This window comes from Lepidochelys kempii, chromosome 5 (assembly GCF_965140265.1).
Source record: "Lepidochelys kempii isolate rLepKem1 chromosome 5, rLepKem1.hap2, whole genome shotgun sequence".
NCBI classification, from domain to species: domain Eukaryota; kingdom Metazoa; phylum Chordata; order Testudines; family Cheloniidae; genus Lepidochelys; species Lepidochelys kempii.
The window spans coordinates 114,709,110-114,997,467 of record NC_133260.1 but is presented as its reverse complement, the minus strand read 5'-3'; the positions used below and the strand labels follow the sequence as shown (position 1 = coordinate 114,997,467).

The 288,358-nt window shown below is 41.6% G+C and overlaps 1 protein-coding gene across 17 annotated transcripts; it reads left to right on the top strand.

The window, feature by feature from the left end:
• Positions 1–88,851: 88,851 nt before the first annotated feature.
• Positions 88,852–250,324, top strand: ELAVL2 (ELAV like RNA binding protein 2). Of its 17 annotated transcripts, none has more exons than XM_073345519.1 (8): positions 88,852–88,899; positions 182,275–182,365; positions 184,825–185,065; positions 212,649–212,752; positions 238,389–238,542; positions 241,173–241,398; positions 247,066–247,104; positions 247,606–250,324. In XM_073345519.1, exons 2-8 carry the CDS (start codon positions 182,294–182,296, stop codon positions 247,931–247,933), a joined length of 1,164 nt encoding a protein of 387 aa, XP_073201620.1. In that variant the 5' UTR covers positions 88,852–88,899; positions 182,275–182,293; the 3' UTR covers positions 247,934–250,324. The 17 variants fall into 17 exon arrangements, with proteins under 17 accessions (XP_073201620.1, XP_073201618.1, XP_073201621.1 ...); XM_073345517.1 differs by having other exon boundaries at positions 88,866–88,899; positions 247,603–250,324; XM_073345518.1 differs by having other exon boundaries at positions 88,867–88,899; positions 184,822–185,065.
• Positions 250,325–288,358: the final 38,034 nt, after the last annotated feature.

The window sequence follows — 288,358 nt, the reverse complement described above, 5'->3', positions numbered from 1 at the left end:
TCAGGATGGTAAATACTTTACAGGGTAATCAGATTAAAAACAGAGAGAATCCCTCTAGGTAAAACCTTAAGTTACAAAAAGAGGAATACACATTCCCTCCAGTACAGAGGATTTTACAAGCCAAAAAACAAAAGAAAATCTAACACATTTTCTAGCTAGATTACTTACTAACTTTACAGGAGTTGGAAGGCTTGCATCCTTGATCTGTTCCCAGCAAAGGTATCACACAGACAGACAAAACCCTTTGTCCCCCTCTCCAGATTTGAAAGTATCTTGTCCCCTCATTGGTCATTTTGGGTCAGGTGCCAGCAAGGTTACCTTAGCTTCTTAACCTTTTACAGGTGAAAGGATTTTGCCTCTGGCCAGGAGGGATTTTATAGCACTGTATACAGAAATGTGGTTACCCTTCCCTTTATATTTATGACAACACCATGCTGCCTTTCCACTGTGTATGGGCTGCATGAAGCTAATGCTCTACTCAAGACTGACAAGCAGAGCTGCAGGTGCTTACTGCAATCCCAACCACCCATCTGCTCCTCATGATCCTCTGCCTACTGAGCTCTCCTCTCTTGTCCACCTGGATGAGTCTCCTTGTCCCGTTCACCTCTTTGAGTTTAGTCTACACTACTCCAGCTTCCCTCCAAAGCAGCCTCAAACCAGCTGTGCCTGTCTACCCCATTCCCCCTTGAGAAAGACTTCCAAGTTCTTCCCCCTCCCACCCCACTAAATTCTGAATTTAAAAGAAAAGTCAAGAGCAAAAGGGTTAACATCTAAAAGATAATGCAATATTTGAGTGTTTTGTACAATGATATTTAATCCTGTTCTAACGAGGGGAAGAACTAAGTATCTAATTATAGTATTTGATGAAAAGTTAATTATCTGATAGAACCACAAGTGATATAGTCATAAGCAAATCTGATCATTTGTGGCTAATAAAACCAATATTAACACTATCTGGGAGAAAAAACTGGAAAATATATACCAGCCCCTGGGCTCACACTCTCACATGGCAAAACTACATGCCATAGTAACTTAATCCTATATTCTTATAAAATAGACCTTTTCTCACATCCTCTTTAAATTCACTCAAGTCAGCTTCCACACTGGTGGCTATTGCTCTTTAATATTCATATTACAGGAGCTTCTATAGCCCCCAGTCAGGAGCAGGGACCCACTGCACTGAGCACTGAACAGATACAAACAGTGACACAGTTCTACCCTGAAGAGCTTACAATATAAGGTCCTGGCCTTGCAATGAGAGTCACTAATGTGGACCCTTGCCCTCACACAGAACTCCACTGAAGTGAATGGGGCTCCACGCTAGCAGGTCTGGGTTGTAGGTGTGGGGCCTAGAGTGTAGCTAGCTCTCACAGTTATGTTGCAAGTCTCATGATAGCTGATGTCTGTCTTAAAGCTCCAGCTCATGTGGCCATGTGATTACATGAGACTCTCAGCACTTTTTTTTTTTAAATGCAAGTTTCTGGGTCTCATGGTAGTGAGAAAAGCTTAAAAATATGACTCAAGTTCACTTTAAAGGCTCAGAAACCACGAGAAAAAGAACCATTTTAAAAAAATCTCATGATTTTAGGCCAATCTCAGTATTTTGGGGCTTGACTCATAATTATTGAACTCTGGGCTTAAGATGATAGATGCTATACAAGGAGAGAGAGATGCAAAATAGAACTATAATTATAAATAAGGTAAGTGCCCAGGTTTGTCCCTAAATTTTCTATTATCTTGCTGGTTTCTTCTTGGCATCAAGGCAGAGGCAGCTATTGAGGATATTAGAAGGCAATAGGATGCCTTTGAGTTCTCCAGTCATTTGCTCTATTCTGTATTGCTTTTAATACAGACTCATCACTGCAGTATCCACGCATCTTCCAGTAGTGCATTAAGCAACGTGACTCCATATGTCACCTGCTCACTCCCCCAGACCAGATGTATAACTATGCTATGACACTCTGAAGCTGCCTTTGTGAGGTATTTTACATTAGTGGATGCTCTAACACATATGTATACGCAAAAAGTGTCTTGCTTCATGTGTTATCTTTATTTAGGAAGAAAACGTAAAAGATATAATTGCAAAATAATGAAATAACCAACACCAATAGTTAGGCAATATCATAACCTTGCAAAGCAAAACATATTAGTTAACCATTACTTATTCCATTATATTTTGTTAATAATGAAGCTATTTTCATGACAACACATAAGAAAAAAACATTTATTTTTGATTAAACAAGTGTGTCAGTATTTCAATACTGAGCCCCTAATCATAATTAGAAGCTTGTTATTCCAATTTTCAAGATATTTTAGCAATTAAATCTATTCTGAGAAAAACTGCTTTTGCTTTTATAAAAATGATTAATAGTTTTGCCTCTAAAGTGTGAAGTGGACTAATGCACTCTGGCAAGGTTAAAAACCTTGTTAAAAATACTCTTTTCCTTATAATGTTGACCTAGGAGGGTTAAGATAAGGACATAAGTTCACATGGGTCAGATCCTCGGCTGGTGTTAAGTGGCTTAGTTCCAGTGAAATCAATGGAGGTAGGTTGATTTACAGCAGCTGTGATTTTGGTCCCAGGACTTTATTATATTCATAGCTGCCTCTTTTTTAAGCAAAGTTTGCTGGCAGAGGTGAAAAGATGGTTTTAAAATAGAGATTGCAAGAGTGAGGAATGCCTGAGGGAACACAAAATCTACAGATATCCAAGGGTCCTAAATGAACTGTATAATGGGAGTAAGGAGCTGTCTGATACCAGTAGCGGAGGGGGAGAAACAACAGTGAGATAATGTCGGTCACCAAGGGGGGGACCAACAGTATAAGGGTCTAACATTAACCATCCATACATTGGAAGGACCCATAAATGTGGTGGTCAGTTACATAAGGAGGGACCAGGTCCTCCTCATGACTGCCCCTCCTTCCACAACTCATACTGAGACACAGTGAGAACTGGCCATTTGGAAGATGATCAGCTGAGGTAGCCATGCCATGATATCCAAAGAGCCAGCCAAGCCTCCTCCAAAACAACCTGTCTTAAGATAGGACTTTGAAAAATGATTTGCCCTGACCTGAATATCAGAGCTCTGGCTGGAATTCTGTCTAACCTCACTGAATTAAAATTCATTAAAATTAAAATACAGGCTTAGGTCTGACTAATACAGTTCTTTAGATTGCACTGTTCTCTTCTTAACTAGTTAGTACATTATCTTTACAAAAATTATTACAACTTTATCGATGAATTGCCTGGTGTGGTAGACAGGGCACCAGGCATGGAGTATGAAATGCTAGGCTCTCTCTCTGCCTCAATTTCTCCATTCATAGAAGAGGAATATTAATGTTTACTCACCTCTTGAGGTCTACGAAGGAAAAATGCTATGTATGTGCTATTTACAACACTTATTTTCACATAATAGAATATTTAATTCTCCACTTAGGTCAAATTATTTTTAGCATCTGAAAAAAAATGCCGTTTTCAAATTTAGGGGCATCCAATTCCACCTGTAGATAATCAAATCAGCACCTAGACCTCAAATGGATATTTGCTTAGCTAGGGAACTTCACTAGCTCACTGAAGTGTGCACATTTGAAAATTGGTCTGAAGGTGTGTTATGCACCATTAATCCCAGGATTCAGGCTGAAGACATGGGCAAGGGCTGGCTTTAGGGAATGGTGTATCCAGGAACTGCTGGGTAACCAATACCGAGGGGCCTAACTGTGGAAACGGGGAATAAATTGGACGTAGATCTCACTCTCTACCTTAGTCATTTATACCTATGCCAACACTGTAATATCTCACGATGCTGGGGGCATGTGATTTTTGATGGTTAGGGAGGTCCTCTTTCTCAGATTCTTTCTACTGTGCAAGGAAGAGCAACACACTTAACAATAATGGCAGTCACTTCATCCCTCACCCTCCAACAATGCCCGTGTGGAGGAGAGTTAGGGGGAGTGAAGAAAGATGTCAGGGTTTTGTTATAATATTCACAGTCCAGCTCTGAATGCTCATCTCCAGCTACAGACCTGCCTCCACCTCTCAATCTAAACATCCAGTCCATCTGTCCATCTTTCCCCATTGTCACTTATAATTTTTTTAGTGCTAACATAGCCAATTAGACACTGAAAGCAAAATATGTAATTGAGAGTTGGGTTGAGCTTTTTTTTTTTCTTCTCCCCCTTCCTTTGTTTCCAACTGTGAACTTGCTCTAAGGCATTTGTTGAAATTGTTCCTTTTAAGTTTGCTTTGTGAAGAAGGATTTCATGACTCCTGACCCCCAGAGGGTTGTTCTTTGACCTACCACTTTTCTCTGCCATCTGGCATGTTTACTTGAAGTAAACGTGTAGGGTCAGAGGCCAAGACAGACATGTGGAGGGACAGCTTTGTCATAAAAGCAGTGAAGAATGAGTGGGCACTTCTGACTATAGCCCTGTGTATTTTGTTCAGCTGCTGAACACAATACAGCGAGGTTAGTCAGATGGCTGAAAATAAAATAAAAAAAGGAAACCAAACAGACAAGCAGAACTGTAGAATGTACAATGCTGGGCTTTCAGTCCCTGTTGTTTTTTCCTAAGCCCTTTCTGGACACATTTCTAAACAATATGTTACAAGAGACAAAGCGAAAAACCCTGTTCCTTATGGGCCCTAATTGATACATTGTACAAAAAGACTGGTGATAGCCTAGAGGCGTTGAATCACTATGATTACAGATAGGCAGGGTGGAATAAGAGGATATCAGGGTTCCAGCTGTCAGGTCATCATTTGTTTACATCCAAAACTCAAATTTAGGCATTTAAGGACATAAAATAGTATGATGAGACTTACAAGAAGGGAAAAAAGCAAAGGAAAGGTTGAACACAATGTGTTCCATTAAATGAGTCTAATCCGACAGAAAAATAAGAACTCTTGGGAAGGGGATAGAGGGGGAGCGTTTCCTCCTCCATTTTTGTTTTGTCATGTCTCTCTGGAATCAATAACAGATTTTATGCAAACGTTTCTCAGTAGCACCTTAACCTATCACCTCCTTTTACAGCTCATTCCTTTAAAAACACCACCCTCTCCTTCTTGCAACACACAAAGCTTGCTTCTCCTTTAAGAGACCGTAGTAAAGACAGTGCCATGTATTTCTCTGGGTTTAAGGAAATCAACACAGCCAGTTTTAGAGAAACAGGTCTTCCTGAAATGAGAATTCTCTGCTGTGACCATGATACAATTTGATGGCAGCGGTTGAGGTGAGAAGGAAAGATTGCTCTGGATCCTGAGAGGCGGCATGATATAGTGGTTAAAAGATGGGTACGGGGACAGGAGACCTCGATTGTAGCCCTAGCTCTGGCACAGATTTGCTGTGTGACCTTGGATTAACCTCCCTGTTTCACATTTCCCTGTGTAAAATAAGGATAAGACTGCTTACCCATCTCAGAGGATTGTTGTGAGGGTTGGTTAGATAGGGTCAGACCTCTTCAGACCATAGTATGACCCTCATAGCGGGGCTAGAAGGGGAGTAAAACTGCTCCCTGCACTGCGTCCCTGCATCTTGACTTGGGCTCAGGGTAGGAGGGAGCAAGACTGGGACTTCCCTACCCAGGCAGGAGGGCAAGGAGTTCGAGTCAAGGCACTGCTGTCCAAAGCACACCCACCATCAAAGCTGCAAGGCACACAAGGGGAAATAAAGTGCACCCAGTAAACGGAAGGTACAAATTACTTCCCTCTGGATCTGGGAACCATGAAGGACTCTTCCGGAGGAAGCACATTGCCCTTTGCATAGTGTATTGAGCAAAGAAGAAAGGCCTCTGGGGGGGGCCTCTATGGAGCAAAATCCTTTGCCTAAAATTACCTGGCCAATTTTCGATGAGATCTGAAGCTGACCACAGTGCATCTAATTCACAAGCTAATACTATCATATTCATTTACCCACCTTTGCCGTTGTCAAAGGATTCAAACTGTCATTCATAGGAAGGAACCTTACCGTGTGAAGTTCCTTTCATCTATATTTAATATGGTAGCTCTATAAAACAGTTTGTAATGAATCCAGACTACAAATAAGAAAAAGTTCCAGCTTGAGATTCTATCAAAATTTCCTTGGAAACAAACCAACCTAGTAAAAAATACAAACAACCCCTAGCACTAAATGTTTCATCTTCATTAGCCTGAATTTTGTTTTCGCTGGAAGGGAACAACATATTCCATCTCTCCTGACTTAAGACCCAGATCTCAGACCATTTGCCTCCCCACAATTCCCTTTTGCATCTGCTGGGTAATATGGTTTTGTAATCAGTAGAGGACACCTACAATTGTTCATTTTGGGGCTTGGGAGGGAAATTAGTCAACCAAAAAACCAAAAAAGAGCCACCATGGCTAAACAACAAAGTAAAAGAAGCAGTGAAAGGCAAAAAGGCATCCTTTAATAAATGGAAGTTAAATCCTAATGAGGAAAATAGAAAGGAGCATAAACACTGGCAAATGAAGTATAAAAATACAATTAGGAAGGCCAAAAAAGAATTTGAGGACCACTTAGCCAAAGACTCAAAAAGTCATAGCAAAAAAAATGTAAGTACATCAGAACCAGGAAGCCTGCTAAATAACCATTGGGGCCACTAGATGATCGAGGTGCTAAGGGAGCACTCAAGGACGATAAGGCCATTGCAGAGAAACTAAATGAATTCTTTGCATTGGTCTTCATGGCTGAGGATGTGATGAAGATTCCCAAACCTGCTCTAGTCTTTTTAGGTGACAGATATGAGGAATTGTCCCAGATTGAGCTATCATTAGAGGAGGTTTGGGAACAAACTGATAAATTAAACAGCAATAAGTCACCAGGACCAGATGGTATTTACCCAAGGGTTCTGAAGGAACTCAAATGTGAAATTGCAGAACTACTAACTGTAGTCTGTAACTTATCATTTAAATCAGCTTCTGTACCAGATGACTGGAGGATAGCTGATGTGATGCCAATTTTTAAAAAGGGCTCCAGAGGTGATCCAGGCAATTACAAGCCTGTAAGCCTGACTTCAATACCGGGCAAACTGGTTGAAACTATAATAAAAAACAATATTGTCAGACATGTAGATGAACATAATTTGTTGAGGAAGAGTCAACATGGTTTTAGTACAGGAAAATCATGCCTCACCAATCTACCAGAATTCTTTGGGGTGGGGGGGTGTCAACAAGCATATGGACCAAGGGGATCCAGTAGATATAGTGTACCTGGATGTTCAGAAAGCCTTTGACAAGGTCTATCACTAAAGGCTCTTACGCAAAATAAGCTGTCACAGGATAAGAGGGAAGGTGCTTTCATGGATTGGTAACTGGTTAAAAGATAGGAAACAAAGGGTAGGTATAAATGGTCAGTTTTCAGCATGGAGAGAGGTAAATAGTGGTGTCCCCCAGGGGTCTGTTCTGGGACCAGTCCTATTCAACATATTCATAAATGATCTGGAAAAAGGGGTAAACAATGAGGTGGCAAAATTTGCAGATGATACAAAACTACTCAAGATAGTTAAGACCTAGGCAGACTGCGAAGAGCTACAAAAGGATCTCTCAAAACTGAGTGACTGGGCAACAAAATGGCAGATGAAATTTAACGTTGATAAATGCAAAGTAATGCACATTGGATTGGAAAGCATAATCCCAACTATACATATAAAATGAGGGGGTCTAAATTAGCTGTTACCACTCAAGAAAGAGATCTTGGAGTCAACTGTGGATAGTTCTCTGAAAACGTCCACTCAATATGCAGCAGCAGTCAAAAAAGTGAACAGAATGCTGGGAATAATTAAGACAGGGATAGATACTAGGGCAGAAAATATCATGTTGCCTCTATATAAATCCATGGTACGCCCAAATGGATAATGTGTGCAGATGTGGTCGCTCCATCTCAAAAAAGATATATTGGAACTGGAAAAGTCTCAGAAAAGGGCAACAAAAATTATTAGGGGTATAGAACTGTTTCTGTATGAGGAGAGATTAATAAAACTGGGACTTTTCAGCTTGGAAAGGAGACGGCTAAGGGGAGATATGATTGAGGTCTATAAAATCATGATTGGTGTAGAGAAAGTACATAAGAAAGTGTTGTTTACTACTTCTCATAACACAAGAACTAGGGGTCACCAAATGAAATTAATAGGCAGCAGGTTTAAAACAAATAAAAGGAAGTATTTTGTCACACAACGCATAGTCAACCCGTGGAACTCCTTGCCAGAGAATGTTGTGAAGGCCAAGACCATAACAGGGTTCAAAAAAGAACTAGATAAATTCATGGAGGATAGGTCCATCAATGGCTATTAGTCAGGGATGGGCAGGAATGGTGTCCCTAGCTTCTGTTTGCCAGAAGCAATGAGCAACAGGGGATGGATCACTTAATGATTACCCATGCTGTTCATTCCCTCTGGTGCACCTGGCACTGGCCACTGTCGGAAGACAGGATACTGGCAGTCATGAGCTGCCAAAATCTTAACAACTGGTTCCCTCCTCACCTCAGGAGGGGGTCGTTGCCCAACCTTGCCCCCTGGGACTCCTGCCCCATCCAACCCCCCGTGTTCCTTGATGCCCCCCCCAGGACCACTGCCCCATCCACTCCCCTCCCCTGTCTGCCCCTAGAACCAGGAAGGAGGGTCTCATGGGCCACAGTGCCCACCCCACTCCTAAGAGCCAGAGGCACCCGCCAGGGGGTGAGGTGGGGAATCCAGGTGGTGCTTACCTGGGGCAGCTCCCAGGAAGCATCCGGCAGGTCCCTCTGGCTCCTAGGGTGGGGGAGAGTAGCTGGGGGGGACCAGGAGGAGCCACTCCCCCCACTGGCCGCTCCCCCCACTGATCACATCAAAAGTGGCACCTTAGGCACCAACTCCATGGGTGCTCCAGGGTTGGAGCACCCAGAGGGAAAATTTCGTGGGTGCAGAGCACCCACTGGCAGCTCCCCACCCCACGCCTCCTCGCCCCACGCCCCAGCTCACCTCCGCTCCGCCTCCTCCCCTGAACGCACCGCCCTGCTCTGCTCTGCTTCTCCACCCCCCCTCCCCCGGCGTCCCACAAATCAGCTGTTTGGCAGGAAGCCTGGGAGGGCTGAGAAGCAGGCAGCGGCTTCGTGCTCAGGCCCAGGGTGGCGGAGGTGAGCTGGGGCGAGGAGCGGTTTCCCTGCGCCCCCTCACCGGGTTACCTGCTGCGGCGCGGGTGGCCCTCCTCGTCCCCCCCCACCCCCGCCCCAGCTCACCTCCGCCTCCCTGGGCCTGAGTGCAAAGCTGCCACCTGCTTCTCAACCCGCCCCAGCTTCCCACACGATCAGCTGATTCACGGGAAGCCTGGGGGGCGGAGAAGCAGAGCGGGGTGGCGCATTCAGGGGAGGAGGCGGAGGCAGAGCGGAGGTGAGCTGGGGCCGGGGGTGGGGCAGGGAGCTGCTGGTGGGTGCTCTGCACTCACCAAATTTTCCCCTTGGGTGCTCCAGGGCTGGAGTACCCATGAAGTCAGCACCTAAGGCACCACTTTTGGCCGGTTAAATTTAGAAGCCCTTTTAGAACTGGTTGTCCCGCGCGGAAAAACCGGTTCTAAAAGGGCTTCTAAATTTAACAACCAGTTCTAGCAAACCAGTGCAAACCAGCTCCAGCTTACCACTGGATACTGAGCTAGATGGACCTTTGGTCTGACCCAGTAGTGCCATTCTTATGTTCTTATCACTTTATGAAAGCAAGTGAACAGTGGTTCTTAAGAGCAACAACAAATATCGCAATGGCTATGAGTTGCTAAGGGACTCGCTACATGTGGAAATTTACCAGCATAACTATACCAATGTAGTTATACCGGTATAACTCCTTGTATGAACACTGTGGAGTAAGAATGTCCACAGGGGGAGTTATACCAGTAGCATTCTACCAGTATAACAATGTTGGTAAATTTCCTTGAGTAGACAAAGCCCTAAGGTTCAACTGTGATGAGTGCTGTAGGAAAGCCTAGAAATAAAAATAAATACAAGGTGCTAGAAAACTACAGTGTTTTCTTACAAACAAACAAACAACACTACACTACACTATTACCTCGTTAGTATCACACAGCTTGCCAATTTAACTGATAATCAAAGCTGATCTCAAACAATTTCCCCACTACAACCAAACTGGAGATCTTTTGGGCTTCCCTTCAGGGTTAATGACAGCAACGCCTTGAAGAACAGTGGGAAATGGAAAGATCAGTATTACTCACAATACAGACTCCACAAAACATTCCAGGAACCACCTGAGTCACTTGGTGAGGTCAATCCATAAGTAGCTTCTGCTTACTCTGGAATTGCATCAGTCTGCTTGTCTATTCAGCCCCAGCTCTGACAGACACACAATTAGACATAATGCCAGTGACAGGATAACCAAGCCTGAATTTGGAAAGCAAAGGCACAATGCCAAAATGGAGCAAGGGCTGCTGCAGCAGTGACTTTAATAGGAGTTTTACTTGATTAAGGACCACAAAATTTGACACATTGTGGGCATCAAGAAAGAGCCACGGGTATGTACCAGGATTAATTCTGAAGCTCATCTCCAATACCACTGACAAAATGGTTAGCTTACAGGAAGGGTAAGGAACCCTGCAGGTAAGTCTTCAGAGCTTTTTAAAGAACAGCCTCCTACTTAACATTTAGGTGTAGATTCAACCATGAGTCACACTGGATTCCACTAGCATAGCCCAGAGCATGAGGCAGAACGTCTGCCATCTACAAGAGAGTGAGTGCCATTTGCACCTGTGGCTTTGAATCAAGCTCTTGCTCTATTTTTTTCATTTGCAAACTGCAGTGAATGGAAAGCTGTTGCTTCTTCTGCACACTGCTAAGCTCTGGTTTAGTGCACTGAATTCCAGTGATAAAGCAGAGAGATCAAATACAGAGAGCTGGGAGATTTGTGGAGGGAAAAAATCCTAGAGGCCTTCATTTGAATTTTAGACTGAATTCACACTCGCCATAGTCACAGCCCTCTTGTGTTCTCTTTCTGTGAAGATTCGTGCAATTGTTTGCACCCTGAGCATTAGTGAAATACATTAGGCTCATTTGTTTTAATGTTCATGAAAGTAAATGCAACTTCCACAAGCATTCACACCAGAAACCTGATTTTAAGAGAGTTTCACCCATCCAATCCAGGACAGAAACAATACCCTGGGTTCAGCTGATCTATCGTAAGTAGCTGCTGAAAATTCAAAGTGCAAGTCAGAGTTAGGAATGCACAGGAAGAAATTTGACTAATAATTTCAAACAACAAATACACTGAAGAGAGTGGCAATCTGTTCATACACATGAATAAAAAGAGACACACAACTCTACATTATTTATTACAAGTTATTCACTTGGCTCTGCCCATGCATTTGCATGCAGGTAGATCTTACTATTTTGGACGGCCATTCAAATATATAGCCTACCTATTTATTCCTGCTTTTAAAATGTCCTCATCATCATTTATAGGCACTAATGATCATCTGGCCATGGTGATTTTTATAGCCTGATTTTCTGTCTTGCTTACTCTTCAGTCTCTAGCATAGCATTACAACTTGTCAAATAATAGGGTCATCATAGCACTGCACATGCTATAACAACAGAGGTGAACCTGCACCAAACGCCTGATAATAAACTTCATGTTTCTAAAATGGACAAACAAAACCTTGAATCTGAACACTCCCAAATTAGATGGTGCAAAATCCAGATTTAAATCCCACCATTTGATTCTGCCCATTATAGAGAATGTTTGAGCTGCGCATTTGAGTCAAGACTTATATCCTAGGTTTTGTGTAAGTTCCACATCTACGCAAAAGAAGCACACATGTATGATACATTTGTGAAATGTGTTTTGGTCCACTCTTCTGGCTAATACACATTGCAGATAACAACCTACTACTGCCATCTGCTAATTGAGTTATTTCAGTAGCTCAAGTGGAAGTCCAGATTCCAGTGCTGAAAGTCCCAGTCTCAAAATCTGCTGACAGTCTGCAGTGAATGCTGTTACGCACACAGCATATTCTTGTGCATTCTTTACTCACTGTATGGAGATCAGAGTTTGGACACAACCCTTCTGGAATTAGCTGCAAAACTCTCAAATGAACCAGGCAAATGAAAAACAAATTCAACTAAGCCAGCTAGGTTTTGAAACTCTAATATTCTTAATGCTGCTGGCACAAACTGGACAAACTGCAAGGGTATTGTCATCTACATGAGACAGCTATACATATCAGACTAACAATGCATCTTTAGTCTTGTTTACATACAGAAGTTGCACTGGTTTAACTTAAATTAGTTTTCAAACCAAATTAGATAAACAGGTATAAACACCTTTGTAGACACTTTGATTTCAATTTAAAAATGGCTTATTTCAGTTTAGCTTAAGCCTATTACTAATCAATTTTAACTAAAAGAAAATAAGCCTCCCTTTGGCTGAAATAAGAGTGTGCACACAAGTTTTTGAGCTGCTTTAACTAAATCAATTTAAAAATCGCAGCTTTAGTTCAATTGATGCAACATTGCATGTACACAGCCCAAAGACAAGTACTGTAACACATTACTGAGGCACCTACATCTCTTGTTAGAACTAATATGAACCCAGTTCAAAAATAAAAACAATGCAGCTGCAGTAATGCAGACAGAAGAGGCATCTCACGCTCTTCTGAACCAAATCAGCTGTTTGACAAAGAAGAATATAGATTGAAACCCAGAGTGCACAGTGTTGCCAAACAGAAAATTGGAAACAGACTTCATTGGGGTGTAGGACATCAATTACCAGAAAGATATTCTTGTAAACAAAGTATTACAGACCATGTCCACCTCCACCATGATTGTATGTACAGTCCACTAAAAACACTGCAGAATAAGGCAGCTTTTGGATTTAAAAGCTGAGCCATTTTGCATATCATGGACAAGGTTTTATATAGAATTTGCATACATATATAATGTGTGTATACAAATATGCACATACATTTTCATGGCTAATTGCCATCGGTGTGAACACAGTCATGGCAATTGCATCTGCAAATAACCAAGTATATGTGCAATTGGCCATTTTCATATGAAGTTTCTATGAGGGCATTTACAAGTGGCAGTAACTGTGTGAGCAAATTAGTCATGATTGTATACAGGTGCTTTTTGGAAGAACAGTAACACAAGCACTCCATATATGACTGTTGTATTAACACTGAGGAAACTATAGTGATTGATGCTGCTGTAAAATCGAAGTTATATGTCGCAATAGGTAGCTTTTGTCACTGGCCAGTATGGGTGTGAATGCTACTGACCCACAATCAAACCACAAATTTAACTCATTTCAGTAATACCTGCATGACCAGAATTCTTTTCACCAAATACTTTGATACCAATTATGTTTCCATGAGAAAACAGTTTCTTTACATAGCAGGAAAGAAGGCAGCAGCCATAGCACATACCCAAAAAGTGTGCTGTTCTAAATGTAAAGTGATCCTTCCCGGAATAAGGGGATGCTAATGGGTCTCTAGGAGACCATTGTTCCTGTGTACTTTGAGAGGCTAGTTAATTCAAGAAGCAAACAGCCTACCTTATAGAGCAGGTCGTGTCTGGCATTATCCTCAAGATGCTGCTACTTCTGGGGGATTCCAAAAGCAGGGATAAAAGAGTACATGTCATGGATACAAAATATTTCAAATGGAAAACAATTAAGTATTTGTTTTTATTTAATCGTACTTCCATATATAGAATGTGCCTATCAGCCAGCCTGTAGATACACTGACAGTCAAAAACACCATTTAATATCAGTCAAAACTATGTTAGAGTAAGCAAAATAACTCCTCTTTCAAACCCCATCCCATCTCTCCAATAACCTCCCCAAATAAAATCTGGGTAAAGCTGTAGTTTGAGAAACCTCAGAGTTGCCTGAGGAATAGCACATACCAGTAATCCAGTCTCCAGGCATCAAAGATAAGGATCACCCTTTTGAGGCTGGCATCTGAAAGAAAGGATACCGAACTCCTCAACAAGTGCAAGACAGATTGAAGCACTTTTGACCTCTGCTGTTCCCTGAATCCATAAACAGCTACACATTCAACAGGATCCTTAGGGCTTGAACTGGGTTAACAATAGGTAGGCAAACTACTGAACTGAAGTAGTATCTATGACCTCCATCATATCGTCTGGTTCCCTCAGCCAGCCAGCATTACTTCTGCCTCACCAGGATGCAGCTTTAATGAGCTAGCTAAGCCATACTCAGCCAGGCACTGGGAAAGCCAAGCACGCATAGGCCAATGGCCAACAACAGAGTATCATCTTGAAACTGATAGCCCTGCAGTGCAAACCATCTCAAAAGCTCCCTCAACACATTGTATAGACAGTGAACAGAAGGGGTCAGACAACAGAGCCCTGTCAGACCTTACATGAAAGAATACTCAGAGCAGATGAGCAGTCATCCATTGCTACGTTCCCACCTTTCATATAGAAAAAGGTAGCCACGTAAACACAACTCCATCTACCCCTATCAGAATCTGCAAGCATATTAACAATACCATTTAGTCAACAAATCTATTGCATTCTCCATGTCCTGGGCACAAACGTTCCAAAAATTGGGTGCCCAAAAAGTATTAGTTTCAAAGTAATCGGAAAGAATTCTGGTCATGCAGGTATTACTGCAACCAAATCTACCAAGGTCCCCCTGCACCCACACAGGTCTAGGTGCCAGAGTGAAGCCCAGGCCTAGGAGCACAATCACCATGATTTCAGTCATACACACAACAAACTAAGGTTACATGGCTTATTGCCTGCTGTAAGCTGTTGCGGCTGAAAGTGGACAGATATATTCATAGGAATTCTCTTAAAAATCTGGGTTTTGAATAGTGTGTGCAGCAGATCTTCGATGGAGCTAAAAACATATATAGTCAGGATATATTCTGCTACAAGTAGGTTCCCCCAGCCACCACTTTAATAAGCTCAAGCTTATTTTAAAGTCCATCTTGGATAAAATGAGAACCAACTTCAGGCCCACATTGAGCCTTCCCAGCCAAGAAGACTAGAGGGGTTTCCATTAAACACTGGTGGTACCAGAAACACCAAAGGGGGCAGGGAAGAATGGAGAGTGGCCCCATCTCCCCTCCACACTGGCTGATATACCCTTGTGCTCTGTGCTCATAAGAGTGGATGCTGCATCCTCTGAAATGGGTTTAGCAGTAGCTGCTTTCCTCCCAGATTGCTGAAGAGCCTCCTGTAAGCACAGTGTCTCTGGGAACTTCTGCTGGGCAGTGGAGGGGGGAAATGATCTCAGTAGCATTGTCTAATCGGGGCTGTAGCTTAAAATCAAAATTTAGCCCCAGACCTTTTGAGATGCACCCGTCACTTGTTTGAATCCACATACAGTACAGGTTAGGTTGGGCAAGCACTGAAGCAGTTAAATGCATGTTCTCTTTAGACTCAAAAATCTATTGATAGCTCCAGGAAAGAGAAGGATGCTTAAAGAAAGTACAAGTGTTAGAGAGACAGGACTCAGATTGCTATGGCTTCAGCCTTTTATCCCCCTTTTTCCAGTTTAAGAGGGTTTTTTTTTAAAGCTATACCTATGTGTTCTACAATCCAAGGTTCTGCATCAGAGAGACCTGTATTTCTGTGTTTTGAGTCCATTGCCACTTGGGTAAACATTGTACTTTTCATTGGATATAAGTCATTAAAGTCAGTAAACACCAAAAAATGAATAAAACAGCAACTTACATATTTTTAACAGCTCTGAGTTAGAACCACTTTGCACTGGGGAAGTAGAACAGATGCTTGTTTCTAAATGGTAGAGCCCCCAACTGGGAATATGCCAGTAATAACTATTGCCATCTGTTTTCAACTGTTCTTTTTACCTAGCTCTCCTAGATTCATATTTGAATTCATAGCCATATATTTCCACTAGGAGGCAATGGGAACAGGGTAAGTAGGAATTCTCCCATGTGCTCTCACCTTTATTAAATAAGAACCCTCAGTAATTACTGGTCTGCAAGATCTCTATAAAATGATAAATTAGGGGTAATTCTTCAAGGATAATATCATGACAGCAGTTGTCTCATAACCACTTTTCATTTCTGCTCTCACGTATTTCCCCTCCCCTGTTTACTTTCTTTCCTGCTGCTCCGTCTCCTAATTTCTCTCCAGTTAGCATATAAATGGGAAATGCTTACATTACAACTACTGCTGGACAGACCAGATTCCTATGGGACTATGTTCACCCTTTCTGGAAACTAAGGACTCCACATAGACACCGAGGTCTGTCCACATGGAGTCACATGCAGGATTAGGGCCCTTGTATGCAGTCAGGGCTCATCAATGTATAAATCCCTCAAGACATATCATTTATTATGCCTCTACATTCATACGCTGTGGTTGCAACAGTGTCTAAATCAGTAGAGCATTTACATGGCATAAGAGAATATATACTCAGAGACTTTGTTTTTAGTATTAATTGCCCCAAATGTTTATTTCAATTCCTCAAATTCAATTTTTGTTAATTATCGTTAGACCTAAAAATCTGCTTTTAAAAAAACAACAACATTCTGACAGAGATGGCATCCTTTTACCTTGGTTGTTTGCTACTGATGTGGTGTAATCCACTGATCAGTGGTACAGATCCCCCTCCGTGCTCAGACCACAGAGGACATGAGTTTATTACAAGCCCAACTAAACAGCCTTGGCTCTTTCCCCCTTATGTGGGAGACACCATCTTGACTGATGCACCAGGGATTGAAATGGGGCCATAGCCTACGCTAAAAAGCCAACGCTGTGTAGGTGGTTGCTGTAACAGACTTGTATCCTCTGTGGTCAGGTGCAGAGGGGGCCCAGTAACACACAGTCACCAGTGATTTACAGTCCTACCACCAGGGACAGACTATTCAGGATGCTGTAAGCACCCTAACATGTCTGGTAAATGGCCTACCATTTTTTTAGCCTGATCTGTGGGATTAGTGACCAATTTAAAGAATGATTTTACATGAATTACTGGCAATTCAAACTAATGCTATGTATCACGAGAAAGATGGGAGCCCCATCTATCCAAAGGATTTATACGCACTTTCTTTAAGGCGTGGTGAGAAAGATACTGGACATTAAATTTTCATCATTCTGATTACCATCCTGCCTTTTCCCTCTTCAACTTCAATTTAACCTGATTTTACTGGGCTCATTGTCACAAGACTCTTTGGAGCTAAAACAAATGCTGTCCACCATCCAAAACCTTGTGATGCCTTTTGTCCGCATCTCTCACTCTAGCAATTCACAAGAACCTTGGCTGCTAACAGTCATGCCAGAATTTAACTGCAGGTCAAAGCAAGACTATAATCAGAAGGGTCTGGTTTTATGATAGAATTTTCAATACTATTGTTGTTACTGAATATTAAGGGGACACAATCAACTTTAAAAAAAATAATCTAAATTTTTTTTTGCTCTCTAACATCAGAAGTAATACCTACGAATAATATGATTGAAAGAGATCAGAGAAAAAATATATTTCTCTCCAGTTCTTCTAGTATATTTTGTGCATTTGACAGCACAGCGTGTGTGTAGTTAGTTTCATTGTTTCCCCTATGTCTGGTAAGTCATTGCCCCATTGTTTGTGTGCGTCTTCCATGTAGAAACAGAGGAGAGTAGATCATTTTAAAATGTAGAAAAATGAAATTGAAGACCCACAACTGTCAGAGAGAGTCAGCAGTAGGTGTAGCTTTTGTTGAGTAGACTTCAAGTTGATGATGTCCCTTTAAGCCAGGCAAAATACCTCAGTAGTTTTACAAAAGAAAAAGCAATGTTAATATTTGTAATCTGCTTGCAAATCCCTTTCCCAGGAAGATCTGAGAAGTCATCTGAGTCCCACACCTAACACCCACTGCCTAACTACAAACCTACCTACCTCTCACCAACGCACACACCCCATTTTTGAGTTATTGCTGTGATGTCTGAATTAGATTGTAAACTCTTCAGAGCAGAGGCCTGTCTTTTCACTTGCTCTGTAATGTGCTAGGGACAACTACCGTTCTGTATAAATAATAAATAAGTGCCTTTTCCACAGTGCAGAAGGGGCACCCTCCACAATAACTATCACGGTGAACAATTTCCCCAAGTGTTACAGAAAAGTAATGTATCTTTCACTGTAACTTTTCCATGGGCCTGATCCTCCAGGGAAAAGGGGGCTTCCTGAGACAAGCTGAGTGCCCTCACCTCCCACTGGTTCATGTGAGTTGAGCATGCTTGTCGCCTCTCAAGAAGTGTCTGATAGCTTGCAGGATAAAATCCAATTTGCATCCTCTCCAACTGTACCCAATTTGTAGTCACACTTCCCATTAGTATAACCAGGTGCAGTGAAGTTAATGTAGTTGACACCAATTTATACCAGTGATCAATTCAGGCCCACAGTATGTGTATTTCAGACCAAATAGCTGGTACCTTCATAAATTCCCTAGTATCTAAATTTTAAAATGTGCTTTCATAATAGGGAAGAGTAATTCACTCCACGGCAGGGATTAGGGAGTGAAATTCTAGGGCCTGATGTGACAGATATTGCAATCCCATGTGGTATCTTTTGGGGACCGTATTGTGTTAAGTTTATGGATCATTGTGGGCTAGGGGTGGTATGCAACTCCAAAGGGAAGGGTTACCGCAATTCCTATAGGAACTCAAACCAGTCTGTGTGTGTGAGGTGGGGAGGGACAAGGGTGATTAAGGTGAAAAACTTATGTTGAAAACACCTCCAGAGAGGTACCACCCGTGGGGAGGCTCACATATACTAGTTCAAACTGGGTTTTCCAGAGACAAAACAGACAAAGAAAGAGCTTTTGGCATAATAAGGATGTGTTTAAACTGACTTGGGGTCTTCTTTCTGATACAACAAACAGATGGAACCTTGTGTCCTAGGGGGGACCCCAACCCTTGCAGAAGGTTTGGAAAGACTTTGGCCTACTAGGGTCCCATAAAACTGATGGATGACTTCTGTTATGTTTAGTGTGCATTTAAATCTGTTTTCGTTATGTTTCCTGAGTTTTGCTTTTACCTTAACAATGAATATGCTTGCTTCTAAAGAGCTATGTGGTAACTGCTGGCAATAAACTGTTCGTAGCCTTCAGAAAGCAAAGCACGGACACTGACCTTTAGGCACACTGGTTTGGTGGGGATATAGTATAAAACCCCCAGTCAGATAGGAATGGGACAAGGGACATGGTGATAGGTGGAGACCTGCAACCTAACTGGGAACTCCTGGAGTGAACCAAGAGGGGGCAATACAGGTGCAGTTACCCTGAATTGTGACACCTCTGTTATGTCAGATGAGATGATCAAAGAGGTCCTTCCTGGATTTTTTTCTATGAACTTATATTGCAGGAAAATGCATAGTTCCAGTAAGTTAACAGACGTAAATTTTCTGGAGTATCTCACTTGAATGCATCCAATGAAGTAAGCTGTAGCTCACGAAAGCTTGCGCTCAAATAAATTTGTTAGACTCTAAGGTGCCACAAGTACTCCTTTTCTTTTCACTTGCTTAGAAACTTCAAGTATACCAAATTCTCCCTCTCAACTGTTGGAGGGTACATTAAGGTGTGTAGATACTACAAGTATTATCCCCAGGTTTTCATAATGCCTGCAAAGCACTCTGGAGAAAAAAAGCATCAAATACTATTTTCAAATTTGAAATAAATCAGAATGATTTGCCACAAAGTGCACGTATACAAATAACTCACAATGAAGGTGAAGAACATTAAACAGCTGCCTTGAGTACTCATGCCATCCCTTTAGAAGATACTGTTGAAGTAACATTTTCCCAGTGAAGCTTGGGGTTGAATCCTGCAAACTCTTAATACATGCAATAGTCCCAATGAGACTGAGTAAAACTATCCCCAGGAGTAAAGTTATTCACAAGCATAAATCTTTGCAGGGCAGGAGCCTTGCAGATTTTCAGAACACACTGGGCTAAAAAGACATTATTGAGGAACAATGATCTTTTGGTTAAGACACTAGACTGGGACTGAGGGGATCTGAGTTCAATATCCACCTCTGACTGTTTATATGTTGGGCAAAAGAAGTCTGTGCCTTAGATACCTCTCCATAAAATGGGAATAATACTTCATCTCTCCGACTCTTTGTCTTGCTTCTTTAGAGTGTAACCTCGTTAGGGTGGGAACTCTCTCTTACAGTGGAAGCCTGAGCTTGCTTGGGCCCTCCAGACACTGCTGCAATATAACCAACAATTCACTGCTCCTTGCCTTGATGTCATTGTTTCAGTGGTCAACAGTGTTAGATCCCATTTGATAACATAAAGCAAAAAATCCTGTTCCCTCCCTATTGCCATCTACCCCCCAAGCGCACACACTTACACAGAGTGAATACCGAACCACATGCACTGTGAAGTGGCATCAATAGCTGCTCAGTGATTACCCAAACTACCAGGGCCAGCCTTAGGGAAAATGGCACCCTGGGCGAACTTGTATTTTGGTGCCCTTGGCCCTGTGGGCGTGGCTCCTCACTCCCCCCACCCACCCACCCACACACAGACCCCTAGGGGGCACGGAGGAACATTGAGGGGGTGAGCAGTGTCTGTGTGCCACCTCTCCACTCTCCCCACCTCCAGTTCCTCTCCCAGGAGGAAGCAGGGAGAAATCTGTGCCCCCCCCCCCCCATGCAACACTCCTCTGCCAGCCCGGAGCAGTTCCTGACACTACACTTCTGCACCCCTTTGACCACTGGTGCCCCTGGGCAGTCACCCGGGTGGCCCACCCCTAAGGCTGGTCCTGCGAACTACCACCTCCCCTTCTACCCCTGGTAATTTACACATTTCCTCCATGGAGCCAGACACAATCAACATGTAGCCTTATCAAGATGACTCTGACAGCTTTTACTGTACTATGTTTTTACTAAATGATTTCATTGTGGGAAAATATATTAATCAACCTTTCTATGTTAGGAGCAGATGGCAGAAATATAAAGATTATGGAAAACTATACAACTGTAGCTATTTCAACAAGGCTTTTTTTCCCCCCTCTTCCCCCCTTTAAGACTAGAAACAAAGAGAGAGGGAACACAGACTGGGAAATAAATTCTGAGCTCCTAATTTTTGTTTTCTTTGCACCTACTGTACATGCTCATGTTAGTTTCTCCTTGTTTGGGCAATAGTAATACAGATGAGAGAGAAAAATATTCCCTATTCTGATTACCAAGTTAGGATAAGCGGCAGAGAGTCCTGTGGCACCTTATAGACTAACAGACGTATTGGAGCATAAGCTTTTGTGGGCGAATCCCCACTTCGTCGATGCAAGTTAGGAAAGAGGTCACATGTTGTTTTATCCAGATGCTTCTGACCACTGCATGACTCCTAAGAAAACTGATATAATACTTAAAGGTTAAGCACCACAAACAAATTTGCCTCATGATGGGAGAAATGTCAGGGAAAAGAATTAATTAAATGCAAAAAGACGTCCCTCTGTATCCAAAGTCCTACCTTGCAGTTACATCAAGATCTTACAGTTCTAAAATGTCATATTCATTTATTTAGCCTTTTTAAAATAAAAAGAGAAAGCGAGAGCAAGAGGAGAAAAGGAAGAGCAGACTGCACTTTGAGCAAGGTTAATAATAAGCAGAACTTTATTGCTGTGCAATATGTTTTCTTGAAAATAAATCGTTGAATATCAAAAGCCGGGTACCGCAGACTATTGCAAACTATAAATGCTCAATGTGAAAAATACAAATGTTTAATGCCAAAGACATTTTGGCTCTGAGTTATCATATTCAGACACTTTGTAGAACTTGGAAAGCATATAATAAATAAGGTGGGGGGGAACCATAAAAAGCCCTAAAAGAAAGAATATGAAAGCTCCTTGAGGAATCTACATCTCTACCCTAATTCAATGGAAAATACATTTAAGGGGGGAAAACGCTTGACAGATGTAAACAAATCACATTACCTTTCCCTCGAAATATTATGCCATTCAAACCTTGGTGGGCTGCTTAAAAGGGGCTAATGCAATCCTTGATAGATAAACAGGGGAATCTTACGCATGAGTAAGGAAGTGATATTACCTATGTATTTGGCACTGGTGCAACTGCTACTGGAATAGTGTGTTCAGTTCTGGTGTCCACAATTCAAGAAGCAAGTTGATAAATTGGAGGGTTCAGAGAATAGCTACGAGAATGATTAAAGGATTGGAAAACAAGCCTTATAGTGAAAGATTCAATCTGTTCATCTTAACAACAAGAAGTTTAAGGGATGATTTGATCACAGTTTATAAGTACCTACATGTGGGAAACAGAAATTTAATACAGGGCTCTTCAATCTAGCAGATAAAAGGTATAAGAAGATCCAATGGCTAGAAGTTAAAGCTGGCCAAATTCAGACTAGAAATAAGATTTAAAAAAAAAAAACACAGTGAAGGAATTAACCACTGGAACACCTTTACCAAGGGTTGTGGTAGATTTTCCATAACTGGAAATTTTTAAATCAAGATTGGATGTTTTTCTAAAAGATAACTCTCAAGTTCAAACAGGAATTCATTCAGGGAATCCTCTGACGTGTGTTATACAGGTCATACTAGATGATCACACTGATCCCTTCCAGCTTTATAATCTATGAAAGCAGAATACTTCTTCTGCCTCTACTAAAATTTCGGAAACCAGTAAAAAGGATCAGTCATGATGAGTAATATGTACTCAGCTGTGCAACCTTATGGGTGCAATTTTGCACATGTACATATCTAATCAGTAATCACAATTCATGGTTAACAACAGGTATTGGTAAGTTGCAAAGATACACATTACATCAGCCTCACATGATGATGAAACCAAGAACACAAACTGATGCTGGATTTCAGTATGGATCTGGCTGAAACCTAGTGAACTGACTGTCACCTTATCATGGCAGTCCATGGCAAGCTGCTGCACGAGGGCCGTCTAGCCCTTGTGGGATCAGACCCGTATTATTGATTTTACAAAACTGTGTTCAGAACTGGTTATTGTTCATTATTCAGAGAGTTAGCCTTAAAGTAAAAACATGAATTTCTTGCATTAATCCCTAATGCCTTTTGGGGGATGTCCTGCACCACTATCTAGAAAACCTCATAGTAACATATATATGATATATGTATTAATGAAGTGTGTAAACACTCCCTCCCAGTTCAGGAAAATTCACAGTGAACAATTTAACCAGACCCTGATATTCTCAGTGTTGCTGCCTAGAGCTGGCACTGCTTTTTCTATTACATACAATGGGTTATTTCTAAGACAGTGCTCTGTTAAAAAAAAAGAAGCTTAAAATCAAAATAGGGAAGAGTCAGACAGATTGTGCATCCAGTATTGAGGGGGTGGAATAAATATGCAGGATACTAAACTTTGAAAAGTAACTACTGAAATGAAACTGCTTTGTGACTAATTCTTAGAAACATTCTGAAAATGCAAACTTGAACTGAAATGATCAAGGTGAAGGCATCCAATGAAAGTTAGCACCAGTACAACAAATAATGGTAGCAGAAAGAGATACAGAATACGTGACAACAAGTTGCGGTGACAAGGTTATCTAGGAATGAATTTAGGGTGGCTGCATTATTTAAATTAGGTAAATTATGCAGATACAGTAACACTCCTGGATAGGTCATCAGTGGGAACTGAACCAACTGGGACCTCTGTACCTAAAAGCATGAGTCTCTACCACTTGAGTTAAAGGACTATGTGCATCAGTTCAAGGACAGCAGAAGACTCAAGACCTCTGTACATTACTGGGCACTGAAAGAGGTCAAAGCCATGTTGTGTGAGTTGCACAGACTATCACATGAGTGCCAACTTACAGCACAGCCAGGCATTTAGCGTATTCTACCTGATTTACAGAAAAATGATTCTAGAAAGTTTCTAGAGAAATTTTACTTGAGCTTTTTTTTAAACCCTCTGTGACCAAGCAGGTCACAACAGAGCATGTGTAAACCCAAGGAGACAACTGGTGCAAGGGCTGCTGTAACAATGTATGTAACTTGCATTAAACCCCTTTACTGAGTTCCTAATAACATTCTAAGGTTGAGGTACAAAGGAAAACCTCTATCTTCCAACTCCTCTTATTTTGGAAAGTACACATTTGGAGATTCTTACCTGCAGGCAACGTTTACTGTGTCTTTCTCTGGAGTCAGAGTGGCTCCAGATGTTTACAGCTAAATGCTGGGCTCCATTTTGGGTCAAGCAAGGGGGGCTTATAAGAGCAGCTATTTATAATTTTATGTGGCACCATATGCTGTTAGGAATGTAAGGAAAGCAGCACTGCAGTGCCCCACTCAAGAGTGGAGAACTGCCAAATATTATTTGGGTTGGTTTGTTTGGGGTGCTTTATTGGTGATGGTTTCTTCCTGGCTAGAAGGAGTAAGGTGGGAGAATGATTTAATGAGGTGGGGAAAATATATATGTATTAAAAAAAAAGTGGGGGACTGCAAGGAAAGGTGGAGGGAGCTGACTGGCTAGAACCAATGGAGAGTGGAACTTGGGAATGACAAAGCTAGTCTCCAACGCTCGGAACTTACTCCATTTTAAGGGCCCAATGAGCCCTGGAATTTGTTGCAGGGCAGGAATGTTCCCCTGGTGAGGAATTCTGCATAGGTAAGGATTAGAAATGCTTAGATCTCAGATCAAGGGTTTTTAATGGCTGTCTCCTTGTCCAAAAGGGGGCGATGAGGTTATATGTTTTTAGTATTGGAACGCTCTGAATTAAGATACACTTTTCATGGGCTTTCAAATTAAAAGTCCCTTATGCTGATAGTAACGACGATGAGATCCTGATCATTTTCTGCCTTACCTCTCTCCACTGTATTTGAATCTATGACCCACATTTCCCATGCTACAACTGGAGTGTGACACACTCCACCTTCAAAGCCATGCTCCCAGCGCTCAGGTTTCAGAGGGAGAGAAAAAGGTTTTAGAAAAAAATGTTGTTGCCTAAATCAGTTCCTATGCTATTAAGGCACAACACCCAAGACTTTCTATGGTAAGTGTTGTTTAGCCAACAAGAAACCCCCCCTTCCCAATGATCTAAAGCTTTTCTTTCTAGCCCTGCTGAGTCACAAGATATTTACTTCTGAGGGCATTCTGTGCCAAAAAATTAAGAGTTGTGCACCAAAAAAATTAAAATTCTGCACACAATATTTTAAAATTCTGCAAAACTCTGCAAAAGTTATTTGTCAAATAAATGTGGAGGCTCCAGCATGCCATTGGGAGCACAGGCCACTGGCTGCACAGAGGTGGGAGATCACTGTACAGCTTCCCTCCCACCCAGGACACAGAGTTAGCGGTGAGGCTGCACCCAACCCTGACACAGTGCAAGGACCGGGCCTGCCCCAGAAACACCCTTGCTCAGCAAGGCAGGATCCAAGTGTGGAAGGGCTTAGTGTGGAGGTTTACAGGTGTGGGTTGAGAGGGGTTTGTATGAGGCAATCTGGGTGCTAGCAGCTCAGAGGGGGATCTGGGTGCACAGGGGCTTGTTGGAGGGATTGGGGTGCAATGGTAATGGGACTCTGCAGGGGGGGTCCAAGTGAATCATAGAATCATAGAATATCAGAGTTGGAAGGGACCTCAGGAGGTCATCTAGTCCAACCCCCTGCTCAAAAGCAGGATGCATACCCAATTAAATCATCCCAGCCAGGGCTTTGTCAAGCCTGACCTTAAAATGTTCTAAGGAAGGAGATTCCACCACCTCCTTAGGCAACGCATTCCAGTGTTTCACCACCCTCCTAGTGAAAAAGTTTTTCCTAATATCCAACCTAATCCTCCCCCACTGCAACTTGAGACCATTACTCCTTGTCCTGTCCTCTTCCACCACTGAGAATAGTCTAGAACCATCCTCTCTGGAACCACCTCTCAGGTAGTTGAAAGCAGCTATCAAATCCCCCCTCATTCTTCTCTTCTGCAGACTAAACAATCCCAGTTCCCTCAGCCTCTCCTCATAAGTCATGTATTCTAGACCCCTAATCATTTTTGTTGCCCTTCGCTGGACTCCTTCCAATTTATCCACATCCTTCTTGTAGTGTGGGGCCCAAAACTGGACCCAGTACTCCAGATGAGGCCTCACCAATGTCGAATAGGGGGGACGATCACGTCCCTCGATCTGCTCGCTAGGCCCCTACTTATACATCCCAAAATGCCATTGGCCTTCTTGGCAACAAGGGCACACTGCTGACTCATATCCAGCTTCTCGTCCACGGTCACCCCTAGGTCCTTTTCCGCAGAACTGCTGCCTAGCCATTCGGTCCCTAGTCTGTAGCTGTGCATTGGGTTCTTCCGTCCTAAGTGCAGGACCCTGCACTTATCCTTATTGAACCTCATCAGATTTCTTTTGGCCCAATCCTCCAATTTGTCTAGGTCCCTCTGTATCCTATCCCTGCCCTCCAGCGTATCTACCACTCCTCCCAGTTTAGTATCATCCGCAAATTTGCTGAGAGTGCAATCCACACCATCCTCCAGATCATTTATGAAGATATTGAACAAAACCGGCCCCAGGACCGACCCCTGGGGCACTCCACTTGACACTGGCTGCCAACTAGACATGGAGCCATTGATCACTATCCGTTGAGCCCGACAATATAGCCAACTTTCTACCCACCTTATGATGCATTCATCCAGCCCATACTTCTTTAACTTGCTGACAAGAATACTGTGGGAAACCGTGTCAAAAGCTTTGCTAAAGTCAAGATACAATACATCCACTGCTTTCTCTTCATCCACAGAACCAGTAATCTCATCATAGAAGGCAATTAGATTAGTCAGGCATGACCTTCCCTTGGTGAATCCATGCTGACTGTTCCTGATCACTTTCCTCTCATGTAAGTGCTTCAGGATTGATTCTTTGAGGACCTGCTCCATGATTTTTCTGGGGACTGAAGTGAGGCTGACTGGCCTGTAGTTCCCAGGATCCTCCTTCTTCCCTTTTTTAAAGATTGGCACTACATTAGCCTTTTTCCAGTCATCCGGGACTTCCCCCGTTCACCACAAGTTTTCAAAGATAAAGGCCAATGGCTCTGCAATCACAGCCGCCAGTTTCTTTAGCACTCTCGGATGCAACTCGTCCGGCCCCATGGACTTGTGCACATCCAGCTTTTCTAAATAGTCCCTAACCACCTCTTTCTCCACAGAGGGCTGGCTATCTATTCCCCGTGTTGTGATGCCCAGCGCAGCAGTCTGGGAGCTGACCTTGTTCGTGAAGACAGAGGCAAAAAAAGCATTGAGTACATTAGCTTTTTCCACATCCTCTGTCACTAGGTTGCCTCCCTCATTCATTAAGGGGCCCACACTTCCCTTGGTTTTCTTCTTGTTGCCAACATACCTGAAGAAACCCTTCTTGTTACTCTTAACATCTCTCGCTAGCTGCAGCTCCAGGTGTGATTTGGCCCTACTAATTTCATTCCTACATGCCCGAGCAATATTTTTATACTCTTCCCTGGTCATATGTCCAACCTTCCACTTCTTGTAAGCTTCTTTTTTATGCTTAAGATCCGCTACGATTTCACCGTTAAGCCAAGCTGGTCGCCTGCCATATTTACTATTCTTTCGACACATCGGGATGGTTTGTCCCTGTAACCTCAACAGGGATTCCTTGAAATACAGCCAGTTCTCCTGGACTCCTTTCCCCTTCATGTTAGTCCCCCAGGGGATCCTACCCATCCGTTCCCTGAGGGAGTCGAAGTCTGCTTTCCTGAAGTCCAGGGTCCATATCCTGCTGCTTACCTTTCTTCCCTGTGTCAGGATCCTGAACTTAACCAACTCATGGTCACTGCCTCCCAGATTCCCATCCACTTTTGCTTCCCCTACTAATTCTTCCTGGTTTGTGAGCAGCAGGTCAAGAAAAGCTCCCCCCCAGTTGGCTCCTCTAGCACTTGCACCAGGAAATTGTCCCCTATGCTTTCCAAAAACTTCCTGGATTGTCTATGCACCGCTGTATTGCTCTCCCAGCCGATATTAGGAAAATTAAAGTCACCCATGAGAACCAGGGCATGCGATCTAGTAGCTTCCACGAGCTGCCAGAAGAAAGCCTCATCCACCTCATCCCCCTGGTCCGGTGGTCTATAGAAGACTCCCACCACTACATCACTCCTGTTGCTCACATTCTAAACTTAATCCAGAGACACTCAGGTTTTTCTGCAGTTTCATACTGGAGCTCTGAGCAGTCATACTGCTCCCTTACATACAGTGCTACTCCCCCACCTTTTCTGCCCTGCCTGTCCTTCCTGAACAGTTTATAACCATCCATGACAGTACTCCAGTCATGTGAGTTATCCCACCAAGTCTCTGTTATTCCAATCACATCATAATTCCTTGACATCACCAGGACCTGGTGAAGGTGGTTGGGACTCAGCAGTGGGGGGATAGAGCTTGGCAGGGGAGTGGGGGCTCAGTGGGGGGTTCAGATGCTGGTGGGGTGGGGATCCAGTTGTAGATGGTTGGGAATTTGTGGGGTGGGGCTCCGGACACACGTGGCTCAGAGGGGTGGTCCAGGTGCAGAGGGAGTGGGGCTCATCAGGGGGTTGAGGGTTGGCGGGAGGGTCTGAGTATGAGGGGTCTGGATGCATGGGGGATGAGTTGATGGAGGAGCAGCTCCCTGTACAGGAATCCCTCCCCCTGCAGCTGAGGAGCAATGGGTACAGGAAGCAGGGTTGTGGGAAGAGAGTTTGCAGAGATTCCTGCAGCTGGGAGAGAAATCTGGAGGTGGGTCTGACCCAGCCCCGGATGCTGTGCAGGAGAAGAGGAAGTCCCGTCCTCCCCAGCCCAGCTGGGACTAGCAGCTGAGCCCAGCACAGGGTCGTAGCCACCAGCTGGGTCTTCTTCAGTCCCACTTCCTGCCCCACAGTGATTTACCTCTCTGCCGGCTGCCCTGAGCATCCGAAACATACTGCTGTGGAGGGTCGCATGACCGCTCTTGTGGCTTCCCTTTTCTTCCCCATCAGAAAGTCATTTTTCTGTGGGGAAGCATCGAAATCTGAGGGGGACGTAAATTCTGTGCATGCGCAGTGGCACAGAATTCCCGCAGAAGTAGATATTAAACCTGCAACCTGTCATTGGTCCAGGACTGAATATTGCCTATCCTCCCCCTCAGACCTGTGTGTGAGACACATAAAATATACGGCCATTGTTTTCAAAATTGGGTGCTGAAAACAATATATTGGCAGGGGGTTAGACTAGATGACCCTTGCCATCTCTTCTAACCCTCTGATTCTATTATAGCACCTAAATATACAGTTAGGTCCTGAAAATTGCTGACCATCTAGAAGCTGCTGCTCAAGTCAAAGGTCAGTGTAGTTATACATACATACACAACCTGCACTCCAATATTAAAATATAGTGATCATTTCAATTACTTTAGTAAAAGAAACAAAATCCTGCTAAATCACAATGAATCCTAAACCTTTATGAATCAGCAATCCTAAACCTTTAAATTCTATGTCTAAATACTTCCTAAACTACTTACCCATATATAATACAAATGTGAATCATTCTCTTCTTAATTGCCAATATGTCTCTGCTAAATATACGTATGCAGTTGGCAGACTGGCCCACCGTTTGCTACAGGGGGAAGGTGTTGAGAAAGCAGCTATCACAATGATATCAATGTTCTGGTCAGGCCAAGCAATCAGACCAGGCATGCACAAATTCCATTTTCTTAGCCTTATCCCTAATCCTGCCATCCTACGTAGAAGGGTTGTTACAAACAGAGCTAGCAAAGGCTCCAGCTGCAGTCTCCTGTTAGTTACCATCAGATGCTGGCCATAGTAGTCTCTCTGGGGAACAACTAGTCCACCGCTTTCATCTACAGATGTTCAATCACGTTTTTCAGATTTTTGACATGTATACTCCACAGAGCCACTGACTGGATTTTGCCTTGCTTTCAAAGATTTCTATTCAAATGTTGGTTGATTCTAATTTGTTTTTATCGTTGGCTGAAATTGACAGGTTTCTGGTATGTACATGGTCAATACGGTATCTGTGGAGGGGGAAGGTCATGCACAATAAAGAGTCTTGGCTAACATCATTCCTGACTTGAATCTAGCAGCTTGAGGGATTGTGGAATTATTGCATCTGCTTGACTATAGAGCTTTCTTGGTTTATTAAAATTCCCTGTGGGCTCTGGGGGCAACATATCTAAAACAGGTATTGCAGCTTTCTAGTGGCTATAGCTGAAGGAACTGTCTAGTCCCATTTAATCTCTTTGCCTCTACAGAGATCTGCATACCTTTACCACCTCCATTACCGTATGTCCTGTGATTGGATTTAACTTCCTGCACATTACATTAGAATCAGCTCTCATTCTTTGCGTACCTTTGTTAAATTCAGTCTGATCTATATGGGGATATGAAGCAGAAACATGGTAAGTGTATTAAGGAAAAAGGGTGGAAAGACTGGAGGATTTGGGATCTGGAATTACTGTGCAGATAAAGATAGCTAAATTCACGTTGCTGCTACACTTCTTTCAAGGAGGATAGAATTGCTATAAGCCTCTATGTTCTGTCTTTCTGAGTGAAAGGAATACTAAGTAATGCAGGACTTGCTTATGCTAAAGTGAGGTCCTTTTTTGCCTGGGAAGTTAATTTGGTGCTCTTGTGAATAGAGCTACATTGACGTTCCTGGAATACAAAGTTTTTTTATACAAAAACAGGTTCAGCAAGGCAAACGTTGCCACATTCCTCTGCGGTGTCCTCAGCCAAGGGCTTCTATGTCAGGAGGGATAAAGACCCACTCAGTCCTTGGCTACTCTGCTGAGACTGCCAATGAGGATGACAACTGTCATATTGTTTGCAGTGTTGCTGTAGCCATGTTGATTCCAGGGTATTAGAGAGACAAGGTGTGTGAGGTAACATTTTTTATCGAACCAACTTCTTTTGATGAGAGAGACCAGCTTTTGACCTGATGTAACCCACACACCTCCTGGGTGTGGTGTTCTGTCCTATCTAGTGGCAGCGAGATCACTTAGAGAGAGAGAGTTAAATGAGTCTGCTCTACAGCCTTAGCTAGCAGCCAGTTGGCTTTGAGCTCATGTGTTAGAGGCTCATGCACTAAGCTTCAGATGTCCCCAGTTTGATTCTGCTAGCCGGCGACCAGGGTCTGTAGACATTACAAGTGGGGGCTCATCCGGGAATTCAGCTGGGAAGACTCTGAAGTTTGGGACACGCTTCCTCAGAGAGAGGAAGCATGTAACCCAGACACCTCCTGGGTGTGGTGTTCTGTCCCATCTAGTGGCAGCGAGACCACTTAAAGAGAGAGAAAATTAATCTTCTCTACAGCCTTAGCTAACAGTCAGTTGGCTTTTAGCTCGTGTGGAAGAGGCTCATGCATTAAGCTCCAGAGGTCCTCAGTTCGATCCTGCCAGTCGACGATCAGGGACTGTTGGCATTACATTGACACAGAGCTAGACCTGTAGAAGACCTTGTCTCTCCACTGTAATATTGGGGCTTTATGTTATGGACACTTGTCTGCTAGGAAATGAGCTGAGACCACAAACTTTCACTTTGCCCAGTAGCTGTCAAAGGGTGTAATGCCCTTTGTACTCTTAAGCCATGAGTAAATCATTCAGGTAAGAGAGTAGCCATATAAAAGGTGATCATTGGCCATTTTCACCCTATGTTTTACTGGTATATACCTCCTACTGCTGTACACCTCCTTTGCAATCTGATTTGCTGTCTTTTCTCATTATGTTCCAATCTCAATTATTATTTGTTTTCAAGATGGTTATTTATAGAAGTCCACGTCACTGTAGCATCTGTTAGCATGTTACATTGTTTAGATGACATGCAACTTTTCAGAAATATAGGAAACAAAACCACTGTGGGCTGTACAGTTAGCTTCTCAGGGTGGAGACTGTCTTTGCACCATGATATATGACAACAGAGATTTGGCAAACTAGTAAAATAAAAGAACAGCTTCCCAGCAGTAGGAAGTCACCATTCAAATTTAACTGATCTGGTTCAGCATTTTCATTAGAAACACCTATCATGCTAAGGGGTTTATAATGTAGCCCTAAAAGTTTGTTGTGAACTGAAACCTACCGTCCAAAGTCTCATCTAAGGATAATTTTGTTTTGTTTCTATATTATGAACAAATAATCTGTTTGGGTCAATTGATTCCTTCTATTCCAGTGATCAACAGTGAGGTGGCAAAAGTTTGCAGATGACACAAAATTATATAGGTTTATGAAGACCAGAAAAGACTGAGAAGAACTCCAGAGGATCTAACAAAACTAGGCAACTGGCAAATGAAATACAGTGCTGACAAATTCAGGGTAAAGGCCATTGGATGGAATAAAACTCATGCATATTGCTATGTTCTAAATTAACTGTCATCACTTGGGATAAAGGCCTTGGTGACATTGTGGGAAGCCAGATTTGCAGGAACCTGAAACTCTCTGCAAGTCATTAGGGGCTAGACTGGCACCAGAATAAAGGGCAGCCTAGGGACTGAATCCTCACTCAGTCATAATACAGTCCCTGCTCCAGGAAAGAAGCAGGCTATGTCAGCTCTTTTTTCTGACACTGTTTATGTCCCCCTCCATGCCCCTCAGCTGTGCTGGCTGGAGTGATGGAATTGGGGTTGCTGGAATCAAGCCTCTATCCACTCCCCGTCCACATATCCAGGAGGAGAATAGCAGCACTGGAGATGTGTCCCCCAGCTCCCTCACGGTGAGCCCATGTTGGGTAGTACAGGTTGGCTCACAAATGAGCCCTAGTTTAGGGTATGATGCTGCACTATGCTTGGCTATCACAGTTCACCCTAGTTCAGAAAATCACACTAGCAACAGCATTCCAGGATAACTGCAGGCACAGAGTATAGAGGACATTAAACATTTTACCTTTATTCTCCTCAAAGGCTTTATGCGTTAAGATACAATGAATTTAGATTACATTTCCATATTTTTTTCCAGAACAATGTGATAAAATTAGCTATTTCTGTCCTACAACAAAGGCTTTTATAAGAACTTCTTTGTGGTGTACACAAGAGAGAACGTATCTTGCATATCAGCAGCCATGATTTACATTTGCAGCTGTGAGCAAAGCTGGGAGAGGGTGCTGCAAATTTCACTGCCTTTTATTTTTTAAGATATATTTTTTCTTTTAAAAAATGGTTAAATAGTTCTGAGGTTATTCTGTAGGCTGGCAGAAGCTGAGACAGTCCCATTTGGGGTTGTGCACACAAAGGTGAAGTGACCCTGATTACAGAGGTAATATTGAACTGTCGCACTTCCAACCTTTGGGGCAGATCTCTCCCTCTAGACCTCTGCTCCAGCCCTGAAGCACAAGTTTGGTGTCAGTGGGAGTCATGGGCAGTGGGTGAAGCTTCCCCTTTGGGAGGCTAGCCACCTGCCCCACCTCTTCTGCCCAAGGGCGTGCCCCCACTCACTGCTCTCAGACTCCCCCCGTGGCCCTGGCTGGGGCAGGGGTGGGCTGAGAGTTCAGTCGGGGCCACGAGTGTGGGGTGGGGGAGGCCTGAGAGGTCATCCCTGACTGGGTCGAGCTCTCAGACTCGGTGGGGATAGTGGCGAAGCTCTTTGCCCTGCCCCTTCCCCATGGCCCCAGCCCTGTTCCACCCCCATTCCGCTTCTTTCCCTGAGGCCTCACTTGCTTCCTCCCCCACTTGCTCCTTCCCCCCATCTCCTCCCCGCTGTGGCCACAAGATCGGAAAAGCTCAGGGTCCCTGCCATGGGGCCATGATAGGGGGACATTTTTCCAGAGGCCCCAAATCCACCACTGCCCCCCAAAGTAGCTCAAGGTTTGGGGATGCTCAGTCTCCCCTCACTCCCCTCACTCCCCTCACTTCCCTCGCTACCCCTGGGGGAATGATCCTTTTCTAACTGAGAATTGAAATTGGAGGGTTTCTCTTTGGTTTCAAGAGGGGTGAGAGCGTGGCCTTCGAAGGAGGTCCATATGTGGGTGCCCTGCTGCAGAAGCTGTGTCCCATTGATAGGCACCTTAGATCTGCTGAAAGAAGAGGAAAATGCTGCCATGAGATGGGGAGTAGTTTGGTTGCAGGGCTTGTGGTTCTTGACTCCTGTTGAGATCAAAGGAAGAGGAGGCACGAAAAAAACTCATGTTAGGTGGACACACACACATACAGGAAAACCTTGAGCATCACCACACCTAACTTTTAGGTGTCTAGAAAATGACTTTGATCACTAGGGGTGAGAGAGACATCTCAGAATGGTATTCACAAAAGCCAGCATGCTAAGTGGCTCCTCGCCTAAGCTACACAATGGGAGATGCCAAGGTGTGGTCCTACCTTACTCACGGATCAAAATCAAGGCTGCAGGGAGGTGCTGCCCTCTCTTTGGGATTCTCAACTGTAAACACTTTATTGGTGTTAGGGACCTATGCCATTTTTGCAAGAAGCTAGGGTGAGTGTGGAGAAGAGAAGGACCTCTTTCATAACTTTTAGTCTTCTGCCATGTAGACTGGTCAAACCGGACAGCCTCTACGTAAAAAGAGTAAATGGACACAAATCAGACGTCAAGAATTATAACATTCAAAAGCAGTGGGAGAACACTTCAATCTCTCTGGTCACTCGATTGCAGGCCTAAAAGTAGCAATTCTTCAACAAAAAAACTTCAAAAACAGACTTCAAAGAGAGACGGCTGAATTGGAATTAATTTGCGAACTGGACACCATTAACTTAGGCTTGAATAAAGACTGGGAGTGGATGGGTCATTACACAAAGTAAAACTATTTCCCCATGTTTATTTCCCCCCCTGTTCCTCACACGTTCTTGTCAACTGCTGGAAATGGCCCACCTTGATTATCACTTGTGACAGGGTCAGGCTGATTAGAACACCTGCAGCCAATCAAGAAGCTGCTAGAATCAATTAAGGCAGGCTAATCAGGGCACCTGGGTTTAAAAAGGAGCTCACTTCAGTTTGTGGTGCGCGTGTAAGGAGCTGGGAGCAAGAGGTGCTAGGAGCTGAGAACGCAGACTGTTGGAGGACTGAGGAGTACAAACATCATCAGGCACTGGAAAGAAGGTCCTGTGGTGAGGATAAAGAAGGTGTTGGGAGGAGGCCGTGGGGAAGTAGCCCAGGGAGTTGTAGCTGTTGCACAGCTGTTCCAGGAGGCACTCTAGACAGCTGCATTCCACAGGGCCCTGAGCTGGAACTGGGTTGGGCCTGTGTTCTCCCCAAACCTCCCAACTCCTGGTCAGACACAGGAAGAGTTGACCTGGACTGTGGGTTCATGAAAACAGCCAAGCTGAGGGCTGCTGTGAAGCTCCAAGGCAAGCAAATCTGCCAATAAGCACAAGACCCACCAAGGTAGAGGAGGAACTTTGTCACACACTACAAAAGTTTTTTTTTTTTTTTCTCCTGCTGATAATAGCTCACCTTAATGGATCACTCTCATTACAGTGTGTATGGTAACACCCATTGTTTCATGTTCTCTGTGTATATAAAATCTCCCCACTGTATTTTCCACTGCATGCATCCGATGAAGTGAGCTGTAGCTCATGAAAGCTTATGCTCATATAAATTTGTTAGCCTCTAAGGTGCCACAATTACTCCTTTTCTTTTTAGTGAAAACTTCTAATAAACTTAATGAGTTTTGCCCAAGTCACAACTAAAGGCTATAGGAAATGGCCCAATGTGTCAGTGTAATGGCCTATTCAGGTAACTTTATGTGCGATAGATAGATAGAACCTAACAGCAACTATCCTCTCCAATTAAAAACAAAAGCTGCTTCTGGAACTCGGGGAACATGAAACTTTGGCCACACTCCCACCCAATGCACTAAAATTACTAAAAGGTTAGTTTTGTATTTTAAAAAAATAACTTCTCACTCCTGGGCAGGCAGTATATTGCCAACGTTCCTCATCACCACCTATCTATTATCTTGTTACAAACCTATGAAAATAGGGGGGTTATAAAAAAAATTGATAGTGTTTGATCTGTAGAGATAGGAAGCTGCACCTCTCTAACATGCGTCATGAATCGTTTTGGCTTAAATCCGTCTGTGGGCTTAAGTGAATAGCTTTATTGATCAGCTTTCTTTCAAAATAAGGTATGCTGTTTCACAAAGAGGCATTTTCCCCCCTGGTGCACACAAGCATGCTGGAAGCAGAACAGAAATGCAGGGAGTATTGTAAAGCATAAAATCGATTATTGATATCTTGGCTTTGTTTTGCAGTATCAAATTAGGAAGAAGCACAAAACTAAGCTTGAAATTACTGCCTCTTTGAACCGTTAGATAGCATGACAAAAATTGGAGCTTCAGGTACTTCAAGATTAGCATTAACCTTTGGACAAACAGACAAGGTCAGAGCCATGTAGAAAACACTGCTAACAATACTCAGTATTTAAAAGTCAACCACCTAACCTTCACATAAGTGGGCATGGCACTCATACCAGTAGCAGGGTTCATGGAGATGTTGTAAGGGTTTTATCTGAGGCCTTGTCTACACTGGCAAGTTTCTGCACAGTAAAGCAGCTTTCTGTGCTGTAACTCCCGAGGTGTACACACTGCCAAGCCACTTAGTGCTCAGAAACTGCACAGTCGCAGCGCTGTAAAAAAACCCACCCCGCTGAGAGGTGTAGAGCTTTCTGCGCGGGGGATACAGCGCTACGGTGCCAGGGAAGACACCCTGGTCGATTAGAGCGCTTCGATTGGCCTGCGGGAGGTGTCCCACAATGCCTGTTCTCGCCTCTCTGGTCATAGGTTTGAACTCTGCTACCCTGCCCTCAGGTGACCAACCGTGACTCCCACCCCATAAATTCCTTGGGAATTCTGAAAGTCCCCTTCCTGTTTGCTCGGTGATACGTGCAGTGGTCTTCACGCATCTTTCCAGGTGGCCAGGCCTGCTCCACGCACCAGGCGATCCCTCGCTTGGAGCAATGCCGAGCTGCTGGACCTCATCAGCATTTGAGGAAGGGAGGCTGTGCAGTCCCAGCTGTGCTCCAGCCATAGAAATTATGATATGTATGGACAGATAGGGGCCATGACCGGGACACACTGCAATGCAGGGTCAAAGTGAAGGAGCTGAGGAATGCCTACTACAAGCTGTGGGAGGCAAACCACCACTCCGGTGCTGCGCCCACGAGCTACCGGTTCTACAAAGAGCTGGACGCAATACTCGGCAGCCACCCCACCTCCACTGCAAAGGCCACTGTTGATACTCAGTGGCTCACAAGCCAGTTGAGAGTGGACCAAGCCAGGAGGAGGAAATCTTGGACAAGGATGTGGAGAGGGAGGCGAACCCAGAGGCAGAGGACAACTCAGAGGTCAGAATGCATGCAGCCCAGAGCTTTTCTGTACCCTGGAGGAGGCTAGCCAGTCACAGCTGTCGGAGCTTGGCAAAGCGCAACCGGGAGAGGAGGCCCCTGGTAAGTGGCTTTGATTTTGGGAATCGCTGAAGCCAGTTGTTGGGATCAGAAAGGTTGCAGAAAGCAGGCTTGTGTCTGTATGATGTGCATACCACCACATGCCTAGTCTGAGTGGCCGAACAGGGTGTTGATTGACTCCCTCACTTCATGGGAATCTGCCTCAGAGACGTCCACGAAACTCCCCTGGAGATACTGGGCAATCAGCTGCCGCAGGTCCTTTGGCTGAGCTGCTTTGTTTCTTGCCCATTAAAGGTAACTTTCCTGCACCACTCTGCTGTCACTGGGGGGCAGGGGAGGGCATTGCTGCACACAGGCGAGCCTCATAAGGGCCAGGGCAGAAGCCACAGTCTTGGAGAAAGCCCTCCCTTGATTCCCTGCTCACACTCAGCAGCAAAATATCTTCCATAATGAACAGAGCCTGTGGAAAATGTGGGGACAGTAATGATTATAAGGCCCTGTGACATTCCCCTCTTGTGTTGTCTGGACCGGTGATCTGCTAGGTCACTCCAATCCTTGACTCTGGGAGCCAGCCTTACCCTGCTCTGCTGTGAGAACCCCCACTCTTGGGTTGTTCACGCACAGCCTCTGGCATGTGAGCTGCTCCTTGGATTGTGCAACAAATGACACTAGCCAATATCTCTGATCCCAGACACAACCCTAGGAACCTCTGTCTTGCAGTGCCCAGTTATGCCCACTGGACTCTGCAAGCTTATACGAGTTTGTCAGTTTAACAAAGAAATTGATATGCACCAGGCTTGTTATCCCAAGGGGAGCCTCTGACATGCTTCAAACCAAACACACTGCTTCAGGTAGAACAAACAAACAGATTTATTAACTATAAAGATAGATTTCCAGTGATTATAAATCAAAACCAAAGTCAAATTTGGTCAAATGAAATAACAGCAAAACACATTCTAAGCTGATCTTAACACTTTCAGTGCCCTTACAAACTTAGATGCTTCTCACCACAGGCTGGCTGGTTGCTCTTCAGCCAGGCTCTCCCCTTTGATCAGCACTTCAGTCGCTTGGTGTGGTGTCTGTAGATGTAGGTGGAAGAAAGAGAGAGAGCCTGGCAAAAGTCTCTCCCTTTTATCATGTTCTTTCTTCCCTTGCTTTGTCCCCCGCCCCCACTTCAGAGTCAGGTGAGCTTTACCTCATTGCAGTTCCAAACTGCCCAAAGGAAGGGGGTGACTCACTTGAGAGACTAATAGATCCTTTTGTTGTTGCCTAGGCCAGTGTCCTTTGTTCCCTGAGGCTGGTGTGGCTTTGTACCATATATGCCCTGATGAGGTGTGAACTGCCCCTCTGTTCTTGGAGAATTTTTGCTTGGGCTTGCTTTAAGCAATGAGGATACATTTTCAGCCTCATAACTATATACATGAAATTATAACCTGTACCTTAGTATTACTGTAACAATTACTATAACATCACTATAATAACCATGCTCAGTGAATCACGAGCCTTCCAAAGACACCCAATGTGACAAACTTTGCATTGGATACCACACAATCATTTTAGAAGGATGAACATGGAGGTGTAGGGTGTTCCCCCAAGATACAGAGCGTCACAGGACTATCCCCCTACATACATAGTGCTGGCTCTCCCCAAAAGCCATATGCCCAGTGTACAGTACAGTCCTGGAACACTGATTTCCCCTGCCCCTGCGGTTACTCACCATTTTGGGAGTGTCTTCTGGGTCATGTGTGCTTGTCTGGGATCAGCCAGTTAGTTACAGATATGTGAATAGTGGCTGTGTTTTAAATCACTGAATCAGTGGTCTGTGTGTTGCAAACAATACTGCTTCTGTGAAATGTTGCATTTTGGCTTCACAGATATGACCTTGGGAGCCCACCTTCCCTCTTTGTTATTGGTGGCTGAATGGCTGTGCAGAAAGCAGCCACAAAGAACTAAAGAGGACTTTCTGCATGATGTCGTGATGCACTGTGGGGCTGAAAAACGAGAATTGAAGGAGTGGCGGGACAGCAAGAAGAGGGACCAAAAAGAGAATGCGGCATACCAGAATGAAGCCACGGAAACTCTTAAACGTTATGGAGCGCCAAGCAGACACATTCCAGGTGCTAATAGCACTTTAAACCAAGCAGCTCCGCACTTGCCCTCCCCTGCAGCTACTGTTGCAAAACTCTTTTCCATGTGCCCTCCAGACACTGTCAACACAGTTATCAACTTCCTGACTCCACTCTGTACCTGCTGCATTCTACTTCTCCCCCACCACAGTCTCACCCTGAGGACTCCTAGTACCCACTACACTCAACACCCGTCCCTCTGCAGTTTAGCCCTGCTGAAGTACAGAACCCACTGCACTGTACTCCAATGAAGAAGGTTGGATATGATCCCTGGACATACACAAATCTTTAAGTATCCTGGGACCCCACCTCCTCCTGGGACCCTCCCTTAGATTCATAGATACTAAGGTCAGAAGGGACCATTATGATCATTTAGTCTGACCTCCTGCACAACACAGGCCACAGAATCTCCCCCACCCACTCCTGCGAAAAACCTCTCACCTATGTCTGAGCTATTGAAGTCCTCAAATCGTGGTTTAAAGACTTCAAGGTCATGGTTTAAAGACCCCCTATCCCGTACAGTGTGGATGTGTTTTTCTGTTTGTCTCTCTCCTCCAGTTGTTGGTTTTTTTAAAAAAATAATTGTTTTGGTTTGAAAACAATCTTTATTCCGTTAACTGAAAGCAAACAGAGCCCTGAAAAGCAACTATTGAATTTAAAAACAAAAGTCTGATTATGCTAGTGCAGGGCTTCTCAAACTTTTCCATAGTGGAAGACCATGTCTTAATAGACTGTCTTGTGGATACTTCTCGTCCCATTCTCAGCCACATTGGCTATCTTTTCTTTCACTTGTGGCTATTCATTGCCTCCCTCCTATTTGCAATCATGTAGCATCCTTGTAGTAACTACCAAAGTAGCAGGTTTCAGAGTAGTAGCCATGTTAGTCTGTATCAGCAAAAACAACAAGGAGTACTTGTGACCCCCGACTTGGTAAGGCAACTCCCATCTTTTCATGTACTGTGTATATATACCTGCCTACCATATTTTCCGCTCCATACATCTGATGAAATGGGTTTTAGCCCACGAAAGTTTATGGCCAATTAAATTTGTTAGTCTCTAAGGTACCTCAAGTACTCTATGTTTTTACCATAGTAGCGTAGGTAAAAGACTTTTATTAGGAAAATATTTATGTAAACTTCTTTAGCCGTCTTTGGGGTGTGTGGGAGTTTTACTCTTTTTCGGAAAGTTAATCACTCTGTTGCTTTTGCCCTTCAGTTAATTTTCCTTGGACACAGAATCGTGTGGCCAACTAACTCTCCACAGACCACCAATAAGTGTTCTGCAGACTGCTGCTGGTCCATCAACCACTTTGGGAACATTTATGCTTGAGGCTGCTAAGGTTTGAATCTTATTTCTCTTATAAGATTCATGATATAGGCAGGAGGTTGACATAATGACAACTAACCCATTAGCTCTTATATAATAGCTCAAATAATTCTAACTTGCACAACCCATTACTATTTTTGTGGATCTGTAAAAAAGAGAAATCTACTCTTATTGTACAGGTCCTCACTACAGTACAATAGAACTTGATTTTATGGCTAAACTTCAACACAGAACTGCGAGGTTTGTAGAGCAGCAAGAAATGGGAGTAGCATCAAGTTTTCATAGCTGTGCTCATCCACAGAAACAAAGAATCAGATCTGCTGGAGGCCACAGAAAAACACTTAGAAAGGCAACTATCCTTTTCTCTCAAATTCTTAGAAGAGCCACTATGGTCCTGAGGCACTGGGAGTGTTCAAAAATGGTGGCCATCACCAGCTTGGCATTGAGAGATATCCATCTCCTCCCCTTTATCTCTCAGTGAGGACTGGGAGGAGTAGAGCAAGGTAATTATATGGTCCCCATTTCCATTGTGCCTGAGCCCATCATAATCCTTAAAGTATTTACCCCGTAAGATAGGGAAGTGCTATTATCCTTATTTTACAGACTTGCCCAAGGTCACACAGGAACATCATGGCAGAGCAGTGACTCGAATGTGGGATTTCTACATCCCTGGCTGTTACTCTAACCACAGCACCAGCCTGCATCTCATTTCTTCTCAAAAAGCAACACCAAGCCAGCAATGTTCATCTTTATGTATTCCCATGGCTGGGCACAGTTCTGAGGAATCATGGAGATGTGCACAGATCAGTGATCTACTGAATATCCTGTTTTCAGTACACTTCTACCAGTGTTTATATGTGATGCATCCATCTCATATAAAAATAATTCCATATGTATGATCTAACAACATATCTGCTCTTACTAATACTCTGGTTATTTTATTTTAAATAAATGTGCTATCTAGTATTATTTCATATCTTCCAGGAATGCCTTAAGGCAGGAATTTTGATTTTTTGAGTCCTTCAAAGTAATATTACCCTGCATCAATCACTTGACCTCTCTCTGCTTCAGTTTACCCATCTATGCAAAGGGGGATAATGATACTCACCCTCCTTTGTAAAATACTTTGAGGTCTGTGGATGAAAAATGCTAAAAGCAAATCTGCTTGGGAACATGCTAAGTGTGTTTCATTCTCTGCAGCTGGTATTGCTACTGAAGCAATGCTCCCTGCTCCCGTTCCCAAGCTCATGCTATATAGCTCATGTCCCATGCAGATTCAGGCTCGTCTCCTCTATATGAAAGAACATAATACAGCTACTAGGCTATCAGACTGGCCTGTACCTTCATGTCGAAAACAACTTTTCTTTGTAGTATTCTATGAATCAAAAGTTTTTGAAGTTTGCTGTGTGATATTTCTGGGCCTTACCTGCTTCCTCTAGAGAGGAAGACTAAAATTTTATTATTTTAGTGTCTTTTGAGACCCATCATTGTATCAAGTTAAATTCTCTGAATTGGTCATTGCTTACTCAATGGAGGGTATAACAATTGGCTTAAGGCGCTGCATCAACCTATGAATGTTGTCACTGTCTTTTATTTTGGCTCATTATAATGTTAATTATTATTTTCATGGTATTAGAAACAGGCCATTGATTATGCCTTAGTCCAAGTATGGGACATTAACTTTTCTCCATCTCCATGAAACATCAGATCTTAACGTTTTTTCCCCCTACAAGAAAGAGGAAGATAATATGACAGATATTTGTATACATTATAGGTAGGCCTGCTCCCATGTCCATCAAAATCAGTGGCAAAACTCTGAGGGGCAGATTTGTCCCTGAGTTGACACAGGGATGGAGAGAAGATGAATTTTACTTCCCCTGCTGAGGGGCTATGGGGTTTTGCCTCTGGCCCCGATGCGAGCAGCCCTCCATGAACCAACGTAAGGGTAAAGAATTTCCAAGCCTCAGGGTTGCTGCACCAAGTCTCTTCCTGCCACTGACGAGTTCTCCGCCCCCATTAGGCCCCAGAGTGCTCCCTGTACTGGGGGTTTCTGCTGAGGAAACAGTACAGAGATGGCAAAGGATTCACTGGGCTCTGGTACAAAGCTACTTCCATTTCTTGTACAAAGTGGTCACAGTGCAGAGGAGAATTGTCCTCTTGTTGTCTTTGATGGGTGAAGTTGTGGGCTCTGTATCTTTTCTTTCTCTCTTTCTAAATGGTACCAGTTACTGTGGTATCTGAATGTCAAGTAGGGTACAAATTGGTTAGGATATTATTCTCAAGCCTCCCAGGAAAGGGGGTGTGTAGGACTTGGGGGGATATTTTGGGGGAAGACATCTCCAAGTGGTCTCTCTCTCTGTTCTGTGTTTAAAACGCTTGGTGGTGGCAGCATACAGTTCAAGGACAAGGCAAAGTTTATACCTTGGGGAAGTTTTTAACCTAAGCTGGTAAGAATAAGTTTAGGGGGTCTTTCATGCAGGTCCCCCCGTCTGTACCCTAGAGTTCAGAGTGGGGAAGGAACCCTGACAGAGCCAAAGAAACAAAACCAGCCCTTCATATTCAGCAGTTACCCATGCATCTCTACCACCCGTTCCAAGCAGCTGCTGGACACAATATTGTTAGACATTATGTCCCAAATAACGTATAAAGCGTACCCTCCTAGCTGATTAGGAGTTCCCAGGGCTCACAGTTCCATTGTGTATCTATACTATATCTTGCTGTAGTGTCTTGTCATTGCTAGCACAATATCCTTGTATGTAACAGATTACCCCAAGAGAGATTTTTCTGAAGTGTAAATAAAATTAAAAAACACTGCATACACCACACTTTGATAAATATTGTTCTGTGCTTATACTAACAAAAAAAACCCCACAACCCTTTGTTTCTTGTGACTTGGATACCTTACGTGTAGTGGGTTTAGTAGACTGAGCAGTAAGATTTATCTGTAGTTTGCAATAACAAAGGCCCCAATACTGCAAACCCTTACATATGTTTAATTGTATACATGCCAGAAGCCCCATTGGACGAAATTGTCTGCTGGTATTATCTTCAGTGGAGCTATACTCATGCACATCACTTGAGGAAGTGGTGTATAGTTAACAATGTTCCCAACTTTCACAGTATTTGGTACTTTTCTTAAAGCCTCAGATCCTGGAATCATGTTAATATGTGAGAACCTCATTTTAAAAAAGTTTCTAGCCCTCATGGTTGTGGAGAAAAACTTGAAAATATGAGCTCTAAAGGTTACATAACTACTGGAAACATAAAAAGAACCTCCAAAGTTATTCTGTTTCAAAATGTCATGATTTTTTAATTGTTGTTGGTCATGTTGTTGTAGCCATGTTGGTCCTAGGATATTAGGGACAGTGTTGTTGTAGCCAAGTTGTTCCCAGGAAAGAGATAAGCTTTCAAGCTACACAGAGCTCTTTTGTAGGCCTGAGAAAGCTTATCTATTTCACCACCAGAAGTTGGTCTAGTAAAAGATATGACTTCATCCACTTGTCACTCTAATGATTTTTTTAAAGAAAATCTCATGACTTTGTTACCTGGCTTGTGATTTTTTGAACGCTTGCAGCTGGCAATACTGATAACCATGTGAAATGTTTGTAGGATTGGGACCTTTGTTATTGGGACATCTTATTTATGCAGTGCCTTTTCCCCATAGCATCCTAAGCACTGCAAAACCATACAGTAAAAATCTGATGACTCAGGGTATGTCTACTCTGGCAGAGTTACATTGCTGGCAGTTACAGCGCCACTCAGAGAGCACTGAAGGGAAACTGCTGTTGTGTGTTCACACTGTCAGCTGCCTGCGCAATTACGTGTTCACACTTGTGGCAGTTGCATCGGTATTCAGACCTGTGCACACTGGGCAGCTGTCCCACAGAGCATCTCTTCCTCTTTTGCCACTAAGAGTTGTGGGAAGATGGAACGGGTCGCAAGGCATCCTGGGTCCTGTCCCAATGTCCTGTGAAGCATTGCTTTGCATCCCAGCAGTCCCTGTGCTTCCATCCACATTTGGCACCATCTTTCAAGTGTTTGTGTACTGCGCGTCCTGCCTCTTCGGTGTGCAGGAATGGATCCTGCACTGGTGACCAATATGCTGCTTGCTCTGACTAACATGTCACGAGTGGCAGTGGAGTTATTCCTTAAACTACAAAGACAAGAGCAGTTCAACATTGATCTCACCATGTGTAGTAGCTATGACACGAGATTGCTTGCAGTATTCATGGAGGTGCTGACCACAGTTGCAAAGCAACAGGCAATTTTCTTAAACCTTCACAGTGTATCGTCTGCACCAAATCATAATAACCTCCTTGCATTACAAGCACTGCACTCCCGAGCATAGCAACAAATATTAGTGGCTTTCAGCTTCAAAAAGCAACACAGTAGTTCAAGTCCTTTTTGTGGTTGAGAAGGCTTTTTCAGAGATACAGTAGACTAATTTATGGATAATTAATGATTCTGCAGTGATGAGTATTATTTTGAAGTTACAAAGATTCAAGATACAGTAGCTGCCACTAAAAAAAGCCAACATTTGTCAACAACAGTTACTGCAGAGAATATAGTTACCACTGGGTTTTTTTTTCCTATTATCAGAAAAGGAGATATCTGTGGTAACCATTAGGACACATTGACTTTAATTACTTCTACAATACAACGTATTAGCGATTATCTTTGGGGACTCATGGAGGACTGATGAGGTTCCAGAGGAGTGGAGAAGGGCAAACATAGTACTTATCTTTAAAAAGGGGAACAAAGAGGACCCAGGGATTAATAGACCAGTCAGCCTAACTTTGATACCTGGAGAGATACTGAAACAAATTATTAAACAATCAATTTGTAAGCACCTAGAAGATAATAGGATTATAAGTAATAGGCAACATGGATTTTTCAAGAACAAATCATGCCAAACAAATCTAATTTCCTTCTTTGGCAGGGTTACTGGCCCACTGGATATGGGAGAATCTGTAGACATGATAAATTGATTTTTGTAAGGCTTTCAACACAGTCCCACATGACAAACTAGGGAAATGTGGTCTAGATTAAATTAATAGAAGGTGGGTGCACAACTGGTTGAAATAGCGTACTCAAACAGTAATTATTAATGGTTCACTTTCAAACTTGGGGGACATATCTAGTGGAGTCCCCCAGGAGTCTGTCCTGGTCTAGCACTATCCAATATTTTCAATAATGATTTGGATTATGAAGTGGAGAGTATGCTTATAAAATTTGTGGAAGGCACCAAGCTGGAAGGGGTTGCTAGCATTTTGGAGGGCAGGATTAGAATTCAGAATGATTTTGACAAATTGTAGAACTGATCAGAAATAGGGTTGCCAACTTTCCGATTGCAGAAAACCAAACACTTTCGCCCAGTCCCTTCTCCGAGGTCCTTCCCCCTGATCGCTGCGCTGCTATTACCTTTTTCTCTGTCACTTGCTCTCTCCCACCCTCACTCTCTCACTCATTTTCACCAGGCTGGAGCACGGGGTTGGGGTGCGGGAGGGGGTGAGGGCTCTGGCTAGGGGTGCGGGCTCTGGGCTGGGGCAGGGGGTTGGGGGCTCTCGCTGGGGGTGTGGGACCAGAAATGTGGGGTTCAGGTAGCGGGAGGGGGCTCTGGGGTGGGGGTTGGGGTGCAGGGGGTGAGGGCACCAGTGGGGGATGTGGGTGGAACTCAGGATGAGGGATTTAGGGTGCAGGAGGGGGCGCGGACTCTGGGAGGGAGTTTGGGGTGCAGGAGGAGGCTCTGGGCTGTGGCTGAGGAGTTTGGAGAGCAGGAGGGGGCTCAGGGCTGGGGTGTGGGAGGGGACTCAGGGTGCAGGTTCTTGGAGGGAGTTTGAGTGTGGGAGGGGGCTCAGGCTGGGGCTGGGGCAGGAGGGTGGGGTGCAGAAGGTAGTGAGGGGTGCAGGCTCCGGGAGGGAGTTTGGGTACAGAAGGGGGCTCAGGGCTGGGGCAAAGGGTTAAGGTGTGGGAGAGGGTTCGGGCTGTGGGCTCAAGGTGGCACTTACCTCAGGCAGGTCCCGGAAGCAGCCAGTATCTCCCTGCAGCCCCTACGCGCAGGGGCAGCCAGGGGGCTCTGCACGCTGCCTTCACCCGCAGGCACTGCCCCCGCACCTCCCGTTGGCCGCAGTTCCTGTGCTGTTATAAAGAGGACAGTGATCAGTTGTTCTCCATGTCCACTCAAGGTAGGAGAAGGAATAATAGTCTTAATATGCAGCAAGGGAGATTTGGATTAGATATTAGGGAAAACGTTCTAACTATAAAACAGTTAAGCCCTGGAATAGGCTTCTAATGGAGATTGTGGAATCCCTGTCATTGGAGATTTTTAAAACAGGTTAGACAAACACTTGTCAGGGATGGTCTAGGTACACTAGGTCTTGCCTCAGCCAGACACGTACTAGTGAAAGGAAGCACAGCCCCAGTAAACCAAGAGGGAAAAATTATCCACAGGCAAATCTGGAGAGTTGTTTAGTGATTACAGGGTAATATAAGTTCTGTCTGTTTGATGTGTCCTCCACAAAGTTGGTAATTATGACATTAATGTGTGGCCTCATTATACCAGCCTATCCTCTTGTTCCAAATACCAGAAGCCTTCCTACATACACTGCCTTATGTTTTTCCAGTAGGGAAATGTGTCCAGGTTTGTTTTGTGAGGGTGAATGAAGTTCAGCTGAACCAGGGTTAGAAATGATGGGATCTGAAATGTAGACAGGATTCCATTTTTGCTACCACATTGATTAAACTGGATTCTAGCAGGCTTCACTAAAAATAAAAATTATAAAACATAAGGCTACTGGAGCTTGTCTACACTACTGCTCCCAGTGATTTTAAACAACAGCTAAGCCATTGTTAAAGCCAATAGGAAGGTTTTTGTTCATTTCCCCAGTGTAGACAAGGCTCCTGATACTTGTGGTGGTTTTTTTCCCCTGTGTGTTCAAATGACATCATAATAAAAATGTCTGAAACCACCAGAGCACCACACTAGTGCTCTACTTTTGCTACCATCAATGCACAAAAACCCTCGTGGAAATATTTCCCTATAATTCCCGAGCAGAGACAAAGTGTCACATATCTGGTTGAACACCGCCTGCTCGTGAGGCAATCCAGAAACTGAATCTCATGTGCCCTCCATTTGCTGAGGCGGAGCAGAGTTTAGGCACTGTTTATGGCTTTGGCCCTATAGGCATGCATTCCAGGTGGAGACCTAGTGTCTGATACCCCTCTTGGCAGTGGGGACCCCATGATCCAGTTGTCTGGGGCCTAAAACTATTGTCATCTCCTCCAAACCTCCCCAGCAGCTCATGGATGTTCCCCAGAATCCCACCAAAGTGAGAGCTTTCTGGTTTATAGCTTACCTCTTACTTCAGAGGTACACGGTAGTGAAAGCCAACAGATACATGGACAGACTTTGCATGGGATTCTAAGACACCATTGCTCTTGACTTAGATAGCATGAGAAATACACATATCAAGACAAAATAATAAACACACCTATATCCATTTCCCTGCCTCGGGGTCCGCACTGCTCTAGAAAGTTCTTTGGGCTTGGGAAGATTCCTCTGGGATCCCTCTCCTACCACTCATGGTTTCTCTTCAGAATCATGGAGCCTTCCTAGATCAGCTAACTTTGACTGTGGCTGGTCTGACAGTTGAACCAGACATTCATTATGAAAGCATGCCCATCTCCTGTCTCCTACCCAAAGCTTCCTGCATGTCTCTATGAGTCTCTTGAGTTTGTGTGTTTCCGTACAAATATCTGGTTTCTTTGCTCTCCTGCTGGGCATTTCCCACTCTGTCTCTGCAATAGTTGGAGAGACTAGCTGTTCTGGTCAGGCAACCACCTTAGCAAACCCACTGTACAGTCAGAGCACAGTCATTAAGAGTAATGACTCTCTGTTGCCCTGGTATGGAAGGTACATGCTTCAGCCTCTGTCAGAATATGGTGGATTCCACATTCGCAGAGGCATTCCATGACACAATTTCCTACGAACAACTTCATAACATCAACCAGAATTCATGGTTGTATCCGGATTCCCCAAATCATCACACAAGCGTCCTATGCGGAGTTTCTGTCTGAACAGAGTTTCATTCTATGTCTTCCATAGGATGACTTCCATATGTACTTTCATTCTAATAATTTTAGCAGCGTTCGTGTTTTCCTATCATCTTTATATTTACTTCTGTTGCAGGTGGTTCCAATCAGTCAGCAACTCACCTTGCCATTAAAGTGGTGCTTTTCTGATGCAGTGTCTCAGAATGCAGTGAAACATGAGAGCAGCAAAACAAAGCTGGTTAAAACTGAGGAGGAGAACTCTATCACAGAAAGCACAGGTAAGGGGGAGGGAGAGTGGGGGAGAAGGGAGAGAATATAGGTTGAGCTTTTCTTGAGCTTTTGCAATTTAAAAGACATGGGATTTTTGTTGACAGATCCTAAACTATCTCAACTCTTCGCTCCAGCTGAGTCCAGATTTGTTAACCTTCTAGGTATAATGAGACACTCCTGGGTGGATCTGTGGTTAACAGTGGTGACTGAACCCAGGACCTCTGTACCTAGAAACATAACCCTCCATTGCCTGAGTTATTAGACAATGACCATAGCTAACTCAGAAACCGTTATGGGCCTGCTACTAGAGGTGGAAGTATGGGTTACATGGGCATGCTGGAGAGTCCAACTTTTCTCCAAATTTTTTGTTAAGGAAGGAATAGTGGTAGAATTTTATTATTAATTAATTATTTTATATTTTGGGGCAATTATTTTCAGTTTCAATAATCCTGGTTGGACATTTAATTTATTTTAGCTTTTGTATATTTTTAGTATGGTAAAGGCACTCAGAGAGCTAGGATAAGTGGTTTATAAACCAAAATAAATAGAAATATTTTTCCCAAAAAAATGCAAACTCAACAAGTTTCCAAAACCATCTCTCATTTCAAGGCTATTGGAATGAAGACTTAACTGAAGGGAAGAGTCTAACTCTGTCTAGTGAAGTGCCAGGGAAGTCTTTGCCATTCACAGCTATTCATCAGTAAGATGCCTCATCCATAAGTACATAATTGTTAACATATTGTGCCCACATCTTGGCTAAAATGACCATGTTCCATGGTCAACAGAACAACCTTGACTTCAGTGGCATTACACAGATTCACATCAGGTGAGGATGTTGCCCATAACCTTTATGTTGTTAGACAGGGAGTCTTACTGTAGTTAGGCTAACCGGAATCTACACATAGTTTCCAAAGTACAGTATTCCCATATTTAATCTGCCTGTAACAACAATGTAAGAGACATCTTTAATCAATTAGATTAAAGGATTATAAACAAACGGTATAATTTTATTGTCAATATTTAAGCATCAGGTGCTGAAGGAAAGATATGGAAAATAACAGGAGTATTAGGAATAGTTTAGCTTGTGTCATCAGTAATAAAGCCATGTGACTATCTCAGTTCTCCTAAAACAGAGAAACTAGATCCAAAAAAAGTGCCAGATCTGAAAACTGACCGTATCGGTGTATTATTTATTAGATCAGGAATTCTTAACTGCTATGAAAGGAGGAAAGTCATTTTGCTATCCCCTTTTTGGACAAGGCTGGCCTTTGCTGCTGTGGTTACTGCAGATTCCAATATTGGAAAAATAGAAAAGCAGGGAATATTTTGACATTGAAATGTTATTGCACAAAGTCAATGGGGTTATTCATGGGGGCAAGCATTTTGCTAGATAGTAAGGTCAACACTGTGCGAAAGGATGAGCACATGAGGATCCATTTTCAGGCTCTAGCCCAGCCCTAAGCATTGCATGATCAGGCTCATATACTGTATTCCCTTCTCATGCATTCCTTTCTCTTCCTTGCAAGGGAACGGAAGGCTATGGTGCTGCCTGTGTGTTGCCACAACAGCCAATTCACCAGTAGCTCAGAGGTTCCAAATGCAGCATGGAAAAGACAAGAGATACCTTTGTGGAGACAATGTGCCAGTTTTTAATAATCTTTTTAATCACTTTGAGCATCTGCCAGGGGTTTTTTATTTACTTATTTCTGAAAATGCTTTCAGTTTTAACATGACACTAAGTGGCAGGTGCAGCGTGCAAGAAGCGTGGTGACATAGCTTTTCCAATCTTGTCCCTCCTGGCTTTCAATTTAATGATACTACTGTCTGATCTGACTGAAATCAGCTGGGTTCCCCCCTCCTTCCAATTCATTCAATATCACACCACAGGGATACTAGACTCCTGAAGGGTTTTTCTCACATCCCTTGGAATCAAGGCAGAACAGTCCAGTCCTTGTAAACATCTGACAAGCACAGACAGTACTAGATAGGGATGGAGATCAAGAGATGAGCAGAATATTACAAAATAACCACAGCAAAGTCAGATCTTCTTTATGACGAGCACCCCATAATTTGCACCTTTCCTCGCAACATTTAAAAAACACAATTTGAAAGTGAATTCATAACTGATCCAATACATTGGGAACAGCTCACCAGCCTGATAGAATGCAATCTTATTGGGGTTGAAGATGGTATAAATCCTGCCTTAGTACCCTGAAATTCTGAGTTTAAATAAATCAATGGCTATTGATTTTTCACTTTCATTCTGCCAACATTTGGTTATTCTCTTAGTCACGTTGCCCTACCATTTGAGCCAAAGTCAATAAAGAATTTATTCATTCATTAGATTCTGTAGAGTTGGAACGTTATGCTGAAAAATTACACTTGAGATCTTTTGCAATAAATGTAATGCCCTCTCTGTGTGATTTTAATACCTATAACGAAAGTGTAACTTTAAAAGCATCATATAAAACTTTAGGGGAGGAGGATGGATTGGTTATAATCGGTCAAAAAGAGACATTCAGATTGTTGAAATCTTCTGATAAGGGAAGGTGGTCTAATACAATGCTTTAAATAACTTAATCAAGCCTTAGTGTATATAATTAATTAGTCTGTGCTTCCTTAAATCAAGCTCAAAAAATTATGTAGAAAGATATTCCTCCACTACAGAAAACTACTAGATTAAATAAAGCTGGTCTATGAAATATAATGGAGCCTAAAGGGAAGAGGTTATCACTTTAAAAAGACAGCAGCTGTTTGGTATTTTACTCTTACTTTTGTACTCCAAATGCTATATTAACACCTAATACGGCCTAATAAAATGAGTTATTTTAAAATACAATTTTCTGCATTTTCTGTATCCATATTATTCAATGACACCATGATTGATTTACCTTCTTGATGTGTTTTACTGTCTTCTAAATCCAAGAAAGATGTCCAAAAATGGTTTGCTTTTTTAGTTAAAGTCATTTTAATATCTAAAATTGGGGTAATAACTTGCCTTTGCAAAGGGGCTTGGTTCAATGATGACAGATCTTTTCCCTCTCTAGCCACTGCGGGAGGATCCTATGATCTCCATCATATCTATATAAGAATACACACTGATCCAGGAGATTTGAGTTTTATTGCTTACTCTGCCGCTGACCTACTTTGTGACCTTGGGCAAATCATTTTAACTCTGTGCCTCAGTTTTCCCACCTGTAAAATGAGGGTAATGATATATTTAGCTCTTATATAGCGCATTTTTTGGAAAGAAGGCAAGTGATATTTTTATGACCTTTGCACTGAAATATACCAAATCAACTGTAGTAGAAAACAAATATTTCCATGTCCTTTTGGATTTTTCTTCCAGGCAATCATTAGGAATCTACATATGAGTTTATAATCTTAATTTACATACAAAATAGCACATCCTCTCTTCTACATTCTATTCTTTGTTCAAGTCTTTATTTTTTTAATACTAAGTAATTCATTTCTATATTAAGATCGACATTTTGAATCATGAGATTATAAGATTTTTACTGGATGGGAAAAAATTAAGTGATTGACTATCTCAACATTTTCATTTTACAAATACAAAATGCAGATTTTACAGATAGATTCAAGAGTGCTTTTTGTACCTCTAAATAGTATTTTCTTTCTGCTTTTTCAAAACAGGCAAAAAAAAAAAAATTAAGTGAGGGTTTGTGTGGCACACAAGTGAGCACAATTAAGGAAACTCTTATTGTTGTCTCCTGAATAGACTTGTCACATTACTATTCAGAGCTTTTGTCTAGCGACAGTGGAATATCAAAAAGATACTGAATAATATAGCAAAAATCTATTGTGCCATGAGATCTAATCTTTGTCTGCATGTAATTGCCTTATTAAAAGATTTGCAAGCTTACTCTTTCTGTGATTCTAAAGCAAGCCAGGAAAAAGCATACCATTTTTAAAAAAAATAGTTAAAGCTCCTGAAACTGTAGTCCCTATGATATGACAACAGCGTGTAACTCAAACTGAAAATTAAAACTACCGCCGTCTGGTACCCCAGCAATGGCAAAGAGACTCCCAGTCCTTCAATTATCCCTAGTGGTCTGAATGGCATTTTGTAGATGTTCCACCTCCGTCCCACCCCGAACTTAGCTAGGACTGCCTGAGGAACTATGTATGTAAATAGGAGTATTCCATTTAGATTGTAATTTATGTTATGTGGCATAACATCTCCTCTCTGCTACTTAGTACCTGTTCATTACAACTAATAGATTCAGGATAGGCTTTTTTGTCTCTTCCTTCCCCCCGCCCCAACCTCACTGTTCTGAAGCTTCCTGCAGGGAGAACAGTTCCACAGCTCAGTGGAAGTAAAGAAGTAATTGCACTATTCTGTTGCCAATACTCATTACAAATTGTCAGCTTTAGTAAATACTATGAGTGGATGAAACATTTCTTTTAGCCCTTCAGCCCATTTCCTTTTTATTTATTGTAATGGCTTACTTTTTGATTGTGTGGAAAGCCTGGGATTGCTACCCTTAGCAACCAAAACGATTGCTTTTATCCACAGATAAGGTAGTAAGGCATAATGCAAGCTTTCCTATACACAGCTGCGTTAATTCACCTCATTCTTGGCCTGAAGACACCATTCTCTTTAGAGGATAGAGCAAAAAACCAATTTCATTGTTCTATCATTTCTAGGTGTCATTTCAGAAACAATAGTCGTATTAACCCTTCAGCTACTGGGCTTGCTCCCCTCTACAGATTTTGAAAGCTTTGTGTAGCCTGTGGTCAGCAGGGTGGTCAGTCTCTCTCTTTCTGATGCACACGAAAACACACACACACACACAGTTAGAGGGGACTGTTATTGAATCTTGCCTAAAGGTATTTCAGTCTTCAATAATTATATCCTTCCCTCAAGATAATCTAGGCAAACTAGATATAGATTTTCTTATACCACATTCTGTGAACTTTGATAGTGCTGCAGGTATCTGGTTATAGAATCATGAATTTACACCCACAATCCAAACAAAACAAAGTGTAAAGGTATAATTTAAATGCATATGGGCTAGTTCTCTGTGGAAAATCTTGCCATCCTGTTCAATACCATTGAAACCTGTGCACTATAATGTTATTTTCTATAGATCTTTATGAAAATATCAAGAATGTTTTAGTCTACCTTTACAAGGAAGCAGATTTGCATTTCATAGTAGGAATCACATAGTAGATACAAGAGATTAACAGGAGAGCAGGGAGATACATTAATGTATGTAGATGCTATATAAAATATGAAACATGAGGATTTCATAGATAAATAGCTCAGACTCCTGCTTTAAAAAATGGTTGCCCACAATCCACCTTTAAATAGATCAGTAGCAATTGATTTAGTAAAACTTCCAGTCATTTACAATGTTTGTAGCTATGCCCCCTTCCTTGGGAGCTACACCTTGACATGATGGGAAAGACAGTGAGCTGAGACCCTAAGAGCTACTCCAGTAGGAATTTAACTCCTGGTAGGGCTACCTCGGGCAGACAGGTTAAAGGGTAGGGACCAGACAAAAAGCAATCCATTATTATCTGGTAGACCAGACTTCTTTGCCCAGCTGTATAGGAGAAGGCATACTCTGTATTCAAACTGTGGTGGTCCAGCCTGCTAACCAGTCACAGCCCACGAACTTCACTGGAGCAGCTGTTTTCTGCTTCAGTGTTCAGTGGCATTAGCAAGCAAGCTTCAGTCCTGCTGCAGAGCCCTGGCATTGGGCTGTGGTCACTTGTTTTGCCCAAAGTGCTGCAACTCTGTTTATCAGCCTACCCATTGCAACCTTCTGCACCAGTCGACAAACTAGCCAATAAAGACGAAGGAGTGTGACTAGTCATGCATAACCTAGTACCACTTTAAACAATTCTTTGTCCATGTCTACAGTCCTTATTCCTTGCTATTTCTTTACTCATTCTGTTCTTTTGAAAGTCCTATGGCAATGTGCAAGTGGTGATGGGGACAGGAAGAGGATGCTGCTGGGGAACCCTAGTCACAAATCTGCACGCAGGCGGTGTGAGAGTGATGGTCATTCCTCGTTGACTCAGAATGACATCAGCCTCTGTATCCTCCTGCCATAGAGCAGCCCTTTTTAGGGATAGCACTGCTCTCCCCTTCTGGCAAAGGGAGAAAAAGGGATCTCTAAACATTGCTCACTCCACTATCAACTTGCTAGTATGCTGCAACTAGCTGGTCACCAAATTGTGCAATAAAAAACAGCATCACACACAAAGAACACTGAACTTTGTAACCTGGGATGTAACTCTTTCTGATGATGCTGGTGGGCTTGAAAGGTGCACTGCACTTATCAGAAGAAAACTTGCCAAATACAACACTGATAGAGTTGTGCTCAGTGAAACATCTCCCAGGTGAGGTCCATCTTGAAGCTGTCAGTGCCAGATACACATTCTACTGAATAGGGAAGTCTGCCGAAGACAGGCAACTATCTGAGATGGGCTTTGCTATTTGGACATTTATTGCAGGCACATTGTATAAAGCTATTGTATAAAGTTTATACAGGGTAAACTCAGAAATTGTTTGCCCTCTATAACACTGATAGAGAGATATGCACAGCTGTCCCCCCCTCCCCCAGGTATTAATACATACTCTGGGTTAATTAATAAGTAAAAAGTTATTTTATTAACTACAAAAAGTAGAATTTAAGTGGTTCCAAATAATAACAGACAGAACAAAGTGAATTACCAAGCAAAATAAAATAAAATATGCAAGTTATGCCTAATACAGTAAGAAAACTGAATACAGATAAAATCTCACCCTCAGAGATGTTTCAGTAAGCTTCTTTCACAGACTGGACATCTTCCTAGTCTGGGCACAATCCTTTCCCCTAGTACACCCCTTGTTCCAGCTCAGGTGGTATCTAGGGGATTTTTCATGACTGCAGCCCCCTTTGTTCTGTTCCACCCCCTTATATATCTTTTGCACAAGGCGGGAATCCTTTGTTCCTGTCTGGGTTCCCACCCCTCCTTCTAAATGGAAAAGCACCAGGTTAAAGATGGATTCCAGTTCAGCTGACATGTCACTGTAAGACTTCATTACCCACTTGCCAGCACACATGTATACAGGAAGACTTACAAGTAAACATAGCCATCTACAGTCAATTGTCCTAGTTGATGGGAGCCACCAAGATTCCAAACCACCATTAAAGGCCCACACGTTGCATAATTAAAATAGGCCCTCAGAGTTATATTTCATATTTCTAGATTCAGATACATGAGTGATACATTTATACAAATAGGATGACCACACTCAGTAGATTATAAGCTTTGTAATGATACCTTACAAGAGACCTTTTGCATGAAGCATATTCTAGTTACATTATATTTACACTCACTAGCATATTTTCATAAAATTATATAGAGTGCAACGTCACATGTGTACCAAAAGAAATAAAGATCGTCTGATGGTCCTTTGCCTCAACTTGACATCTGCATGTCTCATAATAGTCATTAGCAGCTCATATGCACCCATGATGACATGGACTAATGATATCAAAGAAAACTTCTATGAAGTCTTTGACAAGGACATAAAGTCAGTTCATCAGCATGACAAATTAATCATCCTAGGTGACTTTAACGCCAGAGTTGGTCACAATCACAAAGATTGGCCTAAAGCGATTGGCAAACATAGTGTGTGGCAAGAGAAATCAGATGCTACACAACTCCTCACAAAGTGCATGGAGAACCAGCTAGTCATCACAAACATGATATTTGAACAAGCAAATATAAAACAACATGGATGCATCCTTGCTCTGGTCATTGGCATTTACCTGACTATGTTCTTCTATGCCAGTGTGTGTCGGGATGTCAAAATCACTCATGCAACACAGGGAGCATTCATGAGATCTGATCATCAGCTTGTGAGATGTAAAATAACACTGATCCCCCAGTTAAAACAGCACAGATGTTATCAAACTCCAGTGCCCAGGCTCAATGTGCATGCACTGAGGAACCCTGAGCTCATGTGTGCAAGGCTTGTTAAAAAACTTGATGCCGTTCTCCACACACTTTTCTCAGTCAAACATAATAAACACTGACTCTACCTGCTCATCTTTTAGGGAAACAATGTTTAATGCATCTCAAGAAGTCCTTGGCTTTGTAAAGAGGAAGCAGCAGGACCAGTTTAATTAAAATTACACCGAGATAAAGCAACATCCATGCATGCACTTCACACATTATGGATAATGGATAAAAACTCATCTATTAAAAAGGTGGCTTATTCATGTACAAAGTGTAATGTGCAAGCTAAGCTTTGCCACAGGAAGGATTGCTGGTGGAAAGCACAGCTTCAATCAGCTGCAGACCAAAAAGACACCAAATGTTATTTTGGTAAGCTGAAGACCACGTATGGCCTGCAAACTAATGGTACCCTTCTATCTGGAATGCTGCTGACCAATCATGGACAAATTTGGAAAAGATGGGCTGAACACTGTAATAAGGCTCTGACGTGCCCATCCACCATGTCAGGATCAGGGCTTGATGAACCTCAACAACTTCCAATTGAAGACGAACTCTTAATTCTGCCATTCATATCTGATGTCAAGAAAATATCAAAATGCCAAGCAGTGGGTCCTGATAGCGTTCCTGAGGAGATTTTCAAATGTGGGGACAATGAACTGATCAGCAACCTCTACTTAAGGTTTTGAGAACAGGAGGCTATGCCAGTGGAATTTAAAGATACCAACATTATTCACCTTTACAAAAGGAAAGGCAATCATGCTTCTTGCAAGAACCATCATGGAATTGCACTCTTTGCCATTGTAGGAAAGATACTTGCCAGGTCATGCTAAACTGGCTAACTCATCAACATGCAGAGAAGATACTGTCTGAAAGCCAGTGTAGCTCCTGTCCTGAGAACAGTACTTCAGACATGATCTTTGCACTCTGGCAAATTCAGGAGGTATGTTAGGAGCAGAATCAAGACCTATATGTAGTTTTTGTTAATCTTTCGAAGACCTTTGACTCTAATTTGAGATGGTCTGTGGACAGTCCTCTACAAGTTTGGTTGCCCCAATAACATTATTAAATATTTTAAGCAGGAATGCAGATTCAAATCCTTGACCAAGGTTGCTTTTGAGCTCCCTTTGTTGTCACTAACAAAGTAAAAGAAGGTTGTGTTCTTGCTCCAACATTATTTAGTATCATGTTTGGAGCTGATCTGATGGATGCATTCAGAGACACTGATTATGGCACTTATATGCAGTACCATATGGATGGGGGTGTGTCGAATTTGCATCATCAGCATGTGAACACAAACGCTATGAATTACTGTTTGCTGATAATTGTGCTTTATTGGCCCATAATGTTAGGGACATTCAATTGCTCAATGACAGCTTTGCACGTGCAGCAAAATATTTTGGCTTAATAATTAGCCTAAAGACAGAAGTCATGGTCCAGCCTCAACCAGGCAGTACTGTAACTACTTCAGTTATGTCCACTGATAATGTACAACTCAAGGTTATTGACAAATTGTGCTACCGAGGCACTTTCATTTCACAAGATGCAATGATTGGCAACAACATTATGCAACACATTGGGGTAGCCAGCGATGCCTTCAGAAAAAATTGGTGTTTAACATGCCTTCATTACCACCACACTCCTCTACGGCTGCGATATGTCGACTGCTTGTCAACATCACATAAAATGTTTGGACCAATTCCATCTACAGTGCATACAGCAGATGATAGGACTTAAATGGCTAGATCTGGTTCCAAACACTGAGGTCTTTGAGTGCTGCAATGTCACAGGCATTGAAGCTTTAATAATGAGAGTTCAGCTGACATGGTGTGGCGATGGGGTCCATATGTCTGACAGAGCAATACTGTAGATCGTCTATTATAGAGAATTGCAGACTGGAACTCATTTTAGGGGCAGAACAAAAAAACATTACAAAGACACTGAAGGCCAACCTCCTATCTTGTAATGCTGACCTCAGGTTTCCCAGACCTAAAGAAAGGTTCTACATAAGCTTGAAAGCTTGTCTCTCTCACCAACTGAAGTTGGTCCAAAAAAAGATATTACCTCACCCACCTTAACTCTCTTAAAATCACCTCTGTGGAAACTTGATAGGAATAAAATATTCAGTAACCAAAATCCTACATTTCTTGTTCAGAAAGAGCTCCCACAGATCTAATTGGTATTTTTTTCCAAATATGGTCTTCAAGGGTTTGGTCCCATAAATATATACACATACAGACACATGCATGAACACACACACACATCTTGATAGAACGATTATTCTTCCTATATAGCAGATATCAGAGGGTCTAAACGTGGAATGAGCATCATGCTGACTCATTCCTTGGCCTTGGGCAAGTCATTGCCCCACTTTGTCTCAAGTTTTCCAGTCTGTAAAATGGGGATAATACTTATCTGCTTCAAAGGGGTGTTGTGAGCACTGGGAAGTTATTGTCCGTACAATTCATAGAACATAAAAAGCATGACAAAATGTTCAGTATATTTATCATTTCTCACTTTTTATTTTTAATAATTTATTTTAATGAGTTCAGTACTGACTGATTCTAGAGCTCAGCTTCTCCTATGTCAATTTCCCTGTTCTTCGCTGTCAAGTACCCCAGCATTTTTTCAAAGTTTTTCTCATTATACAAACTACCAACTTCATGCCGAAGATGGGGAGTTTGATGCCTAGTGGGTCAGAGGAGCACATTTCAAGCAATAAAACTAATGAATGAATAAATGGTGCTATTTATTCTTTTCTCTGTCTTATTCATTTAACTGCAATCCATTTCAGAGCTGCAATTATCACTGAGGGGTATATGAAATGGTTTGAGACAAATCACTGATTCTTTCAAACATTTCATTCTTTAATCAGTCATTCTTATGGCTACTGACTGTAGTTAAAAGTAATAATAATGAAATGTTGTCATTTAGCCCCTACACGCCATTTGAGAGACTTTCAGATCCAAAATTAGCCTGTTAAGTAGACTCCATTACTTGAGCTTTTTTGAGATTTTCCTCTTTGTCTATAGCAGGTTTATGAGTTTTCATGTAGTAATTACTTCACCAGGCTAGACCAAACCAAAAACTTAAAATCCCTTTGTTTTAAGTTTATTCAGTGTGAATACACACACAGACACCCCCCCACACACACACACACACAAAACGTAAATATGTAGTTGAGTTTGAGAAATAAACCAACACATTAAATTGACAGGCTATGTGATCAAGAAAGGAAAAGCCTTTCAGATGTGTTGAGTCAGTGTCCTTTCCACACAGTGTACTGCAACCACTTTAGCTGTGAAATACATTTCAAATCATACACAATGAGTAAACAGAGATGGTGACATCCTCAATTGGGATAAATGAGCCTCGCTCTATTGACGTGAAACATAAAGCCACAGTCCCATGTTGGGAGCTAGGGGAGGTATACCGCCCCAGCAGGAGCTCCAAGAGGGACAGTACCTCAGCTATTAATGGCAGCTGCAGGCACTCAGCTCCTCTGAACAAGTTATACAAGTCCTTTGATTTATAAAAGAATGGTTAGATTCTGGTGCACAATTCTGAAGCATGGGGTGAGTTCTGCAGCAGTTTCCAGGGTTACAGAATCACTGAACATATGGGCCCCTGCTAATGATGTTGGAAGGGGGAAATAAATATTAAAATAATAAGTGAACTGCGAGCCCAGGATCACTTTTACACTGCATCGGGAGAGAAATGAATAAATGTTGTGAGCACAGAGGATTATTGCTCAATGGGAAATGTTTAAATAATAAAAAATATAAAACCACAAAGCTGTGCACCATAGACCTGATCCTAGCTAGGCTCATTGAAATCAAAGGAAAGTTTTTCATTAACTTTAATGGGCTTTACATAGGTCACATTGTTAGTTTATGTAACTTCAAGATCTTATTATGTTACCCTCATTCATCCTCTGTCCTTCCCTCCTGTTGCTTGTTACACTCAATTGATGTGTCTTGTCTTTAAATACACTACAAGGTTTTTGGACCAGGGACCGTGTCTTACTATGTCTGTACAATGCCTGTTAGTGTAAAAGGGCCTGAGTATAAATGAGCCCAATAGTGACCCAAATCTGATGGGAACTTTGGGTTCTACCACAATATAAATAATAATAGGATAATAAATTATCTCTTGATGATGGATGGGCGCTAGGTTTGTATAATTTTTGGTGGTGCCTGCAGAGCTGTCCCATCCATAGGACGGATGGGGGAAAACCGCCCCAGGCCCTGCACTTCAGGGGAACGCGGGGTCCAGGGCTGCCTGAGGGGTTAGCGGGGGGCCTGGCACCGGCAGCAGCAAGTGACCCTGCCCTGCCAGCTCCCAGTGTCTCTCAGGGGAGGGGGCGGAAGCCGGAAAGAGGCAGGGCGGGGGGGAAGGGGGGCAGAGCAGGGGTGGGAAGAGATGTGACGGGCTGCGGCCAGGTCACTCGCTGCTGCCAGTGCCCGGCCCCCCACTAACACCCCAGGCTGCCCTGGATCTCATGTCCCCCTGAAGTGCAGGCCCTCCCAAAGTGTGGGCCAAGGCGGTTGCTCCAGTCCGTCATGTGGACAGGACGGCTCTGAAAACATAAGCCCAAACATTGGTGGAGCCGTGCACACCTTCCTGAATATTGGTGGAGCATGGGCACCATGGGCCCATATAACTTGCTGCCTATGGATGATGGCACATCCAACACCACATGTGTCACCTCACACCACACTGGAGCATTAATTCAGCAGTAATCCTGAGAGAAGAAGATTATTGACCGAAATCACCAAGATGATCCTTTGAGACTTCCCATCCAAATAATAGCTGGACTAAGCCTTGCTTAGTTTATGGCACATCATGACAAGGTCACAACCCCAGGTGGTATATTGTTACACTGCATTTCAGTATAAAATAGGTCAAAATACTGATGGCTCAAGAACAGAATTTTTTTTTCTTAATATCTCTGTGACTAAATAACAGCCCTAACAATATCAGGGGTAGGATTTTCAGAATTTCTCAGCCTGAGTTTAACTTTGCTCCCCTTGAAGTCAGTGGTAAAACTCCCATTGGCTTCAATGGGTCAGAGTTAGGCTAAAACTGAGGGCTTTTGAAAATTCAAATTTCATAGATATAGCTACATATACACACACAGGCACCATATAAACCAAAGAAACAATGATGATAGTTCTGTATACAAATCTCTCTCTCTCAGGTATACATTTGGGCCAGATCAGAACAAGAATCTGGGAGTCAACACTCCTGACATCTATTCCTGAAATAGAATGCTCCTTATCTTCTGTGTGACCTCGGGGAAATTGTTTAGGCCAAAATTTTCAGAAGTGGCCATTGATTTTGGAGGCCTCATTTTTCAGTGTTCAATTTTAGACACCTTGGATCTGATTTTTAGAAGTTCTAATCACCAAGAGCTCTCATTAACTTCAGTTGGAGTTTTAAGGGTTTGGCCCTTCTGAAAAATTTGGCACTTCTGCCTAAATTGCCTCAAGTTGTAGGCCCAAAGCCTGAGACTTCCAAAACTAGTAGCTACTTCTAAAAATTTGGGCCTACATCTCTGTGACCATTTCTCCATTTCTAAAGTGAAGAAAATATCAGCTACTGCTCAGGAGTGTCATGAGGCTTACTGCATTGATGGTTGCAAAGTACTTTGACTCCTCAGCTAAGGGCAAGTACGTCTAATAAATATTCTAGTTTATTGGGACATTGCAATGTGAGTATCTTGAGGTCCAGTACAAGTCGGCTCTTCTCTTCAGCTTCCTGTGGAACAAATGACATCTACTTAGCTGTGTAACATGGCATGGCAGGCACAGTCTCCAAATATGACATTTCACCACTCTGTGGTATTTTTGATGAGCAGCCTTAAAGACAGTAAGAAAGTGAATAGTTTAGCTGATCTCTTTTTGTGTCTCTAAGGCTAAGGTCTGGTCTGTATACAGATTTTGTACTGGTGTGACGATTTCTAGTAAATTTTTTTAAAACCAAAATAGTTATCCCACTACAACTCCTAGTGAGGACACAATTATACCTGTATAAAGGTGCCTTCCACTGGTATAACTTATTCCTTTTCCCATAAGGGAATATGCAATCACTGTCTCCACATTTGGGTATAGTGTGAACTGTCAGCATAGTTAAAAATTGTACAACTTTTGTGAGTAGACAAGGTCTTAGGTGACCCAAAGGGTATGTCTACACAGCAAAAACACACACACACACACCATGAGAGGACGTCTCACAGGCCAGGTCTACAAACTTATGCTCAAGGGGCTCATGCTACAGCGCTAAAAATTGCTGTGTAGATGTTCCAGCTTGGCTCTGAAACCCGCCCCACACCCCGGGCTTCAGAGCCGGAGCTCCAGCCTGAGCCCGAATTGTCTACATGGCTATTTTTAGCAGTGTAATGTGAGCTTGAGTGTGTAGACCTGGGTTCTGAGACTCACAGAAGGGTGGGGAGGTTGTGGGGTTTTTTTGTTTTTCATGTAGATATACGTATAGAGGACTGAGTGTGCAAGGTACAAGTTGCAGAGTCATTTTTCTGGTGCAAATAAAAAACAGGATAATTTCTACAATAACTTTAATTAAGCTTGGGAATTGTGCATAGAGAAACAGAGAGAGAGAGCACGCTCACCAACTCCAACTCTGATACAATGTAAATGAAGACACATTTAAATAAATATGCTTTTTAACAGTTGTTTTGAATTATCACCATCCGTTTGGATGGCAGCTACAATGTATGAGCCAAAATAAAAACAGTGGGTAAAAAAAAGTGGCATCTGCCAACTTGCAGATGCTGCAGTTTGCTGACTATCCTGTTATTTTGGTATAATATGGCACATCTCTGCTACAAACATTTTAAAACAAAGATGAGCAAAATAAAGTTACAGATCAGTAGGAAACATGGAGCCAGAGTCTCTAGCAGTGGAAAGTGGCCTTACTGTAAATAAGAATCACTGATCTAGTTCTTAATCAAGCCAGTCCAAATTGTTTGGAACTATTTATTGCAGAAGCAGCTTTATATGGCTTCAGTAGATCAAGCTATTTCATTACATTTAAGAGCAGTCATAAACCCATTAATGTTCACAATCAAAACACAGCTAAGTAGATAGGTTTTGTTTCCATTGTTCTTTGATTACCTTTAATAAGTTGAGGTCATGCCTTCAATGAGGCTCTTCACTAGCAATTAGTATTCTTTGACCAAGATATGAAAAGCACCAACAGATCCTTTGCTTATACTGTATATGCCACCCATTATGCAGCATTACATGACAGACGATAAAATGAATCACTGAACTGTAAATCTCTTTCTGAGATGGTAGATTTTACACAGCCAAATAAATAAAAACTCTTCTATAAACATGGATTGTATCTAAGGCTGACTTGAGCCTCCATGCCACAGAGAAATAGGATCGGCTATGTAAGTCAAAAGAACAGTGTCCTATACTGACATATCCCAACCTTTAAGTCAAGTAAATAAGACTCTCACAGTGCGTGATGGGGAAGAGAAGAGACCTAGGGATTTCTGAAAGTAGGGAGGAAAAATGAACGTCTGAACAGAATCTTCAGAGCAAATGTATAGCAGCAGGTAGTGATCATGCTGGGCCAGATTCTGGCCTGCCTTGCATCCCATGCAACTCCATTGAAGTCAACAGGAGGGCATGGGATGTAAAAGCACAGCAGAATTTCAGCCACTGTATCTGACTCAAAAGAGTAGGCTATGCCTCAGCTGGAAGGGGGAAGAAGAGAAAAACAAACAAAACAATGATCTTTTACAAAAGTTCCCAGTTCACTCATGTCCTGCACCTCAGAAAAAGCACACCCACTCCTTTTTGTTGGGACCAGAATGCTTTGCTACAAACGTATTTAACTATAATTTACAAAATGTACTTATTAGTCTCCAAGCATATGTGCACTGTCAACAACACACACACATTAATAATATAGAGAACTGACTCAGGGTCAGTAACCAGTATCAAGAATCTCTTCTGGGGAAAAACAAACTATCCTTGAATCCCCCATCCCTAGCTATCTGTATTATTATTATTAATTGTTTGAATGACTGTACCCCTCAGAGCCCTAGTCATGGACCAGGACCCACTGTGTTAGGTGCTGTACAAACACAGTTGCAGCATGCTTTGAACATCAACAAGCTCAGGCTTTGTTAAACCAACAAGAGGAACAAGTTCTAGAGAGGCCAGCTTCTTACTGAGGCTAATTTTTCATAGATGACTGCAAAAATAATTGTGTATGTTCTATCTATTGAGGCAGTGGCAACAGCAAAGGATTATTTTCCTGCTTCTGTTTTATAACAGACAGTAGGTCTATTTTTGTTGGAAGGCTTCCAGGGGGACTGAAAACCTAATGGGTTTATGACAACACAAGACTCCAAGATACAGTTTCTCAGTTCCTATTGAGAAGGGAGTGGATACTTACTATTCTGTGGGATTTTGTCTGTTCTTCTTAAAACCTGTTTAACTCAAACTCCTAACAAACAGTTGGGGAAAAGCTGCCTTTGTGAAAGAGTGAGCATCTCCAACCCTTCCATGAAGGGATTAGAAAACTACAGCTCGGGTCTTAGCCTACTGGGACTTCACCTACCTTTAGTTCCCCAGTCCTTCAGGGGAAACATTCAATGAAAGGAAAGGTCATGCTTATGTGTGTACTCAGGGTATTCAGATAGGCCACTCTGAGCAGCAGAAATTACTTCTGTTGCTTCTTTTGAAACAGACTTCATACTTATTGTGACATGTTGGATCACAGAAACCCCCTTGGGGCTGCCAACTGATGTCCCCAGACTACTTCTGCCCCTGCTTTTCCTGCCAGCTTGGGATTCCAGCACCCTGTCATGCTGAGCCAGACACGCCAGTCTGCTCCAACACAGACCCAGGGTCTGAACCACGTGCCCCAAAGCTGCAGACTTAACTGAAAGCAACTTAAGAAACGTTCCTGTCTTTAACACTCAGATACCCAACTCCCAATGGGGTCCAAACCCCAAATAAATCCATTTTACCCTGTATAAAGGGTAAACTCATAAATGGTTCGCCCTCTATAATACTGACAGAGAGCTACACACAGCTGTTCCCCCCCATATTAATACATACTCTCTGTTAATTAATAAGTAAAAAGTGATTTTATTAACTACAGAAAGTAGGGTTTAAGTGGTTCCAAGTAGTAACAGACAGAACAAAGTGAATTACGAAGCAAAATACAATAGAACACACAAGTCTATGTCTAAGAAAACTGAACACAGATAAAAACTTCACCCTTAGAGGAATTCCTGTAAGCTTCCTTTTACAGACTAGTCTCCTTCTAGTCTGTAGCAATCAATCACTCACACCCCCTGTAGTTACTGTCCTTTGTTCCAGTTTCTTTCAGCTATCCTTTGGGGGTGGAGAGGCTCTCTCTTTAGCCAGCTGAAGACAAAATGGAGGGGTCTCCCACAGGCTTAAATAGACTTTCTCTTGTGGGTGGAGACCGTCTCCTCTCTCCTATGCAAAGTCCAGCTCCAAGATGGAGTTTTGGAGTCACCTGGGCAAGTTACCTGTCCATGCATGACTCAGTTTTTACAGGCAGCAGCCATTGCTCACCTACTACCTTGAACATCCTCATGTAGACTTCTTATGTGGATTGGAGCCTTCCAAGATCCATTGTGCATTAAGTGCTTCTTGACTGGGCACTTAACTTGCAAATTCCTTTCTAAAGAAGCTGACCAAATGCCTTATTAAGGTTTTTTAAAATCAACCAAATATACAGCCAATATTCATAGCTTTGAATACAATAATGACACATGCATACAAATAGGATGAATAGATTCAGTAGATCATAATCTTTACAGAGATATGTTACATGGCATATGTAGCATAAAATATATTACATTATGTCATATATACATTCATAAGCATATTTCCATAAAGCCTTATGGGGGGGCACCGTCACGCATATATTCTTAAAACATTCACTTTGCCTCATAACTAACTCAGGTCATCTTTTTGAATCAAGACCATTTGCAAATTCTCATAATCATACAGCATTCTACCTAAGTTAGATTGAAGGCTGTCAGTTATTGGGATCCTCAGTGATGGGATGTCATCTGGAGTAAGTTACAGAACCACAATCTTTCCGCGGCCTCTCTGGGTGAGAGCCGGCGATGCCCAAAAATGGTGTGGCATTGACTGGGAAAAGGGAGTCCAGAGTGTCCATTCTAATGTCTTGGAGGGTCCCCCCCCATACCCCCAGCACAACCGGTGGGACTCCCCAAGACATGGCAGAAAGTAAAGGTACCTTCTTGTGCATACTCCCCAAGATAAAGAGGAAGTGAGCCTTCTGGGAGATAGCGAGCCTCACTGGCTCCCAGGAGCGAACTGTGTACTTCTCAGCAGGAATCTAGCGCTAGACCAGATGACACTAGTACCACATGCCTTACATTGCGCCTGGAAGGCTGGTAGGCTTGAGCATTTATGGACTTCTCTGAGGGACAAATTCCAAATCTTGTAGACCAGGTAGTCAACTGAGCAAGCCATCAAGGTACCACCATCCAGTACTATTCCTGATCAAGGCTCTTAAAAACAACCTATCCAGTGGAATAAATGAAACCTAACTAGCACCTTAAAAAAAGCCAATTACCCCCTATGATGCACTTTGCTTCATTTCAGTTTTCTGTTCTTTTAGCAATAGTATTGAGTACTCCTACTCCAGATTGTAAAGGTAGCACATAGATTTGTACAACTCAGCAGCATTATCGGACTCTTGCAAAATCATGTCTCTGAATTTGTATCTGATCCTTAAAGGAACAAAATCCTTAGTTTTTTGCTTTGTAAATGCACCTTTAGATTCATTGCACACATAGATGCTCATACAATTACTGAAGGAGTCTTGGAGTTACTCTCAGTTTTTATTGCAGTTACTGTTCAGAACATCAACATTTCACAAGTTATTGTGTGATAGTGGTAAAATGTATGGTAATATCGCTGTGTCAAGGAATTCCCCACAAAAAATTACTATAAACTTTTGGGTGGTATGAAGTTCTTGTGATATATTCAGTGTCAATTATGTTACTTTTACTAATCTCACTAAATATTTAGAAGTTATTGATAACTTCCCTAATCAACAGAGTAAATCAAGCTCACTGGGAAGAGACATTTACAAGTTACATATGTACTGTACATGTATAAAAAGATTAAATGAACAAGAACCCAGCAGGACCTTTTTATGGGAGACTGTATGACTTGCAGCAGAAAAATCAGCTATTGTTTAGCATCAGAGGGGTAGCCGTGTTAGTCTGGATCTGTAAAAGCGGCAAAGAGTCTTGTGACACCTTATAGACTAACAGACGTATTGGAGCATAAACTTTCGTGGTTGAATACCCACTTCTTCAGATGCATGTAGTGGAAATTTCCAGAGGCAGGTATAAATATGCAAGCAAGAATCAGGCTAGGGATAATGAGGTTAGTTCAATCAGGGAGGATGAGGTCCTCTTCTAGCAGTTGAGGTATGAACACCAAGGGAGGAAATACTGCTTTTGTAGCCGGCGAGCCATTCACAGTCTTTGTTTAATCCTGAGCTGATGGTGTAAAATTTGCAAATGAACTGAAGCTCAGCAGTTTCTCCTTGAAGTCTGGTCCTGAAGGTTTTTTGCTGCAGGATGGCTACCTTTAAATCTGCTACTGTATGTCCAGGGAGATTGAAGTGTTCTCCTATAGGTTTTTGTATATTGCCATTCCTAATATCTAATTTGTGTCCATTTATCCTTTTACGTAGGGACTGTCCACTTTGGCCGATGTACATAGCAGAGGGGCATTGCTGGTACAGGATGGCATGTATTACATTGGTGGACGTGCAGGTGAATGAACCGGTGATGGTGTGGCTGATCTGGTTAAGTCCTGTGATGGTGTCACTGGTGTAGATATGTGGGCAGAGTTGGCATCGAGGTTTGTTGCATGGACTGGTTCCTGAGTTAGAGTTACTATGGTGTGGTGTGTAGTTGCTGGAGAGAATATGCTTCAGGTTGGCAGGTTGTCTGTGGGCAAGGACTGGCTTGCCTCCCAAGGCCTGTGAAGGTGAGGGATCATTGTCCATGATGGGTTGGAGATCACTGACAATGCATGGGAGAGGTTTTAGCTCAGGATTGTATGATGCCCAGTGGAGTTCTGTTGGTTTCTTTCTTGGGCTTGTCTAGCAGCAGGAGGCTTCTGGGTACACGTCTGGCTCTGCTGATCTGTTTCCTTATTTCCTCATGCAGGTATCGTAGTTTTGAGAATGTTTGGTGAAGATCTTGTACGTGTTGGTCTCTGTCTGAGGGGTTGGAGCAAATGCGGTTGTACCTCAGCGCCTAGCTGTAGACAATGGATCATGTGGTGTGTCCAGGATGGAAGCTAGAGGCATGAATGCAGGCATAGCAGTTGGTGGGTTTTCGATATAGGGTGGTGTTAATGTGATCATCACTTATTTGCACTGTGGTGTCTAGGAAGTGGACCTCCCATGTAGATTGGTCCAGGCTGAGGTTGATGGTGGGGTGGAAGCTGTTAAAATTGTGGTGGAATTCTTCCAGGGTTTCCTTCCCTTGGGTCCAGATGATGAAGATGTCATCAATGTAGTGTAGGTAGAGAAGGGGTGTGAGTGGATGAGAGCTGAGGAAGCTTTGTTCCAGGTCAGCCATAAAAATGTTGGCATATTGTGGGGCCATGCGGGTGCCCATAGCGGTGCAACTGGTCTGGAGGTATATATTGTCACCAAATTTGAAATAATTGTGCATGAGGATAAAGTCACAGAGCTCAGCAACCAGTTGTGGTGTGGCATCATCATGGATACTGTTCCTGACAGCTTGTATTCCATCTGTGTGTGGGATGTTTGTGTAGAGAGCCTCTACATCCATGGTGGCTAGGATGGTGTTTTCTGGAAGATCACCAATGTATTGTAGTTTTCTCAGGAGATCAGTGGTGTCACGGAGATAGCTGGGAGTGCTGGTGGTGTAGGATCTGAGTAGAGAGTCCACATATCTGGACAGTCCTTCAGTGAGAGTGCCAATGACCGAGATGACGGGGCGTCCAGGATTTCCGGGTTTATGGATCTTGGGTAGTAGATAGAATAGCCCCGGTCAGGGCTCTAAGGGTATGTTGATTTGTTCCTGTGTTAGTGTAGGGAATGTCCTGAGTAGCTGGTGCAGTTTCTTAGTGTATTCCTTAGTGGGATCTGAGGAAAGTGGCCTGTAGAATTTGGTATTGGAGAGTTGTCTGGCAGCCTCCTTTCGGTAGTCAGACCTGCTCATGATGACAACAGCACCTGCTAGAAGAGGGCCTCATCCTCCCTGATTGAACTAACCTCGTTATCCCTAGCCTGATTCTTGCTTGCATATTTATACCTGCCTCTGGAAATTTCCACTTTATGCACCTCAAGAAGTAGGTATTCAACCACAAAAGCTTATGCTCCAATATGTCTGTTAGTCTATAAGGTGCCACAAGACTCTTTGCCACTTTTACAGCTATTGTTTAACTATTATTTTACTTCTCCTTTTCTTTTACCTCTCATTGTTCAAGGAGTAATATGTAATCTTTAAATCTTAAAATGATCTCTAGTGTGTCTTTCAAAGCCAGCAGTTCAGTTGTGGTTGGCTGTTTTAAATAATCCCAATGTTTCCAACAACATATTTATTTTAGATGAGAGTTTAAGGGCGCCTACTGTTTACAAGGTAACCAAAGCATGGTCTAAATAAATGCAGAGAGTCAAGTATGTATTAGCTGAAGATAGAAGTTATTACCAAGTCAGTAGGAAGTACAGAGATCATACTTTAGCCTCAGTTCATGAAAACACATAGGCACCCGCTTAACTCCAGAGGAAAGCATTAACGCACATGCTTAAAAGCTTTCCTGGACTGAGGCCTTCAAAAGCCTCTTCCATTTGGTAAGATATTCCCCATATTTAAAGTGTGGAATATGGCTAGAAATAATCAGTTTCTTCTTTCATGAAAGACATAAGTGTAACTACTGTGCCCTCAAGTTATTATACTAAAGCGCCTAAGGTAATTTTACATGTATCTGGAGGGATAGTTGAGATGCCAAGGCAGTTATGGTTGCTGTGGGTATGGGAGTGCCAAATTCTGAGGCCAGCAGTGACACAGAGTGCAAGAATTTGCAGAGTACGCCATTACTGCTCTGCAGCTAACTATTGATCAGAAATTAGATGACTTTCTATTCTTCACTGGGTGCCTGACCCTGCGATGCACAAAGTACCTCCAAATCCTATTGATTACAACAAGCATGGAAAGTCTTCAGCACCTTCAGAGTCAAGTGCCAGCTGGGGATCCTGGACATGGGAGCAGAGCAATACCTGGAAATGCTCCGAATCCAAGGTCAATAAGAACGCTAGTTCATAGCAGCTTTTGGTATCTGACTTAGATCTGGACAGCCAAGCTAAAAATCTCACAGCGGTGGAGTGGCTGAAACCAGTGGCAATTAAGTTATGTTTTGAACATGTGCCTTAACAGTCGAGCTGATTGGGAATTTTCCAACGCAACAGTGGGTCATCAGAAAATGAACAGCCGTTGAAATCAAAAATTTTCATGGGAACATATCAGTATTGACAAAACTTTTGACAAGAGAAGCTTCACAGGCCCAGGACAGGACAGGGGGTGAGAGAAAGAGACTCAGCCTCCGAATAAGGAATAGCCCCGTCGCTCACATGAGATATAAAACAGCCCAGGTTCAAGTCCATGCTCTGCTTAATACAGATTAGCGACTTAAATCAGTCTCCCACATTCCAGGTGTCATAAATATAAAGGGAAGGGTAAACCCCTTTGAAATCCCTCCTGGCCAGGGGAAAAAAATCCTCTCACCTGTAAAGGGTTAATAAGCTAAAGGTAACCTCACGGGCACCTGACCAAAATGACCAATGAGGAGACAAGATACTTTCAAAAGCTGGGAGGAGGGAGAGAAACAAAGGGTCTGGTCTGTCTGTCTATATGCTGTTTCTGCCGGGGATAGACCAAGAATGGAGTCTTAGAACTTTTAGTAAATAATCTAGCTAGGTATGTGTTAGATTATGATTTCTTTAAATGGCTGAGAAAAAGAATTGTGCTGAATAGAATAACTATTTCTGTCTGTGTATCTTTTTATAACTTAAGGTTTTGCCTAGAGGGGTTCTCTATGTTTTGAATCTAATTACCCTGTAAGGTATCTACCATCCTGATGTTACAGGGGGGATTTCTTTACTTCTATCTCTATTAAAAGTCTTCTTGTAAGAAAACTGAATGCTTTTTCATTGTTCTCAGATCCAAGGGTTTGGGTCTGTGGTCACCTATGCAAATTGGTGAGGCTTTTTATCCAACATTCCCCAGGAAATGGGGGGTGCAAGTGTTGGGAGGATTGTTCATTGTTCTTAAGATCCAAGGGTCTGGGTCTGTAGTCACCTAGGCAAATTGGTGAGGCTTTTTACCAAACCTTGTCCAGGAAGTGGGGTGCAAGGTTTTGGGAAGTATTTTGGGGGGAAAGACGTTTCCAAACAGCTCTTCCCCAGTAACCATTATTTGTTTGGTGGTGGTAGCGGCCAATCCAAGGACAAAGGGTGGAATATTTTGTACCTTGGGGAAGTTTTGACCTAAGCTGGTAAAGATAAGCTTAGGAGGTTTTTCATGCAGGTCCCCACATCTGTACCCTAGCGTTCAGAGTGGGGAAGGAACCTTGACACCAGGTGAGTATCCTAACTCTGCCCCCCTCGTCCAAGCTACTGGCTATTTGGGGGGGGGGAGGGGTAGGGGTGTCTCTTTCTTTTTTCCATGAAAAACTTTAAAAACTCTCAAGTTTCATTCAGATTCAGAAGTGGGAAATGTTTTGAAATCTCAAAAAATGTATGCTTGATGGGAATACCCTCCCCCCATTCCTTGATCGGAATACCCCAGCCCTACTTACGCATTTTTAGAATATAGGAATTCAAAGCACCAGGGCCATTTTTAGGGATACACTTTACTTTAAGAAAGATTTTGAAATGAGAAGAAACTCCCCTTAGTGGACGATTCCTTATTTTATACCAATGGATCTCAAACTCAGTGCAACTGGAATAGTGCAAAAATGACATTAGACTATTGATTTCGGGAGGTAAAGAAAAATTTAGTCTAGAGGGAACAGTACAATATTTCATTATGTTAACATGAAACCACAATAAGTTAGTGAATGGGACCCACTGTGTATGCATGCCAAGCACATTGTCTTTCAAATTAAGCCATTTCTATGACCTGCTGTGAAGAGTGCTCTTTCTGAGTGCCTTATTAGTTAAGCATTCAGTTTAGAAAGGTATTCTTGTTGTCTACTGAGAAATAATTGATTCCACCTCCTTTCTGTTTTACCTCTGAATATGCTTTTTGAATTAAATATAATCACAAACTTTGGATCTGAGGTGACGATGAAAATTAACAGCTCTTAGTATTGATCCTCTACACTTTGTAACCATTTACCAGATTATTCCCATTCTTGTTGCCTGGATTTAAAGCATTCTGTAGCAGCCAATCGGTTACGTAAACACCAGCATTGCTTGTTGGTTTTTTTGCTCGCCATTCTTCCACAGGAATCCAATCCCACTCACACAGTATGTTTATCATAGTTAGCAACCTAGTTTGTGTCTACACTAACCCCCAGAGCTGTAGGGTGACCAGACACCAAATATGAAAAATTGGGGTGGGGGGTAATAGGAGCATATATAAGGAAAAGACCCAAAATTCAGGACTGTCCCTATAAAATCAGGACATCTGGTCACCCTACATGGTTGGCCCGTGTCAGCCAACTCAGGCTCACAGGGCTCAGGCTAAGTGCTGTTTAATTGTAGTGTAGATATTCAGCCTCAGGCTGGAACCCCAAGCTCTGAGGCCCTCCCTCCTCTCTCATTTCAAACATGAATCAATCCTAAAATACTCTCCTCACTCAACAATCCATCATACCATCCCCATTTATTCTATTTACATCCTCCCTAGCTCACTCCCTTCTCAGAAGTCTGGAAAATTGTATAGGCCTTAGAACACATCCCAAACTTCAGCAGACTTTCCCTCTGTCAGCCCATCAATTCCCCCCCCCCCCTCCACCATCAAATTAAGGTAAAATATTAATGTAGCGGGTATTTATGTATATAGTTTAAGAATACACCAATATGACATATTTCTCCAAGCATTTTCGGGTACTGTAATACCAGCAGCATTCCTGAATGGTACTTCAGCATACAACCTTCTAAGCAATAATAATTATAAGCTGGATACAAGATAGAATTTTACTCAGAGGATCTTTAATGGAGACAGATTCTTAAAAGCAATAGCTAGACTGACAACTTCTCTAATATTGGTTTTCACTGATCTTTTATGGTATGCTCTGTTACCTATTTTCTGTGCCTATTCCTGAAGTCCGTAATTGTGTCTAATGCCAATTTAAGTCACCAGCAGGAGTTCACATGCAGGGAGCTGCAGGATCAACTCTTGGTATTTTTTTTTTATAAGATGGATTGCAGAGTTAGCGGCTATTAAGGACTGTTGCCATTGACTTCAGTGGAAAGAGGATCAAGCCTTTTGCACCATGTAAAATATATATGAAAAAATATTCAGGGAATAGCCTAACTTGTGCTATAAAAACAGGATCTCTTGGTGATCAATGTATGTGTACTAAGGAACAAATCCAGCCCCGCTGCTCATCACATGCCTGCTCCTATTTGTGTTCAATGCTCAACTTCCGGCATGGTTTAAATAGTTATGCAGAAACCAAGAGAGACACACAGCTGGACACCTAATTAACAGATAAGATTATAGTCAGATGCTGCACATTAGATTGGAAGAGCATCTCTATAAAATTGTTTGTCAAAAAAGGAGGGAGAGAAGAGAAGAAAGAACTTAATTTCTAAAATGGAGATAAAAAGAAAAGCAAAGGTATTTCTCTAAGTAAAATAATAATAAATGTTAACATTTCACAGTAAGTGTATACAAGATAGTATATGATGTGACCCTCCAATTTACACACATCTTGGATGTGTAAATGTTTTCTAAATCATTGCTTAGCTGTTGGTTAGATAGTATCCCGCCACCACACTCAAATCTGTGGGTTCATCCTCCATCTGGATGTTTTCCTTTAAATTCATACTGTTCACTGATTTTTAATTGCATTTTCATGTTAGTTCCTGTACTTTCATGTTAGCACCTGCTTTAGTTTTCTCAATGAAAGCAAAGCCTGTGAGAACAACTCTTTGAGGATGTAGGGAACAAACACAGAGCAAAGGTGCAGGCAGCTGACAGGAAGAGGTTCAGATTTCCTGTCCAGATTGTTCCAGGTGGAAGTGGAGGAATCTGTGCACCTCTATATGGAATTAATCCCCTATTTGGCTATATTACCTCCCTGTCAGCTTCTTTGTTCCACACATCTCTTCCTCTATCCCCGGAGAGCTGTTGGTTCCTTGAAACAGCAAAGTAAGAGGTCGGGGAAATTACCTGTGATCAGATCCCAGATTAGCATGAAATAAAAGAGCATCTCCTCCCTCCTAGCAACCACAAAATGTGGTGGAAGCAGGAAGGGTGAGACAGACACCGTCTCTCCTACCAGTCCTGGGAGCAGGAAGAAGACTGAATCTTTCCCCACCTACTGGGAGTTGGGGAAGAAGAGTGAGAGAGTCTGATGTTGCATCACTATGTCATTACACAGCATCAATATACAATGGCAATGATGGATGGTGATGCAACATCATCATCTGTTGACACAAGGATGTCACAATGCAAAGATTTTGCAGCTCTCTGCAATATCATTCAGTGACAAGATGTCTCTCCAGCTGTTAAAGGTTAAGTGCCATTCAGAATAAAAAGACATGACTTTGTTGGTAATTATCTTTGCCATAGTCTCTTGCATTCCCATCAAAGGGACAACGATAACTAAGTGTCGTACATCTGCAACTACTCGGGAAGATGAGAAAAACAAATAGTGCTGATATATCACAGATACACACACACACAATGAAAACCAGAAAGAAACAGGCCCCCTTCCTCCCTTTTTAGTTAAGAAAATTCCATTGTTACCTGCTGCAGGGGTGTCAAACTTTTTTCATTGTGAAGCCCAACATTTTACATTGAATAAGTATCCAGGGGCCAGGGCTTCAAAATCAGGACCATGTACTAACATCATTGATCACAGAGCAGAAGATGACACAAAGAATTAAAAAACAAAACAAAAACTTAAATGTTACAGTTGAGTGCTACTGCATTGTTACTTAGATTCTGAAGGCAAGTTAGAAACATTTAGTATGAGCTAAATTCAGCTACACTGAACTGAAGTGTAAAACATTGGCATATGTCTGAGTTACAGCTACACAACACTCAAAAAAGGATATTGGGAGACAATACAGGTAAACACACACAGGAGGCATATTGCATTATGATCATATTGGCATTGTCTGAATAAAGTCTGAGGGCAGGACTTTTGCCTAACTAGCTAATGAGAGATTGATATTTACGTAACAAAACACAGAAAGATTACTATCCTGAAAATATACAGATTGTGAGAGCAGAATATCCACTGAATTTGTGATGTTGAATCTCCAAACAGCAGATATAGTTGTATTAAAAAGGGGGGCAGTTTTAATTTAGAAAAAAAATTGACAACATGTCTAATGCTCAAATACCATATAGACCCCAAAACTGAAATCTTATATTTGCACTTTACTCAGCCTCAGCTACACACAACATGGTATTAAATTCACCAGAGAAAAAACAAGCAAGAAGAGCTGCCAGCAGGAAGAAAGAAAAAAATGAGAAAGGAGCCTAGTCAGAAAGTGAAAACATATATGGTAACAACAACAGTGGCATATTCTCCACTCAGTGTGCATGCTTAAATCCATCTATCAGTACAACTGTCTTGGAATCAAGAAAGAAAATCTATTGTATTCCCAATATGTGCACCATTATCAACTTTTGATTTGTTACTCATTTTTGGAGGTGGATAATAAATCTGTTGAATTTAAGAGCATTGAGGGCCCAGTTTTGCAGAGTGGCAATTGTTCTCATTCCTATTAAATTCAATAGGAATTGAGGGAATTCACTGCCTTCCACGAGGTGCTTGACAACCCATAGGAATGAGCCTTATTTACACAATTACTTGGAATGGGACTAAAAGGAGGCTGAAGAAAATATGACCTAATCCAACTGCTGTTGCAGTCAGTGGGAATCTTTCCATTGACTTAAATGGATGTTAGATTGCACTTACAAAGAAGAAATTTGTTTCTGAAAGTGGAAGGGGAGAAAAGGGCATTATGGAGAATATGCAGGGAGGAGATGGCTTGCCAAGAAGATTGCAGGAATATATAGGAAACAGGGCATCAAACTTAGAGGTGGAGTGTAAAAGAAGTGTTGGAAGATCCAAAACTAGAGGATGTCATACAAAAGGATTTGATTAACTGTGGAGTTTCCAAGGACCTGGTTCAACACAGACTGGAATGCAGATGGAAGACCCAAAGATCCAACCCCACATAGCTGGGACTAAGGCTAGAAGAAGAGATGGTTTGTCAGGACCCAGGCTTGTGACTATGTTCTGATAGACCATCTAAAAAAACCGCTGAATACACACACTCAGCATAAGGAAAACAACATGCTGCTCACGCATACTTAGCTATTTTTGTTATTTTATGTCTCCATTTCCTGACCAGTTCCCCCCAAACTGAGCAAAGCACACACTGAAAACTATGTACAGTAATTTTCCAGTTCTGAACATCACTCCACTACTCCTGATTATACTGGACCAGGACTCAAAAGGGAAGGAAAGAAGTACCGTACCCACCAAGGGCATGTGGAGTATGCTGGCCCTCACTCCACAGTTTGCCCCCTCCTCCCATGAATGGATTAACATTGAAAAAAATAGAAGACTGTTCCATGGAGGGAAAACTCAAATCTGTTTTAAGCACAATGACAGTCTTTTGCCATATGTATATGCAGTACCTAGCACAAAGAGGTCCTTGTCTGGGCTTGTCTACACTACCCACCGGATCAGCGGGGGTCGATTTATCGCATCTAGTCTAGACACGATAAATCGACTGCTGAGTGCATTCCCGTCGACTCCAGTACTCCACCAGAACGAGGAGAGCTAGCAGAGTCAACGGGAGAGCGTCAGCTGTCGACTTACCGCAGTGAAGACACCACAGTAAGTAGATCTAAATATGTCGACTTCGGCTACGCTATTCACATAGCTGAACTTGCGAGATCGACCCTGCATGGTAGTGTAGACAATCCCTTACTACTGCAATACAAATAGATAACAACCCCAGGTGTTTTTACACAAGAAGAGGGAGCTAATTTTGACTATGATGTTTGGGTTACTTACAACATTTTAGGAAATAATTGAAATTTCTTTTGCTTTCTGTTCTTTGGTATGGGTAAGAAGAGATGCCCTAGAAGGTACAAGCTTCTCTGTAACTCCCATTACTGTAGCATGGGCATCTGAGGACCATTCATTAATGTATTCTCATAAAATCCCTGTGAGGTAGGGAAGTACTATTCCCCCATTTTACAAATGGGAAACTGAGGCACAAAGAAACTAACGGACATCTTTTAAGGTATTTAGGTGCCTAAAGTTGCAGATAGGTATCTAAGCCCAGAGCCTCAAAGGTATTTAGAAACCTAACTCCCACTAAAGTGCCTAAATGCCTTTAAGGATCTGGGGTCTAGTGGGATTTGCAAAGGCACCTAGATCTCTAACTCCCATCCTAGGGTGTCTCTATGCATGGTTAGAAGCCTAAATACCTTTAAAAATCTGGCCCTGAGTGACTTGCCCAGGGTCACACTGCAGGTCAGCAGCAAAGCAGGGGTGTCCCAGGTGCTGGTGGGTGCGGAAGGGGGTCTGGTTCTTCAGCCTGCCGCCCCTTGTAGCTGTCCAGAGCGCAAGGCAGCTGGGCGAGGCCGGAGGGAAGACGCGGGGGGCGAGGGGCTGCGTGTGAGACGGGGGGACTCCCGCTCCCCCGAGGCCTCCCGCAGAAGATGGGTGTATCGATCGGCGGAGCCTCCGCACCTGCTCCCTCTCTCGCCCGGCAAGAATAGGGCGGCCAGCCGAGCCCGCCCCACTCACAGGAGTTCACCGCCCGCTGGTCGCTAACGAGGCGGCTGGGCTGCAGCCGGCTGGCGAGATCGGGGGGCGGATGCAGGAAAGCGGGGCATTTTGCAAGCGTGGCACCTTGTTGTCCAGCTCCCCTGCTCTGTGTCCTACCTTCTAGGAGCAGATCTTCGCCCCCCGGGGCCACTAGTTTGCTGGCGGGACTGAGAAACGCCCTGTGTCTCCAGGACCAGCTGCAGTGGGCGAGAGACAGAGTCCCGGCCCGGCCCTGCCCCTCCTCACCACCCTTCCCGGGGACGTTAACGGGGTGGGAGCAAACATATGGTCTGCCCCCCCGGGGGGGGGGAGCGGAATCACGTCCCTTTTCGTGGTGCCTGGTTACCGAAAGGTGAAAACTGCGCCTGAGTGGCCGCGATCCTTGCCCCGCGTGGGGCTGCACGGGCATTTGGGGAGAAAGAACCAGCCTTGCCCCAAACGCGTGGCAATGATGGGACCTGCCCCGGGGGAGGGGGGGGGGGCAGGCGGGGAGACGAGGGTGGATGCGGGCGTTTCCTTCGCTCTCAGCCCACAGGCAGCCGGGGTTTGGGCAGGGGACGTTGCTTCTGCTTGCCGTGGCTAGCTAGGGGCGAGGAGAGCGAACACGCGTCTCTGGCTCGTGGCGTTAACATATTTCGCTGCAGCGTTTAAAAGAAGAGCGAGCGAGCGAGACCAGGGCAGGGACAAGAACGACCCGCTGTCCTGAGGTGCACCCCAGCTCTTGTGCTGCGAGGAGAGAGAGCCCCAGGGCGCCCCTCCTTAGCAGCCGCCTCCAGGAATGACTTCAGCTGTCTGTGGACAGGGAGGGGGGGTTGTTCATACATACGCGCGGCTTTGGGAGTGTTTTACTAAAGGAAAACCATCAATCACTGGAGGACTGTGGCAGGGATAGCGTGACTTGAGAAGGGGCTGTGTGTGTGTGTCTCTCTCTCTCTCTCTCTCTGTGTTGCTGAACTCCTTGCTCTGGACACAAGTGCAGCCACTGTGTGGTGACGATTTTGAAGAGCCAGGCATTTCCTGTAGTCAGATGGCAGCTTGAATCACAGTTCCCCACCCTTCACTTGCCTCTGCTTGGTTGTTTCTTTCTTTCTTTTTTTTCTTCTTCTTGGTCTGGGCGGGGGAGGGGGGTTTCTATCTTACTTTGTTTCTGATTGGTTAAGCAGCTCTCCTTTTCATGTGTGATTACTAGAAACACTTTAAATGCTGCTTTCTCTCCCCCCCGCCCCCAAGTCCTAAACGGTGCACCCAGTACAAGCTGTTTTGACAATTCATAAGTTTTTTGCTTAAAAAAAAAAACAACAACAAAAAGCCCATGATAAAGCATTATGAGGTTGCAAGGGTAAGTGTACTTTTTTTATTACAAATTTTCTTGCTTTGGAGAAGCATGGTTGGTGAGGGGAACTCTTATTTAGCTCTGATTCAAATGGCCGGGCGGAGGGGGCTTTTTCTTTTCTTTTCTTTTCAGGAGCTGTTCTAGTGGGACACTTATTCTGCTTCTGTAGGGAGGGGCGGGGAGAGAAAAGAACCGGATAAACCGTCTACCTGAATTCAGATGCACCTGGAATCGATGGCTGACTGAATACAACCTGATGATTGGACCCTTTGTGTGTGTGGATGATCAAGATACTATTGCTCAAAAAGAACAATGGCTTCATCACCCATTCAAACATTTCTCCACTCTTGCCTGCAGCGCACATCCGGGTCTTTTTGTTTTCCCTTTCTCCCCCCATAATTGACACTTCTTCATCAGATGAAACTGTCCCCTCAAAGGCACTTTCCCTTAACCATATGATGCGCCACTTCTGTCATGCTCAACTGTGAAGGGGTGGGGCAACGGAAGTATTTAAAACGGCATGGGATACTAATTAAAGTCTCTTCCTCCCAGCCTCTCTGCCCTTTAAGACCAGGAGGAATGTATTTGAGGTGATGGCACCTGCTGCTTTCATGAGACATTTTCTAAAACGCATGCCCCAGCAAAAAGATACGATTTTAGAATGTCTTTCTCTCCCCATCGGATTTTTAACTGTATCAATCTCGCTTGAAAAAACAAAACAAAACGTGTTTTGAGTGCATTTCAGTCATGGGATGGAGTTGCTCTTTTAACAGTCTCAGGCTATTTCCGTGGGGGGGGGGGGGGGGGGACGACGACTGTGATTAGCAGTTTACACAACAGCTGTTTGGAGGAAGGGGTAGATGGAAATTATCTACAAAAGGAACCCTGCCTTTTTAAAATTGGCACGGTTACTTTAGCAGCGCCCTTGAATGTTGAAATTATGTCTCAAGGCTACAAAGGTGGCCATAAGGCTCCTGTAGTTAGAAAGTAGTTCAGACAACACACCAGATATTGAAGCCTGCAAGTACTGTAAATATATCGGTGAGTATTTACCCTTGCTTTAGCTGTGTGAAGCAGGAACGGGTCGCATTAATTTTATTTTTTATGAACAAGTTACTTCTAGCCACCCACTGTAACCACTCTTGAAGGCATTCCTGGACACTTGAAGTAACTTTTCTAATGTTATGGTATTTAAATGGGTTAGGGGTTGGTTGGTTTTTTCCTATGGACATTGTGGTAAGTAACTTTCATGGACTTGTTCTGACAGCTGCAGAAACTAATTAAATGCTAATTAATTTCACCCTCACTTGAAAGTGATGCAGAGAATTGTCATCCTCAAATAATTGTTTCTGTTAATATCTTTAGACTATTAGCTACTACTGAAAGTGATCAAAATGTTTATCTAATTTAAACCAGGTAAATAAGGGACAAAACAGGCACTGAAGTTTGCAAAGAGACATTGTAAAGAAAAAAAATGTAAACCACTATTTTCCCCCAAGATTACTTCAGTTTAAAGAAGAACTGTTGTTTAATAAAGTAAACGCTGCCCCTTTTGGGGCAGTAAATAGTAGCTGCATACATTAATAGCATTAGTTTAAGTAGATTATGCAATAACTCAACATTGTTTGCTTAGTTCAGACATTTTTATTTGCTCCCAGGAATTGCATAAATATTTGATTGTTGCTCGAAGGAAGCTAATATTCAGAAAAATAGGATTGGGTCAGAATGTTCAGTTAAATATGCCCATACAGTGAAACATCTGGCAATCTGTTGGATACTTGGGGTATGTCTACATTTCAGAAAAAAGACCCACAGCATTGAGTCTCACAGCCTAAGAGAACTGACTCAGACTCACTGGGCTCACACTACAGGGCTACAAATAGCAATGTAGATGTTTGGGCGCAGCCTGGAGCCCGGGCTCTGAGACACCTCTGCCCCCTGGCCAGGTCTCAGAGCCCAGACTCTAGCCTGAGCTGCAACATCTACACTGCTATTTTTAGCCCCATAGCACAAGCCTGAACCAGTTGACCCAGGCTCTGAGACTCATTGCCATGTGTCTTTTTCTGTAGTGTACATGTACCCCAAAGAGTCCGATTCCAAGCTCACTGAAGTCAAGGGAAAAAGATTCCACCTGACTTCTATGGGCTATGGTTCGGGCCCCTAATAGATCTAATAGAGGTATTTTCTTTTGCCAGTTTTCTGTTGGCAGAATGGTTATATCTCCCTAGCAGTCTGGGCCCAACTCAATTTTAAGTATTGCTTTCCTTTTTTACAGCATCCACAGGGACTATGATGGATGTTATAAGCATTTATACTTCTCTATGTAACTTACACATATGGATTCACCAGCATCTTTTTTCCCATTATTAGTTGAGTACTTTAAAAAAAAAAATCTTTTCTAAGACACTATATAGAGAGGTAGGCAGTTATCTAAGAAGGACAGAAAAAGTACCAAAATTATATAGAAATAAACAGCTTCTGTAGATATTCATTAAATGCATAAATTAACTCTTAGTAGATACAGGTAAGGGTCACAGGTAAGCCTATTTCCTCATCATCACTCCAGGTAGGAAGTTCATAAAATTTGGTGGATGTTTTCAGTCTAGTGTCTACCTATGTGGTTACAGTCAACTTTCCAATGAGCTGGTCCTTCTAGAATGCCTGTTCAAATCTGACCAGTTCTGTCAGTGTGATGTCACGGTGGAACAAAATTGATGTTCTTACTAGATGCACAAGGCAATACAAAGACCCTAGTACACATACTTGGTCTTCTACTAGTGTTAGCACAAAGGTGGAGATCATGGTTTCTGGGGATTGTGTGTACTGGTTGGAGTGCCCTCTACCAGCAGGCTGTAATATCATTAATACCGCCTTTGACTGTGTGATTTATTGTGTCAGTGTGAATGTTGTTGGGGCTGAGGTTTTCTGGGGGCAGAAAAAAGGTAGGTCATCTCTTGACATAGCAATGTATTGTGATGGAATATACAGACTCCACCCAAGTCAGAAAAGGGTTAATGGCGGCTCTATCAGCCCTGCCCCATGACACCTGAGACAGGGAGAACGGACCTTGAGCTCTCAATGTGGGAGAAGGCTGGTGGGGTCCAGGAACCCTGGAAGATTGAAGCCTACTAGGGCCTTCCTGAGGAAAAGGCGCAGTTAAGGTTTCTTTGTGTTTATTTTGGACTTTGGTTACCTGGGCAGAAGTGGAACCTTTATGGGACTTAGTTGGAGAGCTAAGTTGCCTCCACTACCATCCAGGTTGGGTTGGATCAGCTGAAGACTGAGAGAAACTCAGGCAGAGCCACTCCTATGTTGATCCATGTCATGAAGTGGCATACTGGAAGGGTGTATGGCCACAGTATGCTGCTATTTTGGAGTTAGGAAGTAGAAGTGAGGGGCAACAATGAAAAGCAAACAGTCTTCCACCTTGTGTAATCTGAGTCCTACTAGTCTGAACTCACTGTTGAACCTTTAAAATCTGGGAGTTTATAGTACATCAAATTTAAACCAAACTGCAAATAAAGGGCTCCTGAATGACAAGTACAATTCATCATGACAGTAGATGAGAAATCCGATGGGGATTATCTTCCATAATAATGGATAAGACTCCAATTCACTGAACAATTTAATGGTGGGGGGGAACTTACGTTCTCCTGGCTGTTACGTAATATTTAGAACAAATTCTGTGTGCTCATCAAAACACAATGTATAGTAGCATTCTGAAGAGTGCCCACAGGAGTTTTCATTCAGAAATACTGAAAATTAGAAGGGAATTGTGAACGTAATATTCATGGTGACGTGTGTGATATCATGCGGAGGCAGGTGATGAACAACTCACCCACAGATCTTTCAGCTGCAGAGTAAGGTATAGTTCAAAGATCTACTGATGTGTTTGAGCAAGTTATGTAGTTTTTATTTTATACACTTCACCAAGACTAAGATAAGTATATTTGACATGCATGTGAATGTCAGAATGCAGAAAGTGAGAATTCAGAGGCAATAGAGAGGACAATACAAACACATGCACTGGGAAACTATTGAAGATTTAGAAAGAGAGGGAATTTCCCTGGGCCCCTCTACCTAAAAATCTCTAAATATACAGGTTGATTCTTTCCCTTTGGATTTAATGTAATCCATTTTAATGTATGTTTATCGGGTCCATAGAACAGCAAGATTAACAACACTGAAATTGTTGTTAATGTTAACAATTAAAATGTGAAGGTGCATATGCCAATACTATTCTTAGTATATGTTAAAAATACACAAAGGACATGGAATATTTACTCTATGGAAGAAAAAGCTAATAAGCAGACAGTTTCATATATAAGAGACTTATGAGACCAGTTAAACTGCATCCTTCACCTTAAACAATACAATTTTTCATTCATTTCATCTTGAAGGGTTATTACTCTGAAATAATTATACATTGAGACATTTAAGGGGAATAAGCAAGGCATGGATGCTTTCAGATCTAAAAATGCATTTCTAATACATTTTTGGTTCTTGATTTATTACACCTTTCAAGGTTACATTTTACAATGACCTATCCATAATCAAAGATTAATTTCATATCAAAATAGCACAATAACTAATTTGTTGCACTCTATCTTTTATTAGACTCCCGCACTCTATGCCAAAAAACTCTGAAAGTGTATGAATCAGAGTTTGAAATGTGACTCTGTTTTCACTTGCTACTAATATCCATTTGTAAAAATGTACAAGAATCTGTTATTAGCAGTTTTTACGGAAGGAAATGCTGTAATGTTCCTAATGTTCTTCTTACATCATGACAAACATTTTAAAATGAATCAGGCCCTGAGTCAGTAATATACTTCAGTATATGCCTACTTTTACGCTTAAAAGTACATTTAAAATGAAGCATGTACTTCAGTATCTTATTTTACTTAGGAGTAGAGAAAAAGCAAATGCCCTACTTTCTGCTTAGAAGATAGTTCAAAGAGAGCTAGATAAAGCAATACTTTTCTATTTTGATCTGAATATTATTACTATTTAAAAAGCGGTTTGGGCACTGATCCTGCTAAGATTTTTTCCATGTGTTTGAAGTCAATGGGATTACGCACATGCTTAAAATTAAGTACATGCTAAAGTCTTTGTTGGGCCTTGCAGAGAAAGTACTATGATTTCTTTCTATATATTCTTGCCCCTGTTGTAATTCTGTGTGTATTACATGGAGTGTTTGAATACAAATGCATGTGCACACACACTTTAGATTGTTTGATAGTTCAATATAGATAACCAGAACATTGGCCAAACCGGACAGTCTCTACACAAAAGAATAAATGGACACAAATCTGACATCAGGAATCATAATATTCAAAAACTGGTAGGAGAACACTTCAACCTCCCTGGCCACTCAGTAAAAGATTTAAGGGTGGCAATTTTGCAACAGAAAAGTTTCAGAAACAGACTCCAAGGAGAAACTGCTGAGCTTGAATTAATATGCAAACTAGATACCATTAACTTGGGTTTGACTAGAGACTGGGAATGGCTGGGTCATTACACATATTGAATCTATTTCCCTAAATTAAGTATCCTCAAACCTTCTTGTCAACTGTCTAAATGGGCCATCTTGATTACCACTACAAAAGATTTTTTTTTCTCCTGCTGATAATAGCTCATCTTAATTAATTAGCCTCTTACAGTTTGTACGGCAACTTCCACCTTCTGTGTGTGTGCGCGCGCACACACTTTGGATTGTTTGATAGATATATCTTCTTACTATATGTCCCATTCTATGCATCTGATGAAGTGGGCTGTAGCCCACAAAAGCTTATGCTCTAATAAATTTGTTAGTCTTTAAGGTGCCACAAGTACTCCCGTTATTTTAACCAGAAGTATGAAATTCTGCATAGCCCTTTGATTTAAGTTAGTCTATGAATTATACAGAATCCACCAGAGCCTGCTACTTACACAGATTGCATATTATCCCAGTTATAGTGGCTTTTTAGTTAGTAAGGTCTTGTCTACACTTGAAACTTAATCTGGACTAAGGTAGGGTATGAAATGAAATCATAATAGCAATTCCTGAATAACTTAATGTGTGGATGCTCTTATTCTGGTATAATTATCTTGATTTGGTTTAATCCACTTTCAAAATAAACTAAACCAGAATTGGGAGACAGGCCAGTCCTTGCCTACAGACAGCCCCGCAACCTGAAGCAAATACTCACCAACAACCACCTACCACACAACAGAACCACTAACCCAGGAACTTATCCTTGCAACAAAGCCCGTTGCCAATTGTGCCCACATATCTATTCAGGGGACACCATCACAGGGCCTAATAACATCAGCCACACTATCAGAGGCTCGTATACCTGCACATCCACCAATGTGATATATGCCATCATGTGCCAGCAATGCCCCTCTGCCATGTATATTGGTCAGACTGGACAGTCTCTACGTAAAAGAATAAATGGACACAAATCAGATGTCAAGAATTATAACATTCATAAACCAGTTGGAGAACACTTCAATCTCTCTGGTCACGCAATCACAGACATGAAGGTCGCTATCTTAAAACAAAAAAACTTCAAATCCAGACTCCAGCGAGAAACTGCTGAATTGGAATTCATTTGCAAATTGGATACTATTAATTTAGGCTTAAATAGAGACTGGGAGTGGCTAAGTCATTATGCAAGGTAGCCTATTCCCTCTTGTTTTTTCCTACCCCTCCCCCCAGATGTTCTGGTTTAACTTGGACTTAAACTTGGAGAGTGGTCAGTTTTGAAGGGGTTTTACCAGCAGGAGAGTGAGTTTGTGTGTGTATGGGGGTGGAGGGGATGTGAGAAAACCTGGATTTGTGCTGGAAATGGCCCACCTTAATTATGCACATTATAGGGAGAATGGTCACTTTGGATGAGCTATTACCAGCAGGATAGTGAGTTTGTGTGTCTGGTTTTTGGGAGGAGGGTGAGGGGGTGAGAGAACCTGGATTTGTGCAGGAAATGGCCCAACTTTATTATCATGCACATTGTGTAAAGAGTTGTCACTTTGGATGGGCTATCACCAGCAGGAGAGTGAATCTGTGCGGGGGGGTGGAGGGTGAGAAAACCTGGATTTGTGCTGGAAATGGCCCACCTGGTGATCACTTTAGATAAGCTATTACCAGCTGGACAGTGGGGTGGGAGGAGGTATTTTTTCATATTCTCTGTGTATATATAAAGTCTGCTACAGTTTCCACGGCATGCATCCGATGAAGTGAGCTGTAGCTCACGAAAGCTCATGCTCAAATAAATTGGTTAGTCTCTAAGGTGCCACAAGTACTCCTTTTCTTTTTGCGAATACAGACTAACACGGCTGTTACTCTTAAACCAGAATGAAGCACTCTTATTCTGGAATAAGACTGTTTACTCTTGGAGTTATTATGAAATAGCTATTCTTCAATAATTCCCTGCATAGAGAAGCCTTCAGAAGTCATTTTAAGTCTAAAGACTTTAAAAAGCTCTCTTCCCCACCACCCTCTCTGTCTCTCTCTTTTCACATGGCAATTCTGATATCAAAAGATCAATGCTTTGAATTTCACACCTCCGCGCTCCCTTGACGCTAGCTGAATGGATACCTCTTAAGCAGAATTTATATTAAAACTGTGCCAGTTAGGCAGCAATTATTGTCCTTCACCACCATTAGGCTAAAGTGGCTCCCTGGAAGCTGGCCTAATACGAGTTATGTCTATACTCTGATTTTATTTTTTTTAGACCCATAATATGGTTAAGTTTCACAGTGATAAAGATGTCAGACTTGTCTACACTATAGCTTTACCAATACAGATGAATCCATTAGGAATTATAGAGAAGACCAAAAAATATTAATATTAATGTCTAAGGAAGGCCTTTTTCTATTTTTCCTGCAATGGAGTCTGAACTTCAGGGCCTGGACTAAGGCTAGTTATTCTCTCGGGGCCTGATTCTGCCACCTTACTCCTGATGAGTACTTGGTCACATGCATAGTCAGTCCCAGTGACTACTGGGCCTATGGTCTGTGAGTAAGTACTAATTTATAAATTAGAAGAATAGCAAAATTAGACATTCAGGCTTTTGCCAGAGTGGGTAGAGTTAGACAGCACTGGATTATTTTGGGGAGGGTGGGTAGTCTAGTTTAAAGCTATGTATTTGGTTTATACACTATGCACAGCTCTGAGTGCATTCTGAGAAGTTATCAAAATGTTCATGAAATAAGGGTGCACTACTGCATAAAGCTATAAAATATCTGTTTGGATAGGTGTATCTTGAAAAACAGAATAAGGGTGACTAAAACTTGACTGGTCCCCTTATCCTAGACCAATGCTCCATTTCCAGTTACGGGTTTTGTTTTAAAATGAGTGGCCATTAGATTTCACATTAAATTGAACATGAACTGATGGGGCTTTGTATCCCACAGTGCACTGTGTTGTTCAAAGGATGCAGAATATGAAACAGATGGCTCAGGAAGCCCAGGAGAAAGACCTGCTGGGCCCTTTCTGGTGTCACCTTAAAGCCAGAGAGGATGGGTAAGTGCATTTGTTTTAAAAGTATATTTTAAAGGACATGAACATTTGTTCATTAATTTCTCAGCCTTAACACACCATTCAGGAAGGTCAGAAGTTAAGGGTTTTGCAGCGGTGAGTGCTCAGCCACAATAGGAGATACGGTGTACAAAGACAGACAGATATTCTGTACATGTGTCTATTCTAAAGCAATGTGCAGGCTAAAATTACTTAAAGTAGTGTATTCCTTACTAGTGAATTAAAGAAGATAAGTTTCATTGGAAAAGGTAAACAAACAACTGCCTGGAGGTGTTTAGTACAACTATACTGCATAGTAATAACTTTTGATCAACAGACGAGTTGTAGATAAGCACAGAATATCTTTAGACCGTCACTTTATGAAAAAATCAGTAAGCAATGGCCCAATCCTGCAACTCTTAATCATGGAAATAATCTGTTCTACCAGATGAAGGATCCATTTAGTTTTCACATCAAAATAGCTCTAAGCATGTTTGAAAAAGACCGAAGGCTAGCATGCATTGTATACTAGTGTGTATTAGACTCAGAGTTCATTCTTTACTAAATAAATCTAGTTTTCCAGGTACCACACTCACTATTTTGTATTACAGAATTTGGCGCATTAACAGTCAATGCTTATACCTAATTTGTACCAGTATACAAATATTCCAAAGAATTAATGTACTCTAAAACTTGTCTGCCTGCTTATTCTAAAATAATTATTTTTTTTCTTGGAGCTCAATACTGTACCCACTTAAATTCATGCTCAACTTTACTCACATGGGTAGTCCCAATGTTTTGGGGCCCATAATTAGTGAAAGTAAAGCACACTCCAAAAAGTGATTCTAACAAAAGCAAAATTCATATGGTCTTTATATTCAGAGTGCATTGAGAGAACCATTTTCTAATAATCATACAATAATTACAAAAAGCCAGTGTCTCAGATTGGGGAATGCAACATTTAATTCCAAAAGCAAACATACACATTTATATATTGACCACAGAAATGAATCTAAAATAGCATCATTTAAAAATACTCGGACAGATAGTTTGCGGCTTATCAGCCTATATTAGCTGCTATTCTGAGTTTTCTTTAACCAACATCATTGCTAAGTTGTCTGATAAAACAAACAGTGCAACTACATGTCTTAGCACCATTTTATTTTTATTCAGTTCTGAAGTATAAAACACCACTTTATAGTACATTTATCTCAGAGCTTTGGGATACTAATGCACTTATGTTTTGTAACACCATTTTTAACAGGTATCTATTACTTTGAAAATGAATCTTTAACCTATTCCTGCTGAATGCCTTTCCTGGCACCAGTTTCTTGTTTCCATGTTCTCTGTTTTAGGAAAATCCTCTAAAATGTTATGTACTTTAAAAAAAAATAAAAAGAGGAAGAAGCATGCAAAATCCTCTTGAACTCATTTTACTTGTGATTTTTGAATAGCTTTCAAATTAGAATGATTTTCCCAGATTTTTATAGGCTTGCCCAATCCAGCTGTATATTTTATATGCTAATCTAAATTCTATTTTTGTTCCCCTTGGGGTTTTAAGTGATTATAATTGTTGCTCTTCAAAAGCCAAACAGATGATGATTGCTGCTTCAGGAATATACCAAAAGAAACTGGCTTTCATTAAACCTGCTCATCCACTTCATAATTATCTCCATTTTGTCTCGCTAAGAAGCAGGAAAATGGCAAGTACAGTTCATTGAAGCCAGTTCAGTTATTTAAACATCACTTTATTGCGCTAACAGGAGAGTGTTAAAGCGGGAGGATTTTTTTAGAAGTTTTAAACTTTCAAACACTAAAAGGTAGCCAGTGACCTAGTGGTGTTGCCGTCTAGGACACCAGGGCCTCTGACTCAGCTTGGAATCTAATGCTGTAGGCTGATGAAAGAAGAGTCCATTGTAGCTATGATGTACTCTTGGCCTCTGAAGAGGGGTTAGGCCAGTTCTAGTGGATGAAATGGAGAGTGGATTGACAGCTGTTTTCTAGGAAATCTGCTTGCCTGTCGTCTATGCTGGAAGTATGTTGTTACAATAAGAAGACTTGTGTGGGGTGGAGGGAGGAGAGAAGGGGAGAAGAGAAAGCAGGCATATGGCTAGAGATTAAACAAAATGATAGCAGTTTTAGAGAATAGAATTCATCCTCTGAGTGTCAATTCTCAGTCTAAAAGTTTACAGTCATATAAACCAAGAGGTCTGTATAAAATGTTTCAGTAAAACAGAGATCTTAAATCCGGTGTCTAAAAAAATCCATGGATACCTACAAAAAATGTGCGGTGAAATTAAATATTTGAGGAGGAGGAGGAATAGACATCATGGAGCCTATCAAACCTAAATACTACAGAGCTTTACATTACAAATATGGGAACTCTCAGGGTACATACCCTTACTGAAGTACATAAGCAGGTCTCAAGGTGACAGCTGCATGGATTTTGGCCCCTTCTATAATACAGTTTTTTTGACTTGCAAATATTTGCACCCTCTTTTCAGAGCATTAACATTCATAATGCAAGGAAAACATATGTTCTCTCTATCTACCTCTTCCCCAAAAGTGGGCTCCTATGGCTGTGCCAATGAGTTAATCAGGAATACACAGAAAATCACAAATTAACATGGATTTGCACTTTTTATTTTATTTATTTGGGTTTTAAATAAGAAGACACCTATCTAAGGCTTTAGGTGCCCTAACTCATTAATGCTGCTGGGGCTTTCTTGTATTAAAGTAGTCATTGCAGCAGGAACTCAGCCAGCCACCTTCAGGAACTCCACTCCTTCCTCAGTCTAGGAAGCACATCCTCATCCCTCTCCAAAAACCCTCTCAAACTGGTGTCTTTTGCAGCATGCCCAGAAGGTCACCAAATCAGGGATATTTAAGAAAAAAGGAGGGTAGGGGAGAAACAAGAGGCCTGGCGCCCTCACTCAGAATACCCTGCCAGCTGTCCCTTCTTTTATAATAAGGGGGATCCAGTTCTAGGACCTCTGATGACCACAGCTCTGTCGGCGTGGCATGCGAAGATGGTCTCTCCCTTAGGTCAGCTAATCCTATGCCATAATCAACACTTTAAACTCCACGCAGAGATCAATAGGCATCAAGTGCAGATCCTGGAGTGCTGATGTCTTAATAACAGCAAGATGCCCCATTCACTAAGCAAGTAGCTATGTTCTGCACCATTTTTACTCTCCAAATGGCTTTAAGGCATAGCCCCATACAAAGCATACTGCAGGTGTTTAATCTTGCTAACTGACATGATCAACAGTGGCAAGGTGTGCATCCAAAAGGAAAGACTGCAACAGGTAGATGTTGAAAAATCCTAGCCGCATGTAGAGGATGGAAAAGCTGATTGGGTTACTGTTGTAATATGATCAAATAGGTATAAAATCACCCACTAAGTTGAAAATTGGATGTTGTCCCTCTATCAAAGGACTGATATTACATCTACCATCTCTTCTGACAGCTTCTCCCAACCCATCATCACCTCCCCAACCTTGTCTGGTTTGAGTTTCATCCAACTCTCTCTCACCTAGACTCCAATCTCAACTAGACATTAGCTGAAATGCTGAACTGCAATATCTGAGTTAAATGAGAGGGCTACATACAGTTAGGGTCATCAACATACTGAGAACGCTGTACCCCATGTCTAACATGTACATGTTGGAACAGAAGTTACCATGGTGCGTACACACACACCACCTGCGAGCTCTTTAAGAAGAGAAGCAATTGTCCACAACTATCCAGTGACATCTGAGAAAAGAATGACGCCACTAAACAGACTCTGTATCTAATCTCACGGGTCTGCAGGAGAGTCAGCGTCTTATGATCAGTGATATCAAAGGCAGGTGACAGATGTAATGCCATCAGCATTACACCTGGACTTCATCCATCACCAGGAGGAGATCACGAGCCAATGCAGTCTCTGTGCCAAAGCCACATCTATATTCAGACTGAGAACCATTAAGAAGATGGAAGGCATCTAGATAGAGTTCATTTTCTTGCACCAACCTTTTCTACAGTCTTGGCCAAGAAAGGAAGGTGAGATACAGGCTGATAATTAACTGATTACTCAAGAAAGCATCACTTGATGCTGACAAAGGCTGCACTAATGCTTCTTTAAAAGTAATAAGCAGCCTGACTTCTAAGAGGAATTCACAATCTCTACAATGAAGGAACCCAGTACCTCCTCATTGGCCTTCACCAGCCAGGAAGGACATGGATCTAAAGCACAGGTTCTGGGACAAAGTTCTCTCAACACCTCCATGAGCATCATCAACTGAAATTCTAGCAGAGTTGATGAGGCCCTTGCTCTGCCATCACAGAAGTAGACAGCCCATCTCTAATCAATCTTGTCTACAAAACAAGCAGCTTCTTTACAAAGGGAGAGACTCAGATCAACTACCGAGCTCAAAAAATCTGAATTTACCAGCCTGAAACAAATCTGCTGTCTAAGACTTTGCAGATGCTATGGTGGAGGAGAATAACTTTTTCTTTACCTTCTGTACAGCCACAGTCATGACATAAGAGATTTTTAAAATATGTATGCTGCAACCAATCAACTTATCATAAGATGTCCACCACAGGGGCTCTAGCAGCCTCCCCTCTCGCTTCATTTGACACAGATAATGCATGAACCAGGGTAACCTGTGAGAACAAAGCCAGCAGAGAGTACCTAGGTACCCGCATTAATGGTGGAGTACAAAGTCCAACCCAACCATCAAGGGAGTTGTCTGTCAGTGGAACAAGATTCTCCATCAGAGATCTCCTTGATCTTTCTGGTACCATTAATCTCCCTTGCTACAGATTAAGATGATTACTACTTGTCCTGACTTCAGTGGACATGCAGAACAATTGATGGCCTTCTTCCTTAGCCCTTAGCATAATTGAAGATTATCAGGTCTCCTCTCCCTCCCCCCCACAGTCCTCTTTTTTTCAAGGTTAAACATACCCAGTTTTTTTAATTGTTGCTCATAGGCCAGGTTTTCTAAACGTTTCATTATTTTTGAGCCATTTCTGGACTTTCTCCAATTTTTCCACATCTTTCCTAAAGTGTGGTGCCCAGAACTGGAAACTGTATTCCAGCTGAGGCCTCACAAGTACCAAGGAGTGCAGGACAATAACCTCCTGTGTCTTATATACAACACTCCAGTTAATACACCCCAGAATATGAGCCTTTTTCACAGCTGCATCACATCGTTGACTCATATTCAATTTGTGATCCACTATAACCTTCAGATCCTTCTCACCAGTACTACTGCCTAGCCACTTATACCCCATTCTGTGATGGAGTATTTCATTTTTCCTTTCTAAGGATAGTTCTTTTCACTTGTCTGTATTGAATTTCATCTTGTTTACCTCAGACCAATTCTCCAATCTGTCACTCATTTTGAATTCTAATCCAGTCCTCCAAAGTGAAAACAACCCCTCCCAGTTTGGTATGATCCACAAATTTTATAAGCATACTTTCCATTTCATTAACCAAGTCACTAATGAAAATAATGTCATGCTAGCATGAATTTTTCCAAAATGCACACACAATAAACATGAACAGAATGCTATGCAAGAACCTACAGTAACAGTAAAATATTTGGTCATAATTATGAATAAAATCTCATTTCTCAACAAGATGGGCAGCTAATTAAAAATGGAAAGCAACTTTAATTTGCTTATGGCTTTGCCACTATTTGTTTTCAGTTCTCTTTATATTTATATATCTTAAGCCAATTTTGCTCCGTTCTTGCTTGCTTGATTAGGATTTGGAAAAAAGTTATTTAATTTATTCAAGCAGAAATCCATAAATTTTAAAAATCATTCTTACAGTTCCAGGAAGAAAAACAAGCTCATTGCAATATTGTAATGAAGAAATTTGTTAAAGGTGATTCTACAAGATATATGAATATTTAACTGAAGTTAGACAATCTACTGGGAAAAGTTGTTTTAGAAAATAGAGTAGCCTTATTAACTGTGTGAAACCAACAGTTTGGATGATGGTGAAAAAAGCAATTAGATTGCACAGGGGGAAAAAGGTCTAAAACTGGCACTGTCAGGGTTAGATAATGAGAACATTTAAAAGGATTTTTTGTACGTCTGAAATCTAAAGGCATAGCGAGAAGAAAAAGATGTTTTGTAGTACATTGTGTCAAAGTAATTCATGGAAAATGTCTGTTACTGCTCCAAACAATTTATACTTTAACACCATTTATGTTGTAAGGCACCTGATTTACGTTTACAAAAGTTGACACTTCAGAACCTCAATAATATTTGATTTCTCATATGCCAGTGAAAAAGACAAATTGAAGAAGGATTCATTCATACTACACTTTTGTGTAGTCGATTCAAAGATCTTGGAGAAAATTTTATTTGTTTAAAATCATATGTGTAAAATTAAAAAAGGTATGATTTTTTTTGGTGGTCAGTTAAATGAATTGGTAACATTTGACGAACACTATGCATAGCTTGGGCTAGTTGCTGTGCAAGCTTTGTACAGCTGTTCAAACTCCACTCGTTACGGACTGGAGCCCCAAGTTCCTAAAGACTTATGCATGTGTTTAACTTTATGCAGTGTGAATAGTTCCAGTGACCTCAAATTGTGGCAAACTGGCTGGAGCTGCAGAGAAACGTCCACTAACGACTGTGATGACAAAGTAGTTCACTGGAGGCCTAGCCAGGCTTCAAGTGTACATTCCAGAAGTTTGGAGTTTAGGGCGGTATGTCAATGAACCAGCAAGTCTCCCATCTTCCTCAGATATTCAAATGATACCATGCTGCTAATGATGTACAATAGATTCCTTTCTTCAATATACGAAAACCATATATAGTCTACACTTTTTTCCTTAATCTGCCATTCCAAACATAGAAAACATAATTATTCCAAGTAGACAATCCTACAGAAGAGGTAGACTGCATGTACATCCTATTATACAGTGGATTACCACATTAATTTGCATAGTTATTACATTGTAGACTTTTTAGCTCTGAACCACCCTATCAGAAATAGAAAAGTCCAACAAAGTATTAACCTGTTTGAACATACTAAAGAAACAGGGGGAAATGTATCCTTATTAAAAATGTTTACCATTAACTGTTTCCTTAATGCTTCCTCTAACACATAGAGGCATGTGCACACTACCCCATTCTCATTCCATCTTTGTGGAAAGATCATGACAAGATTTTTGGAGCATCTAGCTAATGACATCCAAGTGATCCTGTAACCTGAACTGTAGCTTTCTCATGCCCTCTTGCCCACCATAAGTCGGGGGAGATACTAGGGTCCCGATCCATGAAGGTACTTAAGCACCTAAACCCAAGACTTAGGCACCTAAATCCCAGTTTTGGCTCCTCTATAATCCACAAAACTCCTATCAAAGTTTTCACTTGAAAAGTTCCCTTGGCACCTAAGTTCCTGCCTCTGGTCACGGTCACTGCCTCTGGTCACGGTCACGTGCACCTCTAGGTGTCCGAATGCTTATCTCCCGTCTACACCGAGTGATCCATGAACCAGGGAAGACTTTTTTTTTTTCCCCTTCTATCTCACACATGGGGCCTAATCAGGATGGTGTGTTCAGAGGTTCTCTACCATATCAAGTCCAGCTGGAGGAGGAGCTGGTGGTAGTGGCAGGGGTGGCCAGTTTATAACTTTTAGCACAGTGGTTAGAGCACTCACCTGGGATATGGGAGAGTCAGGTACCTACTTTGACCCAAAGACTGAAATAGTCACTGGGGCAGAGAGAGAGAGAATGATTCTGTAGTCTGGTGGGTAGGACACCCACCTGCGAGGTGGGAGACTCAGGGTTGTCCATGCCTTTTGCTCCAATCACTCTTTTGTTACTTATCTACAGTGGAACAGCATCAGCAAGAGAGACTGACAGAGCCCCACATTAGAATATCCCACAGTTCAGTGATTAGAGTACCCTCTTGAGAGAGAGGATTTTAAGAGGGGTTTCCCTTCTCCCCAGTCTGGCAAAAGGGGAAATGGAAGCTGGGTCTCCCACCTCCCAGATGAGTGCTCTAATCACTGGGCTAAAAGTTATATCACCTCCTCTTTCTCTGGCTCTTAGGCAGATGCCTAACTCATTTCCACAAGAAACTACTTAGGTGCTAAGCTATCTGACTCAAGGAGATAGGTTCCCATTTGTGGATCTGTAGGCAAAGTTAGGTGCCTGTCTTTGAGAGGGACAAGGCTTAGTAGACGCTCCTGTTGTTGGCATTCCCACTGGTTGGCTTAGGCAGCTCCCTGCCTAGCATGTTAGTTTTTGTGGATCACGTTCTAAGATTCCTGTCTCTCCCCATTTGTTGTATAGGGAGCTTAGGGCCCTAGCTCTGGCTTTGTGAATCACAGTGTTGTTCCTGTGATTTTTCTAGGTGCCTAAGAGCAAGGCACCATGATTCTGAGTATTGCAACACTTAAGTCCTTTTGTGGATCTGGGCCTATGTTTTACAGCTTTAAGGATTAGTTTGGAGAGGAAGAATGGTGTTTTGGTTAAAGCACAGGACTGAAAATCAGAAGATCTGGTAACTGTTCCTGTCTCTAACACAAATTTCTTCTGCTACTTTGAGCCAATCCTCTACCTTCCCTATAACTCAGGTTTTCTCATCTGTAAAACAAGGAATCATTTCACTATAACTCAGGCAAATTATTAGACTTGTTGTTTTGTTGTTAAGTATACAGAACCTTGGATGGAAGGTACTTTAAATGTCATATACTTTCATTATAAAATTTAACAGATATAAAGATCTAGAAGCCTAACTGTGACTGAAAGTTGTTTAGGAGAATTTAGTAGGAGTTTTAGCATTAAGGCAAAAGTACTACATAAAGTGGGTTTCTCCTGTTAGGACCTATTTCCAGACCCACTGAATATAAATCCTTAATCACACACATTTTATGATTGTATTTAACTAACGGTTAATAACAGGTCTTATCTTGTAGCCAACTGTCTTACTCACTTCATTATAGTTAGAATCACACCATTGCTGATAATGTCTGAGAATAGCATCTCAAATGAAGAATCTTCAAATCTCCAAGTATATGTTAGTAGTTTTTATTCTCTGCACATGGAGCTGGAGCTCAAGTAGTTATTTACATTTGTGCTACTGAACCAGTGCATTTATATCTACACTTTCACTAGTGATTTTGGGTGCCTTTCTTTTCAGATGCCCAAGCTGAGACACCATAGAGGCCTGATTTTCAGAGGATGGGTCATCAGCTGTCTCAAGTTAGACACCCAAATCACTGGTCAATTGTGAAAATGTAGGATTAAGTGACAAAAAAAAAATCACCATTTTAAATTCAGCTGTGGAGAAATGGCATAATGGCAAAATCACAGAAGTTACTTGAACTCTAGCTTTTTTTCTCAAGAATACTAGCAAATCTTCTGTTTCTTCCTTGATTTATTTCTTCAGACGGGTGTTCTACTTTTATAGAATATAAAATTTTGAAAAAATGTATTTTAAAATATTGACTTGGCTGGTGCAGAAGTTGTTTCTTTCTAGACAGTATCAGATGCACAATTGCCCAAATGTTCAATAGCAGGAAATGTAGTGTCAAAATAGGACATCAGCTGCACCAACGTAGGCCAATAAACTTGTAATAACCTAAACACTTTCTTAGCATCAGCATGGGTGATATTAGCATAATGTTTATTCCAAACATGCAACATTCAAGAACTACAATAGGCTGACCACAAAATTATAGATGGACTCTAACAGTATTCTGAGGATCAAGTTGGGGAACCTTTTAGATAGCTAAATCTGAAAGATAATATATGAGCCAGATCCTGCCTATATACTCATCTCAATGAGAGTTAAGTAGCTCAGAACCTTATAGGATAATTTCTGATCCATGAAACTGAGCTTGCGTGTGAAAGAGAGGCAAAATTTCTTCTGTGCAAAGACACAGCAAGTTCCAGTAGATATTTTAGTGCCAGTGCAAGTCTATTTAATTATTGTTTTTAACGGGCGTGCACATAAATTGTTAAATCATCTGCAGGTAAAGAATTTTCACATGAAAATGTTAAATTCTTGTCTGCGAAGAAAACCAGAGAACTCCTTCCCTATCTGATCCTTACAACTAAAATCCTAGAGATCGATATAAGTGAGGGACAAACATCACCACCAGTGGGAATTGGCTTTTGGAGAACAAGATTTGATCCACATAACTGATCACTGCAAGTAATAATCACTATAGCTTAATTCCACAGTATTTGGAATAGAGGGCCTCTTATGTATAAATGTATGAGTGGAAGGAAAAAAATGCAGCGAAATCCAAAAAGGAAAACTGATAAAAGGTGGAGGATAGGCAGGAAGAAGGAAGAAAGGGTATTTATTGACAGAATGTTACATAAATATATTTAAATTCAGTGTTCCCTTTCAGTAATGGGTATCTGGTTCCACCCATCAAACTAAGCTTATGTTACAGAAAAAGACTGAGGTCACATAACTGCAGTAGTTTCAGTTGAAACTTAAATTCACCTCAAACTCTCACACATCCACATCGATACATAATTATATGCAGACCTTGATTGTGAATCTTAATTTCAAACTGGGTGCATATAGAATCATAGAATATCAGAGTTGGAAGGGACCTCAGGAGATCATCTTGTCCAACCCCCTGCTCAAAGCAGGACCAATCCTCAATTTTTGCCCCAGATGCCTAAATGGCCCCCTCAAGGATTGAACTCACAACCCTGGGTTTAGCAGGCCAATGCTCAAACCACTGAGCTATCCCTCCCCCCTCATCATCTTAATTGAATAAAAACAAAAAAATTCAAGCAGATACCTAAAATGATTTGAAATATGTTCAAACAAGTGGTCTACACAAGGTCAAAAAAAATTCCATCTACTATGCATGTGATCTGATTATCTGAAGATGATCTAATTACTTAGTGTACTAACAGTCCAGACTTCACAGGGACATTTTTTCAATAAAATACTAGTAGCAATAGCCAGTATTTTAGTGCACTACACTGTCAACAAGAAAAATGATGGCAGAATAAAAAAGCTACCTTAGTGTAACATGCACTTTTCCCTCAACAGATTGAATGAAAATATAACACACACATCATACATTTGAAAAAGTAAAATCCATCAGTTAAGTCAATATTTCTATAACTATAATACCATGAGTGGATGTACTAATTACAGTAAGTTTATATCTATCCTGTTTCCTGAGGAAGCCTCTTGGTATGATAGAATTTCACCAAATTCTCCAAGTTGTGACAGTATTTGGCCTAATTCAGTGGGGAGCTTAAAAGCATTATTATTTTTTAGACGGAAAATAGCATAACTTAAAAAAATAAAGTGCTTTAATTTAGGGGTTTTATTGCTTTCTTTTACAAAAGATTATTTCTCCCCATCCCCATACAATGCTTGACTGGACAGGGATTCACTGTACACTTTTATTATTCATCCACCAAATTAAAGAGAGTGATTTTCTAAATGGCGTTCACCCCCTTGCCAGAGCCTGCTGTATCATCCCTGCTAGAAATAATTTATCCATGGGGTCAATTCAAAAATATTTTTAAAAAGTGATTTTGCCCTTTTTAACAAAATGACCACATTGCACCAAGTGTCAGGTATTACAAAAACAAACAAAAGATACTGGCAGATCACCCTAAAGGCTGTTGATCCTATCCTCGTTTCCCCCCCCCCCCTCTAAATTTGTGACTAGACAAATGCTCTGCTACACTATTAATATAGGCAGCATTTTTTTTTCCAGGAAGAAAATATAAATGTTTCCAGCAAAGTGCACCAATATTGAGGTCCCTCCTCTCTCGCTCTCCCCAGACCTAGGTTGGTGCTGCTTTCCTCCTTGGTTATGAGAAAGCATTTCTGTTAAAAGGGGAAAATAAATTAATGGATTCCATAATACTTCCTTATTTCCTTTCTGCCATCACATGCACCCTTGCTAGACAAAGTTTGTCACAGAATAAAGGCAAATTTTTATGGTGGCCCCTTGTTAAAAATATCAGCATTATACCACCATATTCACTGTTCTGCCCTCCAGTTAGCAAGCCCCAGTGACAGCCTGACAGAGGCCTTTATTGGCCTGCTGACAGTTAAGTTCAGACATTTATCCAATAGTTTATTTTTGTTAGGAAATAAAACCTGCCTAGTTTTAAAACATTATCCAAGAAAAGCATGGGATGATAGACTGGCTAAAATTAGATAATTTCTTGCATCTGGTTTGGCTATTCAGCCCTTTTGAGCACCAACCCACAAAACAGCTAAGTAAATGTACTCACCCCTACCTTATGAAAACGGTTGTGCTCCTGTGCTCTCTGTATGTCCCTTTTAATTGCATTTTCCATAAATGCAATTTAGTTTTTAAATCAAAGCTAAGCTTGGTGGTTGTTTTTTTTTTAAAAGGCGTTCCTGCTGAAACAAGGAGGAGCTATGTATTCTAATCTGATGTCATTAGTCAATCAACACACATATGTTAGAAGGGGATTTGCTGGTTACATAGATGGCTTAGTATCTACTCTAGCTCATTTTTCTTGTGACATGCAAATAATTCTGCTAACTCATGAACTATCCTTTTCACTTCCCTTCAGCAAAGAGTTTTGATTAATCTGTGCTCGCAAAAGCATGTTTTTTATCTTCTGCAGGTTGCATTTTTTTTAATACCAGGCGGAGGGTTGTTTTTATTAAGTCACCGTGAATCTTTTTCTTCATCGGAGGTAGGAGGGAGGACTTAAAATTAGCATTGCAGTTTCAGTTGGAACTCAGTCTTTTGCAATAAACTCGGTCTTTAAACTTCGCAGCCAACTAGGTTGTTCAATGACTCAGGGGCATGTGACAAAGCTGGCAAAGAAAAGGTAGCCCCCCCCCCCCCCCCCGCACCCCCTCAGCTGTCACTTTAAGACAGGTGGCTACTTCTTAATTATTATTAAAGTAACATCCAGTTACAGACGCCTATTTCTCGCTGCCGAAAGCTTTCTAATGACCGTTTACTTTAGTGGTCTATCCGCAACATGCTGCCTGCGCCACCTGAATTTCAATGTCTTAATTTACAGCGCAGATAAAATAGAAAGGAGCTGGATCTGTGCTGCTTTCTGCATTGGGTTGGTCTTATCAAGCGTGAAGTTTGGCGCGTTGCAGACCTATTCAAGTGATTATCTGTTGAGGACCTCTTGAGCCATCTCCATCTCTGCACTGTGCTGATAAGACAGCGGCTTCTCTAGCTGCGGTGTCTCTCTGGGCCTCACTCTTCTTTTGGTACACACTATGGCTTTGTTACCGTGCCCTGGTGCTGTCACTTTCTCGGCCGGGCAAGCGTTTGGTCTCCGCACAAAAGGGGTCGATGGGACCGATTGACTGGCTGGTGTGCCCGGTCCTATTATTTTAAAACTAAACGTGAATTACACAGCACGGGAAAGACAAATCTTCAGCGAGAGAAACTACCTGCAAACAAGAAGCGCCGTGCAGCAGAGACCTGCCTCTTTCTTCCCATTTCCCTGTAGAAACTGCACAAGGTCACAGTCCTGCTCAGGAACAGGCAGACGGTTTACTTACATGATTATTTTATTTAGTCGGATTAAGATTTATCTTTCCTTGCAGAAAGCCAAGTGATCGCTCTTACCTCGTGCTCAAGAAACCGAAACTTACGCTCCCCTTTAACCCTCTCCAGAAAGCCACCACGCACACAAAAACCCCTTCTCTCGCCCTGAGAAAGAGGCTGTAGTAGCATTAAGGCTTTGGGGTTACACACTAGAAGAGAGAAGAAATATAGCAACGTCAGTTGCATTATTTACACTAAGGTGGATTCAGACACAGTTTACAGATCTTAGTATTCTGAATAGGGTCAGGCAAAAACAAAACAAAACTCCCCACCCCGCCAACCCACACAACGCTTAAAGAGCAGGTGTTTTTTTGAAGCAAGCTATACCAGTCTGACGATTTGTTTTAAATGCCTCAAGCTTACGCTTTTTATTATGATAACAGGAGCAAAACCTAAGCTTGCAGTGTAAACACAACCTAAAGAGGGCCTTTTTAGATGAAGGCTTTTTTTTAAAAAAACAAACAACGCATGATTGCCAGCTTACAATTTCACACATGAACAACACTAACTAGGAATTATTTGTCTGAGATAAGAAGTGCCTTCGGGGGGGGGGGGGAAGCCCATAGTAACATTACACGTTTTACTGAGGATTTTTGCTTGGGGATAGGCGTATTTCAGTGTGATGCTCTTTATGGTCGCTGTAAAAAAGGGGGGCGAAAGAAAGGAAAGAGGAAGTTTACTTAACTCCAAAGCAGCATTGTTCCCATATGTTGCTGAATGTGCTCTGTCGCATGGCTCTCAGAAATAGTTTTTGAACGAGAGTGCAGTTGCGCGTTAGGGATCAGGACAAGCCTTAGGAGGGGCTGCTTGTCTCTGTCCATGGTCCTACAACCTGCATTAGTCTTAGTCAGACGGCTAGGGGGTTGTAATGACTCAGGTACGTTAGTATCAAGCTCCCTACAACTTTGTCTAATTTTTGGTCCCATCCGATCCGCTCAGCTCGCTGGAGTGGAGTCGATATCTACCAGTCAGTTAGGATGAAGCGGGTTTTTAAAAAGTTAGCTGGTAAAGTGAATGCATCTCTTTGCTCTGAAGCGTTTAAACAGACCATTTCCTATTTGTTCTTATATCACCCGTACAGTATCCTCCCGTCTTAATCCTAGGATGGGGGTGTTTTCAGCAGCCTTAAAACAAATCTGTGGCTAAAAGGGGTTATTTGGCTTTCAAGCCTGCAAAGGCACTGTAAAACTAACACATTTGAACCCAGTGCTGTAGCCAGACACCTCCCCCTCCCCCGCGCGCCCAAAGTAAACAAAGCGACTTTCTACCCAAAAGGTCATCGGCTGCAAGATTGTATGTGGCCGTTTTATATTTATACATAATTTATGGGAAAGCATTTCACTGTTGGGGGAGGGGGGATCTATGAACATTTCCTCTCTCCCCCCCCCCCCCCCGCCATTGCGTACAACCGAGGAGATTGAAGACGAATCAGAGAGGAGAAGGGCCAATGACAAGACACGGACTTTAAGGGCGATTTTCTGCTGAATTTCCCTCCGTACACTGTGTCAACCCACGTGCGTGCCTCATCGGTAGCGATTGTAAGTCTATCGAAAGTGTTAGGGTACGAAGGTGTGGGGTTTATTACCAAGAATTGAGCGCTGATTACCGCTGGGCTCTTCTTGTGTTGAAAAGCGTACTAACCCCAGTCTGACTCGCAGACGTGTTTGGGCATCTGCTTCGGGCAGATTCATTTAATTCCCTGGAAAAGTTGAAAAAGCCACAGTTCTAGTTTCAAATCTCTCATAAGTTTCGGAGTTTTCTTTAAAAAAAAACCCCCAAACCTCCTTTTAATTTAGGATCAGCTATTTATTGACGAGTGAATAGTTATTTTAAAGGGGTTGCTAATACATTAAAGGACTCTACTCAGAGATTTCACTGGGTTTATTTTCTCCCCTACCCCCACCCCCCACGTACTGCTGATATACTGTTGAGGAACGGTGTTAACTGCTAAAAAAACCCCATTCTACACAATCTAGACTGAAGAAAAAGTAACCACTAAGTAAATCTAGTTTTGCCTAAGAATACAACACAGTACGGATAAGTTTTATTTGTTCTACTTAGTCTCAGTTATGATCCACACTTCAAAACCCGCCCTGACACACTAACTACGTTTTTTTCAAAATATGACTTACTCCTATATACACTAAACTTGATTTGTGTGCAATATTACATCACCCGCATTCTAAAGAGCACCAACATTTAGGTGTTAAGTGTGGCATCGTTAGAGACATTTAAACAATTAAACGGTTATTTTTGCTATAATTAAGGAGCAGTCACAGACCAAAGTAAAGCGAAAAATAGCGCAAGCCCAAGGGACCTTATGGAATACTAACTTAAACTCCTCGAAACATAATTTATGCATGCACTTCTACAAACTGGCTATAAATAGGCATCATTTAAGTAGGACTGTTGTACGAGCCGCCTTGTTGGGAAGGTGTTTATCACAGTGATAATTCTTTGCAATTTTCCTCACCAGGCTTCTCTTCAGTTCAAAGAACAACTCTTTCACCACTTGTTCATCAGAGGAGTTAATCCGTTTTTTCGGAGTTCCAACCTGGTTCAAAAAGTTCCTGTTAGACTGTAAATTAAATTTCAGATGATCTAAAAATCTTCCTGTTCTCGAAAGATGTCAGATACATTTAAAATATAAATGGTTTTGCGAGATGTAAAAAATCAGGCCGTATGTACTACTTAGTTATTGTCATGTTGATAGGAGATGGCGATTATATGGACCAAACCGCAGATAAACAGGTTTCTCCTCCATCCCATTAATCATTTATAAACACTCAAGGACACTCTCAAGGAACACTAATTTATTTTTCTGCTCTCTTCCAATCATTGTGTGTGTCTTCTCCCCCCTCCCCCCTCCGGCTGGATGCAAATACCAGATTGCACTAAATAAGCATCTAAAGGAGTTCCTTTCCGAAGGGCATAAGTGCTTTGTTACTGTAAATGCTTTATACCCGTTGTGTTGTGTATCAGGGGAAAAGAAGCAAATACGTTCTAGGAAGCATTTCGGATTTTAAACAGAAAGTAAGTTCAAGTGCCATAAAAGGATCAGTGTGAGCAATGAAAGGTGTTAAGTATATAATGCAGGTTTGTTTCTCTCATTCAACATAACAGTCTTAAAGACAACTGTGTTCTCTGGGAAAGATAAGAGTGATAAAATAAGAAAAGCCTTCCAGCCCCCGCACATAGATGTTTGTCACTGGAAATCTTAATTAATATCAATCTTCACTGTCAGAGGAGAAATCACTGCAGTAATTGGTCAGTACTATAAAGTTCTTTAAATGCAGACTAGTGAAATACGTTTTGCCTGACAGAGAGAAGTATGTGGTCCATATCAACTCCTCTTTTTTAAGATGTACCTATCAATGAAAGCTCTGTACAGAGGGTTTCTGGATAGGACGGTCTAATTATTCTACCCTACTCTGTGGTGACATAATGGAAAGTACTATTTCCTAATAGTTGCTTTCCATTCTTGCCTTTGCAAGCGTTGTCTAACGACCACCCCATGTATTAACAAAGACCGAAACACTAAGACCAATCTCGAAGCGCTAGAAAGTAATGAAAACAGACCCAGGAGAAACAAGGTGGACGTGCCGGCAATTCTTTGGCTCGTGTTTAAAGAGAGAGCCTCAGAGGCGATGCATGACATTTTAATGTTCAAGACTCTGCAAAAGAGGCGGCAGCAGTCAGTCCCCAGTACCGAGTCTTTCTACACCAGCAAGATTTCTGATGGATCAAGCCTGCACCCCGCGGGGAACTCTGACAGTCCAGGCAGAACCATCCCACGTTGCTTTCTGCTCCAGGGCTCCTATTTTCTCGCATTGCCCCCCCCCCCCAGTGCTGAGTGTGGTACCTCTCGGTGCAACTCACCCTGAAACGGGACTCCATTGAGTGTGCCGGATTGACACCAGCTGGCAGCCAATCGAGACTGGCTGTTGCGCCGGGGCGGCGCCAGAGGAACCCCGTCGCACCAATCGCGGCGCAGAGGCTTGCCAGCAGGTTCCGTTGTATCGGGTTTCGGCGGATACTTCCGCGCGTGGCGGCCGGGATAGGTGGAAGCCTGGCACAGCTGCAGCCACACACACGCACACCCTGGTGCGGAAGCAGAGGGGCGCTGGGTGATACGGTGGCTATAAATCTGTGTGATCCAGTCCACCTCCTTTTTAAGACGTCCTCCCCCCTTATTTCTGTTCTCACTTAGAGATGCAGCATTTTACTTCTGTAGCGAGCTACTAAAAAGAAACAAGGAGGCAGAGAGAAAGAGACCGTCTTTGTAACGCGTCCTTTCATCCCTTCTTTTCTTTGTTCCTTCCTTTATTTCTCTCCCCTCCCCCTTTTTGTTGAGTTGTGTTGCAATAGGAGGCTAGCCTTGTCACATTCCTTGTTTTAAGTTTTCCTTTCCCTTTTGATTTTCCTGATTTTTTTTAAGTGTTGGACTATTGGGAGGGAAAGCATTTTCATTTTATTTGCTTCCGCTTAGAACTGTCCACAGTTTAGATTTTGTGTGTTGTCTTGAGAACTATCCATCTGCTTCTTACTCCTTTGTATTGGGAGAACTTCAACGTTACTTTTTTTTTTTAAGCTGAAGAGAGAAAGGTAAGTTGTGTTTTGATTCTTTTAATGTTTCTATAGCTAATACACTGTCTAAATCAAATACCAGAAAGCGTAGGATGCATGCAGTAAAGAATTAACTCTATTACATATGCTTATGTTTCCTTTAAAGCAATTCATGTACATTACAATGTGTTAACAGGACAAATACCTGGAAGTATTAAGATCACCAGAAGAAAATATACATTATTTTGCATTCAAGCAGATGTACATATTCAGTACCTAGGCTATAAACTAGCTAGATCGTGGTTTAAAGTTCTTATAATAGGAATACCTTTCTAACTCTGAATGCCTCACTCGCGTAAAACATCTGAAGGGACCCACATCATGCAGATGAATGAATGAGTATCGCTTTGAAAAGATAAACCTACGTTTGCAGATTAGGCGGGATAAGACCCCAAGTCTAATTGCATTAGCCAAACAGCATTTTGTCAGTTCTGAAGGGATACGAGATGGCATGTATGCTACAGCATACAATGAGTTGTAGTGGTCTGGACCAAGTACATGCAGCCCGTGTGATTAGCTGGGGTAATGTCAAAACTGATGACTGGTTAGAAGGTATGCAAGGTCCAGTTGGGGTGAATGGATTGCTGTAATATGGGGAGGGAGGGGGATTATTTTTCAAACCTTCGAGTGAAAATTAAAAGCCTGTATGGGGAGGATTCAGTCTACATGCGGGATACAAGAGTCCCTTTGTTCTGGGAAAGCTAAAAAATGCTTCGTATTGAGGCAGTAGAAAGGCGTGAGCTGGCAAGGACAGAGAGGTATACTCCAATCACTGTCCGTGGTCCTACTGTAGCGACAGCATTCATCACGGGAAAAGCGGTTCCCTGGAAGTGCCCGGTAGCCATCCCGGCAGCCTGAGCCCCCGTTTCCCTCTCTTCGCTATTGTCAAGCTGCCACCGGAGAAAAATGGTTGAACCCGGGAGGCGTTCCTGGTCCAGACTGTAACTGGCTGGTCGAGCTTGCTGCAATTTTAACTTCAATGCTGCCCCTGGTTAAGAGAAAGCAGCCTCCCGATTATTGCGTAGGGGAAACAGAACCGCGGGGAAGTCTGGCTTGCATGGGAGAAGTTTACATTTAGTGGCAGAAGCAAAAGGAGGTGGTGATGGGGGGGGTGCCCGGGGTTGGGGGTTAGTAGGGTGCTCTGGGTCTAAAAATAATGCATCTTCAACCTCCTTCCTGTCCTGTATTAAACTGTGTGATTAGGTGGCATTTTAGAGCTGCTAAAGGATTGCACTGCAGCGTGGTAAAAGACAGGACCAAGCATTGCCATTGTTGTTTAATTTATGCCCATCACGTTTCTACGTACCCACCTATTGCACATCTGAAAAGAATCACTATGAGAGCAATACAACTGGGGTGAATTTGTAGCTGGACATGTTCCTTCATTCGGCTTCCCCAGCATTGGTAGCGAAATTGGTGTTGAGACGATATATTGACGAATAATGACAGGTTTCAGAGCTAGCTTTATTGCTGGGAGGGCGAAAGGAATATTAAACCGTGTAGTACTTGTTCTTAGCTTTGAGGATGTGACTATCCTCTTCCAGTTAAAACCATTAACTGGAGCCTATTTTCTGCCTAGCTAAACATGCTCCCTCAAAGAAAGCGCATCCAGATTGCTAGAGGTTGAAGGAAAGAAGCTGTAGACTAGGATTAAGTAGATCTATGAGACAAGACAGTTACTGAGAGGTGGAGGTTGTGTGTCCTTGCTGGATTTATAGTTTACAAATATCGCAGTTTAGAAGACATCTGCGAGGGTGGAGGGGTATATGTGCCCGAAGCTGAAAAGTGCATCTTACAGACCAACGCGGAGCTCTTTGACTTAGTCCATACTATCCAGTCATGTTAACACCTCGTCCCCAGGCCATTTCTGTAGAAAGTACCATTAACTGCATGCTGTTGCTAGAAGCTAAGCCCATATATAGAGTGCATTTTATCTCCAACCAGGGAATGAACTGAGCTACTAAATTCGAAATCGAAATGTGAGCAGGGACCAAGCTGGAGACGATTTGGGTACTATTTCAGTCCAAAGGAGCGAGCTCCAGCCAAAGCTATTTGAGAGAGATGGAGGTAGCCACAGAGGCAATGTAGGCCCCTCTGACTTCTGAGCTGCAGGTGCTTCAGGTCTTTAGACTATGACTAACATACCGTATATAAAGTATAGGGGAAAAAAGGAGCGTGACAGTCCTCTCTCCCTCCCCTCCAAATCTATATTAAATTGTTCCTGCTAGGATGGAGGGAGGGGGCAAAAATAAGGAGAGCTCCAGCATAAAACATTCTTTCCCCTAAAAGAGAGAGCACACTTCAGTCCTCTATGAATCAAGAAACAGCTAAACTAGAGATCTTGCTTGTAACCCCCGACTTTTCTTCCACCTCTATGCAGCAGGAGGCCCTTACTGCATTGCTTAGGCAGCGTGTGTTTCCCCCTAGTCCTACACAGGGGCAGGTGATCTGTTGTGGCTAATGAGGCACTCAGGTGTTTAATGACAATGAACTCAGCATAGAGCAAGGGCAGTAATATACCGCCTCGTTGTTTGCTAGAAGTGCGCTTTGGTTCTTCTGACTAAAGCAGGACTCAGACTGCAGAGGGCATGAGTTTGTACAGAGGCACATTGCTCCAGGCAATACAAGTATTACTATTAATGGGCGCGCGGGGAGGGGATGGAAGAGTGACTCCGTATTAAACACCTACCCCATGATTAGCAGATTGCTGGGGCCGCACGCTACACTACAGCTCTTCTTCCGACCCTGGCGTGGGGACCCCAGTGAGAACAGGCTACCAAGCCCCTCCCCAAGCCCCCTTACACACTGGAAATAATTTACTGGATCCCTGGGTGTATGAAAGCTCCCGAGAACAAACACTGCAGGCAAAGTTTCTTTCTATTTGAGCTGGCCTCTGAAATAAAGATGGGAGGGGGGCGGGCTGGGAAGAGAAAAATAATTTCTTACCCTGGGGGGAATCAGCTCAGCAGTTCCATGCAGGATGCAGCTAAGGGACGTTTGCAAGACCCTGGGGCTCCAGAGGCTTTTTCCAGGTTAGCCTGCCATACTCTTGTTGTTATGGGCGGTGCTAATTCCCCTGGGGCCCGGGGTGGGGGTGGGGAGGGAGCGTGATACCCCCGCCCCTATATGTGGGGCCGGGGCGGAGTCCCTTCCCGTCGGGGACGTTGACGCCTCGCCTTGCCGCAGGCTCCCGGCGCCCTCACTGGCCGCTCCCCGGTGTCACTCAAGCAGCCCAAGGTGGGGGCTCCTTTTATTTTCCCGCCAGCGCCCAGGCCGCTCGTCCCTGCCGCAGCTGGATCGGGATCCTTGCTGGCGTGGGCGCTGCAAACGCAGGGCCGGAGTAAGTTAAAACAATAAAGCGGGGCTGTGCGGGTTATGAGAGCAAATTTTTTCCCCCGGGTGGGAGCTGCTGCTGCTGTTGCCCCTGAGATGAAGCTCCAGGCTTCCCTTTCGGGGGGTGGGAGGGAAGGCATGCGGGGCTTTTTTTTTTTTTTTTTTAAGACTCCCCGAGTTGCTCATAGTTTGCAAGCTCGCTTTGCGTGCACTGGAAACCAGCTGCTCGGGGCCCTCGCTCTTTGCTGCTGGGGAGCTGTAGCTAGCGAAGCGTTTGTGGTCTCGTCTCCCGTAACGGCAGCGTGCCCGGGAGTCTGGGGGCTGGCGCGTCCAGCTATTTCTCTGGCTGCTGCCGCTGCCTTTTGTTCGCCGCTTTTCCGGGGCGGGGGGATGCACCGCCGAGGATCCGCCGAACACCCGCAGCTCACCGCGGCGGGGGGCTCACGCCCTGGGCGCCTGTGCCTGCGGCGGGAGCGCTTGCAAAGTGCCGCCGGACCCTCCCCCCGCCAGCTTGCGGTGCAAGGGCCTCGGCGGCACGGCCGCAGCTGGGCGCTGTTCGGGGCTCTCGGAGGAAGTCGCGCCTCGCGCTGGCCGTGCGGGCTCGCACGCGACGGGAAGGCGGGGGGGGGGGGGGGCAGGGAGCCGGGGAGCGGCGGGCAGGCGCTGGGCGTGGTAGGGAGCGGGGCCTCTGAGTGCCGCCGCGCCGCGTGCCGGGATCCCCGGGCAAGCGACTGGGGGAAGGGCGGAGGGGCGGGCGCGTGCTGCGGAGGGGGGTGGGGGGCGCGTGGCGTAGAGCGGCTGGCCGAGGTGCAGACCAGATGCCCCTTATTCGTGGGGCGCTGCCTTCTAAACCGTCCTCCAGCCTGTCGCCCAGTCTCCCCAGAGCCCTGGCCACTAAAGCGTCCCACACTGCGCCCCCTCTGCCGATCTCTGTGCACGTTCACGTCCCCTAAAAAGAGAGGCATTCTTCCTCTTGCAAGGACTCCTCTTTCCCACAGAGTGAGATCCCATCTCCTCTGATCTGTAGTTCCCTTTTCTTGCTGCAGATCATCACCTCTCTGCAACGCGAGCTGCCATTTTTCCTAACGAGCCTTTGGCAAGTCCATGCAGTCATTTTTCCTAAGTGCAGGGGGCAAGGGGCTGCAAACCACTAGATATTGTTGTGATTGCTGAGTTGGGCCAGGCATTATATAGACAAGCCAACACAAAAAGGGGCAGGAGAGAGTGCACATTAACAGCCGCCTCCAGTAAATATACTGGTTTGGGGTCAACATAGAGTTGTTCCTTGGTGTGACCCATGTGCTCACTGCAAAAGTGAACCTGCAGAAAAAGTGTGAAGTTCCCATTTGCTAAAATTTCTGCAGGATTGAGCTTAGAGTTCGAACGTATCAGTTACATAATGAAGTGTAATGTTTGAGTGGATGGTGAAAGGCTATTGATACTGCTGACTTTTGGCTCCCTTTTCTACACTGAAGAAATGTAGCTATAACTTGATGCGCAAGAGTTCTAGATAAAGAGTTTTTTTAAAAAAAAACTAGGTTACTTTTTAAAAATAGGACTGTGTTTGGTGGAAGGCAAGGACAGGATTGGAGACTGTTCAGGATTCTTGTTCGACCCAGAAGAAAGTTCAGATAGGCATATGCAAGCATGGAAGGGGAAGGATCTCAGTGTGTTGGAGGCTTCAAATCATAGAGAAGAGGTGTCAAGATTTTACTCCCAGAACTCTGTGGCGAGGGACGTGTGTCAAAACTTAAGTGCATCCTTCTCTTTGCTAATATATAGTTTTGCAGGTCTTGGTCAAATAATTTGGTCATTGTTCCTACACTCTGTAATATAGTACTTACTATTTGCATAAAAAAATCAGCAAAATCTTTTAGTGAGGAGGTGCTTTTTGTGACTGAATAGCTTTTGTCGATCTCTTCTTCCCTTTGACTGCTTGGTTGGCTCCATCTTCTCTCCTCCTTTCTTTATTGTTTCCTGTAATCTCTCAGGAATCTCCTGTCCCTTCTTCCTTATTTTTCTCCTCTGTCCATGCATCTGTTGTAGCTCAGATAAACTCAGCAGCAGCACTTGCTGCTGTGACAGGAAGCATGGTTTGGACTCTTTGTAGTAAACTCCTCTATTTGGATTACTCTTTCTCTCTTCTTCCCCCCCCCCCCCTTAACATGGCCTTTCATTCTTACACACCTGTCCATCCATTCTCTCCACACTCTGCACCTCTTTTTACCTCCCCCCATCCCAGGTCTGACCTCACTCTTCCTGGATTTCATTCGGTCATAACCATGTGTCTGCTATCTTCTCCCTGGATCAGCTTATACAGGTCAAGGAATCACGACTTGCACTGTGGAGCAGCATTTATTTTTGTGCACAGTTTGCATTGCCTTTAGCTTGAAGAACCCTGGAATAACTTGTGCATCTTGAATGGTCAGCATGCTTCAGAAATGCTATGTGAGCATTTAAAATATGCAAGGGTTTCTTGTCATTTCAATCTAAAGTGAGTGTGAACTGTGCATAAGTACAGATGCTCGCCTTGGGTGGGGAAAGGACTATGTGGAAAGTTGGGGCACTGGCTTCCTTTGCTTATCGCAGCGCTCCACCCTGTGGAAGGAAGTGCCTTAGCCCTGCTGTTCCTGACCACTGGCACCACTAAACCTTGGTGTGTCCCAATAGACGGTACCTAATGGTTGTGATGTGTAACAAGGCAAGGGGATAAATATCACTGGCTTCTGTTGGGATGCAGTTACTTAATTGAACAGGAAATAAGCTGAGTTTCATCTTCTGTTGCCTATTAACTGATTAAACCTCTGGAGGCACAACTTTACTTAAACTTTGTCTCATTACCCTTCAACCACTCCCACACCTCTGCCTTAAAGAAATGAATCCTAGCAAGGCATGGAAGTTGGTGGCTTGGCACCAAGCAAAAACTGAAAATGGAATATTTGCGAAGAAAACTTTGTTCACTGTTTTGAATCTCTAAAGGCAAGTATCTAATAGGAATGGCCATATTGGATCAGACCAGGGATTCAGTTAATTCAGTATACTGTCTGGCGGTGGGCCAATACCAAGTACTTCAGAAGAAGATGCAAAAAACACTATGGACAGCCATGGAATAAATTACCTATAGGGAATTTTTCACTAACCCCTGTGATTTCAGTGCGTGGTTTACCTCCTGAAACACAAAAATCTTTCTCTCTCCTTAAAATCTATCCTGTTTCATGTAGCTTGATTTCTAATCTTTTTTGAATACTACTAAACTTCAAGAATACCTTGTGGCAGTGAGTCCAGAGCCTAGAGGAAATAGTTATGCATTGTGTAATAAGAGTAATCAGCTTTTAAATTTGTTCTTTTAATTTCATGGATGTTATCTCATTCTGGTCTTACCCTTCTGTTTTAGCTTACATAGTATAATTGATGATAGGTGCACAGAATGCCTAGTAACACCAAGACTTTCCACATCTTAGAGTATCTCTCCTTTCTCCTAGAATTCCTTAAGACTAGAATGCAACACTTTTAAAGTCAGAACTTGGACAAGAAATATTTCATTTAACCACAGAAGAGTTTCCTTATATGGTTCAGTAACTGCTTGTGAATTTTTTAATCTGTTCAGTGACTGGTTTTATGACTAGATGAGAATAATTTTTTTGTTGTTGTCTTGAATCTTGGTGTGCTGTTATAGTTTAGAGGCTCCTGTTCCCTAATGCTAAATTAGTACTTTAAAAACAGCTATGTCTCAGTTTTTTTTTTTCTCTTCCTTTGCGTTGTGCTGGCAAAAATGGCAGGATGCAAAGAAAACGATTAGTAATCAACTCTATCTAAAATTGGGGGTTAAGGGGGTGACAGTGGCATTGTGTTGAGAACTTGAACTACAGCTTCAATTTGGCATTTTATGTCCTCCTTTGTTGCAAATCAAAGAGACCCCATAGACAACATTTAACTCTTTTCCTAGACGTTTTGGAGATAAAGTGTGTTTGGGGCGACTGATGTCAAGCAGATCCCGAACCTTTTCTGCAGCTTGTTTTCTCATAGATGGGAAGAAGAGACCTACTGCTGATTTAGTGTACTACCGAAAAGGGAAGTGAGGTTTATCTGACATACACAACATGGGTGTCTCAGATTAACTGTCTTTTTGGCTGTATGTGGCATTGGGAGTAATGGAAGCTAGATTAATTGCAAATAACCTTGAAACTGTAAGGGAACTCGGTCATTCTAATGTTAACATTGTACATACAGTACTGAGGCTTTATTTTCCCTTTCAGAAGCCTTTTATAGCCATACTTGAACTGACATTTCCCTTCACAGTGATAGTCTTCTCAATTCCAGTGTGTTCTGTTCCAGCAAAATGGTTGATCCTTTTTTTGTGCGCAGTAAAGACTTTAATTGCTTTAGTCTTCAGAGTAACTGAAGTCTTGAACATGCTAGTTAGCATTTGCATAAATCTTTCCACGTTACTGGCCTAATCATGTTAGTTTATTGTTAATGCTGTTTTATTCTGTTGCGCAGAGTTAAAGCGAGTCCCTCTCACACTGTGTGATCTTTTGGCATTTAGTCACCACCATTTTTTTTTAATTGTATAAAACGGTGTCATGAGTAAGGGATGTCCTATTTAATGACTGCCTTTAAGTCAGCTAATTTTCCACCAGAGTAGGAAGAGACTTATACGTATGCGGGAAGCTTAAGTTTCTTATGAATGAATTAGCTTACCTTGTGGGTGATTAGTTACAAAAAAAAAAAAATGGAGGCATTTAAAATATTTCCTATCATAACCTTGTTCCTGGCTCAGTAAGGACTTGTCTAGACAAGGGTGAAAAAGTCCCTCCCCCTCCACTGAGTTAGCTTAATTGATATTTTAATAGATGGATCTGTTATGGGAAGCAAAAGAACCGCTCTTTTTAGTCTAGCAGAATCCAAAGACGGTGCTCTTCCACTTACCCCTTCTTTTCTGTGCTCCTTTCCCAAAATCAGCATAGCTACTCTAAATTGCTCTGGATTCTTTCAGAGGTAGAGTTGAAGGGGGGAAAAGAAATTACACTTGTAATAGTAAGCTTCTTATTGATCTCTGCAATGCTGAAAGGTTGCTCATGACAAAATCTTACTCTCATTCAGGCTAACAGCTTTTGATCTCTTGCCACTGTTTGCCACCATTTATCCCTGCAAAACAAAACACAATTGATGAATGAATTTAATTTGCATCTAAAGATGCATCCCATCATCAGGAATATTTAACTTTTTGTTCTAATGTGTTCATTAGCAGAGGTTAAAATCTTGAGTGCTCAGCACTCAAATCTTTGAAAAACAGTTGTCTTAAAACATGGTTTCTTTTCCTGATAGCTCAAATTTATTGGAACAAATTGCAATATCATCCAAAGTGACTACCAAACAATATGTGGGTTTTTTGACACCCTTGTCCCCAATTCCTAAGCAGGAAATCAAACTCCCTCTTTTCTGATCTGTTATCTGTATATATCTAGACAATTTAATGGATTAGTGCTGAATTTACACTGCTGAATTTACCTGAGAAGAATTGGCTTTTAGTGTTTAGACAATTGTACTGGAGTATAGCCTTGCAACAGAATTTGAAATAAGTTTGTTTGGTTTTGCAGTTTTCATTTAAAATGTAGTAAGTATCTGATGGCAAAATATTGTGCAGAAGTGGCTTTTGCTTGTCAGCGTAGAGGCTCAGGAAAACTGCCCGTATTGAAGAACAAGCTGCACTAGTACCCCAGTAGGCATTGTTGTCAATTTGCAGGGAATCCTGGTGTCTAACGTGTTGCCACTGCACCTAGGTTTTACAGTAGAACCTTGGCAGAGGCTGTATCTAGAAAACAGCTGCCTACTCTGTCCTTTACCACTTCCATGTGAAAACACTTGCTATCTTGCTTTGCCTTATCCAGCCCACTCTTTCAAAGAAAATGCATTCTTAGAGATGGTCCTGGTGAGACTATCAATTTTTAAATGCTCTATAGAGACTGGGTATGCTTCATACCCCTTTCTCTTATAAAAAGCAACTCTAAATTGCTTATAGTAGAAATGCCAAAAACCGCTCCTAGAAAATTTTTAAAAACCTAAAGGGGTTAGTAGTTCCATGCGGAATGAGAACACTTGCAATCGGATGTATCGCTTGGGATGAGCGTCATTCGTGTCTAGAGTTCTAGCAGCACAAGTAAACAATACAGAGAGAGGTGGGAAGTGTTGTGTGCATTTGAGATGGGACATTCCAGATGAATGCTGATAGAACCCATGTTCCATATAGGCCACTTCTCTTGGAACTATTTTAGGAATTATTACTTAAATTGTACTGGTATTATATTTTTGGATCTTGTCTGTAACTGTAGTTGCCATGAATTGAATTGTGCGGGGTTCTGAGGGAGCCATAAACTTCCTTAACTCTTCTCCCTCCTCCTTCTGACATAATAGGTCTGCCTGCACCTGCTCTGAATGAGTGATTCCACTGTTGCAGCTGTACCAGTTCTGGATCAAAGATGGGAGAGTAGCCTCAGACAGAGTCTAAGGTTTCACTGGTTCAATTATCATGTGGTATGCTACTAGCTCTCCCATGTTCTGTAGTCTTTCAGGAAACACTGTAGACAGACCTGAATGTTGTGTGTGTAATATTAATTATTCAGAATCTCATTGCCTTTATAATTCAGGCAGAAACACCAACAAAATAACCATAAACCCAATGCTTTTCTTTGCAAGTCCGCTCTAAAACAGAATGGAGATTTAATTTTCTCTCACTGGGTTCAGTGTTGCTGCTACCCAGCAGAAGGTTTGTAAATCTCAGGTGTCCGTAGAGGCAGGGCTAGCCCATTTGGGGTGCTAAGCAGGAATATTTTTGCCCCCTTTCCCGCAACACCTAATAAGGGCCTGAGCAGCTCAAGGGGCCCCCTATTCACTTAAGCAGTTGCTTAGTCTCTTTATGCCTAGTGCTAGTTCTGGGTGTCTACAAGCGGACGGCTTTTCTAAGAACTTCTCTGCTTCTTCAGGGTTAAGAAGTACTTCTTACTCTTCTAGCTTTTGTATTGCTTGGCTGAAAAGAAAAGGCAATAAACACCGTTAGGGCCTTCTCTGGAGTTGGGGGAGGGAAGTATCTTGACCAACCAACACCACTTTAAAGATCTAAAAATCGTCTATCCTATAAGCTAGCACAGTTTTTTAATCAGCATTTAATTAAAACAGCCTGCCAATTTTTTTTTAAACTTCTTCTGAGTCCTGGGTCATATATGTGTATATAATAAAAAATGCCGGCATGTCTTGCTTTTCTGTAAAAACATCTGTATTTTGGAAACCAATAAAATTGCGGTTGTCCTCCAAATGGCTGCCTTGAGTTTGAGTTACCGCTACATTTTTGGTCAGTTCAGATTAGTGCTGTTGAGAACTGCAGTTAACTGGCTGATGTCTCCTCTTCTTCCCCCCTCCCCCCCCTTTTTTCCCCTTTAGTGTCATGTTAAATAGGCTTTTATTACTTCTATATATTACACAGTTACTGAATAGCCAATGCTTAATCTGAAATGTGTGTGGGACAGTATCCTGAATATTTAATACACAATCAAAAATTGGGATAATTTAAAACTGAATGCTTGAAAAGCATTTCAAGCAGGATTAGGAAAGGCTGTTCAAGCCATCCTGGCCTATTACATCTTAGTACTTCAGGCCCTAATTGCCACGATGTTATCTGCTTTCCTTTAGAATTATTCAGTGTAGATTTTGTTTGTTTTAGCCCAAACCGTTTTCCTTGACTAACCAAGTTTTCACAGTGGATTTTTTTTGTGTGTGGAATGAAATTGCTTTTGCCTGTTTGCTGGAATATTTAAGTTAAACTGTTATGGGGAGAGATGTAGTTAGTAGGGCTGGTTTAATAGTACTGCAAATATTAGATGAAGCTTCATCTTCGTTTTTTAAAAAATAAAAGTGGGAAATTTCAGTTGTTAAATAGAGTACACAATACTTACTGCAAGGTATTTTGCGGGGGAGAGGAAAAGGAGAACACTGTCTTGTTGCTTTGGCTAGTGAAGTGTCCAATAAATTGTTCAAGTCTTGCAAATAGCATCCTCTGCCTCCTGTGAATAGTCTCTGCTGGTTATCTTTTTAAAAATATATGCGAGAAACAGAAACATATGCAGTGTATTGTGTTTAGTGCCTCAAACTATAGTTAAGAGCAGTGAGCCACGTCTAAAGTGGCTTTTCCATAATGTACTTAAGGTTAACAGCTGACCTTAGAACCTGCATTTTTGAATTTCTTTGTTGCTCATCTCTGAGAGGTATCACGTGAAAGCAGAACTCTTCAGTGATCATCAATCTCCATATCTAGTTTAGGGGCCAGATTGGTGTGGAATGGGGGAACATGGTGGTGGTCTTCCAGACTACACAAAACAAGCTCAACCTATGGCTTCTAGAATGGGGTGCTGCTCACAGTAGGTTGTGCATATGCTTAAAATAAACTTGGAGAGGCATAAACATGTCCTATAGCTTGGCTAGTCTCCTGGGCTTGCCACCCTCTTGATTTGGCAGTGAAGTACTTGTATCTCTTGTACACTGCTCACTGGTGGCATCAAAATGACATCAGTCAGTAAATTGTGCAGATCTAGGACCCTCTTTCTTCTTCATTGCATAAAGAAATTGCTGACATTTAAAATTGTGATCACTACGTATCTGGTTAACTTCCCACTGAGATGAATGGGGCCATTCACAACTCTCAGCTATGGTTCTTTCTGCAGACACTTTCTGCATCCATTGCATTTGGCTCACCTTTCTGAGTCTGTCTTCACAACAACAACAGCTAGAGGGTTTTTTTATATGTATGCTGAAATTCTGAAGAGCAGACACCCCTGGTAGCCGTTTCTGAGCCCTGCCCAAACTGTTTAGGTTTTTGTTTTTAACTTAATACCATGGAGTAGGAGGAAATGTGGGTGTTTCCAAGGTCAAAATTTAGGTGGTGCGTTGAGGTACTTCTCAGCTGTGTGTGTCCTTTGTTGTTTAAGGGCATTTGTGAAAATGGCCCTTTGTACTCTACTTTGGCTATTGGACTGTTTATTCACCTGCAGGCACCGCCCCTGAAGTGCGGCTGCAGGCCATGTTCAATTGTGTGCTACTGTTTGGGGTACTGTAGCTGGTATCGCTGTATTACGCCTTCACTTTGAAGAACGAACGAACTGAATGTTAAAGAGCTTTGAATGGCTTGTGGAACTAGTTGGATGCGAATAAGTCTGACTGCAAAAATCATTAAGCTCAATGAGACAGCGCTCCATCTGACCCACTGGCAGAACAGCAACTGTTGGGAGGGTGGTGAGGCAGAAGTCATGCTGCCTTGGAGCTCTGCTCTTGTTCAAGGAGAATGTGATAGAGTGGGTGGCAGAAGAAGAGGCTGAAATTCTGACAGTCCTTGTGGCTAGAGAGAGAGAATTGGTAGGAAATAATTAGTCTCCTGAATGGTTGCAGTACATCTGTGTATACATAGCAACTAGTAATATAGCAGGGTTTTGTATAGTAACGGGTATTTTCAGTAGATTCATGCCTCGTTCTGTAGCAGGATTTTTCTCATTTCAGTGTAATCCATTTTGTGTGCCCTCTTGAAATGCCCAAAAACTAATGTTGTGACCTCTGTTTCTGTTCATTCATTAGCATTAAATTTCATATGCACCAATCCAGTTTCAAGGCAGAGCAAGAGCTTGGGATTTACTTGCTTTTTTAGATCTACCTTTCATCTCCAATCTTGAATCAGCAAACATAACTAGTTAAAGGTAAGCAGCAAACACTATTGCTTACATCAGTTTTTTTTATCAAGGAATTGTCAATGTCTTAAAATTAACAGTTTGAGTTAACAACCTGCACTTGATATCAAACAACAATTAGAATAAGATTCATGGCCCTGGTCTACCCTGGGGGGGGGGGGGGGCGAATCGATCTAAGTTAAGCAACTTCAGCTACATGAATAACGTAGCTGAAGTCGACGTACTTAGATCGATTTACCGCGGTGTCTCCACCACGGTGAGTCGACTGCTGCCACTCCCCCGTCAACTCTTCCTGCGCCTCTTGTGGCGCTGGAGTACAGGAGTCGACGGGACAGTGCTCAGGGGTCGATTTATTGCTTCTAGACTAGACACGATAAATTGATCCCCGCTGGATTGATTGCCGCCTGCTTATCCGGCGGGTAGTGAAGACATACCCTTAGTTTGTAGTAGTAGTATTAGGCTAAAAAAATCTTCAAAACTATATATTTTTTTTTTTAAAAGGTGGATGTCCCTCTAGCCAGCATATTCTGCAGGCTGGTTTATACTTTCCATTCTGTCCCCTAAATGGAGGACTCTTGCATGCTCATAACTGCTAGAAAAACCATATATGGTAACTGAGTGTGTGGCAATCACTTGCAGTTTAGATTCTAAATCAGTTTAAATTCTTTCTCTTCTCTCCCCCTCCGCGCCCCCCCCCATTTGCTCATATCCTTAGATAGCTAAAAAATCAGAACCAAACTTTTGGGTGAAATATTGCATACCTGATCTGGCCAAAGTGTCAACTTTGAGGCATACGTCCTTCAGTGACTTTATTTTTGAACTATGTAAGGTGAGGGGAATATTTTTATTGAAAAATCTGTAGTATGTACAGCTCAAATGGCTAAACTGTGAAATTTGGCATGTAAATAGTACTTGGTCATCGATTTACTCCAAGGTAAGATCTTGGTGGGCAAGAGGGGAATTAGTTGGTTAATAAAGCTATTAAGCATCTGAAATTGTTTGAGTTTGCTCAGTAGCTCTACTGAAGATCAAAGATATTGAAGTCTCCTTTGTAACAAAGCTGCAGGCTTTCTGCCCAGCCTAAAATGCAGAGGATTGTGGCTGCTTCTAGGTCCGTTTGTGTAGAAGAGGCAATATAGATAGTCGTCCTCTCTCCCCCACCAAAAACGTTTCCTTAACAGGAACAAGAAAATGGGAATAAAAGTGTATTCTGCATCTCTTGTGGGGTTTGCCACCTTTTTTTCCCCCCTACAATCCACGTGTTTTAAGCTTTCACTTAAAAATGAAATCCATTTTAAAGATATGGCTGTTTCAGAGAGAATAGAGGTGCTGTTTGTTGTGTCCAGGTGCTGTAGAGAACTATGCAATGGCAGCAATGTGAACTACCATCTCCTCACCCCATTCGTCTTTGTGAATATTTAGATGCTAACATTCAGCTTGGGCAACCGCCTCTGACTCTCTCTAAACAAATTAAATGCACAGAACTGTAATGCAATATCAAGGTTGCACAGTTTAAAAATTGAAGCTGAGAAACAGGAACGTTTGCTTTAGGAATGTAATGTTAACTAGGCCCTATTGCACTTGTGTATCTGTGGTATAAATTGAACAGAACAAACAAATGCATTAAGCATCATATTCAAGGACAACAGAAACCGAAAATGAGTTAATGTTGCTATAGGAACCTTTCCCATTTTCTGACTTTTTTTTTTTAAATTAACTGCAATTTCAGCGTTTCATAAGTAAAAGCAAAAATATAAATTAATCTTTTTGTACCCTTTGGCTGAACATAATCTGTTTCGCCAAAATCATTATGTACCTAAATTTAGTGAGATTGCCATTGGTTGCTCAGGTGTTAACACTAAAAACTAGTGACCAGTTAGTAAACCTCTGACTCAGCTAATAGGGTTGGCGGCCCCTATGTAAATCTCCTTTTCCCCTCTAATGTGTGAGGGCTTTTCTACCTGAAAAGTTGCACTGGTTTAAAGGAGTGACTTTTAAAAGCTTATCCTTTTAGTTAAACTGGTGCAAAAAGCTGTGGACACTTACTTCAGTGAAAACTAGACTTATTTCAGGTTAATTTAAATTGACAAGAAATAGGTTGAAACTAAAGTGTGACTATACAGTGGCTTGCACCACTTTAACTATGCGGATTCCTCCTCTTCCCCCCCCCCCCAAAATCATACCTTCAGTTAAACTGCAACAACTGCTGGATGTAGACATGGCCTTAGATATTGTAGTTTGTATTTCAGTTCTGGCTTCATAGGTGTCCCCTGTAAATGTCATTCTGACGCTTGTTATATACTCTTATTAATTGGCTTAACCTCAGCCCATGATCTAAGTCTCAATGCACAACAGCATAGGAAATTAATTTCAATAAACTTGTCTGTACATTAGATTCAAAAGCTAGCACTGGTGCTGAACTTCTGAACACTGTCCAGAGTAATGATACAAATAAGAAAGGCAGGGCTTGTGTGCTGAAAATAGTGTCCAACCCTCTTCTTTTCCAGAAGAAATTTTATTTAATTTATTTATTTATTTGTAAAGAAGTGTGGCTTAAAGTGCTAGTAACTCTGCATTTAAATGCAAGGAAAGATGGTAGATGTTTTAGTCTGTCATGCATGGTGTTATTTCTGTGGATTGAACTTTTTTTTTTAAAGAAAAGCTCTTATGAAATGAAGTTATACATTGACTTATAAAAGGGCTTATTAAAAAGGGAATTGGGGAATACATACTGGAGTTTCTGACCACTACTATGCTTGCAGGAAACTGCAATACTTAATCCAGCAAACAAATGAAAATATCTGATATAGTGATTCAACATGGGTGATCTAATGAGAGAACTTTCACTGGAGAGTTTTGTGAGAGAGCCATGTCCCTGCTTTGTTTTTTGACACTTTTTGAGGGCATATAAACTTTTCTTTTATCCTCCTGCAGTGAATCTAGTCTGTTTGCAGCTTTGATACAGAACTCAGTTTGTCGGTTTTGGTTTATGGGTACATCCCTGCTCCTGAAGAACCTGACAATTCTATTCTGCCTCTGCAGCTGCGAGTGAGGTGGGCAGGCCTACTGCAAAGCATTTTCTGACTCTTGGATTTAAGTTTTTTTCTAAAGTAAAATACAGCCTAAGTGTAAAATATCTTTTCCGATTATGTTTTAATCTGGCTGGATCTGTGCTGATATTTTTTTTTAAACTGTCTTGTGGGGCTGTATGACTTCAGTTTTGGATTCTCGCTTCCTACAGAGGCATTCCACCAGCACAAGATGGGCATGTCCCTGCTTGATCCCCAGTATGGGCAAACAAGCAGTGAAGAAAAATAAAGAGCATTTACCTATATCCCTAAATAGTGAGCTTTGGTATGTCTGTGACTGGGGAATCCCCCCACAATTTGACCTAGCTCAGGGAGGGATTGCACCGCTCTTCCATGAGCCAGGAGAAAACTGAACTAGGCATGTGGCAAGTGGAGTAGAGGGAAGGGGTAATCAAGTGTAGTTGCCCAAAGACAAAAAAGGCTAATGATTAGGGCCCTACCAAATTCACAGTCCATTTTGGTCAATTTCACGGGTCATAGGATTGAAAAAAATCATAAATTTCATGATTTCAGCAATTTAAATCTGTTGTAATTGTAGGGGTCCTGACCCAAAAAAAGGAGTTGGGAGGTGTCATAAGGTTATTGCAGGGGGGATTGTGGTACAGCTATCCTTAGTTCTCTGCTGCAGTGTATTAAAGGTGCTGCCTTGAGCTGGAGAGTGGCAGCTGCTGGTTGGGAACCGACTGAAGGCAGAACCGCCACCAGCAGCTGCGCAGAAGTAAGGATGGCCTGGTATGGAATTGCCACCCTTACTTCTGTGCTGCTGCTGGCAGGGTGCTGCCTTCAGAGCAAGGTGCCTGGCCAGCAGCCGCTGCTCTCTGTCCACCCAGTTCTGAAGATAGCAGTGCAGAAGTAAGGGTGGCAATACTGCAGCCCATCTGCAATTCCCTTTTGGGTCAGGACCCCCAATTTGAGAAACGCTGGTCTCCCACATGTATGATTTTACCCTATACTATACAGATTTCAAGACCAGATTTCACGGTCTGCAATGTGATTTTCATGGGCATGAATTTGGTAGGGCCCTACTAATGATGACTGCCTGGTGACTGGCTTCAGCAGGTCCCCTCCACCTCCCAATACAAAGCCGTGGAAGGAGAACAGAGAGAGAAACAAATGATCAGTGGACTATTGATATAGCTCTAAAGGACTCTCAAGCCCTATTCCCTTGACCAGCAGCCCATGTCTCTTATGCCCTGTTAGCAGAGGTTTAACCATATGCTCCTTTATGGGGAATCTTCCCCCATCCACCGGGTCTGACATACTCTGGTTGCCTCTAGGTCACCCTCTTCCTTAATCCATCTGACTTAAAGTTCCATTAGGGACTTCTTGGGAGTCTGATACCCTGCACAGGGATCAGGGGCTTGCCTCTGACTTGATGGGGGCACCGAAGAAGCAGAAGCAGCAGCCTCTTGTAGGAAGTGAAGGTACATTTTCCATGGAGGTAAACACTCCTAGCTGTTCAGTGAATTCATCAGGTCTGTCTCCGCGATCTGTATTCTTAGCTGATTAGGGATAGAGGAGGGTTAATGTAAAAGCCATAGAAAAGGGTGGGAACCTTGCTGCTTCCAGAAGAAGAGGGCAAAAAGAAAAGCCCCATCCCTCTCAAGATCACAATCAATCTTTCTAACTCTGACCCAATCCAGGGATCCTATCCACAGTACTTGTTTCAGAGTCTTATTCAGCTGGAATCAAGTGCAACCCAAGCACTTGAATACACCTTGGATTTCACTTTTTAAAAAAAGTCAAAACTGAAACAAGAGCTTGGATTCTTTCTCCTGGGAGGAATGACAGTTGTCAGGATAGGCGGGACAGGAGAATAATGCAGAGAAGCCTGTTCCTTTAGGAATACTCAGCCATAAGATGGCCCAGAAAACCCAGGCATAGTGTGACAAAGGATGGCTTATTGGACTGCTGATGGACTTGTATCTCATTAGAGTCACAATACAGTCAAGTGGATTCATGGATTCCCTCTGAAGCACCTGGCATTGGCCACTGTCAGAAGGCAGGGTACTGGGCTGGATGGACCTCTGGTCTGACCCAGTATGGCTGTTCTTATGTATGTAAAGGAGGACCTAGGAGGCAACTTGCTTGCAAAGGGTTCCTTCTGCTGCATTCACTTACTTCACTTAACTAATCCTTTCATGGGCAGACTTTGTCCAACTTCCTACCAAGTATGGGAAAGTCTTGTGGGCTGTGAGTAAGCCTTTAGATAACCCTGGCTGCCTTGTTTTGTCCCAGATGTCTCTCTAGATGGCTTTTTTCTCAGCCATAGCTTTGATCAGTGAGCCAGGCATAGAAGTGGCTGTGTTTCTGGAAAGCAGCCATTCAAACAAAGCAGCTCCTAGCAGCCTCAGAATATACTTGAAGTAAACCTTTGGAAAACTGATGGCTGGAGTCTTGGAGGGAACTGAACTAAATCCTACTATCTACGAGACTGTATACAAGGTTCCAAGCCAAACTACAAGGTGAAGCAATCCGTCTGGGGCTGTTCTGTGAGCAATATGGTACCAACACAGCAGAGCAAGATGGAACTACTAAGGGGAAAACTATTCCAGGGAGACTTCTTTGGAAGTCTCACCATCAAACAGCATATCATCAGTACACTCGCTCAGAATTGGAGTCTCAACTGGGTTGCAGGCTCCTTTTCATCAAATAGGTAACAGGCAGGGTCATGAGATGCTTATCTAGTACAATTACAGTGGAGTTGCGTCTTAAGCGGGGTAAAGCTCTAAAGTCAGCGTGTAAGGCGAAAATCGTTTATAGTCAATATTACCCTTGAAAATCCATTAAATCGCCCATAAAGTACAGTATACTGTACATGGTTTTGTGTATACAACCCTGTACAGTAATATGTACAGTATATAATAGAGTGCATATGCAAAATATAACTTTACAGTACTGTGTTCTTAATTACAGAGGGGTGATTACAGGGGGTCATCAGGGCTTGATGTCGATCCAGGAGACAGAGGTGTCAGAGAGCTTGGGTGATGGAGAGGGAGTCGTAGACGAAGTGGTTGACTCTGGTTTAGCTCGAAGTTGATTGTGTAGGCTCGTCTACTGCTGGTTGGTTTTCCTTGAAAAACATGGTGATCGGCAACTGTCACTGTTTGAGCAGCTCGAGACATTTCTTGTTACAGTCTCAAATAGTCTGTAATACTACGTGTGATTTCAAGGCTTTGTTCCATAGAGGGATCGTATTCTGAAATTAAATCATTAAAGTGTTTCGCTGCTTGGAACACTTCAGCAAATTTATGAAGATTCCAGCTTGCTGGCTCTTCCTGTTTGTCATCGTCATCTTCGTCTTCTGTAGATGATTTTATCAGTTCTTCTAACTCTTTGTTAATCAATGTTTCTCTCTAGCTCTCAATTAATTCTTCAATTTCTTCCTCAAGGATGTTGATAAAGCCATCAGCACCCACTTGCCTGGCCACCTGAACAATGTGTTTCACTTCTTTGTCAATGGTCGGGAAACCCTTTAAAATCATTCACACATTCTTTCCATAGGTTTCACCAGCGTGCATTGACTGTTTCAGGCTTGATTGCCTGCTTAATATAAGTGATGCAGTCGGCAATGTTGAAGGACTTCCAACACTCCATCACGTTAAGATTGGGATCAGCATCCATAGTGCTACGTATCCATGAGAATGTAAGCCTCATGTACGTGGCCTTGAAACAGCGAATCGCGCCTTGGTCGAGAGGATGGAGGTAGTATGCGGGGGGGGGGGGGGGGGGAGAAAAACTACTTCAACGTCGTTATGCGCAAACTGGAGTGCTGCAGGGTGGCTAGCAGCATTGTCTATGATCAACAACACTTTTAGTCAAGTCCTTTCTCTTCGAGGTACCGCTTGACCTCCTGAATGAAACACTTCTGGAACCAATCCAGAAATAATGCTGCTGTCACCCAAGCCTTTTTATTTGATTGCCAGAACACAGGCAGGAGACTTTTGTTCTTGCCTTTTAGACTTTTGTTCTTGCAGCCCTGTAGAGCAAGCCCAGCTTTATTAAATGCCCAGCCGCATTGCCACAAAACAACAGTCTTTAGCTGCTTTGAAGCCAGGGGCTTGTCTTTCTGATTTCGAAATGTAAGTGTGGTTGGGCATTTTTTTCCATAAGATCCCAGTCTCGTCAACATTTAAAAACTTGTTCCGGAAGATAGCCCTTTTCTTCTATGATTTTCTTTAATTGTTCAGGGTAGGTTTTTGCTGCCTCTTCATTGCAGCTTCACCAGTAGTCTTCAAGTTTTTGAGGTTGAAACGGTTCCTAAAACTGTTAAGCCAACCTTGGCTGGCTTTGAATTCCCTCTCATCAGAAGCCTGTCCCTCTTCGGTAGGAAGTTTCTACAGCATGTAGAGGCTAAGAGTCTTTTCTTGCAATGTGTTGCCATTGATAGGCACACGTTTACGGCTCATGTCTTCCAGCCATAAGTTTAATGCCTTTTCAGTCTTCACTAAAGTCTTATCACACACCTGGCTCATCACCTTAGCAGTTATTGGAGCAGTTGATGCCATGGCTTGACAAATTTCTCTCTTGAATCTTGTTGCCACAGATGCTAGATTCGTTGCTGCCATATTTATGTGCCATGTTGGAGACCGATGTACCGTCTCTCAATAAGTCCAACACAGCCAGTTTTTCCTCCAGCGTTGGAACAGATTGCTGTTTCTTCGGTTGAGCACCAGATGAAGTAGTTGGCTTGTGTTTAGGGGCCACGTGTGAAAAATACGTATCTTTAAACCCTAGAATCACAATCAGCACGGCGAGATGCTCACGCTATGAGAGGCATGCAGGAACTGAGACTGACTGAGGGAAACAGATTCATGTCTCCTGTCTCACGCTTACTCTGGGGCATACGCTTATTGCATGGAATGGTGGGTGGAATCTCCCACACTATTTACAGATATCTTGTTTTTCTTTGCCGAGCGCGTATAGTTGAATTTGCGTTTAAGTGCGTGTATGATGCGACTCACCTGTAAATGGAATACATAGGTCTCTGTTTATCTTATCCCCAGTATCTAAATGTGTGCTTACTTAAAGTAAATAAAACATCAATGTAAGGAAAGCTATAACCCCTTTTTTTTTACATAGACCTCAGGGGCGTATGTTGTCTCCTGCTCTGATGCCAAGGAGATCAGGAGGGAGCTGTGCAGTTCTGGATCAGAAGGACTGCAAAAGCTGAAATTCCATATTGGGCAGTGGCCCAAGGGGGCCTTCCCCCTCTGACAGACATGGAGGTGGGATGGACGATATGGAGACTTACAACAGTTTTTCTTCACTTCACTTATGATCAGCACCATTTCCAGTACCTATCCTTACCATTTTGTGTTTCATGAGGTCTGTGGGCTGCTATTTGCTGTTCTTCAGCAAAGAGGTCCGTATCTGTGCTTTTTTTGTAGAGGACCTTCTGATCCAGGCACCAATCAAAAACAAGGTCCAAGTGGACACATGGGCAGTCAGCAATACATGTACTTCAAGTGCATGACTTTATGATAAAGACTTTGTTCATAGCTGTCAAAGAATAATTCATATTTGGGTGCAGGTAAAGAGTTCATATCTTCAGAATGAAAACGGAAGCTGACAAAAGCCATATGATTTCTTCAGAACGCACAATCCATTCCCTCCTGAGCCTCTTGGTAATGAGGCCTTCCTGTACAGATAATTTCAGATGTCTCTGGAGTTTCTGCCCACTGAATTTTTCTTTTTCCCCCTTTACTTATGCCCCCTAGCTTGCTGTTATGACCAACCAAAAATGAAGCGTTCAGATCATTTTAGTGGTAGATGAGACGGATCATAGGATGGTCTGAAAATCTTAGAACCAGATAGATCATCCTAACATAAACAATCAAGAAAGGATGATGATCCCATTTGGAGTATCACCGCATTTGAGACCTCTTTGTACCGAAGACTCAGCAACAACTGGTTAGAACTGCAGTGTATTAAAGGGCCTATCAATACCTTCAACATCAAAGAGATATGTCCCGGTTATGGCAGGCTTTGTTCGCAAAAGCGACTGGGCCACTCTTTCCTTTGTGGTGTGGGTCCTATTGACACTGATAAAGAAGAACCTGTTCTGTATAGTATGCATCAAAGTTGCAAAACCACATAGTGGATTGGCAAAGCAGACCAGGGAATTCACAGATGTTTTGCGCACATAACCAGAACATTTGACAAGTCAATAGATCTGTTTTCAGGCACAAAACGGCCAAATGCTGTACCAGTTCATGGAATGGTGGCAACAGAGACACTTGCCCAGACCAGAGAACCTGTTATATGCCTTCTGCTGTTCCTACTTCTGTGTAAGATTATGCAGAAAATCCAGGAATCCAATGGCTTCTGTAATTCTTGTAGCACCACACTGGCTTGAAGGATGTAATTAGTGGTCTTAGTAAACATGATCTCAGAATTACCACTGTTCATCTCCTAGAAATCTCCTCTTGTATGTAAAGGCTCATCATATATAGCAAGACTCTAGCAGACAAAAGCTGGCTGCCTAGAATTTGTATGAAAGCAACTAAGGTGGATATTTTAATAGGTAACCTACCACTTGAATTTCCAGTTAATAGTTGTCAATTACATACTGTGTAATCTGGTACCCTAAGCAGAATCGCACTAAGGTCAGCTAAGATACAAATTACCTACCAGAGTGCCTGCAAGTTGGCCTTGCTGTGGGTTTAAAGGCCCCCAAATTTAAGGTGTGCGCCTACTCTATGCAGTGCACAGAGGACTAAAGCAATTGAGAGATCAAGGTCATTTGGGTGTCGGGGACAACAAGGCTTCAAAGTGTGGTGTGTTAGGTTTGGGTTTTTTTTTTTCTATCTAGGTAGATCAGATAGTGTATATAAGGCAGAGACTTGCATTTTCATTCTGCACTCAGATTACACTCCCAACAAGCAGGAGTAGTCACTTGCAGATATTTAAGTGTCTGTTACCATGCAAAGTGCCCACCAGGCACATTACTTCAGAGTTGACACCAAGCCTTATCTGGCACTGAAACAGCAGTCCTTGAAGTCTGTTTGTGTTGGGTGAGTACTTGATCTGTCGCACACAACCACAGCTGCTACACTTAGTTATTCTACCAGAGGGAGTGTGGGTGCCAGATTTTATCTTGATTACCCCCCCCCCCCCCTCACGGAGGCTTCCTTGTGCTTGCTGCTGCCTTCTCCTCACCCTCTGATTCCAAAGAAAATCAAGTTGGGACAAGGCTGTTCTGATCTTGCTGTATAGATTTTTATATGGCACCTATCACTGTGACTTCTTGGTATCCTAATGGCTTTTGGACAGGGTACTCTATTCCACACTCAAGTCAAGCGTATAACTATCAGAGTATACTACCACACCGGTGGACTGTTTCTCCAGTGTTGCATGTTCAGTTCAAGTCTTCATTTTGCCAAGTGCCTAGAGAAAGCAGCTTTTCTTAAGTTTAAGACTCACACGGGTTGGGTGTCTGCTTGGAGGGGGCATTAAGGGTTCATTGGTTCCCTCCCCTCTTCTCCCCCCCCCCCACTGGGACCCATCTTGTTATCAGGTTTCTGATTGCTGCTGAGACTTTGCAGTTAGTGTGCCCCCTAGCTGTTCTTGAATCCTAAACCTGGTCTTGCACAGGCTCTTTAAAGCCTTGCACGCAAAAAAAATCTCTCTCAGCTTTCTAGTGAAGTGCCTTTCTCCTTGCTTAGGAGAGTGGGAAGTTGGCTGCTCTATGCAGAAGATACCCCTTTGTAATTTCCATTATGGCAATCCATCAGTCTCCTTTGCCTTGTGTGTGTACCTGTCACACTTTTTTCTGATGTGTTCTGTGCTGGTAGAATGTAGTCCAGATTACAAGTTTCAGGGGCCCTCCACTACTTCAGTGGTCCCAAAACAAAAGGGGTGGGGCAGAAGCTTCTTATTTAGTTCTGAAAAGTACCTGTACTTGCATTGTGGAAGACTACACTCGTAGCAGGAGGGCATCCTAACCACCTGGGTGTGAGGGAAAGGCTGTCTTGAGCAGAAAGAGTATCCACTTTTGGCAAGACTTGCCAGCCAATCAACACTTCTGCTTAATGCTCGATTACATTATAGCAAATGGATGCATCGCAAATAATGAATTTATTCTCACAACACTGATGTGAATTAAAAGTAGTAGGTCCCGTTGTACTGGTGTTTGTTTTTTGTTTTGGTCGGGGTGAGGAAGGGAAGAGAACTGAGGAACAGTTCAAATGATTTGGCTAAGGTCATTCAGGAGGCGTGTGGCATGGCACTGTACTAAACTGTCTTACTGTTTTAGTTGATGTGACAGCAGGTGCAGCGCTTTGCCATCACGTCCAAAAGTCTGATCCGAGAAAGTACTCAACGTTGCAATGCACGGTCCAGATGAGGAGGAAGGCTCCTTGCAGAAAGAGGAGATTTTGGTTATACGCGGTCATCTGTATTACTGCAAAGACCACCACCGCTACCTGTGTAACATGTATACCACTATGTGTGTTGGATTCTCAGTCATGGGAGGGGTTTTTAAACTAATGAGGCTTTGATTAGATGAGAGGGAGCTGTGATGGATGCAGAACATCTGTTGTCCATCTGATGGGAAGAGTTACCCGTATTTTTGTTAGCAAAGAGTGCTAGCCTAGTTAGACTGGCTCTCTTTACAGAAGGGTAACTTAAGACTGGGCACGTGACTTCCGTGCAACAGATCCTCCTCTGACCTTTCCCCTTTCTTCCCCTATCCTTACCCTTTACCGAACTCCTTTATGGAAAGTTGTAGTCATCAAGGAAAGACCAGATAGCTTGATACAACCACAGTAGATGTGTATGGACATTCCTCTGCCCTCTCAATCTAGGTGGTCTCTGCAGGGCAAGGGGTGTGGCTGGTAACCCTGTCTCACAAATTGTGGTGTAGATTCCTCTGTAGCACAAAGCTATTAGCTGCTTTTTTCCCCCCTTAAAGTCAGGTAGGCCATACACTAGAGGCAATCTCACTGAGGAAAAACTAGTTAAAATCCCTTTCTGAGTGCATGGAATAAAGGTAATCCAAGTCAAGGAACCAGAAAAATACCCTATGACTCATTTGACCAAACTCAACCAACTTTGAGTTCAGCTTTGTAAAACTTTATTGTTCATACGTTCCTGTCAGCACTAAAACTGCTCTCATATTGTGAACTGGGAATAAAGAAACTCATGAGGAAGCAGGTACTGTCATTACCTTTATTGGGAGTCCTGAAAGGTGGTTTTGTTGAAGGTTGGGACAGTGCAGCTGGGGTACCCCAGATGTCATATACCAATCTACAGACAAAATTGGTGCACGTGTTCAGACCAGATAGCTCCACACATCACAGTAAGTTTGCCTGGCATCTGGTGTGAAGCCGGCTTCTGTAGTGACGCTATCCAGAGCTGTTGATGTGGGGGGAGTGGTTGAATGGTTCTTAGGTTCTCGTCTTCATCCTTCTCTATATTTATTTGTTAAGAAAAGTGGATAGACAAGAACCCAAGTATAGGCAGGGACTCCTGGCAAAAAGCTGGCCTGTGGTCAACTTCTGGCTCTTCCAGAGGCACATTAATGTCTTCCAATCTTTTGTTTAAACAAAGTATTGGTTTTAACTAAATTAGTTTAGAAACTGGTGCAATCCGTGGTGGAATTGGAGAAAATGACTTAAGCTAAGTTTTCATATCTGGTACTTTGAAACTGACCTGAAGAGTGAGTGTCCCACCCACTCGTGGTTGCACTGATTTAACTGATTCAGTTTCTATACCAAATTTAGTTTTAAATGGTTTTAACAGGCCTAAATCTCCCCATGAAATCCGTTTGCTGCATTCCCAGTTTTCTTGGCAGTGATACTACTGCATTTAGTGATTCTGTAGTATAATAGGTTGGGTATAACATTGTCAAGTGGTAATGACATAGGAGTGTTTAACCTGCCATAAGAAAAGGAGGACTTGTGGCACCTTAGAGACTAACCAATTTATTTGAGCATAAGCTTTCGTGAGCTACAGCTCGCTTCATCGGATGCAGTGAGCTGTAGCTCACGAAAGCTTATGCTCAAATAAATTGGCTAGTCTCTAAGGTGCCACAAGTACTCCTTTTCTTTTTGCGAATACAGACTAACACGGCTGTTACTCTGTAACCTGCCACAGTTAGCTTAGCCTGGTCTGCTGATTCCTCTTAGGACACAGTATTGTGCCCCTGCCACTAGGGGAACACAGCTACATAGGAAAACCAAACACTCCAGTCAGTTTTCTAAACCAGATTTACTTTTGGTGATGGTATCTGCATTGTATAACTTTCCTCCACTTCGGACTGATCATATTTCAGAGGTGACACACGTTTTTACAAAAACAGCTTACCGGTAAGCACACTGCACCAGTTGTAACCTATTTGTATCGTCCCTGTCTTAAGTGATTTGCCCTCATTCTCTCTTGTAATAATATCATTTTAGGCAGCTCAGTAGGATTCATATCCAGAGACCTGATGAAAGACTATGCCAAGTGTAAACATATGCAGCATGTTTCTTGTTAACTTATAAAATATGTCCATGCAAGATTGGCCAACAGAACAAAATATTAAAACCTACCTGGCAGTGTTAAAATAAATCCTGTTTAGCTTCATGAAAAGCACAACAAACTTGGAGGTAAGACCCTAGGTCAGTGTTTCGTAACTAGTGCCCCCCCCCCCCCCCAGCAGGATCATGGAAGACAATTGAGTAGAGGTGGGAGAATGGGAGTGTGAGGCAAAGCAAAGAATCCTGCTCCCCCAACCCCTTATACATGCTTATCCTTCAAAGTTTGTGTTTTGTTAACCTCTTGAAAGTCAGATTTTAGAGGCTTGTTATCACTGGCTTACAGTACAGGTAAGGGGGGAGGGAGGGTTGCAAAAAAAAAAATTGTCTTGTAATAAGAGTGCCAACTTGAAAAGATTGAGAAACACTGCTCCCTAGTGGAAAAACCTTATTGTAATTGGGGAGAGGGGGTGTAGTTAGGCAATGTAAAACTCTTAAAATTTGTTTTAGAACTGATAGGCAATGATAGTATGTAGTCCTTGGCTTCCCTATACCATAATGCTGACCCTCCCTTCTGAGTGGAATGAACACATTGCAAGAATGGCCTCTACTGCCTTTTAAAAATAAGGATCCTGAAATGCATTTCCAGTGTGTTCCAACTAATGGACTGTCTGTATGCATTCTAATGAACTGTTTAGTCTCAGCTGTATAGACAGTGCCAAACTTGCCAGTGTGTTGCAATAGTTTGTCCTGTAAAGACTACAGTTAAGATTTAAAAAGCCAGTTAAGATCCATGTAAATAAATTAATGGGGATTGTCCAAATCCTCTACCTTTTGAAAGCCTCAAGGTAGGGTTTTAACACTTGCGTAATGTGGCTGTTAGGCAGTTTGTAATTGCCATCATACTCTGAAGTGTGTCTAGATCCTTAATCTTAAAGCAAGTATTGTAATTGCACACTAACAAAATAGAGCTAGTAATTTATTGTGCATTTATAAACAGGAATATAAGATGCAATAGGAGGGCTTAGCAGACCCCATTTACCTGCTCAACCAGGGTGAGTAGAAACCTTGTCCTATATTAGTGGCCCGAACTGGGCTATGGAGCTGCTGCCTCCTTCACTGGAGAGGGAGAAAGAAAGTGGCCCCCTGAGCAACTTGCTCCTCTTCAGAAGGGGAGGAAGGAGACAGAGCAGAGTGGAAGTTGGGATCAAGGAAACTGTGGTGCTTTTCTTTAAGGGATGTGGAAAAAGAAGCAGGGAAGCTAGAACCACTACTGCTTTATCCAGAAGAGTGAGGAGCATAGCAGCCTACGTGGAGAAGTGTTTCTGGGAAGTCAAGGGCCTTCTGTTTGTCCGTTTATCTTTGCAAAGAAGTAGGTGGGGCCTGGTACTAATTTCTCGGGAGGAGTGTGCAGCAGGAGGGAAAAGGAGCCCAGATTTTACTTAGGAAGGAGCCAGAACTTCTTAAACTAGTGTTGGAATTTGTGTGGCAGAACTGACTTTATTTGTAGTAGACAGAACTACAGACAGATTGTGGACAGATTGTGATTGGACCCAAGTGAGAGGACCGTGAAGTGACCCATTGTAGGCAATGCCTGGCCTGTAGAGAGCTGCCCTGGTCATGCAGGCTAGGTTCACTTCAGCCGGGCTGGTAGACTTAGTTACTGAGGGAGCTTTACAAGCCCTGAGAGAGAAGCCTCTTACATAGGAAAAGTTGTTTAAAACCAAAATTCTCTGCATAACTCTTACTAGCTGTTTAACCTTCCTACTATCCAGTGTTATGAACAGATATTAATCTGACCCCCTAATATTTCAACTGTCTAGCTGGGGGTATACCCAAATTATCACCCTTGCTTCCCTTAGTATTGTTAAGTCATTTAAGCTCAAGGCTTAAAAGCCTGTCCCAGTTTTTTATAAAAAAAAAAAAAAAAACCTTACAGTCCAGTGAGTTGTAACAAGTCTCCTAGTTTAATAAAAACACCTCAGTTCAAGGTCAGCCTCAAAAATGAACCAGGATGGCTTCACTGGTTTATTAAAGAAAATGGCATTTGGAATACATCTTTTCCTAGTGAGGTCTCAGTAATCTTCATGGCTTTCCTGCTAAAACCATACTTCATCACAATAGCTGTGCCATACATTTTTTTTTTTCCCCCTTGAGCTGTATTGCTCTTCTTTGATTAGGAAGCGCTTATGATTTATTGTGCTGTGTGGGTGTAGCTGGAGCATAGCTCCTCACCAGCTAATCAACATTTCTTTTCCTCTTCACATTCTGAAATGTCTCTTGCTAGATTCATCTTGTTCTGCTCTCAAAGCTTGTGGTGTTACTAATAGTCTTCGTCACTAATACATCTCTGGGGTTTGCACGAACCTCTCATCCCCATTCTCTTCTCTGTCCTTGTGAATACAATGTTATAAATAAACCTCTTCCTAAAAATAAAATAAAACGCTTTCATTTAGCACCCACATTGCTCGTGAGACTGCTAATAACAAAACTTGTATCCAGAGTTATATGCATTAGATCAGTGGCTCTCAACCAGAGGTCTGCGACCCCCTGGGAGGCCACAAACCGGTTTCAGGGGCCCACCAAGCAGGGTCGGCATTAGACTCCCTGGGGCCCAGAGCAGAAAGCCGAAGCCCCCCTGCATGGGGCTGAAACCTGGGGCTCTGAGCCCCACCATCCGGGGCTGAAGGCTAAGCAACTTAGCTTTGTGGGTCCCCGCTGTGGCATCGGGCGCTGGGCAAATGCCCTGCTTGCTACCCACAAATGTGGGCCCTCGCTTTTATATGCAGAAACACAGTTGATGTGGCACAGGTGGGCCATGGAGGTTTTTATAGCATGTGGGGGGGGGCCCAGAAAATTTGAGAACCCCTGCATTAGACAACATGAGGTTTGGGGAGGTGAATGGAAAGCATAGCACTTTTAACGTAGTTCTGTTCAGCTGACTGCTCCTGACTGATAAGGAAATGACTTTGGAGACAGGAGAAACTTTTTTGAATCCTGTGTGTAGTTAAGTTCTTCAAAAGCTTGAGGCGGTGACTATTCAGTCTTTGCAGCATGCTGACTCTAAAGTCCACCAAGCTGTCAGTTATTTCTCCAGTTTTGCTTACATATGAATGTTTAGGGATGTGATGAATCTCTATTTAAAACTCACACCAATACGAATATCTACACGGGCTGGTATCTTCAGAGGTTTCCAGAAACTGTCAATCGGCCACTACCTCATGGATGTGATTAGTAATGTAATCTCTGTTCCTCTCTGCAGCTCCCGTCCTCATTACTAGCACCCCTTTTTGTTCTTTCAAATATGCAAACCGTTAGTTATGTGATGGCTTGAAACACTAGAATTGTCACACTTCTGTTTCACTTTGGTAGCTGTTGTGTACAATATATTTTATCACAGGATTTTTTTTAAATACTTGAAATCTTACTTCCTGACCTGAAGATGTCAGATTACCAGCTCTGTAGACTGACCATTTCAATCTATCCACAGAATAGATGTAGTGCAGGCAAAAGGATTTTACTTTTTATTTTCTCCTCTCTTCAATGTGGCCTATGTGGGATAGAGTTTCTGGTCGTATTCAACTTGAATTAAATGATAGTTCCTGGTCATGCGTCAGCTGAATTGGCAACCTTTTGTGCCTTGGGGTAGACATAAAGACTGTAGGCAGACACTCCACAAATAAGTGTTAATAATCATGTTAACTCAAGTTAACAATCAGTTAGTTCAAGTAATATGACCAACTGTAGTCTGGGCAAAGCCTCCTCCAGTATGTTTTCAGCAGAAACTGAGGCTGAAAAATTCCTTCAGTGAGGTCACCCCTACTTTGTGTGGGCATTGGGAAGGTAAAGGAACAGTTGAGCTGCTTGGAGACTGTAGAACTGGAGGGAAGTGTTGTCACTGAAGAACCTAAGTAGAGATCTTGGCAGAGCATTGAACAGTAGGTGTGAATAGGGAAAACCCCTTTTTGTGTTTACATAAAACATCCACATTACTGCGATGTTAAGAAGATGTCAGCGGCATCTACAGTATTGGATGAAGAATATAGAGGTAGGATTCAGAATCTGAAAAGAACAGTGGGTGATGGCTAATAATGTGGCAGATTCATTGCTTAATATTAAGGGTGACTTTTTTCAGATCGGAGTGTACAACATAGCCTTGCTAATTCAGGTCCCTGTTTCAGTTATTCTTCCCTATCCAAAAACTAGTCTGTAACTATTCCTTCCAATGAAGAATCCCTTTCTGAAGCTTCAGGAAAAGCATGACATACCTTGTGTGTCTCCTGGTGCTGAGAAGCTATCATAAACAGCCTCAAAACTGTAGGTTGTGTGTAGTACAAATGTCAGAACAGAATAGTTTTGTTGTGTGTGTATACCAACTTGATATACTAAAGGTTCAGATCTTTACACAGAACTTTGAAGCACAAGTACTTGATGTTTTAGGATTTCTGGTTAAGTCTGCATTAATTTATCCCACAGAAAGGAGCCTCCCTGAAGGAAAGGGAAGAAAATTTCCCCTACAGTGTTAAGAGGGTCCTGTTGAAAGAGCAGTCTTGCTTTCACTTTAGGATGTCACTTTTGTATTCTTACTCTGCTGGAAACAAATGCAGAGCTCTAAAAGCTATAGGAGGAAATATTACTCATCAGAAAAAACACAGATACTCTTTTTAGCACAAACTGAATCCTTAAGTTCTGAACAGACTTCTCAAAATACATGACCCAAAACACAGAAGAGTATGTAATTATATTCCACCCTTTTTAGACCACAGAATGGGAAGTTGTATGGTAATCCAGTGACTATAAATTAGGGTGTGCTTGCTAATAATAGTGTTCCATGAGATATGTACTCTCAAATCACACAAATTTATCTCGACTGTATGGATGGGGAAAACGGGAATAAATCCTGAGTTTTCTATTTTTGAACCTGTGCTCTTAAACGCAGTTGCCTATGAGACCTATATTTTCTCTTCGACAGGATCTTGGTCAAACTTACTTTTGCTAGCCCAGTTGCTAGGTCTGCGGCCAATGGCAACACCACCCTACAGTGTGGTTGAAAAAAGCGAGCACACAGTCCTCTTGTTTCATAATTAACATATGGAAAAAACAAATCCTATCAAACCAACCTAATAGCTTCTTTGACAGAGAATAAGCCTTGTGGATAGGAGGGAAGCAGTAGTTGTGTACATCTTGAGTTTAGTAAACTAGGGAAATACAACCTAGATGGAGCTACTATAAGGTGAGTGCATAACTGGTTTGGAAAACTGTTCTGACAGGTTAGTTATCAGTGGTTCTCAGTCAAGCTGGAAGGGCATATTGAGTGGGGGGGTACCACAGGGATCTGTCCTGATGTGGTTCTGTTCAATGTCTTCATAATTGATTTAGACAATAGCATAGGGAATACACTTAAAAAGATTGTGGAAGATATCAAACTGGGAGGGGTTGCAAGTGCTTTAATGGATAGTATTAAAATTCAAAATTATCTGGACAAACTGGAGAAATCGCCTGAAGTAAATAGGATGAAATTCAGTAAGGCCAAATGCAAAGTACTCTACTTAAGAAGGAACAATCAGTTGCTTACATAAAAAATAGGAACCTGTCCAGGAAGAAGTACTGAGGAAAGGGATCTGGGGATTACAGTGGATCGCAAGCTAAATATAAGTCAACAGTGTAACACTGTTGCGGGGGAAAAAAAATAAGCAAATATCATTCTGGGATGTAATACCAGGTATGTTGTAAGCAAGACACAAGAAGTAATTCTTCTACTCTACTCCATGCTGATAAGCCTTCAACTGGAGTGTTGTTGTGTCCAGTTCAGGGCACCACATTTTAGGAAAGATGTGGATAAATTAGAGACAGTCTTGAGGAGAGCAACAAAAATTATTAAAGGTCTAGCAAACATGACCTATGAGGAAAAATTGAAAAGATTGGGTTTGTGTCGTCTGGAGAAAAGATGACTGAGAGGGGACATACGTTTTTTCAAGTAAACAAAAGGTGGTTATAAGGAAGAGGGTGAAGAATTTTTCTCATTAACCTCTCAGGATAGGACAAGAAGCAATGGGCTTAAATTGCAACACGTGAGGTTAGGTTGGATATTAGGAAAAGCTTCCTTACTACCACGATGGTTAAGCACTGGACTAAATTGCCTAGGGAGGTTGTGGAATCTCCATCATTGGAGGTTTTTAAGAACTGGTTTGACAAACACCTGTCAGGAATAATCTAGTTATGTAGTTCTGCCTTGAGTGCAGGGTAGTGGGCTAGATGACCTCTTCTGGTCCCTTCCAGTCCTACACTTGCGATTTTATGATTTAATAATGTTAGTTAATATTACATACTTTTTACCTGCAGAGTGGCATGGTAAAGCTTACTTTTCTGTATGCAGAGTAACTTAAGAATTTTGTTCAAGTTTTTAACATTAAGAAAGCATGGCAAAAAAGGCCAAATGGGCACTAAAACCTTTGCATTGGCCAGTGATGTCAACTTACTTTTTAGTACTAATACAGCATTAGAGGCATGAAACAGTCCAGTCCATTGGTTAGATGTCCTGTGATTGTTTGACCAGTAAGTAGGAGATAGTCTTTAGGCTTAAAGCACTTCTGTGTTGTGTCATGTAGTTGTCTTTTATTCTAGCTGCAACTAAGCATTGTGCATTAGCACTGTGTTTGATTAACCTTCAAGAGCACTGCAAGGCTGAAACACATTTTCGAAACACTGCAATCAGTCCACAACACATGTTACATAAACATTATTTCTGTTTTACAGATGAAGGAAAAGGCAGAGGTCAAGTGATTTGCCTAAAGTTAAACAGCATGTCCGTGCCAGGACTAGAATCCTGGAGTCCAACTCCCAATCCGCAAGAGCTTACTGCCTAGTAAATTCCATTGTGTTTATCTGTGCCGCACATTTTGGCAAAGCAATAGGAGAATATGAGAGGCACAGAAACAAGCTGGCTGTTACTTATCACCTTATTATCTTCTAGTTGTTTGCAAATTGATCGCATGATTATTTGCTCCATTATCTTTCCTGGTACAGAAGTTACGGTGACTGGTCTGTAATTCCTCAGGTTGTCCTTATTCCATAGATAGATAGATTGGCACAATATTTGTCCTCTTCCAGTCCTCTGGAATCTCTCCCGTCTTCCATGAGTTTTTGAATATGGTAGCTAATAGCTCATCTCCTCAGTCAGCTCCTTGAGTATTCTAGGATGTATTTCATCAGGCCCTGGCCACTTTAAGACTTCTAACTTGTCTGAGTAATTTTTATCGTGTTCTTTTCCTATTTTACCCTCAGATCCTACCTCCTTTTCACTGGCCTTCATTATGTTAGACATCCAGTCACTACTAACCTTTTTGGTGAGAACTGAAACAGAAGTCATCTAGCACTTCTGCCGTTTCCACATTTTCTGTTGTCTTTTCCCCTTCATTGAGTAACAGCCTTACCCTGTCCTTGGGCTTCCTCTTGCTCTAATGTAGTTGTAGAATGTGTTCTTTTAACCCTTTATGTCTCTAGCTAGATTAGTCTCATTTTGTGCCTTGGCCTTTCTAATTTTGTCCCTACCTGCTTTTGTTTCTGTGTGTTCATGCTTTGTGATTTGGCCTAGTTTCCACTTTCTGTAGGACTCTTTTGAGTTTCAGATCATTGAAGATCTTCTGGTTAAGCCAGGTTGGTCTCTTGCCATACTTCCTATCTTTCCTACACAGTGGGATAGTTTGTTCTTGTGCCCTTAATAATGTCTCTTTGGAAAATCTACCAAATCTCTTGAACTGTTTTTCTCCTTAGTAGTTTTATATCCCATGGGATCCTACCTACCAACTCACCGAGTTTGCTAAAGTCTGCCTTCCTGAAATCCCATTATCTTTATTCTGCTGTTTTCCCTCCTACCATTCCTTAAAACTGTGAACTCTCATGTCATTGTCACTTTTAGCCAACCTGCCTTCCGCTTTCCCATTCTCAACCAGTTCCTCCCTCTTTGTCAAAATCAAATCTAGAACAGCCTTCTTCCCTAATTACTTTCTCCACTTTCTGAAATAATTAGTTGATGATCCCTATGTAAATGTGCACAGACTTAATTTAACGTGGGTTAACTCTACCAGCGTGTTTTCCATGAGCATAATCCTCTATCTTTCTAAAACTTAGAAAAAGCATGAAATGTTTTCATTGCTCTTCAGTCACTTTAGGCTATAAGCACATGAAAATGAGATCCTTCTTGAGTTCCTCTGCTGTGCTGTTTTGTCCTAGTTTGCTGCAGTCACTTCATGAACCACTAGCTATGATGCTAGAACTTCAAGCTACAGCCTGTAAATTAGATCTGGGCCCATTTCTGGTTGGTGAAGGTGAATGCCTCCTTTAAGGAGGGCAAGATCTCCTCTCTATAAGAGAACTAATTTACACTGTGGCTAAAAATCACTTCCTTGCTGATAAACTTGCTGACTTTTGCCAACAAGTGGTGCTTAGGGAACTCTAGCAATAACTGGAGTCCTCTATTTTCTCACTCCAGTCAAATATGGCCTTTTATGACTTGGTTGTGCTGCAGCTATTGCATTGGTGGTGTTTGCGGACTGACATAGTGAGGGATGGATGATTTGGATATTCTTGCTGTGAGTCCCTTAAATCTTGTCCGGTACCTTCAATACCCTAGGCCGGTTGTGGGCAACCTGCGGCCCGTGCCACTTGCTGCAGCTCCCATTGGCTGGGAACCGCATGGGGCCGTGCCTGCAGACCGTCAGTGTCAGCAAAATGTCTCGCAGCCTGCCGACCCTGATGGGCTGCCGACCACTGCCCCAGGCCATAAGATGGTGGCATAATTGGAGATACTAGCCAAGGTATTTGGAACCACTTTGGAGTAAGTTCTTAGGGTGTAGTAATGGACAGTTGCTCATCTTTGAGAACTCTCATATCCTGGGTTCTGATACTTCTGCTGTTCAGTGTGTACTGTGGGTTCTTAGGAGGATTAGTGACTGTGTGTGTGATGCACTGTCTAGCTCTCTTCCTTCAGCCTGGCTGGTACAGATAGGCAACGGGTAAGTTGTTCAGTGGAGACTGGTGTTTAGGTCACATCTACCTGAGACTCTTTGGAGAAGATAGGAAAAAATGCTTTAAGGTAGATGACTAATTCTGCTCAGTTAATTGGGGGAGTCTGCTTGTTGTCACATAGGCGTGCCACCTGTGGGATCTCTTGCACATTCAAGCAGTCAAGGATCCAGCTGACAGGCATGGTTTAGGGCTTCTCCACAGGGGAAGCGAACTGGGTCAGCTATTCCAGCATAACTCCCGTGTGCAAGACTATATTCTGGAATAAAAGTGACTTTTGAAGTAGAGTAATTTATTCCAGAATGAGGTTGCTTACTCTCTTCTGGAATATCAACACACGGTCGTTACTATAGGATAGCTATGGTCAACTTCCCCTTTTGTAGACGAGGCCTAGGGTGACTTTCAATCTGTGCTTGGCTTGAAGGCTGTGACCTCTGCTTTTGGATGCAGGCTTTGCCATAGTGCTCTCCTTGATTTGAATTACTGCACTTTGCTCTTCTTTTCTAGCATCTTGTAGACTATTGGGGAGGCTGCATCTTGTGCAGAAACTAGAGATTTTTGCTAGACATGCTTCTCATCAAGATCACATTACACCATGCTCTGCTCTGGCTGCTTGTTTGCATGCAATCCTACATGTATGATGGATAGAGACCAAAAAACCACTTTGGAATCTTGATGTGAAGGTGAACATCTGGGTTGCTGTGGCATAACAAGGAAAGATCAAATGAGGTGCTTGTGTGGACAGCTCCGAGGTATAAATGGGAGTGCTGCTGCTGGGCGCACTCAGGGGAGGGGCCCTAGATTTGTAGCTGTCTTCTCTAGTGGCTTTCTCCTGGGATCCTCTGACAGCATTCTGCAAGTTACCTTTTAAACCCTTAAGAAGGGGAAGCTTTCAAGGAGAGGCAAAGGTGTAAAAATGAGGTAAACTCTGTTGATCCTGTCCCTTAAAATCATATTTCAGGGTATCAACCAGCCACTGATGATAGACAGGGCTCAGGGAAAATAAAAAAAAAACCAAATGGGGATGAAGGGTTTCTTTTATTTACAACTTTTTCTGAGGCATCTGGTGCTGGTTACTCTCACACAATACCAGAGTAAATGCATTACTAGTTTGATTTCGTACATGCTAGCTTTTATCATTGAAGTACCTACAACAATTGACATTTAAAAGCAAACTTGTCAAATGTGCATGAACATAAGAAGCACTGTATGTATGTGTATATATTTGCAGATGATACAAAATTATTCAAGATAGTGAAGTCCAAAGCAGACTGCAAAGAGGTGCAAAGGGATCTCTCAAAACTCTGAGCAACAAAATGGCAGACTAAATTCAGTGTTGATCCAAAGTAATGCACGTTGGGAAAACATCCCAACTATGCATAAAAAGTGTTGGAGTCTAAATTGCAGTTATCACTCAGAACTTGGAGTAATTGTGGATAGTTCTCTGAAAACATCCACTCATTGAGCAGCTGTAGTCAAAGCTAACGGTGTTAGTAACCATTAGGAAAGGGACCGTTAATAAGACAGAAAATATCATCATGGCATTATATAAATCCCTAGTACTCCCACACTTGAATACTGGATGCAGTTCTGGGTGCCCCATCTCAAAAAAGACCTATTAGACTTTGGAAAAAGTACAGTGAAGGTCAATAAAAATGATTAGGGGTTTGGAACAGCTTCCCTATGAGGAGGGATTAAAAAGACTTGGACTTTTCAGCTTAGAAAAAAAACTACTAAGGAGGGGGATATGATTTGAGGTCCATAAAATCATGGATGGTGTGGAGAAAGTGAATAGGGAAGCATTATTACCCCTTCGCAATCACAAGAACTGGAGGGTCACCCAACGAAATTAAGAGGCAGCTGGTTTTAGAACACATGTAAGGAAGTACTTCACACAACACGCGGTTATCCTGTGGAACTTATTGCTAGCGGATGTTGTGAAGGCCAAAAGTATAACTGAGTTTGTGGAGGATCGATCCATCAGTGGCTAGTAACTAAGATGGTCTGGGGTGCAGCCCCATCTCTGGGTGTCCCTAAGGCTCTGACTGCCAGAAAATGGGACTGGATGACAGGGGTTGGATTGCCCTCATCCGTTCATTCCCTTTGAAGCATCGAGCATTGGCTGCTGTCAGAAGACAGGATACTGGGCTAGACAGACCATTGGTCTCACCCAGTGTGGCCATACTGATCTCTCCTGTTTGCTATAATGTGCTTACAGAGAGTCTTTTTCTTGCTGTTTTTTTTAATACACTCAAAATACTTTTTCAGTTTTGTTTTTTAACCTGGAGATGTTTAAAACTGCCAAATTTTGAAGGTGTCTTTTTGCCTCCTGTCAACACTCTGCTTTCATCAGGATGATTTCAGCTTTCATTAAGTATTCATCTTAAATGACTACTGACTTTTATTTTTTAGGAGAATTGGTCCTTTATGTTCTAGGTGTTTAAGGATGATTGAGAGGGCTGTGGATCAAATGATTCTCCGAATGGATACTAATTGTGCAGGGAAAAGGCTTTTTGATGAAGATGGTACACTAACAAGAGTACCGTTTGGTCTCCATTGGAATGTATGCTTAAACGTGTAAATGAATATTAACTTGGTGATGTAGCTGATGAAGGCATAAACTAGTCTGTAACTTAAATGCAGGGTTAATGTGTTATCTCCTTGGACAGAAACAGCAAGACTACTGAATTCCATGTAGTACTACTTACCAAACGTTTCCTGATGTTATTTTGAAGGATAACAGAAATAAAGACTAATTTGAGGGTTAATAGGGGGTGGAAAGGTATTGTCATACTGTGTCTTTTTAAACTGTCTGAACATGTCTTTGGGATTTAAAAAAAAACAAAAACTTTTTCACATAAAATTACTTCAGACTTAACAACATTCTGCTTCATAATCTCTGCCAGGGATTGAAAGTATCCACTTGCTACTGATCAATGGAGACCTTTGCCACTAATTCCTGCAAAACTTGTTTCTTACAAAAACCATCTTAGATCTTTTATGCTTGTAAAGAATAACTCAGATGTAAACCTTTATGGTGCTTCCTGCTTGAGGCTGCAAACAAGTGCAGCTGCTGCTAGGGAAGGCTGTGAGGAAGAGTGGAGGCAGGCCCCGGAAAATGAATAGCTGATACAAGGCGGTGATGGTGTGGGTGAGATGAGTGGAGACCATCCAGGCTGCTCCAAGTAGGCATGGGGCTGGAGGAAGAATAAGGGAGCAGACTGTGCCCACAGCATTCAGAAGTACGTGGGTTTGAAGGGACCCAGCCTTTTACCCTCCAAGTAACCAGATGGGAAGGGTGTGTGGAAGGGATTTAAACTTGTTAGGCAGCCATTATCCAGGAGCAGCTCCAAAAGATGGAGGCCCCTAACTGTTGTAAAAGGCAGCAGCCTGGTAAGAATCATGCCACAAGGTGTCTTCTAGTATGTGTCTTAAACAAGATTTGACCATATCATATAATGGTTTCTCATTATCCTTGTACCATTAATACTGAAAACCAGCTCTGTCCTTGATATCCTTCTCTTCCATTTGCCAGACTGGCTTGTAAGTCTACATAGGGAAGAATCAGCATTGTGGAATGATGGGCCTTTTTTTTCCACTGCTTTTTGTGCCAATCTCATAGACTTCTGCAAACCGAAGCCTGTCCTGCTGTGAAGCTTAAGCTGACCACTGCTGTGCTGGTATCTTTGCGCCCATGAAGAGAAGATGACTTGTCCTGCTTTATGTAGCACAGCTCTTTCAAAGTGGTTCTCTTCCATTTTTTAAGCTAAGATTTTTGCATTTGGAATGCTTGGGGTAGGTTCCCTGAGCGTCTCTAGTTTCCCCTCACTATCTAGCCCTCCCTTACCAAACTCTCCCCTCCCCTCTCCCGTAGTGTTCAGCAATTACTTGCCTGCTTTTGCAATAGATTGTTTCCTGCTTTGTTGCACAAAGGGTTGGAGGCTCTTCTTGGGATTCAATAAGGTAGGCTTCCACCTGACCACGAGAATCTCTGTGCCTGCATTGTGAGCTAGTCCTCCACTTTCCAGGCATATAACTTGGGATTGCTCTGGAGACAGCAGCAGAGAAATTTTTGAATAGACACTGCTAGATCCTTATCAGTGCCTGTTTTCCTGTCCTACCCTTTACCTTTCCATTCTTGTGCTCTCAGTGTGTATTGAGAACTCATTCACTGTCTGGATTCCAGTCAGGTAGGGGAAGAGCTTCTGTGATGCTGCTTGATCATTCCACCACAGTTGGCAGAAGACTACCCTTCTTGATGCTGTTTAGACAGTCTCAGTCCAGGGAAGAAGGTGCTGTCAACCGACTGACTCTTTTCCTTTGGAGTTAGAGGGCTTCTGAGACCTTGAGTGACTTGTTCCCCTACGTAGTATGGAAGGCTCAAAAGCGAATGCTGAGGGCTGCTTCCTCTGATCGTTTCTTGCTGTGTAGTCTTCTCCCAACAGGAGACTTCTCATTCCTGTCGGGAGATGCCCTGATGACTGGCTTGATTCTAAGCTTCTGCTGCTGAAGATGTTGATACTATCTGTATATGGTTCTTTATCCAGGTAATGTTGAAATACACTAGGTACATGTTTTGCTGTCGGGATCATCTTCTAATTCTTACCTTATCCCCTTTCAAGGGATCAAATATGAACAGGATGCATAAATCCCAAAAGATATTAACACGGTTCCAAGGTGCATGTACTGCTTGGAAAGACCTTAGTTACTTTAAATTGAAAAAATCTCTGTATGATACTTACATGTGGCTTGCTTGTGCTTGTCAGTGCCGTTCTATCTGGTGTTCATTTCTGTCGCCCCATGCATTTGGGACCAGGGTTGTACTTTGGCAAGACAGAGATCATTTCAGAACCTCCTCTGACATCTCTCTCTCACAAGATGAATTGGCTATTTTAGGATTCCCTAAAGGGAACTACTTTCACCTTCTGGGCTACTGACACTTAGTCAAATGGTTTATGGCGTCCAAATGCCATAGTATAGAAGTTTTTAAATTTTTAGACTCTCACCACCATTCCTCACCTCCATCTCTTCCCCCCCCGCCCTCCCTCCATTTGCCTTTCTACACTGTGGCAGAAAAACTTGATCCAAGGATCTAGGGGCATCTGGCATATCATTACCTTTAAGTGGTTGTCTAATATGTCTAATGTGATCTCAATATCCTGTTTTGAAGATAGGGAGTGTTGAGGCCTCATGTCCTGGAAGTTATTGAAAACACTGTGGAACAAGATTGCTGTATTCTACATGGGCAGAGCAACTAAATCCTTTGCTCAAAGAAAGGGTGCCAGGGGAGAGAAGCTATAGAGCAGTGGTTCTACCCCAGGGGTTACACAAAGGTCTTTTGGGGGTACGTTAACTCCTCTAGATATTTGCCTAGTTTTATAACAGGCTACATAAACACTAGCAAAACTAAAATTTCATACAGACAACTTGTTTATATTGCTCTATAAACTATACACTGAAATGTAAGCACAGTATTTGTATTCCAGTTGAGTCACTTTATAACTATATGGTGAAAATGACAAAGTAAGCAATTTTTTGATAACTGTGTACTGTGACACTTGTATTTTTATGTCTGATTTTGTAAGCAAGTGGTTTTTAAGTGACGTGACACTTGGGGGTATGCAAGATAAATCAGACTTCTGAAAGGGATCTAGTAGTTTGGAAAGATTTGAGTACCACTGGTGTAGAGCACATCCCCTAGTAGGGGCGGAATAGATTGTATCCTACTGGAGAGTGGTATTTCTGCTTCTAGGCCATGGGCAGTGTCACCTGGGCAGGACATTGCTGAACAGACAAGATAATACTGACTCATCTAATAGCTGGCATATTAGACCTTTTATTCTAGAGATTCTTGCACAGATCTTAACTAAATGGCCATGTTGCTAAGCAGGAGGAGATGGAGACTTTAGTTGTACTGTTAGCATGTTGTTGACCACAACTTACTGTTTTCTCTTGTGAAGCAGGGAATTCTGTAAAGTATCCCAAATATTGTGAACCTGATTAAAGAGATTTCTCATTTCTTTCTAACTTCCAGTGCTTGAAGCTTCCCACATGGAACTTCAGTAAGTTTACTTTTGGGGCTCCTTGAGTTACTCAAGGAGGCGTCTGCTAAAATACTCCTTTCTTTCCCTGTGGAAGTTACCTTGGATTTCTTCACAGAATGTCTTTTGGCATGGCTTGCAATGGAGCTTGCTTAGTTTCAAATCCAGCATATTGTGTGTATCCTAGCACTTTATCCTCTCATGCTGCAATCTGTGGCTGAAGCATGTTACCGCTGATACAACCTGCTATTTCTTGCCCTTTTCTAAATTTGTGCCTCTTAGTTGCCCACTCATTAGGTAGCTAGGTTCTAGTACCTACTGCCAAACAGTCTCATATAGGCGTGTCTCCGTTTTTGAGCTCCCTCTAGCTTTTCCTTTTTTTTCAGGGCTTTCACTTCTTTCAGATTCAGAAAGCAGAAACTCATTTCATTTTTCTACCCTTATTAATGCTTCATTTAAGATCTGGTCCTAGTTTGTGCCATGTGTAGGTCATTTCTTTCCCTCTTTCACTCATCCTTCATTTAGGAGTTTTTTCCAAGACCACTTTCATGGACTAGAATAGCTCTTATGCTAATCTGTAGAGGAAGTCTGATATTTTCTTGTGGCTGCTGGTTGTGACATGATCAGACTAATCCTCAAGTTCTACTTTGCATTTTGTCTGTTTAGCCGTCTGGAAACCTTTGTTTCAGACCCTGGAGCCAGATGTTTATAGCCAACATATTGGTTGGAGAAATATCCTGCTTCTAGAGGAAACCTGTAGGACTATGTCATTTAATTATTTTCTTAAGCATTTTGTACTTTGAGTTGCTATCCTTTTTGTGCAACAGATTCTTAATTTCCTCTAAGAGGCTTTCAGGATAATGTGTATGTATGGAGAGACAATTTCTTCTAGGAAGATTTTTTTTTTTAGTAATTTTTTTCAGTGCTAATTGAATACACTCTACCTCAAGTTTTAATTCTTGCTTCCCAGAGAAGGGTTACTTAGCTCAGCTTCTTTCATTTGTAGTAAGAATGTTGCATTTTTTCACTATCTTATTACCACCTCTATATGGCAGTTGGAGGATGACTGCTTTCTACTTCCCATGTGTTGACTTCTGTCCAGATCAGTGGATCTGGTGCAGGAGAGAAGGCAAACTCATTTACCTGTAACTTTGACAACTTTTTTCTTTTAGGGATCCCCTACCCTGCACATGCCCTTTCCTGTGTTGTACATTCTGTATTTTGTTAGCATGGGATTCTTTTATCTGTTGTCAAGACAAGGCGGAGTGTTGTATGGCAGCGATTCTCAAACTGGGTCAGGACCCCGAAGTGGGTCACAAGCCCATTTTAATGGGGTTGACAGGGCCGGCATTAGACTTGCTGGGACCCAGGGCTGAAGCCTGAGCTCTGCCGTCGCTCAGCAGGCAGGGCTCAGGCTGTGGCCCCCCTGCCCTGGGGTCATGTAGTAACCTTGTTGTTAGAAGGGGGTGGCAGTGTAATGAAGTTTGAGAACCCCTGTTGTGTGGGATTAAAATATCATCATTCTGACACTGACCTAATGATAGGTTTCAGAGTAGCAGCCATGTTAGTTTGTATCCACAAAAAGAAAAGGAGTACTTGTGGCATCTTAGAGACTAACACATTTATTTGAGCATAAGCTTTCGTGAGCTACAGCATCCGATGAAGTGAGCTGTAGCTCACGAAAGCTTATGCTCAAATAAATTGGTTAGTCTCTAAGGTGCCACAAGTACTCCTTTTCTTTTGATGTAATGATTGTCGTTTTGTCTCCGCAGCCCTGGAAACTTTTTCTTTTTTTGGGGGGGGGGGAGGGAGAAGGGGGTCAGTTCAGCAAGAACAGTTTATAGTTTCTCTCCTAAAAAAAAATAAAAAAATCTGCCTCTGTTTTGCTGGATTGCACAGATGTGGTCATGCGTGTTAGTTCATATTCTGAGCAGTGGATTTGTGCTGGGGAAAAATCAGAATTTTAGGTTAGAAAACACTTTGCATTTCTTCCCATATCCTCCTGATATATCACTTACAAAATTTTAGATGAGGTAGACTCTAACTTTCCTTAGGAGTGGGAAGACTCTTCAGGAAATCCACTATGGCTTTCTTGTAGCTTTAACTTTTAAAAAAAGCTTTTTGTTCAAATCCTCTCATGATATTGGCTCCTCTTTCTTCATTCTGTAACACCTGTCTGAAGACTGCGTACTGTATTTGCTCCAACTGCTTGTACTCTAAGTGAAAGTTTGAACATCTTGTACAACAGTTTGCTGTCAGGACTGAATTTATGGCTGTTGGTTGCACTAACATGCTTTTTACAGTGTCATGTTCCTAAACTTACAGGAATGCTTATGTGATTGGACAAACCACAAAGGAAACTTAATCAGACTTAATCTTCACTTAGCCATGCATATTGACATGCGCAGCTAGATGAAGTCAAGCTTAAGTAGACTGCCAACTAAGGTGACCGACTGTCCCTATGCTATAGGGACTGTCCTGATATTTGGGGCTTTGTCTTATATAGGCACCTATTATTCCCCCCCTCACTCCGTCCCAGTTTTTTTTCTACACTTGCTATCTGGTCACCCTGCTGCCAACCCCGACCTGGCTTGAACATTTGAGTGGCCTTTTGAAGTAATCTATCAGGGCCCCTTCCTACATCTTCACGAAAGTAATCAACTCCGGTTTATTGTGATAACTTGCTTGGCACGTGATCAGCTAAATTATGTGGGGCACACTCTTACTTAATTGAATTACTTCGTACAGAGAGGGGTATTTCTCAATAGAGCACCATTTACTTGTACAGAGGGGCGTGTGTGTGAGACTTTTTAAATGTTAAGGGACAAGTTTCAGCATAAACAGAGGATTTGGGAAGCTGCTAGGGTCCTCAATTATTTGACAGGTCTTTGTGCGTTCTGGTGCTTAGGTCAAGAAGAAAGGGGCATGCCCTTTTTATCCCCAATAGTAGATGGTGGGGGGGGGGAACCTGTTAGAACATCCAGGGGGACTTCTGCTGTGCCAGATCTTGAATACTTTTGACCTGTATTGAGACTCTGATGTGTAATATGCAGAGACCTGAAGTTGATCTGGCACACTGAATAGAAAATAAGACCTCTTGCTAAATACGTAGAAATAAAATGCTTTATACGCTGCAGAGAAGTTACTATTTTCTACTTTGTGCACCTGTTACAAATATAACAATGATTCATATGTTCTTGAAAGTAAGAGTTGGTAGTTGGCAGGCAATGGTGCTCATGTTGTGAGCAGACCTGTAATGGGGTGGGGGAGGAAATGTAGTGTAATTCAAGCCCTCCTTTATCAACACTGTCTGAGCTAATGGATGGCAAAACATAGTTCATTGTAAATAGAAGCTTGTAGAGTGGCAAGGGAATATCTACGAAGTGAAAAGTTACTCTAGAAGCTGATTTCAGTCAACTGTGTTTTGGGGTGCTTTAGAAAAGATGAAGCTTCATTTTGTCTGGGCAGCAAAGGAAGTGAAATGCTATTGGCTGTGTTGATAAATTCTGTTTTAAGTGCGGGGTGTCATACTACAAAATGAGCTAGTTAAATCCTCTGATATACCAAATCCTGAGTCAAACACCTGAAGGCTCATTCCTGCATGAGAAATAGTACTAGGCTGAAAAATGTTCTGCTTATGGGATAAGAATAAAAGCAAACAATGACTTGGAAGAATTTAGTGGTCACCTAACTAAGAGTGTAACTATTTTGAAGATGAGTCTTCGCCTTTATGAAGAATATGTAGACCAAGGACAGAGGAGGGTGGGGAAACTTGTAAAGCTATAATGTTAGACTAGAAAGCATCTCTCTCAAACCAGTACCAGGTGAGGTTCTGTGTTGGGCAATAAGTAGGTAAGACTATCTTAAAAGAAACCTGCTTGATGAGGCTGGTCCTCTTTCCTCTGGTCATAAGCTGTCTAGTGCTGCAGGGTGTTCAGCTATATCAAAAAATAAAATGGCTTGTCAGACTAAATCTTAAACAGAGTGTAAAACACATTAACCTGAAGTCACATTCTAGCCACAAGCTGCTGCTTTTGTTTTTTGTTAACTCTCAGTTCCAAAAAAGGCTACTGCCTCTGGCTTTCAAAATGGCTTTTAAAAAAAAACAAACCCTGCACTTGGATCATAAAACTGTAGAGCTAGTATTTCTCCTATAAACTTGAGGTGTGGGGACTGCTCTTGAAGTAGATGTTTGCCAGTAGAAAGTCACCAGGCTATGGGGTGGTAGAGTAGAACAGAAATGGGATTACAGCTGTAGGATTCTTCTTCTACTATTAAACTAGCAAGAATACGTGCAAATAGGAATGGTATGAATACTGCTTTTCAACATTTCACTGACTAAACACTTATGCATTTGTGAAATACCAAAGGTAAATGTTGCCAAGCTCCAAGCGCAGTGCCCTCTGAGGTGTGGCCAACAAAGCATAAATGGATTCCACAGTGGTGGAATTCAGTGAAAGAGCTACCTGTCCTCTGTCACAGAAGCAGGGGAGTGAGCACAAAACTTCCAACAGTGATTCTCTAGGTTGGAGTAATACAGCTGTCTTTAGATGATAAATTTATTGTGGTTCAACTGAAATGAAACCTCTGATGTTAGTGAAAAGGCATTCGGCTTGCTATAGCCAGTGAAGGTCAGTCAGTCCTCCCGTCTTTCAGCAGGTTTGGAAAAGAGTGATGTGGAGGGAAGGACTTCTAACAAAAGTATCCTTCACTTTCTCTACTCTAAAAATCTAGAAGAGCACTTATCAAATCTTTCAGGACTTCAGAAGATGAGGTGGAACTGTACTTCAAAACACCTACTAATAGAATGCTATAAATGTTTTTCTTGGGTGTCTTTTTTTTAAAGAACTTAAGATTTTTATCTTGCACAAAATCACTCGTTTTTTCTATATGTGCTTCAATAATGGAAGCTTGAAAAATAGTGTATTTGAGACCATTTTGAAATTGGAGTGGGAGGGGAGTAGTGGTGGAAAGACTTCACCTGACACTGTCTCTTTTGATGGTGGGATGGAGAGGAGGCTGCCAGTTATCTTTCCTTGGTGCACAAGAAAAGGCAAAAGGAAAGTTAGTACCAAATCTCTGCACAGAGAATGGCTGGGTGTGTTACTGATGCTTGAGATGTGGGGTGGATTTCATGGGAGTTAGTGTTAGCACATGTATTCTCTTTACCTACTATTCTTATTTAGCCCATCAGTGAGTAAGCATTGAAGCCTTGTAAAGTTTCAATAGCTAGAATAACAGTGGTAATTACAAATAGAGAACACTCTGTTTCTCTTGCATTAAGAAGGCATGAAGCTGTGGACTAAAACCCACTGTCTTGCAGCTGCTCTGTACTGACTTGGTTTCAGATTTCCCAGGCTTTCATGTGATTGGGATGTATACCTTCTCCTCACCTGGAGAAATCCATTGTCTCTTGGCAGCGGTTTGGTTTGTCAACCTAGGTAACTTCAATTGGATATGGCTTCTTGTGCCCTGTAGCAGAGAACTCTGGGATTCCAGAAGTGGCAGACTAACTTCTTCACTATTACCTAATACTCTTGCATCAGATTGAGAAGTGGGCATCCAGTGTGGCTTTTTTCTTTCCAAATGTGGTTATTATGTACTATATGGTTTTAGTCCCTTGAACAGATTTGTGAAATTGCAGCTGGATATCTGAAAACTTTAATATCTCCTCACTCTTACCCTTTCCTAGCTTTGCCAAAAATATTCAAAGGGACAATGTGCATGAAAACTGGATGCATTCATTGAACAAGGGATTATTTTATGATCCTCCGGAGTTCCAAAGGTTATAAAACGATCCTTCTTTGCCTCGGTTGCCACCGATGGTAGATGAATGGCCAAATCTCTCTCTTCAGAAGCAAGTAAGTGGCCAATGAGCCTTCAATTCTGGCTTCCTTTTTAACCTTGAATCTACATTTCCACCCCCTTTATCTCCCCAAGTCACTTCCTACCTCTTTGCACTATAGAGCAGCGGAAGCAACCTCTTGCTATTGCTGGTTTTACATTGCAGCAATTCTTTTTTTCCCCCCTCTCCCCCTTTCCTGATCAGTATGTCCTTGGACACCTACAGCCCCCCAGCAGAGCTTTAGGCCATCTCAAGTGTGGACACAGCAGAGGATGATTCCTCTGGACACAATCTCTGTAGGAATTCAAAGTGTTTATCCTAGTTTCATGGCTCAGCCATTGGCAGTCTCCTTTCTTCCCCTTCACCCCACCTCACCCCCTCCCCAAAAATTCCATGGCCCGACTGAGAAAAGGTACAATGGTTGTCTGCTTAGGGATTTGCTCCTCTGCTTCCAGTCCCCAGCACCAGAGGAGGAAGTCCAGTTATCAGTTGCAGGTAGACCCTTTCCCTTGTGCCTTCTCCCCCGTCATGAGAATAATCTATAAGGCTCTTGGCAGAGGAGTTAGTCACACTCTTAAGAAGGAAGTTCTATGACCCTCTCAAAGCATAGCCCACTGTAGAGAGAACAGGTTATGGCGTTCCTCTTAAATCTTCCTCTGAAAGCAAGGAAGAAAACATTATCAGCCTCCCCTGAGGTGTTACGTTACAAATGTTTTTAGTCATTTAAACCTGGGTGGCTGTGGTGGCGGCCTTGGGGTGAGGCAGGGGTTTTGGTATCCTCCCTTATTCCTATGCTTCCATCACTGGCTCAGCTCCTTTCAGAAGATCTCTTCAGCAATTTGAGAAACCAGATTTCGTGTCTGAATGTAGTGTTAACATGTGATCTTTGGCTTGGCAAGATTGGCAATGGAAATGGCAGAGAGAGTCTATCAGGTGGAACTTTTGCTTCCAAGTGACTCTTGTGGGTTAGTGGGTTCAGAGACTTGCTTCATCTCTGGATCAGTTGCCACTTGAGAAACTGGCCCCTCCACTGTTCCCTCACAAGTGGACAGAGCACCTTGTAAAGCATGCTGCTGGAGAATGCTGATTGTATTTTGCTGCCCAGGCTGGAGTGGCAGGGGAACCCTGAGCTCCGCTGGAGCAACCAAGAGCAGAAGCCCTCAGCCTGGACTGCCCCAAGCCCTGGCTGGAGTCGGGGGAGAGGTCCCGAGCCTGGGCTGCCTGGCTTCAGCCACTGGGAGCAGAATCCCCAGCCCGGCAGGAGCTGCTGGGGGAGGAAGCCAGGAGCTTGGTGCCCAGAACTGCAGCAGGAACTGCAGGGGGGGCGGTGGCAAGAGGATGGGACGGAAGCCCTGAACCATACCTATGTGCTAGAAACTAGTGGAAGGCCACCAACTCAATTTATACAGGCTATCCTACAGTTAGACCAGGTCACTAGTCACTGTAAATGGTTACTATCTTCAAACCTGGGCCTTAGAAATGAAAGGTCCCATATGCCACTACGTGTATTCCCTGAGCCAGACCCTTGGAATTCTCCTTTCAAGAATGAAGCTTGCATGTGTATAAATAAATATAGTGATCTTCAGATAAGAGTTAACTTAAGAAAATTCTTGCCAGAAGCTGTGTTCATTTTGGTATCTAACACCTTTCCCTTCAGCAATTGCTAGCTTGTAAACCTTGCTAATGAAAATGGTAAATTTTACACTTTGGTTTAAAAGCTTGGTAATGTGGGTCACAGAACTTCACCATAAAATGAATGTTCTCTACTCTGATGTCTGCTTAAGTGAACTGGGTAAGCTTGATTTGAGATGCCCGTGAGGCATTGTTAGTAAATCCTATAACCGTGCTAGCACTTTTTGCATCTACTTCTACTTGGGAGCTACAGCACATCTCTATACTGAAGGCACCCAGGTTTTAGGTTAGTTTGATTGTTTCTTCTCTCCCCTCTCCTCCAATCTTGTTTGCATTGAGCCTACTGTAATTAATGACAACCTCCATATTGCTGGGTCATTCAGAATTCTGTTGAAAATTGGATGGAACCATGTATAAAGAGTAGATGACTCAAGTTGATAACTATACTAGGTCAAAACCTACTGGTACAGGTTTCTGGGTCAAGTAATTCAGTTACAATAGGCTTAAAAAATAATTGATACTACTTCAATTACATTTTGAGTGGACCCTCTCAACCAGCTGAATTACTTTACCATTTATTCTTTCCATGGTCTATCAATAGAAGGCTGATGATGATGATGCTTTCTGTCACCTGCCTCACTAAAAGCAAAACTCTCCTCCTCAAGATTCTTGCATCTTTCTTTAGCGATTCCTACAAGAGCCCTGGTAATACCTTCAGCCTTGTAGCTAATCCACTTACGTAGTGGATTGTATAGTAAAACACCGCAACTGTGCCATTATCCTCTAATTATAGTTAACAGCTTGTAATGTGCTAGAAAAATCAGAGGCTTGTGTAAGAAAATTAGTATATACCAAATGGATTTCTGATTTAGCTGGCAGACTGAGCCACTTGGAGCTCAAATTCCTGTAAGCAAACGATCAGAAATTCTTGACTTCTCTTCCCTTCCATAGTAGGTTCTGTTACAGCTCAGGTTTCAGTTGTCCTGTCGGGCTATGTGCCTGCAACTCCTGTTGACTTCAGGAGTTTATAAAAGAAATGTGTAGGGGATCCATTTTCAGTAGATGAATCTTCCCCAGGTGCAAATTGTTGTAAAGATTACTTACACAAGACTTGGCCTGGGACCTTCTAAAACTTTCATAAAAGAGAAGTCTGTGTTAATTGAATGCATGCAAAATATTTTGGTGTTAAGCATTTTGTTTGAAAAAGCAAATTGAGAAATTAGGTTTGATTTTTTTTCTATGTTCTCACTTCAGTAAACATAGTTACTTGAGTAATTACCTAAATCCTTAAGAATTTTTTTTTTTGGTTGACACTGTTCGGTGGCCCCGTTAAAGTTCTGAGTAATGTCATATCTGTATTTCCATGTGATGTAGGACTTGACTTCCAATTCCAAAAAAGTATTGCTTTTGACCTTTTTGGGGGGCAAGGGGGGCATGTCTAGATGGCACTGGAAGGTTGAAATGAGGAAGCTAACTGGAGTTCTTTGGGTTTGATAATTCAATGCAAGTTTCTGATAACACTGTTTAAAAGATTGTGCTCTTTTTAAAAAATATTTATTTTTAAGGAAGGCTTTATCCAATTCCAGGTGATCTTTGAGACCCTTCATGTAAAAAGAAAGTGGACTGTCTAAAAACAAAAGCAAACTTCCAGAACATGAGACCGTATAGATGAGAGTATATGAAGCCATTAACTTGCGTACCCTAAACATTATCAAAGATACAGAGTTAACAAATGGGGGGTGGCGGGAAGTAATTCTTTCCCCACGACTTTCCATTTTTGTGACTTAAATATTGCTTAAAACTAGTGAAAGAAAAAGGTGACTTTCTGTGTGTTGATCGCATCCCTTGAAGCACCATTTTACAGACAAATATAAACTTCAGTATAGGGAAGCTACGGATAAGTGAAGAAAAATCTATTGCCAGTAAGGGTAAGGACAGTCAAATGCATTTTAAAAAAAAATCCATTAAAAGCAAAAAAAAAAATCTTAGTAATGATATTTTTCTAAACATAGTACAAGATGGTAAAATTGCTTATATAAAAGGCAGTGTTCAATAAATATTTTTTGTCTTTATTTGGAAACAAGGTGGACGATGTACATGTGTAATTCTGTAATAATGAAATACTTTCTATTCCAGCAGTAACAAAGTTGTAAAACAGAATCTGTTTAATGTTTTTAGTAGGCAGGGCTGGATAACTCTCACCTAAGAGCTTTAAAATAATTGGCCAAGGAAGTCTCTGCACTAATGTTGATTTTTGGTAATTGTGGAATGCTTAGGAAATTCCAGAAACATTGAAAAAGCTAATGTTCTGTCAGTATTTAAGGCTTAACGGGATGATTTGTATGTGTCAGTGCTGTAGCTAAAAGAGTGAATGCAGTTGTCAGGTATCTTTAACGTGGAATATAGAGTAGAATGGATTTAAAATGATTTTAAAACAATAAATTCATGTTTTTCACTTAAGTCTGTTTAGTATTAAAATTGAAATTATGACCACCTTCGTTAAAGCCTAACTCTCTGATTTTAATAGATTAATGTTGAATCATTTAGCTATCAGATAGTAATAAGTTAAAGGGAGCTGCTTTTTTGAAGTTAATACAGAATCAGGGGAAAACATCTTTAACTTCTTTGCAGCCAGCTCAAGATCTATAAATGTCACAATATCAGGCACTTCATTAATTTCTGTATTTGCAGTTTTTTTTACAATGGATTAAATGCTGGTATTGACATTTTTCCAAATGTCAGTACTTTCTGTTGAGCAGAGAAGATTTTGCTTTAATTACTCTTGGTTTCATTTCAGCAGCTGCAGAGAGAATATTTTCTTCACTTGGACTAGTTCTTTCAGAATTGAGAAGCTGACTGGTAATTTTGGGAAAAAAATCAGTTTTTTTTTTTTTTTTTCTCTTCCACCTAGTGGTTAAAAAACAGGTGGGAGAGGATGAGATCTACTAATTCTAACAACTTGAATTATGTGGGGCCAGATTTTTCAAAGGTAGTTAAGGCACCTACAAATGCAGGTGACTACTGGGATTTTCAACAGTGCCTAACTCATACTGATTTCAACTCCCATTGATTTCAGTGGAATTTAGGTACCTAACCTGCTTAGGCATTTTTGAAAACCCAGAAGGTGCATACCTGCATTTTTAGGCACCTAAATATCTTTAGAAAATCTGGCCCATGCTGACCAGAAATGATCTGAATTCATTAGCAGTGAATATTTCCTTTCTTTAATAAATTATGTTTTTCATTTTATTTTTATAAACTTTTCTTTATGCATCCAGAATATTTAAAGTAGCCTTACTTGAATAATAATTTTAAAAGGCTATTTTTGTACACTTAGAATTGAATTCCAATTTCCATGCAAATATGGTTTGATGCAAATTGTGTAAGAAATTACCTAGTAAATAAGAAATGTCATTTGCATATTTTAACAATTTAAAAGAATTACAACTTGAATAAATGTATGTTTAGCTATATAATTGCTAATCTAAATATGTATAAATACCCTGTATCCTTCATGGCTAGCAAAATATACCAAATTCCATGTAAATCAACATGTTACTGCTTATCACAACCAATGAGAATTAATTTCTGCTTATGGCAATAAAGTGCAAATGCAAAACGAGACTTAAATCAAGGAGGAAACCTTGATTTTTAAATCAGTCCATCCTGAGATCAAGTAGGATAGGGAAGTGATATTACCTTTTCGGGTATGTCTACGCTACAGTTAGATATCTGTGGCTGGCCCATGCCATCTGACTTGGGCTTGCAGAGCTTGGGCTATGGGACTGTTTAATTGTGGTGTAGATGTTGCAGTGTAGACATACCCTTTGTGGCTTTGAGACTGTTACTGGAATACTGTGTTTGGTTCTGGTTTCAGCCCTTCACAAAGGATGCTCAGAAAATTGGAGGGGATTCAGCTTCTGAACTTTAGGGTTATCCAGATAATATATATTGATTTCTGAGCTATAGGTTGCTTTTGACTGGCATTAAGTCAGTCTCTCTCTCGCTTTCTTTCCATCAGTAATGGCTGCAGTAAACTGGAATTAGCTTGCATCTGTAATGCAACAATGCAGCTTTTGGAGGATCGTTGTAGTCTATCAGAAGTAGTAAGTTTGCTTGCACATCTCTGCCAGTTGAACTCAAAGGATCTGCCACTCATGCATCAGGAAGACTTTACCTGGCAAATGGAAATAGTGCCAGCAACAAAAATATACTCTTGAAGTTTCTCTTATTCAATCTTTAAAACTTCATTAGGACTCAGAAGATTAGGAAGTAGTGATCTCAGTTTTTCAGGACACCACTTGCCTCTTTCCCTCTTGTGCAAAGAAGCACCTGAGAATATGCTGACCGAGTAATCATTCTGGCTGCGTCCTAACCTCAGACTTTTGTTTCTCAGGCTGCTAGTGGCAACTTCTGCTACTAAGAAACCTCTTCTGTCTGGGGCCAATCTACCCTTCCAGCTGCTTCCTCAGCTAGATGAGCTGATCAGAGCTGTGGTCAAAATCTGTCAGCAGATCATGAACACTTATTTTCACTGAGGTGAATATAGTTGTGTTTTTTTTTTAAAAATATTCAAAAACATGAATCTGATCTTGATTGTATGTAGTTCCACAGAGAGTCAAGGCCATTTTGTGTTGTCTGTTTTCCCTCAGTGTGCATCTGCATGTCTAGGATCCTTTCTCTTATGGCTTCTGGCTCGGTTTTCAGATTTCTTACCCTCTCGGTGTAAATCCATATGGTGGCTTACAAATGTTAGTTGTTAGAAGATGCCTCTGAGGAGGTTTAATGAGCGTCTACAGTCAGATCTCTAACCCAAGTTCTGGTAGTGTGCTTTCAGTAACTTGCTCTTTGCAGTTATGAAAACTAGTTGGAAATATCAAATCCATGTTAATCATGCGCCATGCTGCTTATGGTGAGCAAAAGAGTTTCACTATCCATTTATGCAAGGCTGGGTGAATGGACTCATGAAAACTGTCCAGCCCAAGCATAGTCTTGCAGGGCTTCTGTTACAACTTCTCCATAGAATTGTTGACATGCTGTATATGTAGTGACTACTGTCTTCCCAGTTGGTTTAAAATACCAAGAAGTATGCCTGGCACCGGTTATCCTTCATTCTTTTTACTCTGACGCGATCATCTTATTTCCTTATATTCCTGCCTGCCTGCAGCTCTTTTGCAGCTCTGCTTCTGTGTCGGCTGGACGCTCAAGGATTCAACCCTGTGAAACTCTTAAGCTTGGTTCTGAAGACTGAAGATCCTGATGATTTTGTCTTTCTCTTCGGAGGCCTCCCCCCCAACTTTACAGAGATTTGGGGTTTCTTCCTGCTAACTCTGCTTGTGATATGTGCTCGTGACTGCGTACATTTTCAGCCACACTTATTGTTTCAGTTTTTTTCTAAATAGTCCCATCTCCTCCTAGGAAAATCAAACTCCACTAATGTTCTGTGACTTTTAAACATAAGTGAAGAAATTGTGGTTTCCATAGCAACCAATAATACATAAGCCTCTTTACACCTGTGTAGCAGTTTTGTGTTGCTTTGTCTGCTGTTACATACTATGGTATTTTGTACCACTTAAAGTGCAAATTGCTGACAAAATCCCTTCCACACAGTTTGATTCTATCTGTTTTAGGAAATACCACAATACCCTTAAAAACCATACAGAGTGACACACCTATTACATTTCCTAGCAGCTACTGACAAGACTCTTATTCCCATATGTTGGTTTAGTCTTACAATTAATAGGTGAGTTACAGGTGGGTGAGGTTGTGATGCTGGAGCCTCAGGCCATGTTACTTTGATATTCGTATTAAATAGTATTAAATTGATACTTAAAAGTATAAGTGCATTTGGTGTTTAAACATAGTTTAAACTTCATTAAAACTAGTGAGATGTTACTTCCATTGTTCTCATTTATCCATATCCCATTATGTAGTAGCATTTACATTGTGTATTCCCGTGTAACTAAATAACCCATCAAACGAGAGATTCCTTGTGGAATGCAAATGAAGAGCTTCAACAGAAAATTGCTAAATACAAAGCAAGTTGTCATTGTGTGTAATGAACAGAAATCAAAGACTGATTGTCAAGGTTCCTTCCCCACTCTGAACTCCCGGGTACAGATGTGGGGACCTGCATGAAAGACCCCCTAAGCTTATTCTTACCAGCGTAGGTTAAAAACTTCCTCAAGGTACAAATTTTGCCTTGTCCTTGAACCCTATGCTGCTCATTAGTCCCAATCAGTCAAAGGATGTAGTAATTAAGCAGAGTGCATTAATGATAAGAATTTTCATTTCATACAAGTAGAGTCTTCTAATATTCCCTATTTTTGCCCCCTCTTTTTTCTGCTCTTTCCCCCTTCCCTTGGTGACTTCTCAATCTGTTACCTGTCCGAGCATACCTTTTCTTTCTGATATGACTCTTCCTGGCTTTTGTAGTAGCCAAACTTACTGATATGATGTCAACTATTAGTATTGGCAAAGTTCCTTATACATTTTTCAGTAGCTTGGGAGATTCACAGTACAAACCACTGACACACATTCACTTTTAAATTCCAGTTCCCAGCTGTACTTTGAGATGGTGAAGGCAGTGGGAGTGAGGGTACACATTATTTCAGTATGTCAGTGGGTTGAAGCTAGGCTTTTTTAAAATAAAGTTCCCACCTGTCTCTCTCCTCCCCCATTCAATAGTCTTCCTTTTCCAATATTATGTGTTCAGAGCACATCACAGCTGGCAGCCTCATCCAGTACACCAAGGAGTGAATGAGTAGCGACAAAGAACTGTTGTCATCCCTAGAGATGTTCTTCTGGAATAGTTTTTTTGAGAGATGGACAGGGCTGTGTGGGACTATTACCTTGGTAGCCCATGTGTTGTAGTTCTCCATTTGTAGGAGGTTCTTCATTGATTTAAGTGTACTAATAGAACTAGTTACAGTAATAGTGGCCAAAGCTCGGTAGAATGTTTTTGAAGTCAGTGTTTAGTGCAAACGGCCATGGATTTGAGGACGTGACTCTATAAAAGACAGGTGAACTTGGAGAAAAATCTGTGGGCATGAAGGTTTTCAGTAAGCATACACGATTCTGTGTTACAAATGGAGGAATATTTTTGGTAGCCATAGGTGGTGTGGTTTTTTAAAGTGTAGAAAAGCGTTCTCATTTTGTCAGTTAAAGGGGGAACATCAAAAATGCATAATTAACTTTTTGTGTTGATGCTTAGCCGTGTGTCCCAACTTGGACCTTGAGGATCATTATTTGTTCTCTTCAGTCAGCATGAGACACTTTCTCCTCTAAATCCAAGAGCAGGTGCTATTTTTGCAGCATCACTAGGTCCCGTTAGAATTGAAGACTGGAGCAGGATGTTGCACTTGGCCTCTAATGTGGTTCCCTTTCGCTTTTACTTCCACTGTCTTATGGAAGGGTTATTGAGCTTTGTGAGTGCAGATGGAAGGGTAAAATGCACATGTGGGAAATGAGGGTAATAGCTAAGGGGAGCTTAGCAAGAATTGTTCATATTAGGAGAAATTAACTCTGCTCCAGAATACTCCGATGAAAGACCCTATAAAACATAAAGGCAAGAAAACTGAGATACAGAGGCACAAACTGAGTGTCTCGTTAAAGGTCATGCTGCGTTAGTGGGAGATACGGGAGTAGAACCGAGAGTCCTGGTACACTACTGTAACTGCTAGACATGTAACTGATAGGTCTAAAACTGTGGGAAATAGAAAACTATGTATGATGAGGCAGTTATTCCAAGTTGTGCAAATGAGCGTCTCAGTTTAATCATTGTGTGTGCATGTTGCAGAAATTCACAACTTTTAACACTACAGGTAGTCTCTGCCCAAGGCAGTGTCACTTCAGACAAATAGGAGAACCTGACTTGGCAATGACTAGTGCCTGTTCTTTCAGAGGAAGGTATAAAACATTCCATCTCATACAGGATTTGATAACTTTGCATGAACAAAGTGGGGTTTAAGATGATAGTTGAAACCGTTTATAAGAAACAGGGTAGGAATAAAAATTAGTCATAATCTTGAATAACTCAAAATAGTCTTCTCTGGGAGGTGTGAAGGACTAAAGTAAGTGTGTTGTTTTTTTTTTAAACTTGAGCCTGCTTTTATAGGGTGAAAGGGGTTCCTTGTTGCTGTGTGGAAACATTTGATTATGAACGAAATGGAGAAATTAGTATGAAGCCTGATTAGGATACGAATGACCTATTTCTCCTTACCGGAAGGGTACTTGTTTGCATGAAATACTGGGCAGAGACAGAACATTGCTAAATGTTAGTATAGTGCTTAGCACAGTGGGACCTGAGTCAGCACTCAGAGTCCTCCATACAAACACAAATAACATAACTAAGTGAATTGTTATAAAGAAAGCCAAATCCTTAATTTGAGGATTAATCTGAGATTTGGGATCTGGGAGAGTTGTGAAGGCATTTGCTGGGTTGACCAACAAGGGCACAGTACTAAGATGAATAAGCATGGTGAGGAAGTGTTTGAATAGCATCAACACTATATTCCAGTCATTCTCAAGATTAGTAGACGATCGGTATTACCTATATATTTGTCTTATATTTAAGTTTGTCATGTTTTTAACCTAGTTGCTGTAGAGAGAGGTGTAGGGGAAATGAGGGATGGGGGTGGGATAGGGAGGTAACTTTCTCTATAGAGAGTGAATAAACAATAGTATTTGCACACTATGGTATGAGCAAAAAAAAATCTTGTACAGCCACAATATGGGAGAAATGTAAATTTGTCTGAAGAGCTGGGAGAAGGGTGTTTGGACAAAACTCAGTCTCTAAAGAAGGGATTTTACGGTGTTTAACTGTCGAGGATTTCTGGCTGCTTTTCATTGTTGAGCATAGCTAAGTACAATGGAGAAAGATGAAAGGGTTGGCTCTTTAAAAGCATTGTGTGTTGGACTACCTCTGCTCAAGTTTTTGATTGGAGCAAAGTTCAGGCAGCATTGAGCACGTTTGTAGATCGTTCCACAATGTTGTCTAATTGTGTAATGCTTTCCTCTGGGGGCTGGGAGGAAAAACTCCTTTCTGTGGATAGCTGGTGATCAGTTTCTTTGAAGCAAGCAAGTGAATCACTCTAGAAAATGGGCCATTTTAACTTTCAGTGATAAACTTGTTTTAAGAATGTTTGAGTGAAATAGAGCAATAGAAACTGCAGAGTGTTTTGGCTACTTTTTATTTTTTTTAAATGTCTTTTGGGGTGATTCTATAGAAGCTGATGACTTAAGAGGTACAATAGATATTCATTTTAATCTTAATTCTTAGTGAGTTGACTTTCTTAAATCACATCTTTATTTCCATTTCAGTCATGTTGCTTGACTCAAATTGGACGCTGTTGCTGTTACTTTTTACTGCTAGTTATGTACAATTTTGGGCTGTGCTAGCGGCAATAGGAGTTTAAGGAAATCCCTTATTGTGGTGGTGTTGGCTATTTATTTTCACAAGTGTGAGACACTGTACTTGCATCCTGGTTTGCAGCCAGCACTGAAATTTAGAATTGGCTTTGATTTGTCCACTGGCCAAACACCCTATGTAAAATGGCAGCCCTGTCATGTTGGGGGCACTTCAGTTAGGGTTAAACCTGAAAACTCAAACTTTAGCAATGTTATCGCAGATAATAGTTGTATAAGGCCATCATTTTTAAAAGTGAGCTGTTGGGTGTTCAGCACTCCTCTTCAAAATTAGGCCACAAAACTAAGCTCCAAAATATGGATTTAGAAGCATAACTTCAGGCACCATTTTTTTGAAAATCTCTGCTTTAGAGCTGATTAAAAGTGTTTAGCTGTCTGTTGTGCTATTGTCTGGCAGAGCAATAAGAAAGTGGTGGGTTACGTTTTATATTCCTGTCCTTTCTTCTAAAGAAACTGCAGCAATTCAGCTCTGGGCTCTTATTGTGGGCAGTTAAAGGAAAATACATCTTCAATATGAAGCAAAGGGTAAATAAAGCACAGGAATTAGGATGTGTAAAGAGAACAATACTGAAAATACTAGGACACCATATAAAACCAGTGGTATGCATTCATGAAATACTGTTAACTTCTGGTTCCTTATCTCAAAGGCATATGAGTGCTTAGGAATAGGCAAAAGTAGTAGCATGGTAAAGCTGGAAAAGATCTGAACTCTTTGATTTAAAGAGAAGACTAACAAGGGGGAACAATGATAGGCCTATACAATGCAATAAATGGCATGGTGAAGATGTATCAGGACAAATATCAGTAAAAGCACACTTAAGAAAAGAACAAAAAAAAAAACCCAAGGGACATCAGCTATATAGTTAAGACTGAACATTTAAAACTGACAAAAGGAAATAATTATCTAATCAACCTGTGGAACTCATTGCCATAAGATCATTTAGGTTGAGTTTTTGGTAGGATTTTTAAAAGGACTAGATGTGGATAACTGGACTGTTCATAGTGATGACAAATAAGTTGGGTTTTGTGTGTGTGGTTTTTTTTTTCCTAAAGGCTTCTGGGCATTAGGAAGTGTCTGAAGTTCCTATCATAAGATATTCCATAATTATCCATTGTGGAGTTTCTTGCCTCTTCCTCTGAAGCACCTGACTCTGGCAGTTGTCAAAATGAATTCTGGATTAGGCAATATCCTAATATAGTTGTCATTTTCCTCCCGTTACTTGATCTTGAACAAGGTCTTTGAAGGAGAGAGCAGAAGCTACATGAGGCTATAAACCAAGCCGCAGCTCTCCCATTCCATAAATAAAGGACAAGGTAGAGAATGCTGATTAGAGTGTCTTCAGTATAAAGAGCATACCTCTGCCCCAGTTGGGGACTGAAAATGCTGCAGCTCAAGTTACAGCCTTTTGTGACATCCTTTTATTCCAAAGGTCTTTGCAAGGCCTTCTACCAATGAGAAAAATACGAATTTAATATCTGAAATGTATAAAGCAAGTTGGAAAGCTACATGGAAAAGAGTGTTGAATCTGTTCATCAAAAAAAGTAAAGGGAAAAGCAGTGCTCTTTACTTTGTTTCACCTTTAGCAGAATGTTTAAGGGGAAATAAAAATCAGTATTTCTCTTTCTAAAATGGGAAATGGCGGCTGATTCTTATACTGCTTGAGCGGAAGGACGTTTTTTTAATTCCCCTGTTGTACAGTTACCTCTGTGGAAATAGTTTAGCTTTAAAGCCTCTTGGCAGGGGTCTTTGTAACTCTGAGGTTCTGCTGTACTTCTGAAACACCAGAGTTGCAAACTCACAGGTCAACCACACACCTCATTTGGAACCCAAAATACACCATCAGGCAACAGCGGAGATGGTGGGCGGGGGGTGGGGGAGAATACAGTACTGTTAAATGTAAACTATTAAAGAGAATTTTTTTTATTAAAAACTTTCCAAGGTAAGGGAACAGTTTCTGTGCTTCATTAAATTAAGATGGTTAAAAGGAGCATTTTTCTTCTGCGTAGTAGTTTCAAAGCTATATGAAGGCAATGTTCAGTTGTAAACTTTTAAAAGAGCAACCGTAACCTTTTGTTCAGAGTTAAGAACAACCTCCGTTCTTGAGGTGTTTGTAACTCAGCTTCTGCTGTATAGCAGGTCCAAAAATGTCATGGATACTTACTGATATTCTCCAAAACATCACTTTTTGCAGAATTTCAGAACTTGAAATTTTTTAGCTACTTTTTTTTAATAGTCAGAAACTGGAATTTTATCTTGTAATTTCATCCACTGTTTTCCTTGTGCATTTTATTATCTGGTGGTACTTTGTAATTTCTCAAATAATTCACATGTTTAAATATATCTACTGTGTGTATCAGAGTAACAGCCGTGTTAGTCTGTCTTTGCAAAAAGAAAAGGAGTACTTGTGGCACCTTGATGCATCCGATGAAGTGAGCTGTAGCTCACGAAAGCTCATGCTCAAATAAATTGGTTAGTCTCTAAGGTGCCACAAGTACTCCTTTTCTTTCTACTGTGTGTAGTTTCCCTTCATAAATATGTCTTACCATCAAACCATATTTTGTGAAATGTATATTGCAGCTATCGCCTACAGAATCATGCCTAAGGATTCATTCAGACGCAGTGTTGTGTCTTTTTTAATCCTTTCGTGTGCAGGTGCACCCAAAAATTTCTCTTGGGCATAACTTCCTTGGGAAAATAGTCTGTATTCTCACTTTATTTAAGAGTGGTATTTACAAGTGTGCATTTGTCACTTTATAATGTATGAATGCAGAGTACCTTAAGTCTGTGTCTCCGGAAATGTGGTTTTTTTGTTTTTTTTTAAATAATCTAAAATTGACTTTCCAATGGCTTCCTGAAAAGGATATGGGTTTAGCAGTTAAAAGAGTAGACTTAATATTGTCTTGACCCCATAGGGAGTAAATTGGTATTAGTCAAATGATAGTCTCACGTGGGGGATTCTTCGGTCGTATTCTACATTTTTACTTACTAACTTTTAAGGATACTTTCTATAGCATCATATTAACTTCCAAAAACATTGTTTTTAGAGGTCCTCCTAAGAGGCCTTTTTCAGTAAAACATTATTATAATAAACCCATATCTAGAATGTAACCTTTTAACATCTGTATCCTAAAGGTAGTAGATTTGTGCACATTTTTTAAAACACTTTGGTCAAGCTACTGTTTAATCTCCTGCTTGATGTCAAATGACCTGGTATCCAGGCTGTTTCTTTCAGATCTGTCCACAGTCTTCAGCATCATTAACCCTGAGGCGGAACCAATGTCTGCAGATCCGACTAAGAGTTGACAGGGCTGCTCTTAGCTGGTTAAACTCCTTTATGTCTGAAGAGCTGTTCCCCTGAGGACACTCATAGGAGTTCCAGTTTGTTAAGCAAGAGTGAAGACCCTTCATAAGCATTGTAAAGGCATTATTGAGGGAATTCTGGTGCTGGTGCACCAGCTCACTAGCTACTCACCTTTTATATTTCCATTTTTTTTACCAACCTCAAAGATGGAATGGACAGCCTTACCCAATGCCTAATGGGGTTTAAGGCACGGTTGAGGGGCTAGATGTAAATCTTCTCAGACAAGACAGAATGCTTATCTTGTGGGGTTAACATTTTGAAGAAACGACAATTTTATCCGAATCCCAGACTAATGGAATCTTATTTCTAAGTCTCGTAACCAGGAGGGCTGCTTCTTGACTCCCATCTTCCTCACTTTCTTCTGTATGGTAAATGAAAAACATTTTAGCTGCTTGTGCTAATCTTTTCCCTGTATAAAGGGGAAGAGGCGGCTGGCAGAGTGATACTAGTGAGGGCTGTTTGGTTAGGAATTTGCTTCCCTCCTTGATAGTATTTGTAAAGACATTTAGGTCCTGTAATCAATCTCCTCTTAATTCGGTGAGAGAAGGCCAAGGGATTTGAGTGGTTATGTACTGAGTGTGGTCACAGGAAATTGTCTTGGGGCTAGAAATTAGTTGTGGCAGGTTAGATACTCCTTTTCCTTTTTTCCAGGACTAGATGTGTGTCTAATCTCTTATGGGGGGGCAGGGGGAGCAAATTCTAAAGGACTTCGTTGATTTGGTGCCTCAACCCCATTGGCTTGTACTTTGGTTTCATTAGTTTCCACTTTGGTTTTCAACAAAGCTGACATCAGAATCTGGGTCAGTGAGTTATGTAGAATTTTTTTTTTCTTGTGAATTCCTGAGGAATTGTAGTTTACCTAGGTACAGTGCTTCTCGTTTTCCCACTGAGAGAAGACAAGGTTTTTTTTTTTCCAGCATTCTGACTTCTTTACCCTACAAGGGGGGAGACCCCTGTAACAAGATGAAGATGGGTAACTTGTCTGCATTGCTGACCCACTGAGCATAGGTCTGTCTTGGAACTTGGAATACTCAAGTCCCAGTAATAACAGGTATTCAGTTTGTCCCTTCTAAAATAATTAAATTTGGTTACAGTTGGAGTCTGTGGCACCTGTGACTCAAGACTCCTGTGAATTCTCTGCTTTATCTCTCTTGTGGCCCTATGCGTCTCTTGCTGGTAACTTCTTGCATATTTTTGTTCCAATTGCTTCATTCTTGGTTTTTTTCAGAATCAGGGCTTGAAAAATTATTCACCTGTGGCAAGTAAGAAGCTTTACTGTGTGAATGCCGGTGCCTTCTGCAAAACCTAAACTTCTGCATCTTAAACTGAGCTTAACAGATGTAAGCACTATAAAGAATACTCTTGCAAAGGTGACCTACTAAATGTGAATAGTGTGTGTAACCGGTATGGTGCTGCCCTGAGTTTGCAGACAACTCTAATGTGTCTTCTGCTGCTCATAGCTTTTGCAAGCTCCAGGGGAGAATGAAAATGTTTTGCTCAGTTTTCACTGCTGCTACTGGGAACTGTGTGGTGGGGGAGGGGGAAGCCAGTGAAACTGACAAGGTTTGCAGCCATTTCACTCTGGCTCCTCAGGAAATGTCTGAGGAGCAGCTGAAGCTGGCCCTTGAGCTATTCACTGAGGGAGGACCTGAAACCAGAGTTTGGGAGAGAGGAAGAACACCAGAGTACTCTAGGAAGATGAGTTGATGTACAGAATTTGGGTAGCCTTTACAAAATGGAAGGATGACCTATAGTCTGTCGGGGGTAGGGTGGAGGAGAATTTAGATTTTTGGCATAATTTGGCTGTGGTCAGAGGTTTAAGTTCTATTTACATGGTACTTGTCCATGTTAACAAACATCTTACTTATGGCCTGGAAGAGTCTTCCAGAACCACCTCTATGGTGGATCAAATCCTGTATTTCCACATATAAAGTCACCAGTCTTCTCCCTAATAGCATTCACAGGACAGTTTACAAGTATGGTAGCCACCTTATTAGCTGAAGGGGAAATGGATTCAGTGGAAAAGACAGTGGTTTGTTCTTGCTTGCATGTATGCATACATACATATCTCTTTTTATGAAGTATTACATGTTCGGTATATGCAGTGGTGTTGTAGCCATGTTGGTCGCAGGATATCCGAGACACAAGGGGAGTGAGGTAATATCTTCCATTGGACTGACTTCTGTTGGTGAGAGAGACAAGCTTGAAGAGACGGAGCTCTTCAAGTCACAGAAGTTGGTCCAATAAAATATTACTTCACCCATAGGCGCCGACTCTGTGGGTGTGCTGGGGCTGGAACATCCACAGGGAAAAATTAGTGGGTGCTCAGCACCCACCAGCACTAGTCAGCTGTTTACGGGGCCTGTGGGGGCCCCGCGGACTCCATCAGCTGATCAGTGGGGCTGTTGGGGGGGCTGATCAGCTGTTTCTGGCTCTGAGCTGCTGCATTGATCAACATGGCCAAAACAGCTCTTTCCGGCAGGGCTGTTTAGCTGGTTTTTGGCCACCAGGAGGAGACGGGGACTCTCCTCCTGGGGCAGGGTCTGAGTGACACCCCCCCATCACCGGTGCTGCCCTACCTCCTTTTCTTACCTACTTCTTGTGGGCAGCAGGCTCTGCAGCTGAGCAGCTCCCAGCCTCCTTTCAACTTCTTGTCCAGCTAAAGGCGGCGGCAGCAGCAGCAGCTAAGTGTATTTGAAAGGGGGGCTTGGGGTGAGGGTGGCTGGGGATTGGGACTGAAACCCCTTCCCAGGTGGCTGTGCTGAGAGCCGGCACCTGGCTGCTGGCGGGTTGGCTGTCTGCATGGGGGGCGCACCAGCTGCTGCCCAGTTCTCTGCTTCTGGCAGGGGGCTCAGTCAGAGGCGTCTCCAAAAACATCCCCTGGACCCCCACAGCACAGAGACTGAGAGTACCAACCCCCACTGGGTAGCTGGACTGGGATGGGCATGGGAGGGGGGATGACATCTCCTGGGCTCCTGTGGGGTGCAGTGGCCCCCTACTTGCCCTCCCTGCCTGGGCAGAGATGCCTGCCTTTCGGAGACAGTGGTCATGTCCATGCAGTGCACTTGGGCCTCCTCCCTGGCATCTGGGTGACTGCCTCTTGGGGATGGGGGAAAGTCAAGCTATCAGGGGAAACCTTCCTAATAGTGCAATCTCTGCCTTGGGGTGTGGATGGAATAGTCTCCCAAGGGAAGGGCTAGTGTGTGACCCCTGGGGTACAACCTGGGCTGGAAAGAGCTATCTCCTGTTTTATATGTTTAGTCCATGTGCTCTGGCAAACACAAGTCCAAGCATCATGGTGGCGGGGAGGGGAGGTGTATTGCTAAGTCCCAAGGTTGAGTAATTCTCTGGTGATGGTCATTGAATTGCTAATTGTCATTTACTTACTGCACAATGACTGGTGATGGTTGTGTAACATCCACCCAGCCATTTGGTGAAGTGCCTTGTTGTTTCTGGGGAGTTGCCTTCTGCTACTCCCAAATTTTGCAGCATATTTCGTTAACTCCATACACCACAATCTCATAACTTTATACACTTTAATGATGTACATATTTTGACAGAACAGTGGGTTTCAGCAAATCATAACCTTTCCCATGATACCTTACATGACATGCTTTGTATGAAATATAAAGAATATATACAAATGATGATGAATATGGGGTTACAGAGCACAGCACGCCACTCCCCTGAGGTATAGAGCAGTGGCTCTCAAACTTTTGTACTTGTGACCTCTTTCACGTAGCAAGCCTCTGAGTGCGACTCTCCTCCCCTCCCCCCCCTCCCCCAAATTAAAAACACTTTTTATATATTTAACACCATTATAAATGCTGGAGGTGAAGCGGGGTTTGGGGTGGTACTTGACAGCTCGCGACCCCTCAATGTAATAACCTCGCGACCCCTTGAGGGGTCCTGAACCCCTGGTATAGTGTGTCACAGCTAGAAACTCCAAGACTTGGGACTTTTAAAAGGAGACTGGACAAAACATGCAGTAAGGATCAGCCCTGCATTGGCAGGGAGATGGATTGAGCCAGGATGATCACAGAGGGCTTTTCCCCCTGTAACTTCTATAATTCCATCCCACTCTCTTGGGAGTACAAATTCTGGTACTAATGACTTGGTGCCTGGATCCCATATTGCCTTGCGGTGGGATTGGGAATTAGTGCCCGGACATGCAACTCCTCCTATTGGACCAGTGTAGAGCCTGCTGTTAGTACAGCTGTTTGCAGGTGCCCTTGTGTTTAGCTGAATCCTTGGGCTCAGTCCCTGAGTGTATCCCCACTAAACTGAGAGCTAAAGTGACCCTGGGATCCACACAGCAGGATGATAGTGTGCTTGTCCTGTGAATTTTTGGCATGCACCCGTGGCTATATTTATCTCATTGTGCTGGTAGTGCTACTTCCTTGGTGTAATGATGACTTCTGCTAAGATGAATCCTGAAACTAGTGCCCTGTCAACTTTTATTGGGGAGAGAGACCAGAAGCTTTTGAGCTTTCAGAGTTCTTCTTCCTGAAGAAGAGTTCTGTGACAGCTCAAAAGCTTGTTGTCTCTCTCACCAACAGAAGCTGGTCCAATAAAAGATATTACCTCCCCCACCTTTTTTCTCTAATGTGAATAGCCTCCCTCCAAAACTGGCAGAGGTGCTCGGAGGAGGGGGCGGAGAGGAGTGAGCAGTGGGCAGGCGGGGGAAGGGACGGAGCGAGCGGTGGGGCCTTGGGAGGGCACCCACTGGCAAAACCAAAAGTCGGCACCTATGACCTCACCCACCTGTCCATGTTCAGAAGCCAATGTCTAGGCTGAGACGGTTAGATGAGTAAGAACAGAAGACTTTGCTTACTCTGTAAATTTCTGCAATGACACTAAGTAATCTAGAATTATAAAGAGGAGACAGTTCTTTAAGGTCTGTTCATCTCCCCCCCGCCTCATCATGCTTTTAAAATCCAAGGAAAAATCCAGTTGAAGGAAGCCTGTTGATAGTTTATTTGGGTTAGAAAAATCTTGGAAGCAAGTGACTGTTCATGTTGGCTACAAGTTCAAACAAGAGGTTCAGATTATTGAATGATTCATTGCAGAAAGCCAACTTCATAGCGGGTGGGGGGATATCTCACTTCCATGCACCTTAGCTTCGGTGATCCCACAAACTTGTCTGCTTACACAGCCTTGTAGTTCTTGTGCAGGCCAAATTCCTATTCACAGTCTGTCCTTTCCTCTCTAATAAGGAAAAGGTGCACAACTTGAGTCCTTGAGTTGTTTGACTCTGAAGAATAGCCAAAGGCAAAATTTTTCATCGCTGTCTTTAAACTTTGGTAGGTGAAAGAGAATGTTTTATCCCATTCACATCGCTTGCAGTGGGTTTCAGTCTGTTGGTTTAAAGTTCAGACCATGTCATTTGATCACATTTAACTTCCGGATGCTTCCTTGTTTTTGGGAATTAAGCAGTTCCAGTAGCTGAGCCCACACGTCTCCATGCAGATATGAAGAACTAAAAAAAAAATAATATTCAGTATGTTTGAAGTAAGCTAGAATCTCCCTTCTTGAAGTTCAGCGTGTCTGTTCTACATTCTCATATGGTCTCATTTCTCTCCTGCATTGTGGGAATATTCAGCTTTGTTGTACTGTTATTTAGGATGAAGGGCTATTGAGCTGCGTAAATATGTATAGGAAGGTTGTTAAGCAGTTTTTATCCTCATGTTCCCTCAGAAATAGGCTGTTCAGACCAACAATTATTTTAAACAATTGATACCATAATATCCCAGAGTGAAGTTCAGGTTTATAGATTGCTGATGTCACCTATTAGTTCTATTCCTTGGTCTTTCTGTGTTTTGTATTCATGGTTTCTGGATGGCATCTGGGTAACAACTTGATTTTTATTATATCCAATCTGGGTTTCCCACCTTCATGCTTTATTTTGCTAGTATTTAAGGAATTCTTTGTGCTTTTTCTACTTTTAACTTTGTTCTTGAGCAGTTAGAGTATTTCATTTGATTCTCATGCACTGGGCTTTAGAAATGCCAGCTACGTTTGTCTTCCGATGCCAAGGATTCTTATCCACTTCTAAAGCTTACTACATGGACATATGGAAACATTTATTGGTATCCCTCTTCACTGTTCCCTGCAGATGCTTGCCTTAGGGATTATAAATCCTTTTCTTCCTCCTTTCCTTTTGCTGGTGTGGCCTTAACTATTTTGCATATTTCCCTGCTACTGTTACATAGAACGTTGCAAACAGCAATGTTAGTATTGCGCTACTTAGCACAATTCATGTTTTGAGTGTCCCATAGCACTTGTGGGTTTTTCCTAATTCTGTAGGTGGAGAACTCCCAATATCTCAAATGTTTCTTTCCTTTACGATGTTTCCTTTTGTTCAGGTTTCCTCTTTTTTTCCAAGAACCTCCTTGTTACCTTGCTGATTTCTGTTTGGCTAAAAAGTTTAGCCAAAACAATCATTGCTTGCCCTCTATGATCAACCTCTCCACAGCATCCCACATTACTGTGTGTAAATTTCAAACTTGTCCTTTGTTTTAAGACTCCCAGAAGCACTCAGCTGCTAACCTAAGCACAATCCCTACCCTTCCACCTTTTACACTGGTAGTCTGCTGTCTCCATTTTCTTCTAAGCTCGTACCTGGAATGCTCTATCTAGCCACCACCTTTACCCCATTCAGATCTTCCTAAAACTCAATCTATGCAGCAAAACCTACAAATGAAGAAAAAAAAAAAAGATTTTGTTTGCAACATGCACATACTGACAGCATTTTTTACCTTTTCCCTACCTTTGTGTCCTTCTTGTTTGTGCTTGTGTAATGCCTTGATTTTAAGGGGCCCAAATACTTTCGAGATTTTTGTTTATTGACGTGGTGAGCACATGTGGGTGTCAATAAAAACACATACTTACCTCTTTTTTTCTACAGGCTATCCTCATACACAGATTGTAAATTTCCCTCATTGTATAGTTGGGGTTGGGGGCGGGGCGGGGAATAAGGACATTCTACCTTGGGTCCCGAAGAAACAACCATAAAGATCCTGGACATGAGGCACGTAGCCCAGTAAAACTTACAAGAGCTGTTTCCTATATTACTCTGCCTCACTGGAATTGGTGGATACCAAAACCATAGGCTGCTGCTCAGTTATGATTTTGATACTCTTCCCTTAAATAAGTTCCTAGCAAACCTCCCATTGAGCATGATTGATAACCTAGGGCTACCTACCTTTTATATTGCTATAGTTGTCATATCTGCCATCCACATACTTGATAAGATGTGAGAGATAATTCTGTCTGCTTAGCACAAGTGGGTCACTTCCTCCCAGGCAGGTTTGCTGGTGCATGGAGAATAATTGGACCGTGCCTATCTTGGGAGGTCCTTCCTTTTAAAGGAATTGCGCACTCCTCCACCCCCCACCCACCCCCGATTTTCTTGGTCTTTCCTTCACTACCAGCCCTTGTTTCCATGACTTGAGGGTCAAGGCTCCTGGTTCTGAGAGATTCCTTGCCCTGTTCCTATATGCCTGTATCCGCAAAGAATCTTTTTAAAGAACCCTTCCCATAGTATTCCTTGCATAGGCTGAATTCCCATCCCATTTCCCTAATGGGTTTCATAGACCGGCACAAACAAATGCGTGCATCTGCAATATCACAAAGGACCCAGGATTTAGAACACCATTAAATATTTTTGCTTCGATTTCTGTGCTTTGAAGGATTAGAATTACCAGTATTTGTGTCTTTCCTGATTTGTCTTCATTTGAGTATTGATGTGAAGGGCTCCTTTCTTTTTAATAATGTCCTCGAAGACTGATTTACAAAGGAAGAGCACAAGACAAAGTTGTACTTTTAACAAACATGTGGCAGCTTGATGAAAATCTAGTGCTAGGCACTTTGCTCTACTTTGCTAGTACACTTTATTTATTTATTTATTTTAAAGTCCTAGCAAAGGGCATGCCACCAGATCTTGTGCCCATGCTAGTAAACTTTCACGGCCATATTTTGCCTTTAGACTACCACCAGAGTTGGCAATGGTGGTAGTCTAAAATGAGTCAGAAGGGAAGAGATGCTGTCCATCTGGGCTTAAACTGTAGTAAGGACCTGGTGTGTGTTTGTTTTTTTGGTTTTTTTTAATGTACCTTTTTATTTTATTTTATCCAAATTGAAAATAAGTGCCCCATACTCAGGCTCTGATCACTTTGCCAGTCACTTTATATTATAAAACAAAACGCAGTGCAGTCATGTCCTCTTCTCCTACCCAGTATAACATTAGCCAAAAGGGGATATTTACCCTGTTTATGCCTCCATTCCCCGTATCTCTCTTCAGAGGCCAGATGGAACAAATGGGCCCTACAATGTATCCTGAAGGTCAGGAAATCTGGGTTATTTAAGACTGAGTGGGTCAGTTTTCAGATCTCCTGGGTCATTATGGAGAGCACCCTACCAGCTACCCATGATCTCTGTCAAGGCAGAATCCAGTGTAGTCTTGGCTGGCTAATGTTGTGGTAGCGTATCACTGAGTGAGTGAGAGGCGCGCTTTCAGGTAGGCTGGTCTCGGACCATTTTGGATTTTATAAGTCAAAAATCCAATATCTAAATGTGCATCCAGAGGAGCAGTGTTTAACTAGTACAGGTGTTACATATTGATAGGATGCCCTATTTCAGCACAGATATTAAAATCTGTATTCAAAAGAAAAGATGTACCTATCTGTCTGGGGTAAGTTGTAAAATACCCTTTTGACCATTGCTCCGACATGATGTAGAGTTGGCTTTTGGTCTAGCCAGACTGCTCCCAAGCTTGTAAATTCATATTATTAATGGTGGTTGAATATCCTAACTCCTATGGACTGACATCTTTGCCATCTCTTCTGGTTGCATGTCTCATTCTACTGGCATCACCTGGATTGAGTTTCAGCCAAGTCCTTAATATTAGATACTGTTTTTGAAGGCTCTCAAAGGTTTTGTTTAATGGAACTGATTAAAGGGTGGATTTGAATCAAAGTACAGTAATTCACCAATTTTAATTATGGTTTAAATCTTAACAGAAAATCTTGATTTTAATCTTTTATATTTGTACTTTTTATTTTCTGTAAAGGGAGAGGTTATACCAGCTATTTGAGAATAATTTGGTACTCCCTTTTTGTGAATCAAGATGACACACTATATCTATATGTACTTTATTTAAACAGTTATAGCTAATCATTCATCTTCTTAATTTTTACATTATCCTTCTTATGTTAAAAATAGGGATACATTTCTTATTTAATTATTTTTTGTGACCCCCATCAGGCTATATTTGGATGGAAATTGGAATTCCATTAAAAATGCACACACACACTTCAAAATTGTTTCAGTAAAATAGCTACGTGAAATGTGCTGGATACATTAAAAAAAAAGTTGATCAAAATATGTTTGTATTTTAAAACAGTGATTTCTTTTTAATTTAATACAAGTGAATTGTACTGATTCCTTCTGGTCATTGTGTGCTTTAGGACTTTAGAACTAAAAGGTCTCAACCTGTCAGATCTAATTTTTTATTCATAAATTGGGAGAGAAACTTTCCTGCTTTTTCAACTTTCAGTTGCTTTCTCAGCTTTGAATGAACTAGTCATTGAACTGAACTAGCTGAATAAACTGAAATTGAAGAAAATATTCTCTCTGCACCTGCAGATGAGGCTATTACTGTTGAAAGTTGTGTTAGCACTTCAACAAACTCTGGTTCCTGGTATTTAGCTAGTGACTTTGACCACTTATCTAGTTATCTGACATTTGTCTTTAAACCATTGGCAACAAATTGGACTGCATGACTATTCTATATTAATTTAACTTAAATGAATTAAATAGGTTACAGTAAACTTGTGCCTTTAGCATAGGGGATCATAATTTCAAATTTAATTTAAAATAGGTTTATTTAAAATAAACCTGACTGTGGTATATTTAAAAAAAAAATCCACCCTTCCTGATTATGAATAGCTTAGGGGAGACATAGAAGATAGTGTTTGTTCCTTTTGCATAGTCTGCATTACTGGTTTTCCCCTGATCAGTTAGTTTCTGCGGGTCTCTTACACAGCAGTCGGGGAGAGAAGATATTTTAGAAGATGATAGAAAACCAAAGACCTTTCCCAAAGGGAATCTGGGGGCTGGAGTAAAACTTGAAAGAAATTTTATTAAAGAAATGGTTAGTCTAGTCAGTTTCAAAATGGGAGTTAACATTTCTAATTATGCAAAAAGAAAAGGAGTACTTGTGGCACCTTAGAGACTAACAAATTTATCTGAGCATAAGCTTTCATGAGCTACAGCTCACCTCATCGGATGCATTCAGTGGAAAATACAGCGGGAGATTTATATATAGAGAGAACATGAAACAGTGGGTGTTACCATACACACTGTAAGGAGAGTGATCACTTAAGGTGAGCTATTACCAGCAGGAGAGCGGGGGGGGGGGGGGGGGGGGAAGAACCTCTTGTAGCGATGATCGAGGTGGGCCATTTCCAGCAGTTGACAAGAACGTCTGAGGATAAATGGGGGGTGGGGAATAAACAAGGGGAAATAGTTTTACTTTGTGTAATGACTCATCCACTCCCAGTCTCTATTCAAGCCTAAGTTAATTGTATCCAGTTTGCAAATTAATTCCAATTCAGCAGTCTCTCATTGGAGTCTGTTTTGGAAGTTTTTTTGTTGAAGAATTGCAACTTTTAGGTCTGTAATCGAGTGACCAAAGAAATTGAAGTGTTCTCCAACTGGTTTTTGAATATTATAATTCTTGACATCTGATTTGTGTCCATTTATTCTTTTACGTAGAGACTGTCCAGTTTGACCAATGTACATGGCAGAGGGGCATTGCTGGCACATGATGGCATATATCACATTGGTAGATGTAAAAAGAAAAGGAGTACTTGTGGGACCATAGAGAGGAACAAACTTATTTGAGCATAAGCTTTCGTGAGCTACAGCTCACTTCATTGAATGCATCCGATGGAGTGAGCTGTAGCTCACGAAAGCTTATGCTCAAATAAATTTGTTCCTATCTATGGTGCCACAAGTACTCCCTTTTTCTTTTTCTGAAAGCAACTAACACAGTTGCTACTCTGAAACTTTTCTAATTATGTTGTTGATATGGAAGAGCTGAGAGGAAATCATTAGTCAATAAAATGTAACTAAAAGCTATTTCTCTAACCAGAATTTAATAGAGTTTTAAAAACACATTAAAGTCGGTGGCTTTGCAAAGGCTAATCTTGATTTATTCTTCCAGGAAACTTGAGATTTGGAGCGGTCTGTGTAATAGCGTTGGTGGTAACGAGTGAAATTTGTAAAACAGGTGGCAGAGCAAAATCTGTCTTTGAGAAACTGTTTCGGTAATTCAATTATTGGCTAGCATAAAGGATTGCCCAGTGATAGTCATGTGAGACTCCTATGTAATGCATCTCTGCCATCAAAGAAAGCATGTGTTAAGCAAACTAGTCTGAAGAGGGACCACTTGAAATGTGTAACTTTTTTCTATTGTCAAAGTAAAACTCTTTGCATGTGAAGTCATCTTTAGAAGTGATGAGATCCTAAAGTTTCTTGCTTCTGTGACTCAACTGTGTAAACTTAGTGAGCTTTTTAGAACTTCAGGGCAGCGGAACACAAGCTATTGTAAATCAGGATATGACATGACACAACTATGTCCTTCAAGACTACTTGATCAGATTTGTCTGGACCAACTGGAGCATGTATGCTGAGAATTACGTTGAGCATTTCTTGTGCATGTGACTATTCTTTTAACTTGCCCTTCAGTCTGCAAATGGGTCATTGTAGGGTAGGATTTACAGCATGGTAGATTGAATTATGTAGTATCCTCTTTGGATTGAGAAGACTAGAGACAGTGTCTCAAATGGTCTCTTCAAAGATTTATTAAACCTGTAATTGATATGAAGATACAGGTATTGCTTCTAAATTGGAACACTAAATATTTACTACTGGTACAACTCAGACTATGAGCTTTAAGTTATACCTGAAATAAAGGAAAATCAGAATTCCTCTGTCATGGGTTACTTAAAAAATTAAGTAGCCTTGTGTTCTAAATTTTGTGCAGAAAACAACCTTCCAAAAGCTGAATTGCTTATGGCTGTGGCTGGGTTAAACAATCTTTGGATGTATGTATGCTGTTAACAAATATGAATAGAGTAAAGAAGTTGGGCTAGATTAGCACAGCCAAAGTTGTGGCAAAGAGACAGCAGTCTCCTACTTTGGTTTAATGCCAATATTGTGGCTGTATTTAATATCTGGGCAAGTAGTAATACGTTATAAATGGTCCATTACCTATGTCTGTGGCTTCCTAGCATTGCTAATTTCAACTCCTGCTGGGTTTTGCAATTTGCATATTTTAAAAAATTCAGTTATGCTTGGGGACAATAATACTCTCTAACATTCCTATTTACTGGTCCAATTATTCCAGTTGAAAAATGCTGACGGGCTCTGCTGCTGCTTTCCCTAAAAAGAAAAGGAGTACTTGTGGCACCTTAGAGACTAACCAATTTATTTGAGCATGCATTCGATGAAGTGAGCTGTAGCTCACGAAAGCTTATGCTCAAATAAATTGGTTAGTCTCTAAGGTGCCACAAGTACTCCTTTTCTTTTTGCGGATACAGACTAACACAGCTGCTACTCGGAAACCTGCTTTATCTATGTATACTAACCGTTTCAATAGGGCTATTATAAGTAAATCCACGCTGAACTGAAGCAGCAAAGCTTCTGTATGTAATTTTAACTAACTTTTTTAATGTGAAGTTCCAGGGTTAAGAATAGACTAGATTCTAGCGGAGCACGGTGTTGGCTTGTCTTGTGACTTTCATGGGTGGGATGGATGTGTAAATGGAGCTTTTTTTTAAAAAAAATAAAGAGTACATGACCACCGTAACTTCTAATTGAGACTAGATTCATTTGTGTTTCCCTCCTTCTCCCTTCCTTGTTACAGAATTTTAAAAAAATCGTGTGGTGGTGTGGTTCCTTTTAGACATGGTGTGGTTTTAAGGTAGTTTCCAGGCTAGGTGCAGAGGTAACTAGTTTGTACTACCTTTAAATTAGGCTGTTTTTGTTTCTAAAAACACAATTCATGTAAGAAAAAAAATGTTTTAACAAAGTTTGGAAAGATTAGATTGGAATTGCCTCAAATTCAATTAAACCACACTGCATGGACGTGCTTGGAATATAAATACAATTACTGTAAATTTGTACAAACTGATTTGTTGCATTATCTTGCTAATCTAACATACGGTACTTTTTGTGTCCATATTGCAGACGGCAACTCCAAACTAACATGGCAGTCAGACTGTGTGATGTGGCTTCTCTGCTTAGAAGTGGTTCGTGGGCAGCAGAGCCTTGGACTGGGGTCTGTGGGATTTTTCTTAAATTCTGTAGGCTACTTTTTAACATGTTAAAATAGTGCTGAGGCCATACCAAACACTTAAATCTCTACTGTATATTCTTTCATGTTTCAATATAGTTTGTAGGCTGTATCTCTATTTTGTCAGGGCCCAGAACAGTGTATTATGATAACTCTTCTTTTTAACATGGTGATCTGTAGAAATTTAAACCGCACTGAATTTCTTTCTAATTACAAATAGCTTTTTTGTACAGATTTAAAATATCCAGTGAATAACTGAAGAGTAGAATTGTAGTAAAACTGTTTTGGTATGGTCTGAATACTAAATTACAGTAATCTTTAAAACCTGTACACTGTGTATTTTTTTGGTTACTAATTTTTTTAAAGTTATTTACAATTCCTACTCTAAAAGTTGTTTTAAAATTGTAAATTACCTTTAAAACTATTTTTTCTGGCTGGAAAAAATACTTAGTAACTGCTCAAAGACTTGCTTGATATTCTGTGAACACTTGTTGAACCTATCAATGGAATATGCGTTATTTGTAAAATATAACATATTAGTATCACTTGATTCAGAGCAGATGGTCCTATAGCTGAGAAATGCTGTAATTTCAGTGTATCCAGGCTACTGCAGCTGTTCACTTGAATGTTGGCTTAGGATCTCATTCTTGCCTGCTGAACATAAAAATAAAAAGTGCAATTAAGTGAGGATTGTTTGTTTGTCCTTGCTAATTTCGATCAGTGAACACTTCAAAATTTAAACGCAAACCCAGTGAGCTTCAGTCAGAATGCAGCATTTGTGGCTTACCCCGCTCCACCAGATATACTAACATTTGAATAGTAATTTTGTTTTAATTGGCCTCAGCTACGTGCTTGTCTTTTGACACAGGCTTGTTTTTAATACAGTGCCAGGACCAGGTTAACCCACAGGAGTTTGTCAGGAGGGAAGAAAACGTTGCTGCTTTAGTGGGAGCTCAGTTCTGTGGAACTGGATCCATTTTTTTAATGGAAAGAAATGTTTTTAATATACATAACTACTGCTTGCTCTTTTGCACCAAATGCAACCTCCTGGGCAACCCACTATTTCTACACATCTTGTAAATATCCTCAGGAGTTGTCCTACTTGTAACCTATTTTAAAAAAAAAAAAAAAGAACCAAACCACTCAACTGTTTCATGGGGCTTTAAATCTCCTACTTTGAAGACACTTGCTCACTTAAAATCAAATTTACAAGCTTTGAAAACAATTGACTTCATAAGAGAATATGGCTACTTAAACTCCAGATTTATTAGATAAGGTTTTTGTGTGAGACCTGTCCTCTTTGAAACCAGCATAAAGTTAGATTTGAGCACTAATTACTTTTCTGAAAATGTTCTGTAATTTATGCTTAGGGTTGTCTTTTTTTAATGTTGGAACCTATATTTTATTAGATAATAAACCTGACCAACTTTTACATTGTATTTAGAATTGGAAACTGTCCTAAGTAGCTAGTTCTGTAAATGGATAGAATAGTTAAGTCTTGGATACAGTGGCTGCCATTAAAAAGTTGTCTTGCCAATAGTTACCGTGCAGTGGATATCTGATCTCCCACTTAACTGGAATAGATCTCTGGTATCATCTAGGCAAGCGTTGACTCTTTAATGACCTCTTCTGCATCTGTGAGTTGTCCATACAGTTATTTGGGGTGAAATAAAAGTCTGTATCACTCATTTGAGTAAAATAAGTACAGTAAGTACTAAGCCACGTATTTTATTTTTTTCTGGAGGGGGGGAGCTGAGAGGTAGGGAGAAGGGGGACTGTAGGTATCCGCCTATTGGAATGCTGAGTGCTATTTAAAAGCTATTACTGACCAACAGTGGTGCAGAAGAAAATGGCCTTAGATCATCAAGGAAGAAGAGTTTCTGTTTTCATCCCAACATTTCCATTGTCTCTCTAAAACGCCTTTAAATCAGGGATTATTAATTGTGTTTTCTTCCAATGTTCATCAGAAGTAGTCTTAGAATAATTGTTAAACTTGTTTTTAGTACTGGAAAAGTAACCAAAAGAGTACATGCTGTTTTTTAAAAGTGCATCCCGTACTATTTTGGTGCTCAGTTGTAAACTGTTAACAATATTATCAATGTTAGTGTTTAGTAACTGGTTAAAATGTGTTGATGATATAATAATTCCTGTACTTGAAAGGCGGATTGCTTCTATGTGTAGTAAAATTAAGTTTTTTTCTGTGGTTTAATTTGCTGCTTTCTAGAAGTACTCTTAGTAAATATCTTAGCAACAACCTTATTTGCTTTTACATTTCTAAACATCTTACTGCATAACTATTAAAAATTCCTTTTTGTAGAGGCATTATTGGAAGCCTGGAAATAACCTCTTGTGCATAATGACACGTCTTTAAATTCTTGGCTGGAATCTCTAATAGATCATGCAATATGAATTCTGACCGTTCTTATTTTCTTTCTTTTTAGCAGGTAATTGCTGCCATGGAAACACAACTGTCTAATGGACCAACTTGCAATAACACAGCCAATGGTCCAACCACCATAAACAACAACTGCTCATCGCCAGTTGACACTGGGAACACAGAGGACAGCAAGACCAATTTAATAGTCAACTACCTTCCTCAAAACATGACACAAGAAGAGCTGAAGAGTCTGTTTGGAAGCATTGGGGAGATAGAGTCCTGCAAGCTTGTAAGAGACAAAATAACAGGTACGTTGGAACTGTAATTTTTGCATATGCACATACACGCAATATGCTCTCTAAACCAGCATTTTGCATAACATTCAGCTGTTGTCCATTATGGGATTCAGATGGAAGAAGCAGATACGTATATTGCTAGGTTGAAGATATTAGCTGTGCTGTATTCTCACTTATGAAGATTTTAAATGCTTTCTATTTGCATTTCATCCAAGTTGGTAGATGAGCAATATAAATGCTAACGGGGCCTTTGAATGCTTTCTGAGATAGACATTAAAGGCTTTTGGAAAGGATATTGAGATGTGAAAAGAATAAATAACTGCACATCCCTGACTTGTGGGGTATTTTTGATTAACTTCGTTGGAATTTTGGTTTGCACTAAGCCCGGCAGCTGGAACAGCACAACTTAGCTCTCCCTCTCCCCCCTGCCCAATAAGATAAACTAAATCTGAAGCTGCTTATTTTTCAGTGGGGAAAAGAGTGGGTGGGATCCTTGTTCAGCCATACTCGCTACAGTCTCTTGGGTGGAAAATAAAACTTGGAAGCCGCATGAGAAATATTGCCTTGATACATGCTATCTGTCTGTTCTGGCTGAGAGATGTTACAAATAGTGTGAACTGAAGGCTGAGAGGAGCATTTTTCATTTAACTTTTTGTTTAGCATAGGTTGAACAGTTCTGTTGCACAGGTCACCCATATCCAGGATGAAGACATTAAAAGCCATACACCTGGTTATTAACTTTCCAAGTATTTTTAAGCCAGTGGTTTTCAAACCTTGTGTATTGGTGACCCCTTTCACACAGCAAGCCTGAGTGTGCCCCCCCCTGTAAATTAAAAATGGGGGCGGGGTATTTAATTTAATGTAATGGGGACTCAGGGCTGTCAGCTCCCTGGAGCTGAGCTCATGACCCCCCATATAATCATCTTGTGACCCCTTGAGGGGTCATGGCCCACCAGTTTGAGAACCCCTGTTTTAAGCGGACCATTGGGTGGATATGTGTGCCTATATTTAAGTAACAAAACAAAGCTGTATTGCAAAGTTTGTTTGCTCTCATCCCATTCTCTTTGACAGCTGTCAAAATGTATGCAAAATTAGAAGTATTTAGACTGCATTGAACCAGTTAATGGCTGTAGGAAAGCTTTAGCTAGAGTTAACGTTTTTAGATGAAGTTCCTTATGTGTATAAAACTAACTTTCTGGTTCTCAAGGAATTGCCTATTCGTTTGCATAAAGATTTTTGAGTATTCCACATCCAGCTTTTTAAAGTGATTGCCGGCTAAATCATTTTTTCCCAGTTACATATTTCTAGTACACTTACAGATGGGGCTCTTGATGTCTTGGATGTTTTGTGTTTTTTTTAAAGAGAACTCTCCGTAAGGTCCCAACCTCCATTTGCTGACATTGATTTGAGAGGGGAGGCTTCTCTAATGTAACCAGTAAAGCTGGCAGAAATTTTTCAAATCAAGACTCTCCTTTTTGGCCCAAATTCAAATTTTTGGCAAACTTTCTCAGTGTTTTTTTTTTTTTTTTAAACCAGCTCTAATAATTAAGAACTCACAGAGCAGCATTTTGGAGTAGAAAGGCAGAGGTCCCAGTTTAGAGAGCCCAGTTTTATTCTGAAAGTTAGCTTTAGGGACATGAGTACCTAGCTGTGGCTGAAGTAGGATGAAGTAGTGATGGGGATGTCAGGCTGAGGCCTAGAGGATAAACATATGGGAAAGGAATCCACACAACTTCGCTGAGAGTTGGCCAGGCGCCATTTGCACTGATTGCGTTCTCTCCTTCCTGACTATGCTGTTCCAATGGCATGGATCTCTGCAGGCGTTTGACCCAACAGCAGCCGTGCTCCAGCTGCTGCTGGAGTGGGGAACTGGTGGTTCCTGGCAGCCAGCCAGGAGCTGTTGTGGGAAAAGTGGGTTCTCCCAGCATCACACTGTACCTGTGCGTCTGCCTATAGCACCATCCCTACTGCAGCTGGGCTTGCCTTCCTCCAGCCTAGTTCTGACTGACTATAACAGACCCCATGTGAGCTGTATGACTAATCTGCATAATGGACCCAATTCCATGACAACGTTAATTTATTCTAGTGCTGTGAAATACCATCCTGCAATTCCTTTCCTTCCTCCCCACATACATGCCGCTAAGACTACAGTTCAAAATACTAATCAGATTTTTTAAAAAAAGTCTCCTCAAAAAGAGGACTGTTCTTTCTCCGCTTTGTGCTCCCGGCAGCTTTGCTCCATTTCCCCGGTGTTGGATCCTACAGAGTTTCCCAGGTGGTCTGACTTTCCCCTCCCTCCTTCATGTGTTCCAGGGAAAGGGGAGCTTCAGCCGCTCATCACTTTTGGGCAACTGTTGCTGCTGCTTTTCTCGAGTCGGCCTGGTTGGCCAGCCTATTCTAGCTCCCTTACTCCTCCCTGGCTGCAAGCTGGAGTCTAACATTCAGGTCCTTGACCTCCTGTTGCCTAGCTCCATGGAGAAGTTAAGGAAATGTGCACTGGAAGTCAATTAACTTCTCTTTTACTGGGAATCCCTGAGGATAGAAACTGGCCATCAACAATTTGAGTCTTGAAATTAGGTAAGGTTTATAATCAGAGGAATGAAGTTCTAGAACAGCCTTCCAAGGGGAGCAGAGTGGGCAAAAAACTTTGTGTCTTCAAGACTGAACTCAATAAGTTTATGGAGGAGCTAGTATAATGAGACCGACTACTTGCCATTGTAGCCAATCTATGACTGCTAGCAGTAAATATCTCCAAGGGCAGGTCATGAGACATTAAATGGGGAGAGCTCTGAGTTACTACAGAGAATTCTTTCCCAGTGTCTGGCTGGTTGGCCTAACATACTCAGGATCTAACTGATACCAGTATTTGGGGTCAGAAAAGAATGTCCCAGATTAGATTGGCAGATTACCCCCCACCCACACACACACAGGGTGAGGTTTGCCTTCCTCAGCAGCATGAGCATGGATCACTTGCAGGTTTAAACTAGTCGGTGGATTCTCTGTAACTTGAAGTCTAAGTCATGATTTGAGGACTTCAGTAACTCACCCAGAGGTTATGGGTCTGTCACAGGAGTGGGTGGGTGAAGTTCTGTAGCCTGCAATGTGCAGGAGGTCAGACTACATTATCATGATGGTACCTTCTGACCGTAAAGTCTAAGTCCGTGACAAGATGTGGCAGCAGTAAGGTCTGGGCAAGAAAATAGTAAATGTCATTTTGCTGCAGCAGGATGCTGACAAACTCCATGTCAGAAATACTGAGTTTTGTGATATATTGGAAAAATGCCAAATTTCTACAGCTACAGAATGGCTGAGTCCATGGAGCACTGAAACATGAATGGGGCTATTAACATCTTAGTTACTTCAGGCTCTGTGCAGAGAAAACAGGCATGGATTGCTGCATGCTCATTTGAGTTCAGTGCTATCTCCACCGAAGTTCCCTCTAAGTTGCGTGGCTGTGCAGCTGCCTATTAAGACCTGCTTAGGGCTGCAGCGGGGAGAGATGCCTCTCCCCCTAGCACAGACTTGCCATGACCAGGGGAGAGGCACCTCTTCCCTGGCCCCGAGCTGCTCGGGGGAGTCCTCTCTCTGTACCGCAGCCCCCTCCCACACTCCGAACCCCTTGGCCCTACCCCCACCACGTGAATTTTGTTATATGCACCAATATGAAGGTTATGTGTCACACATGGACATAAAAAATTAGAGGGAACGCTGATCTCCACTGGTATATGGACTAGAAACAATGTTTTTAAATTTTGCAGCCATAGAATTGCATAAATCCCCAATTTATAAGCTACTGTTCCTGCATAGGCACGGGAACTTCACTCCCGTGTAAACTAGGCAGGCTGGGCTGGGTGGTGGGATGGACCTCTTATTCAAATAAGTAGGCAGAGTCCCCAGTTAGGAATCCTGACTGTCCCTCACTGCTGCGCTAATGATTCTTGCTTGGGATGTCCTGAGAGAATTGACAGCAGCCATATACCAGATGTACCCAAGTAGTGAAAGGGAGGGGCTGTGTAAAGTGGGGAATTCAATCTCTTTTTTTAAGAAGAGAATGAATGCTCCAAGGGGAGATAATCTTGATGAATCTTGTTTGCAGTACACAGTCTTGGTCTTGGTAGGTTTACTGGTGAAAACCACACTTTTTGCACATAAGCCATTTGGACCTAAAATAAAAATGAAATGTATTTTCACTCAAACAGCCTTCCATTTGAGGTACAGTATTTATTGCAGTCCTGTTGTACTCTTCTTCTTGGCAAGTAAATCCTCCACCCGTTTCCCACAGACCCCCGCTTTTTTCAGCTGTGCTATATGCTAGCTTCATATGTATTCTGTGAGCTTTCCATGTATTCCCACCATAGGTAGTTAAAATATTAAACAAGGTATTTGTTACAAGAAATACATTAATTAGGGTGAAAGGCTTTTAATGTTTTGGTGGGCTCACTTCTTGCTAAACTCTGCCAAAGTTAAACACTAAATTCATTGGGGTCATACAGCTGGAATTTCAGGGGAAAATTTGAGACTTTAGTGCCTTAAAAGTAGGCAGGTCCTCGAGGCACAAAGGCTTAAACTTTACTACAAGCTATGACTGAACGAGATTAGGCCCTGTGTATGTCCCAAACCAACTGGTCACCATCAAATTGTGTGGGTCACAAAGTCCAGATGAGTCCACAGTTTGGAAACCCTTAGAATACCAATGGAAGCACAAAGGGGTGAGGCTAGACTTAGGGCTTGTCTACACGAGGAAGGATTTTGGGGGAGCAAGAGAAAAGGAGTGCAAGTAGGGAGGGAATATAAGCTTAAAATCTGCATAAGCGGTATCTTTTCGGATGTGTTTTTTTCCTTGCCCCTTCCTGCTAAATCTTGCATCCACATATATTCACCATAATGTCTCCATGTAGACTTCATTGTTGTTACTCTGCTTTAGTGGGTGCTGTTTAACTGGCACTTTAGTAAAACAAAAGGCCACAGAGCTACAGGAACTAGCATTTTACATCTTTCTAGTGCTGAAAGAGCGCTTGTTTGTTGGACACTTAATGAATGATCTATTTCTGCTCTGTGCATCTTGTTAAAACTGTGGTGCTATAATAGTTTCTTTTAAGAATTTGAAATTACTTTTTTAGTGGCGATCTTGTGTGCAAAGTACCGGGCAGTAGCGAATGTCCGTATTGGCATGTTAGGAATCTGTTTTTAGTGATTGTCCATGTGTGTCCCCTTTGTGAGCATCAGATAGGAATCTCTTTGAATAGCACTGTCCATTGGACCAGTGCCAGTTCCCTTCATACCCTCTGATGTTCTGTAGCTAAGGGCGCAGAGTGGCTGCAACTGTATTTCAGTTCCTTTTTACCGCCAACTGCAGTATACGGTGGTTGCCTTGCTTATTTGTTGTATTTGGGGTTCTAGTTACATTGTCCAGTTAGATTTTGCTTTTTAGGTCCTTTGGCCCCCCCAAAAAGTAGGAAGAACCCCTAAAGTCTGGGAAGTGTCCTGCCTCTTGACACCTCTTACATGGAATTGTTGGAGTCTCCAGGATACAAATCCTATCCATTCTTCAAGGCGGCCATTCCCATCAATGACACACTCAAAATGCCACCTCTTAGCCTTGGTAAGCGCACATACCACACGCGTGCTCTATAAAAAAGGCCCCCAAAAGTGCCTGAAGCTCTTAGAGAATGGTGAGGGCGTCTTTGGTTCCTGGATGGAAGAAAACTGCCATCTGAAGCAGACCATTTCAGAGAGTGCTCTGGTGAGCTGGTGATTCACCGTGTGCTGCTGGACTCCTTCAGTGTTGAGTTCAGAGTCAGTGGAGGGATATCCTCCCCTCTTCAGCCCACTCCTGTGGGGAAAGAGGAAGGAAAGAAGGATCCCTGATCTCAAGGTGACTAGCAACATAAATGGCTCACTGGTACAGTGGAGATCAAAGCTAGGAGGCAGTTTTAGGCCCAAAACAGATCCCACTGACTTCTCTGCCCTGAAAGGTTTCCAGACAACCTCAGTGCTGTTCAAAGAAGCTTTTCTCCTCACCCATGCTGCTATGCTGTCCTCAAGCCACTCAGCTCTGTAAAACCCTGTACTGGCCCACTCGGTGCAGAAATGCCTGCCATGGTGCCATGGATGTCACAGCTCTCTGCCCTGGCATTCAGCAATGAAAGACGCTGGTACGTAGACTTTCAGCACTGACATCAGAGCCCCACTCACCAACCACTGTGGTACCAATCATGCTTCCGGTTGTGGAAGAAACAACTTCAGAATTGACGCTCTCAGTACTCATGAGGTTCATAGTACAGGGAATTGAATGGTGGTAAACCAGTCAGTTGCTGTTAATCCGTTAGCTCCAGAACCATCCACATCGTATACCTCACTATTGATACAAGATATTCCGGGACTGTCTAGAACTCCTGAAAGAATGGCTCCACCTATGGAAGAGATGCTTTCTCCTCCTCCCTCAAGACTGAGGAGATTTTTCCAATGTATTTGCCACATTCGCTATCCTACAAACTGAGCTACTTGCCTAGGTAGTCCAGGGCACACCCCTATAAGAATATCAGGCCACTTGACAGTAACACCCTCTGGGGTACTCCCCATGGCCTGCAGCACTTTATCCATATCCAGTATAGTCTTGGTTGTTTTGGGCCCCATGTAGAATACATCCCAACAGAAGGGCTGCATCTTATGGTCTGCCTCAAGACCTAGGTCTCCTTCCCTTCATAGATCTCAGGAAGGTCAATTAGTTCATCATTCATACCTCCAAAACTAAGATGTTGACCAGGATAATGTGCAAGAAGCTGAGAACCAACCTATTTCTATGGTGACTTCATCTTTGCCAGATGAAGCAACTACCCAGCTGTTCCAACCCAGCCTGATTACTGCATCTTTGAGAAACTCTTATGGCAGGTGGTGGATACCCTGGAAATTCTCCTGCACACTCTGCTGGAAATGCTCTGACCCCGGTGGATTGTTGATACCAATAAATGAAGGTTTGTTAGGTCCCGAGCTGGTTCTTGGCAAACCCCAGCCTCAGTGGCACCCACATCAGACCGATAATCGCTCTTCCAAGAGGTTTTAGTGTTTTTACAGTCATCCACTGTGTGTATCGGGGTGACTGTGAGGCACAAGAGGCCTAAGCAACAGGGACTGCCCAAGCCAACACCATGGGACAAAGGCCTGAAAAAGCTTGACTTCTCTGGATGAAAGTCCCATTCCATAGCCAGTTTACAAATGTGCATATTGAATTATCAAAGTAGAACTGCCAGGCTAAATATGACTTCCTGAACGGGGATTTAGTGTCAGTTCGTTGATAGTCTGCCATAGGAGCATAGGGAGAAGCTCAGCGGTAGAGAGGCAAATAGTGGCATGTGTGTCCGTAGACATTGCCCTCAATATTTTGGGCATGGCAGGGATTTGCATTTCCTCCTTTCCACCACACACCCCAGTTTGGGAACCATCTTATGAGAAGGCTTGTACCCTTTTAATGACTGAAAAGCGGGTCCTGGAGATACTGGATAAAGGGTACTCCATCCAGTTCAAGCCTCTTCTTGATGAGGAGCAGGTTGTGGACTCCTCAAGAGCTCTGAGATAGGAAGAGTTCTGTAGCTCAGAGCTGGGGATTCTACTCATTTCCTAATCCCAAAGAAGAAAGCAGATTGGCATTGCATTCTGAATCTTCAACTCAACAAATATAGCTGTTTTAAGTATGGTGACTCTAGCATCTGTAATTCCTACCTTGGAGCCTCAAGATTGGTTCCTGGTTCTCCTGCTTACAAGATGCCCATTTGCACGTCACAGTTCAACTGGCCCACAGGAAATCCGCCATTTTCCTGGTGGCAAAGTCTCATCAGTCCAAAGTGGTTCCCTTGAGACTCTCCATGGCTCTGGGGATAGTCAAGTGGCTGTGGCGATTGATCTAAGGAGACAAGCAAACCATATTTTCCCACAGCTCAATGTTTGCCACTCTGGAGGTCAGAATCAACAAAGAGAAATCCACTCTTGCCCTACTTCAAGCATAGAATTAATGGGGGGAGAGGGAAGAGTATTGGCCTATACAATAGTAAAGGCGTACCTACCGCTGTACAGGTACCTCTCCATTCTGAGTGTCTCAGACCTGGCCAAAGACCTCAGTAAGGATGTGTGTCAGCTCATGGGACACATGACCTTCAGCAGTGTAAAAATTGTGGCCTCTTTAAGCTATAAAGGTGCAATTGGTGAAAAACCTAACTTTTCCATAGCAATTTATGCATGAGAATCATGGGAAGTTAATGCTGCTGAGAGGAAGACAATTGAAACTTTTGCAATATGATGACTGTTGCATATCTCCTTTACAGAGGAAAAAAGATGAATGCCGGTGTTAGGATCTGCTTCTCCAATAATATTTCTGATGTCAGAAATCAACAGATGTAGATTTAATGTACTTTGGTCACATTTGGCATAGAGATGGAAATAACATTGAGAAAGTTACAGAAGGAATGGTGGAGGGTCACTGGGGCAGGGGACAACCAGCCAGGAAATGGATGAATGGTATGCAGCAGATCACTGGAAAGTCAGCTGTTGAGTGCTCCAAGTTAGTGATGGATTATGAAGGTTTCTGAAAATTTTGCTAAGATGGCTCTGATTGTTCAGACATGAATAAATGGATTTACTTAGAAATTCTTGCTTAAAGCTATTGCTGAATGCTACTTGAATCAAGCATTCAGCTTGCTAGTCATCTTTCCTAAGCCTCATACTAATCAAGGGGAAGATAAACTCCATACTTTGAATGTGTCAGGACTCTTACCATTTGGACAGACTGAGACCATTCAGGAATTCTGCTAGACTATATATTTCTGGGTTTTGCCAAACGGAATAAAATGTCATCCTGTAGCCACACACAATGGGTTTCAGACTGCATTAGAACTGGGTATCTGATAGATTGCTTGGACCCACCTCTGCTGGAATAGACGCTGCATAGCTTAATCAGCTTCTGCAGCTTTGCTAAGGGACACTTCACTTTTGGAGATTTGCAGAGCAGCTATCTGGAGTTTCACACCTTCACCCAGTGCTCCTCCTTCGTAGAGGTCTCCAGATTAAATGCCAGCTCTGATGGAATTGGCTTACAGCAGTTTTCAATAGACTCCAACCACAGACCTCCAGGGCTTGGGATCACTGTATGCAAGTCACCAGAAATGGTGTACATATGGAAAACACACACAAGATCCGCAGTTACTGTAGGGTAATCAATTTTCCCCATTATGTACATGGAGCATTTTTAACCTTAATAGTACTAGTGCTCCACTACTACATAACCTAGAGAGGTTTAAATTCAACATTTTATTTTAAAATAAAGTTTATTCTTTGTAATCACATTAAGTGATATGGAGCCAAGAATTGAACTCAGCATTAAATCTAAGGGTTTATCTCCAATACGTTGTTCGGGGCTTGTACTTGTACAGGGGTGGAAGAAGGAAAAATTCTATACTGGCTGTCAATGCATTCTGTATCTAACCCTGGCATGAATGGCACAAAAATATTGAATTTTCAATATTTGATCTGTGGTCTCACATACGAGTTTGACTGTCTATTTTTGTAGATTTCTCTTCTGAACCTGATTTCCCACCTGTAAAAGCACATCAAAATGTTGAGGCCCTTTACTAGGGCTCCTAGGTGCTATGATAATACAACTTTATAAAAATAAATAGCTTTCTAATGGAGTTTGTCCGAGAGGAATAAGCACATGGCCAATATTTCAACTCGGCACATAGAAAGTTTTGAGACTCCCTGTCCTTAGGAGCCCCTATGTTTTTGTGCATTTTATTAAATACTGTTGGCCTCACTGGATCTTGTATTTAACACATTTCAAAATACTGGAGCAGATTCAGCAAACTGGTTCAGCCAGCTACGGCTGTTGCACTATAGGGGAGATTGTCCTTTCTACAGAGCAGCACAAATTTATTCTCCCCCCATCTGGATAATTGCTTGTTCTTGGTTTTTTTGTCTCTCATTTGATGCTTCTTGAGATGTCAAAGCAGAGATAATGTACTACTACTGATTGTGATTTTTCTTGTAACAATAATTGCAGCAGTTGAACTGGGAAAAATAAACATTGCAAATCTGTGGTAAGGGGAATAAAATGGAAACCACTGTAGTTGTAAACATGTAATATATAAAATACAGCATGCTTATTGGGAGGAACGGTTAGAAACCAGTATGCCAAGCTCATTGGCGCCACCCCTGTGTTCACGTTTGGTTCACGAATCAGCTTGGCAAGAAAAATCCCCTCTTGCGTATCCTCTTTGCAACTATAGCACATGCTTGTCTAAGAACAAAAAGGATCGTGGTTGTTAGATGAGTGCGGACTTGAATTTCTGTTTGCATCTGAGATGCCATAGTTATTTTGCTATATTCTAGGAGGAAATAATTGCATCCTCTGAAATGCCCCATTGCAGTTCTTCTGGAAGACACTTTCTGCATGTAATTAGCTGTATATTTTCCTTTTGTGTGTGTGGGGGGGAGAGAGAACTTCACATTTGTAATTCCAACTGCATGACCTGTCTGGGAATCCAGTCCCACACCTGGAGAAACACTGACATGAGATTATTGTGTAGTAGAATCTGTGTGACTTCATTTTTTTTTTCCTTTTGGACTCCATTTTGCTCATCACACACATTCCCAAGATAATCCCATTAGCTTTATTTGTAAGAAACCCAAAGATGACTTTGGAGAAAGTACTCTCAAACTGAATTCTACCAACCCCCTGAAACACAGGGGAGGCGTAGTGCTTCCATCATTTCCTCACAAAATAGCGGTGTGCAAATCACTGCCTGCTTCAACAAACAAGATGTATATTGGCACCTGGTCAAGAAGCAAGTCAGTCTTCCCTTACTCTTGGCAGAACACCTTCAGCATCTGTGAGCCAGCTACCTGGAATGAGTGTAGAATGTATTGGTTCATAGCCTGAAATGTCAGCTGCCGTCAAGCAGGGTCATTGTGCCCTCAGTGTATTCAGATATCTAGCCTGAAAATAGTGGTGCACAGTAGTACAAGAGCTTAGTTGAAGTCAGCACACATTCCCAAATGATACCAGCAGTATAGGGAGCCGTACGAATACCTTTATGCTATTAGCTACAGAGAACTTATGTTTCTTCTAATTTTTCTAAACTTGAAGAATGACAACGAATAAACATAATTCAGGCAATTCTTATTGCTCAAAAGTGACTGCGTGGACTTGTTTTGCTGACTTAATGCATTTGGGACAACCTCATTCTCTGCTCGTGTACCAAACCTCAGTCAGCGATCCCTTCTGCATTCTGACCTAGAAACACAAGCCCATAACTAGTGTTTTTAGAGGTACTGTTTTTATCCAGTAAAAAAACTTGACACTTGTTTGTCATTTTATTCCTGGTGTCATAAGAGGGGCATACACAAATGTTTTACTGTCTTAACAGGAAAGGTGAGACAAAACAGTTGTGGTCGGCTGCTAGTTTTGTTCCACCTTATATTGTCGGTCTTATGTAGAGCCCTGGGTTATTTGTAAGACTCTTGTCGCCCTCTTTCTAAACCATCCGCCATATGCACTCCTTGTTGTTCTTCTGGATGCTGTCTCGTTTGCAGTCTCCACATAGACAGTTTCCTCCCTCCTCCTAAATTGTTCAAACGTGTGCTCGCTCTTCCTTTCTGTGTCTATTGAGAGCTGCTGTAGTTTCTTCTAAAAGGGAGAGTGAGACAACAGCCTTCTCTTGCAATTCTTCCTTCACTCTTGTCTTTCATAGGGAAGAGGTGATCCCTACACAAAATGTCTTGAAGATTGTCCTGCCTAGCAACTTTTTAGTCTTTTTTTTTTTTTTTTCTTGAAGTCCAGGAGTCAACATGTTTGACAGGCTGTGCAATTATCTGTTGTCCAGTTGTTGATGGTGCCTAGCTACTAGGGCTCCAGAAACGCATGTGGTAGGTTGTAACCATGTATGACTTGGGGCTGGAAAGAAAACTAGTGCGTTTGTTTGAATCAGAAATTGTTGTTTCTCTTCAAAAGCTCTAATCAGCTTTGTAAAACTGCAAGAGCTCAGCCCAAACATCCATCCTCATGGATGGAAGCATGAACTGCAGTCTCTTTGGCTCTATTTTTTTACTTCCCAATAGAATATAGAGATGACCTCTTCACCTCAAACCCTCCCACCCCAGCTTTAGTTTGGGTTTTCAGTACAGAGAGCTGAATTTCATGCCTCTCTGAGGATGAGAGAGGTTCCCATGTTGGGGCTACCAGGTATTACTAGAATACTGAATAGCAGCACTGGTAATCTTCGAGCCCTCCACTTAGGCTATAGCCAGATAGGTGCCCCTCACAGAGTCTCCATATCCAAATAGCAGAATGGATCAAGGATCACGATAAAAGGACTAGCCTTTCTGAAGGATCTGTAGGCTTGCTTCAGTAAAAGTAAAGCAACTTCCAAGATGTGTTCACAGGAAGTTCCTAAAGTCAATGACTGGAGGTTGCTGTTTCAACCTTTTTACGCAATCTTAGTGTCCTGAATCTTGGTTATACTATGAGCCAAAGAAGTGAGATTCCTCATGCTCTATATTTGTTGGTAGGCTTTGGAAATCTATACCTGTTTCCTAATCAGCGTGACTGACTGGATTGTGCGGCCTTGAATTGGAGACCTACTGAGATGACAGTTCTGGGAAGATTTTAGTTTCTCTTTTCCCATCTTACGATTCTGGGCATTTTTTTCCTCCGTTCTTGTGGGGGAGTTGTCTAGAAACGAGAGGTCTGGGTCAGTAGGAAATTATTCCTTTCATAGCTAACGATTTTTATTTAATCAGTTCAGACATCTCTCCCATACTCTTGATTCACTCAAATGGTGGTGGAGTTTGGGCTTGGGAGAGGATTAAGAAAATGTTTATTTAAAACAAAAGCAAGGAAGCATTAAAAACAGAAAAGAGAACTGGGGTGCTAGTGGGTATAATATGCGGCAGCAAAGACTTGGCAAAAGTAGACCTGTGAATTAGAATAACTTATTGGTGGCTACCTACTGAGAATGTGTGGCAGAATCCCCCAGTGGCCTATGACTGTTCCATCAGTACAGATAGGTTACATTCTTTTATACAGAAACAAGTGCCTAAATTGGTACTGTACCTAGACGCAAAGTTGTTGTAAAGGGTGTCTTGAGACAGTTTAACGCTTTCTGCATGCCATAGTGGTTTTAATCAAGTTCCTACTCTTCTAGATGTTGGTATGATTTTTTTTATCCAAGGTTAAACTGCACAGCAGCATTTCAAACTAAAAAAAAGTTAATCACCACATCTTGTTGTTCTCGTACTTCACACCTCCCGCTGAAAGAGTGATCTGATGTATTGGATTTAGTTTGTGGCAAGCTAGGGTGTAAATCTCCCCCACATTAGCCTGCCACACACTGAGTGTCCTTGTGGATCCTGCCACTGTGCACTAACGAGCACACTTAGGAACGGTTAGCACACAGCAGCAGGGTCCACAGGGATGCTTAGTGCACATCAGGCTAATGAGGGGGAGATTTATACCCCAGCTTGGCACAAACTAAATGTTTGTTGATAAGTGCTTAGTCTTATGATGGCCAATATCCTGTACTACTATTTCTGGGCCTGCTGTGGGTAGAACACTTGAAGATGATAAAAGGTACATTTTAGATTTCCAGAGCTCTCCATGAAACACTACAACCCAAAAGGAAACCACCTATATAGAATCTTGTACTGTGATTGTGATTTCATCACTACTGTATTTCTTACACTGGAAATGGTTTCTTTAGTTTGGTTTTTGTTTGGTTTTTTTAAAGATACCAGATAAAAAAGGGAAGTTTCAGAGTATAATGTCCTGGAGAAAAGCCAGTTTGCATTTCTTCTAGCATTCCTCCATAGTACCAATGCAAAATACATTGACTCTTTGGGGAAATACTAACTCTTCCAGAGTTCAGGGTTTAAGCAAAAGAAATACATTTTAAGCATATTGTCAAATGGCCTCAGTAACTTACGGGGACTGCATGGAAGAGGCTCCAGTCTAAAGATTGTCAACCTGCTTCTGGCAGTACTGGCAGTTTCAAGGGATTCCAGCATTGTTCTCTCCTCTGTAAACCCCTCTTCTCCCACCCACTGCCATACATGTCAAAAGTCCCTGTCATTTGGACAAATTAATCTCTTATCTGACACATTAGTCTGAGGAGTTGTCATTGCTAGTGTCTTGGGCAAAGAGATTCTATTGCAGTGTGTAGCTAGTGATTATGGCTTGTCCTTCTGTGTAAGTATTAACTCTGTAGCTTATTTTTTTTTAAAGGAGAAAAGTAATCGAAGATCAGATTTGCATAGGCTATTGCTGGTCTGTCAAGATAGTCATGCTGTCAGATTAAGCTCCAAGGTAATGCAGTTTTAATAGATGAGGTTTCTGTTTCAATAAAGTCTACCTAGGGTTGGTTAGCAGTAAGATTGGTTGCAATCTTATTGACCTGTATATCTTTCAGATGTTTATCCCTGAGACCTAATAATGTGGGTTTTATTAGTAATAGCCCATGTCCGTAAAGGTGAGTACATTTCCAAGCAGAGATACTTGCTAGAAGTCTAATGAAATAGGATCTTACACAGCTAAAAGCTAACAAGTTTGCTATTAGTGCAGTTATATTAAACAGCTGACAAACCTTGTTCTGTAGGCAAAAAATTAGTGCAAAGGGTTTCTGGTTTTGTGTCCATGTCCAGCTATGTTCAGCCAAAACATCTTGAGGTTCTTTTGCAATGCCTTAAACTTGTATTTGTAAAAATGTTGCTAGTTATCCAATTACTATCTGGTTTTCCTTTTTTGTTAAATTTGTAAAATACAGAACAAGTCTTTAACAGATGGTTCTTCGTATCATGTGGGAATGTCTCAAGGATGAAAGCATTGCTGGTGTGCACATAACTCTTCCCATATTATTTGAGGGGGGAGAGAACCTGATTTAAATATACAATATGGGTCCTGGGCTCATTAAGTTCCAAATTAAATTAAAATCGGCCTGTCAGATGACTTAAAATATCTCCAATTATAGAGACATTTAAACTTTCAGACTTAATGTTGGTCTCTGTTAACCTCAGTCCTTGTATGCTGTCAACCACTACAGGACTTGATGATTTAATGTGGACTACTCTACATTTCTAATGTTCATCACTTTTGGATATTCTTAAACTACAGAGCTTTTGGAATGTAATATGAAAATTCATCTTGTGTTGTAATGATCTTGAAATCCTCTCCTATAATTACACTTGTCACAAAAGTTGCCTCTCTAAAGTTGTTGTCATTTTATTTTTTCACAGGAGATGCACATTTTGCTCTGGATTTGGCTAGAAACCGTGTGGCTCTAATTTGAAATGTGTATATAAAAATGGCATAGCTTTATTCAGTGCATCTACTACTTTTATGTATTCTGTGTACGTATCTGGCTTAAATGTTTTTCACTATTTGCACTGCATAGCTAACGCGGCTGAGTGAGCTAGATTTTATTCCTCCTTGTACATTAACAACTGTCTTAGGTGTCAGCAAGAACCTAATTTTAATTTGGCTGTGGGGTTATACAGCTTAACTTTGCTCATACCCCAAATAGTTATGCATCTAGTGGACATAACTTGCTAACATTAATTACAGCACCATAACAAAAGCAGTGAGGGCTAGAACAAAATATCTTAGGTGAAAAGCAACATATGGGGCTAAAAACAAAGTTTGAGTGTCCGAACCCACTACTTGAGTGATTATAGTGGACTTCAGGATATGTTTGCTAGCTCCAACAACGGTATGAATTATTAGCAGCAGGTAGCTGAGCTTGTTAAAAGGGGCATTATTAAAAATTAAAAGAAAAGTTTGTCAGGGTGGCAAATGACTCCCATTTTATTTTTCCGTGAAACTCTGTGGGCTTGTTGATGAGGGCTGAGTGAGATGACTGGGAAAGCATAGAAGGACTTAATGTCTGTGTGGGAAAGCAAGGGGGTAGTATTTAAGGTTGGAGAGTAGTGGCTTAAGTGTGCATGCCACACTGCCAGTTTTTGATTTGGATATGTGCAGTCAGATGTGCTTTCGCCAGACTTCCAAAATGGAATGAACTGCTTTTGATGTGTTTCATTGTGTTCAAGGTCAATTAGGAACTAGACTAGGACAGAATATTCTCCATCTTTGTTTACTTCAGTCCCAGTAAGGGATTAATCCACTCCAGAAACCTAAACTCTAGACTGCATGGGAGCAAGGACAGTGTTAACTTCAACATAGCTAAGATTAAGATAATAATAAGTTTCTGTGGTGCTGCATGAATAGTGCATATAAAGAAGACCAACTCCTTGACAGGGAGAAGCAAAGTGCTTGAAACAATTCAAATGCCACACACTGTCCATCAGAACAGATTCCACAGAAAACTTTTCACCTGTCCTAGGTGAAAACAGGACCTAGCAGCAGCATATGACCACTCAGCTCTCCATAGGTACCAGTGATATCTGCGTGAGGACATTAAGTTTTATAAAATAAAATTTGAGTCAGGAAACAACTTTAAAAAAAAAAGGCGGTAAACATCTCGTGAAATCAGACTGTAAACACTGGAATTTCACACCCAACCTTTAACTTTGCCCCTTTGCTCTACAAATACTAGATCACTTGAGCTGTAGTCAGACTCTCCCTTCCAATGAAAATCCCTCTGACTGATGCACAAAACTGGAGCGTCCTTGACTTGCATGGCAGATACCATCCATCTGTCCCACCTAAGGCTGCCCATTTACCCTCTGAATACTGGTCAGAGAGCACACCATTTCACACACAAGCCAGCTGTCAAGTTTTTTTCCAAGTGCACCTTGAAGATACTGGCCACAATCTGCTAATATCTAGCACAAGACATGCCTGAGATCTCCTAATGGATGACCTAGATCAAAGGATGAGTGTAAGCAAGAGAATCTTACAGACCAAAAAAACAAACAACCCTATTACTATATAAGTCTGCTTTTGTGTAAATGTCGTTCTTTTTACAATTAGTGGGGTCTTCCACCAATATGTGTACCATCAGCAAAGCTGAGGGGACAGTGTCAAGATCAGTGTTGAAGAATTTCAGATTTTGACCTTTATTTTAAAGGTTTCAACTCTGTATTGAGAGAAATGCAAAACTATATGTAGTAGCTTGCCTTCATATGCTCTTGGCTTGTCCTTCTCACAGTATTTTATCTGGAAAATAGCATCGGCTCCAAAACTCTTAGCTTTTCTTGACGTTTAGTAAAAGCAAAACTTTCAATGTAAAATAAACATTTGCGTGATGGATGGCAAAAAGATGTATTAATATTCACTGGAGATCTTGATTGAAGGCAAATATTCTGGACTGGCTGGCATGTCTTCAAGGAGTAATTCTATTAGAAAAGACAACTTGCAAAGCTAGAGGAAAAGCAGCAGAATTCTAACTGATTTGAGACTTGCTGCTTCTCTTTATAACTTAACTCCAGGTTTTCAGACCTAGACTTCCTGCTTTTTCATACTCTGTATTTTTTTAAAAAAAATCTTAGTTTTAGAAACATAACTAAAGAGCTACATGTTTAAAATATAAACTCCCCAAATTGTTGCGTTTTTATGCATGTTTTTTTAAAAGGCTTTTTAAGTTCAGTTCGTACTGATCTTGTTCTATAGTGATTATTTTTTAGTTTTGTTTCATTAGTTTGAATAGTCTCACATTTTTCAAAAAAAGAAAAGGAGTACTTGTGGCACCTTAGAGACTAACCAATTTATTTGAGCATAAGCTTTCGTGAGCTACAGCTCACTTCATCGGATGCATACTGTGGAAACTGCAGCAGACATTATATACACACAGAGAGTGGTCAGTTTGGATGAGCTATTGCCAGCAGGAGAGTGAGTTTGTGTGTGTGGTTTTTGGAGGGGGGTGAGAGAACCTGGATTTGTGCAGGAAATGGCCCACCTTGATTATCATGCACATTGTGAAGACAGTTGTCACTTTGGATGGGCTATTACCAGCAGGAGAGTGAGTTTGTGTGTGTGTGTGAGGGGGGGGGGTGGAGGGTGAGAAAACCTGGATTTGTGCTGGAAATGGCCCAACTTGATGATCACTTTAGATAAGCTATTACCAGCAGGACAGTGGGGTGGGAGGAGGTATTGTTTCATGATCTCTGTGTGTGTATATAATGTCTGCTGCAGTTTCCACGGTATGCATCCGATGAAGTGAGCTGTAGCTCACGAAAGCTCATGCTCAAATAAATTGGTTAGTCTCTAAGGTGCCACAAGTACTCCTTTTCTTTTTGCAAATACAGACTAACACGGCTGTTACTCTGAAACCTGTCACATTTTTCAGTCTTCAGAATGTCTGTTTTTACAACTGAAACGGTCTAATCTTTTACTTCAAGTTAGGTTTTTAAATAGGTAATGAGTTTTATCTGGTTATTAAGCAAGGTAGTTCTAGATGTATAGGCTTTTTGGAGTTGCTTCACTGTAAAAGGGGGTGTGGGTGTGTATGGTGGGTGATTATAGGGTGGGTGGGTGTGTGTGTGTTATATTTTCAGAGTTAGATGGGATTATTTTTGTTTTCCTGTGGGCACTACTGCTCTGCTGTTTTAGGTCACACATTTTTCTTCTCTCCTCCTCATGCCAGAACACAGACAGGCTTTTGTTAGCTTGCTTTACTGTTAGCTATCCACTTCTAGAAGCTGGACCTGTACAGTATTTGAACACAGTTAATAAAATTAATAAAACTTTTAAAAAATCACTTCATTTTTAAGACTGTCCATGTCTTAAACCATTGTAATGGAATGGTTTCATCAATGTCATCTTTCTCTTCTAAGAGTTGATGACACAAAGCCAAAAGAGGAACCTGCTTCTCGAACAGGCTTTTAGCTGTTAATGAGATCATGAACTCCTTTCGGATAAATCAAATCCTGAAAGGAAAGTAGTAAATCACATCTACCATGCAACTAGTTTAAAATCATAAGCCATTAGTTTACTTTTGTGTAGTAAAAAGTTGCACTTTTAAAATACCTAAATACTTTTTGAAAGGGGTTTAAAAGCTTGGTTAACTAAAACAATTGGAATTTTTTTTGTTCTGTTTTTCAGGAAATAAGTGATGACCTTAAATTTTCAATTGTTTGGTTTGTGTGTCTTATAGAAATGTTTAGAAATTCCAGATGAGACATAACATGAGCTAATTACTCAGTGTAGCTAAATGGTGATTCTTATTAATGAATTCCAAAATGTTGTGTTCAGTCCTTGTGTAGGAAATTCCTTTGTAGAACTCGACAGACATCCCTCTCCAGAATGGATCTGATGAGACGTTTGCAGTCAGTGTACTGAAAGTGCAAGTCCCTGCACTTATCTTTTCTCTGCACTTAATCCCCTAACGAGCATCCCCTTCATGCATCATGCTTTGTCAAAGCAGTGGAAAACATTAGTTTATCCCAGCCTTTTTCAGATGCCCCCACTTGGAGCTTTAAGAATCCTTCTTTCAAACCTCTCCCTCAAGGTGCAATAAAGAGAAATAATACTTAAACACAGCCATCAAATTTATACCAACATACACTGCAGTTCACACAAATGCTTGGGCCTATGCATTTGATCCAGATATAGGGGCCAGAGAGTTCATGGAGACATGATCTTTGCCTGGGTCGGAAATGACACTTTCTGACTGTAGGGAGTGAAATGCCTTGGAAGATCTGTAGGTAAATTTCTTCCAAGCAACTGCTAGTTCTTGGGTTGAAACATAGTCAGTAACAGAACTGTGTACAGTAGCTCCCTGATCCAACGTACACCTTCACCGTGCATTTATAAACTGAACTTTCCTGAGCTTGTGTCTTTTTGGCAGAAGGGTACTCCATCCTGTGGTAATTGCATACCTCTTTACTTAATCTTTCCTCAGTCATAGCCCAGTCTCTTTCCACTCATTGTTTGTAAATAATATGTAAAAATAAGGGTGGTTTTAGACTCTATTGAGGCTGACTGTTTCCCATGCGGTTAAGAGTCCAGCAGATGTCCTGGTAAAGCACTTGTTAATTTTCTTTTTTTTTTTTTTTTTTCAAGAAAGAAATGGCTACTGACCTGAAGCTCTTTGTATCACTCTGGGTCTTTGAAAACCAATAGTCCATATCCCTGAACTATCCTTTTCTTAGCTCTGTGTGTATGTGTGAGGCTATTTAGTGTGTACATTACATGGTAGCTATGTTAATAATCTTCGCTTTAGAACATCTCCTACGTCCATGATCAGCCACTGGTTGATGGTTCTAGTTGTCTCAAAAGACTACAAGGAAGGGATCCAACCCATGCATAAGGTCTGTGGACGTGTCTTAGAAGAAAAATTGATAAACAAGACTAACTTCTATATCAAGAAGCTCATTAGAGAGGTGAAGTAACGTACTTGTGTGTGTGTACACATATATAACCACATAACCACTCATCTTTATCTGCTGTAGCAGTTTACAGGGAATTCTTAACTGTCCCATTGAAATGCTCTTGCTCTGAAGAAATTGGGTCAGATGTGTCCCAATATAGGTATGAGATCAGAGGCAAAAAATAGAAATTTACATCTGGGGAGTGTAAAACATGGCAGGAGACATTATGAAACAGATTCTATGGGAAGAAACCTGCACATCTGTCTATCAGGAGATGGTTGACGTCAGTTTGCTGTGCAATATGGCTGGGGGTGGCGAGGAAGGCCTGTTCAGTATTAGTGGTTTACAAGTAGTATCTGTCTAGTCAGTTGCTTTGTGGCTTTGCTGACATAATGAATTAAGTTCTGGGCACTGCATTTCTGGAAAACCTGACAAATTGGAGGGAGTTTAGAGATGAGCAATAAAAATGATAGAGGGCTACTGAGATTAACTTTCAAGAAGAGTTCAATAGCAAAATATGTAGAGCATGTCCAAGTGATTTTGGCCTTGGCTTCAGTACCATTTTCTTAATCTCCTATAATGTATTACTGCTTGTGGCAGCAACAGGTACTGGTTTAAATATGTGGTGGTTAGAAACTCTTTACTTAGAACAGGTCTGCATGAATACAGTGGCTCTAAAAATGCCAAGGGCTGATCAGTGGGTGAATCAGTGCAGGTAAAGGTCTAAGGGAGGGCATTACCTTGCAGATATTTTGAAGGGTGCAAACACTATTGATTTTGAGTTTCTAAAATATAATTATAGGAGCCCATCCGGTGATTTAAACTTGCACATAAATAACCAAGGAAAAGGTGGCATTGAGCTTAGTTAAAAGGGGTTAATTGGGATTTAGTATGAATTGAGGGAAAACTTGAGGCTGAATATCAGAGGAAAAAACTTCAGGTAAGATGTATTGGATAAGGGAATCAGTGCCCTGTTTATTTGCACACTTAAAACTTGACAAGCCAAAACTCTAGCAAGTGTATATACTAGGGGCAATCTTACAGTGGCAGATGGAGACTCTAGAAAACCGAATATTCACATCATGAAGGTAGGTGCTGTCTGTCTGATATGCTTGTTCTGTGCAGGCCAGTGTAAGTACATACGAGGGTTCAAGAGAAGATTTTCGAGGTTTTAGAAACATGCCATGAAGCCTCTTTTAGAGGCTAATGGATTTAGATGAATACCCTGAAAAGAATACTATCTTTACTTTTTTCTGTAAACTATAAACACTTTGGGTAATGATATGGTAATAAATTGAAATGGTCTTTCCCCCTACCTCCATTTCACAGGGAGGTTTTCCTGAAGAAATAAACCATGGTCAAATGAAGTGAGTTGGTTAGTAAATGCTTTCCAGTGCTCAGTAATTCAGCAGGGGTTCTTGGGACAAATTTTTTGGTGGCTTCTGCGTGTGGCCACCAACTCTTGCTGGTGGCCGCTCTCGCACTTCTTCCTAAAATACTTAATTAGCTTTAGGAAAAACAAATAAATAGGCACATATACACATCCAAATCATTGTAATTTTATTTATTGTTAGCTGGTAAGTCTGTTGTGAAAAGTGATATTAACAAGCGTACAAGTATCACTTTTCACAGCAGATTTACTTAGTCCTGTCAAGCCTGGGGACAAATTAAGCCCTGGATTGTGGGTGAGCGTCCTATAAATATGCGGTAGAGTGTAATGGTACATTTTATTTTCTGTTACCATCCTGCTGATTTATTTAGCTGGGGCAGAACTAGACATAAAATCTGGATGTTGCTAAACAATGAGTAAATATCTTACGACTTTTACACCACTTCCTCACTTTCATTAAAAAAAAAATTCCATGTACCTGAACCCCCATCCTCCCTCCTCCCCCCGCCCCCCCCCCAAAAAAAACAAAAAACAACCCTGGCTGGGCCTAGCATTTTGAATTTGACCATTTATTAGTTTCAATAAAATAACTAAAAGATGCATAGCATCTACAAGAGCAATATAGCCGTCACCCCCAGCAGGGGAAGCAGTTCTTGCCAAAAGCAGCCAAAGAATCATTTAACATTTAAGTTTGTAGAGGTCTTCCCTAGAATCCCATTACTTCTATTGAAAAACTTCTAAGTTCTGTCCCTAGAAAAAAAGGAAAAAGCTTTCTGTTATCTGTTCACAATGATTTATTCTACCTTCACCTATATTGCTTTTAGTTTAAATGGGAGAATTTTAAGAATGGAAAACCTGCATCCTTGTGTCACCTGTGCCATTGACTACTAAACTTCTCTGTGGATGGCATCCCACTGGGAAACCTCCCCGTTTTCCCACATTGGTTAGTAGAGGGCTTGTGAGTCTCCTGTAGCCATGTCTGCAGTACTTAAATAGGTGTCCTTTATAATCAGCATTTATGAGACAACTTTGCCATGATAAAGCTGGTTCATTTGGGGTTTTCTCTTTATAACTACAGAATTGGTACTTGCATGATTTTAAAAGGAGAAAAACCCTTCATATTACACACTCAAGGTGGAATAGTGGATCTCTTGCAAATGCACATTAGTGCATATAAGTTATGCGTCTATTGATCACAGATGGAAGTTACATAATGGAAATGTCGCAGTGCAATTTGAAATTCCATGGGCACTAAGTCTCTAGTGGCTTCCTGTGCAGTCCGTATTTAAGATGATGAAGCACTTCCTTAGGTGCGTGGTCCTACTGAAAGCAGTGAGACTCCTTGTCACTTGGCATGAGTAAGTGCTTACCAAAACACAGGGGGTGCTGTTGGTCCCTATATGATTAGGTTTTTAAATGGCAAAATGAATCTCCTGGATGTTTGCCACTTATATCTGATGTTCCGTTTTATTTATGTGAACAGCTATTATAAGCTTAAATGTGCACCTACAATTGAAAATAAAAAAAAATCCCAAATGAATAGGCTTTTCCTAAGTCTTTTTAAATATGCAAGTCACCTAGAGTGCATGAAAAGTCCCATACCGACAGGCAGTAAACTGAATAAGTATGACATTGGCACAATGAATAGGTCTCCTGCAGACTGCTTCTCCCAGCTGCCTGAACCCTCATGCAGAGGGACCACTTCAGCAGGAGAGTATCTTTGTCTTTGCCTCTCTTCAATAAGGATGCAGATTTGTGACACTATTTTTTTTTTAATTTTGAAGATTAAACACTCAAAATGCAAAGGGAGCAAATCAGTAGTTGGTTGGCTTAAGAAGCACCTAGTTCTGGCTATCTGCTTTTCTCCATCCCTAAAAGGGAATGTCAGTTGGGTATCAGCAGCTGCAGAGGGAAAGACGCATCCTACTGTGCAAAAGTGGCACCAGTCTGAGTAAACCCAGTCCGCTGTCTGATCCTGCTATGCGTTAGTCAGCAATATACATGATAGGTCGCACACAGGGCTGTGCTGCTCTTTCTCCGCATGTGAATGGTGCGCTTTGGGCGAGATAGGACTTCCTGATTTTGGTAACCTGTATAGGTTTATCACAGAATTGTGGACTGTTGTCCACAATTGGATGGAGTCTCTCAAGGGAGAGGGAGTCTAAATGCTAAATATTCTTCCTTGAAAATGGCTACTGTATGAACTTTGTGTGGTGATTCTTTTTAGTTATCAGTTGGGTTTTGGACTGAATTGGTTGTTATGGACAGCAGTCGTCTTGATATTAGGTCAGTTTTTGTCTGTTTCACCTATTTGTTGTTAGGATCAGCTGCAGTTCTTCATAGCAAAGCTACCTTGAGGGTAACACTATGTCTGTATGAATTGGACAAGCATAGTTAATGTGAAGGACTTTGGTGTGATGCATATTGAACTTGAATGTATTACCTTTTATTTCGTAATGTGATTATTGCACACGTTCACACTGGCAAGCTACTGACTTATACATGCACAAACTGGAAAGAGTGATTCATTTTTACATAGTAATAATCAACGGATCTGTTTTCTGCATGGCTTGTCTATAAGATCTCAAGTTTGTGGGGGTGGCAATTAATCTGTAAGCTGAAAAATTTTATATGGAAGGTAAGAACCTCCCAATACTATTTTCAGTCACTTTTTTCTGAGTAGAATTGCATTAGTAGAAATCCACAGCTTCTCACCGTCCTTTCTAATCTTTCCCCACCATAGCTTTTGAAGTTCATTTAGTGACCAGTCCTCTGTATCATAACCTACTCTATTACCTGTTCACATGCCTCTCCCAATAGTCTAAGCCACTCCGTGGTTAGGCAGATGGAGAAATGAGACTTAGTTTATGTATAATGTGTCCGCCTTACTGGTACCTCCTCCGACATTTGTCTGTTTCACCTACTTGTTTCTATAAAATCCTCTGTGGTTCAGGGATGGCCTTTCTTGCTACTTGTTTCAACAGTGTCTAGCTCAGCAACATTCCTTTCGCCTCTAGGTGCTACAGTAATACAAATAGGTAGGGCCCTACCAAATTCACGGTCATGAAAAATACATCACGGACCGTGAAATCTAGTCTTCCTCGTGAAATCTGGCTATTGTTGGAGGTGAGGGGTCATGGTATTGTCACCCTTGCTGCTTTCAGAGCTGGGTGGCTGGAGAGAGGGGGCCCAGCTCTAAAGGCAGTGTCATGGTAGAAGTGAGGGTGGCATGGAATGGGGGGTCATTACTTTCGGGGGGACAGAGCTGGTCTTATGGGTGGGTGCCATGGGTGATGGCCCAGAGCACCATGGTCAATCCCCCCCTACACACAGCGCCACCCCAAAGCCTGTTAAACCCTAAGCACTGGACTCAGAGGCGGGGAGGGACAGGGCTGGGAGCACCCCAGCCGGGGGCTCCTACTGTGCACCGGGATCCAGCTGCTAGTCTTGGCTGGGCTGGGGAGGGATGGGACTATCCTTTCCCCCAACACAGGCTGTGCCCTGGGCCCAGTCAGATCCACCTCTGGGAACCTCTCCCGGTTGCAGGAAACTCTGCAATTCCTGGCTGGGAGCCCGGGTCTGAAGGGAGCACCACAGCCAGCAGTCGTGCAGAAGCCAGGGTAGCATGATACGGTACTACCATCCTGACTTCTGCACTGCGGCTGGCAGCGGTGCTGCCTTCAGGGGTGGGTGCCTGGCTAGCAGCTGCCGCTCTCCCGCCACCCAGCTCTAAAGGCAGTGCCACGGCCAGCTGCAGTGCAGAAGTAATAGCAACAATAGGCAACCAACCACCCCTCCCTCCTCCTCCCTTCCCCCCCCCCCCCCCCCCCCGCCCACGACCCCCTTTTGGGTTGGGACCCCTGCAGTTATGGCGTGAAATTTCAGATTTTTAAAATCCTGTGATTGTGAAACTTAGCAGAATGGACTGTGAATTTGATAAGGCCCTCCAAATAGGAATATCGGTTTCATATACACACTTTCACAAACAGTGCTTGTGGTGGGAGGGAGGAAGGACCCTCTAACAGCTTTTTCCACTCATTTCAGTACAGAAGAAATTCAACTTTTCAACCCTCCTTCCACCCCCTGATTAAAATCCACATATAATATACAAGAAGTCTCACATTTAGCTTTGGCATTTGCTCAGAGGCCATAACAAAATAATGCTTTTGAAGATGTCTGTTCGCATGTATAAACAAATCACTGCATGCTATCAATAGCTGGATTTTTTTTTAAAATTTTTTTTGTTGTTGTTGAGGCTGATTAACACTTTGGTAAGAAATTAGTGTTCAGGAATACCTTTTGTATTGATACAGACAGTGCTCTTCAGCTGTTAAGCCTATGTGTTTAGGAGCCTATTGAAATGCCAAGTGTGCTGTATTCGGAGATACTCTGGCTGTCAAACAGTGGCTTTCTAAAGGTTGGTAGGATGCTAACTGGATGGACCATTGTTAAACTGTACTATGAAGGATGAGAATTTTCTTAGAAAAGTCACTAAAAATTGTGTGGGTATTCTTTGGTTGTCCCATTGAAATGATTAGGATTTTTGCTGCTCTTTGGTCAATGCTGTATACAGACACATGTACGCTAATATGATATAGATCTCTAAGGTGTTCATATTGCTATAAAGTGAAATCTCAGAATATTTTAAAGAGGAATGCTATCTTCGTATTTTTGGCTAATATTCTGTCAGTGGGACTTGGGTACCTAGCACCTTTTGACAGTACCATCACCTGTGTGTCTACATGTAAATCCAGGTGCCTAATTTTAGGGATCCAAAGGTCAAAATTTTTACCTGGATGTTTAACCCTCATTTCCCTAGCTCTAAAACGAAACAGCTACCTTACAGCTTTGTTGAAAATTAGTGTTGGTAAAGCACTTTGAAGATTAAAAATAATATGCTTATTTGTTACGTTTTTATTAAACATAAGCTAGCAAGGTTTTCTTGTTCATAGTTGCTTATCTGCATGCATATAGATAAAATTCTCATTAAAAAAGCTACAGTCCTGGCAACTAACTTTCATGGTGGTATACTGTAGGATTTGAAGCTTCAAAAAGTTGGTCTGTAATTCCTCCTATACAGCTACGTAATGAGATACAATTCAGTTGTTAGAACTGGACTGTTCAGTGTTTCAAACCTTTTTGAAAATTCAGGAAAAGCCCATCTTTCCCATGTGTAATAGTCATTGTAGATGCCAAAAAACCCCAGTTGTCACATTTATGAAGATACCCTTAGCTGATGCTCAATTATATGCAGTATAGTAGCTTGAACATAGGTTAAAATGAGTCTTGAAGCAGTGCAATACTAGTTTAAAGACCTACCGCTCATACATTAAGTAAGTATCTGAAGAAGGTTAGCTTATGAAAAGGTTGCTTTCATAACTTTGTAAGTTATTGGTTTTTGTTCAGAATTTGGGATTTTCTAATTAATCCATTTGAAACATTTAAGCTTTTAAATGCTATAAAAGAATTTCATCACTGTTCCATAATTGAGCGTAGGAGAAAGTTGGTGATATGTCAAAATTCACAGTATTAATTTGTCTTTTAACCTTCTAGCAGCTCCTACATTTCCTCCTGCCTCTCAGTCTGATCATATTACTCCTAAGAATGTTTCAAATTCTTAATTAAACTGGGTATTGTGATTTCAGCACTAAACTTAAGACAGTCGATAGGAAGGTAGGAGAGCCAGTTACAAACATTAATGCTCTCTGGGAGAAGTGATAGGAGCAGTAAGCTATTGAATAATCAGTATGTCAGGCAGCCCTTTCTAGTATGTAGTATTTTTGTGCAGTATATTGGTGTAGGTCTTAAATACCTTAGTTCATTTATTGTAGTACTGCAGAACTAACTGTTTCTTTTCTTTTCTTTTTTTCTCGTCTCGTCTCTTTTTCTCTCTTAAATCAGGACAGAGCTTGGGTTATGGCTTTGTGAACTACATTGACCCCAAGGATGCTGAAAAGGCAATCAACACGCTGAACGGATTGAGACTTCAAACCAAAACAATAAAAGTATGTAGCGCTAATTATAGCGTGAGGAAAATTGTAGATTGAAGTCTTGCAACACTAATCACCACATTGTTCTTAGCCTAAGCTACAGGTGGAAAGGTTTCTGATATGGGCAACACAGCTAGTGGGGTTTATGCTCATAAACTACTGCCTTTAGTAACCAGGCATTAACATGAACAGAAGTTACTTAGACTGTGTGCCAGATTGTTTCCATATCAGATGTATGTCTGTTTACATTTTACCCAAGAAATGGATCCTCAAAATTGCATGTTTTTGAGGTTTCCCTCATTAGAATATATGCCATACTATATTTCTGAAAGGTTTTGTTGTTTGGAGAAATTATACCACTGCCATGTTTTTTCCTCTGTGCATTATGTATATTGCTTATGAAGACTTTTTTCAGTGGTGTGTCCCTGGGAAAACCTGTTTAAAATAAAATGTGCCGAAATGAATAAGGCCAGAGTAGTATGAAAAACCCTAGCACTGCAGTTAGACACCTGCAGCTGGCCTGTGCCACCTGACTCTGGCCTGAGCCTCAATGTTTACACTGCAGCTAAACATCCCCTTAGCCTGGGCCCCATTAGTCCAAATCAGCTGTCATGGGCCAGCCACGGGTTTTAACTACAATGTAGACATACCCTAAGAGTCCAACAACTCATAGCCAGCCTCCAGTTTTATTTTGGATTCAGTTTTTGCCCCAAGCCATAATACAATTTTACAGCCTTGTAAAGAACAGAAGTAATCTTGAGGAGCAATCTTCCCCTCCCCTGCATGTTATCCCTAAACCAGTTTATGGTGACACGTGTGTGCCTTCAGAGCTTAGGGGCAAAAATGAAGGAGAATGAAGCTAGCTGTCCTTTTATTCTTAAAGTTCAAGGGATCCTCTTGAACACTTTATTTTCATAGGTTTCAGAGTAGCAGCCGTGTTAGTCTGTATTCGCAAAAAGAAAAGGAGTACTAGTGGCACCTTAGAGACTAATCAATTTATTTGAACATAAGCTTTAGTGAAGTGAGCTGTAGCTCACGAAAGCTCATGCTCAAATAAATTGATTAGTCTCTAAGGTGCCACTAGTACTCCTTTTCTTTTTATTTTCATAGACTCCTACAAATGTAGGCTTGGAAGGATCTCAGTAGGTTTAGTCCAGTTCCCTGCACTGAGGCAGGACTAAGTATTACCTACATATATCCTTGACCAGTGTTTTTCTAACTGGTTCTTAAAAACCTCCAATCCACTGAGATTACACAGACTCCTTATGTGACTTGTTCCAGTGCTTAACTACCCTTAGAATTGGGAAGTTTTTCCTAATGTCTGACCTAAGTCTCTTGTGATGCAATATGACTCCATTTTTTCTTGTCCTCTCCTCAGTGGATAAGGAGAACAGTTTATCATCCTTCTCTTTATAATAGCCTTTTATGTACTTGAAGACTGTTATCGGGTCCTCCTTTCTCTTCTCTTCTCCATGCTAAACAAACCGAGGTTTTTTTGAGTCTTTCCTCATAGATCATATTTTCTAGGCCTTTAAGCTTCCTTCCTAACTTGCTCAGTCTCTATAAAATTATTTAAGTCAGAAGGATGCTAACATCCTAGAGTCTTCTGAGTAGTTTGGGCTTTAGAAGCCAAGGAACACAGGCTAAACAGGATAAGTTGTCAGGAAGTGTTTCATCTCTCAAGGATACTTTGTGACAGTAAAATATTGTTCATCCTTGTACTGGCTGACTATCTTCTATTCTTTGTATAGTGTCTAAAGGCAACTGTCATCCTGCTCACTATCATTCAGGTTAGAGACAATGGTGCTTTAGTTAATGACTTCAGAGCTCAGCTACCAAATGTAGTCTGTTCTGCCCTTTTGACTGAGGTCAGACTTGCTCCTTTGGACATGCAGTTTGCTTGTGAAAGGGCTTAAACGTAAAAGTGAATCTCGGACATTTAAAAAGGTGTTTGAGGCAAAGATATTGTTCCTGTGAAAAAGGCAGGGCATGTTTTCTCTAACCTGTAATATTTATTAAAATGAATAGTGATCCACAAATGTTATTGAATGTTGCTGTTCTGTATCCTGTTAAACACATCTGAGGAATGCTTAGCATGAAAGACACAGCTTTGTACCTTTGGCAGAGGTTTTGACTTTTGAAAGGATTTTTCTTGAACTGATCAAAAAGAGACAGGTAGGGGTGGGAAGGGAAGGGACGAATTTCCCAAGGAATTCGCTAATTGTTTAAAGATATTTTCCTTTTTATTTGACAATCTGGATTGTGTCCCTGAAGTAAAGGAACTTCTTTGTGGTCTGACAATTTTGTGGACTCTTTTTAAATGTGCTTTTTTTGTGTTTGTGGCACACCTCTTGTCCCAGTAAAACAGTTCTGCATAAAATGCTGTTGTCTTATTACTGCCTCGCTGGGTTGCGAGTCAGAAAGGTGACACATGGGGTGACTCAAGCCAGACATCCAAAATCAAAATGATCCCCCAAGGTTGTTGACAGTAAGTAACTTCAGTAAGTATGTATATTAGGGCTGTCAATCACAGTTAACACCTGTTACTGAAAACAAAATTAACGCTTTAATTTTAACACATTAATGTCATGAAGCCCCACCCCTGAGCTCCAGGCCCCCAGCCTATATTTGAAAATATAGGAAATATCCAAAAAATCTTTAAATAAATGGTATTCTATTATTTAACAGTGTGATTAAAATTGCCATTAATTTTTGTAATCGCTTGACAGCCCTAATATATATGGAATCCTCGTTCACCTTGCAGATAGTCATTGGGCAAACAAGTGAAGAGCAATGGAAAAGGAGATGTTACCAGGAGGGAAAGAGCAAAAACACAGTAAATGGAACACTGGTGTCTCATTCCCCACCGTCATGCACACAATACAGCCTATCTGTTAGTTAAACAAATGGTAGCATTGAGTTAAAAACTGTAAAAGTAGCCAACAACTGGATACTGAAGTTGAGAAACAAAAACATTTAGGCTTTATCATTAAGCTTGATCTTCCTTGAAATTTGTAAGGAGCATGTCTAGGCGTTTCTATAAACACATTCCAACTCAATAGGCCAAAATGTAGAGACCTTCTGTTGCACTTGTATGGATTTTTCCTTTTCTCCTTAGTTGTGCAAACTGAGTGCTGCTCATATCTTCCACATTAAAGGCTGAATTCTGTTGTTCTTGACTTCAGTGGGAGGTTCATATAATGGGGAGGAGGGGCAGCATTTGGCCCCAAGAAAGGAGTTTTGTACGTTTCCCTTCATAAGGATCTGTTGAAAGTCCTGCATCCCAGCTTGGCTGAGATGCTGATTTGCAAGGTTTTAGCTGTCCTCGGAGACAGCAAAGTTCTGTGATAGACCTATGTTTGGGCTTAGAGGGGAAGCATCTTTTCTTCCCTGACCTGCTCTTTGGAGTTCAGAGAGAGGTTTTAGTGACTTGCTACAGGGTTTCCTGTATGAGTCGTCATGGAAACTGATTTTTTTCCATATCGCTTCTAAAACTAAGGATATTTAATGTTTGGGGATTGATCAGGAGTTGCCTGCATTGGACACTTGCTTAACTCTCTCTTTGAAAATGGCAGAGCTTCTTCATGGTGGTAGGTATCCCATAATATTTTTGTCAGGGACCTGATGTTGTATGAGGCTCACAGCTGAGAACAGACAACCTAAGATAAGCTGCTTATGTCTTGATTTCTGAGTCACTAGATCAGTCCTGAACTAGTGACTCAGGCAAGCCCAGGCTCCATATCTACTGTAAATACGGATATGGGCTTAATCTTAAAGGCTTGTGTTGATACAGAATTCACATGTGGGTGAGGTTTGTCATCGTAAACCAGTTCTCTCTAAGCAGTGGCCAGCTAGGACCATAGCAGTCCTTTAAAGTTATACCAGAGTTATTTGTGACAGATCAGGACTTCATTCCATTCCTGTAAGTATGTGGTACTCTTAATACGAACACTTTTGAGCTGGCTAAAATTAGCAAGCCCAGACAAATTGGTCCTTAGAGCTATTGCTGGTTTCCCACATCAGCTAGAAAATAGCTCTTAGTTTTTACACACCACCTTCAAAGGGAAAGAATGGGGCCATCCCTCATTGTTTGACTCCCATAAATAAGGCTGCGATTAGAGCTGGGCACAGTATTGTGACACGAAGGGCCTGTTTGAATTTGCAAAACAGATGGGAAATGGCGGCTTTTTTGCTGAATATTTAATACTTGCAAAAGCTTTTTTTAATTTTTTTTTGTTTGCTTTTTTGTTGGCCTGAAATTGTCTACCTTGCAGTAGGTAAAACTGGAAAGCAGGTTTGGTGAAATGATAAAAACTTGTCAACTTTCACCACAAAGTGAAAGTAGTCCATTTCAGAGAGGAGTGTACCTACCACATGGCACTATGGATTGAGTACGGGATTGGGTATCCGTAACTTGTGGTTTCCATTCCCACCTCTAGCACTAGCCACCGTTAATACTGTAATCTTTAGGAGAGTCTACCACCACTGTTTTCGTGAAACAGAAGATGTGCTTGAAAATTTGCTCATACTACAACATGTGCAAAATCAGGCTGCCACTTTTACAAATGCAATTAAGTTGCCAACATTTAAAAAAATTGTAGGAATGATTTTATTAAAATACTTGCAAAATATTTTGCATCTGTTTTTTTCATTCATCTAATGTTTTCAGACCCAGTCCGGTAATCACAGCAGCTTATAAACTTGTGTTATGCTGCCCTGATTGTTTTAATTATTCATTTGACCTTTGGCAATAGGAAAAATCTACGTTTGTACTGTAGTAACATTTAGAGGCCCCAATCCAGGATCAGAGACCCACTCTGCTAGTGATCTTTTGTGATCTTGTGAGTCATTTTTCTTTTTTGGAAGACACTGCTGTTGGAACCCTTCCAGTGCTGAGTGAGTTATTGAATTGGAATAGAAAATGAGCTATCTAAAAATCTTTAACTTTTATGATTGAGCTGATCAGTATAGTCCCTCCTCTCTTTCTCACCCCTTCACCTGGTCCCACTTGCTTATATGTATTCACTCTTTGGTTGGGAAAGATTACTCCTTCCAGGGATGTAAGCTGATGAGTTTTGAAAAGATGCCAGTAGAATATATTAATGGAACAAAAACTGATGGACTGGTCCAGGTGCGAAATAAAGATCTGGAAAGCCAGTTATGTCTTGGATTGGTTTGGTCTGCAGGAACAGAATTTCCATTTCAGAAAAAAATCAAGTAACATTGGAATAAGAACAGGCATCTCCAGTGGCTTCTTCTACTAAGGGTTTGTTAGATCCAAGGTAGAAGCTGAAGAACAGTTAATCTTCATGTTTACCGAGAAGAGCATACCAAGTTGCAAGACTCCTGAGGTAAACTATATCTAGGTTGAAAAAGTCTGAGGAGAGGCCCTGTCTATGAAGCAGGGGCAGACAACGTAATTCTTTCACCCTAGTGAATTGTGTCAGAGCTGTGTTTCCGGCCTAGAGCAGGCAGCTTTCCACCCTGATGCCAAAAATGAAACTGGCTGTACTTTAAGGTGTCATGGATTGGAAAGGGGAAAGAGCACTTCTGCCCATGTAACTGCTAATCTGATTTAACCTGGTCATGGCTTGGAGGTGGTGAACCCCTTGGATGTGGGGATGGGCAAAGTTGACCCCGGATGATGCCCTTGCCGGGGGAGAGGGGGGAGAGACTCTGTCCCACAGAAATACCACTGGGACCAGTAGTTTGTTTTTTTCCATCAGGCCAATTCAGGTTGAATTGGGGCTAAATGCAAGATACCATCAAAAGGTTAACCATTTGGGGTGAGATGGATTGAATGTCAGAGTTCACTTAAATGCAAGACTAGTCATGGGATTTTCTGAGATCACCATTGTCATTGAGACATGTATTTTCTTAATCCTAGATGAGTAGCAAGTAGAACCATTTGAAGCGCTTCTTTATGTACAGCATTTGTTAGCAAATACAGCTTCCAGACCTCTGCCCTTCCAGACCTTTGCAAGTTTAACAATTGATTTCTACCTGGGCAAAGGCTGGTTAAACATTTCTTCTCACATGATTCTTAAAAGAAACGTTTTTTGATTGACTATTAAAGTGTTTACAAGAGTAATTATTACCTGTCAGGGGAATATAGATTTAAGAAATATTTAATCAAAAGTATTAAATCTGTAGGTTTTCTTCCCACTCTTCCATAGCTCTTGCATATATTTAAAAAAAAAAAAAACCCTCAGGCTTAAAATGGAGTGTCATTCATGCAGAAGTTGGAAGAAAGTTAACTTTCCAAATTTTTTGGCCACGCTTGTGTTGTGAAGATTTCCTTTGGTATTATCCCTTACTAACTGTCCAATGGAAGATCATGTAATGCAACATTGAAACTGTAAAATGGGCCAACCATTGTAGAATACTTCCTCATCAGAGTGCCAAGGAATAGCAACATATGCTATAGTAAAGGGAGACTTGAGATGAGGAACATACTACGGGTATGCACACCTTTTGAAATAGTTTGCTATGTAACAGAATGGTGTGCACCACATTTCATTCAGTATCAATACTGGTTAGTTGTGAACCATTATCCTGTTTTGCAACAGTAATCATCTTAAAGTAACTGTGGTACCATAATTTATTGCTTGCCCAAGAACGTCCCCTGCTTATGACAATGTTTTAAACACAGTTGATATGCATTTTATATAATACAATGAAGAATGTGACTAGTATACAGACCCACTAACTTGTCTTTGGCAGATTTCTTCTAGTGCTGAATGTATGTAGCAATGAGGGGTATTTTCCAGTTGCATTGCTCTTCGCGGGTCTGACCTGTTCATCTTTGTGGAAGTATATTAACAGGAAGGAATCTTTGGTAGATAAGCTTTTAATAGTGATCTTTTCCATTAACCACCATCTCAAGAGAACTGGGAGATATGTATTTATTGTGTGTAAACTCCTTTAGGACACTGGAGGCAAATGAACTGTGAAGGTGAGGAAGAGACACACTCCTCACTTCTGTATTTTGTTCTTCCAGTATTAAAGAACATTGGTCTAGCAAGTGCAAAAGGGGATCCTATTTGGAGCTTTAATTAAAGCAGGTACATTTTATTGATGCTATCAATCAGCAGAGATTGAGGGAAAGGGCCTGGTGTCAGACCATTTAGTGGTCTTGACAGGGTAATTAAATACCTCAGGACTGTAGTCTCAAGATAAAGTGAAGTGCTTCTGCAGATCTGAAGCAGTAGAACAATTTATCTTGGAACAAAGGTAAAGGTGTTTTTCCTTTAAATTTCTGCAGGAGTTATATAAATGGTAATTATAGAGTCTTTTTGCTATGCTATAGTTAAAGCTTTGACAGCATTTCCATTTTAAACCCCTCCTCTTTTTTCCATCCCCAGGTAAAATTTGCTCTAAGCTGACACTTAACACACAAGGTCTTCAGGAGTGACATTTTTATTTAACCATCTTAAATTGGGCACTTTTCATATTGTATTATAGTATTTTGAAGGGAAGGCTTGGCTTTGAATGCATATCTTGTCGCTTTCTGTAAACTGTTGCTTTTTTCTAAAGCAATGTGATTATTCCACAATGTCTAATCACTTGGAGCAAAATAAAACAGCTTGTCAGACTGAATTTTAAAAATTTGCAACAACTCTTCTTAGGAAGTTCCACAGCTCGTACTATAAAGGTCCTGGTATATGCAATATACACAATTTAACAGCCTTTGTTTCTCAGTCTGTATCCTCCCAGGTAGAATTCCCTTTGGAGGCAGTCAGTGCAGCTGCTTAACAGCTTATGGGGATTACTGAGGGGTACGTTTCTCCTTGTCTAAGAAGCTCTCTCCACCTCAGCAGAACTGTTAGTCCTTTCTGACCAGGAGACCAAGATGATAGAATGAGTAACCAGTCCATCATGATGAAGTGGACTAGTACTATTAATTTAAAAAAACCTTTGTACATGCTGGATGTGGCACAGCAATCTTATACTAACTTAAAGCAAAAACCTCACGACTATAGTGTCGATAACACCAACCCTCTTCCTTTCTCCTATCCCCTAAAAACAAATCTTTAAGTTGGATATGGGTTTCTGCAAAGCCAAAAAGCAAGGATAAGAGGACTTGGCTAGATGAGCTTAAACTCCATTATTTGTGTTTTCTGTGTAAGAGATGGTGCTTCAACTTTTTTATCATAGTAAAATATGGATGCGTTTCTTGAAATGTAAAGCCCTTGAAAGAGTGAAGTTGATTGACCTTTAATGGACTCCTGGCTGCCCAAGTTTTTGGTTGTTAGTTAAATATTGAGTTTGGGTATCGCTTATCAACCCAATAAGGGTTTTTATTGCATGCTTTTCATAGGTTGTAAAAATGTTCCTGAGGAAAGTTAAATGTATTTGGCATTGAACATGCTGTTTTGCCTTGTGCATGACTCTGAAGTAGTGTATTGAATGAGATAAATAGGCAAGACCTCAGAGCTATGAACTGACCAGTCAACCACACACCTAATTTGGAACTGCAATCAGGCAACAGCAGAGACCAAAAAAAAAGCAGAGTTACAGTATTGTGCTAAACTTAAACTACCAAAAAGAAAATAAAGGGGAAGTTTTTTAAAAAAGTTTTGACAAGGTAAGGAAACTGTGTCCTTTTTATTTAAATTAAGATGATTAAAAGCAGCATTACTGTGCAGAAGAAATAAAGTTTGAGCTGTATTAAGTCAATATTCAGTTGTAAACTTCTGAAAGAACAGCCATAATGTTTTGTTCAGAGTTACAAATGTTTGCGTTACTAACGACCTCCATTTTCATGGTATTCGTAACTCTGAGGTTCTACTGTGTAAAAAAGAAAAAAAATTTCCATATCCAGTAAGCGAGTGGCGGCGACAACAGCAGTGTGAAGTGGGCAAGCATCTTGACATTTTCTTTTTTCTCTGCAGCTTTCAGAGCACCAAGGAAACTTGTTAAATACTTTTTTAATGTCTTGGTGCTGCTCTGAAGGCAACAGTAGCAGGGACATGGTCCATTAACTTAGGCTTGAATAAAGACTTGGAGTGGATGTGTCATTACACAGAGTAAAACTAAAACTATTCTCCCCCCCCCCCCCCCCCCCGCCCCGTTCCTCACGCTTCTTGTCAACTGCTGGAAATGGCCCATCTTGATTATCACTACAAAATGTTTTTTTCTCTCCTGCTGGTAATAACTCGCCTTACCTGATCACTCTCATTATAGTGTGTTTGGTAACACCCATTGTTTCATGTTCTCTGTGTATATAAATTCGTCCTACTGTATTTTCCACTGCATGCATCTGATGAAGTGGGCTGTAGCCCATGGAAGCTTATGCTCAACTTTTAGTCTCTAAGGTGCCACAAGTACTCCTTTTCTTTTTACGGATACAGACTAACACGGCTGCTACTCTGAAACAAGTACTCCTGTTCTTTTTTGTAATTTTTCAAACTCCTTGCATAGGATTCTGTGCAAAATGCTGACCATTCTACAGTACTTGCCTGTTCTAAATGTTCCTGCTTTACTTCTGTGGTGCATGATCCCAGCTTAGTGCTTTGGTCTGTCTCCTAATTTTCAAACTTAATTTCTCTCTTTACTTAAGAAACTTGGTGACCTTCTTTATTTGGCTGGAGAATGTTCTATACTGAGTGCTTCCTGAAGGGCCCCATGGATCTGGCTCCCCACCAGCAGTATCTCCAGTTTTCCTACACAGTTTGTTTACATGGCAATCAAGACTGCTGCCATCAGAATTCTTGAGTAAATTGCCCAAATTATCGCATAGCCCAGGCTGGAAACAAGAGGGTCATAGTACCAATGCCCCTCCCTCCTCAAACCCCTTGTATCAGACCATCTAAGAGAGAGTGCTGGAGTGTGAGCCTGAGTTTATTGCCAGGATTTGCTGCTCTTCCCAGAAGTCTACTTCACCACTATTGTCTATTAAACTCTAAGGAGGAAATGGATGCCTCTGGTTCCTCAGTCCCTAGAAGTGGTAAAGGGACTGCTCCCAAGATTAAACTCCCTCTCAAAGAGTATGGGTAAGAGGTGACTTGATCATGGCATAGGAGTACCTGCGTGGGGAGACGACTTAGAGGGCCCTTTATCTAGCAGCAAAATGCACAACCAGATGCAGTGGTTGGAAGCTGCTGCTAGACCAATTCAGACTGGAAATAAGATGCAAGATTTCAAGTGAGGGTAATTAACCATCTGAACAAATTACCAAGGGATTTGGTAGATTCTTAATCACTAAAGTCTTTAAATTGAGATCCTTTTTGAATGCATATTCTCTAGTTCACCCAGAGTTAGAATGCTGGCACTGATGTAGAATTTCACCCAGTAATTCGTATGCCCAGTGTTGTAAGGGAGGTTAGACTAACTGATCATAATGGTCCTTTCTGGTTTTAAAATCTATTAATCTACCTTGCCTCACAGCAGGGACAGCAACTCTCTAACAGCTCTTAGGCTAGGTGACTGAGCATAAATAAGGAAACCTATTTTTTCCGTTGTTGGAGATTCCTTCTCCAAAAAGAAAATGTAAGGCCAAACATCCTTGGACTGTATCCAGAGAAAATGCCCACTAAAGAAAAAGGTATCACAGTCCAGAAAACTCAATATCTTATGCACACTCAGGGTGGCACAGGTCATCAAATGACCATCCTGTGGTAAAAGCTCTATTCTAGAATAACAAAAAGTACAGGTACCTCCTAAAAACCCACTTCAGGATAACCTAGGGAATAATGTTGTCATGGGAAATATTTCCTAGACTAACTGTTCTTTCAATATCTCTCTCCAATCTCTGAGGTGATCTCTCAATATCTTACAGCATCTGCTTTTCTGTGCCTTCTGTTGCTAGGAATGATGGTCACTTGTATGGCAGCTGTTCCCTTTGCAGACTTTTTTTCTTCAAATGTAGAATTTCTTATGTCTGTGACATGTCCTCCTTGCTGCACATAATCCTGGGCCTCTGAGCAGCTTACCTGGTCATCCAAACAGGAAATTCTCATCGGGCCTGAGTGTTTGCTAGACCTTCTAACTGTTCAATTAAGTACTTATGCCAGTTCCTTTAGTGGAAAGGCACGGAGAGGATATCTTTTCACTTGGACAATAAGGAACCTAACTGCCTGAAACCTGAGGAAGAGCTGACAGCAACATTCTTATTCTGAAGACCTGATGGCTTTCTGGTTTTAAAAACTGGGACATGCAAAAGAATGGAGAATCTGATTAACTAGTGTGCCTGCAATGTCATTAATTCTTTCCATTTGGTGTCTGAAATGTCTGTCTTTTTTTGTTTGAAGGCTTCCAAAAAGGGTTTAAGATTCAGACCTCATTTCTCTGAGCCCTGGTCTACACTAGGACTTTAGGTTGAATTTAGCAGCGTTAAATCGATGTAAACCTGCACCCATCCACACGATGAAGCCCTTTATTTCGACTTAAAGGGCTCTTAAAATCGATTTCCTTACTCCACCCCTGACAAGTGGATTAGCGCTTAAATCGGCCTTGCTGGGTCGAATTTGGGGTACTGTGGACACAATTCGACGGTATTGGCCTCCGGGAGCTATCCCAGAGTGCTCTATTGTGACTGCTCTGGACAGCACTCTCAGCTCAGATGCACGATTGTTTGCCATTGCTCTGATGCAGGGAGGGGCGACTGACGACACGGCTTACAGGGTTGGCTTACAGGGAGTTAAAATCAACAAAGGGGGTGGCTTTACATCAAGGAGTATTTCAGGCAGGACTTCATGGAGGGTTCCAATAAGAAATGGTGCACCTAAGTTACTGTTCTTATTGGAACAAGGAGGTTAGTCTGGCCTCTGATTGATACATGGTTAGATTTATCTCGCTGCACCTTCTCTGTGAGTGACTGCAGTGTGACCTAGAGAAATGAGTCCCTTTGGCGGGGGGGTTGCAAATGAGTATAAAACAAATCTGGTCTATTTCTTGTTTTGATCCACTCCATCTATCTTTTTCATCTTTGGCTGGCAGCAGACGGTGCAGAAGGACTGCATGCCATCCACATCTCATGGCTGCCCGGCAGCAGATGATGCAATAGGACTGCTAGCAATCCGTATCACCTGCCTGCTCACCATAAGACGGTTCAATAGGACTGACTGCAGGACTAAAGAGAATGACCTGATTAAGTCACTCCAAATTTAGTCCCTGTGCCCAGGTGCTCCTGATCGACCTAACACAGGTGACCAGGAGCACCTCGGACATGATGATGATGGCTACCAGTCCTATTGCACCGTCTGCTGCCACAAAGCAATGGGTTGCTGCTGCTGGGTAGCAATGCAGTACTGCGTCTGCCAGCACCCAGGAGACATATGGTGACAGTGAGCTGAGCAGGCTCCATGCTTGCCGTGGTATGGCGTCTGCACAGGTAACTCAGGAAAAAAGGCACAAAACGATCGTCTGCCCTTGCTTTCACGGAGGGAGGGAGGGAACGGGGGCCTGACGATATGTACCCAGAACCACCCGTGACAATGTTTTAGCCCCATCAGGCATTGGGATCTCAACCCAGAATTCCAGTGGGCAGCGGAGACTGTGGGAACTGTGGGATAGCTACCCACAGTGCAACACTCCAGAAGTCGACTCTAGCCTCGGTACTATGGAAGCGCTCCGCCGAGTTAATGCACTTAGAGCATTTTCTGTGGGGACACACACACTCGAATATATAAAACCGATTTCTAAAAAAACGACTTCTATAAATTCGACCTAATTTCGTAGTGTAGACATACCCTTATTCTCGCTTGACTGCATCGTTACCAAGTACACTGTGCTTTCCCTTTAAACTGTTTCAAAGATCCACAGTACAGTAACTGGTGGAAGAGTGGAATTTCACTGTTGTGCTAGAGATGTCCTAAAACCACCAACTGAAGAGTCTACTTCAACTGGTGGCACCCCTTCTCCCCAGCCCTCAAGTTGACTGATTTATTTCATTTCTTCGGGGGGGTGGGGTGGAGAAGTACCTTGAATTCCTGAGTCAAAAGACAGGACACTGTGTAACAATTTGCAGGATGGAATCTGATCCTCAGGACATTTTCACAAAACACAACCAGATTGATGTCTTGTCCTCAGCTGATAGACACCAGGTCATTCTGGTTTCTCTCAATGCCAATTAAATTTGTATTTTTTTTTTTTTAAATGGAAGGTTGCTCCTTAGCTGGAATTGTTCTCCCTGACCCCAAGTTGTTTTATCCTTCTCTAGGTCTAATGAGTATTGCTTTATTTTTCCATACAATCATGGCCATTTCAGTCCATGTCAAACTGTGTGCGGAATACTGCCTCTATTTAACCCCTGGGTGGGTGGTGTGTGTTTTTGTTTGGTTTTTTTTTTTGTTTATATATTGGCTTGGGAGGAGTTGCTGCTTATTGGCAAATATCAGTAGACACTGATTTCACTGCACACAGACAAACAATATTTCCACTGATGATGATCAACATTTATAGATAAGGAAAGAGAAATGCTGTTTGGGGACTTACTACAGTTTGATTTAAGGATTTTGAAATTCAAAAAATTAAGCTTTATACGAGGTAATTAAAATGGTCACCGTCTACAGCCATTGAATACTTGTCTGGCCTCTCCATAATTTCCTGCAAGTGTGAAAATTTAAAGAGGAAAAAATGCTTAAAAATAAACATTGCTATTTGTTGAAATTTATTTTAAGAAAATCAAGTTCTGCCCAGCCAAATTATACAGGAGGAAATCAACTGAGCTGGTCACTCCTTGCTACAAAAATGATAGTCCTGCCATAAAAGAAAAGGAAAGGAAATAGTCATGCTTCTTCCGACACACCCCTTTTTTCAAAAATTTGGCTGAGTCCATTTTAATAATATTTTAGCAGTTGGTGTGCGGCTGCAGGGGCCATTCAACACTATCCTATTACTCCAGCTGTAGAACCTTCAATGCCATCTCCCTAAACCTTCAGTACAGCTAAACTGACTCTGTGGCGTGTCGTAGGTAAATGTAACTTTTTTGTTATTTTGACTGTCATGGATGCTTTAATATGGTAAATGCTTTCGGGGTGAGGTTTCTATGCAGACCTGGTCTACTGTAGAGCAGAGGCCCATGACTTTTTCTTGCTCTTAGGAGGCTATAGACATTTCATGTATAAGGAGAAGTCCTTTCTTGGTAACTTTTCAAACATCTGCAGAACCTTGTCACATCTTTATCTCTGCGATCTTTTAATCTAAAAACAGTTAATCCCCCCGCCCCCCTCAGTAAACAAAATTTATTTCAAAGGGAGGCGAGGGGGGGAGTGAACTATCTTCAGTACATTTTACAGCCTACCAGGGAACAGCTCAAACATGACGATAGCCTGGCTTCAGTGACAATGTACGCATAGATCATGTGCTTAAGTATGGCATGTTTCTGCAAGTAGTCTTTTGGCCAGATGTTGGGAGTACATATGGTATCCCTTCTGTCCTCCCCGTCCCCCATATCAGCACACGCACTGTTTTCTCTCTCATAGCCTTATCACTGTGTGCGTACATTTTCTTTGTGGTGTTTTGGATTTTTCCATGTAACCTTTAATTCCAGGAAGAGAATGGCTTTCCCATTTCTGGGATGAGGTGAGAGCAGCATCAGTCTGAAAAGACTGATTCCAGAATCAATGGGGCAGGGTATATGAGGTGGTGGTTAATCTCTGCTCCCTTCTAAAAAGTCACCATACCCCCACCTGCCTTTCTGGAAGGGGCGTCGGAGGTGGCTCCTCCGTTCAGTCAAAAACGAAATTTAAAAGCACTGGGGAACTAAAGTCATTTTGTATTTGTTTGCACAGAGAACATATACAGAGAAACTTTAAGACTCAGATTAACTTGACTGCTTTGAGTTCTCCAAATGTCTAGGGCTTTGAACTAGTATTTTAATAACGTATTGAGGAAAAGACTAGCTCACATTCAGAGGGGAAAGTGTCTATTTAATTTGATTTTGTACTTTGTGTAGGGTCCTCTTTTTAAAGAACCCTTATTTTCCAGCCTTTCGTGAGCATGGTAGGTCTGAACTGCCCAGGAGAGGTAGTGCAATGAAAACCCAAACCTTAATCTCTGCCTTTTGACTGCTGATTAAAGCAAGTAAGTCAGAAAAGGAAAGCTCAGTCTAAATCAAATTTACAGGGGATAAGTCCTTCACTTGCCACCATCTGAACTCAAGCCCAGAAATTCCCCTTTCCCACAAGTTCACGCTGAGGTTCTACCCTAAATGTTACTGACAGTGGACAAGCAGAAAGTCATCTCTTCTGTCCTTCACAACCACGCTCACTTAAGCAGCAGCCAATATTTGTCAAAGATTGCCCACTCCCATTCCTTTAGTGACTGCAGAAATTAAGGAATGTTAATCTTGGCAAAGGGCACCCGAAAGGTGCCTAAAAGAGCTTATTGTCCTATAATAACTGCCTGGTAATGACATTAGATCCTCCAGCAAGTTCAAGAAGTAAAAGAAAATCAAAACCCTAGGCAAGTGCACACTGTTTTTCTCCCACTCGTCCTCCACTGTGAAGGGGGAACAATGACCTCAGAAACCGTTTTTTCTTTCCAATGTGCTGTGAGTTATTTTTTCAGTGGCAGCATGATTTTAATTCTGGTCCTGGGATTGAACATAACATAAGAATGATCATACTGGGTCAGACCAAAGATCCATCCAGCCCAGTATCCTGTCTACCAACAGTGTCCAATACCAGGTGACCCAGAGAGAATGTACCTAACAGGTACTGATCTAGTGATCTCTCTCCTGCCATCCATCTCCACCCTCTGACAAACAGAGGCTAGGGACACCATTCCTTACCCATCCTGGCTAATAGCCATTAATGGACTTAACCTCCATGAATTTATCCAGTTCTCTTTTAAACCCTGTTATAGTCCTAGCCTCCACAACCTCCCCAGGCAAGGAGTTCCACAGGTTGACTGTGTGCTATGTGAAGAAGAACTTCTTTATTTGTTTTAAACCTGCTGCCCATTAATTTCATTTGGTGGCTCCTAGTTCTTATATTATGGGAACAAGTAAATAACTTTTCCTTATTCACTTTCAGTCCCCCACTCAGGATTTTATATACCTGTCATATCCCCCCTTAGACTCCTCTTTTCCAAGCTGAAAAACCCTAGTCTCTTTAATCTCTCCTCATATGGGACCCGTTCCAAACCCCTTATCGTTTTAGGTGCCCTTCTCTGAACCTTTTCTAATGCTCCACCTGAAGAAATAAAGGAAGTGCAACCAGAAGACCAACCAGCCAGACACTTTTTTTACCTTCAGGAGCAAGAAGAAAATTGGCTTCCCTTTTCAAAGAAGCCACTTTTACACAAATAGGGCTGTCATTTTGGGCTTCTGTCCCAGGTTGTCCACAGACCAGCCACTGGGAAGATCGAAGTTGCACTAGATTAGAGGGTTCTTGACAGCTCAAACGACAAGAAATTTTTTGGATGACTATGCTGACCTCAACTCTAGACAGTGTTCATCCAAGCCACTTACTTGTGTCAAACTCTTAAGCATGCCTGCCTATCTCCATCAGACAGCTTCTAGAGTGCATCTTCTGCCATTTCCACAAAAGCCCTTCCATTTGGGTTCTTAAGAACATGCCAACAGTTTACCACTGGTTGGCTGGTCAATTACATGTACATATTTTTGGGAGCCTACCTATAATTTTTTGAGCTCGTCATGGACACCTATTGCCATAGGACATTGCCAGCCTCAGAACTCTGAAGGTCATGTGGATTCATTAGCTGTTTATAAGAAACAGAGACCTTCACAATTACTCTCAGGTGGAGAACTATCTGAACTGTGAAAGCATGCATAATTCCTCTTAAGGTATTTAGAAGTGCACATCACCACTGTATTGATACCATAACAAGTAACTGAAGGGCACAAATTTCCAAAAAGCAAGAAAGTGGCATGGTACTTAGCAGACACCAGTTACATACGGGTATAGACTTTGAAGACTACTTGTGAGACACTGGACGCACTGACTTCCTGGTGGTGATGGTAGAAAATGCAGTATCAAAAGTTGCCTTGTTTTAGGTAGGTTTGGGAGGATTTTGACCGTCTCAAATAGGACGTTGCATATGTTGGTTGAGGTCCCGCTGTATAGAACCTACCTCTGCTTCTTGACCACTACGTCGTAGGGCTTGACAGTTGTCTGACAAGCTCAGCTCTCTTGTTGGGTCACTGATGGGGAGGCAGACTGAAATAGCACACTCCATGGTCAAGTTAGATCCTTGGAAATCAATTGAAGGATGCTAACTTACACCTGGAAACAGTTAAGCTGCCTGCTGTGTGTATGAAGCAATGGTGTGATGTTTATCTGTCTGTCCTGCCCAGGAGATATCACCGCATTCTATGTGGGTTGTAGCCCTCCATGTATCCATCTGAACCAGAGGTAGAATGAGTTGCAGTAGTCCATATTCACATCCAGTAGGGAGGGATGTAGTTTTCTTACCAGATGAAGATGATGGAAAGCATTTCTTGCTACTGCTATTTGTGTCTAGTTTAAAATTGCCTGAGAGATACATATCTGCTTGTTGAGAGGTTAAAGTCCTTGGCAGGTGATGCTTGTTGTCTTAAGTGCATCTCATCAGGTTTATCTCTTGTCTAGGGTTACCTTGAAGCAGCTGCTTTTATCTATATCTTTCTCTTCCAGACATTGATAATGCAATGTGGTACCCTTTTCTTTCTCTAGGGAAGTTCAGATTTCCTTTCACAATGCATGGGATTTGCTCACAGACCAATCCCAAAATTGAGACTCCATTAAGATTTCTAGAGATGATGATGATGACTGCATCTAAATCCTCCCTTGATAAACTAGTATGTGAAAACTACAGCATTTCTTTCACTTGCCATTATGCCAAACAGGACCGATATAGAATAGTCTTGTAATTAAGCTACCTGAACTGGGACTCATGAAATCTGGGTATGTTCCCAGCTTTGCCACAGATTTCCAGCTGGACCTTGGTCATTTCATTTAATCTTTGAGCCTCAATTGTCCACTGGTAAAATGGGAATAATACTTGCTTTCCCCTCACTTTGTCCCTTTTGATTGTGAGGTCTTCAGGTGGGGATTGTCTGAACCCTGCCTAGGAGAATGAGGTCTGCTCTCAGTTGGTGTCTCTGGAATAATGCTGGAGTTAATTAATAAATAAATCGTACCAAGTGGCCAGTGGAAAACTTCATGATTAAATACAAAGTCTTAATACCAGGAATAGTTCTGGACTTCCTCTACCAGTGGGCAACCAGAGACTTTAGAGAGGAGTATCACTTGAGATCCTGCCTACAGAGTGATTTTAAATCATTGTCAGCCTCTAACTTCTCTTCCTCTTCAATGTGAACATATCCTGCAGTGATGCTACAGTGCTGTTACTAAATAAAGGGAGAAACTAGGAAACCTTTTTCAGTGGGTAGGCATTCACCTAGAGTTGCAATAGGCTGAATGTGTTCTGGACAGTTGGGCTAAACAGACTGTGCACCCTGAGGAATGATCCTTTAGTTGTTCGATCTTTCACTGGGTAACCTCGGTGTTCTGTAAACTGTACATTGATTGGTCTCTTTTCAGCTGGGAACACTTTAAAGACTAGTGGATGTTCTGATGGGATCACCTGGCACATCTTTATCCAAATTTCTTTCTGGTCTTTGTAATACATAAGATCAAGAGGGACTTGCCCAGTGTGGTACAAATGTATCCGCCTTGGTCTAAGAACTCATGGTTCTAACTGCTATATTTGGCAACACAACCAACTTTGAATTTTCCACTTAGATTTGCTCGTGCACGCTTGGTAAGAGAACCAAAGAGCCACGTGACCCTTGTAACATGGCTGCTGATCCAGGTGTAAAGAGACAGCAGTTTAGGCAAAGTTATCACAACTCTCCTGTTAATCTTGGAACAAATCCATATCAAGGACATGTTCAGCAATTAAAAAACAAAACCCTGTTTTTGTGGAATGATGCACTGAAAGAAATATCAGCTGCAACATAGCCCACATACAACTCCATGTTGCAGTCCCCACCTCAGCCTGACCCTAGAGCTTTTGGCTAATACCCCTAAAGAGCCATGTAGCAATATGTACTATAGTCTCCTCTCAGATGGAAGGATAGTTGACAGCTCACCTCTGTGTTGCCGGATCTGGTTCAAATCATTGCTGTCTGATGGCTGCCTGGCAGTTACAGCCCAGGCCCTAATGGGCAAAATTGATACTAACAGGGACCGTCAGTGATGGTCCCTAGTCTTTGTGCTGAGACTGAATGGACATGAAAAAACTGTTCTCTTCAATCTGAGGTGATCCGTGTCAAGTCAGAGTTGACCCACACATTGGAGGGACAGTGTGGGAAGCCTTCACTCCATTTGTCAGTGTTTGTCAATCTGGTACCTTTAATGAGCACCAAACTAAAATAACAAGACTGTCTCCTAAAAGATGGCACTAGGCAAGTCCCTAGATCCTTCTGGTTCATATTTTAATGGAAATGATCCACTGCAGTGCTGGCTGTAAATACAAGGTCTGTGATGGAACATAGTAGATTTGGCTCTAGTATTCATTTAATTTACACTCCGGGATGGAACTGTGTTAGGTAACATTTAATAAATGACACTCTAGTTTTGCAGAGGTTGAGTTTAAACTCTCCTTTATAGAAGGAAATCTAATTGTTGTGTCTTCAGTTTATGTACTGTTGGCTAATACAAATGCTAGAGTGAACTGGCTCTTCTGACTTGAGGAGATTCATCAAAGTTAATTTGTGTTTAACAACGTAACTTGATATATATGGAAGATTTTATGCTTAAAGCAGTGGTTTTCAGCCTGTGGATTGCAGACCTCTGGGGGTGCACACACTAGGCATTCCAAAGGGGTCTGCACCTCCATTTGATTTTTTTTTTTTAGGGATCTGCAAATGGAGGGGGGGGAGGGAGTTGAAAACCACTGGCTTAAAGCAAACAGAATGCTGGAAAATGCAACTTTTAACGTTCAGGTGGGGGGCAGGGAAGAATTGCTCATTCAGAATGAAATTGCAGAAAACTTCATTGTTTACGGTTCTAAGGATTATATTAAACTAACTGACTGGCAATTGGGATTTGAATTTCTCTCTTTAGTGTTACAGCATCTCATTACTGGTAGTAAGGTCCCAGAGGAAGAGTTCTTGATTCCTGGCATCGAAGCAGTTAAGTACTCCTAATAAGAACCAAAAGAATCTGTTATAAGAATAGCACTTGAAAACCTCAGTGTAACCATATTAAAGAATATTTCTTTGCCTTTTGCTGTGCAGGCATAGAAAGGGGAGTTCATAAAACATCTGTGTGCTCAACCCCTCTGTTTTGAACAATTTGCTTCTTGAAGCATGTTCCTGTCCCTATTTTCAAAGCCAATTGGCAATTATTCCTAAACAGATACCATCTATGACAAATTTCAGTCTGGAGTCAATTTGTGTTATCAGGCTGATGGATCTTGTGGCAGTGCAATTTATTTAAAATAACAAATGTATATCCAAGGGTGTCAATTTTAAAGAAGTGAAACTGCAAGAAAGTTTTAAAAGTAGACGGAATCCCTGTTGATGCAAAGAAACGCTTCTAAAAGTGTCTTCAAGTGATAAACTACTCTTCCTACGCCCCCTCGCTCCCTGAAAATATGGACTTGTCATAGATTACCACAGCACTGAGATGTATGCTGTGGTAATCATTGGTGCCAAGGAATTGGTGAAAGTTCTTTATTTGTGGAGACAATGTTCTAATGTTCTCTCTTCGCACTTTTTTCAGCAGTAATTTGCGTTAGTAAGAGAACAAAAAGCTGAAATCTAGTAACGGATTATTTTTAAGAAAAGCATAAATCTCTTCATTGGTCACTGAGATTTGGAGAGAGTTAGTATTTTTTAAAAAGTAGCTAAAAATACATAGCTTCACTGTCTTTTCTTAGCCACTATTTCAGAGATGCTTTTCTAAGAGCCACAGTCTTTGCTGTTTACGCTGCAGTTTGTAGGATAATGGAAAATTCCACTAAAACTGTTCTTAAATTGGTGTCTCCAGAGTAGCAGCCTGTTGAGCATTGTATTATATGTATCATCTTTAAATATTAAAATTGTAGGCTTTCTGGCTGCCTCTCAACTTAGATTGTGTGCCGAGTGGTTTTGACATTGCATAACCTTGATCTTTAGCCATTAAATATTCACCTGTTGAAATAGCTGTGGAAGTTCATTTTTTTAGCTGTTAGTTCAATGCATATAGATTGCATGAATGGACTGCATATGGAATCACAGTTAACTAATTATTGTACTAACGAAAGCCTGGAGAAGAGATGCAGGGTGGGAATAAAGAATAGGAGATACTGTACTTTACAGTTACTGTACTGTAGGTAAAGCAACCAGTTTCTGTGGATTTTATGTCAGTAGGGTTTAGAAACTAATTAGCAATCCCAAGTAAGCAAATGCTCCTCTTGCAATAGAGTCGGGCCATCTGTTGATACCAGACCTTTCTTCTTTCTGTGAATGTCTTGCATTTTTCTTTAGGAGCACTAGTTTTGTTAAGCGTATATTATCAGTTCGGCATAATTTTACGAGGAATCTTCTGTTATATTTGAGCTTCCTGTCCCTTCCTTCCTTTTTTCTTTAAAACTTCTTGCTCTTTCCCCTTAAAATGACTCCTTTGACTTCTGTGAATAAATCGCTAATGTTGCACTCTTTAAGCATTGAACACTTATTTCCGTCAGTAGTCTGATACAGGATCGCATTTCACTGCTGCTCTCTCCTGTGTAGCTTTCTGCTAATGGGTTAGAGGAAGGGGGCATGTCATTCAGGTTTTTTTCTTTTCCAGCTTTTGTAGCTGTTTGTGGCCCAAATACCCTTCATTTTTACAATGAAGCAAACTTGTAAGAATTACACGTAGAACAAGACCGCTATGCAATGCAACTCTTTCCCAAACAGTTTATATGAAAGGGATTGCCAGGAAGAATAAATGAAAGAGGAAGTACTTTTTAAAAATGTAACTTTTGGTTTTCTTATTGATATTACAAAAAATGCATCTGAGATATGTAACAAACAGGGCATATTGTCCTATGGGTCTTGGTGTACGACTCCTTTATGGTGGTTTTTGCCTTGCTGGCAGGGAGGAGAAAAGAGAACTAGGGTCCTGCGTTTCTTCAAGAACGGGGGAGGAACCTTATTCTGAATTGGCGCCACTGCTCTGTATGGAAATAATGTGTATTTCTACCCAATCCAGCCGAATGGAGACAGGCATGGTTTTATTTTTTTAACTGAAAAATCTTGCTGCCTTGTCGCCTAAATATCCACACCTTCCCCTGATGTGTCTGCTTTCATGGCATAGAGCAGATCTCTTCCGTCTCTTTGAGCCTTGTGCACGGGATTCCTTTCTCCTAGGAAACTAGTTTACCTCCATTTTTTTCGCTCACACTTGGGAAACATGAAGTGTAGGCTTGAAAGAGATGCCTTAAGTATTAGAAATCCCCCTTACTGTTCACCCAGTGTTTATTCCTCCCTTTCCTCCCCCATAGTATTCGGCAGTTGACCTACTCCTGTAGCCAGCAGCTTAGTTGCCTCCTGATGTACAGCAGTGTGAATTGAGAGAAGAGGGGTGTCAACCAAAGGCAGGTCTAGCATCTGACGCTGACTTGCATCCCCTCCCAGGATTACTATGGAGGTCGCAAGCAGGGAGGCCATTGCCTTAGGGCTGCTATTAGTGCTGTTTTTTTGAACCAGTAATGTCATTCTGCTCTTCGCCAGAGCCTCCAAATGAATCTGAGTACAAACTCCCTCACTGGGGCACTGCGCACACAACTGTGGGAGATGAGCAATGTGTTGGATGGAGAAATACCAGCCCTCTTAAGTTTCAGAGTAGCAGCCGTGTTAGTCTGTATCCGCAAAAAGAAAAGGAGGACTTGTGGCACCTAAGATCCTACGTGTACGTGCAGCAGTGCTGTCTGGTCTTCAATGCATTATTTTGTTTTTAGCAGTACAAAATTGAGTTGTCATTCTCTGTGGATCAGGCAGTAGATAATTAGAAAATGTGTCTATTTATAGAGAAGTAGAAATATCTGGAATTCAAGTCTAATTGAATAGACTTAACAGCCTATTTATAAATGTTGGGCTAATTATGGTTTGTAGAAACATCTCCGTGGGAGATGGTATCTGACCTGCAGTCACCTATTCCTTTATTTGTAATAAAATAGTCTAACACAAGATAAGTCAATACTCTTTCCGTACATAGTGCATGGATGTGCTTGCTACTTTCTGTGAGTGCTGATGTCTAGAGCAATGGATCCAAAGCAGGCGAGAGGGAAATCTTTGTTTTTTTTATACTTGTAATTTTAAACTTGGTATGGAGCCACTACTTTGGATAGAGCATCCCTGTATATATCTAGTATTGTCGCTGTTTGGTTTAGCATGGGGTTCCCTTATCTAGTGACAAAGGAGAAATGTCAAATTGGGGCTGAAGTGTCACAATAAGGCAACACAGCTAATGGTACCTTTTGTCAGCCCATTACTCGCAGGGCCATGTGTGCTCCTCAGCACAAAGGGACTGAATTCCTTAGCTGTTCTGCAGCTCCAGGGGATGGTCTCGTCCTGTCTATGTGCTTCAAGTTGAACATAGGCATAAATATTGCCCCACAGGGATAGCTCAGTGGTTTGAGCATTGGCTTGCTAAACCCAGGGTTGTGAGTTCAATCCTGGAGGGGGCCATTTGGGACACAAATTGGGGATTGGTCCTGCTTTGAGCAGGGGGTTGGACTAGATGACCTCCTGAGGTCCCTTCCAACCCTGATATTCTATGATTCTAAGAGTTAAAACCAGTTGAGTCATGTATGGTAAGTTTGTGCTGTTCCTATTCTGTGGACAAAGGACATGAGGCTCTAATTCTATTAATACAGCATCTTTCACAAGCACTAAATTTGCACTCTTCAAAAAAAAAAAAAATCTAAAGTACTGTATACCACAAGAGGCAAAGTAGATATGGAAGAAATGATATGGTTATACCATATTATATGTACTAGTTTACTGTTCTGGGAGACTAGAGGACAAGTGCTTTCAGCTACCTGAAATTGTGGGTATTCTGGGTTCTTGTATGGCCCTCGTTAGCAAATGAGGAGCTCACAAATCCTCGCATTTGTATTTATTGTACTTATGAAGCATCTAGCTAGGCATAGGCCAGTCTGGGTCCACAATATAGTTCAGCACGTTTTAGAATATATGGTTAATCCTTGTTCTAAAACTCTAATAATAAGCTGCCACTAATAAGTGAAGGATTGAAATCCTAACTAGATTTTCTCCTTGTCGACAAGAACACTGGACATTATCTGTTTGTCCTTTAAATGGAAAACAGCATTAAGGTTACCTGAATAGCATGGGTACAGAACATTTTTTATGGGATTTAAAACAAAAAACCCTCAGTGAAGAGCCAAAGCTGCCTGATTTTTAACCAAGATGTTTTTGAGAATTTTCTACTTTATTTCTCATAGTTGTTTTGGATTGGATAAATGTCAAATAAGTGTGTGGGGGAGGGGGAATGATTATCAAGATGGATAAAATGTAACCTCTCTAGCTACCCGAAATGGAAAGATGCCAGATGATGCATTCTGCCCCTCCTGTTCTGTTTGTACAGACTTTGATTTTGATGCGACTTTAGCAATAAAGGTGACAGTTTAGCTATGTTGACTTCAATGGGAGTGCTGGATGCTCGGCATATTAGGAAATCAGGCTGCAGCTTTAAGGGCTTAAGGATTTAGGAGCCTGCTTTTAGGCACATAGTCTTGAAAACCTTCGCAGAAATGTTTATCCCCATTGTAGCGAGGTGTCTTGAGTAGTCAGTAAAGTAACTGGTTAGAATTCCCAATATCTGATGTCCAAGAGAATCCAGAGAACTTAGACTATCAGTCAGATTTGGTTGGGGGACCCTAGCATTGTTTCAAAATGTGCAAAAAACCAGCATGGCTACTTATTCTTAAAAATAGAGTTACAAAATTATCTAGCATTTTTAGCCCTGTTTGTCTAATTCTAACATTTAGGAAGGTTTGTATTTTATTTGGGGGAGAGTCAGACAACTGTGCAATAGGAGCAGGGCAACAATTGCAATACTGAAGTAGCAAAGCTGCCAGTGTGTTGGATTGCCTTTCTTAAGGCATCTGTGGCCCTGATCTCAACGCTAACTTTAATTCTTGCATTTTTAGTGTGTAGGGAGAATGAAATGAATGGATAAAAATGCAGCAGATTTTTCTGATAAAGAAATGGATAGGATATTTTTTTCTGTTTTAATCTGATCACAAAAGGGCTTAAACTAGTGTCGAGAGCACTTTTTTTTACTCCAACAGCTGGCTTAAGTGTCCATTCACACACCATTCTTCTCCTTTGGAATACAGCTCTGGAATACGGCTTTAAACTACGACTTAACTGGCTTGGGGTACTAAATAAATCCTATTCCTTTGCCTTGTGGTGGTGTTTTGGTTATTTCAGGGCTTTGGAACTGTGCCCTGGCTCCGCTCCAGCTCCAGGTAAAAACCTGCAGCTCCACTGCTCCGGAGGTGCTCCGGGCTCCGCTCCAAAGCCCTGGATTATTTGACGCTTAAGGCAACATTTGAAAATTAAGTTTTAGCTCACTGAGCAGTATTTTTGTAATTACCTTGTAGTCATTTGAATAAGTGGGCGACACAATTTTTTTTGTCCCATTTCAATCATAGTCTGAGTAGTTTTTAAAAAAGAAAAATAAATTACCCTCCCTTTCCCAAGGTTTCCTATGCGCGACCAAGTTCAGCTTCTATCAGAGATGCAAATTTGTACGTCAGCGGACTTCCAAAAACAATGACCCAGAAGGAACTGGAGCAGCTCTTTTCTCAATATGGACGCATTATTACTTCTCGTATTCTAGTTGACCAAGTCACTGGTAAGTAGGCAGCTGCTCGGCACTGTCTCTTTCACTTTCTCAGACTGGCAGGTTGTGAAATATTCCACCTTCCAAGGCGGCAGACTTGCATCCAGAACATATCAAAGGTATATGTGGGCCAGAAAATGCAATTTTCTGCTGGAATTCTTCATAAATATGCATGGACAAAAATAGATCGGGAGTGGAGTGAGCCAGCCTGAGTCATTTCTACCCTGAAGGTGCAGGTTTGAAGCCTGTTTCATGGCTTGTAATAAATTTACAGCTGCTATAATCTTCATTTCCAAGCTGCTGCGTGAAAATAGTCCCCATGCTCCTTATAAAATGCTAATAAACAATCTTTTTATAAAAAGCAAAATGTTATGCAGTAATGCACAGCTAGTTCTCTCAGGCTAGGATTACACAAGACCCGAACTGGTAATTGCTGTTAAGACTGTTTTCAAGGTTGCATCATCTACTATGTGCACACAGAAGAATAGGAACTTTGAGATCCTTAGGAGCAGATAAATTCTGTACTTAGCAGGGCTAGCACAGGCTAAAAGCAAACTGGGAACTCTGGTAGGTTAGATACTTTTATTAGCATGTGCCTCCGATACAGACTGGATGCCACAAAACGTCCAACGGCATCTTTTTACTAGTCCGATTCGGACAGGATGTCTCATTTTTCTGTATACTCATGACGGTTCAACTGGCTGACTTGAATTTCAGAAGTAGTATATCTTCTGTCTACACCAAAGTTCTCCTATAAAGGCTGGCACAGAATATCAAATAAAAAAGGAGACCGTTTTCATGGACTGTATTTAAACAATGTACAACTAGTGCTGGGGCATAGAAAATGATTCTCCTCTCAAAAACCTTTCAGTCCCTTCCGTTCCCCTGACCACTTCATGTCTGTTTTTTTTTCCTTTCTGATCGCATTGACCCCCATAGTGACCATTTGGTGGATGGAATGTCCAACTGTAATATCAGTGTTTGACAAAATCATGGGAAAGAAACATTTTTTGACCTTTCTAATTTGTTCTCTAAACAGGATATAAAGTTGGCTACAAAAGAAAAGTAAACTCAGAACTTTGTTGAAAGCATAACACCAAATTTAGTATGTTTTATGTATAATAGTGTGTGAAAACTTATCGATAATTAGTGTGCAATTGCATGTAGGTATTGTATAGCTGGAAAAACTGAGAGATGCATATTGCAATCTGCCCAAGTGAAACACCAATTTTGTGGTAGAGCCAGAATTAGAATATGCAGTTTTCCAGTCCCAAGACCTACAAACAGTCCACTAAATATTCATTACGTTTCTCATGAGTATTCATGTGGAAATAGCATGTATGATCTGGTACCAAAATAAACAGGTGAATAGACTTCTAAAATGTATAAATATACAGTGTTTAGTACACCCTAATAAATACAGTGGGTAGAAGACCCTAAATACACATTCTCATACGAATTAATGTAAGAACTTTTTTTTGTCCTAGAAAAGTATTCTGCAGCCTTCTAAGTATGTTTTTACACTATTTTAAAGGCAAAGGGAAGCTTTAGATTCAAAATGATCTGAAGAATAATGTTGTGACACAAACTGACAGATAAGAAATGCAAAGTTGAGTCTGTGCCATTCAGCTCTTTAAACATCCTTACTCTTGTTCCTTGTCATTTTGATGTTCTAAATGGTCATTGATTGATGATAGAATTTCTTTTTCCCTTAAATAATTTTAAGAGCTTGTGGACAAACTTCTAACTTTTCCTTGTCCTTTCGCTGATGAAACAAAATGCAGTAGGCCTCTGAATAATTCCAATTTCCTCCTATTCCCATTAATTTGTCCAAGTAAAGTGAATTCATTTTATGCCACTTGTTTGAGGTTTGAGGTTTAATGTGCTCCTTAGTCCTTCCCTCTTTTTTTACTGTTCGTACCCTCCTTGCTTTCTGCCTGCACCAAATGTTTCCAAGTCACCCCCTCCCTTCCACAATATATCTTAAATCTATGGACAAGGAAAGCTGGAAATAGGCTCTTTTGTTGAGGGAGCTAAAATGCTGTGCAGTGAAATATTGAAATCCTGCATCAAGTTTATAGGAACATGAACACTGACGATTAAAATAGCAGAAATTCCCATTGTTGCAACCCAGAATCTGTACTTCAGTCTTGAACATGGCACAATTATTGTAGGCATCCTTTCTCCAGTGCACCCTAAATGGGCTGGAAGTTGGGGGGATGTTGCTACAAGTATTTTAATTCAAAAATAATTTAGTCTTTTCCTCCTTATCTAGTCTACTGTATGGCTGGTTCTGAAGTCTTTTTCAAAGTGCCAGGTAAAGACAAGTGTAGAATCAACTGAATTCAGAATTTTTCCCCCCCTCTAACTGCTTGAATCCTGTCACAGCTAGAATTCCCTTTCCCCTCCCCGATCTCCTTTTGCATACAAAGTGGCTCAGATGTACTGTGTGGCCTGTTGTATTTGTAATTAATAGGATTGGGTAGTATTAGAAAAGTCACATTTTGTACTTGTTGCCAGAACTGAATCTCTGCTGTGGAAGTTTCTTGTTTATGGTAACCTGTAAACCTACATTTAATCTTCTGCATTCTACAAATCCCCTGAATTAATCAATCAACATGTGCTTCTTTCACTCTATGCAGGGGTATCAAGAGGTGTAGGATTCATCCGATTTGACAAGCGGATTGAAGCAGAAGAAGCTATCAAAGGTTTGAATGGGCAGAAACCTCCAGGTGCCACAGAGCCAATCACCGTAAAGTTTGCTAACAATCCAAGCCAAAAAACCAATCAGGCCATCCTTTCCCAGCTGTATCAGTCTCCAAACAGAAGGTATCCAGGACCTCTAGCTCAGCAGGCTCAACGCTTTAGGTAAGTCAAATATGTTACGTTTATGGCTGAACCATTGAATTCTGGAATTGCCACGAGCCTGTCCATTTCAGTTTCGTCCTGCCCTATTCTCCTCCTGAAGTGATCCGCCCCTCCCTGCCCTTTATATGAGATTTCATATTTTTGAAAGTTTTCCAAATGCAAGGTGCAGAACAATTTAAAAAAAAAAAAAAAAAAAAGCACTGCTGTCTACTAGATATTTAGAAGCTCTGGTCTGGTTAAGCTATTTAATTAGCAACATTTAATGTTAAGCCAGGATATTTTTTCCCAAGCCGGCATCGGTAGAGTGTCATGATTTTTAAAGTTACTTTTAATTTCGTAGGGTATTATTGACTTCATAAGCAAGTCAATTCAGTTAACTTTGGTTTAGACCATTTAATTTCCTCCTTGGCCATATGGTGTGTCACAGCCAAAACATGATCCCCCATCCTACCTTTCACTTACTTTTTTTGTGTCTAGTTAGAGATCTAAATTCAGCTTGCCATATATCTCCTTGTTTGACCCTACACTTCCATTTTTAAAATGTAGCCACATATCTTGTGTGGTGTGGATCTTTTTTCCCATGCTTTTGAGTTTACAGCCATAAACATTTCTCAGTGATATTTAGTGTATCAAAAAGGACAGATGGTGAGAAACAAATACTGTATCTACATTCATAAACCCGATGGCTTTTTGTTTTTCTATCAGTGATTTTTTGCTTTTTTTTTTTTTCCTGGTGTGTGACTAGAATGCATTAAACATTGAAAAACTTAAATATACTGTAAAAACAGTCTTCGTTCTCTCTAAGTAAAAACTGGATCAGCTGATATCTCCTTGAAAAGTGTACACACAGTTACAAAAGCTGCAAGCTGGCCACCCTCACTAGAAGGCTGAATGCCCAAACAAACATCATAGACCACATTTTTGGCAGACGTTCTAAATGTTTGTTTACATCTCCGCTAAGCAGATCACCAGCGACTACAGTCGTACAGCTCCACAACCTCTTGGCATTCAGTGCTGGTGACATGAAGTGCCCCCCCCCCCCCCCCCCCGTCCAGTAATGCTCCGGTGCTGACCAGGCAGTCTGTCTTAGGGGAAAGGGTAACTGGTTTAATTCAGTATTCAGTGGATTTCCTTAACTAGGGTATAAAAAGATTATTAAGCTGCAGAAAACCGCTGAATATTGAATAAAAATAGACTTGCCCTTTTTCCATATGCAGACTGCCTGCTCCAGTGCTGACTGCAGGAGTGGAAATTGCACTGCTAAGACGACACATCCCAGAATGCACTGTGCTGAAGTAAGCTCATGGGGGAGTTGTTTTGCGGACCTGAAAACAGAGGTAAATAATTCTTGCTGCCAAGGCCTCTGTCTTGTGGCATTCAGCACCTTCTGGTAAGATTGGCCATCAAAATCCCAGAGTCATTCCTATTTTAGGTACAGTTTTTTCCATTAAAAAGTCTGTTTTCTTCTTATAGCCATTATAACTGAGGTATCTTTAATACCAGTGGTGTAGTATCTGTACGTGTTATCTCTTGAATAGTGATCATGGTGTCTGTCCCAGTCTTTTAATCTAGTTATGTGAGTAATAGGGATATGCCAGCTATTACTATTCCCTAAAGGATCCCATGTGTTCCAGAGCTATGGAATTTATTCTGTTCTTAGATCCTGGAAAATAATTTTGCAGGTTTAATATAAAATAATCTTCCTAGTTGATATGGTTGCAGAAAGAGTGCAAACAGATGCAGTGATGTCTGCTTGTGTCTGAAAGCAGCTTGAAACAATTGCTGTGAGGGAAATGTGAATTGTCCTATCAAACTCAACAATAAGGCATAGTATTTGTTGTAATATTTTTGTGTTCAAAACACTCTGTAGACACTAATTGAATCTCACAAGCTGTGAGTTAGATGGAGAAGTGTGGTCTTCCCTATTTTTACAGGTGGGGAAGGTGAGGCAGAAAAGCGAAATTACTGGCTAAAGGCCACACAGTGAATCAATGGCAGAGGCAGGATTTGAATTTGGGTCCTTTTTGACTTATTCCTCCAGAACATGCTGTCTTGTCAATAGGGTGTTAACTTTTAAAATGTGTCATAATTTTACATCCATTATATATATCTTAGGGCTTGTATAGCAAACATAATTGTAGTATATAAGCTCTTATTTCATTTGTTGATTACTTCACGAGAAACATCTACCCAATATGTTGGTTCCATAATCCCCAATATCTCTCAGTAAACTTCCCTCTAATAGCTTCTGCTGTGCAGTTACATGGATTTTGATAAACAATTTGGTAGTATCCTGAAAATGTATGGCCAACGTGAAATTTAATTAAATTTCAAATTGAAGAAGACAAGGGATATTCTGTTGTACTGATTATATTATCAGGCCCTTCTGAACTGTGTCGTGTTGAGTGCCCAGAAATCAAGGCATCCAAAATCACTCTTGAAAATGTTGTCCCTTTGTTTTTAAATGTAATCTGAAATGCTCACTGAATTTCCAGTCTGGTGCACTGGAGCACTGTAGAATCCAGAGCCTCTAACTCAGGTTAAGCCAAGCTCACCAGTGCATGAAGCCTTACTGTGGTCATGTCTGCACAAACAAGTAGCTCTGCTGTAAGAACAGCTGCATAGCTATACTAGTACAAACCCCCTCAGGTGGATACAGTTACACTGGTATAAATGTGCTTATAGCAGTGTGGCTTTATTCCTGCACAGGAAGGAGAATAAGCTACCTTAATATTCGTTATTCACGCATATAATAATGCAGCCCCTTTATATGAACACAGATATGCCAATGTATCTATACTGGCTAAACGGTGTGATGTTTTTAGCCTACATAGTTATACCAGTACAACATCTGAATGTAGACTAGACCTTATGTGGTAAATTTATTTCCTTCCGTGAGGTGATGCCTACTGAGGGTTGTCCTTAAATTCGTTTCTAACTTAATTAAAGAAAAATTCCATCAAGATTAAATGTCAGTTTAAAATTCTGCCTAAATAGATTGACTTAATTTTTAAAGGTTTAGAGCAGTTTTAAACATTTGTATCTAAGTTAAGGCACCCAAATAAGTGCCCTGGGTATCAGATATGCTGAGCACTTTCAGTTCTCAGTATAAAATACACAGGAGGTGAGTGGTGAATGCTTCTGAAATTTAAACTGTTTGTTTAGGTGCCCCCGTTTGGAAAACTTGGCTTAGTTGTTTTGTAAGTTCATTTTAAAACACTTCATAGTATGATACAAGTGTATTGTACAGGAAGTATGAGTGGGGAAGGGACACTGATCAATATAAAGAACTTAATTGTGATGTCCTTCGGTTTTAATGGTGTACCAGTCGTAAATTAAAGCAAGTATGATCACAAAATGCTAGTTCATGACCAGTGGTTCTTGGGTAAGTACTGAGTGGGCAAAAAACTACAAACTCTATCATGTCGCACTTGAAAAAGCCTCTCCTTCCCAGAAGTTGCTGTAGCTTTGTTTGAAATTAAAATAGAATTTTTAATTATGCTACTCATTTCATTTTGTGCTTCAGAAAACGATAAAAATGATAGCAGTGTTCGCAGATCAGAATTTCTGGGTTACTGAAAGTTGGAAATAGGAAATCAAACTGCGGTGATGTAATAGTGAAATTTATTATTTTGACGGGAACTTGGATCTAGTCTTCATAGTTAGAAAATATTTAGTTTTATTTGTTCAGTTATGAGCGTAGCTTTGAGTTACCACAAGCAGCAAGCCTCCTTTTCTTTCCCATTATAATACCTACTAGGGTATTATACCAACCTGCTGTTGCTCTTCAACTTAATACAGCAGTTGGTTTTATTATAAAAAAAAAAAAAATTAGAAGAACAGATGCAAAACTTTGTCATCATTCTTAAAAGTAGTTTGACTAATACATTCTAGGAAGATCATAGCTCCATGTATTGCAGAGAAGAAGCTTGGTGCAAACTGATTTTTCTAAAGTTTTCAAGAGAACTATATAACGCACATGACAGTATTTCAGATTTCTTACTATTCACAAATAGCAGTCGTGGGGTAGGTTTCTTTGGGACTCTTATTTTTTTTCTTAAGTCAGCTCAAATACAATACCCTGTGTTGGCAATAGATGACTAGAATAATTGAGATTTCACCTTTAGATTACAGGTTCAATCAATTCAAGTGAGTAGATACTGAAAAGTTGCAGTTTGATTGTTCAGTGGCATGACATGATGTGATTTGGTGATCTCAGTCCATGTTCTATTGGATATGATCCCATCACAAAACACCTTCATAAATGTGCTCATTGACAGTCTCAGAGAAAAATTACTGAATGTACATTGGGGGGGGAAATCCCATTTTGCCCTTTGAGAGTAGTTCCCCTATCTTCATCCTCCCTTTAAATAGGTGTTCAATGAGATGTTGATACAAAGCATTATATTGCCTTTCTGCCGGCAGTATAGGCATTATTCAGGCACTTCCCAATATAAACACATCTTTTGGTCGTCTTATTAAAAGAAGAGTGCACTGTGGATGTATGTCCTAATGTGAACTAGGACAGCTACTTAATTTTTTCCCCTCGTTTAGCTGATTTTAACATCTCACTCAGCATAAAATAAACCATTCCCTTTTTACTGAATGTACAGGCAATTCATATTTTGTAGAGTCCTAAACTGTAAAGTAAGAGGGAATATTCTGTTTTTTTTCCCCTTGGCATGCATGAGTTTTCCCAGAAGGAAGTTGGAGTCTTTCCATGGAGCCTCACTGTTTGAGAATCACGTGGTTAGATGTTAATTCATAAGTTTTAAATCTTCAGGGATGCTCTGGCATCCTTGCGTTGGTTGCATTCCACTTATCAAAGGATTTGCAGCTGGGCAAGGAGGCATTGACACTGCTACTTAACAAGTTCTGGGGGAAAAGTGTAACGCTAATAGCAGGTCTGCCTTCCTAGTTGGAAATAAATTTCCAGTAAAACAAGAACAGTGGAATTAGGGTGACCAGATGACAAGAACAAAATGTCGGGACACATGCGGGGGGGGGGGCAGCCACAGGCTCACCCCCCAACCAGGGCTGGCTCCAGGTTTTCTGCTTCCCCAAGTGCAAAAAAACCGCAAAAGCCGGAGTGCTGCCGAAGCAAAATATCGTGACAAATGGTGTCCTGACCGTACGTCAGTCAGGACACGGGACAGTCCTGATTTTATCGGGACATCTGGTCACCCTAAGTGGAATTGAGAATATTGAACAATTTTATGTTTTTATTTCTATAATTTAAGTGTTCTCCTAACAACTGTCAATAATAGAGAAATATACACTGATCTGGGTACCTCTATGCTCCCCATCAACATAGTATCAATGTCTCTCAATAAGAGCTGAATCTTATATGAAAGCTGATTTTTCTGGAGAGCTCCAGTGAGCTTGTGGTCACTGGTGACTGCATAACTTTCTACGCTAATCTGGAGGCTAGAAACTTGTTTCTACACACGACTACCTGATGGAAATGTGAGCATGCATGTTTGAGGACATGTGCCTGTTCTTGCAGTAACCTCATGTATTGTAAGGTATGTCACAGTTCTTAGCAGCTTTCAGACTTCCCATACACATTCTGTGGAATACAGTTCAAGGAAACTGGCAATAATATACTGAGTTTCCTTAGAATAGGAGAAAATCCAGAGACTGAATACTTTGCTAAATGTTTTGCAGGTTGGACAATCTGCTCAATATGGCTTATGGAGTAAAGAGGTAATAAAGAATCATATTAGGTTGATAATAACTTTTCCAACAAACTAGTTCTTTAGAGAAAGTATTTTGGAGTATTGTAAATACTTTTTTTTCCCCTTAAGGTTTATGTTGGGTTCTTTTTGCATGTCGAGACATTCAACTGAAACAGTTTTCATTTTCAGTCCATCGTTCACTAAAGGGAAAACCTCTTGTATCTATTCCATGGAATTCCTCTTGATTTTTATCATTAATCCTCAAGTTTTTGGCATGGTTTTTCTTTTTTTTTTTTAAATGTTTATTTCTTCTAGCCAGTCACTTGTGTAGTGCCATTCAGCATTGTGCATAATCTCCGTACACTTTGAATGTAACTTACAATGTGAAATTTAATTTGGTTGGAATGTTCATGCAAACTGTAAATAGTCTACATTTGTTTTAAAAAAAATAGCTTTGGGGGGAACTGACTGTAAACAGCCCCTCTTTTATTCTTATTCTTGATTCTTTGTTTCCCACATTGTTTAGTAGGTTTTCACCAATGACCATTGATGGAATGACCAGTTTGGCCGGAATTAATATCCCTGGACATGCAGGAACAGGGTGGTGCATTTTTGTGTACAATTTGGCACCTGATGCAGATGAGAGCATTCTGTGGCAAATGTTTGGACCCTTCGGAGCAGTAACCAATGTGAAGGTCATCCGTGACTTCAACACAAACAAGTGCAAGGGTTTTGGATTTGTGACTATGACCAACTATGATGAGGCAGCCATGGCAATAGCCAGCCTGAATGGATACCGTCTTGGGGACAGAGTCTTGCAGGTCTCCTTTAAAACAAACAAAACGCACAAAGCCTAATGAGTTATCCTCAATCCATTTATATATGAAAACTATACAACAAAGGCAAGTTAAGAGAAACTTTATACATTAGTAAATGTCTTTGTAAGTCAGTGTTGAAATGGGGATAAAATGACTACTTAGCATCCTAAGAATATGTGACATTTTTTTATTGCTAGTATTTGAATTAAAACTTCTTAAATATCTTTTATGTTTGAATATGGACAAGAGGTACAGGGTTTTTACCTGTCACAATGCATTCTATTGCCTTCTTTGGAGAAGGTGGACCTTTTAAAATGTTTCAGCTAAGGGAAGAAGTTTCTTTTCTTTTACATAACTGCCTTGAACATGTGAGTAAATATTGAGGCTTTGTGTTGTAATCCCTAACTTGGTTGTTTTATGTTGTATTTTCCTGATTAGCTTTGTGTTTAATTTACATTTAATGCATTGTTGTTTTGTCTGTTCAAGAAAAGTATTTTGAAGTTTACATTTTATTTATAAAGTTATAAACAGTATTTATTTTGTAATTATGATTTGGGTTGGGGATGGGGGGGGTACATTATAATAAAAGCTTATTGTAAGAATACTGGAGAACTTTTCGTAAAGCAGTACCTTGCCAAAGAGATAAGAGCCTCTTTGATGTGGGTTTAAAAAAAGCATCTATTTTTATAAAAAAGAAAAATTTGGAGAAACTTTTTACTGGTCCTGGAACAAATATTTTGACTTGAATACTTTGAGAAATCTCTTCATATGACACCTAGTGAGCTTTTAAAACTTACCAGGAAATTTGCAATGGTTGGGGGAAAATTTAGAAAGATTTATGATGTAGAAATACTTTTGAGATCTTTGTATTAAGAAGTAGAATCAATGGGAAACACTGGTGGTTTCATTGTTGTAATCATCAGTGAAATCTCTGATCATCCTGGTTATTATGTGATAGGTGGCTCACATTAATTTGTGATTTTGAAACAAATGAAAATTAAAAAAAAAAAATATATGAGCAGGCAAGAAATTTAAATTACCGAGAGATGGGGGAAAAAAAATCTGTTCTTCCTAAAGAATTCCCTTCAGATAGAGCTCATGGTGTTTAGTGATGTACTTGCAGTATTGTTTGAAGAATTGTTTTGTCTTAAGAAAAGACGTTGCACATGGTTTGCGCTGCAGCAAATCAGCGAAAGCAGTCTGAGTTGGATATATTTGAAAGTATTTTGAAAGTTACGTTCAAGGCTAACACCTGAGCTTTGTGTAATGTAAATAAGACCTTGCGTTTATGAACCTTTCAGCTAATTTTGGTTTTGGTTTATTTTTGACTTATGTTGCCAAGTGATGTTCAGATTTTGAATGTTTTCGTATGAGTTTTTTCCTTTGTAAATGGCATTAACATTGTTACTTGAGGTCTGCTTATTCATTTTCATTGTCCTGAGGACTTGAATTTACAGTGCATCAGATTTGTTGCTAATTTTGTCTGTAGATAGTCTAGCTTCAGCTGTTTATGGTGATGCTACATTTTTGTTTATAAATATGTTTGTGGTAAAAATGAGTATAACCATAGGATTTGAACAAATTTCCTTACATTTTTCATACAAAAATCATAAATACCTGTATACTATTAAATTTAACTTTGTATGATGCTTAAATCACTATTTGGGGAAATAAAAGTCTTTACCATGTATTGAAGAAATTTAAGAAAAAATACAAAATATTTTCTGATTAGCATCTAGCTTATAATAAATTTTTTAAAAAGCTGAGGGCTATAATGCCTTCACCAGGATGCACTGACAACTATATAGTTACGTCCTGCTTTTTGTATAAACTGAGATGCTCATATGCTTCCCCTTAGAACAAGCAATGTGCTATGCATAACATAGTTGTACATTATCTTTGCAGTTGCTTTTGGTTCTTATTCTTTTAGACTGTAGTTATAAATTTTTCAGTATAGTACAGTACATATACTGTGAAGCGCGTGCTAAAGTGAATAAGCGAGTTTTCATGCTGACCCACTCAATGCTATTCAAAACTCAATTGACTTCCTGAGCACTCTCTCTCATTCTTAGGTGCACTTAGATTGTTGAAGCTTATCCTCTGCATTAAAACTTGTATATACTTTAGAAAATAAAAAACTTTCCAATATGGGGAAAACAGTAGCTACATGCTTCTTTCCTATACTACTGTAGCAAACAAAGGCATTGATGAGAAGGCATGTAAATTGGGTTTCACTTTACAGTGTTTATCAGAGCACTTAATAAAATGTAAGGCTGGTATTTATTTGAAGTTGTACAGTATTACTTCACATCTGTTGGAATAGAAAATATATTCTGTTTAGTATTTAAGAGGCTGTACATGTTTTCTTTTGTGTTTGGATCCTTTGTACTTTTTCATGTTCAGTACATCAATAAACAAAGTTGAAGGGAAGACAGTCTGACGAGCAGATCTTTTTAACTTTTTCCTCTGCTTTAATAGCTATGCTTTCTCATTGGGTGAAAGGTTTTCCTCTAGTGGACAGGTTGATCAGCAAAGGGGCGGGGGGGAATAATGGAGCCAAATACTGCTCTCTGTTAAGTCAGGGTAAATTCAGAATTGCTCCATTGGTTTTACTGGAGTTATTCTTAGCTTGTGCTGGTGTAAATGAGGCCAGAACTCAGCCTAGTCTGTACAAACCAAATACATTTTTTTGTAGCAAGCTGAGATGTTAGGTCATTTCAATAGCACGCATTGGATAAGTGCAACCCTGAAAAGAAACTAAGTTTACTATGTAGAGGCAGTGTCATTTTAGTGATTATTTTACAGTATTAATCTTTTCCCCTGTATCCAAAACCAGGGTTATACATTTCTAATTAATCCACCACTCTTCTTGTTAGCGTATGTGTTGCAGAGACAGTTCCCAATTAGTATTTAAAGTTCTTCCCCGATCTGCTGTTAAAGAGTTTCTCCTAATCTCACTGGTTTTGTTCACTTCAATTCCCTGAACATCCAACATCTGTAATAAAGCATCAGAAATTTCCTATCATTGCAGTTCTTCTTCTTACTATATTCCTAAATTCCTTTCACCTTGGTTTTTCACTTACTCTTATTGTGTTTGAGATGCATAACCATATGGTGTGTGTTCTTAATGTGCTGCAGCTTTGGTCGATATTCTGTGTTCAAGTGGGATTTACTTGCGTGTGGGTGGGTAGGGGGAGAAGAGTTAGATATAGATATTAATACTTAGTAGATTAATCCGTAACTACGGTGTTAGAAAAAGCTTCAGTCTGCTCTAACTAAAAAGTGTACACGCTGACTTTTATATCATCATCATATCCTTTGGTGGCTGGAGGCCTGAAAAGAGGATGTAAGAGCTTCTATGCCTGGCAGCAAATAGAATTTTTTTTTTAATTTTATTTATTTAACCTCAAGTGGTTGAGCTTTTTTGAGTTCAAGTCCCAGCAGGGACAAATCTTCACACTAGGGGAAAGAAAAACCTATGGTTTCAAGTCACATGCTTACATTGGAAGATAACTTCAATATTCTCTCTATATTCCCCTCAAACCAATATTTTTAAGTGAAGCTATCACTTAGGTTCAACTATATATAAATGTGATATTTACACGAATACCTGTCTTTAATACTATATACTTGTATTTCAAAGGGCTGTGTGTACACAAGCAAGTTTGCAATTGGGAACACAACCCTAAATGCCAGTTGTTATAAATGCAGTTTGACAGAAGAATGTTTTGTTTGGGGGAACACAGATTCAAAAGTTCACAGCAATGCATTTTTGATTTGCGCTGTTCATAACTGGATTAAACAAATGTAAAAGCTCTATGTGAGGTTATACAGAAATGGGTTTTGTAACAGATGCAAGCTTTTGTGGTATTCACAAGAGAAATAGGATGGGAGATGCAAAAATTGTTTTGTGGGTAGAGTTGGGAGCAGTAACTTTTGAAGTATAATATTTATTAAATATATCTGACAAATATAGTTTGTATTCAGCACCTTATGCTAGACTAACTTTTGCAGACACCTGGTAAATCCTCTCATATTGCAAATTCATGCACAAGAAAAATTGAAATTAAACTACAGTTAAAACTAAAATGTCAGAGCCAGGAAAACATTTGGAGACTAACAGAATGGATTTAGTAATTATAAGAAATGCAGATGAACTGTGCTGGTGATTGACATGCACAGTCTTTTATATAGAAGATGTTTTGAAACACAAGTTGCCAGCAGCGGGACAAACGTACCACCTATATGCCAAATCATAGAATATCAGGGTTGGAAGGGACCTCAGGAGGTCAGCTAGTCCAACCCCCTGCTCAAAGCAGGACCAATCCTCAACTAACTCTAGTCTGGAAGAGAACTGCTTCCAGTAGTAAGCAGGCATTTGTTTTTTCTCAGACTGCTAACTGAGTGTAACTTCTTGTAATGTGGGTGCCTGTCTATTAGGAACAGGATTGAGACTATAAATGCATTTCATATAGATTGCCAAACAGCTATCAGCTGTTAATGATTCTTGGTAACTACCCTAGATGGGATTGAAATGAGTGACCTAGGAATGGAGGGCTGTCTCCTATTACCAATGTGCTGGCAAAGTTCAGAATCTTTAAGCTGTTTTTTTGCGTCATGCTCTTCATATTAGATTATGCTCCGAAAAAGATTATGAATATTTAGAAATAGTGAGTTGATGTACAATATTTGTTACCACTTTCACAGTTGAGTTGAAAAGCAATAGACTACTTATGACATTTAACAATACAATTGCTACAGTTTTATTTTATGCCTATCATGAGAGAATCTAAAAAAAGTTCTAAACTAAAGCCGCTTGCCAGAAATGAGGTTCGAACTCAGTCAGGACTAAGATAATATATACTTATTTCCCATCTGAGTTGTTGTCCTTGCCAGACTTGTATAGTAGCACCTTTTGTAGCTGGACCAGTAACCTACCAGAATATAAAACGAATCACCTGGAACTTGCTAATAAACAGAGCTCTCAGAACTACAAGAGAACTTAATTTTTGCATTGAATTCCTCATTTTTAAGCTCATTTGAAAAAATGTTTCTGTTTAATGACTGACCAAGATGACATCTGACTGCTTCCAGTGTGATATTTCATGGCTGCTGACACAAAGGATTAATCATGAAAACTCTCTGCTTCATATGTGGAGTGTTCACTGTAGACAGATGCATTGTGGTAATGCATGGAATGAATCCTACACTTAGGATAAATCAAATCTGAATAACTTGTCCTGTTTCCCACTCTACTTTTCTGTTCCATAGATTTTAGTTGTTCCTGGCATCACCTTCCTGGGACTTATGCTTAAAAGTACATGGTAAGGTGCTGTTTTTTCTCTGTTCAGAGTGAATAGCGTTTTCCAAAAATAACTAAACTTTATTACTACTAACAGTAACTGGGCTTGGAACTGTGTAAAATCCAATAAATATAAATTACTGATGACTTCAAGATGGTAACTTTTTGCATTTGTTTTTGACAATATTGTTAAGGTCTCTAATCTAATGCTATCAAACCAGCTGGAGTCTTATTACTGCTTTTCTGGTAACTATTACTACAATTTCTATGTTGGTGTGGCCTACTTCAGCAAGACCTAGTACTCTGATACTTCCTTTTTTGTATCTGGTACTTCCACTTTTCATGACTTCCTGTCCTCTTCCCCTCTTTCCCCCTGATACTCGTTAAAATCAAATACAACTATAGAAAATTAATCTGGTCCACGGAGTTCTGTAATTCATATGCACTACATCAGTTCACAACCTAACATAAATGAGTTTGTGGTCTCATGTAACTTTAGTTTATTGACTTTCCAGTTTGTGATGGGAATTAAGACCAAACTTGTTTTGTTTCTATCAAGGACAAGACCAGTGTGGCTTAAAAAGAATGCATAGATTTATATTTAGCTTGTCTGGCCTGTTGCTAATCTGAAGTCAATTTTTTTTACCCATTCAATTATCATATTATATAGCCCCCATTGAGACAAGCATATGCTTATGTTTAAATTACTTTAATGAACCATAAGTACAGGCTTAACTTTAGGCACATCACTTATCTGCCGAGGCATTGTGCTTTTTCCTAAGACCATTTTTGTGTGTGGCTGCCGAGGTTTGTCCTATAATAATTTAAACCAATATTTTTAAAAAGTAGACCAAGATTGGCCTATTGCTCCTTGTGATCTTCACTCTGACCCTCATTTTCTTTAGACAAAAATTATTCCAAACATGCTTTTAAAAGTTACATGTGCTTTGGGATTGAGGAAGGAGCAGCTTTCTTTTATTGGAATGTTAAGTTTCTTTGTGCTGTGACATGCAGTTGTAAAGTGTGGTCAGTGAAAGGCAGGTGACACTGTTTATTTTTCTGTCCTTGATTAACATTGGCACTATTCTGGTGGACCGAAACAGTTTAGTTACATCCTTCACTTCAGGCTGCTTGTGTATCCTATCTGACAGCTTGTATTTTCTGTCTGAAAAGTTTTACTCCAGAGATCTGGTTGGATCAGTTACTTTCTCACACTGATCTATGTTGCAAATTTACTACAAAGAACAGCAGTATCCGCCTTTGTTTCCACAGCCTCAGCCCTATTGCAGAACTTTCTAGTATCTCGAAAATAGAAATTTGAGGGGTGGGTTTTTTTTGCATTTTCCATTTTTCATTTAGGTACAAACAAAGAATGCACATAAACTTTACTTCTGAACTTAGTTTAAAAAAAAAAAATAGTTCACTGTTGTAAAATGTGATGGGCTGATCCCACTGAAAGGGAAGCACTTTATCTGCCAAAGAGTGTCAGTTTAAGCTTCCTCACAAATAATGTTCCTGGTTTTAAGATAACACCTAACGGCCCCAACCAAGTAGTGGCCGCACTGTACTGTGTGTTCTGTGAGCACATAGTAAGAGGCAGTTCCTGACCCAAAGAACTTGCAAACTAAGTAGACTGCGAGGTAGATTGTGGGGGGAAAACAGAGGCATAAAGAATGGAAGTGACTTGCAAAAATCGTACTGCAAGTCAGTGGCTGAGCTGGGAACAGAACCTGTCTCCTGCCTTCCCTGTCCACTTTGCTGTGCTGCCTTTCCATTACCATCTAAGGGTGAGAGCTTGCAGGTTAGCCCAGAGCTGTAAAAATCAGTGTCTCTGCTGAGACTGGGAGTAAGGTGCTCGCTTTGATTTAGGCAGTTGTTTGACTTGGCCCACCCTGGCAGGTGCAAGCAAATCGCACTGTCCTGAGCAGGGTAGAAAATATTAATTGTTGAAGATCAGAGGGCTAAAACTCTTGTAGGTGGGTTCTGGGTGTTTCTTCCAAGGGAAATGTCTGAAAATACATGCCATTTGGTGTGATGTGATGCATTCTGAAGGCATGTCATCAATTCTTGCAATTAAAAACCAGTACATAAATGAAATTGCTTCCAAATGATATGTTTATCTTTGAAAAATGTAACTTTTTCACTTGCTGTTGTAACCTTACTCTTCACTCCATGTTTTGTTTTTTTCCCCTGTCTTAGATCTTGGTGGATCTCTTTTTGTGTTTTCAATGTAATTCCTATTGCACCTCTAGCTATTCTCTGTTGCCTCATTCCTCTTCCTTTAACTATATTGTGTTCCGTCCCTTTTTTCTCTCCCTTCAAAATCTCACTCCATCTTTTTTTTTTCCTACCTTATCCCTTCCGTTTCTCCCACCATTCCTCTCCAGTAAAAGTAATACCCCTTCACAATGTGCGTCACATCGAGCAGACTGTAGGGAGACATTAACAATGAAAAGGTGCTGATGCCCAAGAAACAATCCACCCATAGTGCAGATGCGCACCTGCTTAGCAAGCTGATCCAGGTCAATTGTGATTGACATGGGTCTGCTAAGAATTGAACTAAAACCAAACATCCGTTTATTTGACAGAGGCTACCAAAATGTTGTCTGGCAGTAAATTCTAAGTAAACCTAGAAATGCAAGGCAATATTTACATGAGATCTTGCTATTTTACACTGCTCAGAGCAAAGATTGACGTAAGAAGGCCATACTGGGTCGGACCAAAGGTCCATCAAGCCCAGTATCCTGTCCTCTGACAGTGGCCAATGGCAGGTGCCCCAAAGGGCATGAACAGACAGGTTATCATCAAGTGATCCATGCCCTGTCACCCAATCCCAGCTTCTGGCAAACAGAGGCTAGGGACACCATTCCTGCCCATCCTGGCTAATAGGTCCATCAACGGCTATCTTCCATGAATCTATATAGCTCCCTTTTGAACCCCATTATAGTATTGGCCTTCACAACACCCTCAGGCAAGGAGTTCCAGAGGTTGACAGTGCGTTGCATGAAAAAATACTTTCTTGTGTTTGTTTTAAACCTGCTGCCTATTTCATTTGGTGGCCTTTTGTTCTTGTATTATGAGAAGGAATAAATAACACTTATTTACTTTCTCTATACCACTCATGATTTTAAAGACCTCTATTGTATCTCTCCCCCCCCTTAGTCGCCTCTTTTCCAGTCTTAATAATCTCTCCTCATATGGAAGCTGTTCTATACCTCTAATAGTTTTTATTGCCCTTTTCTGAACCTTTTCCAATGCCAATATATCCTTTTTGAGATGGGGTGACCACATCTGCACATAGTATTCAAGATGTGGGCATACCATGGGTTTATATAGAGGCAATATATTTTCTGTCTTCTTATTGATCCCTTTCTTGAGGATTCTCAACATTGTTTGCTTTTTTGACTGCCGCTGCACATTGAGTGGATAATTTCAGAGAACTATCCACAATGACTCCTAGATCTTTCTTGAGTGGTAACTGCTAATTTAGACCCCATCATTGTATATGTATAGTTTTCCAATGTGCATTACTTTGCATTATCAGCATTACATTTCATCTGCCATTTAGTTGCCCAGTCACCCAGTTTTGTGAGATCCTTTTATAGCTCTTCGCAGTCTGCCTGGGACTTAACTATCTTGAGTAGTTTTGTGTCAGCTGCAAATTTTTGCCATCTCACTGTTTGCCCTTTTTTCCAGATCGGTTATGAATATGTTAAATAGGACTGGGCCCAGTACAGATCCCTGGGGGACACCACTATTTACCTCTCTCCATTCTGAAAACTGACCATTCATTCCTACCCTTTGTCTCCTATCTTTTAACCAGTTACCAATCCATGAGAGAACCTTCCCTCTTATCCCATGACTGCCTATTTTGCTTAAGAGCCTTTGGTGTGGGACCTTGTTGAAGGCTTTCTGAAAATCTAAATACACTATATCCACTGGATCTCCTTTGTCCTCATGCTTGTTGACTTCCTCAAAGAATTCTAATAAATTAGTGAGGAATGATTTCCTTCAAACAAACAAACAAAAAAAAAAACCCATGTTGACTATTCCCCAACAAATTACGTTCATCTGTTCTCTCACAATTCTGTTCTTTACGATAGCTTCAGCCAATTTGCCCGGTACTGTACTGGTCTGTGTGCCCCTGTACTAGTGCTGGAACACCTGTATGAAACGCTATCGTGTAGTAACAGGCAAAAATGAATGCATACATAATGCAGGCTTGTCAACATGGTGCAGCAGTGCTCATCAGGGGGGTGTAAATTGTAGAGCACTATAAACTGTTGCACTGTTAACTGTCCTCATGTAGACCCTGCTGGCGCTTTTTAAAAGGCACCTAGTGCACATTGATGTAGTCCTGTTTGAAACTGTACTGTTTAACGCGCACTCTGAACTGTTTAGATGACACCAGCAGCGTCTACACGGGGCACTTACGGCACAACACCTTAGAGTGCTCTACAATGACATCCCTCTGCTGTGCATTGCTGCAGCACATAGAGAAGCCCTGAGATTTAGGTCTCTCAGCTGCCTTCAATACCATGAGCAATGAGCTGGTTTTGATGTGCTTTGCTGTTCTTTCTGGGAGTGGATTGGGTTGTACTCCAGTAACTTGGGCTTTTGTTACAGGGAAGATTCAGGGGGTGTTATGAGGTAATGTGGGGTGCCACAAAGCTCTGTCACCCTTTTCTATTCAATGTGTGAATGAGGCCATTAGAGTTCAGTGGGAAAGCATAGGCTGAAGTGTTCTCAAAATGCTGATGATGCAGTGCATTACTGATACCAGCATTTTACCTCCATTTCCTCCAATCCACAGAGTATATTCAGATGCACTTCCCAGTGTCCGGGCACAATTGGGGCATGGTGAAAGCTCATGCCAGGTAATGTTGAGGTGGTGGTGGGCTAGGTTGAGGGCTTGAAAATGTGTGAGAGGTTTTGTACAAGTTTGGCTACACCCTTATAAGATGATGAATGATCTAATGACAACAATGATCAAGACTGCCTTATTTTCCTGTATCTAGACAGGAGCCTGTTCTTGGAAACAGACAATACCATCATAATTCTCCTTTTCAACCTCTTAGTTGGAGTACTGCAATGTACTGTACATGAGGCTACCCCGCCCCCCCCCAGTCAATTCAGAGATTGTAACATGTGGTTTCTTGAAGTGAGCACATTAAATCTTTCAGGAATCATAACATTCAAAAACCGGTAGGAGAACACTTCAACCTCTGTGGCCACTCGGTAAAAGATTTAAGGGTGGCAATTTTGTAACAGAAAAGTTTCAGAGACAGACTCCAAGGAGAAACTGCTGAGCTTGAATTAATATGCAAACTAGATACCATTAACTTGAATAGAGACTGGGAGCGGCTGGGTCATTACACATATTGAATCTATTTCCTTAAGCTAAGTATCCTCACACCGTCTTGTCAGTTGTCTAAATGGGCCATCTTGATTATCACTACAAAAGTGTTTTTTTCTCCTGCTGATAATAGCTCATCTTAACTAATTAGCCTCTTAGTTTTCTGGCTAGCGAATGAAATTAAAGGTATGTTGGCTTTGACCTAAATGCACTAGCTTGGGACCTTCCCACCTGAGAAATCACCCCTTTCCTAGTTTCAGAGTAACAGCCGTGTTAGTCTGTATTCACAAAAAGAAAAGGAGTACTTGTGGCACCTTAGAGACTAACCAATTTATTTGAGCATAAGCTTTCGTGAGCTACAGCTCACTTCATTGGATGCATACCGTGGATGCATCCTAGTGAAACACAACTATAGCAGTTGAAATCAGGAAGGGGCTCTTGAACTGGATTTACCTTCACAGAAAAGCCAGGGGAAAGAGTGTTCAACTGAGGACCCTTTTGGAATGCTGTCCTCACACCCCTATCTGAAACTGCACAAGTCTCTGACCTTGTCGGTGTGGTACAAAGTCAGTCTGTTTGAGGGGGCATTGGTGGAGAGCAGAGGATGAGATGCCTGTTGGAGACTAAGCAAGTAGTTGGGAGTTTTTAAATTGTATTGGACTGTTGACTAGTAATTAGATGAGATGTGGTAGGACGTAGGTAGGGAAGAACTGCTGCTGCTTTTGATGATTTATAGTGTAAGCATCTAGAGAAATTTCAAACTTTTTTATGTAAGAGTCCAGAGCTTTGGATGGGTGACTTTTGGTGTGGATCTCCTTTTAGATTGAAGTCAAAATCTTGATGCATTCATGTTAGTTAGTTAGGATGCCTTTCTTTTGGTGGCTTTTAATCAACAGGTACCTGATTGAATGCCATTTTCCCTGGTTGTAGCTCTTGCTTTTTCTTGGCTCCAGCAAGCTTCAGGTTATTCATAATGTGGGCTCTGTGGGGACCATGTAAGACTGTCATATTAGCTGGTTCTTATTGCTACAGAGCTCCAGGGAGGGCCTTCGCATCAGAACCTTGGTGCCTGTTCTCCGCCCCCGGCCCTTGCTGCTGAGAGTTTCCTCCAGGATATTCCTGCTCAGTGACAGTTCTCCACAAGTGATCAACTATTTCAATAGCTCATGTGAATCTAATGATCAGCCTGATCTACAACTCCTGCACCACCCATGTACTTTCAACTGCACTGGCTTACTCTTTGGTTAGCTTCCTGCAAATCCAAACCATGCAGATATGCTTAGTTGTGGGGGGCCCTCCACCTCTTCTGACAGCTTTTCCTCACACTGATGCCTAAGTATCGAGGACAGGGCTTTCTTGCCCTTCTAGGATTCTCAGCTGAAGGGCTCCAAATGCCCTTTCCACCCACAAGAAAACCTGGCCTCTTCAGAAAACTCCCCTGTGCTTGAGAAGTGTTCAACACCCTTTGCTCGTGAAGAACTTCCCTCGAGTGACAAACCCTCAGAATTGTATGATTCAGGTTAATTCTTCCCTAATGAAGACAAGGGTCTCAATGGAATCAATCCACTCATCCTCAAGATAACTGAACCAATGACCCAACTTTTTCCTGCCCAGCACCCCCATAAGTTGAGGCATAGGAAACGCAGATCCATTTTCCACGTATGCTTGAGAAAATCACTGACTTAAAGTGGTCCACCAAGACAAAGAAGTCCATCAATTCAGTCTGTGTAACCACACCATGTACATTTTGAATAAGGCCACCAAATTCTGTTCCGTCACAAAGGTTTGACTCATCCTTCCTTCATCTTGATCAGAATTGATCTCACTCAGACAATAAAAATGTTGCTCCTACAGGTTTGATCTGACAAAGGATTTTATGGGGTGGAAGATGGAAAATCTTTAAAAGGGGCTTTGAATAGTCTTCCTTCTCTTCATATGCTGTGAAGGCTTGGATGATATCCATATCAACTCTAACCATTATTTGCATTTTCCTTTTACTCTCCGGAGATTCCATAGGGATCAAAACTGGGAGACTAAAAAAGAGATGGATTCTATCAAAGTGACATTGGCTTTCCGCTTTGGCCTCTTGTGTTGTCAACCAGATTCTTTCTTCTCTTCAGTATTCTGGTTCAAAGAAATACGTGGAAATGGTGTCTGTCTGAATCCAGAACCAAAGATTGTCTGGTTCAGACTTTGATAAGATGTCCAACCATTCCTTGTCAAGATACTCAAAAGCTTCCAGTCACTTTGGCACCACTCCAGCCCTAAGTACCAAACTATATTGTTCTTTCATTCTCTCATCCACCAGAATATCCTTTCCCAGCATGAGATGTTGAGGGCTGCCACAGAGAGGGTTTTCCATAAGACAGTGTCAGATGAGGTCCACCCGAGAAAGAAAACAGATGAGTTCTTTGGATTCTGGTACAAGGCCTTCTCATAAGCTTTCAAAAGCCAACCCCTCTAGTGTTTCCTTCCTTTCCTGTCCTTCAGGACTGTGAAAAGATCAGTTTCTTCATTACTAGCAAATATCCTTTCCCTGAAAAGAAGAAATGTGATTCCTCTTAAAGAAAACGTTTTTTATTTCATATTCACAAAGACGAAAAGATCCAGAGCTTTGTCCATCCTCTCTACCTCTGTGGACAAAATTCATGTCAAGATGGAGATTTCATCTCTTCTAATCCAAGAAATAGCTCTTTATCCCATCTCAGGGAATCTTTCACCTGGCCTCACAGTATTGCCTGAAGCTATTTGACAGCATTCAGGTTTTTTCCTCAAGCAATTCCTTGATACCATCCCTGGGCATCAGCACGAGTGGTGGTGTTGCAGAAACAGTGCCTTAATCAATGGTTGACTACCTTTTTTCCAAACTTCCTGACTTTTTTTAAAAAATGGAGCTCTTGCCTATAGATAGGACCATTAATGCTGGAGGGAATAAGAGGGAATTAATGCTCTCATGGATTGGTAACTGGTTAAAAGATAGGAAACAGAGGGTAGGTATAAATGGTCAATTCTCAGAATGGAGAGAGGTAAATAGTGTTGTCCCCTGGGCTCTGTTCTGGGACCCATCCTATTCAACATATTCATAAATGATCTGGAAAAAGGGGGTAAACAGTGAGGTTGCAAAATTGACAGATACAAAATTACTAAAGATAAGACCCAAGCAGACTGCAAAGAGCTACAAAAGGTGCTCTCAAAACTCGGTGACTGGGCAACAAAATGGCAGATGAAATTTAATGTTGATAAATGCAGAGTAGTGCACATTGGAAAGCATAATCCCAACTATACATATCAAATTATGGGGTCTAAATTAGCTGTTACCACTCAAAGAGATCTTGGAGTCATTGTAAATAGTTCTCTGAAAACATCCACTCAATATGCAGCAGCAGTCAAAAAAGCAAACAGAATGCTGGGAGTAATTAAGAAAGGGATAGATAATAGGACAGCAAATATCATGTTGCCGCTATATAAATCCACGGTACGCCCACATCTTGAATACTGTGTGCAGATGTGGTCGCTCCATCTCAAAAAAGATTATATTGGAATTGGAAAAGGTTCGGAAAAGGTCCAACAGAAATGTTTAGGGGTATGGAACTGCTTCCGTATGCGGAGAGATTAATAAGACTGGAACTTTTCAGCTTGGAAAAGAGACGGCTAAGGGGAGATATGATTGGGGTCTATAAAATTATGAGTGGTACAGAGAATAGATAAGGAAGTGCTGTTTACTACTTCTCATAGCACAAGAACTGGGAGTCACCAAACGAAATTAATAGGCAGCAGGTTTAAAACAAATAAAAGGAAGTATTTCTTCACACAACGCACAGTCAACCTGTGGAACTCCTTTGCCAGAGGATGTTGTGATAGCCTAGACTATAACGGTTCAAAAAAGAACTAGATAAATTCATGGAGGATAGGTCCATGAATGGCTATTGGGCAGGGATGGCGTTCCTAGCTTCCGTTTGCCAGAAGCTGGGAATGAGCAACGGGATGGATCACTTGATGATTACCTGTTCTGTTCATTCCCTATGGGGCATCTGGCATTGGCCACTGTTGGAAGACAGGATACTGGGCTAGATGGACCTTTGGTCTGACAGAGTGCAGCCATTCTTATGTACGTGTCTCCTTCAGGATCAACAGTCAAACTGGCTCAGTTGCTGTGAGCTGGTTGAGTTTTGTTTTCAGAAGTAGAGCTGGTAGAAATTTTTGAACTTTGATTTTTGGATTGGGAGGAATGAGGGGATGAAACTTATGTGAAAAAGTATCCTGTTTTGCAACCATCTGTGTTAACAAATCTTCAGTTAGATAGCACTGAAGTGTGATTCCTTCCCCAAGTGGACCTGTTTGTAATCCAGCCCAAAAGAGAACCAAATTCTGCTTCTAGAATTTACAATCATAGACTTCTAGGAGTTGATGCTCTTGTTGTTTTTCACAGCTGGGTTTTTATATCCAGAGTCCCCAAAAAAGATCAGCCAGGATCAAACTTAATTAATCCTTCTCCCTTTCTCGTTCGACTACCCTTGATTTCCTAAACAGATGCCAGTATCACATGCTCATTATGATACTGCAGAGTCTCTCAGGATCTCATTCATCAGGGCCCCTTGACTAACCCAGACTGGATACAGTTAGTTCAGATTCTATGCAGCAGGTGTCTATCATCTCCTGAGACATGGTTGCTGTCTGTACTGACTTCGTTCTCAAATCCAGAAAACCATTCAATAGTTGAGGTTTGTAGCAGCATTTTAGGAATCTGGTATTGTTGAATGAAGATGATGATCCTGCTGCAGCTACAGACGTCCCCCGACTTACGCAGTCATTCCATTCCAGCAAGCCTTGCGTAACTCGAATTTTGCGTAAGTCGGAAACGTATACCCATACATTACACAAATATTTCTGCAACTCAAAAATCATATTTCTGGCTTATGAAAATTTTTCCATAAGTGCAAATTTGTGTAAGTCGGGTCTTGCATAACCCAGGGAGCATCTGTATTTTCAAAAATACTGGACTTCCTACCAGACTTTCTTCCTGAAAGTATCAATCTCATTGCTAGGTGCTGTGTCATTTCACTTCTGGTCTGCCACTTCATGCGTGCCTCTCTTTTTTTTTTTTGAAAGCAGCATCATTTCAAAGATCCCCCTAATCTGATGCTCCATTATCACTTAGTATCAATTTAGATCTACCAGTATATGTTTATGCTAAATCAATTTTCTGGCCACTGTGGTTAGAGAAGCATGCTTGTATTTTCTAACATTTTTTGCCCTCCTTTTGGCCATTACTGTTGTCTTGGAGGTCAGTCGTTCTTTCCATTGTGCCAGCCGTATGTTCCATTTTTTCCTGATGCTGTGGCTTACAGTAACTTTCAGCTTCATTTCCCAAGAGACATACAGCCTTCCGCTCCAGGCAGTCTGTTTCCTTTACCTTCTTTGTCATAAACTCTTAGCCTGAAAAAACAATTATATGCCTCACATGTGGTCAGGGTGGTAAAATACCACTTACATAGAACTAAATTGTGGAAGAAATCTGGTGCTCTATAGGTGTGTTTATGGGGACTTTGCATCCCTTCTAGAGTGTCACACTCCTCTTCCATAGTTACGAAAGAGGAGATGGTGAATCTGTTTACTTCACTATCTTTTGGGGGGGGGGGAAAGAGGGAGTATGTTCAGCTGAAGTTTCAACATCTAACTTGGTTTTTCTTTTATCTAGACCTCTCATTCTTATCTCTGGGAATAGAGAAACAGGTACAATTCACCAGGTGTAAAAAGGATCCATTTTCGTGGCTAGCATGGGGAAAGTGGAAAAAGTGAAGTCAATCTTCAAAGTGCTCAGTGGATTTCAGTGACCGAGTGATAAAATCATGGGTAAGAAAACTAATTTTATCACTTCATGATTTTAATGTAGCCTTTTCTTGACGTGCTAGGGAAGTTTGAGCAAAATCCCTTTAGCTGTTGTATGACAGATTGTGGGAAACCACTTTTTCCTATTTGGGGGGGAGGGGAATCCAAGTGAACAAGACAAGGATATAGCAAAAATAGGTTTTTTTAATAAATAAAAAACTTGATTGAACTGAACTAAGGCCTTTTTGAGAGTTTGAAGGTGGGGACATTTTGTAAGTGTTCATTTCTTTGGTTTTTTTAGCTGTTGTAAAGTGTGTGTGTGTGTGTGTGTGTGTAATCGTATACAAAAATAGTATTAAAGTTACTGAAGTTGCAAGTCCCTGCCTTGGAGTGATCTGTGATGAAGAACTCTGCTCTGAATCAGGCAGAGCAGATATGTGAAACTGGGTCTTCCTTATCCCTGGCCAGTGCTCTAACCGCCAGTCTACAGACAGACTTCTGTTTTTGCAAAAATGCTTCAAAAGGTTTGATTTCGTTCCACGGTGGAAAGAAAACAAACTTCGACGTCTCAAAGGTTGCTGCAGAATGGAACTGTCGCCATCTGGTTAGCTCTACTGTTGTTCCAAAATGTGGGGCTGCTGGTGTCATATGCGGAGTCCAGTGGAGAAGTAGGAGGGAACTGGTCCTGGCCCAGCACTCTCCTTTCTTCCATTGTCACCTGTACACAGCTTTCTTTCTAACTTATTTCAAAGGCCTGCTGCAAACAGTAGAGTGTGAGCTGCTCAAAATACCAAAAGAATCTTTTATAAAGGTGTGTCGGGCAACCTAAATATAAGGGTTGCTAACTCTGGATAGAATAACCGAAATAGTGTACATGCCTGAATAGGGTAATCATGTGCTCTCAAGCATCCCCACTTTTGTTTGCTTTCACATGTTTTGCCATGTCTGATGTTTAGCTTGTAAATTTATTGAAGTCTATGGGGGCTGCTAGCTCCTTTGAAAATAGGTCACTTATGTCTGGGACTAAAGGATTTAGGAGATGGAGTGTATTTAAAAAAATCCTGGCTCTTGTCTTGTGTATATGTTCTATAAAGCACAAAGTAGGCTTTGAGTACAGTGAAATAACACCTGAGCATGCTCGCTTGGCATGTGCTAATATTTTAGGAGACTTTAATGAAACCCTACGTGTACTCAGAAATCATCATGCCCATTTCTGCTACACAGGCTAATATGCAAAGACATTTTGCCTTTCAGGCTGTTGGGATAAAGTGGATTATTAATGAAATGCGTAAAGCAAAATTCTCCCCCAAAGCCCTTTAATATCTGGTAGCAGGGAAAATGCATTTAAAATGTGCTATTTAGTATGTAGGAATGTTAAGCAATTTGTAACCTTCAGAAACAAAGGACCTGGTGAGACTACCACCTCATATAGGCACAGATTAGAGCCTCCCAACCAAAGCCAGTCTGTCCCTCAGACCACTCAATCCTTTAGGTTTTCAACTTGTCCTCTAAGGAAAAATCCACAATAATACAAGATCAAGACATCAGTAAATTCGTACAAAACTATAATCACCACTGATCAACTCAGAGTGGTGATGTGTAATGGCTCCTCTTCTATGAAGACCCTCGTCTCATATGGTCAGTCAGGGATCCATGTAATGCCGTCTTGTCCTCAGTGTTTACATGCGCTCGCTCAGAGATCGCAAGATGCCATGGGTTTAGCTGCTAACACTATGCTAATGACACTCATTCTCAAATGAGGCAACCACTGCCACTACCAAAGTGTCAGACAGACTGCCTACCAGAAATTAGCTCTTGGTTGAAGAACAGCTGACTCAAGCTGAATTCAAGCAAGACTGAAGTGCTGCTGGTTGGGAAAGGGAAACCATTGAAAGAACTAGCCAAGACATCACCACCTTCCACTGAAGGCATCCAGCCTCCATTCCTGAAAGTGGTGTAAAGCCATGAGGCCATATTGGATTCTTCACCAAGCTTAGATGACCAGGTAGCATCTCTCAGGGATCCTAGCAAGCTCTCCTTCCTGGCCACCCACTAAGACAGCTGTGAGGGGAATCCTAGCTTCTGTGCTCTGGATCCCCTGGGGTATGTTAAGCCTCTAGACCCTTTGCAGGCTATAGCACTGGTTCTTCCACTTGGCCTCTCTCTGGCATACTTCCCGGGCACTGTTCTCAGTCACAAATCCCTACCTGGAAATGGGGCTTCCCACCCCACCTGCCCTAGTCCTCTGCTGCCAGTGCCAACCCCAAGGACTGGGAGATAACCCAGTTTCTTGAACACACCTGTTTCCCAGAACTCCACTCCAAAGGTATGACGCTTCTGGTTTACAGTTTAATGTTCTCAGGGGCATGTAGCTTTTGTGGAGCAATCCACGCACGCGCGCATCCTATGTGCAGTCTGACACTTTTATACCCTTAATCACACACAGAACAATAAACACAATAGACATCTGAAGCTGCAGTGTCCCTCACCTATTTCACTCTTCCCGTGAGCCCAGGAAGGCAGGCAGGCAAGGTGTCCCCTCCTCATACATTGCATGGTGTCTGTCCCTCACAGAGCCACTTCCCAGCTTCTGTCTCCTGCCTCAGTGCATTTGTCACCTCCAGACTTCATTTACAGTGCTTCACTGTATGTGAAGCACATACAGTTAGTACAGAATGTGGCTGCCACTGTGGCTTAGGCTGCCATGAGCACATTAGGCCTGGGGTTCTGTCAGATTCCAATGCCTGTTTAAGGGACTAAAGCAACTAATGGATGAAAGCCCAGCTACATTAAAGAACCAAATTACCATCTGCGAACCATCACGATAGCAGCACTCCTTGCTTGGGACAATTCAGATCCAGGTTCAGAACACAGCACTTGAGCTGAGGATAAAGTGTTCTGGGGATCTGGAACCTGATTCCAGAGATTAGGCGAATACAGAGTCCACAGACACTGCAAAGCCTTCCTCTTCAAAGAGGTTTCCCCTGTAAAAAGCAGTATTAAACCCCAAGATAAGGAAAGATTGCCATTCAAATGGCATTCTTTCACTTGCAAACTTCTTACCATTAGTGTAACTTTTAACCAAGACTTGAGACAAACTCCGGCTGCTCAAAGGCACATTAATATTTCACTGGCAAAGTGTCTCCTTCCTGTAGTGATTGTTTATTCCTTTTGTTGCTGTGAGCAATTAGCTAGAACAGTCCTAGTCGCAGCTGTTAGATACTATAAGCTCCAGCAGAGATCACAAAAAACCTTGTGTGCATTTAGATTCTATCTGAGTTGTTTAAATGGGTGATTCTTTGGAGTATTCTACATCATTGAGGCTCTTGGCAATCAGAGGGTCCACTTGAAATGAAATATTTACAGTATGGTCATTGGCTCAGTATCCTCGAAATCATTTGAACACCTTGTTTATACTTGTTGAAGCAGAATTCATGTCACACAGCAATGTGCTGTAACTGCTTATCTGGGTGGCTTTATTCAAAGAATAGCCTCCTCACCCTCTGCCCATTGATTCATTGCAAGACACTAAGCTGTTTGCTCAATAAGTCTCCTGCATGTTTCTTTAATCTGTCACTTTGCATGTTAATTTTCTGGTGGAACAGCTGGGGGTTGTGTTGAATAATCTCTTTGGTAATACTGGTATATGTGGAATACAGATCATTTGCCTAGTTCTTATATGTGTGTTTTGTGCACCTTTTGCTTTTGCTGGTCTGACAAAGGGGCTTCTTTCTGGTAACTTCTCCAGGGGCCGTACAGACCACATGCCTCCCAAGGAGAGCTCTTTCTGTAACTGCTTTAACTCCCCAGTGTCCATTCTGTCCCCTTTTCCTTGGTGAATAGTTTTCCCATCCCCCCTTCCCCTGTTCTCATAACTAATGTTGCCTTCTGCAGTAGGACCTATTGGTACTGAGGTGGCCTTCTCCTCTTGTCTCTGCAAATGAGACACCCATCACATCCTTCCCCAGTGAAACAGGCAGAGTGCACAGCAGCTCCAGCTGTCCAGGCAGTGGACTTTGAAAAGAGCTGCAACAGCCAAATCCACCTTACTCCATCCTTTTTGTTTTTTGTAGGCATGTGGCTCAGCCCCCACTCCACTCTGGACCAACACCTGTTCTTCCAGTTTGTGGTTCCTGGACTAGCTGACTCAACTCCCTTAGACCTACTAGTTCTTCCTTTTCTTTCTCTGCCCGCCTAAGTCTGGCAAGCAGATCCAAAGGGAACATGACTTCATCAAGACAGACTGGTTCAGAAGGTAAAAACCCATTAAGTTCCCAATGGACATTGACCCTCAAGTTTAAGAAAGCAAAAGACATTGAGTTCAGAGCTTCTCCTTCTGAAGCAATCCAGCCCCAGCAGATGCCTACAAATTATCCAGGATCTACTCTTCCCTCTTTGTATAGGCTTGAGTTTGAGCTTATGGAGGGAAGAGCAACCTCCTCAGAAAAGGAGGAAGTTCCAAAGACAACATTTCAAATGGTACCATTATTAAACAAGTGACTAAGGCCTAGAGAAACCTCTTCCAGAACTGAGGGGCAATAAGAAGGAATGGAGTAAAAAAGCAAAGCTTGATCAGAGCAAAGCATCTCGTGAATTATGCCCACAGCAGTTTGAGCCAATACGTTCTTTCCCCTTCCGAAAACTTTCAACAAAGGTATAGTCTCAAAGACTTGAAAACAGCCAAACAGAAATTATCCTTGTCTAGGGCCATCAATCTGTACAAACCTTCATTCAAATAAAGCTAGCAAGTAGTATATCCTAGAATTGACTCTGTCCTTTGTCTGTCATATGCGAGACATCAATATATTTATGCATCTGACTTAGAGAATAGGAAAAATTATTTTCTTTATTACATCTTGTCATGATGCATAATTAAGGGACATTCAATACAATTGAAAGGAGCATTATTTAAAACCATAAAAATAAATCCTTTCTGTAGTGCACCAGTAAGCCTGTGGAACTCATTGCCACAAGATACCATGAGGCCAAGATATTAGCAGGCTTTTAAAAAGCATGGTTTATTTTAAATGGATAACTAGTTGCAAACTTTAAAAAATTCTTTACTATTGTAAGCGATCTAAATGCTCACGCTTCTAGGTATAAGCCAATTATTGAGTTCAAGAGAAAAATTTCCCTGTGAGGTTATTAAATAACTGCCTGCCTGCAAGGTTTCTTATACCCTCCTCTGGAGCATCTGATCCTCGTCACTTTCAGAGACAGGATATTGGACTAGTGTGAATTCCTGTCTGTTGCATTATGAAAATATGTAAGCAATACAAGGTAGCTGTCAAAGATCTTAGAATTGGAGTCTGGTCTTGTGTTCTTGTGCCTCTCAAACTTTCCTAATCTAGTTCCAAAATTATATTAAGGATTTGACTTTCTCATGGATGGAGGAAATTGTTTTTAAAAGTCACCTGCCTTTGTTTGTGACCCTCAAGTTTAGAGCTAGGATAATGGCAGACAATATTATAAATAACAGTTTTCTGGCCACAACTTCGGTCCATTTATTTTGGTTCCAAGGTCTGCCTGATGGCCCTTTCCTACCATGGAGATAATTTGTTTAATGACAGTCTCTCTCTCAGATCTTCAAAGCTGTTCTACTGCACAAGGTTCATGGCTAAGAGAAGAGGGAGCACGAAGACATTCTCTCCTGGGCAGAGAGGAGAGCTGCTGCTGCATTAGGGTAAAGCATCACTTGAAGTTCCATATATGCTTTATCAGAAATTAATCTTGACAATGTTTGCAGATACAGACACATCTTTGGCAGACCTGGGCTAAGAGCTGTCATGTTCTGCCTCAGTTATACAGGCCAGGGAGCACTGCTACTTAAAGCCCACTGGTTAGAGCATTGAATGGAACAGATTAGAAAGGATTTTTCTTTTTCCTCTCAACTGTAAACTGTTTCCCTGTTCTACAGACTTGCTACTTAATAATCTGAGAAATACATCAGGCCCATTTCTAATCAATGTAAATTGTATATAGAATTGTTTGAATAGTGAAATGCTTAACCTGAGTTTTGTTGCATCTTTAAGATTGATGGAAGACATTTGACTTGGGAGTTTGAGCTGGCAGCACGGGCAGGGGAATGCTCAGTGGGAAAAGGTCTGTGTTTGGGGAAAGACATCAGAAGGAAGCCAAGTGACTAGACTGATGAACGGGCATCTGCACAAAACCCATTGACAGGTAGGGAAAATTACCCTTTCATGTGAAGGGAAATATGAACCTTGTGTGTGAACTGCTTTTTCATGCTTATGCATGCGGCAAAGCAGAGGAGAATTTGCAGTTCACAGCTGAAGTGGCGTTGAAAATAATTTTTCCACTTTTCAGTTTAAATGTTACAAGATGCTCAAATTCAGTTTATCAATGTGAGCCCCAATCCTGATTAGTGCTTTTGAGCATAAATGCAGTGGAAATAGAGCAAACAATGACAAGTGAGTGTGATCAAGCATTTCCAATATCCTCTTCCCTGTAAGTGGGTTAATCAATTTTACTAAACGTTTTTCTTACATAAAAGTAAGATTTCTTATTTTAAGTTACATTTAGACTGTTCCATTTCAAAAGGGCTTATAAGAACTCAGTAAAGTCAACTGATTTTACTGTGATTGCAATATTGAGCATAAATCTGTCCTTTTTGTTAATTGCATTGTAGGGAGGGATAATGTTCCAATTTTGTACCCACAAGCCAGATAGTAGTAGAAAAGATTTATTTGTGAAGCTTAACTGCGTGCTAGTTATGAGAGTCAGGATGCAGGCTCCCTCATGCAGGTTACTTAATTTTATTCACAAAACTTCTAGCAAGTTATTTTTAAAAATTGTGCAACTAAAGTGCTAAGCTCTAGATAGGTTGTGGGCAGAGAAAGGGGAGTGAATAGGAGAAGGGGATCTGGATGGGAAAAAATTACAGGTCATCCTTTGCAAGAGTTAGAAGAGGGTAAATAGAGTCCCTGTCCACTCAGTTAGCCTGCATCTTCTAATGGACATTTTGCACATTGAAATGATCACTCACTCACCTTTGGGATACCACTTACCGGGAGTGATAAAGCAGCCTGATCTTGTGTACACAGACTGCCATAGGGAATATGATTGCATAGTTACATAAAGTCCTGTCAGGCTCCACAAATACCTTGCTTTGGAAGAAAGAAACAACCACAGAGGCCTTGGTTTTGTTCTGTTCTGTTCTTGTGGTTCCAGTCCCAAGGCAAATATTCCTTGACCGACTGGAGATCCTGAGGGTCATCCAGGTCAATCATATTCCTGGAGCTTCCTGAACTTGTTTCAGTGGCTAGGATCGTGGTCCTAAGGGGACTGGGACAGTGAGGAGGGATCACACCTCAGTCCCTGGGAAGAGCTAGAGTTCAAAGCAGCTCTCAAGACCAGTAGCTTTGTGATGCCACGTTGCTGGCTGAAGGGAGGAAGTTCTTCTGACTGGGTAGGATTGGTTTCCTGATACGAACTCCCCTCTGTCTTGCCCAAATCACCTTAACTTCTGCTGTAGTTTGCCCATTTGTAAAATGAGGGTGGTATTTACTTCTCTGGTTCTCTGGGATATTAAGACTTACTGATGATTGTAAAGTAACGTACAAGTGCTAGGTTTCACTTACAATATCCACCACATCACTTTTGCAGTGAAATAAACTAGTGTATGAGATAGTGAAGGAATGACAGAGGTGACGGTAGATCCCTGTGAACTAAAAGTAAAAATTAGCACCCATGCATGCTGTCCCAAAGAAGAAACATCTGAGTTATGAAGTGTCCTTCCCCATCTGTTTCTCAAAATGCTCTGACATTTATTTCCCTTATTCCCTTATTGACACTCAAAGAAAAAAAATGGAAAGGGAATGCCACCAAACTAGAGAAAAGGTTATAATATTTATAACTTTCTTTTCATATCACACATTGGAAAGTCTGAAATGTCTCCATCCAGAATAAGAACACCGACAAATACATCTGATGCTTTCTCTGAGAACCAGAGGCTAACTAGGAGGAGCGGAGTACTTTTAGGTATCTGTCCAGATCCTCAAAGGTTCTGGACCCACATTGTTTACTGCAAGAAATGTGACTCAATATCTTTTAAAATTTTATGAAAATACTTAAGAAGAAAAAAGGAAACCATCACCAAAGTTTCGTTGCTATTGTTAAGCTACACTAAGAATCAAGCAATGCACCTATCAAATCAACAAATTAGGCTCAATATTAGATCAGAATTAAATCCTCAAACTAGTACAAAAATCACACTTATACATTTTTAAGAAGGTAGCTGTTCATGTGGTTACAAATCCCAACCAAACAACTTTAGCAGAGTCAATTGAATGTATAACTTGAGGCTGGTCAAGGAACTTAATACTGAAATGAAATTATTATCTATTATCCGAAGTCTGGACCAAAACCACTTATAAATACCCTCCTTCTGTGTCAATTCCTGTGTGGTGGCTAATCTTTTCCTCCAGCTGCCCACCCTAGCAGAGCTATTATAATGCAAACTTTAACAGAGCAGTCTTGATAAGCAGAAGTTGGACAACTTATTTACCAGAAATTACAGGTGAAAATCTGTCCCTTAAGACTTCTAGATATAGAACACAGAATACACTGAGTAATTTTATAAGATGGTATTTAGGACTATTTAAGACTGGGAAGTGCTTCTTTTGGGAACCTTTCCCATATAGACTTCCTGGGTGCTCAAACTCATGCATGTCCACAGCCACACTTTCACTTTCATGGCCTAAAACTACAAAGGCTGGGATGTTTCCCAGTTCATTTAAAAAAGTTAAAACAAGCTACTTAAGATCAGAGGGAGTTTGCAAATTTTTTAGTTCTTGAAGTCTTCTGGACTCCTATAGAGTTAACAGCTAGAATTGCAGTCAAACAGGCCAGATGGTGGTGGTCCACTGGCACAGCACTTCTTGCTAGGAGTTCTTCTTCAGATGCAAGGAGAGACTGGTCAGAGATTGAAGAGTGACCTGTTTGTCAGTGTCTTGTCTTCCTTTCCCCAGTATGATCAGTCTAGGAGAATCTTCCCTTAGATGTCGTCTTGTCCCAAAAAGCAAAGCTTCTCAGCCTTACCCTTGATTGATAACTAAGAAACTTCACTTAGGCAACTTTGTAGCACCACTCCGGTGTGAAGCCTACCTTGGAGTCATGACCTTGGTCCAGTCAGGTTTGAATTAGGTTGTCTTTTAGTTAGATAATCTTGGGAAAAGTCCCACTTAAATCAGTTATTTTTAAAAATATTCAATGTTCTGCCTCCCAGAGGCTACAGATCTGTTAACCCCCAACCAAAATACCACTATAGCTATAAACTGATTGGTAGGGGAGGACCTTAACAACAACCAATCACTCAGTAGTCATTCATCAGCAAAAATAAAAATAAGTTCAAACTTGTGATCAGTTTCCTCTAACAAGGCAATTACAGTAACTTTCCTCTTTTGAAACTAGACTTAAGTCAAATGGCTATCTTCTGGAATCTTTATCTGGATAGACAAAAATAACTAAAGCTTATCAAGATGAAGATAGTCCCATGAAAGCTATTCTGACATTGTGAAGTATTTATTAAACTCCACAAAAGGGATGGAACGAGGCAAGTGTATACAATTGGGAAATGTCATGGTAGATAAAACACCAAGGAACAAAAAATGTAATGCTCCAAAAATGGGCATTCTCCACTTTCTATCAAAATGCATGAAAATTGTATTGAAATGAGGTGGTTAATTTTACTTTTTGTGTATCTTTCAAGAGTCCTGGTTCCCACGTACACAGACTGGCAAGTCTGTGTGCTGTAATGTCTGTTGTGATTCAGTGCTCCTTTATCTTGAAATTCCACATTCATAAATTGTGGAAGTTCTAAAACTGTTAAATGTTAAACATTTTATAAAGCATTTCTTTAATAAGCTACAGAAATATTAATGTATACTTTAAAACAGGCTGTGATCACAGCAAGAAGTGATTTTGCCTTTATTAAAGAAACCCATTTGGAAGTTAGTGTGTGAAGAGCAGAAAAGATCTGCAGTCACTCAGTCTGTAATTGTTTGTTAACATCTCATCATGAGTTTCTTGCTGCACACTGTGGGGGGGAAAAATCCACAGAGAATACAGTGTAAGTGAAAGCACACATTATCTTGGAAATTAAGCTATTACAATCTACAGTACAGTATATTCACATGTGGTATTTTCATAAAATGCAAAGCAAATGTATTGTGTTCTAAAATAGTGCAGTTATACAGGTTCTTTTTGAGCGATGGTCCCTATTGTATCCCACCGTGTGTTACACATGCACATTGTGTGTCTGGAATCGGAGAATTTGAAAGTCATTTCAGTGGGTCCATACATGTGCCCTGACTCACCTCGTGCTTCTGCCAGAGGTGATAAAAGGTGGGGAGGACCGACTAAATCTCCAGTTCTTTCTCACTGCTGCATGGTCCAGGTCAGAACCTTGAGTGTCCTTGTCTGACACAGTTCTAATCATTACTATTGTAAATAGTTTTATCTGTAATTTTAATAATTTTATTTCTTTCCCAGTTTTAGTAGTTGTCTAATTTTAACAGGTAGAGTAGAGTTCGGGTATTTTCCCTGTTCTGCATGCCCCTCCATCCCCCTGCTCCCCAGTATTAGGGTACCGGACTATGCCCAGAACTCTGGGCTTCAAACTCTGTGCCTCTTACTAGCAACAACTACCAATGCTGCCTCTGCCTGGGAGAAGCTCACATTGCGGTTAAGTGCAGTATCTATCAGTTCTTCCCCTGCCGTACCTGAGAATACTGAGTTTCATCTCTGGAAGTATCTCATGGAAATGGCCACGAGACCAGAGTCAGACTCAGGTCAGGGAACCCCTCTGTACACCGGGTTGATTCAGCGAGAAGCATGTTTCCTGTTGCTACTATGTCCAACTCCCGTGGTGGTGGAACCACTCTCACAGACCCCGTGGTGGGGCCCAGTAGGGAGATATGCATGGAACTAAGTCTTCCTCCAGGTCTGGGAAACTGGATATTCCCTTCACCAACTCGGCCCAATGGGAAGTAACTCGTTCTAAGGCCCACAGGCCTGAGAAGAAGACCCATAAATAGTGGGATCCAATGGTTTCAGGCAGAGAACTGTCTGTATCGCAATCTCTGACACCTCACAAGACCCTCCTGCACTGGGAAAGACTTCAGTGCCAGTACCAGTGAGCAGAGGGGAAAAGGAGAGCGCCCTCTGCACCTCAAGACATCTCTTGCTGTATCCAGAGTAGTCTTCTCCATCAGGTCCCTCCACTTCCAGGGAACTCCTATTCATGCCACAAAATATGCCTACAACATGGGGTCTATAACCCCTCTCAAATGTTATACACCTCTCCACCATCTGTAATGGTATTGCCATTGGACCCAGAGTCCTCCTGTTCCAACAAATCAAAGCTTGGAGAAGAACTGCCTCTATGTACCATCATGGAGACTGAGAAGCCCATACGAACAACTTACTTTCTTACCCTCTCTGGCAGGGCCGGCCTTAAGGAAAATGGCACTGTGGCAAACTTGTATTTTGGTGCCCTTGGCCCCTGTGGGCATAACTCCTCATTTCCCCCACCTCATGCCCCTAAGAGGGCATGGGGGAACACTGGGGGGTGAGCATTGTCTGTGTCTCACCACTCCGCCACCACCACCACCACCCAGTTACTCTGCCAGGAGGAAGCAAGGAGAAATCTGGGTGGCCCCCCCATGCAGCACTCCTTACCAGCTGAGATCAGTTTCTGACACTACACTGGCAGCGCACACTTCTGTGCCTCCTTGATCACTGGCATCCCTGGGTGGTTGACCAGGTGGCCCACCCCTAAGGCCAGCCCTGCTCTCCGGAGCCACTGGTAGCTATGTGATGGGAACCTCCTTGACCTCCTGTTGATCCTACCTGTTGCCCCTAGAACCCCAATAATGCAGTATCCTCCTTGGGAGCCCGCCTAGACCACGAGGGAGTCGACACTTCCCCACTATCTCCCGAGGGACCCATCAAGTATGCCCACAGAGCCGATAGCGAAGGAAGAATTTTATATCCCAGTTCCGGCAGTCCCACCAGAGTCTGCTACATTCCCATCTTCATTGCTGGACAAAGCTGTTACTGTATCATTCCCCTTCCTCACCAGAAGACTTTGGACAATTTCAAGATCTTTCCTGGAGAGTTGCAGGGGAACTACAAATCCCACTGGAAGAAATCCAAAACTCCCAGTATAAGCTTCTGGACATTCTTCATACTGGAGCCAGCCAGGACCGTGTGGCACACCCCGCTACATGTACCACCACACCAAAGGAGCGGACAGATGCTACTACGTCCTGGCCAAAGGTTCGGAATTCCTGTTCTCCCAGTTCTGAAGTCACAAGAGGTTCAGGCTGCTGCAGAGATGGCTAAGCAATAACACTCTTTATCTACACCTGCAGATAAGAAAGGGAAGCATGTAGATCTACTGGGGACAAAAGTCTTCTCTTCCTTCAGTTTATAATTCAGGATCACCAATTATCAAGCGATGTTGGCTAAACCATGTCTTCCTGAACTACCCTAAATCCAAGGAATTTGCTAATAGTCACCCATAGCAAGACCTTGCCTGCTTTGAGGCCCTTGTCGAGTAAGGGAAACTAATAGCCAGAACTGCCCACTTATCCACAGTGGCCGTGTTTTATTCTGGCTACCGCCATCCTGATGCAAAGAGAGTCTTGGCTTCATGCTCCTGGTTTTCCTAGAGACTTCCAGAACACCTCTGAGGACCTCCCTTTTGATGAATCCCAGCTCTTCAACCAGAAGATGTGTGAGTCTTTGCATATGCTAAAAGACTCCAGGGCTACTCTTTGCTCGTTGAGCATTTACAAACCCGCCCGGACACTGAAGTTCAACTGCCCTAGGCACAGGTGTCCACACTTCTATCAACAGTGACCCTAAGAACCTCCACACGAGCTCCAAAGGGTTTGCTTCCCTGGGTTCCCTCCTCTCAGGCTTCAACATCTCAAGCCCAAGCACAAGCAAAGAGGTTTTCGATGCAAGCTCAAGAGCTGCCAGCTACTGACCCTAACCCCTCCCAGTTCTTTGACTCCATTTGGGAGTGGTTTAGCATTCTTCCTCTGCACTTGGAGTGTGATAACTGACACATGGATGCTGAATGTCATCCTCCATGGCCATACAATTGAGTTTGTAATGCTACCTCATCCAAGACTGCCCTACCTGTCCCCACTGAGGGACCGCTTTCACGGCAATATTTTCCCCCAAGAGGTGAACTCTTTATTACGATAAGGGGCAATAGAACATGTTCCTGTGGAATATCAAAGAATATCTTAGTACCCAAGAAGAAAGGCAGTTGGAGACCAAGCCTCGACTTCCATCTCCTCAATCACTTCATCCACAAACTCAAGTTTTGCATGGTCACACTGGTAGTCATAATTCCATGCTTAGGAAAAGGCATGTGGTTCATGGGCTCTCGATATCAAGGATGCTTTCTTCCATGTCAATATTCACTCCACCTACAGAAGTTTTCTCAGATTTACAATGGGCCACTGTATTTCCAATACAGCATACTACCCTTTGGGATAGCTACCACGCCGAGTCTTCACCAAAGTATTTTTCCATAGTAGTGGCTCACATCAGGCATTATGGTCTCCTTGTTTTTCCATACCTTGATGACTGGCTCCTAGCCAACAGGTCCAACCAGGAAGCCCACACCTCAATCTCTGTTACTCGGCCTTCTTTCTTCGCTGGGAGTCAGCGTCAACACTGAGAAATTGATCCTTCACCGCACATAATCATTGGACTTCATCGGGGCTACCCTAAACTCCATCATGGCATGGGCATACCTGCCCACAGACAAATTTCAGGCAGTGAATTTCATCATAGCTCACATCACAAACCATTGTGTACCAGCCAAGACTTGTTTTTCTACTTGGCCATGTGGCCTGATGCATGTCCATGACCCCCTTTGTGAGATTTCACCTTCATACATGGCTACATTCTGTGTGCTCACTGAGCTATCATTCCATGAACCTTATGCTGTTGGTCCTAGCCAAGGGACATGGACATCTTGAGAATTCAGCATGCACATCAATATCCTGGAACGTCAAGCAGTAAAGAAGGCATGCAAATTCTTTCTTCCACTCATTCTGTCTCTTCATGTCCTGATCACGTCAGACAACAGCACCACTGTCTTCCACATCAGCAAACAAGAAGGAACAAATTCAGAAGCAGAAGTGATCAATCTCTGGAACTGGTGCACCAAACAATCAGATCACCCTATATTCAGCCTATATTCAGAGGATGTAGAATACACTCTGCAGACCATTTGCAATTGGCCATGAATGGGAACTTCCTTACAAAGTGCTACACGCCATTATCGCAAAACGAGGGACCCCAACCAGAGATCTCTCTTGCTTCTCAGACAAACAGCAAGTGCACCATATAATCCTACAGGGGGAGCCCTCCTAACCACTCCCAGGGTGATGCTCTCCTTCTCTCCTGGTCATATCAACTCAACTACACCTTCCCTCCACTCCCACCTCTACCTCAGGTGCTACACAAAATCTAATGAGACAAGGCAACGGTCATTCTGATGGCCCCCTTCTGGCCCAGACAGTACTGGTTCCCCATCTCTTGCACATGTCATTCCAACTTCCAATTACCATCCTGAACTTCCCCAATCTTCTGACCCAATGCAATGGCAGAATTAAACATCCTAATCCATGACTGCTCCACCTCAGAGCATGGTATTTCAGTGGGCATCAACCATAGAACAGGCATGTTCCTCGGCAGTACAAGACGTTCGAACAGCAGGAAAGATTCCATTGGACAATGTTACTAGGCTAAGTGAAAATGCTTTTCATCTTGGGCACAACACAAAGGTGTTATACCAGATGATGGGGAGATACAGTCTATCTTTTGAAGACCTCAGGTCTCCCCCTCACCACTTTGAGAGTCTCTCTAATGGCGATTAGCATGTTCTATACTCCTACAGAGGGATACTTTGTTCTTACACACCAGTTGACTGCTAGATTTTGGAAAGTCCTCCTAAGAACCTTCCCAACTCTCCAAACAATTGTGCCTCAATGGGACCTGAATCTGGTACTCTCCGTATTAACAAACCCTCCTTTGAACCAATGGTGTCTTGCTCCACGTCCCTCCTCTCCAGAAAGGTTGCGTTCCTTGTTGTTATCATTTCAGCAAGAAGGGTCATGAACTCGGAGCTATGATGGAGGTCTGCCATTTACAGTATTCCACCACGAGAAGATCTCTTTACACCTACATCCAAAATTTTTACTGACGTTTCATATTAACCAATCCATTCACTTACCTGTTTTCTTCCTTTAACCCTGTATATCTTCAGAAAAACATGGATGTTGAGAGAATGGAATCTAACGAGCTTTGGCCTTTTACCTGCAGGGAACAAAAAAAGTCAGGAAGTTCCCCAGACTGTTTATCACAGTAGCAGAGAGAATCAGGGCACAGGCTGTCTCTACCCAGGGAACCTCAACAATGGATTTCCGGCTGCATTAAACTCTGCTACCAGCTGTCAAATCTACCACCTCCCTCTTCCCTGGGTATGGGCTACCTCCACTAGAGCTCAAGCAATGACCACAGCATCGCTTCAGACACATGCAGAGCAGCCTGATGGTGTTCTTTCCAAACGCACACAACACACTGGGTGCAGGACTCGGCAATGGATGCCTCTTTTGGCATGGTGGTTCTCTGCACGACCCTTCTGTCCTCATCCTTGCACCCTCCTCCCGCTTAGGTACTGCTGGTCAGTCACTCTCAGTGGAATACGATAGAGACTATCACCTGAAGAAGAGGAGGAGATTACTTACTTGTAACTGGAGATTTTTTGAGATGTGTGGTTCCCATCTATATTCCACTTCCTGCCCTCCTTTCTCTCTGCTTCAGGTCATGGTGGAGAAAGAACTGGAGACGTGGTCGGTCTGCCCTGTCCTTTATTGCCTCTGACAGAATCACAAGGCAAATGAGGGCACGTGTGAATCAGTGAATGCTACTTTCAAATTCTCTGACTCCGGGCATATGGTGCAGTTGCATAACCCACAGATAGGGACCACACATCTCGAAGAACCTCCAGTTACAAGTAAGTAACCTCTTCAAATTCTGGAGTGCAGTGATGTAAGGATGAAAAGTTGTTTAGAAAGCACCAACCTTGTCTTGTTACCTGAAATACTATACAATAACTTCACAATAAATAATAAAAACGCACTATGAACAACATAAATACTCACCCTTATTAAATCACTTGTTTCTGAACTCTTGCTTCCAAAACCTTCATAGAGATGTGCACTTCATTGAATAAACACACTCATTATAAATGTATTTAAAGTGAAAAGTTGAATGTGGTTCTGGAACTTACAACTGCAGCAGTCTGAGTTCACTCACTTAACCAGACAGAACTGGTGTTATAGTTCTTGCCCTGAGGGCCATGAACAGAAGAAACCGGTGAATATTGGGGGAGTAAATGTGAATGAGGAACCTTCTTTATCTCTACTGATGGAATATATTTGCCCTCGGGTGTAGGTTCTAGTCCCAGCTCAAAAGTTGCCTTGTATCTTAAATTAATTTTAATCAAGTGTGTGTGTGTGTGTGTGTGTGCAAAGATAAATTTTGCTTTCCAGTTTATGCCCTCTGCTTGTGCACTGGAATTATAGGATGCTGTCTTAGATGGCCGCTGAGGAAATGGTATAGTGTCTTCTGAGCTGGTTTTAGGATATTTGGCAAAGCCCTTACTTTTGAACACTTGAGGGTTAGGAACAAAGTCTAAATCTCCCTAAGGTTTCTATGTGTTTCATAGACAGAGTTTTTCTAATCTGTTGGGGGGTGCTTGCCCCGCCTCTTTCCGGCCCCTGTCCCATTTCCTCCCTTCCCCCGAGCGTGCTGCGCCCTCACTCCTCCCCCTTCCCCCCAACAGTGGCTCCTGATGCCACGAAATAGCTGATCTGCGGCAAGCACAGGGAGGGGCGAGGGGAGGTGCTGATCAGGGTCTGCCAGTGGGCAGGAGGCACTGGGGGGAGGGAGAGGCATTGATGGGGGGCTGCCAGTGGGTGGTCAGCACCCACCATTTTTTTTCCCCATGGGTGCTCCATCCCCAGAGCAGTCACGGAGTTGGCGCCTATGATCTGTTTTTCCTCCCAGGAATCTACTCTGTTAAATAACCTAATTTAAAGTTATGTTTTATTTTTTGGAATTCTTTGTACAATTCAACCAAATTATAGTTCAGGGTTTGGTTTTGGGGTTTTTTTTTGTATTATGTACTTAATAAAATTCCTTCCCACATCCTCCTTCCAATACTTACGGAAATATGTGGGGTAAATGATGCTTATGCTCCCAATACTATGCAGAAATGGCTTGATTTTGGCTGTGGGCTGGGGGGTTGATTCCAGATCTTTCTTACTCTGCCTCAGCTTTGATCATTTTTTTTTTCTTAAAAATTTAAAGAGGCAGAGTAGAAGTTAGATGTAAGGTTAAATCCTTTAGTGACAATCTATTAGAAGATATACGCTTTGTTTTGTGGGACAGGAGGGGGAGCATGGGCTATTTTGAATGTATGGAGATGACTGCAGTGTAAATCTTCCTAGGATTGCTCTCTGCCTATTGGGGTTTTTCACCAAAATGCTAAAGAGTGAACCCACCTGACAATCCCTTCTATGAAGGCCTTCTCCCTCCTTTAAAGTATTGGAAAAATAAAAATCTCGCTAATCTACGAAGACATCTCCCGCTTTAGCCACCACAATTTACTAACATTTTGGGAGGGAGTGGAAGAAATAATTAATCTGGATTGGGCACAATTTGCGGTGTTTGCTTCTCTCTTTATCAGTAGACAAGCTGTTACTATTTAAGCAGATATTCCCTGTGCAGAGAATCTGGAACGCTACCAAAATGGTGTTACCTTACGTACCAATAAAAAAAGTAAGAGAATTTTAATTTGTAGAACAATGAGGAAGTGGTTCTGTGCTTCACGCCTACTTGTACAGCTCTGCCAGTGCCACTCTGCCAATCTAATCTAAATTTACTGACCCAAAGCAGAACTCTGCTCATACCGCTATTCACTATCTCCAGACTAGTGTTCAACTGCGATAATCATAAGCTTTAGAAACAGATTGACAGAGCCAGAAGGGTACCCAGAAATCACCTACTACAGCACAGGCCCAACGAAGAAAGTAACAGAACGGTACTTGCCGTCACCTACAGCCCCCACCTAAAACCTCTCCAGCGCATCAAGGATCTACAACCTATCCTGAAGGACGACCCATCACTCTCACAGATCTTGGGAGACAGGCCAGTCCTTGCTTACAGACAGTCCCCCAGCCTGAAACAAATACCAGCAACTACACAACAAAAACACTAACCCAGGAACCAATCACTGCAACAAATGTCATTGCCAACTCTGTCCTATTCAAAGGACACCATCATAGGACTTAACCACATTAGCCACACCATCAGGGGCTCATTCACCTGCACATCTACCAATGTGATATGCCATCATGTGCCAGCAATGCCCCTCTGCCATGTACATTGGCCAAACTGGACCGTCTCTATGCAAAAGAATAAATGACACAAATCAGACATGAAGAATTGTAACACTCAAAAACCAGTAGAACACTTCAGTGTCCCTGGACACTCAATAACAGACTTAAAATTGGCAATTCTTCAACAAAATAACTTCAAAAACAGACTCCAATGAGAAACTGCAGAACTGGAATTAATTTGCAAACTGGACACCCTCAAATTAGGCCTTAATAAAGACTGGGAGTGGATGGGTTACTCCAAAAAGTAATTTCCCCTCTGCTGATACTCGCACCTTCTTGTCAACTATTGGAAATGGGCAATGACCACCTTGATTGCATTGGCCTTGTTAGCACTACAAAAGTAATTTTCCTCCTTTGATATTCACCCCTTCTTGTCAACTGTTGAGAATAGGCCATTTCCACCTTAATTGAATTAGCCTCATTAACACTGAACCCCCATCCCCACTTGGTAAGGCAACTCCCATCTTTTCATGTGCTGTAATATATTTATATTACTTTCTGTATTTTTCACTCCATGCATCTGATGAAGTGGGTTTTAGCCCATAAAAGTTTATGCCCAAATAAATTTGTTAGCCTCTAAGATGCCACAAGGACTCTGATTCAGACTAACACGGGCTACCACTTTGAAACCTATAATCATAAGACTGTCCTTCCTTTTTTTTTCCTGCAATCCCTTGCCGTATTCACTATACACCATCCAACTTCTTCAGTAAATAAGGCAGGAGCCTACAACCAACCTCCTCTTTCCTTACACAGCCCTGATTCATCCTCAGAATAGGTCCCTCCTTTATAGTGAATGAGGCTGAAGAAAAAAATGTCTGATCATATAATTAGATTATCATAATTCATATGCTCAGTGGAGCTGAATTAAATTCTGACATTTTCTCATGTGAATGCTTGACTTTGTAACATTAAAAAATTACTTTAAAAGAGCACTAAACTAATTTCATTTGTTTTTTTTTTTTGTTTTTTTTAAAAGATTGCCTGTGGTAGTAGGGGATCTTCCTTGGGCCAATCACTAGAGGGAGAATGACACACTTTGTGAGTTTCACAGCTATTTACTGAAAGCAGGGAATTAAACATTCAATTCCAGGTTCTGAAGGGGAGTGCACTCGAGCAGAGAGACTTGTCTGCCCTGCCTTGCATCTCTCACCTGTCAGTCCCGTTGTCCCCCTCCACACACACACCCCCACCACTCCACTACTCCACTCAACCTCACTCTGACTCCTCTGTCCCTGCTTTCCTGCAACCCACTCTTCTCCCTCCCACACACCCCATTTCTCATCCTTCTGCATTCTAATGTGACTTCTTCCTAATCCTCCCTACTGCCTGGGCATCAGTAACAGGAACCTTGAGGCCAGAGAAAAAACGTATCCCTTATCTCACTCTGGTGCCTGCCCCCCATTGCCGGGAGGAGAAGTTGCAAGAAAAGTCCTCCTGAGCCCTTCCTCACCAGGATGGCTTATGCCCAGTTGCTCTGTGGGGATGGTGCACTTGCAGTCTAATCTGTACATACTGGCTGTGTGGGAACGGAACCTTCTCAGTGTAGATGGAATCTTTGAAGAATTTAGCTTCTGAACTCTTTTATTTAAAAAGAAAAAAAAAAGGCTCTACTGAGCATGTCCAAACTGAGACCCCTTTTCTTTGAGTCTTACAACTTAGACAAATTTGAGCAAACTTTCACAGGGCTGCAGAAAGCAAATTCTTGCTCCTCACACCACATACCATCACCATCAAATTGCAAGTTCCTACCCCAAAGCATGGGGGCTCTAGAGATCTTCAGTGAAAAGTTTGTAAGGATGTTTTTGACATGGGCAAAGAATGTCTTTTTCCTGAACTTAATCTTGGAAACAGCTGGTGCCATTTTCCATGGAACTTAAACTGTTTTTTTGTTTTTGTTTTTTTGTTTGGCATAAGGCAGACTTCTGGCATGGAAAATTTCGGCCCAAACTGCTGAATGTTTGGCAAAGCTGCATGTAACTGAAAACAGAGTCTTAACACAGAATTTTGGGGCAACCTTAATTAAGGGGCCCCATCAGCTCCTCATATAATATAAAATATGCAGGCTCATGTGTGTACACAAGGACTTGCGGCTTTCACTTCCTGTACTGTGCGCTTGGCAGAGTTTCCTTTGCAGGGATCGGGGCTCAATACAAGTTAATACAAAGGTGATGGAAAAAATATTTAATCCTATCAAAGGACCGCTATTAGTCAAGTATGCTTTGCTTTGGTATGCACTCTTTGGAGAAATCATGGTTGGAGAACTGATCCTCATTGCTTAAATGGAGAAAACTAAAGAGAGTTGGGGGAATAGAATCATACAATATCAGGGTTGGAAGGGACCTCAGGAGGTCATCTAGTCCAACCCCCTGCTCAATAAATGGATCCTTTCTTCTTTCACCCACTTAGGAAGTTCTGCTTCACAAGACTCTGAAAGAAAGACCCCAAGTTTTGTCAGCAAATTGGCTGGAGTAATAAAGCTGCCAGTAGCAATTAGACTTCACAATATTTTAAAAAGATTCCTTGTTATGCTGGATACTCCAAAAAGTGTGTTTGAAAAGATAACTTATCTGGATGTGCAAAACATAAATGCAGCAAATGTAACTAGAAACAAGCATTTCTCTGTATTTACTATTCCTTTCTCATGACAGAAAACAAAAGTGATCCCTAAGAACATAAGAACAGCCATACGGGGTCAGACCAAAGGTCCAGCTAACCCATTATCCTGTCTTCCGACAGTGGCCAATGCCAGGTGCCCCAGAGGGAATGAACAGAACAGATAATTGAGTGATCCATCCCCCGTTGCCCATTCCCAGCTTCTGGCAAACAGTCAGATACTATCCCTGCCCATCCTGGCTAATAGCCGTTGATGGACCTATCCTCCATGAATTTATCTTAAAAATTGTATTTAGCTAAATTTATAAAACATTCCCTCTTGCCTCTTAACATACTCTATTTAAATATAGCTCTTTACCAAATAAGAAATTGCAAAGGAAGGTAAATGCTTCATAAGCTGTCTAGTGTACTTTTCTTTTCAACAAACATTAACAATAATAAACATGATGACTGTGCCCCCTTTTTCTGCTGCATTTACCATTCTCATATCACTTTTGGTCCAGATGAAGCCTCCATGTCTGGCCCATTGATGTCTCATTGGGGATAAAGTGTGCAGATGAGCTCCCAGCAATAAGATTTGTCCCACTCAGTCCAGTGTCATATCTGCATGCATCCTCTCATGTGTAGGAGGACAAGAAATCCCACCAGATCATGATGCAGTTCCTCTTGCTGAGCCAAGACTTGTCAGTCCTTCTCTTGGCCCTGTTCTCTATGGTCCACTTATGATCTTTGAGAACAGCAAGCAGCTGTTCTCACTTTAGGCCATGTTATCATAAAAGCCAGCAGAAAAGTCCCACATTAATCAGCTGCTTCCCGCAAGTACTCTTTGCTGCTGGGACTTCCCTTACTAGAGACACTGTCCCCTTTGGTACTGTCTCTCCTCCTATCCCTGTGGTAGAGGACTTTCAGCATTGCAGGGTCACACAGGAATATTGTGCCACAAGAGGAGACGTGACCGCTGTGATGCTCTGTGCTCCTCTCATCTTCCTGACAAGCGATTGGCCCCTTGAGCCTCCTACAGGCTGGGGATTCAGAGTGAATAGAAGGACGTGGAAGCTACTGCTTTTTTGGAATGACCCCTCAGTCTTAGGTGGCCTCTTAGGTGGCTTTTCCTGTCTTTCTGTCCCCGCATTTCTGGCACCCCCCCAAGAGAGATCTAGCATTAGAAGCTGCCTGTTAATTGAAAGGTCAGATGAGGATTATACAGGGCTCAGGGAACTTGCCAACATTTAACTGAAGATTCAGTGTATAACATTTTGTGACCCATCTGCCCCCGAATTCTTATTCCGTGCCAGCTGACGTGTTCAGTCCTAAAAATGTGTGGGCTGTAAGTCGTGTGTTCAGAATAGGCATGTGTTGTGATAGAAGAGGGTGGATGATTGTCCACAGGAAGCAGCAGATATCCCGCTCCACAGAGCCCAGCACACAAGTAGCAAACATAGTGCTAACATGTCAGTCTCTCGTTGGTGGGCAGCATTTCAGTTTGTGTTTGAGCAATGTGAGCTGGGCACTGGTTGCTTCTGCACCTTTCTTGTTAACATGGTTCAAAGGCTCGTTCCTTTGGAATTACCAGTGGCCAGAGGGAGATATTCAAGTCATCCCGGGAGTGACTCATCTGTCTCTTCTGAATATTATAGAATGGGATTTTTTAACACTAATGAGCCTACATTTGGCTCCTCAAGGAAGTAGCTGAAGCCTTAAGCAAACTGGCCCTCTATGGTCTGCACTATGCTACAGTGTAAAGAAAGCTGGCTGCTCAAATTACTTCCATCTGAACTGAAGGTACAACTTCTTCCTGTACTTGAGCTATATAGAGTAAAGCTTCACTCCAGGTGGTTTTTAGCTTTAGAACAACTTTATTCCTTTTTCTCTTAGATTGGAGTTTTTGCAGAAGTTAATACATTTGTTAATTAACGTTACCTTAAGAGGAATGGTATCTCTAGAGAGAATATTTCATACCTTGGTACATATGCTCCTCTTCGCTATGCATAGCCTACTGCAAATCTTTTTCTTATTCCCGATTCCTCTGTTGAAGCCCAAAACATCAAGCAAGTACTTGGAAAACAATTGGAGTCAGCGTCATTAATGTTGCTTGGTCTATTGGACTGATCTAAAACCAGTCTATCCAGATTGGTGGCAATGAAAAACAGAAATCTAAATTACAGGTAAGAACCATTTCCTTCATGAGTTATAAATGCAATGTTGATATCAGGATTGTATGTAGCACATTGAATAGCTTTCTACAAAGCATGAAGGAGAAGCTCTGAAATACTAAGAATTACTCTGCTAGAATGTAATTGATTAACTAGTAAATCACAGATTTTTGTCCCCTCTCAAGTTAAGTATATAATATACAGCAGCATTGTATACAGATATGCTCACTCCAAACACAAACTAAAATCTGACAACTCAGTAATAGTGGGGAGGTGGGTTCAAAATATCTTTTGAATACCAATGTGCTCTGAGAATTATTGCTTAATTATATAGCATGAGGCTTGCAAATAACAATATACAGGTTAAATATTCACAAGATATTTAGACATGGCTTTATATATAGTAATGTTGAAATCAATTTTTTCATGCTTTTAATTATAGTAAGTACTGAATTCACAGCTGGGCATTTAGGACATCAAGTCTTTGCATATGTATGTCTGCTTCATTAAGTACGCATCTTGCCGTGTGGTGTCTAAGATGAATGTCTCGTGCGCTGTCCAAAATGGGGCGTTGTAATGACCTCCGGGTCAGAGGTCTCTTGGGGATATGGCATTTCATTAACCTGCTAATATACATACAAGGCGAACTGTTTTAAATGTGATTGCCCTCTTTAAATACGAACCTCTTACTTT

Coding starts and splice junctions, on each gene's coding strand:
- ELAVL2 (XM_073345521.1), top strand. Junction 182,391..184,821: donor TGGGATTTTTCTTAAATTCT/GTAGGCTACTTT, acceptor CTTTCTTTTTAG/CAGGTAATTGCTGCCATGGA. Junction 247,105..247,602: donor ATGGCTTATGGAGTAAAGAG/GTAATAAAGAAT, acceptor CACATTGTTTAG/TAGGTTTTCACCAATGACCA.